The sequence below is a fragment of the Vombatus ursinus genome, unplaced genomic scaffold (assembly GCF_900497805.2).
Source record: "Vombatus ursinus unplaced genomic scaffold, bare-nosed wombat genome assembly UNPS02014784.1, whole genome shotgun sequence".
Classification (NCBI taxonomy): Eukaryota; Metazoa; Chordata; class Mammalia; order Diprotodontia; family Vombatidae; genus Vombatus; species Vombatus ursinus.
Window position 1 is genome coordinate 20,779,012 of NW_020954562.1, and position 223,201 is coordinate 21,002,212.

Sequence of the window (223,201 nt, forward strand, 5' to 3'; positions counted from 1 at the left end):
GATAGATAGATAGATAGATAGATAGATAGATAGATAGATAGATAGATGGAGATATGGATATCTTTGTACCCCAAGCACTTAGCACAATACCTAGTATATAGCATTTAATAAATGCTAGTTAATTTGATTTCATACACACAAAGCATTTGCCCTCTGACGCTAACCCCAGAGGATCTGCCTGCCACAAATGAGGCAGGGGTAAATGTATTCCCAATGTATTAAGTTAGTAGAGATAGGATGCTGTAATGTAAAGAGTCCACAATTTGAAGTAAGGGCATCTGGATTCAAATTCTGGCTCTGCTGTTTAATACCTGACTAACCTCAGAAAAGTCACCTGATTGCCCTGAGTTTTGCTTTTCTTATCTGTAAAAAGAAGAAATTTAGGTTAACCTCCAAGGTCTCATTTAGTGCTAAATTCTATGGTTCTTTAAGTTACCTAATTTCTTTGAGCATACACCTCCTCATCAATAAGATGGGTATAACAGTACTCGCACTACCTACATCACAGGGTTGTAAGGGAAGCGCTTAGTGGACCTTCTTGTTCTATATAAATGAGTTACATTGTTGCTCCAGAAACACATCCACAAAAGTGCAGAAATCATACCACCAGTACTATAGTGTAGTGTTTTTCCACACTTTGAGAATCTGTGGTGTTACCCAGATCCTCTCTCCCCCACAACCCCCTGAGCCTCCGTGCATGTTTTTTATGAGTTGCTTTGGCCAGAAAAAAAAAAATCTTTAGCTATTAACCAAATCCCTGCCGATGAATTTCTCTGTACTAAGCTAGGCTCATCCTTGAACAACAGACATACTTAGATCCCCAGGTCTGTAATTGAAGCCTTTCCTGCTTGGCAATATCAGCTAGAACTTGTGTCTCATTGACACAACTTTAGAAAACCCTTGGTCCATGGCTTGGGAGGAGAAATATAGTGAAGGGCTATAGGTTTATTATCACTTAGCATGACTTTTTTAGGCTAACCTGGAAATCTAGTTGCCATTTGGAACATAATTTCCCTGAGAAAAAGCATTCTGATTTCCAAACAACTGACTTAACAACAAACTTTTGGAACCCAACCCATTTGCAAGTTTGGGGCTACCTGTAGTATGTCTTTAATAGGCCTTAATCACTAGGCTGCTTGTGATGAGTTGAGAATTAAACTCCGTTGTTTGGCTAAGGAAAATAAAAACCAACTCATGGCAAGATACATGTTTTATTCTTTTTAATTTTTTTATTATTATAAACATCATAAAGCTGAACAAATGCATATAAACAAATAATAAAACCAAATATAGAGTAAATCTCCAAATAAAATTCTGAAATTACATTCTTAAGAAAATAATTACATAATAAAAATTTTAACAAAAGGACAAGAACAATTAATGAAATCTGTCTATATATAAAGTTTTGTTTCCTTTGTTGGGTTTTTAATGTTGGTAGTCAAAGTACATGTTGTCCTTCTTGTTCTCCTGACTTTGGCATCACTTTCATAAGTCTTTCCATACATCTTTTTAAGTCTTCATATTTGTCATTTTGATCACACAACTATATTCCATGACTTGAATATACCACAACTTTATTCAATCCAGCAGTACTATGGCAGAGTTTGAAAGAAACTGATGCAAACCCCTTAGGTCGCTGAGACTTTGGAGCTTGGTAGACATAATTGACAAAAAAAAAATTTCTAGGTCCCAATCTTGAGTATCATTTTAATACTTTCTAGTGTTTTTATGAGCATAGATCACTCTTGAGTGTAAAAGAGATTAACTTCCTACCACAAACTCTAGTTCCTCCCTTGTCCCCACCAATACACTGGATTCTTTGCTTGCACCATGTATTTGGATAAGAGCAAAGGGAAAAAAGAGTCTAATCCCCTAAGAACTCACAAAAATCACAGTCTGGTTAAAATGTCTCCAATTTTACATTTCTGATTCATCATCCTTAAAGCTGTGGTAACAAAAGATGAACCACAAAATGTGTTAGGGGATAAGTGTTACTTTAGGAGGCAGTGTGATATAATCAAAGTTCCACTGGATTTGGACTTGGGAGATATATGTGTGTTCAAATACCAATTCTGCACATTACTTGCTATTTGACTTCAGGTAATCAACCAAAAAACAAGAATTTATTGAGCATCTATTATGTGCTAAGCACTGTGCTAGGTAGTAGGGACATAAGGACAAAAGTCATTCAATCTATCTAGGACTCAGTTTCTTCATCTTTAGGAGTGAAAGGGTTGGGTAGATGATCACTAACGTCCCTTCCAGTTCTCATGTCATAAATCCTAAGTAAATTGTGTTATAGTAAAAAGAGTTCTGAATTTTTAGCCAAAGTACCTGAGTTCAAATCCTGAGTGCCACTTCCTATGTGTTTGACCTTGGGAAAGTCTCTCTTTCTTTTTAAGTCTCAGTTACCTCATCTATAAAATAAGAGGCTAGAGGAAGATGATTAAGGAGACATGATTTTGATATAAAAACAAAAAGTAAGTGTGAATCCTAAAAAGAGAAAAAAATTAAAAGTCAGGACTAAAAGGTTTCTAAAATCTTCAGTTCTGAATCTAAAATAACTAGGTGGCAGAGTGAATAGACCACCAGGCCTGGAGTCAAGAAGACCTGAGTTCAACCTGAGTCCATCCCAGATATTTATCAGCTGTGTGGCTCTGGACATATCACCTAACCTCTGTTTGCCTCAGTTTCCTCATCTGTAAAATAAGGATAATAACAGCATCTTCCTCCTAGGGTTGTTGTGAAGATCAAATGAGATAATAATCGTAAAGCATTTAACACTCTGCCTGGCATATAGGAAGCACTATATGGGCTTCAATGTTTGTAATATATTTTAAAGACATCTCATTTGAATCTCACAATAGCCATATGAGGTAAGCACCAGAGCGCCCATTTTCCCAGTTTTATGTATGGGGAAACTGAGTCCTAGAAAGATAGGTCTTATCACTTGACTGCCACCACCCTTCTCCCTCAAGCAATATGCTGGACAGATGTATATGTATATATACATACACTGATATACACATAGGTGTGTGTGTGTGTGTGTATGTGTGTGTATTGAGAGAGAGTTCAGTATCCTAAGCTTCCCTGAAGTGAAACAAACACAAACCCATGAATTTTGTACCATGTCCACAATATGATGGAAAGGCAATGCCAGATTCCAATCAGCTCCTGGTTACAAGTCCAGCAATGAATCCAGTATACCACCTAGATGCCATAATATTCATTACCTGGGGCAGAGTAGGATATATATGTATGAATGTATGTATATGTATGCATACATACATTATGTATACATATACATATACATATATACTTACAGACATTTCAACTCTTGGGCTTTTTGGCTAAGATTCCCCTAAGAGAGTTCTCTTGTTATAGCTGGGGTGAAGCCAGGTTTGGAATTGTGATTTCATTTGGGTGAGGGACTGATCTCCCTGGGGAAACGACTGGTATGGAAACTCCCACCAAAGTTGCAGATCAACAATTTCTCTATACAGAGCTGTCTCAGGTACTGAGCAATTAAATGATTCGCCCAAGGTCGCTTAGCTCATGTATGTCAGAGGCACAAAGTAAACCGAAGACTTCCTAACTCCAAGGGTGGCACTCTCTCGCTAATACTAAGCTGCCTGAATTATCCCAAATAAGTTCCAAATGAACAGAGTCCTTCCTAATGAAATTTTCCTATATACCCAGGAATAGTAATTAAGAAGACTGAAATGCCTTGTTTGCAAAAGTTAAGCTAAATATAGTGCTTTCCTAAGAGGCATGGGTAGGGAATATGCAGATGATGGCCAAACAGCTATTTTCTGGCAGCCACTGAAATTAATTGTCTGTTGAAATTTCCAAGCAATAATACAACAAGAAAGACAGAAAGTCAAAGAGTGAGAAAGAGAGAGTGAGAAAGAGAGAGAGAGAGAGAAAGAAAGAGAGAGACAGAGAGACAGAGAGACAGAGAGACAGAGAGACAGAGAGAGAGAGAGACAGAGAGACAGAGAGAGAGAGCACGATTTGTATTCCTACTCTGCACTGTCTGGCACTGCAGGATTCTGAGGGGCCACACTGTCCTGCAGAGACTAGATATGCCAGTACCATTAGCCTGGGCATAGGAGGAGTGGGAATATCAGGTTTTAGAGAAAAAAGAATTCTAGATTCCCCTGGCCACCCTGCCTAAGCAGAAGGCAACAGTAGCAACTCTCTTGCTACTGAGAGTTTCAAGCCGATCTCTTTAACACAGCCCTATCCTTACCCAATAACTGAGTCTGTGTCAATTAAAATCTGTCTATTCCTCATCAAAACTGGATATAAATCAATATTCCTTGCTTATTTTTAATAACAGTTTGCTAAGTGAAATTATTTCGATGAATTGTTTTGTAGTGGATAACATAATGATTTTGTTACCATTAATTCTGAGGGAAAAAAATTTTTTTCATAAATTTACAAGCTGAAATGGAAGTAAAGTTCATTACTGCTGGCTACTATTTAAAATTATCCTTTTGTATAAATAAATCACTTTTACCGGAGAAAGATCAATGATTTCAAAAATGAAACAGACAATCAAAAGGGCAAAGAATAAAAACCCACTGACTGGATGCTTGAAGTTCTTTGATGGTTCTGTGATTTCACTGAGGTCAGAACACCAAATGTTACAAATTGTAATCCTTTCGCATCTTCCCATCCTGTGTGATACTTGTCCATGTTTCAATAATAATACCTAATAATAGCTAACATTTACATAGCACTTTAAAGTTTGCAAGCACTTTACAACAACTATTCTCTCATTTATCCTAACACCCTTATGAGATAGTGTTATCATCCTTGTTTTACAGTTGAGGAAGCTAAGGCAGTCAGAGATTAAGTGATTTGTCCAAGGTCACACAGCTAATAAGTATCTGAGGCCAGATTGGAAGGTCTTCCTGACTGTAGGTTAATGTTGTAGTCACTGGACAACCTATGTACTTGCCCTCTATTTTCCCACAAATCCTCCATGAGTCAAATATCAAAAATTCTACAGGCTTCCTTTTATTCTTTCAGTATCTCAAAAAGCTATCATATCTCTTAGGTATCAGTAGTCTCTCTTCTTCTCTATGTGACTGATCCACCTCTATTTTTTGGTCAAACATGTCATTGATAGTACCTTTGACACCCTTTCTTGCACACAAGTCATCATTCCAACATCGTGAAGCCTAATCATCATATATCTTTCTATTGTCATTGGGTTTATTTGCCATTTTAAGTCTTCTAAGGATTTGAAGCCAGGTGGCATCATCAGAGAAGCATTATTGACAAAGATATATAGTCTTAGGTAGGATGGAATGATTGAAAGCACTGCTCAATTTCTCCAATGCAATCCAGCCAAGTCTTTTCCTACCGCCAGTAAGAAGAATGTGTTTTCCCCTAGGGAAAAAAAGATTTAAATAGAGGGATGGAGGAGGATGATCTAGCCCCTAATCCTAACCCTAAAAGGAGTTCCCTAGGAAGGACCCCTGGGAAAGAGATGCTATAGCAATGGAGTCCAGAAAGTGGTACAACCAGGATTAACAGTGGTATGTGGTGGTGCAGACCAACAGAAAATCAAGAGGCACTTGGATGGCTGTCACAACGGGCAGGAAACTCATCCCCCTGGGAAGGAAGTACATTCCTGTATATCAGCACTCTGGAACAACACTTTATTTGCCCCATCCAAGTGACAGCTCTTTCTACTACTCAATTCTGGGCCTAGTTCATTGTCTATCTGTAGCAACTATCCAAGATGTACCTAATGATGGAATAATTCAATAGATTATCTAATTACATCAGTCTAAAAATGTGCATTTTGAGGGTCTATTATGATTTTCCATTAGGCATGATTAAATTGATTTCTTTTCATTTCTGTTGTTGCCACAGAGGAGAATGTGAAGCATTTTGGGCTTTGAGGCAATGAATATGTATGAATAGGAACATTGGGAAAACCTCACCTTCAATTGGGAATCTTTTCATGTGACCTCTTCCATGGTTTTGAGAACATTTTGACCAACATATATATCTATGTTAAAAACTCACTTGAGGTCAGTACTCAATAGATCGATAAACAGCAATCTCTGTAGTCACCTTTGTGGGCAGTTTGTATGATTTTGATATAAATATGGGAGACACTTCTGAAGAAGAGTTATGTGGCTATATTTTGTCCTATCAGGTCAAATGCTTTAGTTCTTACTTTGAAGGATCTGTGTTTTAATAGTGCAGATTTCAACCCATCCATGATTTTTTGTTCATGTCTTCATGTAAAGCCTCTATCTGGGGTCCACCCAACAGGCTGGGGGATTTCCCTTAGACCGCTTGACATTTTATTGGTATCAGTGGAGTTGACTTGTGGGTTGTCCATCAGGTATACTTCACTCTCATGCCAAGGCTGTTCAATCTTCTTTTCTGGCACCAGAATTGACAAACTCATGGCCTACAGGTCACATGTGGACCACAATACTCCTGAGTGCAACCTAAAACAGATTAAAATGTAGTTACTATTTGGTGTTAATGTTACTATATTACTTTTTAAAAATACATAAACATATGTGGCTTTCTAAATCAATATGTGGCCATAGGGATCCTTATATATGGTTTGGCTCTCACTCATATTTGAGTTTGACACCATTGTTTACAATACTTCTCTTGTGCAATGCATTGTTGGCAATGTGTTACATCTCATTTCTTGTATTCACAGAGACTATGGTATATCATGATTTTTGGCTACAAAACCTCACTGGAAAAAAGTCTTATAGTTCAAAAGATGAACCTTTGTTTCAGTAAGAAGCATAGATCATTGAAATCCCTAACAAATTCCCACAGGCAATCCAGCCCACTTTCCTCTTCCTCTGTATTTCTTGGCCTAGCTCATTGCCAATCCACATTTAGAGAATAAATACAGCAAGTTTTTATATTCTCCAAACCTGTCAGTCCAGTTACATGATCATAAATATGTGGGCCACTGTATTCTATGAAAGACTGCCTTTCATTTAATAGGAATGTAGAGCCTATATCAGATTGCATGCCATCTTGGGAAGGGAGGTGGGAGGGAGAGGGAGAAAATTTAAAACTCAAAAGATTATGGAAGTGAATGTTGAAAACTAAAAATAAATTAATTAATTTTTAAAAATTTTTAAAAAGAAAGACTGATTTTCCCATTTCATACTTTCATAAAGGGTATTTTCATTGTATATGTAGCCCCTTATCAGCAAGAGGACTGATAGGAAGTGTAGTAAGATGGAAGACTTTGGAGTTCCTCAAATAGGAGGGGCCCCAAGGTGCAGACATACACCAGCACCAGCAGCCAGATGATTGCCTGTGAAGGAAGACACTATTCTAAACTGAAAATAATTAGTAGTCAGAGCCTTGTCTGGCTCACTGACCCACTTAAGAAATATATATGTGTGTGTGTGTGTGTGTGTGTGTGTGTGTGTGTGTATGTATGTGTGTGTATGTATGTGTGTATATGTATGTGTATATATATGTATGTGTGTATATATAGACATAGACATAGACATAGATATAGACATAGACATAGACATAGACATAGACATAGACATAGACATAGATATAGATATAGATATAGATATAGATATAGATATAGATATAGATATAGATATAGATATCTTCTGCCATGGCAGAGTTTGTTTTTTCCTTGAATGTTGTCACACTGGGACTTGGTGAATTTATCCATTCTCCATTCCCCAATGCTGCTTCACCATTAGCCGGCCCAGTTTCCAGCTCCCTTTGAACCTTACTGATTATGAGTTTTGTCTCCAGATAAAGATAAGATGATTTTATTGCATTCTGAGTGAGTGTTTGCTATAAATGGCCTCCGGGCCACATGTGGCCTTCTAGGTTCTTGGGTGCGGTCTTTTGACTGAGTCCAAGGTTGACAGAACAAATCCTTTTATTGAGGGGGTTTGTTCTGTGATATTTGGATCCAGTCAAAGGGCCACACTTGAGGACCCAGAAAGCCACATGTGGCCTTGAGGCCACAGGTTCCCCACCCCTGCCTTAAGCATAAATCTACATTAAAGCTCTGCTACTCTCTCTGGGACACAAAGAGGGGCTTCATATATGTAGATCATTTTCTAATATTTTATAGAACTGAGAAAGCAAACACATAGATCATCAATTAATGGTTTCTTCTTGGTCATGTAATTTTGGTTAATTATCCTGGATAAATCTTTTCCATAGTTCTGGAATCTTTTTTTCTCTTTGCACTATCATAGAATCATAGAGTTGGAGCTAGAAGAAGCTGCAGAAGTCATCTAGTCCAACTCCTTTATTTTGTAGTTTAGAAAATTTGAGCCCGGGAAAGTTGGGTGATCGCTCCAAGGTCATACCGGTAGCAGACCCAAGATTCAAGATCAGAGCAAGCCAACCCAGTGGGTGCTAGATTCAGCACTCTTTCCACTTGAACATCAGTTCCTGAACATCTTTAAAACTGGGTAACCTCCTATATGGATTTCTTCCATATATATTTTATAATGTCCAGGGGTTCTTCCTGAATTCTTGTTAAGTGTCATTACCCCACGCACATGGGGTATAGAGGTGGCACAGCCCAAATGACAGTAAAACCACCACAACTGAAATAAATATCACATGTTTTGCATGCCTACATGTGTATAACCTATGTCAAATTGCTTGCCTTCTCAATGAGGGGGGTGGGAAAGGAGGGAGAGAATTTAGAACTCAAAATTTGAAGAAAAAAGAATGTTAAAATTGTTTTTACATGTAATCAGGAAAAAATAAAATATTCAAAAGAAAAAAAAAGAAAAGACAAAGAAATAAACATCACAAAAATGCCCATAAGAATCTCACCATTTTACAGTTGAAAGGGAGCACAGAAATAATTCTGGTATGACTTGATGTTAACAGTATGACTTATTTACCCAAAGTATCAGCAAAGCTAAAAAGAAAACCCTAAACTCATCCTGCTCCTTAAACCAATGCTTTTTCTGCTAAGATTCTACTTGCCTGAATATACTGCTATGCTATCTATACTTTTATAGATATTATAGTTATTTATAGGCTTTGTCTCTAGTTACAGATAAAGCAATTTTATTAGACCTTCAACCAACCCATGCTAGTCTGGTAAGAGGTGCTATAAAAGATACACATAAATATTCATTTATTTTGCAATATGGTACTTATAAATTTTGTTATTTTAAAAATTAAAAACAGAAAATCAATAAGCATTAATTAAGCAGTTAGTGTCTGCTAGGCAGGGTGCTAAGCAGTGGGGTTACAAAAAAATGCAAAGACATAAAAATAGTCCTTACCATTGAGGAGCTCACATACTAACAGAGGAGATAATGTTAAAAAAAAAAATAGGTACGTAGATGAACAATATGGAGTATCTTCCTTAGAGTGGAAGTCTCAAGTGACTGGGGATACTAGGAAGACCTTTGCCACTTATTCCTTGTGTGACCATGAGATAGTGACTTAGACTCCTTGGGCCTGTTTCCCTCATCTATAAAAGAAGGTGGCTGGGCTAGATGACATTGGAGGTCCCTTCGATCACTCTGTCTATGATTCTGTGAACCCGCAAACCTATCCTATAATAGTTTTCAAAATTGGTTTGGGTAGTAAGGGCTCAAACTTGGAGCACTATAATCAAAAGATGAAAAAGCACTGCAAACAAAAATGTTACTTAGGGATTCACATTACTCTGAGACTCTAGCTTACATACAAAGTGCCAATTACATCTTTTCAACTTTATAGACTTTGAAGACTATGAGCTAATGAAAGTGTGTATTTTTAATTGCTTCTCAAGTGAGCTATCATCTGTCCTAAATTTAACAGGGTATTATATCTGTTTAATTTTAGATATTTGTAGTATGTTCAGTTATCATTCAGTAGTGTCCAATTCCTAATGACCCCATTTGGGGTTTCTTGGCAAAGATACTGGAGTGGTTTGCCACTTCTTTGTCCAGCTTATTTTACAGATAAGGGAACAAATGTCTGAGGCCAAATCTGAACTCATGAAGATGAGTTTTCTTGTCTCTAGGCCCTGCACTCTGCCCACTGCACCACCTAGATGCCCCATTTATAATAAATCTTCTCTGAAGAGTTCAAGGTATATTTCATTGGTGGGAGGAAAAACTCACACATGCTTCTGAATCCTTCTCCCAAAAGAACTCCAGCCTTCACCTTTGTTACTCTTAGATTAACATAAGTCCTGTGTGGGTACAAGCTACATGAACTTTTCCTACAATAAAAGTAGGAGGACGTATTATGCCTCTTTAATGCAGACCAAAATCACACTATCCTTTTTTTTTTTTTTTTTTTTTTTTTTTTTGCTGCTATATGACATGGTGGGCAGCTAGGTAGCAAAGTATATAAAGTGATGAGCCTGGAGTCAGGAAGACCTGAGATCAAATCTGGCCTCAGAAACTTACTAGCTGTGTAACCCTGGGCAAGTCACTTAACTCTGTTTGCCTCAGTTTCCTCATCTGTCAAATGAGCTAGAGAAGGAAATGGCAAACCACTCCATATCTTTGACAAGAAAACTCCAAAGGTGGTCAAGCAGAATCAGACATGACTAAAACTGAACAGCAACAAAAATATGACATGATAAACTCAGCCTACTTGTCATCCACTAAAACCCCCTGGATTATTTCCACAAGAATTCACATTTTGTATACACGTTCCTCATTCATAAAGTTTATTTTTTGAACCCAAATGTAAAACTTTTTACTTATCCCTATTAAATTTTATACCATTAGATTTGGACCATCAGTCAGCCTCTTTAGGTCTTTTTGGGTCCTGCCTCTATTATTTACAATATATTAATTCTTCCTCCCAGCTTCACGTCATCTGCAAATTTGACAAGCAGGTGATTTAGGCCTTCATCCGTGTCACTGCAGAGCAAACGAGATAATGTGTACAAAGTGCTTCAAAAAATTTAATGCAACCTATAAATGTCAGCTACTATTGGTTATTGAAATGTTGAACTGCAAAAGGTCAAGAGGCACTCTACTAGAAGCCTTCCTCCAATTTGGCATCAGTCTAATAGTGACACAGCTTCAGGCCCTTCGTCATTCAACCCATCCCAATTCCCCCGATGGGTACTCTCATCTAGAACACAAGGATAATATGAGAGACTTTGTCAAATGCTTTACTGAAATCCATGGATACTGTGTCTATGGCATATCCCTTTTTCGTTTGTGTCATAAACTTGTTAAAAAAAATCAAAGAATCTGCCATGGCCCATTGGGGGCAGGGGGAGAACTGTTTTTATTTTTTACCTTTTCTTGATGAAACCATTGCAGATCTTTGAAACTGTAACTTCCTTTTCAAAATGTTCACATTGTTCATTCTTGAATTTTGCCAAGAATCAAAGTGAATTTCAATGGCTTATTGTTCGAAAAGTGATTTTTTTCCCTTCTTGGAGCATTTGCCTATGTTCAATCTCAACAACAGCTGAGCAGTCTGCCACTTTTTTCAGTACACATTGAACCATTGTTTATCCATATCTGGTAACCTGAACATCTTAAGAATATCTCTTATCATCTTACCGTCTCCTCACTTCTCTTAGGTCTCAACTCCCTAATGTCCATTTTTTGTTCTATGTTTCATGTTCCTAAGATTATTCTTTCTTTAGCATTGAAAGAAGTTGAGTAGTTCTACCTTTTCTCTAGCATCCACTATGACCATTCCACCCACCTTAAGTGGTGGTACCTTCACTTGATCTTCCTCTTGCCCCCAACATACTACTTACAAAACTTGTTCTGTCTTCCTTGTTGTTTGCCCCCAGCCTTTGCTCATTCTCTATTTTAATATTTCTGACACATAATAATGACTTTCTTTTGTCTCTATATTATATTATCTACCCTCTCATCTTCAGTTTTTTTTTGGGGGGGGGGGTTATGACCTATGACTTAACTGAGCTCCCAGTGAAGAGACTCCCTCAACCAATGCATATTGACAACTACTCCCCAAACTATATAGTCTTAGAGAATTACCTGGAGCACTGAGAAGTTAAGTGTATTGCCTCACCAAGGTTACATGCAGCTGAGCCATGTATCAGAGGGAGGATATGAATTCAAGTTGTCCTAACTTCAAGGCTAGCCCTTTTGCTACTACTCCATGCTGCCTCTCAATATATCCTATGATCATGGAATCATAGATTTAGAGGTGACAGGGATTCGATGGTTTCTAAACTGGTTAATGAGTTCTCATCTCTTTAGTCAGCTCCCCATTATTTTCTTCATCATCAGAAAAGCATCCACATACCTCTCTCTACTTTTGAATCCATCCGTTATCTAATAGTTCCACTATTTGTTACAGTTCCCTCACTTTCTTCCCTGATTCCAATATCACCAGTCTATCCTTTTGCATAGAGGCCTCATTTAAAGTTTTCAGCTATCATCACCTTTTCTGAAGAAATTCAATTAATTCTCTTAGCCACTGCCAAAAGTGGTGGTTTGGTTTGAATGGGATTGGGAGGCATGATTAGTTTGCAAAAATCTTTAAAATAGGGTAAATAACTGAAGAACTGATAGGATATTTTTAAAATCATACTTTATTTTTTCCCAGTTACATGGAAAGACAATTTTAGCATTCCTTTTTTAAAATGTTTTCAGTTTCAAATTTTTTCTCTCCCTCCCTCACCTCCCCACTCCCTTAGACAGTAATTTGATATGGGTTACATATCATGCACATAATCATGCAAAACATATTATTATATTAGTTGTGTTGTGAAAGAAGACAGACACAAAGGGAAAAAAAACATGAAAAAATAAAGAAAGTGAAAAACAGTATGCCTTGATCTACATTCAGACTCCATCAGTTCTTTCCCTGTATGTGAATAGCATTTTTCATCATGAATCCTTTGGAATTGTCTTAGATCATTGTATTGCTGAAAATAGCTAAGTCACTCATAGTAGATCATCACACAGTATTGCTGTTACTGTGTACAATGTTCTCCTGGTTCTGTTCACTTCACTTTGCATCAATTCATATAAGGCTTTCTAGATTTTTTTCTGAAATCCACCTGCTCATCACTTCTTATAGCATAGTAATATTCCATTATAATCATATACCACAGCCTGTTCAGCCATTCCCCAACTGATGAGCATCCCCTCAATTTCCAATTCTTTGACACTACAAAAAGAGCTGCTACAAATATTTTTCTACAAATAGGTCCTTTCCCCTTTTTTATGATCTCTTTGGAATATGGACCTAGTAGTGACTCTGCTAGATCAAAGGGCATCCACAGTTTTATAGCCCTTTGGGAATAGTTCCAAATTGTTCTCCAGAATAGTTGAATCAGTTCACAACCCCAACAATAGTGCATTAGTGTCCCAATTTTTCCATATCCTCTCCAACATTTATCATTTTCCTTTTCTGTCATACTAGCTGATCTGATAGGTGTGAGGTGGTACCTCAGATTTGTTTTCATTTGCATTTCTCTAATCAATGGTGATTTAGAGCATTTTTTCATGATTATACATAGCTTTGATTTCTTCATCTGAAAACTGACTATTCATATCCTTTGACCATTTATCAATTGGAGAATGACTTGTATGCTTATGAATTTGACTCAGTTTTCCATATATTTGAGAAATGAGGCCTTTATCAGAGACACTGTAAAAATTGTTTCCCAGCTTCCTGCTTTCCTTCTAATCTTGGTTGCATTAGTTTTGTTTGTGCAGAAACTTTATAATTTAATATAATAAAAATTGTCCATTTTTTATCTAGTAATGCTCTTTATCTCTTCTTTGTTCACAAATTCTTCTCTGCTCCATAGTTCTACCAGGTAAACTATTCCTTGCTCTCCTAATTTACTTATAGTATCATCTTTTATGTTTAAATCATCTACCCATTTTGATCTTATCTTGGTATACAGTGTAAGATGTTGGTCTATACTTAATTTCTGCCATGCTGTTTTCCAATTCTCCCAGCAGTTTTTGTCTGATAATGAGTTTTTGTCTCAAAAGCTGGGGTCTTTGGGTTTATCAAATACAAGATTACTATGGTTATTTATATATATATATACACACATATATGTCATATACATATACATATGTCTTGTATACGTAATCTATTTTACTAATTCATTACTCTATTTCATAGTCAGTACCAGATAGTTTTGATGATTATTGCTTTATAAACACATCATATATATAAATATATTATATAATATATAAAATATTATATATAATATAATATATATTATATGTGTATGTTATATATTTATATATATATGTATTATTACTACTTTATCTGGTGTGGCTAGGCCACTTTCCTTCATATTTGTTTTCATTAATTCCCTGGACATTCTTGACTTTTTTTCTTCCAGATGAATTTTGTTATTATTTTTTCTAGCTCTATAAAATAATTTTGGTAGTTTCATTGGTATGGCACTGAATAAGTAAATTAATTTAGGTAGAATTCTCATCTTGATTATGTTGGCTTGCCGTACCCATAAGCAATAAATATTTTTCCAATTGTTTAGATTTTTCCAATTGTTATTTGCGTGAAAAGTGTTTTGTAATTGTGTTCATATAGTTCCTGGGTTTGTCTTGGCAGGTAGACTCCCAAGTATTTTATATTGTCTACAGTTATTTTAAAAGAAATTTCTTTTTCTGTCTCTTGCTGCTGGACTTTGTTGGTAATAATAGAAATGCTGCTGATTTATATGAGTTTATTTTATATCCTGCAACTTTAGTAAAGTTGTTAATTCTTTCAAGTAGTTTTTTTTAGTTGATTCACTAAGATTCTCCAAGTATACCATCATATTATATTCAAAATGTAATAGTTTTGTTTTCTTGTTTTAATTCCTTCAATTTTTTTTCTTTTCTTATTGATATAGCTAACATTTCTAGTACAATACTGATAAATAGTGGGTGACAATGGGTATCCTTGCTTCACTCCCAATCTTACTGGAAGGATTTTAGCTTATCCCCATTACAGAGAACACTTGCTGATGGTTTTAGGTAAATCCTACTTATCATTTTAAGGAAAGTTCCATTTGTTCCTGTGCTTTCTAATGTTTTAAATAGGAATGAGTATTATATTTTGTCAAAGGCTTTTTCTGTGTCTATTGAGATAGTCAGATGATTTATGTTGGTTTTGTTATTGATATGACCAATTATGCTGTTTTGTTTTCCAGCATAGCATTCCTGGTATAAATCCCACCTAGTCATAATGTATGATCCTTGGGATATGTTGCTATAATCTACTTAATATTTCATTTAAAATTTTTGCATCAATATTCATTAGGGAAATTGGTCTATAGTTTTCTTTCTCTGTTTTGGTTCTTTCTCTGTTTTGACTCTTCTGTTTGGCTATGACACATATTTGTGTCATAAAAGAAATTTATAGAACTCCTTCTTTGCCTATTTTCCCAAATGGTTTATGTAGTATTGGAATTAATTGTTTTTTAAATGTTTGGTAGAATTCCCTTGTGAATCCATCTGGCCCTGTGAGAGTTCTTAAGGAGTTTTTTAGGAAGTTCATTGATAGCTTGTTCAATTTCTTTTTCTGAGATCAGGTTATTTAAGTATTCTATTTCCTCTTCTGTTAATCTGGGCAACTTATATTTTTTGTAAATATCCATCAGTTTCACTTAGATTGTCCTATTTGTTCGCATACAACTGGGCAAAATAGCTCCTAATTACTGCTTTAATTTTCTCTTCATTGGTGGTGAATTCACCCTTTTGGACTTTTGATACTGGTAATTTGGTTTTCTTTTTCTTAATCAAGTTAACCGATTGTTTATCTATTTTATTGGTTTTTTAATAAAAACCAGATCCTAGTTTTATTTATTAGTTTAATGGTTTTCTTATTTTCAATTTTATTAATCTCTTCTTTAATTTTCAGGATTTTCAATTTTGGTATTTAATTGGGGATTTTTAATTTGTTCTTTTTCTAGTTATTTTTAGTCACATGCTCAGTTCATTAATTTGCTCTTTCTCTATTTTATTGATGTAAGCATTTAGAGATAAAAATTTCCCCCTAAGTACTGCTTTGGCTGCATCCCATAAATTTTGATATGTTGTCTCATTATTATCATTCTCTTTAATGATATTATTGTTTTTATGATTTGTTCTTTGACTTATTCATTCTTTATGATTCGATTATTCAGTTTCCAATTAATTTTTCATCTATCTTTCCATGGACCTTTATTAAATGTAATTTTTATTGCATCATAATCTGAAAAAGATGCATTTATTATTTCTACCTTTTTGCATTTAGCTGTAGGGTTTTTATGCCCTAATTCATAGTTTTTGTGTTGGTGCCATGTACCACTGAGAAAAAGGAATATCCTTTTCTTTCCCCATTCAATTTTCTCCAGAGGTCAGTCCTATCCAACTTTCCTAAAATTCTATTCACGTCTTTAACATCATTCTTGTTTATTTTGTGATTAGATTTATCTAGTTTTGAGAGGGGAAGTTGAGGTCCCTCACTAATATAATTCTATTGTCTGTTTCCTCCTGTAACTCATTTAACTTCTTCTTTAGAAATTTGGGTGCTGGGGCAGTGAGGTGGTGCAGTGGATAGCGCACTGGCCCTGAAATTAGGAGGACCTGAGTTGAAATCCAGCCTCAGAGCAAACACTTGATACTTACTAGTTGTGTGACCCTGAGCAAGTCACTTAACCCCAATTGCCTAAAAAAAAAGAAGAGAAATTTGGATGCTATACCATTTGGTGCATATGTGTTTAGTATTGACATTACTTCATTTTTCTATGGTACTTTTAGCAAAATATAATTTCCTTCCTTATCTCTTTTAATTGGATCTATTTTTGTTTTTGCTTTGTCTGAGATCATGATTGCTACCCCTGCATATTTTTTTACTTCAGCTGAAGCATAATATATTCTGCTCTAGCCTTTTACCTTTTCTCTGTGTGTCTCTCTGCTTCAAATGTGTTTCTTGCAAACAACTTATGTAGGATTCTAGTTCTTAAACCTCTCTGCTACCCATTTCTGTTTTATGGGAGAGTTCATCCCATTCATATTCAGTTATGGTTACAAACTCTGGATTTCCCTCCATCCTATTTTCCCCTATCTATACTTCTCTCTTTCTCTTTTCACCCTGTCCCTCCTCCCTAGTATTTTACTTCTGACCATTGCTTCCCTCATTCTGCCCTCCCTTCTATCAGCAACCCCCCCATTCTTGTCCCCCTCCCCTCCTTCTTCCCTACAATGCAAGATAGATTTATATTCCCAACTGAGTGTGTATGTTATTTCCTCTTTTAGTCAATTCCAATGAGAGAAAAATTCAAGCAATGCTTACCCCCCTCCTTTCTTTCCCTCTACTGTAATAGGTCTTTCACATCTCTTCATGTGAGATAATTTACCTCATTCTCCTTCTCCCTTGCCTCTTCTCCCAGTGCAATCCTCTTTCTTATTTCTTAATTTTTTATATCATCCCATCAAAGTTAATTTATACCTGTACCTGCTAGCTGCCCAAATGGTGATGCAGTTCTTAAGATCTACAAGTATCATCTTCCTGGGTCACCAACCAGGCTTGGTCACTTGCCTGCTCAGTTTAGCTTTTAAAGCCCTTTACATTGTTGCCCCTTCTTACCTTTCCAGTCTTTTCATTCTTCACTGTCCTCCATGTATTCTAAGAGCCAGTAACAATGGCCTTCTTAGGATTCTTTTCACACTCCATTCATCTCCCAACTTGGTGCCTTTTCATTGGCTGTACCACACACAGAATGTTCTCCCTTCCCAGCTCCTACCCCCTGGCTTCTCTGCCCTTCAAAGAAATTCAATTTAAATCTGATCTTCTGCAGGAGTGTCTTCCTGGTCCTCCCATTGCGAGTACTTTCCCTCCAAGATTACCACCTATCTATATTGAATATATCTTGTATGTGCATAGTTGTCTGCATGTTGTCTCCCCCATTCAAATATGAGTTCCTTGAAGTCAGAGGTCAAGTTTTTGCCTTTCTTTGTATTCCCAACACTTAGCAGAGTACCTGGCATATAGTAAGTGCTTAATAAATGCTCTTTTACTAACTGAATGACTCTAGAATGTCTCCTCTTGAATAAAAGCCCAATAGCCCTGGTTTCCCCAGCCCACAATTTTTTATTCCACTTTCTATGCTTTTTTCATATAATAATGATATCTAGAATTTGTATAGTACTTTAAGGTTTGCAAAACACTTTATAAATATTATCTCATTTTATCCTCAAAACAATTCTGGCAAATAAAAGCTATTACTATCCCTATTTTACAGATGAGGAAACTGAGGCTAAGAGGATAAGTGACTTGCCTCAGGTTACATAGTAGTAAGTATATGAGGTTGGATTGAAACTCAGGTCTTCCTGACTCCAGGTCCAGTATTCTGTGCCACCTAGCTGCATCAGACACTCCCCCTTTCTAGAATGCCCAGAGAGTAATGCCTCATCTTGCCTTCAAAATTATGCTCAAAATGCACTTCATTCATACAGGTACCTCAACTGAAAGTTGTTGTTAAGTCATTTTTCAGTCACATCCTACTCTTCATGATCCCATTTGGGATTTTCTTGGCAGAGATACTAGAGTGGTTTTCCATTTCCTTCCCCAGCTCATTTTACAGATGAGGAAACTGAGGCAAACAGGGTTAAGTGACTTTCCCAGGGTCACACAGTTAATAAGCATCTGAGGCCTAATTTGAACTCAGGAAGATGAATCTTCCTGATTCCAGGGCCAGAATTCTATCCACTGAGCACCTAGTTGCTATCTGTTAACAATGACATTTTAATGACTAACAACCTCTCAGTTCTTCTAGATGAAACATCAAAGTTGTGGTAAGATGGATGGTCATTTATAGGCTTCTATTGTGTTTTGTCTCTGAACTGAATAGAAAATTGAAGGAAACTGAATCTGTATATCTCCATTCTCTCTCCCCATCCCAACCCATCTGACATACTGCTATTACTGTAATTGTGATGCAGAAGTCCTTATCAGTCTTATCTCATACCTTTCTCCTTCATAAGGTTCATTCAAGATGGGTTATTCATTGTTCTCTGATCTCATCCTGTCTTGCTTCACATTGCAGATACCATCCACCACATCTGATTCTTTTAATATAGCTATCTGCCAAAATCCTTCCTTAACTTCACATCCAGCTTGGGACACCTTCTCCATGAAACCTTCCCTGATTTTCATTCCTTGAAGTGATCCTTTCCTCTTCAAATCTCTCAGTGCAATTTGTATGATAATTTTTTTCTATACTACTCATCTCTTCTTGATCTTAAACACCTAGCACAGAGGCGGGGAACCTGCAGCCTCAAGGCCACATGTGGCCTCCTAGGTCCTTGGGTGTGGCCTTTTGACTGAGTCTAAGTTTTGTAGAACAAATCCTTTTATTAAGGGGATTTGTTCTGTGAGGTTTGGATTCAGTCAAAGGGTTGCATGTGAGGATTTAGAGGGCCACATGCAGCCTCAAGGCTACAGGTTCCCCATCCCTGACCTAGCACAATGCTGGGCACAAAAAAATGTTTTGAATTGAATTAAATTGTGGGATCACAGATGTGAAGATGGAAAAGACCTTAGAACCCATCTTGTCTAAATCACTGAATTTACAGGTAGTGGTAAAGGCACAGGGAGGTCACATGATTTTCCTGAAATCATATAGGTATCAGGCATTAAAGCTGGGATTTGAAAACAGAGCCTCTGACTCCAGAGTCAGTGTCTTCCATAATACCATGCAACTGGGGAATCAGGAAGCACAGATTAGGAGTCTGAGGATGACTTCATCAGGTGCCAGATACAGAGCCAATGAGTCACAGGGATCAGGAACCCAGACAAAGAGAAAACAGAGAGCAGCATTTGGAATCCAGACATAGATTTTGGTCCCAGAAAGGTCAGGACCATCAGCAACAACTACCTTCATACTGAGTTGCTGAGGACTTTATAAAAGCAAGGGATCCTTATAACCTTCCTTCCCACTGCTAACACTAGTCACAGAAGGTTGGTAGGCTTGAGTCCTAAGACAGAGACAAAAATATATGCCCGCCTACAGCCAAGGGAGTGAGAAGGAGAAAGCAAGAGACCTACTTGAAGGCTGAAGGAAAGAACTGGTTAGCCTGGAAAAGAAAAGGCTTAAGAGGGGAACATTTTAGCTGTCTTCAGGTATTTCTAGAATTGTCACCTGGAAGAGAAATTAGATTTTTTTTTTCTGCTTGGCCTCAGGGGGAAGAACCAGAAATAACGAGTGAAAAACTGCAGAGAAGTAGATTTAGGCCTGAGTTAAGAAAAAACATATATAAAGTGCTTTGCAAACTTTGACATACCATATAAACGCTAGTTATTGTTGTTAAGATTATTACAAGCAGAGCTATCCAAAAGTGGAATGGACTGCAAAAGGAGGTAGAAAACTAAGATTCACCTCCTCTAGAATTCCTTAGGAAAAGCTAGATGGAGGTCAATGCCTAGAGGCAGGAAGACCTAAGATCAAATCCACCCTCAGACACCTACTGGCTGTGTGCTTCCCTGGGCAAGTCACTTAACCTCTACCTGACTCAGGTTCTTCATCTATAAAATGGAGATAATAATTTTATTTATGTCCTAGGGTTGTTGTGAGGATAAAATGAGATAATAATTCTGAAGCACTTAACACAGAGCCTGGCTCATAGTAAGCACTTACTTAAATGTTAGCTAGTATGAATATCATCATCATCGTCATCATTATCATCATTATTACCACTATTCAGGTATGTAGTAAAGCAGATTCTTTGCCATAGTGTGGACTAAATGGCCTCTGGGCTAACTCCAAATCTGAAATTCTGTGGTTTTATGATATCAAATTAACCACACTGCAGGCTTTATTCTGAAAATGAAGACTGTGCTTAATTGAGAAACATCCAGAGGAATGCAATAAATTCAATAATCTCTAACATTACTTCTAGCTCTAATAATCCACCTGTTGCCTCTGTAAGGGGTCTGGACTATTCTAAAGGCAGGAATCTTTTCCATTATCTAATAGCCAATTCTATCTACAAGTGGCCAGTTGGCCCTTTTTATTTATAATTAAGCAAAATGATTTTTGATAATACCTATAAATATATATATATGTATATATGTGTGTGCAAACCTTCAAATTGCACCTTCAAATTCAAATCAGCCCCACTACTGATGCTACTTCCACTACTTCTAAATCTCAATATAAAATAAAATCTCCCTAACCCATTCCAGTTAGGAATATGCCTTGTGGTCTAACATGTTGGCAGTTGCAGCCTACCCAGCAGGTCTGCTGCCCTTAGGAGATACAAGGATTCCCTTTCAGACATGTGGATTCCATGTCAGAATATTTGCTGTCAGGGCAGTCAGATGACAACCAAGCCAAATTTTCCATGTCTGTAACTAATGAAAAAGTAGTCTAAAGAGGATAAGGTAAAGCCAAGGAAAATCTCAACCTGTATACTCCTATATGCTCCTCCTCTTTTATTTTCCCCTTCCTCTCATATTTTTTAAGAAGAAAAATACTGCAAAATCTCATTTTCCCTTTCCCTTTCTCACAACTTCCCAGACTCCCCACCATTGCCTCATAACAGTGGTACCAAATACCTTTCAAACACATTAAATCTAAAAAAGCATCTCACCCCCTCCCTATCACTGCTCCTGCCACCCTCCCCATTGCTGCTCCCACCCGAATATGGCACATCAATGTTGATGACAATCTATCTACAAAAAATATTTAATAAACACCTGTAGTGTGCAGGCACTGAGCTAAAGTCTGAGGATATGAATATAGAAACAGAATTTAATTAAGGAAACAGGCCCTTGCATTGAATAACAGGAAAATTATATGTGTGTGTATGTATGTATGTATATATACGCACACATACACATACATATACATATGTGTGTACACACCTACAAAATATGTGCAAAAAAGTTCCAGCGAAAAGGTATTTATTAAGTACTTACATGCAAATGGGGGGAGGAAAGGAGACAGACAGGATAGAGAGACAGAAAATAGCAGCTGAGCAGATCAAAAAAGATCCTGTCAGAGACAGTGCTTGAGCAGAGTTTACTAGACAGAGAGCACAAGAGGAGCACCTGTGTTCCAGTTACGTGAAAAGGCCCAAAGATGGAGGTGGAACTTGATGTGTGGGAAGCAGCAAGCAGGAGTGTTTTAGCAGACCATATGATAGATGAAGGTTAGTTATGTGTAACAATCTTGGAAAGATGGGCTGGAGCTAGACTGGGAAGCACTTTAAATATATATTTTTTAAGTTCGTATTTTATACTACACATAGAGAGCGTATGGAGCTTTGTGAGCAGGGGCGTGTTATGTCAGACCCATATTTTAGGAATATTGTTTTATCAGCGAAGTGAAAGACAGATTGGAGAGGGAAAGACTTAAGGCAGAGAGAAAAGATGAGGCAGGAGACCAGCTGGGAGTCTATTGTAGTAGTCCAGGTGAGATGTAACAAGGGTCTGAAGTAGTTTAGTGGCCAAGTGAGTGGAGAGAAGGTGGAAGAGATGTAGAAAGATAAAGGGAAATGGGGGAAAAATAATTTTGAGGGGTAAATATCTAGGACTCTGATCCTCCTTCAGGAAGAACCAATGCTTAACCAAGGATGAAAGGCAATATGGTCTTTTGTTGTTCATTCATTTAAGTCATATCTGACCCCATTTGGAATTTTCTTGGCAAAGATACTGGTGGTATGCATCTCCTTCTCCAGCTCATTTTACATATGAGAAAACTGAAGCAAACAGGGTTAAGTGACTTGCCCAGGATCATTAAGTACCCAGCTAATAAATGTCTGAGGCCATATTTGAACTCAGATTTTCCTGACTCCAGTTCTGACAGTCTATCCACTGTGCCACCCAACTGCCCACTACATCTTATATGCTTATTTATTACATAATCTTATACTTAAGCAAAATTATCATTATATTAAATATAAATATATGATAAAATACAAGAAATTGTACTTTGTTCTACTCTACTGAGCTGTAGTCTTGATACAATATTTGATACAATACAGTATTTATTATTATATATCACATAGTAATTAACCATAGAAGTGAAGGATATAACTAGAGCCAGCTCCCACCGGCTTATGAGTACCCATTGTTGATTTTTCAGTATGAACATTTGTACCTTGGAAACTGGCCATTGCTACAAATCAGGATTTGATTTATTGTGATGTGGATTATCTTGACTTTAAAAAGTGATGGGGAAAATGTTAATAATGCAGATTAAACTTAAAAGTGTGTTGAGTATCTTCAAAGATCTTTTTTGATCTGTTCAGCTGCTATTTTCTGTCTCTCTATCCTGTCTGTCTCCTTTCCTCCCCCCATTTGCATGGTTCATAGTAAGTACTTAATAAATACCTTTTCGCTGGAACTTTTTTGCACATATTTTGTAGGTGTGTACACACATATGTATATGTATGTGTATGTGTGTGTATATATACACACATACATACCAGCTCACCCGATAGAAGTATTGAAATATAACCCATACATACCAGCTCACCCGATAGAAGTATTGAAACATTAACTAAGTACAAGTCTCATCAAATACTAAAGATAATGGAAAATAGCTTGTATATAAAAACAAAAAATACCAATAATTTTAAGAAAATGAACCTAACATTTATTCTTAAAAGAGCTTATTTTATAAACAAAGAGATCTCATCTCCAGTACTCCAGAATTTCTTTAAATCTAATTTAATCATTAAAAACTAAGACAAAAATTATATAAAAACAAACACACACACACACACATCTTTTGCTGATACTTTGATGAATCCAAAATCCCATCAGTATTGGTATATTCTCCACCTACAAAAATGTAACCCAACTACAAATTCCCAACATATGCAATTCATGTCATATCCACTCATAAATCTTCTATGGAGGTCTGTTCTGCATGCTAAAGGCCATCTTCCAAATCTTTTAATTTTTGCACATAATATAATCACAGCTAGTATCACTACGATTATCACCATTTATTAGGAAAAATTGAAACAATCTGAAATAATTGCCATAAGAAGTCAAAAGAGCCCAGAACAAGCCAGCAAGCACAGATTGCTGTAAAACATGAGCTATCTGCCTAATATCTCTTATTCCTTCTATATAATTGGCCCAGCTCCTTCGCCCAATCACATATACTCATAATCATGTCTGATATCATGCATTAAGTGTAAATCATCATTGGTAATTATGCTGCAGCCTACTTACACCTACTAGCAATCAATAAGTAATTAGCACAGCACCATCTTCTGTTCCCCTCATGCCTCAGTTAATTATATGACTATGAAGGTATGGCCTGTTGCAGAGATCTGCGAGAATCTTCCAGTTCCCTTCTCATTTTCATCAAGGATATTCTCACTATGTGCAGAGGTCATTCTCATATGGATTGTATCAAGATGAGAAAGTAGACCCGGGAGTAGACGATTACTGATGTCTTTTTCAGTCATTTTTTGGTAGTGATACTAGATGTGACTATTTTGAAATCTTCACTTCTTTAGGACATTTTGATAATTGATTACATTTTAAATTGTGTGCCTCCAGCACAAATTTCATTTGTATGTACTTATTTTCATATATTCTTCCCGACTTCATCTTCTTCTGTGCCATTTCTACTTCCTTATATAGTTAATGAAGCACTGAGGTTGTCTAATGTGTTGATCCTACTGTCCTCTACGAAGAAAATAGAACACTACAGAAATTATGGCAGAAACATTCCATTTCATATTTGCTATCTATCCAGATTCATTTTTAATGCCCTTGGAGTGATCTAGCTTGGTTAGATCTTACAATAAACTTTTGGCCAGTTCACTTTCCCTTCCACAGCCACTCACATTTTGTCAAGTGGTACTGCTCATCATGTTCCATCCTTCTCCTCTAGAATATTTTGCAAATGAGCTTATACTTTACCAGGGGTGGGGAACCTGAGGCCTCAACGCCACATATGGCCTTCTAGGTCCTCGGGTGCAGCCTTTTGATCGAGTCCAAGTTTTACAGAATAAATCCTTTTATTAAGGGAATTTGTTCTGTAAAGTTTAGATTCGATCAAAGAGTGGCACTTGAGGACCTAGAGGGCCACATGTGGCCTGGAGACCATAGGTTTTTCACCCCTGCAACTGATGCTGCCCTTGGTTGTCTGGTATGGCTCTCCAATTGGCAAGGGAGATGAAGTGCTTGCTGGTTTGTTCTGGGCTCTTCTGGCCTCATTTTTATGGCAGTTATTTCAAATTGTTCCAATTTTTTCTAATCAATGGAGATAACTAGGGTAAATGTCTTTATTGTATCTACTTATTTTTACAAGTAAAAAATTTGCTTAAATAGGTCATAATGAAGTAGTTGTAAGTATCTTCTTCTTTTAATTCTTTCTTCTGTTGTGGTATTAATTCTGACCTTTGTTTCTAACCAGTTCTAATGAGCTCTAATGACACACAGCTAAAATGATTCCCACATTAGTAAACTAATTTTTCCATTAACAGGAAGTCTATTCAAATAAATTAAATTTCATTTTTGTGCATAGATTTTTGGTCCTTCCCTTGTCCAGTGCTTTCCACCTCTGTTCTCAAGGAAAATATTTGTGATCCATAGATATTAGGTTTCTAAATGAGGCTTATAGAAGGCTTATTTTTCATTTCCTAATGCAGAACTATATTTTTCAGTCTCCTCCCTTGTGCCAAAATTCACATTGAAGTCACCAAGAATATGTTGACAGGTTGGTAAGGAGGGAGCATCAGATTTCCATAGGATATTTCTACTTCTTTGAAAGGAAAAGTAATCCTAAATATGCTACTTTTTTTTATCTTCTGCAACAAATAATTGTCACATTAGCTGTAACTCTCTTTATGGTGTTCCTCTTCTAAGCTCTTCTGGAGTGCTGCAAGTTAAGATTTCGTAATCAAATTACCTTTGATTTGCCTCTTCAAGGAAAAATCACCAACTAGCCTTCCATTTTACAACTTCATTATGTTCACAGGATCATAGATTTAAAGCTACAAGGTGCCTTAGAGGCCATTGAGGTCATCCAACCTCTTAATTTTGTCTTTCATTAAAATAGTTAACATTTATATGGTGCTTTTAAGGTTTGCATAGTGCATTATATTTATTATCTCATTTGCTGCTCACAAAAACTTTGTGAAGTGATGTTATTTTTATCCCCATTAGGTTAAGTCACTTGCCTGGAATCATATAGCTATTAAATTTCTGAAACAGGTTTTGAACTTATGTCTTCCTGACTGAAGTGCCCACTTTAATCTCTGTAAAACCTAGCTGCCCCAAATTATAGGTAAAATATGTGCTTCGACTCTTTGGTGTCTAGACAAATTTTTTACATTTAGAATATCAATAGTTAAATTAATGTTTTATATGTAATCAAAATCTAAGTAATTCTTAGTACATGATGGTCAAAGAATTCATCACCAAATAGCCAACCCATAGGGGATAAGATCTCTATATTTAGCAAGCCTTGCTTGGTAGAATTTGTGAGAGCTTACACTCCAATATACTTATGGTTACTTCCACATCACAATGGAAGATCTGAGGAGGACTTTTGTGAAATTACAATTGCCTTTATGAAATTGATACTTTGAACTTGATTTTAAAATTTTGAGAAATTTTTATTTCTTTTAATGAAGTCAGAATATTCAGAGCATAAATACACTCCAAAGAACAGCAAGCCAAGTTTGACTTCTATGTCAACACAATCTGTTATGAGTCACCTGAGTGACAAAATGGCCAGAAATTTCCAGCTTGTACCATTACATCCACCACTAATATTTTAAATGCATTAAAATTTCTTCAAAGCACAATTGTTCTCCATTTTATTTCTTAACACTATATGGTTGTATGTTCATAAATATTTTAAATAACAGTTTCTTCCCAGTAGCTGGCTTCAGTGATAAAATGCCGGCTGATTGGCAACACTCCTTTGCTATCTCCCAAACTGCACACCCCCTCATAGCCCTTCACCACTTCACACACACACACACACACACACACACATACCACACTTTCTTTTTAATTTTAAATAGCATCTGTGCTAGCAATAGAGGCATTTTGAAACAGAACCTTCTTTGTCCTTTACAGGGCAGACAAAAGTTCTAACACCACTTAGCTGTTTGCCACTAACTATAGTAGGAAGACGGGTGAGTTCCTTCAATCAATCAACAAATATTTATAAAGACTTCCTATATTCCAAGCGTTATGCTAGAAGCTAGGGATACAAGTACAAATAAAGAATGAAACAATTCCCTACTTGCAATGAGCTTACTTTCTAAAAGAGGAGACCCCAAATATACATAAATATATATACACATATAGCATAAATAAAAAGTCATGCATATAAATGTATATAAATATGAAGTAATTATTTATATCTTTATGTATCTGTCTATGTGTGTTTGCACACATGCACATGTGTGCATGTGTGTGTGTGTGTGTGTGTGTGTGTGTGTGTGTGTAGAGAGAGAAAAATTCAAGAGCGAAGGTATTAATATTTGGGGGGTCAGGAAAGGCTTTAAACAGAAAATTGTGCCCGAACTGAATGTAAGAGAGGGATTCTATGAGACAGAGGTAAGAAAAGAGTGCATCTTAGGCATACAATGAGGGCAAAGGGCTGGGGGTGGGAGATAGAGTGTTGGCAATTTGGCTGGATCATAGCATGCCAGAGACCTAAGTAAAGTTGAATGAGATTGGAAAAATAGATTAGGACAAGGTTGTGAAGGGCTTTGAAAACTAAGCAAAGGGTTTTCTATTTTATTTTAGAAGCCCTGGCAGATGGAAGAGTTGAGGAGTTAGCACTCACTCCTCTATCCTGACCAGCTTCATCTTGCCTCCTTTCTCATCTTTTCTTTTTCCTATGGACATGGAGTATGGGGATAGAGCAGTGGTGTTCTGAGGCTGTAGCAGCTGCCCTAGTTATTCTGTACCTGGCACAGCTGAAACAAAAACTTAAAAGTAAAGGAAACCCTAAATATCAGTATTGCCTTTCAATCTTGAAGCAGCTTGATGTAGTGGATACATGCTGGGCTTGGAGTCCAGAGGTCTTGGGTTCAAATCCTATTTCTACTACTTACTAGCTTGTGTGCCCATGGTCACTTAATTTCGTTGAGCCCCAGGCAACTCTCCAAGATGGGCTGCTGGTTCACATACATTCTCTCATTCAATCCTAGCAAAAACCCTATCAGGTAAGTAAGGGGATGGAGGGTATATAAATTCAAAAACCTATAAATAATAAATCTACTATGATGCAATTTTAAATGTATTTGCCCTTCCAAAAAAAACCACTCATTTCCTATAGTTTATATTCTTTTACCTTCACCAGTTTGATTACCATCTTTCCAAAGTCACTGTTCTTGATTCATATAGGAATAGGATATTCCTATCCCATGTGTATAGGAAGGAACACACTTTCCCCAGTTGCAAAGGGGAGAAAACCTCCTTCCTGAATTTGCTCCTTAGACTAGGGAAATGGTAGGAAATATAAGCATAACTATATATTACCACCATGCTATTTAAAGAAAATTAAAGCCATGATCTCTAGGCCTTCGTACTGTCAACAGTCAAGTAGAGCTCTTCTCTGAAAATCAGCATATGCTATTAATTCATGTCTATTAATAGGCCTGTCCCTCGAATTAGATTGTAGCTTCTTGAGAGCAAAAAAATCACACCTTGCACTTTTTTGTGTTCCTCCTGCCTATCTCCTGGTCTCAGAGTCCATAGCAGATGCTCAACAAATGTTTGAAGAGAAAGGGAGGAGTAGAGCTCAGTATAGTATAAAAAGCACTGGATTTGGAATAAGATGGGCTGGGTTCGAATACTAAATATTTTGCTTATTATATGTGTGATGCCTTGAGCAAGTCACTTTATAGATCACAGTTTCCTCACCCGTAAAATGGGGAGGGGAGAGGAAAGGAGAAGGGATTGAACTAAATTATCTCTAAGGTCCCAGTTAGCTCTAAATAATATGAACCTAAGAAGTAGAGGAATGTAAAGCTTCCTCTAAATCACACCCTTCCGCACAAATTACCTTCCTTCACCTTTGTTAAATTTGTGAAGAGTATCCTTCCTTTACGGAGATGAACACGTCCAGTTATCTCAACCATGAGATATAAAAATGAATACAATAGACCAAAAATGTCCTTTTCCTCTTGTCCCTGGAAGAAATATGTCTTACTATCTTTGGACTTCTATCCCTCTACATATGGCTTGCTATCTTTGGATTTCTTTCTCTCTACATATGGTAAGAGAGTACTGATTGCGCAATTTCTTAGATGGAGAAAAGAGTTTTTCTTTACCCTCCCCCTCATGTTGTCATATACAACCACTATATGCCAGACTAAGCAAAGTGTAACCTAACTACTACCTACAATCACTTTCTTATTGTGCAGATGATCAGGAGAAGGGAACATATTAACATGCCATAAACGTTCTCCCTCTAGCCCTAACCAATAACGCAATGAAACCAAAATGAAAACCACACGCCTCTTCCATTAGTCATAATCTTTTCACGGTTATTTTATCCCAAGCAATATACCTTGCAAATATGTCATACAAACATTCAGTTTGTATTAAAGAATTAATATTGTTAGAATGTGATTCACTTTTCAAAGTATTTTCACATCTATCATTATGTTAGATCCTCACAATCCTGGGAACTAGATGGACAGATATTATTATTCCCACTTAACAGATGAAAAAACTGAAGTGCAGAAAGATAATGTGACTTCTTTCTAATGAATGGAAGTTTTAAGTCAGAGTCATTTACAAGAGTTGCTAAAGTCACATACATAACATGTTCTTTCCTTTAAGAATTTCTACATCATAACTGTAACCTGATGTTTTTATATTGAAAAAACTGAGCCGAACTCTCAAACTTAGATTTTACATAGCCTGGGGCTCCCATAAATGGCGCACTAAAAGCTACACCCAGGTTCAAGGAATTCTTTGGGTCATCGTGTATTTAAATCTATAATTCACAAACTCCCATCCATTGTTTGTCTTTTACCAGACTAAACCAGATCACAAAGTCAAAGAAGAAGAACAAGGCAGAATGTTGGGGTTTTAATAGAATAATCAAATTAAAATCAACTTAATAAGACTACTATTGATTTATGTTATTCTTGCTATCTGATTATATTTAGCTGAGTCCTTATGTAGTGCGTAGTACTGTCCTGGGAAGTTTTCAGAACTTCTAGATAAGATCACATTTCAATTATCTCAAATAAATAAGCCTTTATACTAGTTTATGTTAATTTGTGGTTTCCTTTTTTATTTTGTTTCAAATTCTCTCCCTCTTCCCCTCTCCCACCAATTGAGAAGACAAGAAAAATAAAACACATTACAAGTATGTTTAGACATGCAGAACAAATTTCCATATTAGCCATGTTCCAAGGTGGGAAAAAAAGCAAGAAAAAGAAATATGCTGGGAAAAAGAGAAATATGCTATATCCTAGGAGTCCTTCAGTTCTCTATCTGGAGGTACATAGCATGTTTTGTCATAAATCCTTTGGAATTGTGGTTGGTCATTGTGTTGATCACAGTTACAAAGTCTTTCAGGATTATCTTTACAATATTATTGTTACTATGTAAATTATTCTCCTGGTTCTGTTCACCTCAATTTGTTTCAGTTCACACAAGCCTTCCCAGGCTTTTCTGAAGTCATCCCCTCCATCATTTCTTATAGCACAACGATATTCAATCATATTTATATGCCATGATTTGTTCAGCCATTCTCCAACTGATGAGCACCCCCTTAGTTTCCAATTCTTTGTCACACCAAGAAGAGCTGCTACAAATATTTTTTTACACACAGGCCCTTTTCTTCTTTCTTTGATCTTTTTGGGGTACATACCTAGTAGCAGTATCACTGGGTTAGAGGGTAGATACAGCTGAATAGCCACTGGGGCATGGTTCCAAATAGTTCTCCAAAATGGTTGGACTTGTTCACAGCTCCACCAGCAGTACTTTAGTGCACCTATTTTCCCACATCCCCATTTCTTTACTATATACTATTTTCGGAAGAAATTAAAAGGTCACCTAAAACATAATTCTAATGCTAAAAATAGTTTGACTTCTTCCAGTAAGAGTATAAGGAAACATCTATTTTCCCAGACATAGATAGATGTTTCTGAAGTTTGGTGTTTTTTTTTAACTTTTTATCTGATTTCTTTTTAGGAGACAACAATGGATGGTCTCAGCAGCTTGATAAATATTTTGCAAATAAGTATAAAATGATTTCCCCATATCCTTTTGAGACAGAGCCCTCTGAATGCTGTAAGTAGTCATAGGAATCTACCATCATTATTAAATATCATAGTCAAATATGTTTCTTTGTGTAATGAAAAGCTATTTTGTAAAATATGAGATGCGGGTTTAAAAAAATTAATGAATTGCAATCTGTTATTTGAAGTTTCTCTTCCAAAGAATTGTAAGAGAAGTTGTTTGAGAATAAAAATAAGTGATTCTTCATGCCTTTCCCTCTAATTGTGATTAATCATATGTGAGAGGTTGACATGACTGAAGATTTTGTGAAATGGAAATAATGTCAGTTAAGGATGGATGATGCTTTTTGGCATGGACCCCGCTATAACTTGAATGCTCTCGTGAACCCTGACATGAATAAAACAGAGAAATGGGGATAGTACTTGGATTTTAATGTTTGTCCAAGTAAGAAATATCCTATAAAACTCAGTTATCTTTTAAGTTATGACAACATCATTAATCACAACACAACAATGTGTAGAAATATTATTATAGATTACAAAGCTATTGGATTTAGATGTCAGACCTTTAGATATAAGCATTTCTAATGTTTTCCATTATGAAGACAAATTGGGAAAAAATAATTCATGTTTTACAGTTTTTTGTTCTCCATAAGTAATAAAAATGGGTAACATTTGAACCTAAGAGGTAAAAGTTTGTACTCAATTTTTGTACTGTATTTTGATTAATAACAAGTTGGTTTTCTTTACATTATTGGGTATAGTGTTATATTCTACTATCGCTTAAAGGATATGGCTTAAATTTTTTTAACCTAACATTTTTAGTGTTCATTTTGAGATGAACAAAAATGTACCCACAAATTTTAAAGGAGTTACTATTTTTTATAATGCGTGGCCAGAATGGTCCCAATAAGTCACAGAGAAATTATGATATTATTAAGCTAATCTAGCATCAGGGTGGGCTCAAAGTTAAAGGAGAAAATTGGGAGGTGGGGAATTTCAGCCCAAGTTATTTAACTTGGTTTGTTTATTTATATTTAAGTTATTTAATGGGTTAAAAGCATTTAGACACAAATAACAAATGTTACCCAGAAGCTAACATGAAACATTGAAATAATAATTGGACAGACTATACTAGTTTGAAAGGTACACTCCTTTTCTTTTTTTTACTTTATTATTGGTGTCTTTTTGTTGAATGAGAGTTTTATATCTAAATTGAAATGAAGCATGAATGGAAAAACTTAATGGAAAGTGTCATATGAAGACTTTAGGTAAAACTTAAATTAAGGTTCCTAATGTACTGCAGTATTAAAGTCAAATTTTCATATAGGTATACTTCACATTAAACATGTGAGCCTACCTTTTGTCCATTTGGGAGATAGATGAGAGGAAATTATAATATTTACTTCAATATTTCAAGTGTCACTGGTATGCATAATCCTTTCACTGATGCAGATTGCAACTCCTCTATGACTCAGCTGACAGTGTTGGAGAATTACTGTGGTGAAAGATAAATCACCCTATAGCCAACCTGGTATTGAGCCTCTCCTACTTCACTAGATGTTCTTAAATGACAAATAGCTAGCCATCACCAGGTAGATGTTTTCCAGCTTGATAGGACCTATCCTCTGGCATAGCCTTAAAAAAAGAAGGGGGGGGTCACCTCTACTCCATTGTGTGACATCAAAGTAAGACATTAATAAGGGAGAATATTTCAATAAACACCTTAGAATTGATTTACATCTATACTTTGACCTCTAATCTGCATATGACATTCTGCACAGTGCTTCCCAGAAAGCATCATTCTCTAAATATGTATCCTTAATTTCAATGTCTTAATGTAGAGGCTATGACTTGGAATGGCCTGACCAACCTATCAAGCTTAAAGGATAAGGCCTCTGTCCTGCTCTTGGAGACACCTGACTGAAGTGAAGGGGCAAGAGGACTGAGGTCAGCTCCTAAACAGGGTATGGAGGAGTAGACTAGTCAACTTCACCTTCTTCCAAGTAATTGTCTGGCCTCTGCTTATTTCTGCTCTCTTTTATACCAGCCCTGGGTGAGTCTCAGATCTACAATAGCCATAACTCAGCCCAACTTCCTCAATGCCTTGATTCATCCAATCATTCTCAATGGCCTGACAGTCACCTAAGGCAAGGTACCCATTTGTACCATATGAAGGAGATATCACCAATCACCAAAACGCAATTAAAATGGGGATATGCAGAAAGCCTTATCTTTTAACTTTGCTGGGGTTACCAAGCTGCTCTTGTTCATACCCTCTACACTATCATTGTATCATGTTTTACTTAACACTACAATCCTTCAAAAGGATGCATACACAATTTCTATGATTCCAAGGAAGATACTAGGTTTGAAGTCAAAGAAAATCAGGGCTCTGTCAATTATTACCTGTTTGGCCTTGGGCAAGTCTCTTGACTTCACTGGGCCACAGTTTCCTCATCTGTAAAATGGAGAAACAGATAATTTTTCAGGTCATTCCCAGATCTGAGTCCATGATCCTGTGTTCTAGGTAAAATTAAGGAATTAATAGCTCCTGGCAAGGATATGAGCACTTATTGTTAACAAAAGCCAAAAGATAATGACTTCATTTTATTACATTATTTATATAAAGGAACTGGATTAAGATGCCCTAATACAAGGAGCTATGTCGAGTTCCTAGAGGATATCGGTAGGACCTTGCTTATTGTACCCCTAAATAAGGTAGATCTTTCAAGTTCTAGCATGAACACAAACTCTATTTCCTTCACTTCCTCTTGAAGGATGGCAATTTCTCTTTGCAGCACTTTTTTTCACTCTTATTCATAGGGACGTAAATAAGAGCATTAATAAGTGACCCCCACACAGAGATATGCTGGCAAATGTTTAACAACCAGTTCCAAATAGATAGAAAGACAGATATTCAAGTCACACTTTTAAGTTTAATCTACATTATTAACTTTTCTCCATTACTTTCATAAGTCTAGATAATCAACAAAACAATAAATCCCCAATTTTTTCCAAATTCTGAGGTATAAATGCTCACAGTGAAAATTTAACAACCTACCCTCACAAGACAATATGGGAGAGTTCCTCCATAACGCTGCCCCTGTCTCTTAGGTGTGGCTAAAGTAGCAGTCGCATGTACTGCACACCAATGGTCAGAAACACATTTACTTTAGAGTTTTGCTTTCCCTGATTTCCTTGATTTTCAATTAATTATACAAAACTTGAAATTTAGTCATTTGGTAGGAAATGGAGGCCCCTCATAATCTGACGTCCTAAACTAAAATTTACTTGGCCAATAATAGGTAAATATAGGAATCCGTGGCTATGAAGATTCCTATTTCCTCAAATACACTGGTACCCCACTTATTTTGAAGCTCATGAAAAGATGTGGACTTTGCCGTATTGTATTTTTGTTTTGGACTAAACTTGTGATTTCATTAATATAGGGCACTCCTTTAACCAATGCAGATCACCAACTTCTCTACAACTTATAGTCTCAGAGAGTGGCCTCAAGCAATGACTGAGTGATTAAGTCACTTTCCCAGGGTAACACAGCCACTATAAGTCAGAGTCAGGACTTGAACCCAGGTCTTAGTAATTCTGAGAATTCTTTATCCTCTACCACTGGAGCCCTTAACTTGGGATCTATGGACCTCCATTCCAAATGGTCTATGAACATAGATGGAAAAAAACTATACATTTATGTTCACTGAGCTCTAACTGAAATTTAGCTTTTCCTTCAATTATCTTAAAACATTTTTCTGAGGGCCCTTAGGCCTCACCAGACTTCCAAAGGAATCCAGGACAAAAAAAGGCACCATCTTGCCTCTCATGTGGCAGATGTTATTACCTTAAAATTAGGGTTGTTGGGTTTGGGAGATTTGGTTGGGTTAGAGGGAGGGAAGTTTTGTTTTGTCACAAATGTGAAAAACAAAGTATAGTAGGATCTCTTTATAAAACTCATTATTACAGAATGAGTAGACTATGGGTTAAGTTACATCTCTACATTTTATAACTATCTAAGGCAGGCATTTAGCTTTTCTCTAATGCCAGATTATGAAGGGCTTCCACTGCCTCTATTATTTCTCATGTATAATTTGTCTGGAATGTAAACTGGGATTTCATTTTGCTTCATTTGGACTTCCACAACCAGAAGCCTCAAACAATTTCATTGATAGGCTCTTGGCATCTGTGTCATACTCTGGGAAGGGTGCTGTCAGAATCACAGCTGCGGACCCAAAACTCTCCCTGAGAAGCTGTCCGGTCAATTCCCCCAGAAAGAGTTGCGGGAGCTGGTTGACCATTAACTCCAACAGGAACAAGAAGACAAGCAAAGGAGGCCCTGATGCTGCTTCTCCACACTCAAGGGTGTGGACATTGGCCAATAAAGAGAGAATCAAGCACACTGGGTACCACAATCATCTCATGATGTCACAAAGGAATGAAAATTCTATTAAACCTGCTAATTTGGAATGTTTAACTGTGTGACTCATTGATCGCATTACTAAAATTATTAATGCTCTGTGGTACAGTGGGACAAGCACTGACTAGAGTCAGAGGACCTACATTCAAAATCCTGCCTTGAATAAGGTATGATATTGGACAAGTCAATTAACCTCCCTGGGCCTTAGTATCCTCATCTCTAAGATGACAGGGGGGAAGGCAGTATAGACTAAATGACTCTTGAGGTGTCTTGTCTATGAACTATGAAGCTGACAGGTACATACGTTTCCTGCAAGCCTCCAACAGAGCTTCAGAAAGTGCTGAAAAGGGTCCTTGAAGGCTTTCATTCTCTCCCAGGGATAGAGTCTGGTTAAACCTAAGGATGCCTTCTCAGACTAACGTGTTTAAATAATTGAAGGAAATGCTAGATTTCAATAAGAAGTTAGTGAAAATAAGGGTACATTTTTCCCATCTAAACTCATAGATCCCCTAAAATCTATTCCCAGATTTAAAACCCCTGCTCTATCCCCAACCAGCAAAACTAAAGGCAGAAATCCCTTCTTTTCATTGCTTTCTCCTTCTCCCCAAACTTCCCCACACCTGACCCACATGTATGGGAACCAACAAAGCCTTCTACAATAGAGAATTAGGCATGGCTCTGCCCCTAGGGAAATTACTGAGGGGCTACTCTTTGGCTCAAAAATTTTTTCAAAGAAGTTCTCCAGAAGCAAATGACTTTTTCTGTGGTGCAGATGGTAGATTACCAAATTATCTGAAAAATTTCTGAACTCTCCTAAGAAATTCTGCAGTAAAGCTGTGGTATAACTTGTTTAATGAATTTTCTTTTCTTCTGTTTTCCTCACTAGTTCATAAAAAATTATGTAGTGTTCTATTAAAGGCAATGGCTATGCTGCTACTCATAATACTTTCTTCTTGAATAGCTTCAGCGTAAATGTGGACCTCAAAGTGCTTCACAGAGGAACAAGCCAGCTTTGGAAATAGCTACTTCCCTAGGTCAAAGGACAGCAAGTTCTAAAGAATGCTGATTTCATTCATTTTGCTGGGAGTAAAGGAGGGTAGGTTGGTTAAAAGAAGTGTGGGCTGGTAATTTAATGTACATATTTACAAGGCTGCATTAAGCCACATCATTTCAGTTCATAGATGGGTGAATTATTCTTAATAACATCTAACATCCAAAGAAAAATACATCAAATGTGAATGTGGGAACCTTAATTTAAAGTCTTACCTAACTGTCCTCAGCATAGGATATGCTGTAGTACTAAGTAATTTTCTCCTAGCTTCTCTCTTCCTCTTTCTGTCTTCCTGTTCATCCCTTACCCTCTGCTGTCCCCCTCCCCCTCCTCTTCATTCAGTGGTTGATTCTGTGCCAGTGAAATGTCTATGCCAAGGTCTAGAGATTGACTGTGATGAAGCCAACTTACGTGCTGTCCCATCTGTATCTTCAAATGTGACTATGATGTAAGTAGAGCAGAATTTCCTCATCTGTCAGCTTTTAATTGCACCTAGAGAGACCACATCATGACTAGGGCTTCGTAATTAATAATGATGCTCTGCCTTTAACATCACATAAATGATATCACTGACCCTTGGTTGATAGGGAATGTACTTTGAGTAATTATAAATTGATTATTTTCCTATGAAGTTAACACTAAAAAGTAAAAGGATCTAATATCTCAACACCTAAGGTGGTTTGCTGATCTACTTGTACTGCCGAATCAGACTAAGCTCCATCTGATTTAACATGGAAGTGCTGACAACTTAATGCTAAACATCTGGTTGAAAACTATGGAAACTGAGGGGCAGCTAGGTGGCATAGTGGATAGAGCATCGGCCCTGAAGTCAGGAGGACCTGAGTTCAAATCCGGCCTCAGACCAAACATTTGACACTTACCAGCTGTGTGACCCCGGGCAAGTCACTTAACCCCAACTGCCTACGCAAGAAAAAAAAAAAAAAACTATGGAAACTTCCTCTCAGCAAAGAGCTATTGGACTAGAGGTGTAGAAGGTGGCTTGTACTTTCTTTCTTCTTTTTTTAATTTTATTTATTCAATGAACAAAAATCTATTTTCTCTTCCTCACACCTTCCCCCACTGGAAAACACAAACAAAAACCCTTATGAAAACAAAAACAAAAACCCTTACACAGTCAAGCAAAACAGATTCCTGCATTATATTGTACCATAAGAAATGATGAAAGGGATGTTTTGAGAGAAACTTGAGAAGCCTCTTATGAAATTATGCAAAGTGACATAAGCAGAACCAAGAGAACAATTTATATAACAACATTAAAAGACAAATACCTTTGAAAGATTCAAGAATTCTCATTAACACAATGACCAACCATGATTCCAGGGGACCAGTGCTGAAACCTGCTGCACACCTTCTGACAGAGAGGTGATGGATTCACAGTCCAAAATGAGATATATATCTTTTGGACATGCTAACATGGGGATTTTGTGTGTGTGAGGATCATATTTCCATGCCTGGCCAATGCATATATTTGGTTTTGCTTGACTATAATAACTTGTTATAATACAATATGCTTTTTAAAAAAAAAAAAGGAAAATTGATGGATAGAAAGTCAGGTTCTTTTCCCTCTTTTAACTAAGTTACTTTCAGAGATACAAGTTATCCAAATGTTTACTGAAATTTTCATTTTTAATCCAGCTGTTTTCATGTCATATAAACTCAGTCTTTGAATGTACATGGTTCAGATGCCAACAAACCCAGATCAATTCATGTATATAGCAGACATTCCTAAGATAATATATTCAGAGTGGGAAAGGACCTTAGACACCATCAAGTCCAACTGTCTTATTTTATAGATTAGGAAACAGGAGTCTAGATCAGTTAAGTGACTTGCCCATGGTCACACAACTAGTTACTGTCTAAGGTGGGATTTGAACTCAGTTCTTCATAATTCTGTCTAGTTACCTATCCACTATGCCATGCTGTTTCAATAAATGCCTGTTGAAATTAATTTCTACTCTGCATAAAAAAGTAAGTTGTATGCCTTTACACACGGTGGAGTGGGGGAGAGAATTGTGGAACACAGCATGGAGGAGCTAAGGAAGGCCATGCAAATAATAATTCTGCCATCTTCCCAGCTAGCCCTTCAGTTCCTTTCACAGGAAATGTTATTCTATGAATCAGGTATCAAATATTTCTAAGCCACCAACAGTTTGTACAGCTGGTGATGGCCTGGGAAAATAAAAATAAGAGAATATAATAGACCTAGGATCTTAAGGAAGGTTCTTTTCTCTCTAAACTCACTAAGGTATTAGATGGCACTTTCCCAAGGTCAGAAGGAAAAATTGAGCTTCCTTCATATTCTTCTCCCTGAGCAAAACAGAAACAAACAGAAAGACAGAGAGAAAGAGAATGAGAGAAAGAGAGAGGGAGAAGGAGAGGAAGAGAAAGAGAGAGAGAGAAGGAGACATTGAGAGAGAGAGAGGGAGAGAAAAACAGAACTACATACTATGTCAACTTTAGTATTTGAATGGATTTCATTCAAATTTAAAAGAAAACATTACTAATGATTTGAGGTTTTAAGAGGCAAGTTACTACCCATCTTCTCCCTTTCCCTCTTTTCAGCTTCCTTTTATGTTGTCTTAAATTGTAAGTTCCTTAAGAGCAGGAACTGTTTTTCTTTTTTATATTTGCATTCCTAGCATAGGAGTTTTGTGTATTGACTGACTGACTATAAAAACCAAATTAAAGAATGCTGGTACAACATGACGCTATAAAATAAGCATCATTCTTTGTGATGTCTCTCCTCTGCAGTACCTTGAGAGCACAGAATGGCATTCAAGACCTGCAGTATCCTGCCAGGCTCATTATCTTGTGTAGTATCATCTGCTTTACCCCACAAACAAACTAAAAAATGCTTTTTGAGGGGAATCTCTTTAATCCTCCCAGTAAGCCAGTGAAATGGGGAGTTGGGTCACAGAATGGTTAATTATTCGACCAGCATGTTAGTGGAAGAATAGGAATTAGTGAGATTTGATGTGAAGACGCCCTAGTAGACAACTATTTTTTCATTATGGTGAACAACACAACCAAATACACCAGTCAGTTACCTAATCAGTCCTAACAACCTCAACTGTGACAGTAACTGGACCTGGGGATTCTGACAACTCTGATAGAATTCCCAGTAGTTTCAGGATACCCATGTAAATAAACTTGTTATTTCTGAACACAGGTGTTGATAAGTCTTAGGTTGAATTATTCTGATTTTGTGGCAAATGAAATTCTCATTCATTTAATTGTATTTCCCTGTTTGTGTGGTAAAGTTGGTGAAGGTGAAGTAAGAACTGAAGTAAAGTAATTAAGGGTATTTAAAAGATAACAAATGGGGCACAATGCCACCATGCAACAGTAGGCTTCCTGAGTGGCTGAAAGTGAACCTAAGATTAGAAAAATGGAGCAATGAATTTAGTCAAGAAATCCAAGATAATCTAATACTAAATTTAAATGTAGAAAGGAGTACGCATTATTTTCATCTGAAGTCATGCAAGAAAGGGTCCTGCAGGGAAGTAGCCATGTTCTATTCTTGGGGGCTTGGAAACTTTAGTAGAGAACAGTTTAGAAAGTCTAAGGTCATCTTGTCTGGGACCAGGTAGATTTCTTTTACAAGCATTTCTAATCTTCTTTCCATGATCTGTCACTTCTGAATGTGGCTGTTCTCATTTCTCTCGTTACCAAAAAAAAAAAAAAACTATAAAATGAACTCATGACCTAGAGTGTTGTTAGTTAGAGCATAGAAGGAAAAGAGAAAAGTGAGTCCTAGGAGGAAAAGGGGGAGATCTGGAGGCAGTTGCAACAACAAAGGAAAATAGGCTGGTTAATTAGATCTCAGGTACAATAGGGCTAAATTCAAAGTTCAGCATAAAAGCCAGAGAAGTCCAGGAGGCTTAGTATCTCAAGCCAGAGTTCCAGGATCAAAGAATTATCATAAAAAGTATAAGGGAAAAGGGTCTCAGGGGAAAAATATCCCTGGATCAACTAGTTCCAAGAGGATGCCACTAAGAAGCTGACTGTGTTCTCAATAGGGCCCAAGATCCATCCAAAGCTAGAGTCTGGTATCTTTTACAAACCTGACTGTTCAAATGCCCAATATTAAACCTTTGTGAGGGCTGTGAAACCTTTCCACCAGTCCTAGATGTTCTTTCAGACATCAGGACTTGGCCCAAACAACCCAGAGGACACTTCACTGATATGTCCATGGGTTTCTCAATTTACCACAATTTTACCACAATTTTTTGGTTTTACCACAATTTACCACAATTCAAAACTATGATCTCAAAGTCTAGTATTCCAAGAAGGGTGTCAGCACCAACTTGAGGCACGCCAAAGCTATGTAGATTTAAGAAAAAAACAAAAAGGGCTATAACTATCTTTGGTGATGGGCCTTTGAAATTCCAAGCCAGTCCAAGAAAAATCAACAGCTTTTCATGTGAAAACTTAAAGTAATGAGAACAGGGTATTCCTAGAATCATGCATAACTTGGATTTTTTAAACTAAAAAATCTCACTTTAAAAAAAATCAAATGTTAAATGTTGAAGGAATATTTGCTTTTGCACAAAACATTGTTGAAGTCATATTTCCTTGTTGAATGCTCAAGGGGACACCTTTTATGACCAAGCAAAATAAGCCTAATACTGTACTCAAAGCACTTATATCCTTCCTAAGTCTTCTCTTCTCCTGTTTGAACATCCCTCTTTCCTACAAGTGATTCTTGTAAAACATTATCTCAAGCCCCCCCCCCTCCACCATCCTGGTCACCTTTCTCTGGATATGCTACAGTTTGTCGATAGCCTTCCTAAATTGTGGTTCCCAGAACTGAACACTATATTCCAGATAACATCTACTGGAGTAGAATTATTAAGGATGGTGCAGAATGCAGAAAGCAAAGAGGAACAGGTAACAATGAAAATAGGTAACCTTCCTGGCATAGACAATAAAACGAGCAAATAACAAAGAGAGAGTAAAGCAAGGGGTGTGTTGGGAAGATAATGAGTACACTAATTGCAGAAAGTAGTAAGAACTAATAAAACTGGCAGGACTTGGTAGTCCCAAATTGTGAAAGGTCCTGCAGGCCAGGCAATCATCAAAGAATCCTAGAATTGGAAAGTTAGAGGGGAAATCAGTGGCCATCTAGTCTAACACATAAAAGAAAGGAATCGCCGCTACAACCAGGGGTATGCTGGAGCCAATTCATACTGGTTCCTGAGAGATAATTTTTAAATTTTCAGTAGGAGCATTTATTCCTCGAGAATCATCAAATGCTACAAATCAGGGCTTGGTTTATTGTTTTGTTGATTGTCTACCAGTGGTGTCAAAATCAAATAGAAATGGGGGACACTAAACCTTACATAAGGATCCTTGTACTTTCATATGTTAACATTATCTGTGTCCTGTTGCCTTTTTATTTCTCTTGTTAAATATTTCCCAATTACATTTTGATCTTCTTCAGCATTGCCAGGCATTGCAGTGTGCAAGGCATGTGTTTGACATCTCTGGTCTAGACTTTAAGAAAGTCACGGAGAAAATGCAGATTAAACTTAGAAGTGTGTTATGCATATGGGTTGGTTGGATGGTTGGTTGGTTGGTTGGTTTTAAGAGAACTGGTTGTTAAACACTTACCAGCATACCTCTAACTACAACAAACCCGATAAGGAATCATCCAGCCTCTGCTTAAAGACTTCTACTTTTAGACAACTCCAATTGTTAGGATTTTTTCCTGACATTCAGCCTAGACTGGCCTCTTTGAAACTTCCATCCGTTGTCCCTGACTTTACCCACTGGAGCCAAACAGAACAAATCTAATCCCTGATCCGGATGAAAGCCTTTCAAGGACTTGAACAGCTATCATGTCATCCCTGGGCCTTCTCTCCTCCAGACTAAGCATTCCTAGTTTCTTCAGACCCTCATACTCAAAGCCTTCCGCCATGCTGACTACCCTTCTCTGGATGCTATCCAGCTTATCGATGTGCTTCTTAAACTGGAGAACTAACCACATTGCTCCAGATAAAGTCTGACAAGGGCAGAGTACAGTGATGTTATCATTTCCATATTCCTGGAACCTTTGCCCCTCTTAATGTAACCCAAATTTACACTTTTTGGCTGCCACATCACAATGTTGCCTTATGTTGAGCCTATAGCCCCCCCAAAGCTCGCAGATGCTTTTCAGAACAATTCAGAACAACTGCTCCATGCCACCTCCATCTTATATTTATGAAGTTGATTCGGCCCAATACGCTAACATATCAAGATCCTTCTGGATCCTGACTTTGTCATCTAATGTATTGGGTATCCCTCCCAACTTTGTATAGTGCCTTCTATGCCTTTATCCTAGTCTTTGATAAAAATATTAAATAGTAAAGGGCCAAGCACAGATCCAAGTGGACACCTCCTAACATATGAACATTGAACCATTAATAACTATTCTTTAGTCCAGCCATCCAACCATATACATGATCATTGAATCTATATTTCTGAACTTTATCCATAAGAACAGTATGAGTTTCTTTATCAAAAGTTTGGCTAACATCTAGATAAACTATATTCATAGTCCTCATCCCCAGCCCCTTACACACACACTAGTAATCCTGTCAAACAAGGAAATGAGGTTGGTCTATCATTCTTTGTAATTACTGCTTCCCTTACTGGACATTCACTAACTTTCCCTTTCTAGATAGTCTAATTATATTTTCTGGAATTTTCTCCAGCATTTGAAGTCAAGCTCACTCACCTATAATTTGCGGAATCTGTTCTCTTACCTTTTTTTGCATAATGGAATAGCGTCTGCTCTTCTCCAATCTTGTGGCACCTTTCTCATTTTCCATAATCTCTTAAATATCATGGCAGTGGTTCAGCAACCACAGCTGCCAGTTCTTTCAGGAATCAAGGATATAGTTCATCTGGGCCCAGTGACTTGAATTCAAGGGCAAATAAGTGCTCTCTTACTATTGCATTACTTATCTTGGGTATCAATTCCTTGTTAGTCATTTTGTTTTTCATTTACAGTGTAAAAGTCATTCTCCTTTGCAGAGAAAACAGAAATAAAATATGAGTTGCACAGCTGTGCTTCTCTCTTTGAGAAGTTTTCATCCTCAGGCAAATCTAACCTTTTTTTAATCTTTGTTCTTCTCCCAAAATAACTACAAAAGCCCTTTCTGTTGTCCTTACTTTCCTTTACCAGTCTCAGCTCACTCAGGGAATTAGCATTACTGACACAATTTTTATAGGACCATTCCACACTTATATTCATCTTGGCTGCCTGGCCTTACTTCTGTACATTTCTTTTTTTAAATCTAGGTTTGTTGGTGAATTTCCTGTGCATCCACATGTATCTCTTTAGACAAGTCCGATTTTTCCTCCTCATTGGAATTGTTTCCTTTTATGTGTTCAAAATTTCTTTCTTGAGCATCAGCTAACCCTACTGGGTGACTTCCCCTGAAATAATTTATTTGGTACAACCCTAAATACTTTTCTTCTAAAATCACTAAAATCTGCTTTCCCAAAAGCTAAGGGGCCATGTCAGACTATACCTAGTTTTCTTTTCTTTCCCTATCATAAACTCTAGGATGGAGTAATCACTTTTCCCCAAGGTTCCCAGTATTTCCTCCCCAGGAATCACTTCCTCCTGTTTAGAAAAATCTTATACAGAATAGGTTTTCCTCTTGTTCGTTCCCTACCTTTTCAAAGATGAAATTATCACTAAAGCAAATCAAAAACTTAGCTACTTTGCTTTTGCAAGAGACAGAACACCAGCAGATGGCTGAATCCCTCATCAGTACTATCTCTTGCTTCTAAGTCAGTCTTATGATCTATTTCCCAAACTCTTCATCTATTTTTTCTTTCTAGCCAAGTGGTCTGTAATACAAGCCAGTGACAAAATCATTTCTTTTTCTCCCTCCTTTGACCTTCAGCCAAATATCCTCTTTCTCATGCTTCTCTACCTCAACCCCTGACTAATTCCTGGATTTCCTCACATGAGTATACCTTCTTAATATCGAATACTACTCCACTCCCACTCCTTTTACCTGTTCTGTTCCCTTTCAATAAGGTCTACCCATCCAGAGCCATGGTCCAATCATGAGTTTCACCCTACCAAGTCTCAAAGATAGCTAGCTACACAGTCAAATTTTAGGTCATGTTTGATTTTAAATTGTTTTTGTTTTCCAGTCCCTCAGTGAATCCTTAAATCCAGTCCCTAAATGTCACTTTAAAGCCTGCATATAGGAGTTGATAAAAACCATCTTTTATTTAATTTCTCAACTCTTTCTTTAATTTGGGGTGGGACTATTACAAGTTAATAACTTGAGATGGAGACAGATAGTTTGAAAGTGAAAGAAACCGAAAAATGTAAACCAGGCTCCAACTGATGGTGGTACTAAAATGTTTTTCACAAATGGAAATTCAGTTTCACAAAAATGAAAAAGCTTAAGTCCATGCCTGGGGTAATTTAATCATTGTTGCAACTTGCTAACCATTAACTCCTTTTAGCAGCATAAGCAGTTGGCTTTAAGGAGCTGGCAGTGAGTGACTGACGTTGAGATTTAATGGGAAGGGCATTTATTTGAGAACCAACTTCAAGCCCTGGTTCTGACACAGGTTAGGTAACTTTGAGAAAGTCACATAGCTGCCAAGTGTAAAGACATCCTAGATAGTAGTACTGTGGTTTTTCCAGCTTCTAAATGGGGATAATAACTTCATCTCCCTACAAAGATATTGTGACATCAGGATCATAAATCCATAGCCATATAATTTGAATTTTATTTATTTTATTCTGAACTTAAGAAATAAAGCAAGCATTCTCATACATATTCAAATAGAAAAAATGCACACTTTGAGTGACTAAGTCGTTTTGACTATTATAAATATCCAAAATCACTACAAAGGACATATGAAAGAAGACATTATCTGCATCAGAGAAAGAACTGATAAATAGAAGTATATATAGAATTGTTTTACTTATATAATACAAATTTGTGTCTAATGGTAGCCATCGGGGGGGGGGGGACCTGTAGGGGAAAGGAAGAAAAAAAGGAAAAAAGTTACATGATAACTTTATTATATATTTAAAAGGAATAGCAAGTTGTACATAAGAGATTTGAAGTTTCATGTACAATCATCTTTTTTTCTATTCTACTATACTATAGAAATTCTTGTTTAATTTCTTGAGTTCAGAATAAAATCAATTTTTAAAAAGAAAAAAGAACCTATATATTCTAAAATATTCATAGCCATATAATTTGAAGGGATCATAAAGGTCAAGTCCAACCACCTCCTTTTATAGAGGAGGAAACTAAGGACAAGAGAGGTTAAGTGACTTGCCCAAAATCACACAAGCACCAAAATTTGAACCAAGATTTTGAAGAGTTTCCAAAAGAAAGGTGTTTTAAAACTTATGCCTAGGATATGAGGCATGATTTACTAAAGAAAATACTCTGTGAATAAAACAATCAGGCAAAGATACTTGCAATATTTACTTAAAGCAACAGATTTTTTGTACCTATGACTGACTTACATATGAGCAAAACAAACTCCAATATGGAAATCCAAATTTACACAGCATATATATTTTGTGAACGTATGAAGCAGAATTGGGGGATCTGGGCCACATAAGAAGGTGTAAAAGGATCCTGGGGAGAGGTGTCATTAGCTAGGATAAAGTTTATGACACAACTACTCTATTTGGTTGTGTCAAAGGTAAGATTAGCATCTCTGGAGGATTGCTAATTCAGCTACTTTTAACAATTATTGAAAGCACTACCCAACCAGTGGCTGTAATATAGCATAGTGGTACCTAAACATAGCTGGTCCATTTCACAAGGGGCTGCCTGCTGGTGTTTATATTACATAATGTGGCTACCCAGATAAGTTACAATAGCATAGATTGGGGTGGAGAACTTGTGGCCTCGAGGTCACACGTGGCCCTCTGGCTTCTCAAGTGCAGCCCTTTGACAGATCCAGACAGAACATTCTGTGAAGTTTGGATTCAATTAAAGGGCCTCACTTGAGGACCTAGAAGGTCACATGTGATCTTGAGGAAGAAGGTTCCCCACTCTGTCGTAGATGACAGAATAACAGAACCAGAAGGAACTTTTAAGATTATCTGATGAGGCATTTTATTTTATAGATAAGGACATTGAGGCCAAAGGACATTAGTAAGAAGTAATTAGCAGCTGAATTGGCAAGAATCAAGCCCTCCTGACTTATTCAAGTGTTCTTTCTACCTCCCCCAATGACTCTGTGAGAGATGGAAGGTTTGGGTTATATCTAGTACAATCAATTACATAGATAGTTTTTGGTCAAGTTATATAGACTCTTAGGAAATAGTCCTATGTAATATCTCAGAAACTGAGCAGAGTTTATTCAGCTGTACCAATGACAATTTCCCTAATAATTATTTTCAGAATGAAGAGAGATTAATGAAATTAATTGTTTTAAGATATATGAAATGGATACTTTGAATACATTTTAAATTAACTTTTCATTTAATTTCATTAAAATTTACAACTAAGGTGGGGAGCCGTCTGTTAGGAGGGAGATCAATGGACTTACAATTAGAGGGACTGAGGTTAAGTCCTGATTCTGACACTTAATAGCTTTTCTAAGTTTCAGTTTTATCATCCATAAAAAGGGAGTGAAAACATAACATTCTAACTACTTCATCATGTCATTACCAAAAAAAAAGTGCTTTGTGAACCAAAAAGCTCTTAAAGAAATGATCTATATCTTCTCTAATGTTGTTATCCAGGTGGGGAAATGAAAAACAAAACTGAATATTAATTAGATGGCAAAATTAAATGAATACAAAATATCCTTGTTAGGATGGTTACATTGTGTTCTATACCATTTGACCTTGAATTAGGGTTGCTTTTTTTAAAAAAAATCAATTTGCCTATAAGAAGAGCTATTTCAAAATCAAAACATTGGACCCATTTAAAAATTATGAAATACTAGGGGTGAATTCAATGTGTATGAACTACTATGCCCCCTGGGAGAGCACAAAATGTCTGATAAAATAAAGTATGTAACTTTATGTCATCACTATTATAAAACCACCTTAACATCAAAATTCACACTAATTTCAGGTCACTGCAGGGGAACTTACTAAGAAAACTTCCCAGTGATGGTTTCAAGAAGTACCAAGATCTTCAGAAGCTGTAAGAAAACATTTGAATCATAAAATTATCAGAAACAGAGATGACTACCTTTTTATATTTTTGCATATGCTATTTGAATCTCCCTTTACAGCTCCCTAGGGAACATCAATATACAGTAAAGTCCCAGAAAAGGACAGCCTTCCCTCTCTCTCCTCTCTCTATTTGGAGCAGAGAATTGTTAGGTTTTGTTGCTGCCAGTTGATAGTTTCCTAAGATATTTTGGAAACTTTTAGGAAACTCTCAGTGGACAGGATAACCCCATACAAACTGTAGCTGTCTACACATCGCTATCCCTACAATGCTTTCATTACCCTCCTTCACCCACCCCACAAAAAGGGAATTTTCAATAATATATGTGCTCTTGAATTATGCTAGAGAAGGCAGTAGAGAATCTATATCCTTCCCCCTGTCAAGGTAAACTAAATTGTCCTCTCAGGGTATGTACTAGCTCACAGCTCAAAGTTGACTGAAATTTGTAGCTGGTAGTCAATTCAAAGTAATATTTGCATGTTATTTTGGCTCAGCATTAGTTCCATTTGGTTTCATTTTCTTTACAGATTAAGACCCTATCTATTCATCCCAAAGTCAAACTAGGACTATTGTAATGCTGATCTTCAGATGTTATTTTGCCAGTTGGTGGTGTAGTGAATAGAAGGTGTCAGGCTTGGAATCAGGAAAATCTAGATTGAATCTTGCCTCAGACACATGATCCCTGAGTGACTATAGCCAAGTGACCTAACCTCTCAACATCCACACACAACCCTCTCTATCTGTTACAGATCTACATCTTTTAGAGTTATTTTCCTTACCAGAAGCTCCTTATACCCATGAATGAGGAGGGGAAGGAGGGAGTAGGGCAAGAGGGAGTCAGGGAAAGAGAGGAGGGAATGAAGGAGAGAGGAGAGAAGTGGGAGAAAGAGAGAGAGTTAAAAAACTAGTTTGGATGTTTATGTCATGGATTATCAAACCATCTAGAGAAAACGTAATGATTTCTAATGTCATTTTCATGCTCCAAAGCTATTGCTTATCCAGAAAAGCTATGTCTGTATCTCATCTTCAAACTAAAAACTTAAAAATGTCATTGATAGTACATGAGCAATTTAAAAATAAAAAAGAATTCCATAACAGAATACTTTCAAAATATAGGTAATCAAAAACATTATCGTATTTAAACATAAGAATTTTAATTATAACAATATTTCATAACTTAGGCTGAAGCTTTTGTTATCAAGAAGAGATCAACACTACAGTCAGAATCACTTCAATGAAACTGTTCTCACTATTTTCTTGTTTGGAAAAAATTTTTGTGTCTGTAGCGCCACCTCATGTCCAGAGTTTTAAATGCAGCTAGTATCATTCAAATACAGAGTTTAGCCATAGAAATTTAATCTTTCGTACAGTAAACACAGAGCAATGGACTAAATGGTCAGCCTGATTTACTTATTAATAAAAGCAAAATAAGTAGGCCACAAGTGGTTATTTGATCAACAATTTCTTGCTTAGCACTAGATCTGTTGTTTTGTTTGTTTTGGGTTTGTTTGGTTTTTTTTGGTCCAGACCTATAATTTCATATCTGTAAGATGTTCCAAGGTGAGGAAACTCCACCTTCCAATGGAGATAAGCAACTGTTCTATGACTTCTTGAGGCATTGGGCCTTCCTGGAGCCACTGAACTATTATGTGTTCAATTCAGGCCAGCTCTCCATCCACTGGTCCTCACTGTTCATTATGCCTTGGGTTATTATAACTATTTTTTAAATGACTACTAATAATGGCTAATCTAATGGAATGGATTTCATGAGGTCATAGCTTAACAGAACTTAAAAGTCATCTGATCCAACCCCTTCATTTTTAAATAAAGAAACTGAGACCCATTTGCCCAATATCACACTGGTAGTAAACCCAGAGCTAGGATTTTAACCCAGATACTCAGACTTCAAACCCCAAATTCATTCTATATCATATCACACTGTATTAATTATAGTCAAAGGCCATGTAGTAAACACTGAAGTATAAACAAAGGTGGTTTCCTACACTGGAAGTTCTTAAATGAATGTATGTATAATCTGAGGGTACACAGAAGAGAATAGTGACCACACACACACACACACACACACACACACACATACACACACCCTTTCTTGTCCAAGCAGTCAGACAAAAAGCTAGGTCATCTTGGTCATCTCTCTGAATGCAGGGGAGAAGCAATTGTGAAAAGTCAAGGCTTTAATGCACGTAAATTTGGTGTTTCTTCTGCTTTAGTCATAGAAAAATGAATCCCAGCCACAAAACCTGCTTGTCAAAAGTTAGGCTGACCTGAGTCAGTCTAAGAACTGTCTTACTGTCTAAGAACAGTAAACACTGTGTTAACTTGTTCTAACGATGAAGAATTATAGAGGAGAGGGAACATTTAAAGGTATTTACCTTTCAAGAGATTTTTAGCTAAAGTACCATGTGGCATAATATTTAATGTTTATTATATTTTGTTAATAAAGACTCTAAAAGCTATTTTTAAGTTTTATACATGTTTGTTCATGTTTATCTCATGGAATTTTAAAATAAATTTATTTTAAGGTTTACCAATATTTTTTAAAGTATGCTGGATTCTTATAAATCATGTTGATATCCATCTTTATTCATTTATTTCATTTTTCACTGTTTTTTACCATTTTCTTCCTAGGTACCTGCAAAATAATAAAATTAGATCTGTATCCGTGCATGCTTTCAGGGGACTGCATAACCTTACTAAGCTGTAAGTATCAGTCTTAATACCTTCAAATATGTTGGAAAGATGAGGTCTTAGGACAGTGCTAGGATAAAGAGCAGTATAGGTTATTCTCCATAATCTATTCACACAATTCTAGTCCAACTGTTAGTTTCTTAATTAGTTCAATGTTAGGCAATAAATATTAATTAAGTGCCTACTATGTGCAAGACCCTGTGGGCTAAGGATCCAAAGGTGAAAACCAAACACATTGTCTAACTTCAAGGAGTTTACAGTGTAACAGGAAGGATATGAAATTTATGGGACTGCAAGTTGGGTGGGTAGAGAGCTAGCCTGAAGCCAGGAAACATCTCCATAATTTTAACAATCAGAGGAGGTGTTTGAGGAGGTAAGCAAGGGAGGGTAATGTGCAAGGGAAAAAAAGATGCAATCCCACCACCACCCCATCCCACCCCACCCTTTACCTCCATTGTTGTATCATAGCTCAACCACCTCTGGAAAGTGTTCTATAGTTACAGAGACTTTGTTCTCCTACCTCAATCCAATTCAATTCAATATTTTTTTGAATATCTACTATACACAAAATACTATTAGGTACCAAAGATTTGAAGAAAAAAAAAGTTTCTACCCTCAAGGAGCTTCTAATCTACTGGGTGAGAAGGACTGGGGAATGGTTAATATATACAATACTGAGTTTGTACATATTTGTTTGCTTGTTGTCTCCTCCATTAAATTGTGAGCTTCTTGAGGCAGGGAGAGTACTTTGCCTCTTTTTGTATTCCCAGTGCTTAACATAGTGTCTGGCACATAGTAGGCATTTAATAAATGTTTACTGCCTAACTTTTGACTATTAAAGTGTTCTGCTCTGTGCCTAGTTGTCTGAGATACAAAAACAGTAAAAAGCATCTTCAAGGACCTTAGTCATTGGAGAAATAAGATGTTTCCATGAAACTATTAAGGGTCAGCTATGTGGCTCAGTACTAGGAGAGTTCAGGGAAGAGAATTATCAGGATGAGCTAGAATAACTTTGGACGAGGTAAGAGGCTCAGTTTAAATACCACCTCTTCTAAGAAACTTTCCATGACTTCCCCCATGTAAAAGTGATTTCTTCATCATCTGATTCCATAGCATACTGCCTTATTTGCATTTTACTTAGTAGCTACATCCCTAACTCATCACCTCCACTTGTTTGTTTATCTCTGGATCCCTCCAGCACTTACCATAGTGAATTACACATAGTCTGTATTAAATAAATGTTGGACTTTTGAAAGACTTAAGAACTCTGATCAACAATGACCATGATTTTAGAGGACCAATAATGAAGCACGCTACCTACCTCTTGATAAGGAGGTGACAGGCTTATAATGCATATATATATGACAGAGAATGGAGGAATGCAGGAATTTGTTTCAACTATATATATTTGTTAGAAAGGTTTTCTTTTTCTCTTTTTCCAACAGGGAAGAAGGTAGGAGGGAGTGGAAAAAAGATTTTTTTTGTTCAAGCATAAAATTTTATAAGATTTATAAATTTATAAAATTGTATAAGATTTTTTGTTCATTTAAAAGCATAAAAGTGATTTTAAAAATAAATGTTAGATGAGAGGAATAAGGATGGAAGCTAGATAGAGAATGGGGTCTTGTGGTAATGCCAGTGTTTTTTGGTTAGTAGGACTCCCCTGAAGATTCCTACATTTGTTTGCATATAGAAGAGCCCTAGGAAACACCAGGGAAAGAGAAGAAGCTATTTTTGAATCCTATCATCTACCTGGAATTCAAGGATGGGAATAAAGCCTTTTCTCCCCTAGCTTTAGGGTTTTAGGGAGGGAAGTAGGTCACATTGGTGGTGGTGATCATCCCCACTATCCACAAAGTATGACACTCTCCTGGTAGAGGAAGGGCATTCCAGATAGTAGATAAAGTGTGAACTGTATATGACCTAGAAATTCAGAAAAGAGAAACATCCAAATGGACTGAATACTTAACAAAAACCTCATGGGATCTTGAAGAGTCCCTTGAGGAGTGGCTAGGATTTAAATGGACATCAGGAAATCCATTCTAGATAGGTAGCTTGGCATATATCAATAATTTACAATCCAAAGATAATGGACCCCTATAGGGTTATAGAGTTATCATTGCAGGGGGTCAGTAAAACTATCTGACCAAAAAAAAAAACTGTCTTTTTATCTTCAACACCAACAAAATAAGCAGCATGACTCAATATAATAAATACTCTGTAGACTAAATAAATGTCTTAACCGTGTACTATAATTGTATATACAGGGTGTTATGATTAACAAAATATTCATTTTAAAACATTATTAAATTTATGGTAAATTTTTGTCAGTATGTAGTTCCTCAAACAGTGGATACAAAAAAAAAGGATTCATGTTATTGAGAAAATTGGGGGGGGGTTAAGAACCCCTGTTATAGAGAGAAAAGAGAAAAAAATAATCTCTAGCAAAAGATTGAGCTTTAAGGAATAACGATAGTGAGAGGGCAGATGAAGGAAGAAAAGGAAACAAAGGAACACCAAGGAAACCAGAAAACCCTTCATAAATATCCATTTTTTATTGTGTTTTGGAGATTACTTTCTTCACAAAACCCAGTGAGGTGGACAGCACAGGTGTTATCCCCATTTTGCAAATGAAAAAAGGATAAAGTGAATAAGCATTTATTAAGCCCTAGAGAGGTTAAGTGACTTCCTTCCAATCATGTTAATTAGTAAAAAAAAAAAAAAAAAAAACCAGCAGAACTGTGTTTTGAGCCCAGGTTTTTTGACTTCGGAACACAGCGGCATTATCATAGCCCCCCAAAATTGATCATAGTAGTCATTAGTAAAATGAAAATGTATGTATACACTTTTGCTACCTTCTTAAAAATTAATGTCTGTAGGATAGCTCACCTCCAAATAAGAAATGAAAAATTAGGCTAGTCATCAGATTTTTTTTCCTTTGCAATACCAAAACTCCACATATTTTAATATCTCTAGATTGACTTAATTTTCCCCCATATTTGTTCGACAAATAGAATAAACTCTAAAGCGTATTTCCATTATCTTTTTTTTCAGGTATCTGAGCCACAACAAGATAACTGTTTTGAAGCCTGGTGTGTTTGAAGATCTCCATAGATTGGAATGGCTGTATGTTTTCTTTGTAGGCAAAAACATTCGTTTTTACAACATTGTAATATATTAATGAAAACAAAGTTTTCTTCTACTTGGCAGGATAATTGAAGATAACCAACTCAGTAGGATTTCTCCATTAACATTTTATGGGCTTAATTCTCTTATCCTCCTGTAAGTACAATTTAATAATGATGAAAAAATTTTTTTACTAGTTTAAGCTTAATAGGGATAAATTGGATTAGCAAAAGATTCTAAAGGTTCTTCCCCCATTGTTATCAATGTGTTAATCATGGAAAATGAAGTTGTCAGTCCAATTTTAAAGATTGTAAAACATTTTGAAAATCTCTATTCCTTGATCTTTTCCATGACAAATGGTTTCTGAATATAGAAGTAAAAAGAACATCTTTGGAGTATAAAACCTTTTAAAGCTGGATACAGCCTTACTATGTATATTGTAATTTATCTTTAACAAACCAAGACTGTACTCAGGTTTGTCTTAATTATTAGAAAAACTCAACTTTTTCCTTAATGATTCTGGTCAAAGTTAAAATGAATGATCTTTTAAATTAGAAACTCAAAATATGCATCACAAAAAATAGCAGTTGAAATTTAGTCACTGATAAGCATTTGGTTACCCCAAAACTTAAGAAGACATTTAAAGAGGTAGTGTCAGGCACCTATAAGTAGCTCTGACTATCGGCTCCGTCATCTCAATTATAGGAGCGATTGGGAGAACAATGAACCGCACTGCTGTTGTCAAGAATGCAGCATTTACTGACCTTGTATCACAAAGGCATCATCAAACATATACTTCAGTGTTTCTGTGTACAAGAGCTCAATCAAATCCCAGCACAGTCAGGCACTTAAGATTTCTCTAAAGATATACACAATAAACACAATGGAATGCAAAGAGAGCCACTCAGAAAATAACAGAACCCTAAAAGCCCATTCACTGTACTGTTACCAACACATCTTGTTTGGTTCACTAGTTTTCCCTCCTTCCAAGAAAATATCTCTGCAACAGCAACAGAATGGGCCAAGCTCAAAAACATAAGCCCAAGGGTTCCTGCTCTCCCTACTTTAAACTACTGTCTATAAGCAGCTTCGGAGTGAGAGAGGTTCGTTTGTCAGGGCCGCTGGCCTGTAACTGCTCAGCTCAGTTGCTGCAGCTTTCTTTGTGTGGCAGGAAATTATTGGATTTATTGGATTCTACCAGCTTTATCAAAGGATACAATGACACCAGCTTGGATGAGATGAGAAAAGACCCCTGGAATCTTTTGACTTCTTTCATTGTAAGTATGTCAGAAAACATTTCTTTTCTCTTTCCAGGGCACTGATGAATAATTCTCTTGTCCGTTTACCTGATAAGCCACTTTGCCAGCATATGCCTAGACTACACTGGCTGTAAGTTTCTCCTTTTGTTTTTGAAAGAGCACAAGCTATTATTTTCTTACCTTAATTCTGTTTGATTCATCAGATTTCTTGGCAAAGCCCGAGGTAAGTTCTGCCTTAGGTATCATATTAAGTATACTCGAATTCAACAAGAGGGCATAGCACGTCTGCTCTGATGTCTGTCTTAATTAGTGAAGAATGAGATAATGTCCTGTTTGCATAACCTAAGCTAGGTGTGGTAAACTGAGCTGAGCAGAACCTTCATCACGTGGCAGATACTCTACCTCTCCAATTTCTATTTCTTGCACATTCTAACCATCTTAAAAACCTCCAAATTTCCAAATCACCCACCCAACAAAACAAAGAAGGGCAAAGGGTGAAACCATAAAACCTGTTTCCTTCCTCACTAGCTTCAAAACATTTCCCAGAGTCACAAAAGCTGTGAATAAAAAAAGGATTTCCAAAGATCAACTGGACCATCTGCAGTATAATACTTGAAGAACTTCAGCAAGTGTGAGCCTACTCCTGATAAGGCAACCTTTCTACTTTTGGATAGGTCTAATTGTTAGGGAAATATTCCTTATATGGAACACAATTCTGCCTCCTTGAAAATTCCAAACACTGGTGTGAATTCGATCCTCTGGTGCTAATAATAATAACTGATATTAACGTAGCTTTTAAAGTTAACAAAGCACTTACACACTTACCTCATTAGATCCTTACTATCTCATAAGATCTTTACAATGACAATCCAACAGGTGTTACACAGGTGTTAGAACAAGTGTTCATTGCACAGGTCAGGAAACTGTGGATCAGAAAGGATGAGTGGGCTTCCATTTTATCACCTGTAAAATGAAGAGGTTAATTGGACTCCATGACCCATCAACTACTTCCTCCCAGGTCTAAACCTATAATCCTATGACTTCTTCAGAATAATAAGGCAGAATTTGAACTCAATTCTCTCCTAATTTCAGGCCAGTCATTTTTTCACTATGACACATTGCCTCTCTAATCAGAACACGTCAAATCTGTCTTGTACGTGACACTGCTTCAAACATCCGAGGACACTTCATATTTTCTACCTCCTATCCCCAAACCTACTCTTCTCCAAGCTAAATATTCTCAGTCCCTTCTTTATATTTATATATTCTTTATGTAGTATGATCAATACTATCATCATCTGGATATGCTCCAACTTCCCAATATCTCTACTAAAATTAGATAAACATAACACTTCAGATGTCGTCTGACCAGGGCAGAGTACGGCAAAACACTCACTCCCTACTTTTTAACACTATGCCTCTCTTAAAGTAGCTTAAGTTGGTTTTAGCTTTTTCTGGCTGTAGTTAATTCCCAACCCTGGCATTGTTAGACCACATTGAGTTTGTGGTCCACTGATAGCCCTAGACAGTTTTTACCTTTACCATTGCTTAACCATATTTTATCCATCCTGGATTTGGCATCATAGACTCAGAATTGTAAGAGATCTTTTTAAAAATCTAGTCCAACACTCTCATTTTATATAAATAGAAATGGAGACTCAGAGAGGAAACTAGCCCAAGTCTACACAGATACCAAGTAGAAGACCCAGGTTTAAACTCAGGTCCTTTAAATCTAAATCATAAACAAGCTCCTTCTACTGTACCAACTGGTAGAGTGGATTTTTTTGAACCCAGGAATTTACACTTAATCTTGTTAGATTTGGTCTCCAGCCTAGCCTGCTGGAATCTATTCTGGATTTCAACCCCACTGTCAAACAGTGGACTCCATTGTCACACAATCCATCACGGCTTTGTGTCATCTGTAAATTTGATATAATTTATAACTTATAACTATTGGTAAAGTACCAAGGACTGAATTCTGAGGCATCTAAATCACTAGAGAACATGGTCCAAACTGACATTGATATGTTAATGACTACTCTTTGTGTCTGGTCATTTAACAATCAATCAATACACATTTAATAAGTGTCTCCGATGATGCCTATTAGGCATGGTGCTAGGCACTAGGCATACAAAGACATAAATGAAATAGTCCCTGCCCTCAAGAAGTTTATATTCTATTGGAGAAGATGATATATGCAAATGTAAGTAAATACAAAATACAACCAAAGCAAATACAAGGTAATGGGGTGGAGGCACTAGCAGCTAGGATGATCAAGAAAGGCTTCATGTAAGAAGTAAGTTTGGGAATGACTTGAGTTGAGCTTTGAAAGAAGCTAGGGATTCCAAGAGGCAAAAGTGTTTCCTAAAAGGAATGGGGAGCTACTAGTACTTTTTGAGTGAGTGCAGTAAAACTTGTTCATTAGAAATATTACCTCAGCAGTTATATAAAGGATGAATTGGAGAAGAGAGACAGTTGGGAAAGGGAAACAAATTATAAGGTTACTGAAGTATTCCAGGCCAGAGTGGTCCAGAGGTCCTGAACTAGTGTGGTGGTTATATGAATTGCTAATTAATTTATGTAATTATGAAATGGGACAGGCAAGCTTGGTTCTTTGGGTACTTACCAGAAAACACCACAATGGCAGCAGGAAGTTAGGCTGCAATCACAAATAAGGCACAGAAGGGCCAGGGGAAAATAGCACAGAAAGTACAGAGACAAATGGTGCAAGACAGAGTAAATATAGAGGCAGACAGCATGGAGACAGAGATGGGATGAGAGAACGAGGTAGACAGCATGGGGAAGAGAATGAGAAGTGGGAAAGTCACAGAAAGTCCCTCCCACAAGGATAGATTAGAGATGGGGGCACTCAGTAGGATGGTCGCAGATGAAGGTGTTAGAATGCTCAGGTGGGCAGAAGTTTAAGGTCTCATTTTTACAGTTTTATCTGTGTGACCTTGAGTTAATTCGTCAAAATAACCAAATCATCTCAAAGTTGTGGGTAAAACTTTAAAGTTAACACGTCCATGTCATCTCATAGTTAACAACATTTGGTGTTCTGCTGGTCTTACTGCAGATGTCTGGAACCTATCTGATATTGATGTATGATAGCACTACAAGGCTCAGACAGCAAGGCCCACATGGCTTCCTCTGATATAGCACATATCCTTCGGATGTGAATTTTGGTTAATTTTTGATACAGTTTGCAAATTATGATCCTTTGATCTTTGGGATGGTGTGTTCTATGACTTCTAGGTTCCCCTTTGCAATCTTACTTCCTGCTATTAACTTGCAGGTATACCTCCGAAATATTACAGGTTTGGTTCCACCCCCTGCAATAAAGCAATTATCACAGTAAAGTGAGTCACATAGATTTTTTGGTTTCCCAGTGCACTTAAAAGTTTGTTTTTACACTATATTGTAGTCTTTTAAGTGGGCAATAGTATTCTGTCTTTAAAAATGTACATACCTTAATTAAAAAATACATTATTGCTAAGAAAAAAAAATACCAACTATCATTTGAACCTTCAGCAAGTCATATTTTTTTTTTTTTTGCTTGGTAGAGGGTCTTGCCTCAATGCTGAATGGCTGTTGATAAGGTTGGTGATTGCTGAAGATTGGGGTAGATATGACAATTTCTTGAAATAAGACAACAATGAAATTTGCCCCATTGATTGACTCTTCCTTTCATAAAAGATTTCTCTGTAGCATGCGATGCTGTTTGATAGCATTTTACCTGCAGTAGAACTTCTTTCAGAATTACAAACAATTCTCTCAAATCCTGCCACTGGTTTATCAGCTAAGTTTATGTGATATTTTTATATTTATATTTACGTGACATTCTTCAATATTATTGTGTCTTAGGGAATAGAGAGGCCCAAGGAAATGGAGAGAGACAGGGGAACATTTGGTTGGTGGAGCAGTCAGAACACACACAACATTGTTTGGTATGGTTTGTGGCACCCCAAAACAATCACAATAGTAACATCAAAGATCACTAATCACAGATCACCATAACAGATACAATAATAATGGAAAAGTCTGAAATATTATGAAAATTACCAAAATGTGCCACACATACACAATATGATCACATGCTGTTGGAAAAATGGCACCAAGAGACTTGTTCAACACAGGGTTGCCACAAACTTTCAATTTGTACAAAAATACAATATCTTCAAAGCATAACAAATCAAAGCAAAATAAAACAGGGCATGCCTGTACTATACTGATTAGAAGGGTGGAAAGGGAGGGTCAAGGAGACCAGAACAAGATAAAATTTTAACACACTATGTTAAAAAAAAAAAGGGGGGATAGATGTAAATGATGTTGTAGAGGTAGAATCAGCAAGATTTGGTAATTAATTGGATATGACTGGTGAGAGAAAGTAAAAATTATTCAAAGGTTGAAGATGAGAGACTGAAAGGACAGTGGTACACTCTACAGAAATTGGGATATTAGGAAGAGGCAGCATGGATTGGGAGGAAGAAGGATGAGTTCTATTTTAGATATATTGATTTTGATATACTTACTATGACCTCCAGCTTGAAATGTCCAATAATAAATCGGTGATATGTGACTGGAACTCAGGAGAAAAATTAGGATTGGATACTAGATGAGTAAATCATCTATATAGAGATAATGATTGAACCCAAAAAAGCTGATGAGATCACCAAGAGAACAAGTATAAAGAAAAGAAGGTTCAAGACAGAACCTTGATGTATAACCACAGTTAACTTAACCAATTACAAAGCCAACTAATTGTATTTTTACTTCACCCATATTTCTGTACCTTGTACATGATGACAACATAAGAAATTATAAAAAGTGTCTTGCTGGAATCCAGGTAATTCACCATGAAGTGTTTTATTTCTAGGTTCTTAAGGCTAAGAAAATGGTTGTATACATCATAGAAACCCTGAATACAAGAATTGAAAGGAATTTTAATGAATATCTAGTCCAAAGATGTCAAATTCAAATAGAAACAGAAGATGCCAAACTATGTATGAGGATCCCTGCAGGCTGCATATTAACTTAGAAAACATATATTTACATATTTATTTTTTCATTAATACATAAACATTAAAATCAGATTGGAAGTACATTTTAATCTGATTCTGGCCACACTTGAGAGAGTTGTGGGCCACACGTTCAACACCTTTGATCTGGTCCAACTCCCTCATTTTACAAACAAAGTAAGGCCCAGATGGAGTTTGTTTTAAAGGGATTCTCTTGTAGTACCACTACAGTAAAAGTAGCAGCACTTTAAGGTTTTGCAAAGCATTTTACATATATTATCTATTTGCTCATCACAACCCTGATATAGGTGCTACGAGCGTCAATTAGTTGTCCTTTGAGGTCCTCCGAGCTAAGTTATGATCCTATGATCCTTTAACTCAATCAGGGTCATATGTTAGTGTCTCAGATAAGAGTTGAACCTGTTTTATTACATCATGCTGCTTCTAACAATATTTAACATATCCAGGAACCTCACCTATCAGGAAAACAAGATAAAACCAGTTAGTAATTTAAAAAGTAGAGGGGTGAGCTGTTAAAATAAATGTATATCTACATATGTATGTGTGTGTATATGTGCACTAAAGTGTATCCATTTTCTTTACATATGGATCTTTCCTTAGAGCTGATTTTATTTATATTGAATTCAAATGTTTAAAAAACTAATTTCCAAATCCATATCAGATTTAAAACTGTCCATTATAAGGAGGTGGAAGGACATACTAAATGCACCCTCAGAAAAACTTGATAAAAATTATATCTGACATTAAGATTTCCTAATCTCTTTATTCATAACAAACCTGTAACGTAAGTAGTTCAAGTAGCATTATCCCTCCCTTACTGATGAGGAAACAGAGGCTTAGAGAAAATAAGTGACTTGCCCAAGGTCGAAGAGCTATTTAGTATCAGAAGTAAGACTTAAATTTAGGTTTCCCCTGACTCCAAGTTCACCTAAGTTCACATGGCTCAGTAGGTAAGTGTTGGACCTAAAGTCAGGAAGACATAAGTTCAAATGTAGCCTCAGGTATTTATTATGTGACTCTGGGCAAGTCACTTAATCTCTCTGCTCTAGTTTCCCCATCTGTTGTTAGGCTCATATGAGATATTTGTAAAGTGTTTTGCAAACCTTATGCAAACCTATGTAAGTGGTAGCTACTACAATAATGTATGTGTCTGTGTCTGTGTCTGTATAACTACTATATGTAGAAAGAGAGAAGACATGAAGATATGAAAATCTGACCCAGTAACTCAAAAGACAAGAGGAGCTCAGGGCCATTTTGTGTGTAGGCTCTGAGGGCATCATTTCTTTATAGCACATTATATACTAACAGATCATCACATCATCAGGTTGGGAGCCATCAGGGACCTTAGAAATACAGTAGAGGCATGAGCTAAGAAATAACCACTGGGATAAAATCACATGTCCTTGAAGTACTGAAGTATATATCTAATGTCTCAGTTAGGGAGGCATGTAAAAAGAACAGAGGTGTAGTGGAAAGAGCCTGATTTGTAGTCAGATGACTGGTTTTGAAAATAGGCAGTGTTACTCATCATCTGGAATGTACATCACCAACCTCTGAAAACTAGACAGTGCTTAATAAATGGGGGCCTAATGATTTGAGATGGCTTGTGTGACTTTGGGTTTCAATGTCCTCAGGTATAAAATGAGAAAGGGCAGCTAGTTGGTGCAATGGATAGAATGCTAAGCTTGGAGTCAGGAATACTCCTCTTCCTGAGTTCAAATATGTCCTCACTTACCAGCTGTGTGACCCTGGGCAAGTCACTTAACTCTATTTGCTCTGTTTCCTCATTTGTTAAATGAACTAGAGAAAGAAGTAGCAAACCACTGCAGTATCTTTGCCAAGAAAAACCCAAATGAAATGATAAATAGTAGAATGCAACTGAACAACAAAAACTTTAAAAGAAGCTATGCTTAATAGATAGCAGTATCATTTACAATACTGTTTTTAAAAATGGACAGATGATAGATGGAAAGACACAGATACTATAGAAGAAACAGATGAGATATAGTATAGACAGATGGATGATAAAGAAGATATAGTACAGACAGATATAGAAGATAATTGAGATAAGATAGAACTTCCCAAAAAAAAAAGTGAATTTAGAGAAAATAAGGAAACAGTCCCAGATTTGAGCTATTTTAGAGATTCTCAACCAGAGGTCCTAGAATTTTTTATTCATATTTTGCTAGGTGTATTTCAGTATAATTGGCTCCCATTGATAATCCCTATGTTCTTTTATTTTATGCCTTTCCAAACATTTTTCTGAGGTCTGTAGCCTTCACCAGATGGGTCCATGGCACAAAAATAGTATGGAACCCAGGTCTTCAGTGATCTTGCTGCATTATTTTGTAGACTAAGAGACAGGTGGGATGAGAACCGGCTTCATGCTTTCTAAGCCTTGGCGGCGCTTTCCAGTGAAACACGTGGGCAGGACAGGCACTGCTCCAGCAGCCCCTTTCCCCCTGCCCTCTGGGGAGCTCAGCGTGGGCAGGGAAGGGCCGGGAGGGGCGGAGAATGCTGGGGACTGCGGGGGTGGGAGGGAGGGAGTGGCCCCGCCTCCGCGGCTTCTGACGTCACAAAGGCCAGCGCAGACCAGGTGCAGCCTCGCCGCCCTCAATTCAGCTTGGCTCTGGGTGACTGGGAGCCAGGGGCGAAACCCTGCCCTCCCCGGGGCTAATCCCAGGCCGAAGCTGCAGGCTCCGCCTCTCAAGCCCCAGACTGGGCGGTGCCGGGGTCAGGAGAGGACACCGGCCGTCCTGACCTCTAGACCTGGGCGCCCGACGATCCCGGGATTGGGAGCTCTCCTCCGGCAGCCCCCGGGATGGCCATGTCCCCGGAGGCCCCGCTCAAGCTCTCCGACTGCCTCTGTCCCATCTGCACGGAGATCCTGGTGGAGCCCGTGAGCCTCCCGTGCGGCCACACGCTGTGCCACTTGTGCTTCCAGCAGACCGTTCAGAAGGCCAGCCTGTACTGCCCCTTCTGCTGTCGCCGGGTGTCCTCGTGGGCCCGCGCCCAGGCCCGCCAGAACACGCTGATCAATCAGAAGCTATGGCGAAGGATCGAGAAGCAGTACCTCCAGAAGGGCGGGCTCGCTGGCGGAGACAAGAAGATCCAGCGCAGGGAGCTGGAGGCGGACCTCCCTCCGCGCAGGCTCAGTGCGCCCGGGGAGCTGAGGCGGCAATTATGAGGAGGAACTGAGCAAAGCGGCCGCGGAGAGGCGGGCATGTGCAGAAGAGGAGGCTCGCCTCAGTGCGGAGTACATAAACCGGCTGCTGGCAGAGGAGGAAGAGGAGCACAGGAGGAAGGGGGAGGAGGAGGAGGAAGAGGAAGGCAGTCAAAGGCAGGGACCAGAGGAAGAAGGGAAGCTGAGACTAGAGCTAGAACAAAAAGAGAATCAGAAGGAAGAAGAAAATCAGAGGTCAAAACAAGAAGAGACTCAAACTAGGGAGAAGGAGAAGAGGCCAAGGTATGAGGAAGAGTGGAGGCAAGCTAGGGAGGAGGGAGAGAGACCGAGGCAGGAGGAGGAGGAAGAAAGACAAAGAGAGAGAGAGGACCTGCTGAAAATAGATGAAGAACTGGCCCAAGAAATAAGCATCAGCCTTAAAACACTGAAATGTGTCTTGACTTCCCTTTTTGTTGTCAGTGCATCTTACCCTGCCCCTTGCAAAACACCAAAGAAAACAGAGAAAGCTGAACAATGCTAGAGACATTCACAAGTACACGACACCCAGATCCCAACTTACCTCCCCAGCACTACAGAATGAACTTGGAACCGCAGGAGGCAGGAGAGCCTACAATTCTAAGGAGGTCAGCGTTGGTAAAGGGAAGAGCCCCAGGTGGCAGGGGGAAAGAGCAGGAGACTTGCCAACTTTATCTACACAAGCCTTCTGTGAAATTGAAAACATTAGTGTAAGGGCTTCTCTGGAATATGGGGTGAAAGAAAGTGAGCCAGGAACAAGCAGTGAGGATGAAATTATAAGCCGCTGTAATGTTGCAAATCACAAACTGCCCAAAACCAAATTTTTCTGCTCTGGGAAAGTTGTAACTAAGGCTTCCAGCAAATCAGAGAATGAATGCACAGCAGAGGTGAAAAATGAGGGCACTAGTCTGTTGGTGAATAAAGAAATTCCAGGAAGGAAAAGTCTGGATTCTCTGTCTGAATCCCTCAGTGATTCAGGCCTCTCTTCCAAGACAAGGAAAATATGCCCAGAAACCATCCCAGAGAAAGAGGAAAGAAAAAATAACTTTACCCAAAAACTGATAGATTTAGAGCACTTATTTTTTGAGAAGCATAAACAAGAGGAAGAGGATAGATTATTGGCATTACAGCTTCAGGGAGAAATGAATAAAGAGCACAAGAAGCTGAATCAGAGAAAGAGGACCCGAGATGAATACCTCCTTCGCCCTAGAGTCTCCTTAAATTCAGATAAAAGAAGAAGGGTTTGCAGCAGAAGTTCAAAGAAAAAAACTGAAGCAGGACTTTCAGAGCCTTCAAGGGGTCCAAAATATGAATAGTGGCCATCTTTTAAAATCTAGTTGAAACTTTCAGCTAATGATAAAGGAGAAAAGGTAACAAACTCTTAACCAAAATGCCCCTTCTCTATTGCCTAGTTAATTCACACACACATACATACACACACACACACACACACACACACACACACACACACACACAAAATAGCTTTTCAAATGTTGCAATAAGCTGCAAAATACAGAATATGGGAAAGCAGTAAGGAGTTAAACTTGATTATAATGCTCTCCTATTCCATAATATCCTTGTAGATAGGTTTTGTTTTTGTTTTGGTGCATTTTGTTCACTGAAGGTGCCTGTTTTCAGTAGTTGCTTAATTGGGAGGCTGTCTTATTAGAGGAAAGCTCCTCAGGTGCCATTACAAATATTCATCTTCAGATTGAAATCTGAAGTTTACAACTTCAGTTTACAATAAAGTTAGTTTTTTATATTAGCAGTAACCAGGGTACACTGAGATGAAAGATCCTACTGGTTGGTGAATACCTTAGGCCAGATCCAAGATGTCCTTAAATGTCCTAAATACCATAATCCTTTCTCAAAAAAAAAAAAAATACCTTTGCAATTACTATTCACCTTTGTGTCTTGTTGAGTTGTAATTTAAATAAAAGGAGAAATTGTTCTAAAGAATTTAAAGGATGAAGATGAGATTTAATCTTCAGTGAGAGAAAGGTGAATTCAATCTCCTTGCTATGTCTCAGAATGTTTAAGGAGTTTACTTCAGTGACTTATCACTAAATTTAGTTCATCTTAATTAGATTTTGGTCATAATAAAACCTTTATGGGATGGATCAGCATCGTTGAGAGAGGGAAAAGGAATCTGGAAAATGAGTTGAGAGGAAGAGAGCTTCATTCCTCAAGCAAAAGGAAATGAGAGTGGCTATATGATTAAACTGAGGAGCAGGGAAGGAAAAGTGAGATTAAGCAGTCTTTACAGATGGAAATAGGATAAAGAAGCAAGTGACATTGGCAGGATAGCCTCTTCTGTATTGGGTTCCTTTCTGTAAAGGCACTGCCCCCACTCTGGCCTCTGACAGTTTTAAATCTTAGTACCAGGCAACAAATTGATAATTGGCCAATCATGTTGATTTTGGAAAATTGGCTTTTAAAATTTCAATTCCAGAAAATGAAATTTTATATAAAAAGTAATTTTTTTAAGAAAGAAGTGAGCAATGTAAAAAAAAAAAACCTGTCATAAGTAATAATGATTATATTTTTGTTTTCAGCATTATAAAGTAAGTTCCTCCTGATAATTCTATAGAGTGGGAATTGCAAATATTACTTATCATCACCCATGTTAGAAATGATGAAGCAGAGGCTCAAAAAGTTTAAATGAACTTGCCTATGGTCACACAGTGAATAAATGGTATTCAGGCCCATATTTTCTGGTTACATATCCAGACCTCTTTCTACTATATCATGCTATCTTTGTAGTAGAAAACACAAATGAATTTTTCCTTGGTCAAAATCAGAGACTTCTTTTCCAGGTGATAGACCCTGTGAATATAGGTGACTTTCAATATGCTAACATTGCAAAGAAGATTAAATATGGAAAAGAAGGGACTGCTAACCCTTACTTTTGGATGTAGATGTGAAGAAAGTACTATAAAACTTTTTAAACTATTGTATTTGAAATATTGTATGTTGAAAAATTCAAAGTCCTTACAGGGAGAGGCTTAAAAGGTAAAGAAGGTGAATGCTGTGCACTTATTTAATAGGTGGTTTTAAGCAGTTACATGCAAAATAACTAATATTTCACATGAACAATCAAATATTGTGCTGGGCCAGGATACAAGTACAAAAGAACGTGGTCAGCTGTTAGTAATAGTAGCTAGCAGAAGTTCGCAAAACAAACTTAATCTTGCTTGGGGAAAATTTTGTGTAGGGTACAGTTGGGAATTTATGCTTCCAGGGTTTTTGAGTTTAATTATGAGTCAGGAAAGAGCTGGTAATGGACTGTCTGATCCTTTTAAAGATGATAACTGGCTTCTAGGATTCAGGAGAAAGGTGTGGGCTAGAAAAGCAGCTTCTTATTGTTGTAGGTTTTTTTGTTTTGTTTTGTTTTCATTTGTTTGTTTTTGGTTAGGCAGTGGGGTTAAGTGACTTGCCCAGGGTCACATAGCTAGTGTTATGTGTCTAAGGCCGAATTTGAACACAGGTCCTCCTGAATCCAGGGCTGGTGCTCTATCCACTGCACCACCTAGCTACCCCTATTGTTGTTTTTTAAACCACCTTTAGGGGCTTTTTTTTTAATGCTTAGAAGCTAAAGAGACAATTTAGGTGGCATTTTTTTTCTATTCTCCTAAAGGAAAAATTTGCTTCATTGTATGCCTAAAGACAAGAACATATATTGTAACCATATATTGACAAGGCCTCTGACATTTTGAAGTAAAAAATTTTATTCAGCATAGGATTAATATGAAGTAATAATTTAAATTAAAATAATAGTGGGTGACTCAAAGAACAGAGACATAGTGATTATAAGTAGGCCATGGCATATTTGCCAGCATTGACTTACATGCAAGAGATGATGACAAGGCGTTGTCCAGAAGATGAATTTTTTGGAAGAGAAGGGACACCAGTGAAAGGGATCACAAAGGATGAATGCAAGAGTTGCACTAGTAGTATGAGAATGTCAAAAGATTTAAAAGAAGGGCTCCAGTTCATTGGGTATCAGGTCTATGGAGGATTTTTAGAACCTTAAGAATCTCAGGATAAAAAGGCATGGCTGAATTAATGTTTACACCAATGGTAGGAATATCCATAGCAACGAAATCATAGATCTTTTGAAGAATTAGAGTATGACCTATCACCCAGAACTAAAGCCTTGGGTTTGCACAAACTGGGTTCAAATCTTGAGAGAAGAGGAAAGAAATATGTTTCTTAATTTCTCACAAGTCATTCTCTCCAGTTCATTTTCCTATCAGACATCAGAACTTGGCCTGTTTTGTACCTACCCAGAAATCATTTGGGAGAGGGAGAGATAGGGGACAGTAATAATCTCAGTATTGTTTTTGTCATCGTCCCTTTTTGAATCATTCCTCAGTCCCAGAGAATCTTCACAAAGGCAAGAAGAGTCAAGTTTCTCCCAAGCTATTACTTAGACCTTCTCTAAGAAAATATTTTCAGTATCACAACAAAAGTCCTCACTCATCCTTTAGTCTTATTAAACTTTCCCAGGATCTTCCTAGTCACGCCTTGTATAGAAATATAAATAATCATAGACATTGGGGTCCTTTACAATTGACAGTGCACTTTTATCACAACAACCTGGTAGTATATATAATGAAGCATTAGGGTAAGTCTGACTTAGACAGCAACCTGTGTCAAATATGCCATTTCCTCTTAATGTGAATATGCACGTGGAAATCATAAGATCATGGTTTTAGAAGAAGAAGGGACCTCAGAGGCCCATTCAACCACCCTCATTTCACAGGTAAGGAAATTATGGCCCATTAAGTGATTTACCTGATATCATTCAGGTAGTGGGTAAAGGAATCAAGTTTGGAATTGAGGTACTCCACCTCTAAATCCCGTGTTCTTTCCATTGTAGAAAAAAAAGTGACTAAGTAACCGTACATTTGTAAGGTTAATAGTGAAGGCACTACTAGCCCTTCTTGACAGTTATCAAAATTGTAAGTGTAGAATCTAACGAGAAAGTAACCAGGTTCTAGGGAACGTGTCTTGTAAAGCCAATCTTTTCCTCATAACAGCAGACATCACAAAGAACCAGAAACTTTGAGATCTAGACGAAAAGTGGCAGGACTGGTACTGGAATTTCTTAGCCTTCATTACCATAAAATTAAAGAGTTGAAAGAGACCTCAGAAGTCACGTAGTCCAATTTCTCCCCTAATACATAAGGAATTTTTTCCAACAACCAGAACTGTCCAACAATGGAATAGACTACTTATCAATGTAGTATGCTTCCTTTCCCAGGGGTATTTAACAAGAGACTGAAGGGAGGTGAGAGGTGAGAAGGGAAGAATCAAAGATCATCCCAAAGAGTGCACAAGAATACATCAGACAAAAAAAAAAAAAAAACAGGATTGGGAGTAAGGTAATAGCTTCATTTTGGGTCGTGTTATGTTTGAGGTACCAATGGAACATACAGGTGAAGATGTTCTCTAGTCAGAGATGTAGTTCTGGAGCTCAGAAAAGTCCAGAATGGAGATAAAGATTTGGAAGTCATATGCATAAAAGTAGAGTTTATAGCAGTAGGAATGAATGAGATTATCAAGGAGATAGATGATGACTACTACAATTATAACTATGACTATTACTAGAACTACAGCTACCAAAAAAAAAAAAGTAATAATAGCCAACATTTATGTCGTGATTTAAGGTTTGGAAAGCACTTTACGTTATCTTTTTTGGTCTCCAAAACAATTCTAAGGTTATTGATATTGACAGGTTAAATGACTTGCCCAGGGTCACACAGAGCTAAGTGTTTAAGGCAGGAAAACTTAGGTGTTCCCAACTCCAAGTCTGGTGCATCATGCCACCTAGCTGTATAAAGCTAAGGACTGACCCTTGAGAAACACAATAGATGAGTAATTAGCAAAGTAGACAAAGAGTCATTAGAGAGATAACCAAGAATTCCATATCACCAAAGGCAATAAAAGGTAAAAGTATGCCATAGGTAGGGGTGGTTAGTAGCATGCAAACCACTTCGAGATAGAATGAATGGATGGATGGATGGATGGAGTGTCAGGCCCTATGCTAAACTCTGGGCGTACATGTTAAGGCAAACGGGAACTAGTCCCTACCTTCAAGGAGCTTATATTCTAATGAAGGAAGACAACACAAAATAGTGTTGGAATGGGGGAGGGTAAAGATAGAAATGGTACTGGCCTGGGGACATAGAAAGGAGACTTCAAGGAGTGGTAAAAACTGGATCCTCACGAGAGGATCCTTTGCCTATCGGAGCATTGAGAGAACCAGGAGTGGAGACATAGTTTCTGGTGGGGCTGAGATAATTAGAGTATGAAGCCATAGTGGGTACTTGAGGAAGCCGCTGGTGGTGTGATCCCCAAATAGATAAGGTTAGAAACTTATCTACTGGAGCCACTAGTTGTCCTTAACAGACAATGGGCTTTTAAGGAGGGGATGACTGCTGGAGCAGTTCCTGAAAGAAGCAAGAGGAAATAGGAGAAAGGGTAAAAAATAAAGGAATTAATTAGTCTTAGTTCTAGCATTAGCTTGTCTTCAATCTGAAGAAACATGTACATGAAAGTTTGATATGTGGAAGAGGTATTAGATGACTTGTACTGAGCCTCAGAAGACAGAACTAGTAGTAGTAGTTGGAAGTAACAAAGATGCAGATTTAGCAGTGATAGAAATATTCCTACCACAGGCACCTATCTCATGGAAGAGATCCAGCACAGAATACAAGTCAAAAAGAAATGCCCTATAGAGAATGAAGTCCTTCCAGTGCTTGTGTTTGTGAATGGCAGTGCAACCTGCATCAAGCCCTGGGACATGAGAGACTCCAAAATGAGATCCATAAATCTCTCAAAGGAGTTTAACCTACCTATCCACAAAAGAAAAGCTGAGTATATTAAAAATGCCAAACTCTGATATGAAGTGTCCAAACTCTCATATGAAGTCAGGTAGACAACCTATAAAGTTCATCCATGAGTATGCATATCTGGGCTGCGCCCTGCAATGGAAAATGAGTTGAACCCATAATTCAGAAAAAGAAGGGGAGTGGGCTGGATTGTATTTGAGAAACTACCAAGTTATTTTAATGAACTCAACCTTCTCCTTGAAACAGAGGTTCATCTTGTTAACACCAATATCCTTTTGGTGGTTATACATATCTATGAGTTAATGGAACAATATAGATTCTAAGGACCTTCTAATAGAGCAATGGAGGAAAGGTGCATTATGAATATAAACAGGTTGCAAGATGTTACAAATTAGGAAATATGAGTGAAATGTAACTTGAAGGATGTCATCAAAGATGTATATAATTAGAAAAAAAGATGGTCCAGTCATGTAGCAAGATAGGGGGACCAGTAGTCCATAGCAAGCTCCATTGGCATATACATTATGTCAAGGGAATTTGAAGAGGTCCTACAGAACATTGGGTAGAGTACTTCAGCAAACTTACAGGAGACATAGTCAAGAGATACACAAGATAGGCAAGCATAGATGGGTTTTGATCTATGTCATTTGGCAGAATACCTATATCAGTGAGATCACTGATCCATTTGACATACTGAAATATAAGGGAAAGAATTGTACCAAAGTATCGTGGGCTACCTCAGGAGGGTAGTGGCTTTCACCTCACCAGAAATCTTCAAGCAAAGATTGGACGACCACTTAACATTAAAAGGATTTTTTTTGTTGTATGGGTAGAATCACATGACCACTGGTGTCCCAATATGGAAATTCTTTGATTCTGTGAAGTTACAGACCATAAGTTTGTAATAGAATGTCCAGCCATCCTTACCTTCCTTCTTAAAATGTGGTAACAAGAAATAGAATTCTCTGGATGTAACATCAGTATAGGAACTGGAAACTTTCTAATATGCAGCCTGGTGTTGATTTAGCCTTTTTACCAGCTTTATCAATCAAACAATCATTAAGTGCTTGCTTTGTGCCAGGCACTGTGCTGAGTGCTAGGGATACAAAAGAAAAACAGTATTTGCCATCAAGAAGCTTACCTTAATGGAAAACATAAAATAAGTATCAATATACAATCTGTATGCAAGATACATAGAACAGATGGAAAGCACCTTATAGGGAAGGCACTAGCAGCTGAGGGACTAGGAAGGGCCTCTTGCAGGAGGATGCATTTGAGCTGAATCTTGAAAGAAGCCAGGGGTTGAATTTAAGAAGAGGCAATGAGGAGGGAAAATATTCCAGGCCTGGAGAATGGCCAGGGCAAAGGCAGGGAAGATTGTAGATAGAGCACTGAGCACAAGGAACAGCAAGTATGCCAGTGTACTGAACAGCATAGTGCATGGGAAGGAGTCATGTGTAGGAGGAGTGGAGAGATAGGAAAGGGTCAAGTTGTAAAAAGCCTCAAGTGCCAAATAAAGGAATTTATAATTGATCCTAAAAGTAATATAGAGGCAATGCATTTTATAAAGTGAGGGGAGAGGGCAGGGTTGACAAGGTTAGACCTGCACTTTAGGAATATCACTTTGGCAGATACTAGAAAAAGGATTAGCATGGAGAGAGAGCCAAGACTAGAAAAATCCATTAGAAGGCTGTTCCAAGAGTCCAGGTGAAAGGTAATGAGTTACTGAATTAGGTAGATAGTCTTAAGTGATTAGGAGGTGATTCTTTTCTTCCCTTGGTTTGTTTTATTTTCTGATTGTTCTTGAAGCTTTCTTAACATTTATTTAAGTAAACCAATCTTCTTATCCAGCAGATGAAAACAACTTGGAAAAGAGGGGAAAGCATTGAAAAGGAGTCTTATCAACTCAGTTCAGTCATTTACATTCAAAGTCAGATGAAGAATGTCAAAACTCCCCCTTAGCTCAGTAGATAAGATGCATGGACAATTTGTGAGAGGACAACAAAAGTGTTGAGAAAGTCCTTTTGATTCAGTGATTAATAACTAAGCAGTAATATCCAGAAAAGATAGCTTCTTTTCTTCTATTTCCCTGGTCCTAACAACAACAAACAAACAAACAAACGAAAAAACATGAATGGGAAAAACAACATGACATTGTCTTTATTAAATAAAGCCTAAATACTTCTGAAATCAGGAATCTTACTAAGGTTCATGTTCTCAAGAAAGCTGCATTTCAACTTGTTTTCCAAACCAAAGAAAGTTTTAACCAAGGAATACTGAATACTTCATCAACAGAAGACATGAGTTCTAGATCTCTAGTTCTAGATACCCTAGCATCAGAAATAATTCCAGTGAAGGTATAAACAAACAAAAAAAAAAGTAAAAATATGTGCATTCAAACAAAGCATTTCAGAGTAAGAAAGATCTGTAAAATTCTCTTACAAATTTTGTTTGTATAGTGGGCTCATTCTTTTGTACTATATAGGGCAGTTGACTGCTTTTCCTGCCAGGGTCATCGGGGTAACCCTAAGAATTTATGGTATTCTAGTATTATCATTCACAAGTCCCTCATCTGATATACTCTCCAATATCAACCAGTTAACATGCTTCCCCCCCCAATATTAATCAACTAGTTGATATAAATTACCTCTTACAAAGAGATATTTACTGAGAAAGTATAACAGACAGAAGTTAGAAAAAAAAAATTCACTCCAAACAGAAGGGCTCAAATCAATAGGCACTGAAACATGTATAGGGAGCAAGTAGTACCAAGATTACATTGAGACTCCAGTCCCTAGAGGGCCTTTTTGCCCTTGGAGGAGTCCCCACCAAGTTCTCTTTTGGGTATGGCCTAACCAGTGGAGGAATTGCTCCATCAATCAACTGTGCTAGCTCCTGTGAGAGTGTCTTGGTTCCCTGGTTGATTCACTACTGGGATGGGTGAAGCCAGTCTTCCCTCCTGTGTGGTTCTGCCTACCAGACTCAGCTACCATTACCAGTAGCTCCAGTAGACTTTGCTTGCTTCCTTCCTTGATGAAGTGTCTGATGGCTCTCTTTACCTTTCAAAGCCCCCAAGGTCATAGCCTAATCCATTCTGTCTTTTGATAGTCATTCACCTAAGACCAGGGAAGAATTCATAAAACGTAAAGAGGATTTATGTACTCAGGGACAGACATGTGGCAACTCACCTGGGAGATTAAGCAGCCAAAGATACTGCTCCTCTCCCCACCTAGAAGCACTTGAAAGCCACTAAGCAAGAGAAGCTCAAAAATGCCTGCAAGGGCAGTGTGTGTGTGTGTGTGTGTGTGTGTGTGTGTGTGTGTTTACGTATGTATGGGAGGAAAGGGGGGACAGGGAGGGATGTATCAAAACCAGGCAGGGAATATTGTAGATACTCTAAGGACTCTGCATTCATTGGCCATTATACATTTTTAGCTTCTCATAATGCTTTCTAGCAACTCTTAACAAGTAAGGCAAAGTCAAACACCCTCAGCTATCTGTCACCAAGAGAATAAATTTCAAATCACTAAAGCTGAGCTCTAACTGGTACTCCTAGAGAATCCAGAAATTTATGGGCTCAGTTTACATCTAAGATGACTGGCACTAATTCAATTGATTAGAAGTCAGTCTCTCCCACAGCATTTGTTCCCAGGAGACAAAGTCCTTTCACAAAATCTCTCTAGTGGGCACTAATATCCACTGGAGAGTAGATAACCCAAGGAATTGGATGAGATTTCTGTTGGTTCTGGTGACTAGAGGAGTCAGTAATTCTTTCAAGGCTGCCTTGATGGAGGGAGAGGCACTTTTATTTTCTGTTCCCTCATTTTTTCCCACTCCTGCTGGAGACTGAACACCCCTAGTCACCTGCTTCATTGCTACAGTACAACTCTAGCCACCATGGTTGGGGACAGTGACAAGCAGGGCTTGGGCCTCAAGTTTAGGCTACACAGAAGGCTATTGCAGCAGCCACATAAGTTTGTTGGCCCTTCTTACTTGGTATAGGGTTAAGGACATTCTGAGAGTTATTGTAGGGAAAGAAATTGAAAGAATATAAAAGCTTATACTGTACCACAAGGACCTGGGGTAGCCCATATTGCAGAAATTTATTCAAATAGATATGAATTGGAATACCTCATTTCAAATCTCCAAGGAACACTACAGTTTCCTTCTTTGTGAGAAATAGGAGAGCTGTGACTAGGTGGTTCTTTAAGAGGGATACTGGGATTAGAATTTTATCTATCTATTGTACATCAGATATTTGTAGTCTAGAGGTAAATGCTCTTTTAGGGTGATTAATTATGGCAGAATGATCGATCAGAGTACAGTGTCCATCTGAAAAGAGGGAACAGAGGCACAGTTCAAGTGCAAAACCTGGAAGCATGTACTGGGTGAGTACAGCACTTGTGCACATGGGGAACAATAGAACCTAGTCTACTGCTCCAAAGATTGGGGCTTTAGGAAGTGGTTTATGTGGTTTTACAACAAAAAGAGGCAGGAGAATAGAAGGAATACAGAGTACCCGGAACCAGGATGTTTGTGCAAGTTCTGTCCATTTGGAGCCAGTATGAATCATTTTGAGCCCCAACCCTATGGTTGCTGGCACAGCAGAGGTGTTCCAGGTTCACCCAGTGGACACCTCAAAGGATCACTGGTATGTCAAACTCAAGAAACACACATTTTGCCTCCTGATTGGCTGATTTTGATTCCTAGGTTATTTCAGCCTCTCTTGGATAATAAGCAAGCTCAAGCAAATCAAGGTGATTAGTAAACTCATTATTCATTCCATTTCTACAAGGGTTCAGATTAAAAGCCATTTTCTCTTGTCTCTCTACATGGGAAGTAACCTGTTCCTGAGATCCTGATCTTTAATATCCCCAAAAAAGCAACAATGAGACCAGCCCAGACCTTCCCTCCAGAAGTGCACAAAGTCAGCTCTAACATCAAGTCTGAAGTCAGGAAGTGGCTGAAAGAAAGAACGAACAATTCCACCACAAAATGCTGTTATAGTGACAGGGATACTCAAGACACAAACCCAGAAGAAGAGAATGACTTTAAAACATCTACAAGCAAAGCAAAAAACAACCACCACCACCACCAACCCATAGCTCAGGTACAAATTCAATTAGAATTCCTAGAACAGATGAAGCAAGAGGGATTTTCCCCAAAGTTTATATATACATATATATGTGTATATATATGTATATATATATGTATATATATATAAACACATATACATCTATATAATATATACATATATAATATATATATATAAACACATATACATCTATATAATATATACATATATAATATATATATACATGTGTGTATATATATGGATGTATACATATATGTATATATATGTGAATGAAATAAGAGTGCTAAAGGAGGGAAAATAGCAAATTGGAGCTAAGGAAGAAAGAATTGGAAAAGGAATTAACAACTTGGCAGAAGAGGTAAAAAAAAAAAAAAAAAAAAAACACCTTGCCCCAGCAACAAACTCCCTGAAAATTAGAACGGATCAAATAGAAACCAATAACTCTATGAGACAACAAGAAACATTAAAACAAAAGATTGAAAAAAGTAGAAGAAACTGCAAGATATCACATAGCAAAAACAACTGACCCAGAAAGCAACAAGGAGAAAGAAATTAAGAAACAGTATCTGAAAGCCACGAACAACAACAACAGTAAAGAATGTAGACATCATATTTCAAAAAATCTTGAAAGAATGTAGATATCTTATTTCAAGAAATCTTAAAAACTACCCAGATCTCTTAGAACCATAGGATAAAATGGAAACAAAGAATCCACTAATCACTTCCTGAAAGAAACCCCAAAATGCAAACTCTCAAGAATGTTGTTGCCAAAATCCAGAGCTTCAAGGTCAAAAAAATATTACTGCAAGAAAGACAAAAGAAATAAGTATTGAGAAGCCATAATCAGAATCACACAAAATTTAGCAGCCTATACTGTAAAGGACTAAAGAGTTCAGAGTACTATATTCTAAAAGACAAAGGATATAAAAAACATACCTAGCAAAAATGAATATAATCCTGCTGGGGGCAGGGGTATGGATCTTTAATGAGATTGAAGATTTCTAAGCATTTCTGATAAAAAGACTAGAGCTGTGTAGAAACCTTGAAGTTCAAACACAAGAGTTAAGAGAATCCTAAAAAGGTAAACAGTAGTAAAAAGGAATAATCAATCAGTAGACATTTGGTAAGTGTCTATTATGTGCCAAGCACTGTGCTAAGCATGGGTGATACAAAAAGAGGCAAAAGATAGTCTCTGCCCTCAAGAGGCTTACAATTTAATTAATGGGGGAGATACAAATATATGTGAACAAGCTATATACAGGACAAATATGAAATAATTAACAGAAGGAAGGTACTAGAATTAAGAAAGATTGGGAAAGACTTCCTGTAAAAGATGAAATTTTAATTGGGACTTAAAGGGAGCCATGGAAGTCAGTAGGCAGAGTTGAGGAGGGAAAGCATTCCAGGCTTTGAGAACAACCAGAACCAAGAGTATACTTACATTCTAATATTGGGAGATGATACATGTGTCCCCTCTGAACCTTACCATCATCACTGGTCACAGGGGGAATCTAATTAGAAGGCCTGGGAGTGGGTTTAATGATGTCTTGATGATTTTAGAAGAATAAAAAAGGAAGGGAAGAGGAAGACCCTTGGGGATGGGGAGGGAAAGGATTATCTTACATTATCAGAGTGCTCAAGTAGAAATTGTGTGTATGTGTGTATGTGTGTGAATTACACGAACTACAACCCAGGAGGATGGATAGTGAAGAAGGGGTTAAAAGGAGAAAAAGAAGGTTAGAACCTGTCTTTGGGATATGATCAAGAGGAAGAGAGGAAGGACAGGATGACAGAAGCAATTAAGTCAAACATAGATGCTAGTATTGAGGAAACTGTTCTCAGTGCCCTCCTTTTCTTTGTAAAGGGAAGAAGAATGGGGCAAAAAAGAAAAAGTATAAATATAGGATGGAGGGAAATACACAATAATCATTCCTGCAAATGTAAAAGGGATAAATCCATCCATAAAATGGAAGAGAAAAGCAGAATTGATTAGAAAGGAGAATCCAACAATATATTTTTAAAGTAAGAAACATACTTAAAGCATAAAGATTCACATAGGGTTAAAATATTGAACCAGAGCAAAATCTATCATGCTTCAGTTGAGCTCTACAAAGCTGTGTAGATCATGATCTCAGACAGAGCAACCACAAAAATGAACTTGATTAAAAGAGATAAAAAGGGAAACTAATGATAAACAACAAATCAATATCAACACAACATACTGGCATATCTTCTAAAATTCTTACAAGAACTAGCTGTGTGAACCCTGGCCAAGTCAATTAACCCCAATTACCTAAAACAAAACAAAAACAACAAAATTAACTTCTTCAGGGGCAGTTTGATGGCACAGTGGATAGAGCACTGGCCCTGGAGTCAGGAGGACCTGAGTTCAAATCCAGCCTCAGACACGTGATACTCATTAGCTGTATGACCCTGGGCAAGTCACTTAACCCCAATTGCCTCAAAAAAAAAAAGTTCTTCTCTAAAATTCTTACAAGAAAAGTTAATTGTTTTACAAGAAGAAATAGATAGTACAACTATAATGGTTGGGGATTTCAAAATGCCCCATTCAGACCTATACAGATCTAACAACCAAAAACAGCTAAGACAATGAATAGAACTTTTAGAAAAGATCTCTGGTGATTACTAATTGGGAATGGAAAAGTATATACACATTTGTCAACATTGTGTGGCACTATTATAAAAACTGACATGAATTGGGGCATTAAAACCTCACATATGCAAAAAAGCAGAAGTATTAAATAAATGTAACAAAAATTATATTCAGTAAAGAGCCATTAAAAAATAACTAAAAGTTAAGCTAGAAATAACATAATCCTTTAAAAAAAAATGTGGGTCAGAGAAACAACAGAGATTTTCATCAAAGAAAATGGCAACACTGAGACAGCACACCAAAACTTTTTGGATGTAGCCAAAATAGACTTTATGACAAAATGTATGTCTCTAAACACTTTCACCAATCAAAGAAAGAAAAAACAGATTAATGAATTGGTCATGCAACTAAAAAACTAGAAAACTAATGATCTAAAAACCCCAATTAGACTAAAGTTTGCAGATTGCTTTACATATAATATTATTATCCCCATTTCACAGATGAAGGAAATTGAGGATGACAAAAGTTGTATTGTGAGTGTTGTATGTGTATATTGTATGTTTTAGAGGTGGGATCTGAACCCAGATCTTGCTGACTATCCAGCAGTCTAACCACAATGCAATTCTGCTATTCCAGGAACTAATAACAAATTCTCAATCTTATGTGTTGGCCAGTAACCTAAATTTATCTTTATGACATGGTTAACACCTAACACCATAAAGTGAATTCAATAAAATGCAACTTCAAATTCTGTACAAATATTTAATATTGTTCATTATTAAAATATATTAAAGCAGCATATAATGGATAATCAAAATATTTCCCATTATTTCTGATGATTTCTCATTTTCATGTCTTTCCTCTATATCAGGTTGTCCACTCAAAAAATGAGAATACAGTGTTGAAGAAAGATGATCTTTTATTGTTAGAAGTTATAGTACAGCATACAAAGATAGTATAGGACGAGAAGTTATAGTAGTTTTTCTCCTCATTCCTTACCAGCTATACTACCTTTGGACTTCTTTGGGACTCTTCAACATGCCTTCCTTTCCCAGGAAACCCCTCATTGGGAAATCTCATTATACTGTAAGACTGAATCTTGTTGGTACTCACATCTCATCCATGCCCTCTGCCTCTCTGATTGGACTCTTAGACTGGAGGGCAGGGCCAAGGGCTCCAGGACTTTTATATAAAGAGGGAACTTTTTAGCTTCCTTGCATGGACTGTGTTTGTTTTTATTTGTGTTTGTATCTCCAGCATTTAGCACAATGTTTGGTGCTTAAGAAATGTTTATTGACTGAATGACTATAAAAATGGAAATGTACAGTTTCCTTCTGCCCCAATATGAAGACTATTGTCTCAGTACTGAGCAATACATGCATGAAAAGATAGCAAAATAGATAGATCAGTGATGAAATCTTAACCAAATTTATTTTTGTCAATGAAAAATGCTTTTTATCTTACAGAGACTTTGAAGGCAACCATATCCACAATTTAAGAAACATGACTTTCATTTCCTGTAGTACTTTAACTGTTTTGTAAGTATCACAATCAAAAAGAATTTTATTTGCTAAAAAAAAAAAAAGCTAAGGTAAGCAAATGCATGATAATTATTGATGGATGTTACCCCCAGTTAAAACTTCTATGAAACAAAGAGTGAGTGAAAATGGTCAAGTTTAAGCTCTGTACAACCAAAGAAGCATAATATACAATAGTCATCAAAATGATACTATAACATCTTGGGGTACTGTCAAGTCTGATTTTCCTGTGTCACTAGGGTATCTGTGACCTGAAAGACTTTCCTGTAGGATAAAGTTTATTTGTAATCCATATTAGCATCCATGTGGGCCTTCCATGGTGGGCCTTCCTTAAAATTGAAAAGTTTCTTACCTACTTCTCTGTCCCAGAAAATATAGGATTCTCGTGGCCCAATAGTGCTCCTTTTACTGCTTTTACTCTACTCTATATATTCTATTCATATCAGTTACACTCCGTTTGAGGATTTTAGTCCTTTTATTACCTAGTGACAGTGAGACACATAAAAATGCTTGATGGAGAAGGTGAAACTTAGCATACAATCTCCTTTAAGTTAGTCATGCAAAGCATGTATCTATCAGATTTATCTTACTAGAAATCAGTCAGCTAGCCTAAAAGATAATGGATAAATTCCACATTTCTATTTTATGTCCTTGAATGTGTTCCTTACTAAATTCTTTTATTTGTCAGAGATCACTTAAATATGTTTCCTCCACTCATGTGCTTGAGTTTTCTTAGTCCAGTGATACTGGGAGTTTTGGGAAAAAGAGATGAAAGAGGTTTGGATTTAGTACCTGATAAGCGGGGGAAAGTACAAATTTATAAGCTAGTGATTACATTTATGGCCTTGGAAACCTTCTGAAACTCTGTGCAAGGCTGCCTTTTACATATTTTAGCTAGGTAGGAGGGGAAAGGGAAATCACTAAGGTCCTCACTTTAATTCCAGTTCCTTTTGAGGGTCTAAAAGTGGGAGCCTACTAAATTGTTCCAACTTGGGACAAGAACGGACTTTCTTAAGCAGCTGCAGAGTAGTAAGTCAACTCAAATTAAAAACTTTTAAATGTTTACCATGAGCAAAACACTGCATAAGACATGCATGATGCTCCAGAGATGTGGCAACTCCAAAATGCCAATGTTTTTGTAATCCATTCTGTAGTTTCATAAGAGAGGTTTTCACTATTTTCATTGCAAATCTCTCTCCCAGGGCATTGAAGAATTTACATCATTGCTCTTTTATTCCATTTGTGAACTTTTGGACAACCCAGGTTAAAATTAATTCAGTTGTTCTTTCTATATCTCTAAGATATCTCACTCCAACAAAACACAATGGAATGACTCATAGACTCAATATCTTTGATTTTCCTGATGAATAATCATTGTCACCCTTTGATCTTATAAGGTAGCAGTGGTGTCAAGAGGCTAAAGCATTTTTTTCTTTATTTTTTCAGGGTAATGAGGAAAAATGAAATCAGCCACTTAAATGAAAATAGCTTTGCTCCCCTTCAGAAACTAGATGAACTGTAAGTCTGGGGTAGGATTGAATGGTAGGGAGTGGATGACTTTAAAAAAAATTAGAAGTTATTCTAAAGATTTTTTTTCAGTTTTCACAGTATTTTAGGGACTTGTACAGTCCATGATATCCATCTCTACCCACACTAAGCATAAAAATAAGTGATTGCATTTATTTCATAATTCATTTTGCTATGTATAATTAAAACATTTACAGGAAAAACAGTTATAAAATATATTGTGTCTTTTTGTCAGAGAAAAATTCACTTAAACTGGCCTCTCTGTTAAAATCTAATAATCTAATTTTTTACATGATGTGAGATTTCTGTCTCTTGAATTATCACCATACAGCGAGAAAACCCAAGATATAATCATAGGCCCATAGAGATGGTTAGCTTTCTGGACTATGAATCTAGTTATTTGGTAAGAAGTTAATTCTAGATCAGTCCCTTAACTTTTCCTAATCTCAGTTCTTTATCTGAAAAATGAGGGAGTTGGACTAGATGGTCTCTGAGGTCCCTTCTAGTGTAGATTTATGATCCAGTGGTCCCACAAGCCTACTCTTCTTATTGGGCAAACTTAGAAAGGAAAGGCCTTTTTTTTTTTTTTTTTTTTTGCCTTGGAGGACAATGGTGAATGGTATGAAACTTCAATTCCATCCTGCTAAAAAGGATCTGAAACTTGTTTCATTCATTCATTCATTCAATTGTAGGAGAAAGAGACAGAGAAAGAGACAGAGACAGAGACAGCGACAGACTCTAGGAGCTCTCACTCACATTCATAAATCAGGTTCCCAGAAGGGTAGCTATATTCCCCTTCAACATTCTAGAGTTACTCCTAAAGGGGTATAGGTATCTTTCCAAAACTGTTGGCTTGAGGTCCAATTCTGGTACATTCTCTTTAATATCTATTCTCTTCCGTTCTAGCCTATCTAAATATCTACTGTCGCTTATAGTTAATATCCTTCCTTTATCAATGATTGACCCAGTGATTAGTATACCATTCTCAATCTGACAAATTAACCCTAATTAGCTTTTACAAAGGGATATTTACTGAAAACATAAAGGCAAGACATAAAGCATGAAACATCTGCTAACTAGGGTATATTCTTCCCTATTCTACCTCAGTCCATGGCAGCATGAGTCAAACCTAAGGTTATTGCTACAAAGCATTCATCACACTAAGTTCACTTCCAAATGTGGCATAGCTAATAGACAAGTTGTTCTCTTGCTGCAGGACATGAAATCTAGGCTACCAGCTTGATCCATGGCTGTGTTGAGGCAAGCAGGGCACTCCTCAGGGCTGCCAGCAAACACCTGTATGGATTCCAGTTCCTGGATTTCTGGCAGCTCACCTTTCCAACCTTTCAAAGCTCAGAAGGACACAGCATCTCCAATAACCCTTCACATCAATACAAGCTAGAATAGATAAAATAGAGATAGAAACTACATCTATATCATGTTCTCAAAGCTTCCTGTCAACTCAATTAGAGACAAATCAAGGTCTCTTTCCCACCCAGAGGTCCATAGCATTCATATCAATTGAAGAGAATATGGTGATAATGATCTTAACTAGAGGGGTGGCCATGTAAGTACAGAAAAGGATAGGGATTTGAAAGATGCTGTGAGGATTGAAGAGGTAGCAAATAATTGGATATGGAGAATGAGAGAGGGAAGAGTTGAAGATGAGTTTGAGGTTACAAATCTGTATTCCTGAGAAAGTGATTCTACTCATACAAAAATAGGGAAGTTTGGATTTGGAATAGGTAGAGGTGGAAGGAAAATGATGTTACATTTTGTATATCATAAGTTTGTTTGCTGATGAAACGTCCAGGTGGAGGTATTTAGAAGGCAAAGATAAGGGCTAGCTATATAAATCTGGGAGTTGTAAAATCATGGAAGCTAATGAGTTAGGATGGGTAAGAGTGGAGAGAAGAGAAGAAGGCTCAGCAAAGAACCTTAAGGGACCACACAAATCTCCTCCACGCTGACTTCATCCTGTGTAAGTACATGATGGACCAGGCCCACCTAGAAAAGTAGCCCATCTGGCAGATAATGTACCTTGGAGATCCAATAGACAACTATCATTTCTAAGTGAGATAATGGATCTCCTGGGTGGTATCAGTTTTTGATGACTCCATCTGAAAACTTATCTGCCATGTTTTGAGCATTACACATCCATATTTGACCAGTGGATGCTTGTAGAGATCTTAGGAAACCAACTAAAGATATGGATGGCCAAATATTTTTGGAGTGCCAATAAGGCTAGACAGGCCTTCATCTGCAATCAAGCAGAAAATATCAAGTCCAAGAACCTTGTGAAGAAGATGGACTTTGATAAATTATCCAACATCATAGCCTCCTCCCACCAATCACTTTGTCCCACTATTCTCACCATATTTTTTCTCCAACATATATACTGTTTCTTAAATAAAAGTTCTTTATTTTCCTTTTTAAAAAAAGAATGAAGGAGATGAAGGTGTCTATTATAAGCAGCAGCAAAGGAGCAAGTATGCAGAGAAAGATTGGATATGGAAATGGGGGGGGTGAGAAGGAGGGAAGGAGGAATTGATGATTCATGAGGAAAATTTCTAAAGCATACCAAGAAGAGCAGGGCTAGGATTAAGGGCACAAGTAAAGAGGTTAGCTTTGGCAATGAGAAGGCTATCTCTCTTTCAGAGTTTGGAATAAAAGGGAAGATAAAAAAGAGTGAAGGCAAGAAAACCTGTTGGGAGGTTATTGTAATAGTCTTAGTGTACTATTAAACAAGGAAGGAAAGCCTGTACTAGAATGGTGGTAATGTAAGGCATGAAGGAGTCATGAAAGGGAGAATTGGCAGGGCTTGGTGATAAATTGGATATGAAAAATAAGAAAAAAAAGGAAAGCCAAGGTAACCTCTAAGGTTTTGAACATGAGAGCTAAGATGAATGATTGTGCCCCAAGGTAGAAATAGTGATGTTATGAGAGCATGTTTAAGGGAAAGATAATAAGCTTAGCGGATCTGGGCAAACAATTTATACAATTATAACATCATAAAGAAAAATAACTTTGAAAGACTTGAGAACTCTGATCAATGCAATGATAATAAAAAATTTCAGATGACTAATAAAATTTGATGTGCCTTCTGACACAGAGGTGACGGACTCATGGTGCAAAATGAGACATTTTAGACATGGCCAAGGCAGGAATTTGCTTTGATTGATTATGTATGTTTGTTGTTGATAGTGGGCAGTGGGGGACAGGAAGGAAAAGGATACTTATTCTTTGAAAAAATAGAAAATAAGTTTTGATCTTAGCATAGTGTGAAGGAAGATGGAGATGCAAGTCTGGAAGTCAGAAGAGAGGTCAGGACTGGAGATAGTGATTTTAGAGACATTTGCATAGAGCAAGTGAATAAAGTGCCAAAGGAGAAAATATGGAAAAAGAAAAGGACCAAGAAAAGAATCATCTTCAGGAGTTATTAAGCTCTACCCCACCCAAGGGGTTCAGCCAGCAGGACAGTCCTTTCCCTCTAGTTTTATTTTTCCTTTTGCCAAAAACAAGGGAATTCTAGAGTGCCACAGCATCACAGATGGCCCAGCTTTCTGCTTGCAGCATCAGGCAATACAGTGAATGTCTAGTCAGAGGTTCCCAAACTTACTTGGCCTACTATCCCCTTTCTCAAAAAAATTACTCAGTGCTCCCCTGGAAATCTACTTTCTTTAATCCTTTAATCCTTTTTTAAAAAATTTACATCATATCAAAAATGCAATTTTTAAATGACGTACCTTAAATTTAGTGATTTATTATAAATCCCTGCATTGAAATTTTGATGATACAATATTGCATCGTGTAGCTATATAGTATCATATTATAAACAGGTCATTACACACACATATTCCTGCTGATTCGTGTTGGACTTCCCGACAATGCAGGATATGCTTTGCCTGCCAACACTTGCTTGTTAAGACTTGTTGGGGGACTTGACCACTGATTGGTTATAACTTACATTTCGTGTGTTTATTTTGGAAAATAATGTAATCACTATGATTTGAAGTCTATTACACAACAGATAAAACATGTACAAACAGTTTTTCAAAATTTTCTTATCTTCTTTCCCTATGCTTCCACCGCCCCTTATTTTTATTCAATGTCCCTCCAGTTGCACCCAAGCCTAGATCATTACCCCCTATTATCATTCCCCTGGATCGTTCCAGCACCCCCAGGGGGCAGTATTACCCACTTTGGGAACCTATGGTAGAGGTGTGAGGACTGGGGTAAAAGTTTAGTACTAAGATGCTTGTAGCTAGAAATTATTTACAGAATTACAGAATTTTAGGATTAGAAGGGACCTTAGCAGCTATAGAATCCAATCTACACCTGAAAAGAAATCCCCACTACAATACATATTCAAGAGGCATTTTTTAACGTATTACTATGTGCACTTTGGGAATTAGTGTTTCCCCCAGAATCAAATCCAAAAGCAAAAAAGCCAATACAGTATACAAACAAAGGACCAAACCCTTTGTTTAATGCCCATATCCCAAAAGTAGGACAGTGACATATGTGTGTTAATAGTTAAAAGAATCAGAGATAAGATTTATCAAATACTTCCCCTCATCCTTGCCACCTCTACCTCACACAAAAGTATTTGTCTTGGAAAAAGTTGTATGAAATGTATTCTGTAATTATTGTTTCTTTGCTTGCTCTACATTTTTTGATTTTTAGACCTTTTCTTATTCAGTTTTACTCACTAGTATGCCTTACCTAATAAATGTCAATGCAGTGAATGAAGTCTTGCAAATAACATGACATATTTGTCTCCTTAGGGACTTAGCAAGTAACAAGATTGAAGCTCTTCCTCCTTACCTCTTTAAGAACCTGAAGGAGCTCTCCCAACTGTAAGGTCTAGCAGGAATTGGTTTAATTCTGCTGCTTCTTTTTGTTTTCCCCACTTGGGCCACTCAAGACAGAAATGACATCCCAAATGACATCCCAAATGTGAAATATTCCTGACAAAAGCTCCTCCTGCAAAGAGGTTCCCTGAATTGCGCTGGACAGGTTGCCTCCCACATCTTGGGGCTCAGTTTCTTCATTTATAAGAGGGGTCCAACTAAGTGATCTTTGAGGTCCCTTCCAGTTCTAAATCTATAACCCTCTGATCATTTCTCATTAGGATGACCCTCTATGCTCATCACAGATCATCCCCCTTCTTCTGGTTCTCAGGCCAGACACTGACACCTGGTGATGGCTATCTTCTGGTCAACCTCCTCCTTATCTTGTGCATGAGGACATGCTCAGAGAGTTTAGGTAACTTGACTCCAGTCGCACAACTAGTAAGTGACAGAGCTGGGACCCAGGTCTCCTGATTCAACCCTAGGGCTACTTCTCCTTCATCACCATCCCCTCCCTCCACCTGTGCTCTCAGTGTCTGATTGATGAGTCTCCAACACTCCCCTAGAGATATTCTCATTATGAATCAATAGCTCTTAATAGCATGCATTTTTCCCTAAATTTTACATCTTTTAAATTCAACTACACTTTTGCTTTGAGGTAAGTATTGTTCTAGCTAAAGGAATAATTGCCTTAATCTTCATGCCTAAAAATATCTAGTATGGTACTAGTCTTCAATATATATGTTTTGGCAAAAAAATTCTTGTGTATGATTCCATAAACTCAACTTTTTTATTAAGTGATCATTTTATATTATGTTAAAGCTAGGGAAAAGTGGGAAGGAGGCTTTCCTCCCACCTACACAGTTCTTTCTTGCTGCCTAATATTCCTCTGGTACTAGAAGAGAATGAGTGGTTAACCTAATTTATACTCCAATGTTAGTAACTGTTTGCTGTCACTCTAGAACTCTCTACATCTTAAAAGAAAAATACAAAGAGAAGATAATGCTTAATGCAAAGATATACACAAAAGTGGAATTCTGGGCACTGTAGCACCTTAGCTAGGAGAGATAGTTGGGGATATAACAGTTAAAAAATTAAAGTAGAATGAGGCACAAAGTTCCAAGCATAATCAATTTATTAGTAAAGTGTGAATTTACCAATAAATAGGATCTCAGCTCCTGCAGCAAATCTAAGACCCAGTTGTGGGGTGAACAGCATTTTTTGTAGTTTGGGGAAGTACAGAAAATGGGAAGGCTAGCATCTTAGATGGAAGAAAATATGATTGGATGGAAATTGGGAGTAAGGGTTAGCAACATTCCCTCCTATGACTAAGAAATGTTCATTGTTTGAGTCCCACTACATTTGCTGGTACAGAGATAGCAAACCAGACATCTTTGCATAATAAAACAGACATCCTTGAAGGATAGCCTGGTGGGATAATTATACTACGCAAGACTCCCTGATGTCCACCTGCATCCTTCAAGGGTAACAGGTTTCCTTGACACAAGAATAGAAGAGTAAATAATGGCAGAACTGGATTTCTAAATTTAACTCATTACAGGCCAACTAAATTTTTAAATTAAATTCAGAGACAAAAAAAAAATCATGACTCAGGAAGTTATAGGACAAAAATCAATTAATTGTAAATAAGATCAATTAAAAAGTCACAGAATCACTGTGATTATTTCAGGGGCTTTCCTCATGTCCCTTAAGTCATAAAATAGAGGCAACTGATTTCTTATATAGCCCAGTCTAGTTTAAGCTTCTGACATCTCTTTATCTTGGTTATTTTTCAAAGCCACAATTTAAATTTTACAAAAAGCCAATGAATCCTTTTTTTTATGTAAGCTTTTTTTAAAAACTGTACTAATTTATCACTGTTAACTTAACAGGAACCTTTCCTATAACCCAATCCAGAAAATCAAAGCAGACCAATTTGACTATCTAGTCAAACTCAAGTCTCTGTAAGTATATGGACTTTGGTGGGATAGAGATTTATGATGACTTCAATTTTCAGACAGCAACATGTAGCTTTTTAATATAACCCTTCATTTCTTAACCTTTTAGAAAGGGATATTAGGAAAAATCTTACAAGAACTTATGAGTACCAACTAGCTAAATTAATATGTGACTGTGGCCCAGTGTCTCTCTATTAGAGAGTTCTGAGTTCACACAGATAGTCTGATCCTGGAGGGAAGAGGGTCATTTTCTTCTCTTTACCACTACCTGGAGTTACTCATGGAAAATTTCTAACTATATAACATTGGGCTCTCATGTGGGTTCCTTCAAATATGTTTAACAGAGGTCTGGCTCCCTCCCAGAGAGATATTCAAAGTAGTAATGTATATGATGAGTGGGACAGCTTTTCTTTCACTTCACAAAAAATGCAGAATATGCAAGAGACTGAAAAGAGTCCATATGCAGAAACACATAAAGCTCTCAGATCCCCGTGGAAAAGAACTGAATTTGGGGCTGCTATTGGTGCAACACTTTGACATTTGGGAGGATTCTAACCCTCCAAAAAATCCTACACAGTCATACCCTGTGATTTGTATTCTTCCAAGAGCAAACACATTATGGGGTGGCTGAATAAGCAATCCTCTTCGAGTGGGAGATGTACTACATGAAATAACTCACTGAATCTCCAAGTAGGATGCTGCTCATGAACTAAAGCAAGAAATCTTTTTCTCTCTCCAAAGAAATCCCCTCTTCTCTCCAGAAGATCTAATCCCTGAACTCTCAAACTTGGAATCACCCATGAGGCAATCACCAATGCTTGTACTGTCTAGGAAATCTTCCTTCTTAGTCAAGATAACTAGGTTCCCAAACCACATTGCTTTCAGAATTGAACATTCCCTCCTCTTACACACAGGAGTTAAGAGCTCACAAGCATTGTCCATTAACTATTCTCTCGGTTGAATGGCCACACATATCTGTTTCAGTAAGAGAAAGAGGAGGAGGAATTATAATAATTAGCATTTATATAGTGCTTTAAGGTTTAAAAAGCACATTACAAATATTATGTTATTTGATCCTCACAACAGTTATGGGAAGTACATTTTGCAGATGAGGAAACTGAGGCACAGAGATAAATGATTTGCCTGTGGCCACACTGCTAGTAAGTGTCTGAGGTCAAATTTGAACTTGTTTTCCTGACTCCAGATCCACCACGCTATCACTGTACCACCTAGCTGCACATGTTTCTGCAGGAAATCTATCTGTTCCCTGGCTGCTCCATTTTCTTTGGCTGAGAAAGTTTGTACTCATGCTTTTTCCTCTTGAGCACATGTTATTCCTATGTGTCTCTGTCCCAATACAGCCATTTCCAATCCCTGGGAGAGGAGACTATTCAAATTCAGATTCCATTCCCCTCCTTCTACTTCCACCCCAACCCAGGTCTTGCTCTGCTTTGTATTGGTCTGTCATTTGATCAGGAAAGCAAAAGCAAAATACAAAAGAGACCATGCTAGTTTGTCAGTTTGCTTTCATGTACCACATACCAGGGACAGCTCCACTGTTAAACCTGACCTTCTGAGCATCAGCCAACCAATCATCTTGGAAGCAGCCCCAATTACTTGCAACCAGTCAGGAGTTCTGCATCCCCTCAGTAAAATTCCAGTGGTCGTCCCCTCCTCCCTCATATGTCTCCAAACAAAAACTGAATTTCATCAAGTTGATTGGGAGATAGTCACCAAATTGATGAAGAACTATGTAGGAGATCCTTTTCTTTCTTCAAAGAAGTCTTCCTCGTTTAACTTCTGCAAATAATAATCATTTCCATTTACATAATGCCTTAAACTGTACAAAGCTCTTTCCCTGCCAAAACGCTGTAAAATAGGTAATGAAATTCTCATTAGACCCACTTGAAGAGAAAACTGAAGCACATAACAGTCAAGTGACTTACCTAAGGTCACACAGTTGGTAAACATTAGAACCTCAGAGCTGAAGATTCAACACCAGATGTTCAGCATTCTTTCCCATGTTCCATACTTGCCCCTCAGGAAAGAGAAAATAAGAGGATGCTTATGTTCATTCTAGTTATACAGTATATATTTATGCAAAGTAGCTCGGCGATAGAATAAATAGAGTGCTGTCCTTGGATTTAGGAAGACCTAAGTCCAAATTCTGCCTCAGAACCTCAATTAGTAAATGACCCTGGTTAAGTTATCTTACCTCTTTCAGTCTATTTGCCCATCTGCAAAATTCAGATAAAAATAGAACTCACTCCCAGGGTTGTTGTGAGGATCAAATGAAATATTATATATAAAGTGCTTTGCAACACATAAAGTGATTTTATAACCCACTTTAAAATTTTGCTACACATTCCCAGAAGATACCATTTGAGTTTTTGCTTTGAGCCTCTACAGGTAACCTATTCAGTAAACTTCCATAATGGGTCCTGAAACTCCTTTTCCTTCCCATTGATTTTTCCCACCACTCTTCCCCCTGACCTCTTGCACAGTACCACCAAATATTGTGGTACCCTATTTTGCCAAAGCATACAGCCCTATTCTCTACTTTCTCTCCTCCCTTAACTTTTTAGTAAAGAAAAGACAAAATATCAAAAACTAAAATACAAAATTTGAGTTCAGAAGTTTGAAAACCTTTTCTAATAGTTTATGAAAGCATTTTTTTTTCTTTTTAAACAAGCTACTTTGACATTACCACAGTAAAATGATTGACAAAAGATATTAAGAATAAGATGTCAGTTTGGAGAAACTCTCTTATGAACATTTGCAGCTAGACTATACATCAGTTACCTAAAACCATTACACTTCACCTGAATTGAGGTCAATTTATTGAAAACTGATTTTCCTAAAATCAACTCACTTAATAATGGCCCTCACCTAAATTTTGTATTTCAAATAAGATAGAATTCTCTGATTTTAAGTGAAATGGTCATGGGTCAATTGACCTACTTCCTACAAAAACTGATGGCAAAGCAGTAGAGAAATTTTCTCCAGTTCTAAGCAAGTCTTATCTCCATATTTACAAATGAGTTTTTTCCTCACATGAGCTATCATATAAGAATATATCTGTAACTGATTACAATCCAAACTTAAACATAAAAATTTTTGTTATCTAGTGTTTTGTCTTCTCTTTTCTTTCATTAGCTTTGAATTATCAAGATGACCATAATTCATCCTTGTATTTTTTCCCAAAAGGATGGGATTTAAGTCTAACAAATCTTGAGTAACTAAATTGTATAATCTACAACATCATTCATTTGTTTTCATTTAGTGTGATAACTTTAGTGTGTATGTGCATGGGGAAAACTGCAAGTACCTATTTTTCCATCTATTATGTAATACAGACTGAAAGGAATTAGCTTGGATATGATTCTGAAGTAGTGCTGAATAGTATTATGAGTTCTATCATGCCCAACAACAGCTTTTGTCATGCTATAGATTTCATATCTCTTGCTTTATGTGATTTTGAATTTGATATTTTTAGAAGCCTAGAAGGAATTGAAATTTCAAATATCCAAAGAAGAATGTTTGCACCTCTTAGGAATCTATCCCACATGTAAGTTTTTCCCCCTCAGCTCTTCATCTTGTTAATCTATTACCTGTTCCTAACATGCTTGTATAAAATATTGTTACCAAGTGCACATACTAGACAATTTTTACTATCTCATATGCTTATAAAAGTAGCTAATGCTATTACCCATACCAAGGGGGACTTTGTGTGGATAGTGGAAAGAAAGCTGCCTTTGGAATTAAAGAACCGTAGGCTGGGCTCTGCCACTTACTACTCGGGTAATTAACCTTGAGCAAGTCCTGACGGCTGTGGAAGTTGATTTCTTCATCTGTAAAATGAAGGCGTTCTGCTAAATGACCTGAAGGTCTTTTCCAGCTCTAAATCTGTGATCTTATGATCCCATAAGTATCAAAGAAAATTTCTGGGCATGTGATCAACACAGATCTGCAACAACTATCCCATGGCTCTGTCTCATGCACAGAAGAACACTATTGAGGGTCCCTCCCGACATCTTATAATTTGTACACCATGGGTGAGCAGGACTGGAGTTGCCTCAGTGCTGTAACTGCTATAAACATGAGGCTATAGTAATTCTGCCTCTGCCAGCTATGTGTTTGTATACTCTGGAATCAAAAGGGTGTGGATGAAATTTCATCCCTGGAAAATTTCTTTAGCAAACACTATTAAGAAATACCAACAGTATCAAAATCAATTTTAAAACTGTTATTTTCAAATTTTTATACCCAGAGAGTTCTGGAATCTACAAGTGATCTAGTTTATTGATATAATTAGATAAATACATATGCCTAACGCTCAGAATTTCTTACCATTCCCATGCCATATGAACAACAGTTTTATTAATGGTCTAACATCTTTTAGACTGATTATACCAGCACCCTTGTTTACCTGACTTGCATATGTATTTACAGTGAAATCAAATTCCTGTGCCTCCTTTTGCAGAGGGAATAGATTTGGAATTAGAGAACCTGGTTTCAGTCTCTGCCACTTCATACTCATATGAAATGGAGCATCTCTTCATCCCTCTGAGTCTAAGTTTCACCATCAAGAAAATGAGGGAATTCAAGTAGATAATCCATAAGGTTCACACCAAAGCTAAATGTACAATCCCATGAAAATTAAATTTATATTTAAAGCTACAGCATTTGTATTCTATATTTGTATTCTATATATGATGTCATAGGATCTAGAACTGGAAGAGATCTTGCATCTACTCCAACCCATTGATAAAGAAATGAAAGAGAAGATAAGTGACTAGCTAGGACTTCATTTGACTCCAAGTTCTCTGATTCTAATTTCTATTCTAAATTCAATTCTGATTTTAAATTCAATGCTCTTTCTACTAGACTCCACCACAATGTCCCCACAATCAAGATTTTTTTGACTGGGGGAGAGATGGAGAAAGTCCATAAAAATGAATATGAATATGATATGTGAATATTTTGATCTAATTTGAAAATATCATTTGACTTCTTTTGTCCAACAGATATTTTAAGAAATTCCAGTACTGTGGCTATGCTCCACATGTACGCAGCTGCAAGCCAAATACTGATGGAATTTCATCATTAGAGAATCTCTTAGCTAGCATCATTCAGAGAGTGTTTGTCTGGGTTGTATCTGCAGTTACATGCTTTGGAAATATCTTTGTCATCTGCATGCGGCCTTATATCAGGTCCGAGAACAAGGTTCATGCCATGTCAATCATCTCTCTCTGCTGTGAGTATTCCTCCTAGGGAAAGCAAATTTTTTGGCTATTCACAATCATTACTGTTAGAGAATAAGCAAATTTTTTCCAGAGTCACAGTCTATTCTGTGGCTTCTTTTCATAGTCCCCCTAAAGATTTAATATGTAAAACTCTGGGAGCAAGGAAGCCCAGACCTGGGATTTCATCCAGATGGGCAATTCTGGATGTAGAAAATCCTCCTCCACTGTTAGAGATTGGCAACTCATCTGCAAGTTAGAGTCTTAGAGGGATGCATAAGGGCACAGAGAAGTTAGGTAATTTACTCAGTCATTTAAGAAGCATCAGGGACAGGACTTGAAACCAGATCTTTCTGATACAAAGACCATCACTTTTATGGACTATGTCATCATACTGGCTGACTGTCTTAGATAAATAATATTGTGAGATCCTATGAGCAAATTTATAAAGTACTATGTGTTGATTCTTATTTCTCTCTTCCCCTTCTGCCCTTCCCTCCCAGGCCTCCCACCCCACCAATGAAGTCATGACCCCAGGAGAGTAGAACAACTGGGCTGTTTTATGATGTAAGCATTTGATGCAGTGCCCAATTTCATTAAAATCATTCTTGCAGGAATCTATACATTATTAAATTCCCTTGGTACCCCCAAGCACCCAGATGTATCCCACACCTCCCTTCCCATGCATCCTTCTCCAAAGACAAAGAAGCGTGTCAGCCCCTGGCTAGAACTAGTTTCCTCACAGAGGTCCTAGAGTCAAATTCCTTTGCAAAGATATAGTTTAGTGATATTATTTATTAGCTCCTTAAGACTAAGCTTCTCTATAAACAAGCAGTTCTCAGTCAGTTTATACCACTTATCTACTGATTGTTTGATATGCTAGCAATACAAAAGCAAGTTGGGGGAGACTATAGACTTATCACACTGAAGTTTTAGCTTTTAAAATTTCTGTAGTGGGCCCAGATTCTCAATGGTGTGAATATTCCTCCCCAGCAATGTAGATATACAGCCCATCCATATTTTCTCATCCTGTGCAAATTTTCCCATATCTTCCTCACACAAATCCTACAGAGAATACCTACCTGACATTTTAAAGCACTTCTGAGAAGTCTTGAGATCATATTCAGAAAGAAAGAAAGAAAGAAAGAAAGAAAGAAAGAAAGAGAAAGAAAAGAAAGAAAAAAGGTCCTTTAACACAGAAATTCTTCATATTCTTTTTGTATCATGGACTCATCAATTTGATGAAGCTTATGGACTTCTCAGAATAATGTTTTTAAACAGAATACATGGGATTTCAAAGGAAACCAATTATATTAAAACACAATTATCAAAATAGTTTTAAAAGACAGTTCACAGACCCCAGGTTAAGAACCCCTGGTCTAACAGGACCTAAGATCTAACCATTTCACTGTAAAGTGTTGGAAGAAACCTTAAGAAATTATCTAATTTAATTGAATTTCCCTTATACCCAGGGGAAATTTAATGCCATTAAGTTTTTTAATTTGCATTTGCCATTTTTTATTGGTAGACTATCATGATTCAGTACTATGTGTCATTCATTCCATATACACAGTATATCCAGTATATCCTAGTACATCCAGGAGACTATGCTACATCCATGGGCCTATGCTGGACAAAGCCTGTACTAAACATGTTGAGCTGAATAAGAAACAAACACCATCCTTGAGGAGTCTGTAGTCTAGGAGATAACCCTAAAATTTGGGTCAAGGTGCCCTGGAAATTCCTATCCCTTCAACCAAGTAAAAGCATTAACCTCTTAACTCTTCACTTATTTTTCATTCTGCCTCTTCCCACCCTCCTCCCCAAAAGTTCCTATTTGGAGGAAAATAATCTCAAGTGGATCAGTATGTGTTGCTTAGGCAACAGAACTCAGGAACCTTTTTTAGCTCCAAATTTTCAACAAAATACTTGGGCCCAGTCAGTGGTTTATCAGGCAATGACCTAACTTTACCCTTTTGTGGGATCAGGGCTAGTTTTATACAATGATGTAATCTCTGGAGTAGTAGAATGGCCCCTCTGAGCCAACAAAATCTCCCCTCATTTTCTGCTTGATGACTCTTTAGGTAGAAGAGATAGGGACTGAACTTCTGATTGCATTATAGGAAACCCTCTACTAATCCACAAGGGCACTCTCTCTTGTAATTTATAGTCTTACAGCATTTTCCTGGGGCACTGAAAAATGACTTTCTTAGGGTCGTACATCCAGAATGTGTCCAAGGCAGGACCTGAATCCAGCTCTTCCTGGTTCCAAGGCCAGCCCTCTATCCACTAATATACCATGCTGTCTCTCCATGGCTCCTTATTGAGGGACAGAGCATTCCATTCCTTAGTTAGAAATTCCACAGACAAATACTATCATGCTATAAGAAGTGATGAACAGGATAGCTTCAGAAAAACCTGGGAAGTCTTATATGAACTGATGCAAAGTGAAGTGAGTAGAACCAGAAGAATATTGTACACAGTAACAGCAATGTTGTATGATGATCGACTGTGAATGACAACTATTCTGATCAATATGACAATTAATGTAAGATAATTATGAAGGACTTATGATGAAAAACACCACTTCCAGAGAAAGAACTAGAGTCTGAATGCAGACTAAAGCATCATTTTCTTGCTGTCTTCATTTTTCTTGTTTGTGTGTGTGTGTGTGTGTTTTCTTTTGCAACATGGCTAATATGGAAATATGTTTGCATGACTACATATATATACATATTTATATATATATATATACACACATATATATAATAGATATATTGTTTGCCTTTTCAAGGGATGGGATTTCAAGCAGGAAGTCAAGAATTTGGAACTCAAAAATTTTAAAAAATAAGATGTTTTAATGTAATTGGGAAATATTTTTTAAAATATACAAAAGCATACTTTAAAAAAGAAATTCCACTGACTTATACTGCAAATACCTCTCAAGAGAGCCAAAATATCAACTTACCATTCAGTCTGTTATGACATCAAAGCCTTTTCAGAAGGCAGATTTTGATTGAAAAGGCACAGGATCTCAGAAGTTGGAAAAAGGAATAGGTTCTCAGAAATAAGAAAATAGTACATGAAAAGGAGACAGAGGTACAGAAGGCAGTAATCTGGGGAATAATTTTCAATCTTTGAATTCTGAAGAGCACTGCATGATCATTTGCATGTATTTTCCATAATGAGGTTCAAGATCTCCAGTCAGCAGCTACTGGATTACCTTCCATAGGACCAAATTCAGACACCAGTTTCTAGATCTCTCCTCAAATTGTCAAGCACAGCTGCAAAGAATCAGATTGGTGGTTGTTTTGTGTTTTTTTTTTTAATTTACCTATTAGTTTCCACTGCTGCACTCTGTTAGCGACAAGCAGTGGACCAGACAGGACATCAGTCACTCTGACATGCCAACTACACTGTCAAGGAGAGGTGTAGAATGCTGATGCGCTTCTCATCATTGATCAGACTTACTCTCAAGTCACTGACAGGGCTCGCTGAATTCTATTCAAATGTAATAATTGCAAAGAAAAACATTCTCATTTAATTTGATTTTCAAACAATATTGCTTCTTGTGAAATAGGAAAAAATGTTCTAGTATCTATTTATGCTTCTATATGTGTTCTATTTACTGATTTTTATAGGTGCTGACTGCCTGATGGGAATATATTTATTTGTGATTGGAGCCTTTGACTTGAAGTATCGTGGAGAGTACAATAAACATGCACAGTTATGGATGGATAGTACTCACTGCCAGCTAGTAGGATCTTTGGCCATACTGTCCACAGAAGTATCAGTTTTACTTCTAACTTTTCTGACTTTGGAAAAATATATCTGCATCGTCTATCCTTTTAGATGTTTGAAACCTGGAAAATGCAGGACAATTATAATCCTGATTCTTATATGGATTATTGGGTTTGTGGTGGCTTTTATTCCACTGAGCAACAAGGAATTTTTCAAAAACTATTATGGTACCAATGGAGTCTGTTTCCCCCTTCATTCAGAACAGGGAGAAAGTACTGGCGCACAGATTTATTCAGTAATTATTTTTCTTGGTAAGAAACTATTATCTCACTCCATTCAGTTGGTGGTAAAATAATCTGCAATTCAGAGCTCATCATATTTTATGAACTCTATGATTTTTATTTCAGATTGTCATCTAAGTAAAAAGTCAGATATTAGGGAAGCATTAGAAGAGCCTAGAGAAACTATAATCTAATGCAAGTTACCCACCCCTGATCTAATTCCTTGTTTTTCAGATAAGAAAACTAAGGACTAAATTAGTAAAGTGATTTACTTATGATCTTGGTAACTTGATACAGCAATTTAGTGACAGATCAAGGACCTTGATCTCCTGATTGTCCAGTATAGTATGCTTTCCACCAGAACACTAGGTTCTACAGACAACTAGGCTTTGCTCCAGGGTCCTGAAATGTTGAAAGTACTGACAGCATTTGTAGTTCCTTAGTAGCGAATACCTAGTTAGCAAAAAATAGTTAAAATGAAAGCTACTATGTATTGCCTATGGCCAAATCCCAGGTGAACACCTCTGCCCTGTCCCCTACTTCCATCTCACCGTTCCCCTCACCTAGCTGGTTTCACAGTGCCGTAGAGCGAACCTCAACTGAATTGACTGTGTATTATATATCCCTTGAGTTAGATATATGTTGTATGCTCACCCCAGGTGCATTCATTACTAGTTACAGATTTTTCTCTGCCTTCCATTAATATAAGCAAGCTATAATATAATGCAGATAGTTAAAATCTAAATCACTTAAACTTAGGAATTTTTACCAGCCTCTTTATAAATTCCAATGTGGAAGTGAAATTTGGGTCCTTTGCATTTATGATCTTAACACACGTGTGTGTGCTTTAAGTAGCACCTGTGAAATCAGCATATTAAAATATATATTTAGATTTAAAGTGTAGAAGAAAGTGCTTGAATTGTGAAAAATTAACATCACTATTCCTAGAAAGTTTGATATGCTCAGGCACAATGAAACATTAGAATTCTTAGTTTTACTCTACCACTTTCCATATTACATGTTCCATCATTCCTAACAAATGCAGGACAGCTACAAATGAAATCTTAGTATTTCCACATGCTATATTAACTTTTAATGTAGAACAAAGAAGCTCATGTTACATTTCCAGCAACTTCTCTTTAACAATATTGATAGTAACACTGAACTATGGAATGCTTTATGCTTTCCAGGTCAGAGTCACATGGGGACTAATGGGACTTATCTCCTAAACAGGTGTTAACTTGGCAGCCTTTATCATCATCGTTTTTTCCTATGGGAGCATGTTTTACAGTGTTCACCAAACTGCTGTTACTGCAACAGAAATCCGGAATCATGTTAAAAAGGAAGTGACCCTTGCCAAACGTTTTTTCTTCATTGTGTTTACGGATGCCTTGTGCTGGATACCCATTTTTATATTGAAATTCCTTTCCCTGCTTCAAGTAGAAATACCAGGTATGACATTGGGTTCATTTTTTTTTCTTTGTGAGTGACAAATAACAAAATTCCTCTTTCTGCTATATTTTGCTAAGAAGAGATGATTGAAAGTCTAAATCCAAAATCCTCTTGAGGGATTTATGTTAAAAATTTGTGTGCTTAGTCCATCAGCAAAAACGTTGGGTTTTTTTTTCCTTAAAGGGACTTCTGGGCAGTGTCTTTCGTGAGTATCTAATAGCATGATGCTTATTAGACAGAGGAATGGAGGCCAGCATGTATTGATGACCTGCTCAGAATTATCTACTGCTAACAGTAACTCAGAAAAATCAACCTGGAAAATCCAGTAACCACTTGCATTTTGCTTGAAAAATAGACATTCCATTGTCTTCCTTCTAAATTTTATTTAGTTCAGGTTTTGGGTTTTTTTGTTGATTTTGCTTTATTCACTCTGCATAAGGTCATACAAATCGTTCCGTGTTTCTCTGAATTCTTCTCATTATCATTTTTTACTGTATTGACATTCATACACTATAGTTAAATAACAAGTAATTATAATAAATAATAAAAACTAATTTACATAGCCTGCAGACACAACCAATTTAGATGGGGAACTACCAGGTGACAGCATGATACAACCTGATGCCTTTGGAGTCAGACCTGGGTTTAAGTTCCAGTATGGCCAGTCTGTGCCATTAAGATCATGTATAAATTACTTAATCCCTAGGAGATGTGCATTTCTTGTCTGAGGGATAAGGAAAATAATATTTGTGCTACCTCTCTCACAGGACTGTTGTGAGGAAAGCAGTCACTAAGCCCTTAAGTGCTATTATAGGAGAGTTATTAAGGTGATGGAAGAAAGCATACAAATACTAAAGACTGGACAGTTAGGAGTAGATATGTAGGGTTTCCCAGGAGGCTTAGTTCAATTTTAAACCATTAAAGTTTAATATTAAAGTTTGAAGAGCTTTCACAGCTTAAACCTGCACTAAGATTTTGGGAATGCCCTGTAAATTGGAAGATATACGTCTACATGCATATGTGTACATTTGTACAAATATGTACATATATATGTATATATATATATACACATAGATATTCCACATGCAAATAATCAAGTATTCATAGTCATAGTTTTGTTTTTATATTGATATCTTTTGCTTTATATCACCTTCATTTCTATATATAACCTCCACTACAGAGACCCATCCCTTATAACAAAGAGAAAAAAAAAGGCAAGTTAGCCAAAAAAAAAAAAAGAGAGAGAGAAAAAAGCTTAAACAACACCTGAGTCTGGCAATGTTTTACATCCATACTATCCTCCTCTGCACAGAAGGGAAGAGAGCTAGAAGAGAATTTCAAGCCTAGCTAGTCCCCTCATTTTATAGATGAGGAAAATTGAGTCTCAGAGAAGCAAAATATCTTGCCCAAGTTCAGTCAACTCATTAGGAGTAGAGCTATGAAGAGGAAAATGAGTCCAACAGTAAAAGAAATGCAAATTAAAACAATTCTGAGGTATCTCATAAGATGCAAATTGGCTAAAATGACCAAAAAAATTGAAGAAAATCAGGGTTGGAAAGACAGACACACTAATATACTATTGGTAGAGTTGTGAATTGGCCAAACTGTTCCAGATTATGCAAGAGACATGACAATAATGACCTATTCCTGATTAGATAAAAAGAAACCACTAGCTCTGGTGTCAAAAGACCTAAGTTCAAATAGTATCTCTAACATTTATTACCTGTATGACCTTGTCCCTATAATTGGTTGAACTAGGTAGCCTCCTTTGACCCAGCAGTCCCACTACTGGGCATCCCAAGAAAGTCAAAGGTTCAATATATACCAAAATATTCATAGGAGCACCCTTTGATAGCAAAAACTGGAACCAAAATACATGTCCATCAGTAGTGGAATTCTTTTTGTGTATAGATTTTCCAAGATGGCTTAACATAATGCCCTAGAACTTAGCACAGTGCCTGGTACATAGTAGGAGCTTAATAAATGTTTATTGATTCCAACTTTGAAATCCTATGATTCTATAACTGGGTAATGGCTGAAAAAAAAAGCTATGGTATATGATTGTAAATTAATAGTGTGATGCAGTAAGAAATTATATATGTGAAGAGTTAAGAGAAACATGGGAAAATTTGTATGATAATGCAGAATGAAGTAAGCAAAAATTTATATATATGTATATACATACACACACAGTGAATACAATAATATTAATGAAAAGACTACTAAAGGAAAGCCAAATACGTAACTGAAAAACCCATCAAAGTGTCAGAGAACAAATAATGAAACAAATTTCCCTCTGAATGGCAGGGAAGCAGGGGACTATTATGGTAAAATGATATACATTGTCAGATGAGTTTCTGCTTGATTGTTTCTCTTTGCCTCAAGGGACAGCTGAATCTTGAGGTAGACAAGTTTGGGTTGGTTGTGTTTTTTTCCTAGAAATAACTGATGTAAAGACAAAAGGCATGCATTTTCCTGACTCCACGCATTCAAAAAAATTATAGTCAGTGCCTCAAACTTATTGCCTCCACATACTTACCTGGTGAAATCCCCTTAGCCCAGGAAAATGAAACGAGTACTACATTGTCTGGATCTTACATGTTCTTGCTAAAGGTTTGTTGAACAGAGTTGTATTAAAATATCGCTTTCAAAAACAATGTTGTGATGAAACACTTCTGAAACAATGTTTGGAAATGTATTTATAGACCAAACATATAGTCAAATGGCATCAGAAGAAAAGTAAATCAAGAAGTTGGGGAGGGAGGTGTTGGGGGGGGGGAAGAACATGGTTTTTGGAAAATAGCATTAAATAAAAAAGCTAAGACTATTTAATATTTTTTTCAGGTACCATAACTTCTTGGGTAGTGATTTTCATTCTGCCTATCAATAGTGCTTTGAACCCCATTCTCTACACTCTGACTACAAGACCATTCAAAGAAATGATTCGTCAGGTTTGGTATAACTACAAGCAGAGAAGATCAGTCGAAAGCAAGGGCAGTCAGAAGACCTATACTCCATCATTCATCTGGGTAGAGATGTGGCCAGGTCAGGAGATCCCACCTGAGCTGATAAAGCCTGCTCTTTTTACAGACTCTTGTGAAATGTCCCTAATCACTCAATCAACAAGAACCAATTCGTATACATAACCATATTCTAAAATTAGAAAATCCACAATGAACACCACTATCTGTTTCAAAGTGGATTTACTCTTACCAAAACAAAGCTGTAAAATAACTAGTTTATACTAGACCCAGAGGAAGATTTAGAAAAGACCAATAGGAAGGCTTCCAGTATGCTGGATCTCTTTGGTGGAAGATTTATAGAAGGGATAGCCACAGACAGCACAGGATGAGAGGATGCGCATGAATTGTGATCTGCGCCAGCCAAAGGACCCGTACCAATGAGCCCATGGATCCATAGAAGTACACTAGAGGAGGACAAATCAATTGGCTAACAAGGATACCTGATTGTAGCTCCTCTGGAAAAAAAGGGGGAGCTCAATTCCACATAGAGGGAAATTATAGAGGACAGTGAGCTGAGAGTAGTTCATATATTGCATGGGAAATTCAAAAACAAAACTTCACAGAGGATTGTTTGGATCTATTTTCAGTCTGCAACATACAATTATTCACGTGCAACAAAGATGTCATCTGCTAAATAATTGGGTTCCCAGTAATAGGTGGGGATTTTGTTGACTTTGTAGTTTCAGTAAATACAAGAATTACACTTTTCTTCTGAAGTTTCTAAATATATGGGGAGCACTCGGTTTCAAAGAATCTGAAAAAAGTAGCAGAGGGAAGCACACCGGATTTGCAATCAGAGGACATGAATTTGAATCCTGGTTCTGAAGCTTAGAACCTAAGTAACCTTGGGCAAGTCACTTAAGGTCTTTCTAGGCCTAAGTTTCCTCATCTGCTAAATGAGGGATTGAAATCTAAGGGTGGATCTCTAAGGTTCCTTCCAGCTTTAAATCTATAATGCTATGATCTTGATCATTTATAAAAGACTCAGAGATATTTCTTCATTAAGAATCCACTTCTTTCATTTCCTCTTATTTGAGGACACCTGTACACACACCTCACACATGAAGCCAAGCACGGCTATTACTTTCTTTTTGCAACATTTTGCAACAGTCGCAACATTTTGCAACAATATAGATGGGGGGGAGAGGGCCACATAGCAGGGTCTAAGCAAGAAGACAGTGAGTAGCTCTAATGCTTTTCTGCAGGTCAGAAAATTCAAGGGACCTGTGTCCTGTAAGAGGAGAGTTGTCACTGAATACTACACCTTGTTATGTGCATGACCAATTCATATGATAACTACTTTGTGACTAAATGATTTTCATCTGAGAACTGCTAGAATCTTATTTCCAATTTGAAAATTTCTCTAAAAGGAGGAAAATGTTTGGTTTTTTTCTGCTAAACAAAAAAGGAATTTTAAGTGTGATTTTTAATGTTTACAAGTCTTCAAACTAGCTTACAATGAGGAACTGATGAGTATGTGTATATACTGTTTCTTTTGACAATAAAGTTACTTGAACCATAAGCTGATTTTAAATGTTTTTTTAATATATATACAAAAAGTCATATGGTGCTTTGGGTCAAATTTTTCAGTCTAATTTGAAATTATCCCCAACCCAAGTATTCATTTTTTTTATGTGAAGAAAACAAGATACTTTAAACAAAAGGGGAAAAAAAACAACATAAAAGTTGTTCCTTCTATAATATTTGATATTTTCCTTTACTAAGCATTCAATTCCACAAATTGGGCAACGTGCCTACTATGTGCAAGGAACTATGCTAGGTGCTGGGAACACAAAGACAAAAAAACTACAAGTGTCTGCATTCAGTTATTAAAGATGATGTTCACATGAGATGTTCACAAACTAAACATATCAGGGAGTGATAAAGGCAAAGGAAGAATCTAAACGAAGACATTTATAGACCAACAAAAATCTAGGTCTACATCAAAAGTATATAATGAACAAAACATAGCACCCCCTTAAAATTATCATCTTTTCAATAAAGTAGCAAATAATGTAATAATCAAATTATAAGATGAGTAGAAATAGGGTTTCATACATTATAGGAATGGATCAGAAAAATGTATTTGTCTTAAGAAGAATAAAAGTATTAATTACCTAACATATGTAAATAATCACGAAGGCATAACAAATGAATGATTATGATATGATGTGAAATATGATATATATGATAATATGATAATATGATAAGCACCAGGGATACAAATACAAGCAAGCAATATAGTCCATGCTTGCAAAGAGCTTACATTCTGAGAAAAAAAAACAAAGCTAAAAAATAAAGCAAAGTTAGAAAGGGAGAGGGGGACTTGGGACTCATCTATCAAATGAGCATAGGATCTCAGGGGCAGAATCCAAATACAGGTGGGAAGGGGATGGTAAGAAAAATGCAGTCCTGAAAATAATATGGTCCTATCTTGAACTGTTCAAACTGTTAGAAATATAATTAATTTCCATAATATAGGGTGGAGGAGAGAATAATGGAGAAATTCTTAGAGTGGGGTAGGTTAAGGAATAGGAGGGCAACAGGTAGAAGTAAAGTAGAGGAATGAGGAGAGATAGAGTAAGAAGGTAAGAAAGATAGTGAGAGAAAATAAGAAGGAGAAAAATTCACAAGTACTTATAGTTTAGAATGTGAATGGGGTGAATTTATCCATAAAACAGAAATGAATAGCAGATTAAAATTTTGAATTCAACAATATGTTGCTTTCAGGAAACACAATAAAAACGAGAGATGCACACAAAGATAAAATAAAGGGTAGGAGCAGAATTTATTATGTAAAAAAAGCAAGGGTAGAAATCATGATCTCAGACAAAGTTAAAGCTAAAATAGGTTTTATCAAAAAAGAAAATTAGGAAAACTACACTGTATGTCAGCAATATTATTCAATATTGTTTTAGACTATTTAAAATAACTAGACAGTATAAAATACCTGAAAGTGTACCTGCCAAAACAGACACAGGAACCTATGAACATAAACATAAAACTTTGTATACAAATAAAGTCAGATCTAAGTGATTGAAGTAACATTTATTGTTCATGGGTAGGTAAAACCAATATAATAGAAAATGAAAATTTTACCTAATTAATCTATTTATTTAATGCCATCCCAATTAAATTCCAAAAAAATTATATTACTGAGTTAGAAAAAATAATATCAAAATTCATTTGGAAGAACAAAAGGTCAGGAACTTCAAAGAAACCAGGGAAAAAAGATGTAAAGGAAGCAAATTCAGTAGTATCAGACCTTAAACTATATTATAAGGTAAGAGCATTATTGAAGTATAAAATGGATATTTTTGATTACTTTAAATTAAAATTTTCTTGTATAAATAAAATCTATGCAGCCAAGAATAAAGGAATACAGAAAACTGGGGGAAACTTTCATAGACAGTCTCTCAGTTAGGATGTGATTGGGTTGGAATACTGCTGTGGTGGAGGAAATGATGAGGTGGTTGATTTAGAAAAATATGGAAAGACTTGTACTTATGAAGGAAGATGCTATCCACCTTCAGAGAAACAGATGACAAATGGAAATAAGGATGGTATGGTCTTACACATATATGTACGAGTGTATTTGTGTATATATGTGTATGTTTATAGATGTATGTGTGCTGTGCTGGATGTGCTAGAGCCAATCAGTTGTTAAATTTTCAGCGTGAACATTTATTTACACCTTAGAAATGAGCAAACTACAGATCAGGGCTCAATTTATTGCTTTGTTGACTGTGCTGACTTAATAAAGTAACACAGAAGATGTTAAAAAAAATTTCCAAAATATGTTTCTCTGAAAAATCTCCTTCAGTCTACAAGCAATTCCATAACTTATTTTTCCAAATCCCTAAAAATGTCTTTTGATTTTCCCATCTACTCCAACCACTAGCATCTCCTATCACCAGTAGACCAATTTCAATTTAATTTAGTATTAAATTCAATTAATTAAACTAAATTTAATCAACTGGTATTTATTGAATTTACTATATGCCTAGGTCATCTAGGTATTATAGATGATGTTAAAGATGCATGATATAATATAAAGTGGTGATCACGTCTGGGGTTTAATTTGAGAAATATAACTTAGTCCTAAATTGGAAGAACTATTATGTGAGCCAGACCTGTTCTCAGAAACTTGGGGTACTACACATACTTGGTGGGGAGAGAACATGGAAGATGATCCAGCAAAGGAAGCTGAGGAGTAGTCAGCCCCATAGAAAGAACTAGCTTACAGCAGTATTCCAGAATTCAAATGAGGAGTAAGTATCCAGGAGAAGGTAGTTGACAATGTTAAAAGCTGCCAGAGTTGAAGAAAAATGAGGACTGAAGGTCATCATTATCTATTAAAGTCTTGCTTTTTCCCTTCTCAAATTTTCATCAAGTATAATGAAAGACAACATGAAAGAGGACTTGGATGTTTGAAGACCTTGATTCACTCTAGCTTTGATACTTTTCCTCTTGTCATCAGGAGGAAGTCCCTTAATCTTTGTCTCAGCTTCCTCATTTGTAAAATCAGGGCATTAGACCATTTGCTCTTAAGGCCCTTCCAATTCTAGATGCTCTGAACCTATCTATGACTAAATTCATCAGGGTTTGATGATTGACTTAGCTCTTCTCAGTAATACAATAATCCAAGACAATTCCAAAGAACTCATGATGAAAAATGCTATCCACCTCCAAAGAAAGAACTGAATGAAAGAGTCTAAATGCAGAGTGAAGCACACTATTTTTACTTTATTTTTTTCATAGTTTTTTTCCTTTTGTTCTTTTTCTTCTTTCACAACAAGACTAATATGGAAATATGTTAACTACCTTGTAAGCTAGCCATTCCACTTTTGGATACTCTTAATTGCTAGAAGTCTTCCTTATGTTGAGTTGAAATCTGTGTCCACATAATTTCCACTCAGTGATCCTAACTTTGCTCTCCAGAACTACAAAATAAATCTGATCCTTTTTTTTCCTCAAAGGCTCTCTTTGATATTACAAGAAATCCCTTCACTTATTATGACTTTTATATCACCCTCCCCAACTACTTCCCCAACCAAAATCTTCTCCAGCATAAACAACTCCAATTCTTTCAACCATTCCTCATATGAGATAGTTTCCAGACAAATACACCATCATCCTGGCTGCCCTTCTCAAGAAACATTTCAGTGTACCAATGTCTCTATTAAAATATGGCCCTTAGAATCAATCAACAAGCATTTATCAAGTGCCTACACATAACTCAGCAAGTACTCTGTATGTGATCTGACTAGCCAAGGGACTATTACTTCCTTTGAGCTAAGCACTATCCTTTAATTAATGTCATCTAAATTGGCATTAGCTCTTTGACCAATAATGTCACACTGCTGGCTTATATTTAGCTTTTCAAAAACTAAAACCCCATGGTCTTTTCATATGAACTACTGTTAGGCTAGATTTCATCTAGTGATTATGCCATTGCTTTTTTTAAAAAATCTAAATGCAACAATACCATTAGTATGCCTATACACCAAATACATGAAAGAGGAAAAAAAGCCATATATACAAAAATATTTATATAATTATCCCTTCCACATCATCACTTTCCCCATCACAGTTTTGATGTATTGCGGGTTGGCATAAGAAATTAAATGGGAATTTTTTGGGAGTTTTGTGGAAGCCACAGACAGCATATAAAGGCCTGCAGACAACACAGAAAAAGTATAGAAACTCAAAAATTCATAAAATATATGTATAGTATTATATAATATCAACATAAATTTTACAGTAAGGTACTGTACACACCCCATAAAAGAAAAAGAAAAAATCCAGACTTCTCTGGTATGAAGGAAGGACCAAAAAATTTTACTCAGATTTTCCAGATCGTGGGGGTGCTACATCCCTAACCGACAAGATGTAGAAGGGATGACTATAGTAGCACTTTGTGTTGTAGCATAGAACTAGAAAAATGCAACTGCCTATGAATAGGGAAATGGCTCCATAAGTTATGTTATGTGAATGTCATCAAATATCATTAAGGCATAAGAAATGAAGAATTTCAGAGAAACCCAGCATGATTTGTTTGAACTGATGCAGAGTGAAATGAGCAGAAAAAGGAGGAAAAAAATTACACAGTAACTAAAACATTGACAGCTAGGTAGCATAGTGAATACAGTGCCAGGCCTGGAGTCAGGAAGACTCATCTTCCTGAGTTCAAATTTGGCCTCAGATACTTACTAGCTCCATGACCCTGGACAAGTCACTTCACCCTGTTTATCTCAATTCCTCATCTGTAAAATGAGCTGGAGAAGAAAATGGCAAACCACTCCAGTATTTTTGCCAAGAAAGCTCCAAATTGGCTCACAAAGAGCCACACGCAATTGAACAACATTATTGTTTAAAAAAAAAAAAAAGGTTTTAAAGACATAAAAACTCTGATGACTGCAATGACCAATGGTGAATCCAAAGGACTGATGAAGAAACATGCTACCAGCCTCCTGACAGGGAGGATTTGTTTTGCTTGACTATTTATTTGATATAAGGACTGAGTTTTTCTTTTAGTAGGGAGAAGGGTATGAGGAAGGGGGAAAAGGTAGAACTAACAATAAAGTTGAAAAAAAAATAAGAGGGCCATTGAAGTATTTTTTTAAATGCACTAAAGGAAGCTCAGAAGAAAATATAGACAAGCAGATCAGTTTTGAAACAGGTTAAATTTATATACTTCTTTTAAAGCAAGCTGTACATAATCACATTTTCACATATAATCCTCTTTTTTATTCCACTTTTTAAATGGAAATGAGTTTTTTGCTATTGTTTGGTGTTCATTAAATTCAGAATAAATAAATAATTGAAATATAAAACAGCCTCTAAAGATTTTTTTATTATTCATGCTGTCATTCATCATATTTACTATAACACCCGGCTTTATTTCTCTATAAATTGGGCAAGTGTGTTTGAGATAGCATGCTATAATGGAAGGTCACTGGAGACCTGGTCTAGACCTGGTTTTAATCTAGTAGTCACTAAAGAGATATAGAACCTTAAACAAGTCATTTTAAGACTCTAACCCTCAGTTTCCCTATCTTTAAAAGGATTTAGAGCAGATGATTTCCAATGCCATTGGTTCTATGTCTTTATGTAAGTTACTGGTTAAAAAATGTAAAAGGTAAAAACAAGACAAAGCTAAATACAAAATGTGGTTGCATGCTATATTGGAGACCTTCATCCAAGTTAACAATCATCAATCAATTCATTTTGGACACAGTTGCTCAATCAGCTTTAGCTCCATTTAACTATTTGCACCACCATCCAACTCACATTTCTCCATGCTTTACACTAGGATATCATAAGAAATTTTGTAAAAATGTCTTCTTAAAATCAAATCACCCTATGTTTGCAGCATTCTCTTTATCTGGATATGGCATGGTATGGTATGATACGGACCAGACTTGGGATTTCATTGCTGTGGGGAATTCCCAGAAAGAAAATTTCTCTACCAGTGCAAATCAGTACTTTTCAAGCAAATTGTAATCCTACAGTGGCCTGGGGCAATGAGTGGCTAAGTGATTTGCCTAGGGTGACAATACTGATTTATGTCAGAGGCAATGCTTGAACCACGTCTCCCTGGATCCAGAAGCAACTCTCTATCACACTCTCTCCATAAGGATCTATAATAACCCTATCAAAAAAGGAAATGAGGTTAGTTTGGCATTCTTTGCTCTCAATGAAGTCATGTTGCCTCCTAGAGATCACCCACACTTTAAGTGCCCCCAAACTATCTTTTTCACAAATCACAAAACCTCAGAATTGGAAGGGACTTCAAAAGTTATCTAGTCCACCCCTATCTGAACAGTAACCTCCTCTACAACATAGCCAAACAAGTGGTCATCTAACCTTTGCTTGAAGGCCTCAAGTGGAGGAGAACCCACAACCTCCAGAGATAATCCAATTTAGTTTCAGATAAGCTCTAATTGTTAGAACACTTTTCCTTCCATCAAACCTTAACTTTTCCTCTTTGTAACTTTGACACATGGATTCTAGTTCTGTCCACTGAGACCAAGGAAAATAAATCTAATCCATTCACCCCTTACAATCCTTCAAATACTTGAAAACAGTTCTCCTTTTTCCCTTTAAGTCATATATTTTCCAGGCTAAGTAGACATGCATTTCTTTGGGGGGGGTTTTGAGTCAGTCTTCCCATAGTGTTATCTCCAGGTCCTTTGCCATCATGGTCACCTCTCTCTGGATGGTCTTTTAAGTTAGGAATGTCGTTCCTAAGATGTGACCCTAGAAGTGAATATATATCCAGATGCCATTGGACCAGAGCAAAAGACAACAAGACTTAGCCCAGCCCTAATCTTTGTGGTTGCCATATCACACTGTTGACAGAATTTTTTACAAGAAAATACAAGGAAGGTTATCATTTCTATTGTAAAATCCAACGTCAGTCCTACTTTAAAATGCAGTAAATTTCAGGAGTCAGGGGCATGCTTAGTTTCCTTATGCTACTACTAGTAATAAGGAAAGTCTTTAATCCCTGAGCCTTTTTGCAGCACTGAATTTTCTCTCTTTCAATTTGTTCCTATGATTCAACACATAATGTATTTAAAATCCCAGGGGAAGGAAATGGGCATGTAATTTCTCTAGAATTTCAATATGTTCCTGAGGAAATGTTTCAGAAGATTGAGATATCTTACCATTCAGAATTGCTCTTCAATCTAACATAAAAAATGTTTACTAACTTGAACAAGGGCCGGGCTGAAATGCAGCTCATTTCAAACCACACATTAACAAAAGAGGACAGAGATAGGAATGATTCAAAACCAAAGTTCACTTGGCATTTTCACTTACACAGCCACCACCAATAGAGATAAGCAGCTACTGGAAGCAGCTGCTGAACAAGCGCCACCCCTGGTGTTGGAAAGCCAGCCTCATTAGTTATGTCGCTAGCAAGACAGGTGCCCTAAATAGGAGAGATGTGAGATCCAGCCAGTCAGACCACTGCTACCACTCCTCTCAGACCCAGGTGAACAGTCCTAGAAATGGCCGTGCCCTCCCCTCCTCTCGCCTCCAGAGGCATCTACGTGGCACAGTGGATAGAGTGCTGGGCTTGGGGTCAGCGAAACCTGACTTCAAAGCCAACCAGAGGCAAGTCGCTCAACCTGTATCTGCCCCAGTCTCCTCAACTATAAAATAGGAATAAAAATGTCACATAACTCACAAAGTAAAGACAAAAGAGATATTTGCAAAGTGTTTAGCACAGTGTCTGGCACATAGGTGCTTAATAAATGCTTACACACACACACACACCCTCTGGCCCTGCCTGTAGCCTAGTAATAGTCTAGGGACGTGCCCCTTATGGAGGTATGATGGCAACTATCAGTCAATAAACATTTATTAAGCCCTTACTATAATTCTAGGCACTGTGCTAAGTGATGGGAATACAAAGAAAGACAAGCAGTCCCTGCTCTCAAGTCTAAAGAGCGAGACAATAGTCTAATAATTATGTACAAATTTGATAAATACAGGATAAATTGGAAATAACTAACAGAAGAAAGGTACTAGCAATGAAAGTCTGAAAAGCCTTCTTTGTAGACAGTGGGACTTAAGCCAGTACTTATAGGAAGTTGGTAAATCTAGAAGGTGGAAATAAGAATGCAGAGAGTTCTAGGCATGAAGGAAAGCAAGTGAAAATTCCAGAAGTTTGGAGATGGAGTATCTTGAGAGATGAATAGCAAAGATCAATGTCATTAGATGACAAAGTACATGGGGAGGTGTCACATACAAGAAGCCTGAAAAGATAGGAAGGGGCCAGGTTATGGAGGGCTTTAAAAGTCAAACAGGATTTTATATTTGATACTGGAGGGATAGCGATAAGCAGCTACTGGAATTTACTGGGGGGGGGAGGGGAGGGCAGAGGGAGCATAAGAGATGTTAATGAAGGCAGAAATTCCAGGATTTGGCAACTGATTAGCTATGGACAGAGGTCTGGGTTGGGAATGCTGAGTCCAGGATGACACTTAGGTTGCAAGCCTAGATGACTGAGAAAATGTTAGTACCTTCTACAGAAGGCCTGCACAACCTGTTGCCTAAGAGGATGTTTTCCTCTACATTTTTGGGGGCTGCCCAAAATCCTCTGGCTTGGGGTGAGCAGCCCACAGACCAGAAGTTATGCAGGCCTGCTCTACAGTAATAGGGTTAGAAAGAGAGGAATGGGGGGTGCAGAGAAAATGAGTTCAGTTTTAGACCTGTTGAGTTTAAGATATCTACAAGATATGCAATTTGAGGGGGCAGAGCTAAGATAGCAGAGTAAAAGCAGGGACTCACCTGAGCTCTCCCCCAAACCCTTCTAAATACTTGTAAAAAATGACTCTAAACAAATTCTAGAGCAGCAGAATCCACAAAAAGACAGAGTGAAACAAATTTCCAGCCCAAATTTCCAGTGGATGGTTCATGGGAAAAGTCTGTTGCAATGTGCTGGGAGAGGAGTGCAGTTCAGTGTAGGCCATATAGGCAAAGACCAGGCCTCAGTAAACCTGGAGCAGGCCTCAGGAGACTGAATCAAGGGGAGCTATGGTGGTTTCCAGCCCCACAAATGCCAAAGACAGCTTAGAAAGTCAGAGGGAAAGGTCTGTCAGATCTGGGTGAGAGAGGAGCTTGGTCCAGCCCTGGCCCTAGAGTAGCTCCAGAGCAGTGGCCACAGTTGTGGTTGCTTCCAGAGCTTTTGGACTACGGATGGGGGGAAGGGGGGAAATCAAGTGGCTGAGCAGAGGGGGATTGCAGGGATCTCTCTGCTGGTGCTGAGGCAAGATTCTCTTCTTTTTCCCATGCTTGGATCTGGGTCCAGTCCTGGGTGGCAGTCCTGGGGTGAAGAGGAGTGCTGGTGTGGTGGAGCTTGCAGCAGCAGTGAAGAGGGGAACCCTCCTCTCATTTCCAGGGCAGAAAAGAGTGCTTGTGGTAACTCACAGACCAGAGCACAGGCCAGGAGAGGAGTAAACACCTCTGCTTTGATCACAACACCTTGAAAGAACTGAAAATTTACAGGTCCTAGAAGTAACTCTGAAAACAGCTGCATAAAACCCCTGAAGCTTGGAACAGTACATTCTCCACACTGGAAGCAGACCCCTACCTTACAAAGAGTTAAAAAGTCAAAGAACTGGCTGGGAAGATGAATAAACAGAAAGAAAAAATTCAGACTATAGAATCTTATTTTGGTGACAAGGAAGATCAAAACATACAACCAGAAGAAGATAATAAAGTCAAAGCTCCTGCATCCAGAGCCCCCAAGAAAAATATGAATTAGTCTCAGGCTATGGAAGAGCTCAGAAAGGATTTTAAAAATCAAGTAAGAGAAGTAGAGGAAAAATTGGGAAGAGAAATGAGAGTGATGAAAGAAAATCATGAAAAACGAGTCAACAGCTTGCTAAAAGAGACTCAAAAAAAAAGGCTGAAGAAAATAATACCTCAAAAAATAGAGTGGGCCAAATGGCAAAAAAAAAAGTTCAAAAAGCCAATGAGGAGAAGAATGCCTTAAAAAGCAGAACTGGCCAAATGGAAAAGGAGGTCCAAAAGCTCACTGAGGAAAATAATTCTTTAAAAATTAAAATGGAGGAAATGGAAGCTAATGACTCTATGAGAAATCAAGAAATTATAAAACAAAAACAAAACAATGAAAAAATAGAAGACAATGTGAAATATCTCATTGGAAAAACTGACCTGGAAAACAGATCCAGGAGAGATAATTTAAAAATTATTGGACTATCTGAAAGCCACGATCAAAAAAAGAGCCTAGACATCATCTTTCAAGAAATTATCAAGGAAAACTGCCCGATATTCTAGAACCAGAGGGTAAAATAGAAATGGAAAGAATCCACCAATCACCTCCTGAAAGAGATCCCAAAATAAAAACTCCCAGGAATATTATAGCCAAATTTCAGAGTTCCCAGGAGAAAATATTGCAAGCAGCCAGAAAGAAACAATTCAAGTATTGTGGAAACACAATCAGGATAACACAAGATTTAGCAGCTTCTACATTAAGGGATCAGAGGGCTTGGAATATGATATTCTAGAGGTCAAAGGAGCTAGGATTAAAACCAAGAATCACCTACCCAGTAAAATGAAGTGTAACCAATGAGGGAGGAAAATGATATTCAATGATGTAAAGGAATTTAATGCATTAAGAAGCATGAAAAGGTAAACAGGAAAGAGACATCATAAGGGACTTATTAAAGTTCAACCATTTGCATTCATCTACATGGAAAAATGATATTTGTAACTCATGAGACATTTCTCATTATTAGGGTAGTTGGAGGGAATATATATAGACAGAGGGCACAGGGTGAGTTGAATATGAAGGGATGATATCTAAAAAAGAAAATTAAGGGGTGAGAGAGGAATGTACTGGGAGAAGGAGAAAGGGAGAGGTAGAATGGGGTAAATTACGTCACATAAAAGAGGCAAGAAAAAGCTTTTACAGTAAGGGGAAGGAGGTGAGAAGGAATAAGTGAACTATACTCTCATCAGATTTGGCTTAAGGAAAGAATAAAGTACATACCCAATTGGGTGTGGAAATCTATTTTACCCTACAGGAAAGTACAGGGAAAGGGGATAAGACAGGGAGGAGTGATAGAAGGGAGGGCAGATTGGGGGAGGGTGTAATAAGAAGTAAACACTTTTGAGGAGGGACAGAGACAAAGGATAGAATAGAATAAATGGGGACCAGGATAGGATGGAGGGAATTATAGTTAGTCTTTTACAACATGACTATTATGGAAGTGTTTTACACAACTACACATGTGTGGCCTATGTCGAATTGCTTGCATTCTCAATGAGGGTGGGTGGTGAGGGAGGAAGAGAATTTGGAACTCAAATTTTTAGAAACAAATGTTAGAAACCGTTTCTGCATGCAACTGGGAAATAAGATACACAGGCAAAGGGGCATAGAAATTTATCTTACCTCACAGGAAAATAGAAGGGGAAGTGGATAAGGGGGGCAGGGAATAGACCAGAGAACAGATTGGGTGAAGGGGAAATCAGAATGCAGGCTGTCATAGGATGGGGGAGGGGAGGGATGGGGAGAAAATTTGGAACTCACAATCTTGTGGAAGTGAATGTTGAAAACTAAAAATAAATAAATAAATTGGGGAAAAATATTAAAATAAATTAAAATAGAAAAAAAAGATATGCAATTTGAAGTGTTCAATAGGCAGCTGGAGATATGAGACTGGAGTTCCAGAGAGGTTAGGGTTGGACAAATAAATCTAAGAATCATCTGCAGAGATGATAGTTGATAGCCTCTGCAATTGCTTCAGCCCCTGACCCCTCAGCAACTACATCTACTGAAAACTGAGAAAAGTTCTTGACACCAAAATCCTTGGCATTGTCAAAAGGTTCAATAACCGGACCCAATATGGTTTTATCAATGGACATAACATTAAAGAACATGTATTACTATTTTGCTGTTGCACTCCAAGGATTACTATGCCGTTCCATCTGACTTACAGAAATCCTTCAGAGTAAGGACTGTCTTGCTTTTCTGATTCTATATTCATCCCTCAGCTTATGTAATGTAATAAGAGCTTAATGCTTTTTCATTCATTTACCTATTACTTTAAGCAATCTGATTTCTGTGCCTATTATTATAGGAAGCAATCAGTCTAGAATTATGGGAGTGAATTCAAGGCAAATTGGGCCACACTTCAAAGACGCTAAATAAGTACTTACTGTTCATGTAACATATTCTAGGTATTGTGGGAGACAGAAAAGCATCATGGGAGATTCCTACTTAATGCTGTCCTACATATTCTTAGTCCTGAAAAGACAGAGTCAACAAGCATTAACCACCCAGTGCTAGGCATTGTGCTAAATATTGGGAATACAAAGAAAGGCAAAAACAATTACTGCCCACACAAAGTCCAGTGTTATGGAGACTGCAACTTTAAATAGATACTAGATAAGATAGAGACTAGAAACCATTGGCAGCTGGGGGAATTAGGAAAGGCCTCTTGCAGAAAATGAATTTGAAATTCTTGAAGCCAGGGAAACTAAGAGACCAAAGTAAGGAAAGAGTGCATTCCAGACAAGGCAGCCAGTATAATGGCAAAGAGAAGGTGCTGCCAGCAAGGCTGAGGCTTGCTTTAAAAGCTCCTGTGCCAATCAGACTGGGATGGCCTATGAGTAGCCCCTGCATTCCTATCTTTAAAGAAAAAAAAAAAAAGGCAGGGAAATGGTAGAACATGACGTATGAGGAGCAGTAAGTATGGCTGGACTATAGAGTGTATAGAAAAGATAAAGTCTAAGAAGACAAAGTGTAGGAAGGAGGCAGGTAGGAAGGAAAGCTTTATACAACAAAAAAAGTATATTTAATCCAGGGAGACTCTGGAGTCTACTGAGCAGACTGCCACACCTACACTATAAATCACTTCAGTATCTAAATGAAGAGACTTAAGACCAATTAGAATATACAAAAATCCAGGTGAGCCATGCTGAGGAACTGAATTAAGGCAGTGGCTATGTTGGTGAAGGACAGAGAGACAGAGGGAGAGATATGAAGTAGAAACATTTGGATAAGTCTGGCACTGAGGTAATCCTAAGTGACTCAGCAGATGGTGGTGCCCCAAAGTAAAAAGTAGAGAAAAGGAGAATCAGAGGACAAAAGTTTGAGATCCCTGGACAGTCAGTTTGAAAAGTCCAAAAGGCATGATTTAGAGAACTTTCAGCTCAGATGACACACTGCAGCAGGAGATATAGACTTGGGAATCATCTACATGGGGAAAGCTGAACCTATGAGAGTTCACCTAGTGAGCTTATTTGTTCTCATCTTTGCCCATTCCTATGGCACATTCTAAGTGAGCAACAGGCATGCCATCAGGATAACATTTGGTACCCACCTTAACAATTCTTTGACGTAGGTTCTGAATCTAGGATTACTGCCTGGAAATTTTATGGTTCTGACGACCTAACAATAAAATGTCAAGTAGACTCTTTGACCATAAATTATAGAATGACAAAGCACTGCTTCTTGATGGCATTGCTTTGCTATGATACTTAGCAAGGGCTCTTTAAAAAAATGAAAGAGGTAGGAAAAGGTGAGAAAAAGTGAAATGAAGATATGAAATTTTAACTAATTTGCCTATTAAGGATTACAAAATTCCAAAGAAATTCAACACAGTTGGGAATGTGGGTCGAATGTGCTACTAATCATTTTGTTAAATTAACTTAAAAATAAATGGAAGCTTCAAAATTTTCTTTATGAAAAAAGTTTATTTTTACATAAATAAAATTGTTGTTTCTACCACATTCTTTTAAAAATATTTCCTCTATCATTGAAATAACTACCTTTTTGGTACAGGGAACATGGTACAGAATGGTCTACCAGTTCCTTTCCTAAACTTATCTTCTTCAGATAAAATACAGAACTGTGACTCAGTGGCTAGTCTAGCAACTGTTACTCTCTTTTATCTCTCCCATTAAGGGATTTCAGGACTTAATTCTCTAAGCATCTATTTACACAAAATTCTTAACATTATGCCACCAAAGATTTCACAGATTTTATGTAACAGATTTCGATAGCTTTGGTATCAACACACAGTGTAAACTAACCAAAGGAGCAACAAAAGATTCAGGAAAAAAAACTGTGGCTATCACAGTTGGAGCCCTAAAAAATTTACAAAAAGCAGTTAAGAATGAATTTTAAATTCAGTAACACTGAAACAATTAAAACAAGTCACTGCTTTCAAAGGAGTTACAGAAACACTAAGTTACATACAAATTACAACAGAAACACTAACTTACATACATCCACAAAGTAATATCATGGAATTATACAAGCATAAGGCACTTTAAAAATAATAATCAAATGTACAGAAGGATTAGATATAAGAAACTGTAATTGTCGGTAAAAAAAAAATACAGCTAAGTAAAGAAACATGAGGGATATACATGTGTCCCATGTAACTTTTAAAAATGTTTTGAGTGAAATCCCAGGTTTCATAAAAAGTTAAAAAAAAAACTTCCATCATCCATACTTTTAAAAGCATTCATCTATTGTGTTTACATATATTTAAAAGAAGTAAGGCAGTGGTTATCTACACCTGTGTTGAGGAAAAAATTTTTCCCCCTACTCAAGGAAGCTTTAGATTGTACATTCAAAGGGAGGGAAAACGGCCAATACTTCCAATGGCCAGTATTTCCATTCTAGAAACATGAAGGAAAAAAAAATAACATTTCTATTGGCAATTCAGCATTGAACCAAAAGAATTAATATCACAGAGTGTGATTTGGTAGAAAGAACATATAGAACTAGAAGCCAGAGTGCTGGAACTCAAGTTCTAGCTCTCCCACTTTCTCTGAGACTCAGTTTCATCAGGAAAATGAGGAGATATACATATATATATAGTACACAGAGTTTGACCCAATAATAAAGACAGGAAAAACTACATGAATGAAGAATGACCTAATGGTCATTATCCTAGACCTATGATATACAAGTGAATAGGTACTGAGTTTGGCTATTAGTATCTCAGACATACTCTCACATGGACAACGAACTAGACCCAGGACTGAATAGCAGGAATACAGACTGAAATGCTTTTCAGAAATAACAGTACTTCCAACAATTCCAAACTGCTTCCTGAGTTAAAAGCCCTCTTTTTTTTTTAAAGCAACATTCTTCCAGTGAAACAATATAGCTATGAATCACAGAACATCACAATATCTAAAAATTTAGGTGACCCAAAGGGGCAAAAGTGAGACATATGGTGAGCACAAACCAGTAGTATAACAGATCACCAACAATGATGTGCACACAAGTGGCAGCCCAGAAGGTACCATCCTAGAGATGCATTATCAGAAAAGAAAGTGGGCCAACCAAATAGCAAAAGTAAGGAACTGAACAGCCTGGAGTACTGCTCTGGTACCAGCATAATTTTAAAAGACTGCCAAGAAGACTTTCAGAAAATTGAGTGGATACCTTAGGGCAAATTGCTAAGAGCACATAAATAAAAGCCACACAAGAGGAAAAAGCATGAATAGGCTGTGATCTATACTGTTGGAGGGAATATCCTCACTGATGAGATCATAGGTCTACTAAAGTACTAAAATACTACCTAGTCTGAGGACTGTTGTAGGGAAAGCATTTGTAATAAAGCACTCTAAAACTGAGTTATTGTATTTCTGAGTTTCTTAATCACAGATAAAATTTACTTTTAAAAGTAAAACAAGCTTGTGAAAGTTTGGTAGGCACAAACTGACTCAGGAACAAGATCAAATACAATCCAGAGTCAAAATTAAGTAAATATTTTCCTTTTTAAAACAGGAAAAGATACACAAGGAAGTAAAGTCTTAATATTCAATTACAAAGCAAAGTGTCATAAATATCCATAACTATTGGAAATAAAGTCTTATACATCCATAGGTGCAAATATCACATGGGAAAAAGTGCAAGCATTATACATGTAGCAAATCTGCCCCCAATTTCCTGTAGCAGTCATTATTTCAACATCTAGTTGGTTGCGCTGCATTGGTTGTCTGGTTTCAAGGAATCATAGCCTTCTTTTAGCAGACCCCTCCATGTTTTAAGGAACCGGGCATTTTCAGTACATTTGAATGCCAGCTCTTCCACCTGGGCTGAAACAGCAGATGTGGCCTCAAGAAGTTTCATTAACGAAAAGGCTGCCTGTAATTAAAAAAAAAGAGAGAGAAACAGGAATCAAAGTATTGTAGTTTATTTCATAGTTATAAGTGGTAATTTCACCACAACCCTTCCAACAAATATACAATATAGAGATTCAACTCAAGATTTTTAGTGTGAAATTCTATATTAAAAATAAAAAGAAAAAAAAAACCTATACAAGATCTCGTTTCAGAGTGGCTAACATTTTTAACAAAGTAATTTGAATAGATTTGTGTCTCACACCACCTACCCAAATAAGTTTGAAATGGACATTAAAGGTCATACTAATATTATCAATAAAATCCAGCAGCGAGAGATAGAAAGAGAAAATCCATTTAAAATAACTGTTGGTGGAGTTGTGAACTGATCCAACCATTTTGAAGAGCAATTTGGAACTATGGCCAAAGGTCTGCACTCCAAAAAAAAAATGTTTTTTTAAGTGAAAAGAATCTATTTATACAAAAATATTTATAGCAGCTATTTCTGTGATGACAAAGAATTGAAAATTAAAGGGGATGTCCATCAATTGGGAATGATGAACAAGTTGTGGTACATAGCAACACTTTTTGCTGCAGAAAAGAACTGGAAACAAAGTGAGTGCCTATTAGTTAGGGGAATGGTTGAACAAACGTAGTATTTGAATAAGTGATTGATATAATTATCAATCATAACTCCAAAGTACTGAGGATGATATATACTTCCTATTTCTTGGCAGAGAGAAGATGAATTAGATGGAGGTGAAGAATGAGACATCCATTTTCAGAAAAGGCCAACATGTGAATTTTTTTTTTATTATACTTATTTATCAGAAAGGAAGGCACAGAAGTAGGTAATGACAGAGTTACAGAGTAAAGTTGATAACATTTTTTAAAAAACTACATAAGAGATTCCATTTCATGTATAATCTTTTTTCTGTATTTTTTGGTATACGGAAATGTTCATATTTGTTGATATTTGTTAAGTTCATAGTAAAGCAATAAACTAACACCTGCTATTTTATGCAACGTCACTTAAGAAATCATAATCCAACACCATTTCTTTACAGACTGAGTAAACTGAAACCCAAAGAAGTTATATAATGAGCCCAGGGTCACACAGGTTACCTACCTGATCTGTGATCTAAAGGATTCTAGGAAACATTTTTGCCAATTGTTCCAGGATATTTATCTCTAGAACAGTTTTCACAACCCACTCCCAAAAACTAAATTATTCTTCCCAAGTATAAGTAATCTTTATTTAAAATGTTTTTTAGAAGTACACAAATAAGTATAAAAGCATGTTCAGGTGCTGACATATATTTCCTCAACAAGAAACTTAATTCATCTTTTCTGAAGAAGGCTATCCTATTATTTCTTAAGATTACCTAGAGGGGAGAAAAATAAAAATAAATGTGTCTAATAGTCATCTAAAATTAATTTTTTTAAAAAATCAACGATATATATCGAACAAAACCTGGTTTATTCATTCCTCCACTTCCATTCTGAACATTCTGGGTTCATTCTTAAAAGCTCTCCAAGAAAGTGATTCTCTAACCCAATAAATCATTCCCTAAAATCTCTTATAATTATAATCCCTCCTTCTGCAATCTAAATCCATTTCCCTCTGTTCAGTCTTTGCTGGAAACAAATAGCTTTTTTTTGTTATTGCTGCAGGAGAGGATCTCACAAGAGTCTGTCAACGCAAAACTTGAAAGAATCTTATAAAATCTTAGATTGGAGCAGAGTGCCATGCAAGATGATAGATACAAAAAAAGTACCTGTAACCACTATTTACTGAAATCAACCAAGCTAAAAATTGCTCACAGTTATTTCCTCACTGGGGGGGGGGGGGGGGGGGGGGGGCGCGGAGCCAGATACCAAAGAGATTCACTAACCTTCATTACTTTCCTATTGCCTAGCACGACTGTCCGAAGTGAAACAAGGAGGATAGCAAGTAAGTTCCTGTATTATGTGCCAGGCACTGTACTAAAGGTTTTACAAATATTATCTCATTTGATCCTCACCATTATGGGAGGTAGGTGCTAATTAGCCCCATTTTGCAGCTGAAGAAACTGAGTCTGACAAAGGTCCTTATGTGACATACTTTAAAGTTAACCATTAAAGACTCGTGTAAGCAGGTAGGAATGCCTACCTCATCTGCAAATATTAAGTTCCAGCTACATGCTGGTGGCCCCCCTAAATCTGCAATGCACTGCCTTTTTTCTAGCTTTCTTAAAGCACAGATGAGGTGCCACCTCCTACAAGAGACCTTTCCCGATCCAAGTAACTACTCTTGTGTGAACTTTCTATTTACCTTTCTGAGGTGTTGTGGCTTAACAAACACCCCAACCGAAGGAGAACTCCTACAGAGCAGGGACTTTTAAAACATTCTGACTCCCCGGTGGCTCGCACATAGAGATGTTTCATTCTTTGTACGGGTACTCCCAAACCTCTGGCACAAAGCTTGGCACATAAATAATAGGTTCTTAATAAATGCTCGTAGACCGATTCTCAAATGTATCTGATCCTGTCAGTGAGATCGTGACCCCTGCGTGCCTGGCACGGAGTTGGAGCCAAAGTCCAGAAGGAGAACGACAAGCTCGGGGAACGCCTCCAGAAAATCCCCCCAAAGCTCGGGAGGGCAGGTTTCACTGCCCAGAGGGGCTGGGATCCCACGCAGACTCAGTAGCGCCGTTGAGCTTCGGAGGGGTGGGGAACGATACGGACCCGAAGTCAAGGACAGGCCGTTCGGGGGAAGGGGCCTGGTGGGTTTAACCCGTTCACTGCCCAAGGCCCAGCGCTCGGGGGCAGACCTGGCGAACCTGGGGCTGCGGGTGGGCGGCATCACCCGGAGTCCCACCCGCGGCCGCCTCCCACCCCCCACCCCCCACCCCGGGATACCAAGTCCCTGGCCGGGGCGGCCCCTGCGCGGCCGAAGCGGAGCTTTTGTCTCAGCAGGGCCGAGCAGGGGAGGGAGGAGAGACTCCCGGGAACCGAGGGCGGGCGCCGGACTTACTCACATCATCGATCTGCATCTCTACCTCCTCCAGCGGGTCCACGGACGGCGGCTCCACGGCTCGGCCCCGGCCCCGGCCCCGGTTCTGGATTCTCCCGGCCAAAACTGCCGGGAGCTCCGGGGACAAGGAGAAAGCGGCGGCGCGGGCCAAGGGGGACGAAGGAGAAGACGGGGGAGGAGGAGGAGGCGGCGGCGAAGCTCGGGCCTCGGCCATGGTGAACAGAAAGTGTCAGGAAGGCGGAGCAGGGTCCGAGAGATCCAAACGAACCGACACCAACCGTCAGAGTAACGGTCTTTCAACTACGCGCGCCCAAGACGGGGGCCCCGCCCCTTTCTCCCTTCCCCCTCCTCCCGCTGTCTCGCACCGCCCTCCGAGTCGTGGAGGGGGAGTAGCAAGAGCAAAGTCAACTTGAGCACCCGGAACCAGCCAATAAGATTCCGGACACAGGCTTCCATTTATAAGCCCAACGCGCCTGCGCAAAGGATTTGCTCCATCGAGAGCTCCCTTGAGCTAGTTCCGGAGCACTACAAATCCCAACATGCGCTTCTCTGCCTTGTCTTCTTCCCTTCTCCATTCGCGTTGTATGATGGGATTCACAGACTTCCCCCAAGCTGTGATCTTTAAGTTCCCGTTAGAGAGGCGCCAAACTTCAGTAGAGGAACTAAAGGACTCCATATCCCGTCAGGCCATGAGGCCCGTGCGCCTGCGCAGAATCCTAGAGAGGCGGGAAAGGAACGAAGTGGGGTCAATGAGACGACTCCGTGGAAAGTCAGTAGAGGCGCTGGTGGAGCGAAGGGTGCATGGCGCCCCCCGCCGCCTAGAGGTCCTGCGGAGGCTGAGTTAGTAGATTCGTCCCGCTCGGCTCGGAGGCGGAGAAGCCCACCTGTGCTTGTCGTCATGTTGGTGCCTCTGGCGAAGCTGTCCAGCCCCGGTGAGCTGGGGACCCTAGTGAGGTCTGGGGAAGGAGGAGGAAGAGCAGGGAATGAAAGGAGGCGGAATGCCTAGCCCGCCCCCCCAAAACTAGGGCAAAGGTCATGCCAGTCTTTGTGACTCCCGGACCGGCTCTCCCAATCTCTGCCTCCCCGTCTCGGGAGCAGCTGCGCCGCGGGGCCGCCCCGGGCAGGGCTGGCAGCCGGGGTAAAGGTAAAGGGCAGAGGGGACCTGTCAGCCCCGGCTCCCGCTCCTCTCCACACGCCCACCTCAGACCCGAGCCTGCCCTCTCCTTGACCCTGGCCGGGGCTCAAGTGCGCCCAAGGGAGTGGTCACCCCACAATTAAAGTGCCCACGAGATGCCCCCAAATCAACCTCCCAGCTCCTCCCTTGGAGGTCAGGACAAGAAAATTTCTTAGAATAAGAACAGCGTTATAAAATTTAAAGTGGGGTGGAGAGTGGTGTGTGTAGTGATTCTTAGAATGGAGTCGAAGAAAAAAGTTTTTCTTATAAAAAGAAGTGTTATACAGTTTAAAAAGCCAAAAGTTTATTGGTTGTGGTGGTGTTTTGTTTTGTTTTTTACTCTGTTACAGCTACAGTAATTATATTACCTTTTATTTAATCCACACCTGTCTTTTCATCTGGGTAGGGAACTCCTGGTGTGGAAACTACTCCACCCCACTGTTAACTATTTTTCTAAAATATAGCTTTTATTATCTCCTCCAAGACCATACGTAGAGAAGTTGATCATTTTATTTATTATATTTGCAGGTCATATTGAGAAATCTGACATTTTGCATATTGTGATATAAGTCAAGTTAATGGTCAGGAAAGGCTACAGGTTTACCTCTCTGTAATCCAGAGTTTAGTCTCAGAAAACCCAAACAGGCTTTGTTTGAATTTTGAAAATTCAAAGCTTGTTATATCTGGATAAATAGAATTATAGTGATGAAGTTACCTGTAGGAATAAGCCTTCCTAGGCAGCCCTGTCTTCCCTTCCGCTCCCTAATATGCAGACTCATATAATATTAAAGCTGCAAGAGACTTCAGAGGTTATCTAGATCAATACCTATCCATGTCATAAATTCTGTCTAGAACATTTCCAGCGTGTGATCATCTAGCTTCAGAAGACTTCTAGTGAGGACTTCATAGTGCCATCTCCCCACCTCCACACATACAAATACATTCAGTTACCATGCCATCCCTTACAGTCAGTAGCACACTCTGATTTTGGATAACTCACTTAAGAAGCTTTTCCCTAGCCAATATCTGAGTTCTTATATTTTCTGCCCCTTGATTGTGTACCCATTTTCAGCTGTGATGGTGTGCTGACAGAAAAGAAGCCAGGAAATGCTGAGTCAATGTTTTTAGACTTTGAACATTAATTCAATTACTGATTCTCTAAATTCAAGGTCTGTCCCCAGTGACCCATGAGGCACAGCATGGTACAGTAAAAAGGCTGTTGGATTTAGATTCAGAGGACCTGGGTTCAAATGTTGGCAACAGTTTCCTCCTATATATAAAAGGGGTTGGCCTTTTAATGGCCAATAAGATCCTTAAATGATCTCATGACCTTAATTCCATAGTATGATCCATTCACCCAAAGCCTAATTAGTCTTCCACATGACAACCCTTCATATCTTCAAAGACTGCCATTATGGTCCCTCCAAACTTTTTTTTTTCAACATATGACAGCATATCGTACGTTGAATTGTAGAGTTAAGAACATTGATCTTAGAGTCAGAAGACCTATGTGAAAGTGCTGACTTTGATACTGACTAGCTGAGTGACCCCAAAAGTGTTATATTACCTATTTCAGAATTATGGTGAGAAAAGTACAGATCACAACCCATTTATGTCTTCTAATGTTGTGTATTTTCTGCCATATTCTTTGGTAGATCCTTCCATAAATCCTTAGGATTTACCTAATTTGCCAGAAGCCCTCCTAGTTTTTTTGGGTTTTGGCTTCAACTTTGTGGTTATCCATCAGCATTTGGTAGAAGAGCATTTGACTTGACCCAGAAAAGATTTGGGGTTCACATCCCTACTCTGACACTTATAAGCTTTGTGACCATGAGCAAATCATTATACTTCTCTCTGAGCCATGTTAAGAAGATAAATTTGTAGATTGGCCCTCATTGTTGTGCACACCTTTTCCACTGTGATGGTTTGCAGGAAGTACTGGGTCAGCATTTTTAGATTATGAACATTAATTCATTTATGGTTCTGTACATTCGAGTTCTATCTGAGAACTGATAAGTTGATATACTTCTGGAGAACCTGAAACATATACATATTGGCATTTTGGCTATTAAGAAAAAACAAACAAGACATAGGTCAATGTGGCTAAATAGGTCCTTTGCCTAGTATTCAGCCCCCTCCACGATGTGGTTCCAGCATGTCTTTCTAGGTTTGGTTTTAGTCTATTCTCCGTGTACCTGGAATGGTGTGTATAATAGTTTGATTGGAAGAATAGTGATATTTAATGGAATTGTAGAATTTTAAAGCTGGGAGAGGCTTTAAAGAACATCTAGCCCAATCCCCTCATTTTACAGATAAGGGGCTGATACTAGAGAAGTGAAGGGACTTGGCCCGGATATGAGTCTGTGGCAGAGTTGGGTTTGCACCCAGGCCTGTCTCGTTCCAAATGCAGTAGTCTTTCCACTGTGCCCTGCCGCTTCACAGGGATATGTTTACCATGAAAAGTAAATTACAAAAGTAATGTCCTTGATTTTTATGCAGCACATCAGTGCTTACATGCCCTAAAAATAATCAAGAAGGATTGTCTGCTACATCCTGGTGCTGCAAGATGGGCTTCAGCTTCTGTGGTGCCTCGTATCACCACACACTATACAATCTGTCCTCGGGAGAAAGACAGTCGATGGGAAGGTAAGTAAGAAGTGGCAGAAAATTGTTGCAAGTTTTTCTAGGTAAAGCCAGTGTGAAAACACTAAGCATGGGACAATTTCAAAGTTTCCTTTTAAGGAATGACGTATCTGTAGTTTTCCCATGATAATTCAACGTTTACATTTTGTATTCAGTGTATCTAAATTGTACTTTTGCCAAATAAATTCATAAGTACTAATCTCTAGGTGAGTTTACATTTAGATGCCGGTATATGTGAAGAATCAAAGCTGAGACTTGATTTACCAAGGCTAATAAAATCAACACTGTTCCAGGATTTAGGAAGCACCTACTATAGCAATATACTTATTATAAATATTGTATTTAGGTTAGAATTTGTAATATCTAATAGAAATGTCTAGAAATAGTACCTAATTCTTTTTTTTAAACCTCATTTAAAGGAGTGAACATGGAGAGATTTGCAGAAGAAGCTGATGTAGTAATAGTTGGTGGAGGCCCTGCTGGTCTCTCTGCAGCTATTCGTCTAAAACAGTTGGCTGCTAAACATGAAAAAGAAATTCGAGTATGTCTGGTGGAGAAGGCTGCTCAGATAGGAGCCCATACTCTGTCTGGTGCTTGTCTTGAACCGTCTGCTTTTGAAGAACTCTTCCCGGACTGGAAAGAGAAAGGGGTATGCACAGCTATCGGTTGTTGTTTTTAAAATCATCTCCATTCCAAATATTTGTATAAATACTTTTCAGTTAAAAAAGTTTTCTCAGTGGGTGATTATGAACATTTTTAGTGAATAAGGGGAAAGCTAGGACTAAAATTATTTTTAAGTGTCAAGGTTGTAATTTTGAGATTTTAATTTAATTTTCTGCATATTTACAGGATTTATGATACAACCTATGTTTGAACCATTTATATTGAAAAAAAATAGAGGATTTTCATTAAGTTTTGTTATGTAATCCTTCTTCGAATCTTATTTATAACCTTGAAACAATGCTTCCAATCCAGAGAAGCTAACTTGAATTTTGAAAATAAACATACAGCCCCTCTCCCTCTCTTTCTTCTCTTTCCTTCCCTTTACACCCTTTCTATATCTCCCTGTCCCTCTCTCTCTGTCTTTCCCTTTTTCTCACAGTCTCTATCACCCCTCCTCCTCCCCCATATCACAAGAAAGTTGGCTGCTAGGAGATATTTTTTCAGCCACAGGAGCTCAGGAAGGCAACGTTTTAAAGCGCACTGAAAGGAGTTGCTACACCAAGAAAATCATACATCTTTTAAAGTACTCAAGATGTATAAACTCACATAGACTAGAGCAAATTGATGTCTAATAGTTGTTGTCTATGCTTGGCTCTGCTGCTAATTTGACTTTGGGCACACACTTCCATACCTGTTTCCTAATTTGTAACGGTGATACCCTGCCTCACAGGGTAGTTTTACAATATATTACCTTATTTTGACGACAGAATGAGGTAACATGAGAAAACTCATAGGAAAAAGGTAAAAAATGGATACCATCCTTGTGCTTTTCATATTGAGCAAATCGGATCCAGAATGGTGTCTGTTCCTCTTTTCTATATAATAACTGAAGTACATACTTTCAGATTAATGTTACCAATTCTGGTATAAAAAGAAAGGTTGTTCTTCACAGATCTCCCAGTGTGTTGACTGTTTTATAAGTTCTAACTCAGAGATACATCACCACCTAAAATAATATAAAACCTGTTAATCACCATAAAGTGATGAAAAAGGAATGCAGTGTTTTTGTTTTAAGTGTAAAATAAATATTTTTATGAATAACTTTCTAAATTTTCCTCATTCTTGATATATAGGCTCCACTCACCACTCCTGTAACAGAAGATAAATTTGGAATTTTAACAGAGAAATTTAGAATTCCTGTGCCAATACTTCCAGGTAAGGAATAAGGAATTCTGAGCACTAAGTGAGAAGGTAGGAAAGTGGAAATGAGGTATAAGTATTGTAGCTGTATAGGGTAATTTGCTTTTTAAAATCCTTTGCTGTAATTTGATTTTTATTTCAATATAGGTACAAATCTAGACCAAACTGTAACAAAATAATGGAATCATTACTGAAGAAGTTAGACTTGGGACAGATGAATAGCTGTAATTAAAATATATGTGCTTCTTTTTTCCATGTCTGTTGTCTCCCAATTCAAGTTATCTTCTGTCCCCTCGTGGTGGTAAGGAAGTAACCCTGGGCTGTCAAAGACACACGTTCTGACGGCACCTAACAAATTGAAAGTTCTTCAGTGATAAGCTATGTGTCTGTCATCTGAGCTGGGCTCATTTTTTTAAAGTTTATTTTATTTTTAACTAGACACGCAAATATTTTCATATAAAAAGAGTGTTGTATATGAAACTGCAAATATCATTATGTATTGATTGTTTTTTGGTTTGGGGTTTAAAAAAGAAATACTAAATTCAGCACACTAATCCCAAAAGCTATCTTGCTTGTTAATGTTTTCTCTCTCAACCTCCTTCTCTTCTGTGCATTTTAAAAAATGTTTTATTGATGCTTTTTTTTTCTTTAGTCCTTCTAACCCCCCCAATTTTTTTTAAACTTTTACTTGTAACATGTATGTAGACATACAAAACATAAACATATACTGGATATGTCTAAAAATACGTATCTTATTTTACACCACGAATTCATCACTTCTCTGTTAAGAAGGGGATAGTATATTTTCTTCTTAGTCCTCTGGAGTCACAATTGGTCATTGCATTGATCAGAGTTCTTAAGTCTTTCAAAATTATTTTTCTTTTTAGTGATGTAGTCATTGTATGATTCATTCTCCTGGTTCTTCTCACTTCACTTTTCATCAATTCATACAAGTTTTCACAAGTATCTCTTATAATCTTTCCTTTCTTCCTAACTTTCCTATTAGTGTTGAAGATAACACCGTCCTCCCAATCACCCAGACTCAAATCTTATATGTCATCCTCAATTCCTCTTTCTCTCTCACTATATCCAATCAATTTGCCAAGTCCTATCAGTTCTACCTTCATAACATCTCTCATATATTCCCCTTTCTTGGTTCTGACATGAGCACTATCCTGGTGTAGGCCCTCATCCCTTCATGTCTAGACTGTTGCCATAGCTTTCTGATTGGTCTCCCTACCTCAAATCTCTCCCCACTCTGGTCCATCCTCCACTGGGTTGTCAGATAGATCTTCCTAAAGGATAAGTGTGACGATATCACTCTCCTATTCAATAAACTCCATTGGCTCTCCTATTACCTTCAGGATAAAATACAAAAATCTATTCAGCTTTTAAAACACTTCATAACTTTCTTAGACTTTACTCCTCTCCATGCAATCTATGATCCAGTGACATTGGCCTCCTTGCTGTTCCTGGAATATGACAGTTCATTTTTCCCACACGTTTTCACTAGCTGTCCCCCATACCTAGATTCTCTCTCCTTATTTCTGTCTCCAAGCTTCCCTGGCTTCTCACAAGGACCAGCTAAAATGCCATCTTCTATAAAAAACATTTCTTAATTCCCCTTAATGCTAGTACCTTCCCTCCTTTGATTTTGATTTGATTTGATCCAGTTTACCCTATATATTTCTTGTTTATATATAGTTGTTTATATGTTGCCACCCCCATCAGACTGTGAACTCCTTAAGAGCAGAGACTATTTTTTACCTTTCTTTGTATTCCTGGTGCTTAGCACAGTGCCTGATATCTAATGATTGCTTAATAAATATTGGTTGACTTGGCTCTGAATCTGTCCCTTTCATCATTTCTTATGGCTCAATAATAATCTATTACATTAATATATCATAATTTTTTTACCATTCCCCCAATTAATGGGAAGCTTTTCAGTGTCTAGTTCTTTGCTACATTAAAAAGACTGCTATGAATATTTATTGCCCATAGCAGTTACATTTTTTTCTTTTGTTTTCTTTCTTTTTTCTTGTTGGGGCACATGCCTAGTAGTTGTATGGTTGGGTTGAAGGATATACGCAGTTTAATGACTTTGGGGGCATAGTTCCAAATTGCATTCCAGAATGGTTGAACCAATTCACAGTTCCACCAGCCTTAGTTAATTTCAAAGGCACCTATCACTGGAAGTTTGACCGTCAAGGGATATTCAGGTGAAATAGTGAATGGTATTAACTCACGAAACAGTGATAGATAAGGGATAGAGGAACTGTGATGTGCATTATGGAGAATGTACCCATATAATGATGAAACATGGATTCTTAGTGTATTGAAATAAATACTAAACTCAGATCTTCATTACTTAATTTTTATTTTTAAGAATATGATTTTTAAAATATATTACCAGTAAATACTTAAAAGAATGCATTCTGTATTTGTAGGTCTTCCAATGAATAATCATGGAAATTATATTGTGCGCTTAGGCCATTTGGTTAGTTGGATGGGACAACAAGCAGAAGAGCTTGGGGTTGAAGTGTACCCAGGGTATGCAGCTGCAGAGGTAATGAAATCTTCTTCTACTATCCTAATAAGAAGGAGACATTTTTATTTTGAAGGTTGTAGTTTAATAAGATGTATGCATGAGAAGAGATTTGTTCATGTAAAGAAATTACATTTTAGTTTTATAGAAAGAAATAGAGATTAATTTGTTTCTGTCTTTAAAAATAAGGTCCTATATCATGAAGATGGCAGTGTAAAAGGAATTGCTACTAATGATGTAGGCATACAGAAGAATGGAGCACCGAAGGTAAACTTCTTAATAATAATTGAAATTGATAAAAGTGTTAAAGGAACGTAAAGATAATGAAAATGCATTTGACATTTTGACAAAAAAAAAAATTTAACGGTGCCATAAATTGCCCAAATAGTTAAGAGAATTCTCAAATATCAGTTAACAGAACTTTTTTCTTTTCTTTTTTTTTCAAATATTATTTTGGACTCAAACACCAAAACTCAAATACACAATAGAGAAAAGAAAAAGAAACACATCATAAACTTAAATTTTGAAACTTAAATTCAAAGTAAGGAAAAAAAGCATGTCATATGCACAGCAGAAGATAAAGAGAGGATTCAAAATATTAGCAATAAATTTCAATATCAAGAAAGCCTGTCCTACATGTCATGTTGAGAGCTGTCCATCTTTTCTTTGCTTCCTTGAAAGTTTTTTTTGTTCTCTGCTGTTCACTTTTCAATTTGTTCTTTTTCCCCCTTTACCTCCCCCTACCCTACCCAAGACTACATATATACATACAATACATACATATATAGATGTATACTTTCCCTAACAAATTCTACTCCTGATCTTTGTTTTTATATTTGTTCGTATCTCTTATTTCCTATCCCTCCTGACTCCTTTTCTTTACTTCTACTTGCTACTTTGCCCTCCTGTTGCTAAGCCTACCCCTACCTCCAATGATCCCTCCCAAGCCTGTAAATCTAAACACCCTTCTATACCCGCCTTTTACCTATTCCCTCACTCTCCCTCTAAAAATCCCTCCCTTATCCTCTCCCCTCTCAGTATCCCCTTACCATTTTATTTCTTCTGAATTTAGAAGACTTTTATACTCATAACATACATACATATATGCATATGTATGTATTATTCCCTCTTGAACCATTCCTAATAAAAGTAGATTACCAGAACTACCAGTCCTCCCATCTAAATCCTCTGTGTACGTTCTTCCTCTTAAGATTCATTTGTATGAGATAATTACTCTTTTTAGCTATTTCTATACGGTTTTACTTTTTTTTTTTTTCGGTGAGGCAATTGGAGTTAAGTGACTCACCGAGGGTCACACAGCTAGTAAGTGTCAAGTGTATGAGGTCGAATTTGAACTTAGGTCCTCCTGACTCCAGGGCTGGAGCTCTATCCACTGCACCACCTAGCCGCCCCTACGGTTTTACTTTTTAAAGTCATTATCATATTCAGGTCTATCCCAATCTTTCATACAAACTACCCGATTACTAATAATAATCTTAAACATATGTTTTACATATATAAAAGGTAAACAGTCTGTCTATTATTGAGTTGCTTGTAGTTGGTCTTTGTTACGTACCTTATATTTCTCTTAGCTCTTGTATATCAAATACTCTTTTAAGTTCAGGTTTTTGTTTTTTGTTTTTTAACAAAGTCCTGAAAGTCTGATAAGTTGATCAGATGTCCATTTTTTTTTCATTCAAAATTATACTGAATTTTGCTGGGTGTGAGATTTTTGGCCAGAACCCCAGTTCTGTTGCTCTTCAGTATATAATGTTCCAAGACCTGCAGTCCTGTAGGGTCACTGATGCTAGGTCTTGTGTGATTCTAACTGGCACTGCCATAGTTAAATTGTTTTCTTCTTGTTGCTCTTAATATTTTATCCTTGAGCTAGGGGTTTCTGAATTTAACTATACCGTTCCTATGAGTTTTCTTCATAAGGTCTCTTTCAAGTGGTGATCAATGGATTTTTTTCTGTTTCTACTTTCCCCTTTTGTTCTAATGCTTCAGGATAATTTTCTTTAATTATTTCTTGTATTATAGTATCAAAAGTCTCTTTTTGGTCATAGCTTTCAGGTACTCCAATTATTCTTATGTTTTCTCTTCTTGATCTGTTTTCCAGATCAGTTGTTTTTCTTATAAGATGTTTCACTTTCTCTTCTATTTTTTTCATTCTTTCTATTTTGTTTTATTATTTCTTGGTCTCTTTTAACTTCACTGGCTTCCCCTTGCCCAATTCTAATTTTCAAGGTGTTGTTTTCTTCCCTAAGATTCTGGATCTCCTCTTCTAATTGGTTGACTTTCTTTTCATAATCTTCTTATTTTTCATGGATTGTTTTTATTTATTTATTTATTTTAGTTTTTCCTCAGTCTCTGTCATTTGATTTTTAAAGTCCTTTTTAAGTTCTTCTATAAATTCTTTTTGGCAGGTGACCATTTGACATTACTCTTTGGGATAGAAGAGAGTTTCTTTATTTCAATATCTTCCTCTGAAGATGAACCTGGTCTTCTCTATTCCCATAATAATTTTCTATGGTTGGATTCTTTCTCTTTTGCCTGTGCATTTTTGGTGGTAGTAACTTAATTTTTGTAATCACCTCTAGTCTTGGGGTATTGGTGATGGTGCCACTTGCCTCAGATATTCAGTTCTCCCCTCTAGCCTAGAATCAAAGCCAAACCTCCAGCCTCCTGTGAGTGCCCACAGCCAGCGGTATCCTACCCCATTGCTTCAGCACTGGCTGGGCATGTGCTGGTTCCTTCTCTTTCTACAGCACAGCTGGGTCTGCCATTCCTTGTCAGCAAAGGTTCCCTCGATCTTCCCTAGCTCAGACACCCAACTCCCCTTACGGTCCGGGGTAAAAGTTCCTTTGGTTGCTGCAGAGGGCTGCACCTGCTAACCTTAGGATTTGTGACTTGTTTAAGCAGCCTGCCACTTGTTAAAGGGGACCCTAGCCTGGAGGTGTTTGCTCCTCACAAGAACCAAACCTCATCCTGGAGTTTTTCTTCAAATCTCTGATTGTCCCCAGAAGTACCCTATTCTTAATTTATTTTTACCACATACACCCCACCCTTTGTTCACCTCAGGAGCTGTTTTATCTTTTGTGTGGGAAAATCTGGTGAGCTTAGAATTTTCTGACCTACTCCACCATCTTCTCAGAATCCTCTCCTGATTTAAAAAAAAAAACTTTGAAATGTTGCTGAGGCACTCAGGTTCAGAGCCTTAAACACCTGTGGTACAAACATGATAGTATGAAGTTGTCCAAGAGAGGAATGAACAAAGAATCAGTCTGTACTTAATCTCTTTTGAAGCCAAACCTCCTATCACTCATATATGTTTATATGTGTGTGTACGGATATGTCTGTGTATATATTATATATAGAGATATAGATATATGTATATTTATATGTTAGGTACACATATATTTGGTTCTTTAAGTATCTTAACATGAAGTCTATAGATACATTTTGTATACATGTATTATATATAGTATATGCTATCCACATTTGGAAATTGCAGTACTGGCAATGATTACTTTCTCTATATTCAGAAATGGAACTGAAAAGCTCAGAGTAGGGACAGATCTTCTTTCTATACTGTGGTCACCAAAGACTATTCTTTTGTTTTCAAGTTATACCTACTACTTATCTAAGAATTATGTTTTCTTTACATCCAGAAGGACTTCGAGTTGGTTTATGTTTAAACACACTGTAAAATAAGAAACACATCATCCAAGAAATGAGGACAAATTCTACCAACCAAAGTTTTCTGGCAGCCTCCCCAACGGAAGGCATCAAGGGGCCTGCCTAGGATGACTTCCATGGTGCTAACACAAGGAAACTTCTACCTTCTGCTTCCAGCCTGATCTCCCAACCCCAATGTGGAAAACTTCCATTGCAAAGACTCCTTTGACCCCAGGCCTTCCATTTCCTGCTGTGCTTGTCAAAGGAGAGGACTTCCATCTCCTCCTGAGCCATTTTCTGCCTAATCTACAGCCTTTGGAGGGAGGAAAAGTAGTGAAATGGGGCCTCATTTGACCATCTGTTGTTTGCCTTCTGTCTTGTGCTACATTGGTCTCCAACCCTGATCTTCAGATTCCTTTGGGAAAAGGAATGGCCCCCTCCACTCAGTATTGAACATTTTTATACCTGGTCATGATCTACACATCTCAGTGATTGTGAAATCACATAGGTCATCATCAAACCTCATTTTCCATCCCCCACCATCTGGTTTCTTATTTCTGTCCCCATCCACCTTCCCATCCCAAACCACTAACCCACCCATTCCACTGTGCCTTTAGGCAACAAACTTCCCTTCACCCTAAATCTTTTCCTTTACCATTCATTCTGTCTTCTAGCCGTTGTTGAGACCTGGCTGCCCCCTGATGCCACAGCATCCCTGGACACCAGGTACTAGCTGAATTTCTGGCCTTGCCTTCAGCTCTTTGGTTGAGGCAGAGAAGTTGGAATATTTCTTGCTCCCTCTTGCCACTTCCAGGTTATCATCACCTCAGTCACTCAGTAACCTCTTCTCCTTTAAGGTTCATGCTATTTATATCTACTACCCAATCAAAATCCTGGTAGCTGTTGTCTACAGACCTCTGGGTCACTTCCTTCTTTGTTCAATGAGTTCAGTACATGGCTCACAAATTTGCTTTCTTCCCTAACCCCTGCCCTTCTACTAGAAGACTTCAACGTACACATTGATTCTCCCTCATCTTAACAACTCAGTTCCTCAACTTACTGACTTACCGTGACCCACTCTTTCACCCACCTCAACCTCACATAAAGATGGCCATGACTTTGATCTTGCAGTCTCCCACAAATGTACCACCTCCATGTTCAAGAATTCTGAAATTCCTTTATGTGACCATAGTCTACTGCGTTTTCACCTCTTCCTCTGCCTTCTGTACCAAACCTTGCTCTTTGTGCACATCACAACCTCTAATCCCTCAATTTTCTCCTAGGCCATCTCTGCAGTAGCCACTCTCTCCCCTTTTCTCCATCTTGACCTGTTGATGAAGTAGTTTAACTCTCTACTGTTCTCTTTTCTTGAGGCCCTGGACTCACCAGTTGTGCCCTGTCAAGCTTTAGCCCTGGATCACTCCAATAGAGGAAGTCACACAACCATTCTGACTAGGTCCACTACAGATTTATGTTATACAACCTTAACTGGGCTTTCACTGCAGTTAGGCAATCCTACTGTCTACCACTGTGGTTATACGATAGAGTTTACATTTTTTTGGAATTGTGTTACACAGAAGTCCTACTTCTGTACCTCATCATGGTGTGAATGGAGGTAGATGATCCTGGGTTCTTGAAGGCTGTGCCACAAAGAACAAGCAATGAAAGGCTTTTGTTACTGCCTGACATCAAGAACCAACCTAGCTAAGTGTTGAGAATATCACCAGGTTAGCTTTAGGAAGGTTAATTTTTTGGCTGTAGTCTCTTGTTCCAAGTCTTGGAGGAACTTGTGATTTGCCCTGGCCAAAGGATTATACTTACCAATAAAATCATTGATTCTTGAAATATTTAAAGGGTGTTTTAAAACATAATTTTAAATATTTCCTAGATTCACAGAATTTTAGAACTAGAAGTGACTCTAAACATCATCTAGTTTAGCTCCTTCATTTTACAGATTAGGAAATTAAGGCCCAACAAGGTTAAGTTGCTTGCCTAAGGTCACACAATTTCCTGCCTCCCTGGCTAGTGTTTTTTCCATTAAAACATAGCATGAAAGCCTCTGATCTCATATTCCTGGAAATTACTCCTAAGCGGCATAGTATGGGAATTAAGCCCAGAAATTTTTACTGCCTTTCTTATCAGGATCTCAATCTTTCTCAGCTCAAAGCCTAAGGTAATAGTGTTTGGGAGCTAGAAGCTGTGTGACAGTAATGAGGTGCTATTTTGGTATGCCCATTTCAGTTTCATGTATAGAACAGTCTTTTCCCGAGTAGCCCAGCAAGTGTCATTGTTTCATACCCAAGCTTGGGGCTTGGGCAGAACTTGGGCCTATAGCTGAGTCTGCATTAGTGCTATTTAAAAAAAAAAATTCATTTCATTCAAATATTCTTTTCAAAGAACTTTTCAAATTCATTCTTTCAAATGTTTGGTCTTAAATGTTTTTGACTGATTATTTTCCCCTCTGAATTAATGAACTCTACCTGTATATATGGAGGCAGCTAGGTGGCCCAATAAATAGAGCACTTGGCCACGAGTCAGGAATGCCTCAGTTCAGATTTGGTCTCAGACACTTGCTGTATGACTCTGGGCAAGTTACTTTGCCACAGTTTCCTTATCTGTTAAATGAGATGGAGAAGGAAATGGCAAACCACTCCAATATCTTTGCTAAGAAAAGCCCAAATGGGATCACAAAGAGTCAGTCAGGACTGAACAACAACAATCAATATGTATTTCCCCCATGCAAATGCTTATGAAATACAAATGTTTGAATTGAATTGAACTTTTTTCCTTTTTAAAAAGATATCTCTACAATACATCTTTTTAATTTGTTCTTTTCCTAGCTTTTTTAGTTACATGCCCAATTCATTGATCTCCTCTTTCTCTATTTTATTCATGTAAGTATTTAGAGATGTGACACTTCCCATAAGAACTGCTTTTGCTGCGTCCCAAAAGTTTTGGTATGTTTTCTCATTATTGTCATTCTCTTTTATGATGTTATTGATTGTTTTTATGATTTGTTGTTTGACCCACTCATTCTTTAGATTAATCAGTTTCCAATTAATCTTTAGTCTATCTTTGCATGGCCCTTATTACATAAAATTTTTATTGCATCATGATCTGAAAAGGATGCATTTAATATTTCTGTCTTTTTGCATTGGATTGTGAGGTTTTTGTGCCCTAGTACATGGTCGATTTTTGTGTAGGTACCATGTGCCACTGAGAAAAAGGTATATTCCTTTCTATCCTCATTCAGTTTTCTCCAGAGGGCTACCATATCTAACTTTTCTAAAATTCTATTCACCTCTTTAACTTCTTTCTTGTTTATTTTGTGGTTAGATTTATCTAGTTCAGAGAGGAGAAGGTTGAGGTCCCCTACTAGTTTAGTTTTGCTGTCTGTTTCTTCCATAACTCCCTTAACTTCTCTTCCCAGAATTTGGATGCTATACCATTTGGTGCCTATATGTTTAGTAATGATATTACATCATTGTCTATGGTGCCTTTTAGCAGGATATAGTTTCCTTCCTTATCTCTTTTAATTAGATCTGTTTTTCCTTTTGCTTTGTCTGAGATCAGGATTGCTACCCCTGCTTTTTACTTCAACCGAAGCATAATATATTCTGCTCCAGCTTTTTACCTTTACTCTGTGTGTATCCCTCTGCATCAAATGTGTTTTCTGTAGACAACATATTGTAGGCTTATGGTTCTTAATCCTCTCTGCTATCCATTTCCATTTTATAGGAGAGTTTATCCCATTCACATTCATAGTTATGATTACTATCTGTGTCTTTCTCTCCATCCTGTTTTACTCCCGTTTATGCTTTGCTTTCTCCTTTCTCCCTTTCCTTCCTCAAAAGAGTTTTGCTTTTAAGCACAGCCTCCCTCAATCTTCCCTCCCTTCTAGCTTCCTTTTCGTTCCCATTTCCCTTAGTACTTCTTCCCTCCCTTCTAACCACCCCCTTCCTTTTCTTTCCCCTTTCCCCTTTTACTGCCTACAGCACAAGTTAAATTTCTATACCTAAGTATGTTATTCCCTCCTTGAGCAAAATCCCGTGAGAGTAAGGTTCAAACAATGCTTGTCTCCCTCACTTCTTTACCTCTACTGTAATGTTTTTGTGCCTCTTCATATGATGTAATTTACCCTTTTCTACCTCCTTTCTTTTTCTCCCATTAATAATGCACATTAATAATAACCTTAATTGGGTTTTTTATCATCACATCAAAGTCTACTTACACCCACACCCTCTGACTATGTATATCCTTTCTAAATGTCATAATAAAAATATAGTTCTCAAGAGTTACAAGTATCATTTTCCCATGTAGGGATATAAACAGTTTGCCCTTATTGAATAACATTTTGTTTTTTCTTTCCTGTTTACCTTTTTATGGCTCTCTTGAGTCTTGTATTTGAAAATCAAATTTTCTGTTGAGCTTTGGTCTTTTCATCCGAAAGGTCTAGAAGTCTCCTATTTCACTGAATGTCCATTTCCTTGCCTGAAAGATTACGCTCAATTTTGCTGGATAGTTGATTGTTATATTGGTTATAATCCAAGCTCCTTTGCTTTACGGAATATCGTTCCAAACCCTCTGCTCTTTTAATGTAGAAGCTGCAAAGTCCTATGTAATCCTGACTGTGGTTCCATGATATTTGAATTGTTTCTTTCTGGCTTCTTGCATTATTTTCTTCTTGACCTGATAATTCTGGAATTTGGCTATAATATTCCTTGGCATTTTCAATTTGGGATCTCTTTCAGGAAGTAACCAGTGGACTCTTTCGATGAATGTTTTACCCTCTGGTTCTAGGACCTCAGGGCAGTTTTCCTTGATGATTTCTTGGAAGTTGCTGTCCAGGCTCTTTTTTTCATCATGGCTTTCAGGTAGATCAATAATCCCTACGTTATCTCTCTTGGATCTATTTTCCAGGTCAGTTTGTTTTTCCAATGAGGTACTTTACGTTTTCTTCAATTTTTTCATTCTTTGGATTTTGTTTGACTGATTCTTGATGTCTCATAGGGTCATTAGCTTCCAATTGCCCAATTCTAATTTTTAACAAATTGTTTTCTTCGGTTAGCTTTTGCGCCTCCTTTTCCATTTGGACAATTCTACTTTTTAGTCAATTGTATTTTTTAAGGACTTGTTTTATACAGTCAATTTTTGTCCTTCCTTTTCCAAGCTGTTGAGTCTCTCTTGCATACCTCTTATTTCCTTTCCCAATTTTTCTTACACCTCTCTTATTTGACTTTTAAAATCCTTCTTGAGCTCTTCCAAGAAGGTTTTTTGAGCTTGAGTTCAGTTCATCTTCCCCTTTAAGGTTTCAGATGTGAGTATATTGACAATGTTGTTCTCTTCTGAATTTGTGCCTTGATCTTCCTTGTCCCCATAATAAGAATCTATGGTCATTGTCTGTTTCTGCTTCTTGCTCATGGTGTTTGTCTATTTCCTGACTTTTAAAAAAAGTTGAACTCTCCTGCTGGAGCACAGGGAATACTGACCCAAGTAAGAGATGATGTACTTGTAGTAGTAACAACATATGGTCTTTGTTTTTCTATATTGCTTTTTGTTTATGGTTTGCCTTTTCCCTGACTTTTAAAGTTGATCTCTGCTTTTAGGGCATGGGGGGGTGGAATCTGTCCCACACTTCTTCAGGAGACTAGGGGCCTGGTTACTGGCTTTCTGTGCTAGGGTCTCAGGTTCTGGCAACTGGAGGCTGTAGAGGCTGTAGCTTACCTAGTGCTGAGCTGAAGCTGGTGGTGGTATCTGGTGTGTGCCGAGGCCATGTGGGGTTTTTCTGCATTTCCCTGGGGTTACACTGAAGCTCTTGGGGTGGAGTGTGGGGGAGGAGTGGTCTGGCCCCTGGAGGTCACCTCCTCACCCAGGGCCGTGCTGGGACACGGGTAGGCTGAGCCACTAGGGAAAGCCCATCTGCTGCACAGTTAGCGGTTCTCTGCCCTGGTGTCTGCCAGTTCCCCTAGCTGTGCCAAGGCACACAGGAGGTCATGGTGTTGGCACTTACCTGCTCCACCTCCCTGGAACTCAGGATCTCCTACTGGTTTGCTGAAGTGGGACTTTGCTGCTGGCTTTCCGGGATGCCTCCTGTCCTGTACTGGTCTCCTTCAGCCACAGCAAGAGGAACCTTTTCCGTCAATCCCTCTAGCCTCACGAGCCAAAAAACTGCCATACCCTGTCTTTCTGCTGGCTCCACTCTTCTAGTATTTTCAGGGTTTTTTCCAAGGTCAGTAAGGGAGAGTCAGATCGACTTCCTGCTTACTCTGCCATCTTGGCTCCTGGAAGTCCACATGTATCCTTTTTAAAACATCCTCCCCGTTGTTAACCTTGATAATAAAAAAGTAAACACAAGTGCAGTCTGTCACTTTGCTAGACTCAAAAACTGCTCTGATATGCTAGCAACCGATAAAGAAGAAAGCAGTCATCAGATAAGTAAATCATTAGGTTCAAAAGAGAGGTATCACCATCTGGCCAGTTTATTGATCTGTTTATCTTTAAAGGCCAATAGCCAATTAATAGATTTATGAGAAAGGTATCTATGCCAAGGTTTTGTCCTTTTCCTAAAATTCTGATCCCTAATCATGCTATTTAAATTTATGTTTACAAGTAACTTTAAGGTTTACAAAGCATTTTGTTCATAACAAACTAGTTGAGATTATTGGTAGTATGTGCATTATTATCTTAATTTTATCGATAAGGAAAATAAACGTCTCAGAGTTAAATAACATGCCCAGAGTCATATAGCAAGTCTATGCCTCAGTCAGAAGTTGAACCTTGCTGAGGCTAGCCCTCTTTCCACTTATTTTTGGCCTCTCTAGAATCAGTCTTGTAAATAAAATAGTTTTATGAGACCTGCAAGCATTTTAGGCCAGGTGACAAGGCCAGGTGTCCTTTCTGCTCCCTCTGTCTTATAATTTCACACGATTCTGGCTCTTCAAGATAGAAATCCCTTGAATGGAGGATGATGTTGGGTATAGAAATGGCAAGGGAAAGCACTGGCACGTGGCAGAGGAAAATGGGTCTTGGTAAGCCAAGTAGGTGCTGGAACCTCACTGGGACTCTTTGTTCTAGGACCTTTTCCCTTCAGCAGTGAATCCCATTGTTTCCCCATCTCTTGTCCTTTCCCAAAACTAGAGCACATCTCCCTTCCAGAAGATCAGCTTTGTCTGCTGGCCCCACTTGAGAAACTGCTCAACAAAACTAGTTGGACATCTCTTAGCTACAGATCTAGTCCTATGAAGTAAGGTTTACATTATTGTCTTGCTCATGCCTTTTTTTGTGGATAATAATTTTTTTTACTTTTTTAATTTTTTAATCCAAAACAGAATGTAGTATAAGTAGAATCTTGGTCATTTGAGCTTCATAATCTGAAATTTTGAATATCCCTAATTTGACATTTTTTTCTTTGGCCCTACTCTGATGCTTCATGTTATTGAGGTTTAGCATGGGTTCTCAAAGGCCCTGCTAGTAAAATTCCTAGCAAGCTAGAAGAGCCTTCTTCAAATAAGAGCCATGTGGGTGGACTGTCAACTGACAAGCAGCATAGCTAAACTTAGAAAAGCTCATCATCAGGGCAGTGACCACCAGATGATGGATTTTTTTGGTCACAGCAATTCATAAAACAGCCTCCTAGAGTGTGGACCAATGAAATGAGATCTTTTTGAGGGTAGGTATGTAGCCATAACCTCATGTACCCGGAGAACAAGTCTGCATTATAGCATATAGTTGGAGTCAATGCTGATTATGACATGCTGTGCTTTTACAGGATACATTTGAAAGAGGACTAGAGCTACATGCCAAAGTCACCATTTTTAGTGAAGGTTGTCATGGACATCTTGCCAAGCAGCTGTATAAGAAGTTTAATTTGAGGACCGATTGTGAACCCCAGACCTATGGTATTGGGCTAAAGGAGGTAACATTTTGTCATGTTAGAAATTGTAATAGTTGGAAGGTAAAGTTTAAGTCAGTTGATAGTATTATGCAGCCATTTTTCATGGCAAATAGACATATATTTTTTAAAAATTGAATTGAACTATTTTATTGTAAAGGTAGTAAAAAGCCTTTGAAATGTTTTGTAATCTACTTTAAAGTATTTACAATTCAAATCTCATTGCAGCAGAGATGGTCCAGGTTATTTTATTATATTGATATTTAGTGTTTACCAAATGTTGCATGAATTAAATAACTGAGACTTGAACTGTACTGGTTATTCAGAGCTTTTTCTTTTTAATTAATCTTTAATTGATTTTGTAACAAATTTTAATCTGTGTCTCTGTTAGTAATATAACTTAAAATAAAGCTTATATTTTAGGTAGTCAGTCTTGCATGACATTGTTTAATTTATCTTCTCCTTTAAATCTTCAATTTCTTGAACTTTACAAAATATATATTTTTACTTTGATTTATTGTATTTCATTTGAAATTACCCCATTTGTCATATCCATTCATACTCTTGACTCCATAGTGTGAAAGAAAATAAAGAACGTTGGGATATTTTCATTTCCTAATTTTTTTCCACATGATATTAAAAATTGCTGCAGTACTGTCTATGCATTTACTAGATCTTGGACCTTGTACTTTTTAAATTCCAGCATCATACTGGGAATTTTCATTGTTTTGAAAGCTCACAAATTCTTATGTTCTTTATAGAATTTATTGAAATTTCCTTAAGTAAATTTTAGTGAAAGAAGAAAATTGACCTTGAAAACTAAAACTTAAAACCTTAAAGGAAAATAAACCATTCAAAGAACCATTGAATTGGCCTAATATGGTATTGTCCTTCTTATAATTGTATAATAGATATACTTAGGAATTAATTGGCACCTGAAAAAAAACTTTTAAAACTCTGATCCTTTTTATTAAATTTTAATTGAGGTGTATACACACACACACACACACACACACACACATATATATATATTTGGGTTATATATGGTCCATGTATATATTTTTCCAAGGAATTTTCACTGCTAAGAAACACAGAAAAACATTAAATATCTCTGTGCCTTATTTGCAGTTATGGATTATTGACAAAAAGAATTGGAAACCAGGAAAAGTAGAACACACAGTTGGTTGGCCCTTGGACAGACATACTTATGGAGGGTCTTTCCTTTACCATTTGAATGAGAGTGAGCCAACTGTAGCTCTTGGTTTTGTGGTAAGTTATTTATTTTCCCCAGTACTTGTTTCATTCAAAGGATCTTTTTTGTTAAAGAAATAAGAGGACATAAAAGCCTTTAAAAACTAATAGTTCACATTACATTTCCATCAGCATCACTCGTAGAGAAATAAAAATGTTCAGTATTTATAACAATGTTAAATACATTCTCATAAGTAATTATGGCTGGGTATTATACCTAGGATATTCTCTATCCGATTATCTGCAGAAATCAAAACAAAGTAGAAGTGAACTTGATCCTTCTGTATGCTTGACAAATCCTAGGTCAGCTACTTATTCATTGTGTAATCTTAGGCAAATCGGTTACCCTCTCTGGCCTCAATTTCCTTATCAGTGAAAGGAGCAAATATCTAAGGTCTATTCCAGAGCTAAATCTACCATGGTATGTCACATCTTTCCAGAATACTATTAAATTATTCTTATTTCTTAATGTCTGTTGATTTTTTAAAAATCTGTTACTATAGTGTTTGTTGGTCTTCTTTCCTAAACAGATTTCACATGCTATTTATTCTCCTAAATTGAGATAGCTGGTTATTAAGATGTTAAATGTTTTCACGGGTGATATGAGTAAATATAAGTTAACTTGACATCATATAGAATTTAAATAGCTAATTAGATAGGGTCTGCCTGACTTAAAATATAAAAATACTTTTTTTTAAAAGGTTGGTTTAGATTATCAAAATCCATACCTAAGCCCTTTTAGAGAGTTCCAGAGGTGGAAACACCATCCTAGCATCCAGCCAACCCTGGAAGGTGGGAAAAGGATTGCCTATGGAGCCCGAGCTCTCAATGAAGGTGGCCTTCAGGTAATATTTATTCTTTCCTTTTCTTAGCACAAAGTTAATTTCCTTGATTTTTTTTCTCTCTGGTGTATACCGTATATCTCTGTTATCATAAATTTGGTATTAAAGCTGGCATAAAAATTGACAGGAAAAGAATTATAAAATGGAAGAAAAAATTATAGAATTTCTGCAAGCCACCTATTGTTTAAGAATATATTATCTTACTTGGTAGTCATTGTAAAGGATATAACAATTGTTAGCATCCTTAAATTGTAAATCAGATATTGTGTCAGCCTCCCTATAAAGGCAAATTTTTTTTTAAAAGTAATTTTTACAGCTTTTTGCTTTTATATTTTGTATAACCATAGTTGATCTACTGTTGCCCACTCTCCTTTATGCAAAGCCCTAATGCAATAAATTCTTTCTTGAATTTAGTTGAAGTAAAAAATTTCTATCCCAACAAATTATCAATGAAAATTCTATTACTTTAGCTTTTAGCAAACTGAGACCAGTTAAGAATTTACTTACTATATTTACTTTAAAATATTTATTTTACTTACATTTACTTCTTTTGCTCCTTTTAGGTAGTTTCAGTTCTATTTTTAAATTGTCCAATCTTATATCTCATTTAACTGTGTAACCTGCCTTGTATCCTTTTGTAAATAGGCAGACTTTATAAACAATGTTTAAATAATTTTGAATTTTGAAATTCAAAATAAAATTTAAAAATTTTAATGATAATACTTCAAAAAATCCACAATTTACAATACTAAATTATAGATACCAAGTTTATATGTATTAATCAAATATATGTAGCTATAAATCTGTCTTTGAAAGTATTTTAATATTATTGTGAGGTAAAAGACACATCATTTCATGTCCATAAAGGTCACAAATAACTAACATTTCCCTTTGATTGCATCATTATCACTAGAGCCTTTAAACAGTATTTTCTTTGCGGGTCCCTTGCCTCGAGAGCACCTTATAATGAGATTTTTTTGTTGCCTTTGTAACTAAACTCTCTTAGATAAGATACAAGAAGTATGTACCTTATATGACATTCTACTATGCAGCATTAAAAAGAGATTTCTGGTATGTGATGTGAACTTATGAACCCCTGATTTGATATATTTCATATGTGACTGCTCTTCTAACAATGATTCAGTCTTTTGGAGTTGCCATCATTACTACCTATAGAAAAGACTATCAGTGTTGTTGCTGTGCCTGCAGTAGTAGTTCTCTCCCTTGAAGAATTCCTGCTTCCCTAGGAATCACAAGGCTTCAAGCTGTTCCACTCTCACTCCCCATCTTGCCCCACTTTGCTAATAAGAAGAATCAATGCAAGAGTTCTTGACCTTGAAGCTTCTTCCCTCCCCCCACCCTCCATCCCACAAAACACACACACGTTTCACTAACTGCCTATTGGGCTTTTCCAACTAGATGTCCCATAGGCATCTTAAACTCAACATGTACAAAACAGAACTCATTAACTTCTCTCCCTTCCCCCAACCCATCCCTCTTCCAAAGTTCCTTGTTTTTATCAAGGACACCTCTATTCTTTTAGTCGCTTAGGTTCACTATCTTGGAGCCATCCTCACTTTTCCTTATCCCATATATCCATTCAGTTGCCAAGTCATATCAGTTCTCCTCGCACAGCATCTCTCACCTTCGTTGCCTTCTTTCATCTCTTGCAGTCACCATCCTAGTTCAGGTCTTCATCATCATCATTTCTAACTTGGTCTGTTGCAGTATTCTCCTAATTGGTTTCCATACCTCAAGTCTTTTCCCCTCTCTAATCTTTCCACCACATAGATGCCAAAATAAGTAATATTCCTAAAGCACAGGTCCATGTTATTCCCTTGCTTGAAAAGCTTCAGGGGTCTCCCTGTTCCCACTAGAATCAAATGTAGATTCTTCACTTTAGCATCTAAAACCATTCATAGTCAGTCTTCAGATCCTCCTTTACTCACCCCTGCCATACTGGCGTCCTTGCTGTGTCTCACGCAGGACATACCATCTCCTATCTCAGCCTAGACTTCATCTCCTTCCTCACCTCTGACTGACCGACTGACTGACTAGCTGATTTGTACCTTAGAATCCCCCTTCCTCAGGAGCGGCCTTCTACAAGGGGGCTTCCTGGCTTCCTCCCCAAAATTGCTTTGTAGGTGTTTTCTGTTTCCTTACATATGTATAGATTGTTTTCCCTGTAGTAGAATATAAAGTTCTTTGGGACAGAGACTTTTGTTTTACTTTTGTCTTTGTATCCCAGCTCCTGGCACACAGTAGGCACTTCATAAATGTTCATTTCCTGATTGATGAAGAAGAGTAGGAGGGGGATATCCTCGAATCCCTGGTTTTGTATCCCAAGGGCGTCACACCAGTGCTGTACTAGGCACAGTGATCTATCTGGGCTTGAATCCTAGCCTGCCCGTTTTAGCTGTGGGACCTTGAAAAGTCAATGCTCTAAGCCTCTCAGTTTTCTCATCTGTAAAATGGGAATAATATTTGTACCTTCCCTGTGGTGTGGTAGGAGAAAAAGGTGCTTTGAAATCTTAAAGCTATATAAATCAGTCATTTTAAAAAATAAAATAAATTATGGTACTAAGAGAATTCATTTTTTTTAGCTAGTTCTTCAGTTTTACATCAGTCAAAATTATGTTATTAACTGGGTCCTTGGAGTGCTTATAAATGAGTATAATTACTTAACAGTTGTCCAGTGATATATTCTAGATCTTAGGTTGCATGTGAATTCCACCTTCTTTATTAACCATTCCTCTTTGGGGCTACCCTGAAAAAAAGCTCTATTTCCCTATTGTAGAACTCAAGAAATAAAAAAAAAAAACAAAGTAAAAGTTTAACCTCCCTCTGAGGACTACCAAAGTTCATATCTCTTTATTTAGTAGTTATTCATCTGACTCTGCTTTTTTTCTCCTTTTAATCTTTTCAGTGTATTAATTATAATATATTTACTAAAAGAAAATTATTTTTCAGTATCCAAACTACACAGGCTGAAATTTTATTTATTTATTTAGATAGATAGATGTGTATGCTTTTTTAAAGTTACTTATATCACTTGGAACCTCAGTCTTTATGCCTCCCTCTCTCTTCCCTCTCCCTCTCTCTCTCTCTCTGTCCTCAGTCTATACCAAAACTTACCTTCCCTGGTGGAGTGCTAATTGGTTGTAGTCCTGGTTTCATGAATGTTCCTAAGATCAAAGGTACCCACACTGCAATGAAAAGTGGCATTTTGGCTGCAGAATCCATTTTCAGCAAACTAACCAGTGAGAATCTCCAATCAGAAACACTGGGTAAGAACTTCCTAGTTAATGTATGGAGCAAATCCATCACCTACTCCATTAGAAGCATTGGCTCCCTGGGAGATAATGTAAATATATATAAATAATATGAAAAATTTAAGTTAAATCAGACTTTTAAAAATCTTGACATAAATTTATTATTTTCATACTTATTTCATGTATAAGCAATGAACTATGCCCATAAGATGAAATGTTATAGTAAAAACTCATATATGTAATCTTCAGATTCACATTTTTTTAAATATCTAAGGTTTGGTTTTGTTTTGTTTTGTTTTTTTACATCTTTTGCTTTTGTCATTTAAGATGTGAAGAAAACTAAAGTGAGATTGAGGTATGTTCTACCTTTGTCAGACCATTCTGTAAAAATCACGTATATAATATGTGATTGTGCCTAGAACACAATAAACGCTCTAGCACTTGCATTCCAAGATAGTAGGGATGTGTTACACAGACATAACATACACAGATATGATATTGAACTAAAAACTGGCATATTCACTTTGCATATAGCTTCTGCATAACTCCAATTTAGGCATGGGTATGGAAAACAAAGGCAGGAACCTAATCAGTTAAAGTGGGGAAGATAATCATAAGAGTTCCATGTTCTGACTTGAAGATGAATGCCTCTTCTCTGATCATTCTGAAAAGACTCCTAGGAAAGCAAGAGAGAAAAGTGGCTTTTCAGGCACTGTTTTAACTGAGGATTAAAAATAGAAATGAGATGAGTAGACAAAAGGGAACTTTGAACTGAAGAGCTTTCAAATGCAAGATGAAGATCTTAGAACCCAATCTTTAGTGAACTAGTAGGGTGTCATACAGATTTAAATGCAGAAAGAATCCATTTCATTCAGTGAACATTTATTATGCACCAGCTGAATGCAGATGGCTGTGTTAGATTCTAAAGGAGAAACACATTCTATAAAAACATGGTACCTTCCTTTGAGGAATTTACAGTCTATTAAAAGAGTGATACATTATACATATAACTATAATGCATAGTGATGGCATGAAGATCTGAAGGTGACAACAGGATGAACCAGATAAAGTTTCCTGGAGGAGATAGACATTTGAATTAGGCTTTAAAAATTTGGTAGAAATTTAGCAAGCAAAGAAGAGGGAGAAGAGGACATTCCAAGCATAACAAAAGTAGGAAAACACAGTGCATGTTCAAGGACCATAGAGCTCTCTAGTGGTAGGAAATAATATGAAATAAGGCTAGAAAAGTAAGTTAGCAGATTATTTTTGTTATTCAGTCATGTCTGATTCTTCATGACCCCATGGACTATAGCATTCCAAGCCATTCTACCCTCCACTATCTCCCAGAGTCTGTCCAAGCTAATGTTTATTGCTACCATGACACTGTCTATCCATCTCATCCTCTGCTGTCCCCTTCTCCTTTTGCCTTCAATCTTTCCCACCATCAGGGTAACAGATGATGGAGTATCTAAAATGCCAGGCAAAGGAGTTGGAATTCTGACACTTGCTGTGTAACTTACCACTTAAAGCTCTGTTTCTTCATCAGTATGAAGAAAGGGAGGGGTAGGGGGGTAATTTCTAAAATCCTTTCCAGTTCTGACTTAATTTGATTCTGTGAACTTTGTTACTTGGGAGGGAATAGAGAGCCACTGAAGATTTTTGAGCACAGGAATGACATGAACAGCTCTATACGTAAGGAGGATTAGTATTAAGAGGAGCAGTATAAAAAGATGGATGGGGTAAGGATGAGTGGAGGTTAGATGGACCTTTTAGGAAACTATTGCAACAATCCAAGTGGGAAGCAGTAAGAGTTGTGAGAGCAACAGGAAGACATGTGAGACAGATGGCAGAGGAAGAATCAAAGGGACTCTTAACTGATGAACAGGAGATTAGACAGAAAAGAGTCAGAAACATCCCCTAAGTTTCAGACAAACTGGGTGAGTGGGATTACTGACACCTCATGTCAGGTCAGAAGGAAGGCTAGACTTAGGGAGAAAGAAAATTAGCTCAGGTTTAGAGATGGCAAATTTTATCCTGATAGCAGTCTGAGGTAGTGACTTTTACCACTTTCTGACCTCTCTAGATAGGTGATGGATACAAGGTACAGAATGAGACATGGACTTCTGGACTTGGCCAGGGCAGGAATTGTTTACATATACATATTTGTTACGAGGGTTTTATATATCTGTGTGTGTGTTTTCTCATTAGTTTAATTTTTTTAAAAATAGCTATGGCAATGGTAGTTAGGAAAGCCTGGAACAAGGGAAGCTGGCAAAAAAAAGGTTAAAGTAATCCAGGTAAAAGACAATATAGGTATGAACTGAAGAAGTCAAGGAAGGCTCATCACAGAAAAGAGATAGAGAAGCCAGCAGCATGTTGTACAAGTGAGTAGAATCATTCAGTGTAAAATAGGAAAGTGGAACAGTCAAGAGGGCTATGAAAAGAATGTGAGCAAGAGTTTTTTTCTGTACTTCAGGTTCTCCTGATGACTGGATGTCTACCTTTGGTTTATATAGATAGATAGATTGGTAGGTAGATAGATAGGTAGGTAGGTAGGTAGATAGATAGATAGATAGGTAGGTAGGTAGGTAGGTAGATAACTGTATTCTATAGAATGTGTTTCTTTTATGCTACTATGTATTTTATGAATTTAAAAACATTCTGAGAAGGGATTCATGGGCTTCACCAGACTGCCAAAGGGGTCTGTGACACAAGAAAGGTTAAGAATCCCTATTCTAGAAGAACCATTTTTAAAGTTTTACAGCAAAACTCTTGTCCAGAAACTGACCTTCTGGTCCTCTCAAGTACCCAGAATAGTCCTGAACCCAGAATAGGGGGATAGGGGATGGGAAGTAATGTTTCTGGTGTTGAAGAAATAACTTTGGTGCAGAGAGCAGTTACCCAAAGACTGTATGATACATAATTAGTGGGTTTGCACATAAGAAAGGAGTTTACTCTTTGGTGTCCAACCTGTTCATGAAAACTGGGAAATAAAAGGAGACAGACAGAATGGAAGAAAAGTGTAAAGAGAAGAAAGGAAGCAGAAATTACAAATGAAAGCAGTCAGTAGACCCCGTTGTCAAAGGTTCAATGACAAAAATAAAAAAGACAGCCAAAAAGCTGTACCTCTTATGAAATTTTCGCATCATTTGGCCACACATTTTTTCATGCCATGTCAGTTTTACCAGGCAAATGCTATATGAACTTTCAGAGTCACACTTCTGCTCTTTCATATACACTTACTAAATATTAAATGCCATTGTACATGGTGCATCTTACCAAGGACTAGAACTGGCATGTAACAGAAAATTGGAGTCAGAATATGAACTTGACAGAAGGGGATGGAGCCCAAGGCAAGGAAAAGTAGTAGTAAAAGGCTGAAATGCAGAACTCAGGAGAACCTGGTATAGAGATGAGGTATAAAATGTATGTCAGCAACATGTTTGTATATCAGATTAGTTTCAGGAATGATTTAAGTCTTCATTGTTAAACTAAAACAGTAAGATGGTTAAAACCATATAAAAGCATCCCAATTCATAATACATTTTGAAACTTCATCTTTTCATATTCATTTTATCAATGTTTCAGAGATCTGTAATCTCCTTGATGGGCAGAAAATTTTCCATGCTCTCCCCCCCAAAAAAAAACCCTTCATTGACTTTAAATAGCAAGATGTTAATATTTTTCACATATAGAATTCTGAAGTTTTTTAAATATGCTACATATATTTACACACGAAAGTGCCATTTTTACTTGACTCTTGCTCTTAGTTGGTTAAAATTACTTCAAATCTTAGTAGTACTACTTTGTACAGGGCTTTCTACTTTTCAAAGCACTTTCACACAAATTATCTGAGCTGAAACTTTTGAATAATAGGACTCCATGTGCCTGAGTATGAGGACAATTTGAAGAAATCATGGGTGTGGAAAGAACTTTATGCTGTTCGAAACATCAGGCCTTCCTGCCATTCACCATTGGGTTTGTATGGAGGGATGATTTACACTGGATTGTTTTACTGGATATTGAGAGGAATGGAACCATGGACATTGAAACATAAAGGTAATCTGAACATTACATTAATTTCCCCAGACTATATGAAATATAAATATATGGCCATCATATCAAATTTTGTGTCATCAGTCAGGGTCATCTTTCTATAAGTAGGTGGGCTATTGGGGAAATTTTTTATACTAGTATTTATATAATGTTATTATAAATCCTAGTTTCATATTCAGTACATTAAGTCTTTAGAAAGAAATTATGCTATACTTACTAGTAAATTAAGAGGATTGAGGATAGTATTCATTTTTCTTTGGTATGGAAAAGATTTTCTTGACTTTATTTATTATAAAAAGATGCATCCATGCCTAAAGTTTGGCTGGGAGGAGAAAGATGAGTTGAGGATAGTATGAAGATGTGGCCAGATGTGCCATAAGATTTCATACTCATCATTCAGGTCACTGTGAAATGGCTGGTGTTGAGGCTGAGGTGAGCTATAGACCCCTAACCTAAAACCTCAAAGAGGTACTTCCCCCCACCCAACCCCACCTTTCCAGTCTTCTTATACCTTAAACTTCTCCATGTATCCTTCAATCTGGTGACACACCCCTACCCAGTCCCACCTTTCCAGTCTTCTTATGTCTTAAACTCCCCCATGTATCCTTCAATCCAGTGACACTGGCCTCCTCGCTATTCTTCAAACAAGATACTTCATCCCTCAGCTCCAGTCCTCTGTACCTGGAATGCTATCCCTCCTCATCTCCACCTCCTGGCTTCCTGGCTTTCTTCAAGCATCCCACCTTCTATAGAAAACCTTTCCCAATCCCTGTTAATTCTAATGCCTTTCCTCTGTTGTTTATTTCTTATTTATCATGAATATAGCTTATTTGTACATAGTTGTTTGCATGTTGTCTCTCCCGTTAGATTGTGAGCTCCTTGAGAGTAGAGACTGTCTTTTGCCTCTTTGCCTCTTTTTGTATCAGTAGCACTTAGCAGAGGCCTGGCATGTAGTAGGTACTTAATAAATGCTTATAGACTGCCTGACTTTCTCAAAGGGAAGACAAGAGGAGGGAAACACTATTTTAATGAAGAAATGTTTATTAATTTTTGCTGCATTCTCCATATAATTCGCAAAAGGTTCACTAAGATCGTTGTTGTTTTTATTAATTCTTTGTGGCACTTTCTTTTTAAAAAAGTTAAATTAGGGTTTGTATTCTGTTAACCACTTAATTCAAAATCCTTCTAGGTGCTGACTGTGATCAACTAAAGCCAGCTAAGGATTGTAAACCTATTGAGTACCCAAAACCTGATGGACAGATCAGTTTTGACCTCCTCTCCTCAGTGGCTCTTAGTGGTACTAATCATGAAGAGAACCAGCCACCACACTTAACATTGAAGGATGACAGCTTACCTGTGGATAGGAATTTGATGATATATAGTGGGCCAGAACAACGATTCTGTCCTGCGGGCAAGTACTTTTATTTTTTCTTCTTTCCCAGAATATTCATATTGCTAAGCATACACAGAAAAGTCTCGCTTTTTAAAAGAGTGGCCCAGCTTCCACCTGAACTTGAAACTTGTTCCAGGTATCTCTTCAACAATCATCATCTCCTCTAACTAGCTTGGGAAATGAGGAATTTCCCAATTGACTCAGTTTCTCTCCACAGTTGTTTTAGAACTTACCTTCCCCCAATTAGTGAGGCCAGCCTAGCTATTGTCTCTACTTATTTAGTTAGCCACATTGTAGTTGTATCCATAGCAATTTATATCACAGCAGTATTTTGAATGAATGAACATTTGGAAAACAAAATTAAAAGATTTCTGTAACTACTATTATTGAAAAAGAATAGAAGGGTAGCTAAGTTATAATTTTGAATTTTAAACATTCATAACCCCCCCCAAATAATAGCTAAATTAAGATAACATTTTTACTTTGCAGGAGTTTATGAATTTGTTCCTTTGGAAGAGAGTGTTGGATTTCGATTACAGATAAATGCTCAGAACTGTGTCCATTGCAAAACATGTGATATTAAAGATCCAAGTCAGAATATTAACTGGGTGGTACCAGAAGGTGGTGGAGGACCTGCTTACAATGGAATGTAATGTTAATCTCACTTGATTTCATTTATTGGTGGTTTGCTTGATGGGTAGTTCCCTAACATTTTATAGTAAACATAGCTTTAAGTTATTTTTTAAAAAATACTTATGAAATTACCCTGCAGCTTGCTGTTAATGAGAAGGTTGAGCTTCCCATGAAGTTAACAGCATTACTCTATAGACTTAAAGTGTTTTGTTTTTTTTACAAGTTAAAGAGAATCAAAGAAGTGAAGAGAGACAAATGGGACATTATGTGAGGAGGAAGGGGGACACATTATGAGTTGAAGGAAAGCAGAGAGGGCTGTAACGGGGATTCAGTTATAGAACTAGGTGATGTGTGCAGTTCCTTCCCACTTGGACCTGTTAAATTCTTCAAACAAATGCCATAGGTCAATTGTACTATCATGTATGAAGTTGACTAGCTGTCAATGAGTCGCACTTTCTATGAGTGAATAACTTGGGGGATTTGAAGCCTGAAAATCAATATATCATTATTATTATTATTATTATTATTATCCCTTGGATTTCAATAAATGAATCATTTTTAAGTTATCCAGCCTATACAAAGTAAAGATTACATGAAATTTCTTTTCATTAAAATCTAGTTTATCAAAGACAACATGTGAACATATGTAATAGACAGTGACAATTAGAAATCCAGATTGCTATATTAACTGCAAAAAGCTTAGTGAAGTATTACATTATGAAAATTAAAGCTGACTTTTTTCCTTCACTTGCTTTGCACTGAAATGTAAATCTCAAATATTTTCCAGGTAGACTGGACGTGACTAATAAAAAAAAATTTTTTTTATGTGAACTATGCAGAAAGCTGTTGTAAAAATTCAAGATTTCACACTATTTTGTAACAGTTTTACTAAGAATAATGCTTATCTACTTCTAGACTGTAAGATGTAGGGAATTCTAAGTTCAGTATTTGTTGCAGGCTTGTATTATGGAACAAATGCAATATCCAAGGACACCCTTAAATAGACTTCATGCTGCCTTTGTACAATCAGTGCATACTATTTAAACAAAAACAATGTTCTTATGTAAACACTTTTTTTATAAGCTGCATTATCTTTCCTTCTGTGCCTTAATCTGTTTGGCCATTTGCATTTCTGCCTCAATGGCTGTAAAATAAACATTGATCATTTATAACATCTGTTAAACATAGACTGTTTTCTGCCTGTATAAAGGAAGGGATAAAAATGTAGTCAAAGTCAGTGAGTGTTTCATGTGTTTATCATTTCAATCATTAGCTAAAGAAGTGCTTTAGGAACTGGAATAAGTATTATATACTGGTAATTTTATTATATATTAATATATATTGGTAATTTTTTTAAAAGAATTTTCTTAAATTGGAAACAGCTCAAATTGCCTCTTTTAAAACCTACTTGTGAATCTTTAGGGGAAATTTGCATGATTTCTTACCAGGTCCATCTTTTGGGTGATATTCTCCAATTTTCCCTTTCTGTAATAATATACAACTACACAAACAACTCTAGGAGCAGGCAGAATAGGATAGCTGAAAGAATGCAGCCATGGTGTCAGGCCAGCTGGGGTCTATATCTGGCTTTCCCATTTACCTCTTGGATTTACCTCTCTGCGCTTATTTTCCTAATCAGTAAAATGGGCGTAATCATACTTTCACTACCTCACTCACAGGGTTGTGGTAAGAAAAATGCTTTTTGAATGTTAAAGCACTATAAAAACATGAATTGTTAGAGGGCATTGGTTATTAAGTTACTGCAGTATTTTGCCAGATAATTAATCAGAAAGGCCCTTTTTGAATGTAAAAGCTGCACCTTTAGATGTAGATGCTGCTAGAATATGTTTCTGGTCACTCCTCAAACTGCATTCCCATATCCCCTCATGGAACATGGCCAGTGATGCCCTTTATCTACATTCCAATAATCACCCACATCTCATTGTTCACAATATTCTATGACTACTCAGTTGCCAAGTACACGTATTAAGAGTAGGATGACTGTGCTGTTACTTCTCTGAACTTCACTTGCTTCTGTCACCAGTAGAACATAACGCTGTCATTTTTCTTTTATTGACAGTCATTACCAGTTTTCTCTGTTACTATTCTGATAAAACAGCCAATAAACTGTTGAAACTGATAAAGGTACACCTTACAGAAACCCCTCTAAACTTGTGTGTATGTGTCTATGCCAGAGGCAAAACTAGAAAAAAAGGCATATGTTTAACCTCAAGTCATATACTAGAAAGAGGAAGAAAAGAGTCTTTAAAAATACAGCTGTATCAGAAATAATGATGAAATATAAGATCAAAGTAATAGTTTGTTCTGATTTTAATAAAATTATAATTATTTTAATATGGTAATAAATTTGGTCCATGCTATACCTACCACATATATATACCTACAATCAATTTTCAAATTGATTAGTTGTATGCAACATGACTTTTAAGAACAAACAATTTGGGATGATTTTAGGCTGATAGAGCTTTAAAAATAACAGGTCTTCACATAAAACCTTACACTCTATTTTTTTTAAGGTACTGTCAGATACCCAGCCTCATCCCATTCCCACTACCTGTGTAGTAGGCAGAGTATTGATTATTATTGCTGTCATTTTGCAAGTAGAAAAACTGAGTGGCTAAGCAACCTAAAACATGAAGCTTTATTTAGGATTTTTTTATCTTGGGAGATCTAAACAGTTTTCGAATATCCAGTGATATGTACCACAAGAGATGTGGTAGAAAACATGAAAAGACACAAATTTGATTCCCATGTCTATTTCTTTATGGCTCTGTGATATTGAGCAAGTGGATTTAACCCCTCTGCCACTCAGTTTCCCCCTTTATAAAATGACCTAGATGATCTCTAAGGTCTAAATCCAATACTATCAACAGTGATAACTTCCTTCCTTGTCTCACAGGGTTGTAGTGAGGATCAGATTCGTTTATGAGCAAGAAAAGTTGAAGATAAAGTAAAAGGAGGAAATGAATTTTACGTGTTAACCAAATTTCCAACTTCAGAATTTCTCCCTAAATAATCTGTCTCATTCTGATTTGAGAAGTTTCTTCTCTGAATATGAAGTTCTTAATAATGACAAATGAAAAAATGACTTAGAAAATGAAACAGGCAGGGTAGTCTTATTAATGGATGACTTGTACGTATTTCATGGAAATTTTCTCCCACTTGGGGTACAGCATCTACAATTATGAGAGAATTTGACCAACCAAAAGGAAACAAATGGAGTAGTTTCAGCGTGGAAGATAATGCACATATATGAAGTCAAATGGTTAAAAGCACAGTTGATGTATTTACATATATAATATCACTAAAAGCATCACATTTATCAGTCAGTTCTCTAATGTTCAAAATTGTTGACCTCAAGTTCCTCATCTATGAAATAAGCAGATTGGACTTAAATGACTTTTTTGGTCCCTCCAGCTCTAACTCTGTGATCCTATTCTGAGAAGATGTAATCGCATACTCTTTGGTAAGGCAGTGTAATGTAGTAAAGGATACACTGGATTTTGAATCAAGACCTGGTCTTGAATCCTGGAGTCAAATTCTACTTCCTGTCTGACCTCGGGCTAATCATTTCACCTCTTAGGCCCAGTTTCCCCATTTATAAAAACAGGGTTGTACTAGCCAACCTCTAAAGTTAAGGTTCCTTCTGACTCTGGATGCTATAAACATGAAAGAAGGATTCTTTTTATATCATAGTCATGGCCAATCACAGTTCTTAGCACATCCTGATGGAAAGAGCTTCAGATTACTGTGGCTATGAAATTCTGACTCATTCCCATTGTCTAAGATCCCAGTTTATTAATCACTGTCTCACTATTGGTAACTGACAAGCATGGGGAAAAAAAAAACAAATGTCCACTAAGCGGCCAACCTAGCCCAACTGTGGTTCCATCCTTCTGTTCTGTGTGCCAAGCCTAAAGTTTTAAGTGTGGTGGATTTCTGAGGACTCTGGGGAGGTGCTTGGAATGGTTGCCCCAGATGATGGAAATTAGCTGGGGATCAGAAATTCAAAGTGAGGAAAGAGAATTTGGACTGGAGAGGCAATCAAGTCATAACTCTGAGGGGTAGCCACATTCTTCCCACTCAAAAAATGACCACAAATGAAAAAGCCAAACCAAATTCTACCACAGAGTGGTAGAATGTAGTAGTTGTCAGACTAGGAAGGAGGGAAACAGGCAAAACCTTGTGCTTGTAACACCTATGCTTGTAGACATACTGCCAACTGTTCCCCTTTAAGTGATCCCCCCCATTTTTTTTTAATTCTGGGCCTTCTCTTAGAACCAGACTCTGGAACTCAGACAGGAATAGCTGCTGCAGAGAGTAAGGCTTATGTACCAAAAATTCCCTTCTCCAATCTTCTCATGAAATCAGGCCCTAGTTCTCAGAATTGAACTATATTAATCTTTCACCAATTCAGGCAGATAACATTCACCCAACGCAGGAGAGCTTGTGTCCATCTGTCAGGTGACTGAGGAGGTGATCTTATCTGCCACTGGAACGGCTTCAAAGAAGCATTCTTTATGTAGTCACAATTTCAGGAAATGGACCCATGGAATATGAAACAGGTGAGATCAAGTTGAATGAATTCAAGGGTAATGTTACCTGTCTTCACAATCCAGCTGTACACATACATAGATATTAATTTATAAAGAAATAAGAGTAATATATACACTATCTAATTTCATCTTTACCACAACCATGTGCAGGTAAGATAAATAAGGGCAAGGTTTTGTTTTTTTTTAAATTAATTTATTTATTTTTAGTTTTCAACATTCACTTCCACAAGATTTTGAGTTCCAAATTTTCTCCCCATCTTTCCCCTCCCCCTATCCCAAGACAGCGTGCATTCTGAATACCCCTTCCCCTAATATGCCCTCCCTTCTTTCACCCCTACTTCTCTTATCCCCTTCCCCTTCTATTTTCATGTAGGATAAGATAGATTTCTATACCCCTTTGCCTGTGTATCTTATTTCCCAGTTGCATGTAAAAACAATTTTTAACATTCATTTTTAAAACTTTTGAGTTCCAATTTCTCTCCCTTCCTCTCTCCCCACCCACCCTCATTGAGAAGGTAAGCAATTCAATATAGGTGATACATGTGTAGTCATACAAAACACTCCCATAATAGTCATGTTGTGAAAGACTAACTATAATTCCTTCCATCCTGTCCTACTCTCCCGTTTATTCTATTCTGTCCTTTGACCCTGTCCCTCCTCAAAAGTGTTTGCTTCTGATTGTCCCCTCCCCCAGTCTTCCCTCCCTTCTATCATCCCCCCTCTCTTATTCCCTTTCCCCCTATTTTCCTATAGGGTAAGATAGATTTCCATACCCAATTGAATGTGTATGTTATTCCTTCCTTAAGCCAAATCTGGTGCGAATAAGATTCATTCATTCCCTCTTACCTCCCCCTCTTCCCCTCCCCTGTAAAAGCTTTTTCTTGCCTCTTTTATGTGAGATAATTTACCCCATTCTACTCCCTTTCTCTCCCTCCCAATATGCTTTTCTCTCACCTCTTAATTTTACTCACTCTGTGTATATGTGTGTGTGTGTATATATAGATTTTCCTTCCAGCTACTCTAAAATACTGACAAAAGTCTCATGAGTTACAAATACCATCTTTCCATGTAGGAATGTAAACAGTTCAACTTTAATAAGTCCCTTATGATTTCTCTTTACTGTTTACCTTTTCTTGCTTCTCTTGAGTCTTGTATTTGAAAGTCAGATATTCTATTCAGCTCTGGTCTTTTCATCAAGAGTACTTGAAAGTTCTCTATTTCACTGAATATCCATTTTTTACCCTGAAAGATTATACTCAGTTTTGCTGGGTAGGTGATTCTTGGTTTTAATCCTAGCTCCTTTGAACTCTGGAATATCATATTCCAAGCCCTCCAGTCCCTTAATGTAGAAGCTACTAAATCTTGTGTTTTCCTGATTGTGTTTCCACAATACTTGAATTGTTTCTTTCTGGCTGCTTGCAATATTTTCTCCTTGATCTGGGAACTCTGGAATTTGGCTACAATATTCCTAGGAGTTTTCCTTTGGGGATCTCTTTCAAGAGGTGATTGGTGGATTCTTTCAATTTCTATTTTGCCCTCTGGTTCTAAAATACCAGGGCAGTTTTCCTCGATCATTTCTTGAAAGATCATGTCTAGGCTCTTTTTTTGATCATGGCTTTCAGATAGTTCAATAATTTTTAAATTCTCTCTCCTGGATCTATTTTCCAGGTCAATTGTTTTCCCAATGAGATATTTCACATTGTCTTCCACTTTTTCATTCTTTTGGATTTGTTTTACAGTGTCTTGATTTGTCATAAAGTCACTAGCTTCCAATTGCTCTATTCAGATTTTTAAGGAATTATTTTCTTCAGTGAGCTTTTGGACTTCCTTTTCCATTTGGCCATTTCTGCTTTTTAAGGCATTCTTCTCCTCATTGGCTTTTTGGACCTCTTTTGCCATTTGGTCTAGTCTATTTTTTAAGGTGTTATTTTCTTCAGTATTTTTGGGGTCTCCTTTAGCAAGCTGTTGACTTGTTTTTCATGTTTTCTCACATCACTCATTTCTCTTCCCAATTTTTCCCCTACTCTTACTTCCTTTTCAAAATCCCTCTTGAGCTCTTCCATGGCCTGGGACTGATTCATATTTTTCTTGGAGGTTTTGGATGTAGGAGCTTTCACTTTGTTGTCTTTTGGTTGTATGTTTTGATCTTCTTTGTCACCAAAGTATGATTCTATAGCGTGACTCTTTGTGTACTGCTTACTCATGATCCCAGCCAATTACTTGACTTTTAAACTCTTTGTTAAGGTAGGGCTCTGCTTCCAGTGTGGAGAGTGTACTGCCCCAAGCTTCATTGGTTTTGTACAGCTGGTTTCAGAGTTACTTCTAGGGACCTGTAAATTTTTAGTTCTTCCAAGGTGGTACGATCAAAGGAGAGGTGTTTACTCCTTTCCTGGCCTGTGCTCTGGTCTATGAGTGACCACAAGCAATCTTTTCTGCCTTGGAACTGTGAGGAGAATTTCCTTTCCACAGCCACTACAATCTCCACCATGCCAGCACTCCTCCACGCCCCAGAGCTGCCACCCAGAACTGCGACCCAGATCCAAGCATGGGCAAAGGAAGAGAATCCTGCCTCAGTACCAGCAAAGAGATCCCTGCAATGCCCCTCTGATCAGCCACTTGATACCGCCACAATCTGTGGGCCAAGAGCTCCAGAAGCAGTCGCCGCCACTGCCGCCCTGGGGCTACGCCAGGGCTGGGCCTGCAACTGTGTTCCTCTCTCAGCCAGGTCCAACAGACTTTTCCCACTGACCTTCTAAGTTGTCTTTGGCATTTGTGAGTTCAGAAGTCTGGAAACCAACACAGCCGCCCTGGTATTCATTCCCCTAACGCCTGCTCCAGGTTTGCTGAGGTCGTGTCTTTGCCTGTGTGGAACTGAGCTGCACTCCTCTCCCAGCTCCGAGCAACAGACCTTTCCTGTCAACCATTCAGGTTGTCTTGGGCTGGAAACTTGTTTCATTCTGTCTTTTTGTGGGTTCTGCTGCTTTAAAATTTGTCTAGAGCCATTTTTATAGGTATTTGAAGAGATCTGGGGGAGAGCTCCAGTGAGTCCCTGCTTTTACTCTGCCATCTTGGCTCTTCCCCCAATAAGAACAAGTATTATCACATACTTTAAATTATCAGATTTTTGCAGATAAGAAAAATCAAGGCTCAGAGATTAAGTGATTTTCCTATGGTCAAAGCTAGTAAAAAGCAGCTGGAATTCAAACCCAGACCTCTTGGCTCCAAATCAGGTCTCATTCAACTATACTATCCTAGCCCATTTAATCAATTCTGTTGCTCTGCATTCACAAGTTTTATATATTACCCTGTAGAACTGTAGCTCCCAATCTATGGGCGGACTCAGAAATCCAGTTATTGTTAGGGGGCTGCTAAACCGTATGTGGGTGGCTAGGTGGCACAGTGGATAGAGTGTGAAACCTGGAGTCAGGAAGACATGAGTTCAAATATGACCTCAGACTTACTAGCTGTGTGACCCTGGGCAAGTCACTTAACCCAGTTTGCCTCAGTTTCCTCATCTGTAAAATGAGCTGGAGAAGGAAATGGCAAACCACTCCAGTATCTTTGCCAAGAAAACCCCAAATGGGGTCATGAAAGTTGGACATGACTGGAAAATGTCTAAACAACAAACCATATATACTCCAAGCATTATCATTTTGTCAGTCAACAAGCATTAATTGTTTTGTCTGTGCTGAATATTGTACTAGCTGCTAAGGTTACAAAAGACAAACGTGACAATCCCTGCCCTAAAGGAACTTACATTCTGCTATTGTGAATTTTCTCAATCCGTGGATATCAGTAATACAGACACTATCAGGCAGGGGTCCATGAAATGTTTTGACACTAAAAATTGACCCATCCCCTCCCTTAAAGAAGAGATGATGTGAGAAGACATCTCCTCCCAATATTTTGCTGAAGTAGGAGGTCCAAGGGTGTAAAACATTACATATTATATTTTCAGAATTTTCCAATGTGTTCATTGTGTTTGCTAATTTTTTTCTATTATTCCTCAAAAACTTTAAATATTGTTTGTTAAATGAGATAGTTCTTCAGAAGGGGAAAGAGGAGATACAGAGGGGAATTTAGGTGATGTAAAAGCAAAAGCAATAAAAATTATTTTTTAAAAGGGTCCTCCTAATGAAGAAAGAGGGTAATGACCATGGATACTAAGATACATGAACGCATAGCACAATGAAAGCGTGTAGGGCACCTATTTTACAAGGACAGTATGCTTTCTCTGTCTGTGGAGCATGGTTTCTAAAAATAAAAATCACTTAATATTTATTTTCATTACTGCTTTCCCATGAATTTACATTGGAAGACATTGCCTGCGATATCCTCACATCTTCACTGAATTAAGTTTTGTGATTTCAAGTAAGTAGGTGAGAGACCACTACTGGGGTTGCATTGTATATTAATACTATAAACCTTGTGTCAGGGGGGTTCAGAACGAATACCCCCCGGGTATGCTTTCAGAAATTGTCTTTTCTTTGGCTAACAGCCATAAAATATGAGGAAATCACCAGTGTACAAATACCTTTACAAACACTCAGTTCACAATATTTAAGAAGGTAAGTTGTGTTGTAAACCCAAAACAAACAACCCAGAATCCTTGGAAAATAAACACTCTTTAAGTGGTTAAACCTCTCCAAAGAACTATATAACTCCAAGTCTCTTAGTCCAAAACAGATAGGTTCTAATGTTGAAAGAGGACCTTAGATATGTTCTAGTCCAAAGGTTCTAAACCTTTTCTTTGTTCACAAACCCTTTGGGCAGTCTAGTGAAACCTATGGACCCCTGTTTTTACACCCATAAAATAAAATACCTAAGATTACAAAGGAGACTCATTGTCTTAAAATACGATATTTTTTCAAGTTCAGAGATCCCATGATATGAACCATTTTAGTTTGACCCTCCTTCCCTCCTTCCCCTCATTCTGCAAATGAAGAAACTGAAACCCAAAGAGACAAATACCTTGCCCAAGGGCTTCCAGGTAACAAGAATTAGAGGTCTGACAAACACTCATTTGGCAGCAACTACATGCTGGGCATGGGCAGCTAGGTGATGGCACAGTGGATAGAATGCCCGACCTGAAGTCAGGAAGTTAAAATCTGACCCCAGATATTTACTAGTTGTGAGACCCTGGGCAAGTCACTTAACCCTGTTTGCCTCAGTTTCCTCATCTGTAAAGTGAGCTGGAGAAAGAAATGGCAAACTACTCCGATATCTTTGCCAAGAAAACCCGAAATGGGGTCACAGAATAAGGCACAACTGAAATGACCGAACAAAAATAACATGCCAGACACTGTGCTAAATACCTCGATACAAAAAAGTGGAAACAGTGCCTGTCTTCAAGGAGATTACATTCTAATGCACTTCTCTGGACTTCTCTACCATACCCCAGGAAACTTCATCCTGCATGATCACTCCAACCCTGGAACTCCCACCTCATCTGTACCCTCTACCCCTGGAGCCCTCCTTTCTTGGATTAGAGAGGGTGGAGAGCTCTCCTTCCAGAACCTCCCCCTCCTTTTAAATTCCCTTTTACGTTGTCTTCTCCCTTTAGTCTATAAGCTCCTTGGGCCTTCCTTTGTATTCCCATTGCTTAACACAGTGCCTGGAACATATTACATGCTTGATAAATGTTTATTGAGCAGGGAAGGGGTAAGGAACAACATGAATATATCTAAGTATTTACATAACATGTACAAAGTGGAGTAGGTCATGGAGGTCCTCTGACTCCTGATCTGGCATCAGTCCCAATACGCTATCCTCCCACAGTGCAAAATCCTCCCTATACATAATCCCTGCTGAATGCTACTCTCGGCTGGCTTGAGTTGTCCAGGAGCCTGCTGCGGTGCTGATTTCAATGTTGTTCTGCAGTTCCTCACTGCTTCCAGCAGGTGGCGCTAAGATGTCTCCTATTCACACCCACCCCTGCACAGGGCTTCTTTTCATATGCCTATTTCTTGCTCGTACATACAGTTGCCTCTTAGTCACTTAGGGCTAAAAACATTTCCCTGTTGAGGAAACAAAGTTTTCTCTGTCATTCTCCTTATCCTCTGCGTCAGTTGGAAAAGCTCCTCCTATTCCATTCTGGACATATGGCATCCAGGTGGCAAAATGGATAAAGAGCCGACTTGGAATCAGAAGACAAGTTGAAATCCAGTCTCAGACACTTAGTAGCTGTGTGATCCTGAGCAAGTCACTTAATCTCTGCCTGCCTTATTTTCCTCACCTGTAAAATGGGGATAATACTAACACCTCCCAGGGTTGTTATAATGACAAAATGAGATAAGTGCCTTGCATACCTTTGAAGTGCTATATAAATGCTAGCTATTATGTTGATTTATTTACAAAGGAAAGTTCTAATATGGGAAGACTGGTGGGAAAATCATTGGGAAGTGACTCGGATTTTTTTTTTTCTATTTTCAATAAAACTTTCTTTTTTTTTTTTTTTTTTTGCTAGGCAATGGGGTTAAGTGACTTGCCCAGGGTCACACAACTAGTAAGTGTCAAATGTCTGAGGCTGGATTTGAACTCAGGTCCTCCTGACTCCCAAGGCCAGTGCTCTATCCAAAAACTCTTTTTTTAAAAGAATACTTGCCTGCCAGGTGACAGTGCTGCCTTCAGAGGTCTAGTAACAGACAAAGGAGGCTTCCATTTAAGGACTATCACTCCACAGGTTTTGATATCCTTTTCCACTCAAGCACAAAGGAGGGCTGGCTTCCACTGAAAGGAATACCTCCTACATTAGTTAGCTCTTTTAAGCTCTCTGCTGGGACTATTCAGCTCACCAAGGGCTGTCAACAATTTCTATTGATTACCGGCCACCTCCCGAGATGGGAAGGACTCTGCTTTTCTCCACTATCAGGTATACATTTCCTTTGCCTAGACATCAATCATGCTTTGCTTTTCAGAAGAGAGAAGGGAGGGAGAAATATTTCATCTTTCAGTGCTTCAGTGTCTGATCTCATAGCACTGTGGAATTCTCAAGTCTCACCTATTCTAATTAGTATAATTTATGTGTCCCCATCTTTTATCCCCTGACCAAGCCATGAGCTGCTTGACTTGTATTGGATGAATAAATGGTGAGCTGGGATTTCAAACCTACTGGGATGTAAACTCCATAAGGAGGTACCAAATTGTATACCTAGTAAACGGCACTCAATAAATGCTCGGAAAGACAGTTTAGTACAAGGGAAAAGAGGACTGGAATTGGTATCCCACCTCTGTGACATCAGGCAATCCATTTAACTTCCCTAGGTCTCAACTTCCTCACCTATAAAAGAAAAAGACTGGATAAAATGACCTTTAAACTACCTTCCAGCTCTAAATCTATGAAAGTATAAGACTATTGCTGAATGAATGACAACATAAGACTAGATAGCAGGGAGATAGCATGAGACAATAGAAAGCAGGCAGGCAGTCAGTCAACAGACATTTTTCAAGTGCTTTTTATATAGCAGGAATTGTACTAAACTCTGGGAATACAAATACAGTCCTACCTTCAAGGAGCTTATATTCTATGGAGGGAAGATATCACATTAAAGGAAGCTCAAAGAGGAGGCACCTGCCCAGAAACATGTAATCAGAAAAAGAACTCCCAGAGAGGAATGAAGGCGTGAATATGTCAGCTTGCAGATTTTCCTTAAAATGGAAGTCCCAACCAGTCAGAGGAAGGGTACCAGGGGCACAGTCAGCTTTGAGGGTGAGAAGGTCACAGGGGAGGAATAAAGTTCTTTGTGAAAAGGCTGCTATATAGAACCAGGAGAACATTGTACACAGTAACAGCCACAATGTACAATGATTAGCTTTGATAGACTCATCTCTTCTCAGCAATGCAAGGATCCAAGATAGCTCCAAAGGACCCGTGATGGAAAATGCTGTCGACATCCAGGAAAAAGAACTATGGAGTCTGAATGCAGATGGAAGCATATTATTTGCTCTCTCTCTTTTGTTTCTTCTTTTTTGTTTGTTTCTTCTTTCTCGTGGCTTCTCCCATTGGTTCTAATTCTCCTTTACAACATGACTAACGTGAAAATAGGCTCAATGTGAATGTATATATAGAGCCTATATCAAATTGCATGCCATCTTGGGATGGGGGAGAGGGGAAAGATGGGGAGAAAATTTGGAACTCAAATCTTATGGAAGTGAATTGCAAACTAAAAATAAATAAATAATTATTTTTAAAAAAGAAAGAAAAGGTTTCTGTAACATTGGAGAGAAAGAAGTCTGAAAAGCCAGGAGCAGAACCCAGAGAGGAATGAGGGAGTGGAAGGAAAATATTGGGAGCCAAGAGAATTTGGTTCAAATTGTCCTGATTCTGCCACTTATTACCTTCATGCCCCTGAGCATTCCAAGGGGCTTCGGTTCCCTCATCTATAAAATAAGGTGGTTGTACTAATTCAAATTTCCTTCTCTAGAGGCAGCTTGTGGTACAGTGAATAGTGCTCTGGGCCTAGAATCAGGAAGACCTGAGTCTGAATCTAGTCTGAGACACTAGCTGTATGACTCTGGGCAAGACATTTAACTTTTGTTTGCCTCAGTTTCCTCAGATGTAAAATGAGGATAGTAGTACTTACCTCAAAGGGTTGTTATAAGGATCAAATGAGGTAATATTTGTAGAAACAAAAACACCCAAAACACTTACTTTAGTACTTGGCACAAAATAGGTATGCTATAAATACTTATTTCCTTTCCTTCTCCTCTCTCAACTCTAAATTTATCATCTTGTGATCTTTCAGATCTGAAATGTCTCAAAGATCCTATGTCTTACCACCAAAATGAAGAAAATCTTTCTCTCCAAAGCATCCATGCCTTTGCTTATAGTGATCCCTCCTCCCTGGATCACCTACTGAAATCCTGCCTTCAAGATCTAGCTCAAAATCTACCTCATCCAAGAACCCTTCTATGAGCCACCTAGTTGAAAAGGAGTCTTCCCTGCACCAGTATAGCATGTTACATTCTGTTTTATGCAGGTATATGAAAACAATCTGTGATTTTTGTCAAAATGGGGAAGTCCTGGCATGGAAACTCTCTCCACTAATACTAGTCTCTCTGTACTTTAGTAGATAAATCCTACAGAACCACCTGAAGCACCCAGAGATAAAGTATCTCCTCCAAAGTCTCATAGCCAGTACAGGTCAGGGATGGGTTTTGAACATGAGTCTTCCTGATGCCAAGCCCCAGCCCTTTATCCACTGTATCTTGGACACATGGCTTCTTTTCTTTTGGCCTCAATCTCTTCATCTCTAAACCAAGAGGATTAGATGAAGTGATCTCTAAGGTCCATTTCAACTCTAAATTTTCTGATTCTATGCCAAAATGACATCTTAATATATTTCATATTAAAGTTTTATTTGGAATGGGTTATATTTTCTTTTCTGCCAAAATGGCAGTCCAAACAAAAAGCAGACCAGCAGCTCTAATGTATCTTCTCGAGCAAAATCCTGAGGTTTGCACCAGCCTGAAAATTTCAATAAGAAACTACAATGACTTCTTTCACCACAAAATTACATGAGGTCAGCTAGAAGCCCACGGGCAATAGGAAAGGAGGGCCCCTCCAGCAAAGTAAGAGCCAGTACTAAAAAAAACGCCTAAAGAAAAAGTCCTAGGAATATCATAGCAAAAATCCAGAGTTCCCACATCAAAGGAAAAATGCTGCAAGCATCCAGAAAGAAGCAGTTCAAGTAACCAGGAACTAAAGTCAAGGACACAGAAGACCTGGCAACTTCTACTGAAAACCAGAGGCTATCTTGGAATATAATATTCCAAAAGGCAAAGTTGAGTATAAGTCCACAAGGAAAAAATGGATCTTTAATGGAAGAGGAATTTAAAGCATTTCTGATAAAAACGACCATAGCTGAATAAAAACTTTGAAATATAAACACAAAAATACAGAAAAACCTAGAAAGGCTGATTTATTTGAGCAACTGGAAGGAGCTACATAATGATATAATACGAATATCCTAGTAGGAAGAGAAGAAACAACTTTCTCTTCAGAAGTTTAATGTTTTCAGAGAGTAATGAGATAGTTGAAGAAAAATAGAAGTCCTTCAGACTTGTTCTGTTCTGGGAGATTTTAAAAGGAAAAAAGGGGGAGAATAAAAAGAGAAATATGCTAGTAGAGAGAAGAAGAAGAGGGTAGAATTTGCTATTTCTCATTATTGGGGTGTGTAAGAAGAATATACAAACATGGAGAAAGGGGTAAAGGGAGTGATCATCAGATAACCTTCACTATTATATGAAATGAACTGAGGAAGGTTGAACACACACAAGAGTTTGGTGTAGAACTATGTCAGTCTCAACAGGAAAACAAGCAGGGATGGAGAAGGTAAAATAACATCAAGGAGGTATTGTAAGAAAAACAAATGTATCTTCCCCTGAAGGGGAGGGCTAGAAGAAGGAAGGAAAGAAAAGAATTGGAATCTAAGGTGGGGAGGGTATGCCTCAGACAAATAGTGGTATATGAATATAAGGTAATATTATTGCACTATGTGATGAAAGAAAGTTTCAGAGAATCCTGGATAGTATGAAATGATGCAGAATGAAGTAAGCAGAACCAAGAGAACAATTTATATAAGGACAGCAGCAATGTAAAGAAAACAGCTTTGAAATACTTAAGAACTCTGATCAATGCAATGACCAGCCATGTTTCCAGAGTTCCTATGATGAAGCATGTTACCCACCTCCTGACAGAGAAGTGATGAATACAAGGTATAGAGATACACCTTTGGACATGGCCACTATGTGGATTCATTTTACTATACAAGGCTTATTTGTTACAAGGTTTTTTCTCTCTTTCCATTTTTAATGGAAGTGGGAAGACCAGGAGAGGAGAATTAACAATAGCGATGCCCTGCCGCCAAAAAAAAAAAAAATAGGAGCATTGTGACATTTTTTTAAAAAATACACAGAAAGGAAGCAGAAAGCTGGGAAACCATTTTTACAGCCAGTGTCTCTGATAAAGGCCTCATTTCTAAAATATATAGAGAACTGAATCAAATTTATAAGAATACAAGTCATTCCCCAATTGATAAGTGGCCATAGTATATGAACAGGCAATTTTCAGACGAAGAAATTAAAGCTATCTATAGTCATATGAAAAAATGCTCTAAATCACTATTGATTAGAGAAATGCAAATCAAAACAACTCTGAGATACCACATCACATCTATGAGATTAGCTAACATGACAAAACAGGAAAATGATAAATATTGGAGAAGATGTGGGAAAATCAGAACACCAATGTATTGTTGGTGGAGTTGTGAACTGATCCAACCATCCTGGAGAGCAGTTTGGAACTATGCCCAAAGGGCTATAAAACTGTGCATAGCCTTTGAGCCAGAAATATCACTTCTAGATCTGTATCCCAAAGAGATCATAAAAATGGGAAAAGGACCCACATGTACAAAAATATTTATAGCAGCTCTTTTGGTGGTGGCAAAGAATTGGAAATTGAGGGGATGCCCATCAATTGGAGAATGGCTGGACAAGTTGTGGTATATGAATGTAATGAAATACTACTATGCTGTAAGAAATGATGAGCAAGCAGACTTCAGAAAAACCTGGAAAGATTTATATGAACTAATGCTGAGTGAAGTGAGCATAACCAAGAGAATGTTGCACACAGTAACAGCCACATTGTTCAATGACTAACTTTGATAGACTTAGCTCTTCTCAGTAATACAATGATCTAAGACAATTGCAAAAGACTCATGAAGGAAAATTCTATCCACATCCAGAGAAAGAACTTAGGAGTCTGAATGCAGATGGAAGCATACTGTTTGCTCTCTTTTTTGTGGTTTTGTTTTGTTTCTTCTTTCTTGTGGTTCCTTCTATTAGTTCTAATTCTTCTTTACAACACGACTAATGTAAAAATATGTTTAATATGAATGTATATGTAGAGTCTATATCAGATTGCACGCCATCTTCAGGAGAAAGGAGAGAAGGGATGGGGAGAAAATTTAAAACTCAAAATCTTGTGGAAGTGAATGTTGAAAACTAAAAATAAATTAATTAATTTTTTAAAAAATCAAGAAGGGCAATTCTTTTGTCAAACTCAGCTGAGCATGACTGACTATGGAATGCCCTTTCAAAGCCTCATCTACTTGGAGCTCCCCCTGCCCATGAAAAGAAAAAAGAAGGTTTTGGAACTATACTCTAAGTTATTCACTCAATAAATATTTCCTGAACCTCTTAAAAAAATACACAGAAGGGAAGAGAAGGAAGTTCAGAAGGAAGCACAAACAGGATAGTTTTGAAAGTCATGTGAAGAATTTATTACATGCTTTCAAAAAAACAAGCACTATGAAATGGATATTCATGGTTTCATATATAATCCTTTTTTATATTCTCTGGCATTTATGGAAATGTTCTTGTTCTTGCTGTGTAAGTTCCAAATTTTAAAAAACAGAAAATGCCTTATATTTTTATGCTACACTACAAACTCGTCTAGGGCAATGAACTGCTATTATGTATCTCTGTATTCCCCCATGACTAATTCAGTGCCTTGCCCATAGCAGGCACTTGGTATTTGTTTTGGATTTAATTGAATTGCAGACAGCATTATAACAACACTTTACTGGGTAGTTGTGGTAAAAGTGCATTGTAAACTGCAGAACTCTATGTAACTAAGAACTGGTCAATGAATGACAGAGCACCCAATGGCCAGTCCTGCAGTATAGCTATATAAAATATGAATTGTTTTATTACTTCCTGAATCTCAGAAATTCCAAAACTGCCTCTGGCATGTAGAGCCATGACAACAAGAAATCCTTATTTTCTCTCATCAGGACTTTGGAAAGAAACAATAATAACAGCTTACTTTTATATGGCATATTAAGGTTTGCAAAGTGATTTCCTCCCAACAGCCCTCTAGTGAAATGTTTTTTTTTTCCCATTTTGAAGTTGAGGACATGGAGGCATGAAAAAGGTAAGGGAAGTGACTTTTCCAGGTCTCCTGGCTCAGTCTAGCATTCAGTGACCATGAGACCACATTCCTCTCAAGAAACAACTTTTGTTGTTGGGTTGTGTCTGACTCCTCCTGACCCCATTTGGAGCTTTTCTTGGCAGAGGTATTGCTGTGATTTGCCATTTCCTTCTCCAGCTCATTTTACAGATGAGGAACTGAGGCAAACAGGGTTAAGCAACTCGCCCAGGGTCACACAGCAAGTAAATGTCTGAGGCCAGATTTGAACTCACGAAGATGAGTCTTCCTGACTCCAGGTCCCTATGCCACCTAGCTGCACATCAAGAAATAGCAAATATTTGTTAAGTGCTTACTGTGGAGATTAAAGTCCAATGGTATATCAAGTTTAAACAAAACACAGTAGTTGCTGTTTCTCTTAAAGTTTATAATCTAGGCAATATTGTGTCGTATATAGAATGCTAAACTTGGAATCACCTGACTTTGAATATTACCTCCTTCCTCAGACCCTTGCAAGTTATGTGATCCTGAATGAGTCACTTAACCTCGCCTATCTTCAGTCTCTTCATCTGTAAATCGGGGATAGCAATAGTCTTGCAGAGTTATCATGAAGATTAATTGAAATTGTGTAGGTAGAGCATTTTAGCAAAAAGAAAAAAGCTCCATAAGAATATGAGATATTATGATAGCCTAGTAAGCAGTAAGACACTGACACAGATAATTTAAAGTATTATATGATAAGCTCATGTGAGAGTTACAAATCAGAGCTAATGTGAGGGAGGAGGTAAGGAGAGGGGAGGCATCATGGAGGAGGGCAGCATTTGAGTTGGAAAAGATGGGTAGCACGTGGAGATGGGGAGGGAGTCTCCAGGAAGACACAAAAAAGGAGACATCACAGGGCATGTTCCTTGCCTTAAAAGTAGTCCAGTTCATAGGAATTTAGAGTTTTGGAAGAGAATAAATAATATAAGAAGCATGGGTATGGAGAGGTGTTTGATTCTGTTAGATCTTGAATGCCAGGCAAAGGAGAAACGAGTATTTCTACAACTACAAATTGCAACAACAAAAAAAGTGGCACATAGGAAGAAGGAACGAAGAAAAGGATGAAGAAAATTGGAAGGGAGGAGTATGACAACAGGAGCACTTTAGGGGCACTTATTAAATTTCAATTCAATAGAGGTTGGAAGGGCATCTAGCATTGATGGGGCCGGAGCCCACAAATAAGATGCTATATGTAAAATGCTTTACAAACTTCAAAGCACTAAATAAGTGCCCGTAATGATACCACTGAAGCTGTAGCAGCATCTTCGCCAGTAATGGCCTTCATTTCGCAAAGTCGGAGCCTCAGTGGTTTCTCAGTGGCTGGGTTTTTGTACGCATCCCGACTCGGCTTACTCTGCCATTTCTCCGCCTCCAGCAGCAGGTCCCAGGGCCAATGGCTGCATCCAGACACCACGTGGCTGTGGGCAGAGGATGCTCCTACTCCCAGTAACGTTCTGAACCACTACACCTGGAACCCTGCGCCCTCCTCCCATCGCGATGTCCCGGGAAGGAGGCACGGGAATTGTAGGCGCCGATGGCGTTGGCATGGGGTAATTGGGGAACATCAGGGAGCTGGGGGGAACCGGGGCCCCTGGGGCCGCTGTAATTCAAAGGCTCCCCGTCCACCTCGGCAACAAGAAGAGTGTGTATGATAGATCTTCCAAACTCCTTGTGCAGCCGTCGGGCTGAACTCCAGTGAACCCTGAGCACTGGCCACGGTTGTGCGGGACAACGCCAGTTGTCCCTAGGTGTGCTTTACTCTCTCAGCGACCCCTAAGGGAAGCTAACCAGAAGGCAGTCACTGGACCTTCTGCGAGCGCGTTCTCTCTCCCTCTGTCAGTTTCTGTTTCTTTGTCTCTGTCTCTCTCCTTTCTGTGTGTGTGTCTGTCTGTCTGTCTCTCTCTCTCTCGGTCTTTGTCTCTATTTTTCTCTGTTTCTGACTCCGTATCTCTGTCCCTCTGTATCTTTGGGTCTCTCTGTCCCTATATCTATTTCTCTCTGACTGTCTCTTTATCTGTGTCTCTATTACTCTGTCTGTATTTCTCTGTTTCTGACTTTTTTTTAGGCAGCTGGGGTTCAGTGACTTGCCCAGGGTCACCCAGCTAGTAAGTGTCAAGTGTTTGGTCTGAGGCTGGATTTGAACTCAGGTCCTCCTGACTCCAGGAGGACTCTATTACTCTATTCACTGCCACCTAGCTGCCCCATCTGTTTCTGACTCTTGTGTCTGTCTCTGTCTCTCTCTCTCTGTCTCTCTCTCTCTCTCTCTCTCTGTGTCTCTCTCTCTGTCTCTGTCTCTGTCTCTCTCTCTCTCTCTCTGTCGAACTAAATGACCTTTAGGACCCTTCTTGCTTTAAATGGTAGGGTTGGACTAGGTGATCTTTCAGGGCCCTCTCTTTCCAGTGAGAAGTTGAACTTCTAATGTCCTTCCTTTCCAGATGAAAAATGAGGGTTGTGATCAGATGACCTTTAAGCTACTTTCCAACTCTAAGTCTATGACCCCAATGATCCCGTGTGTTCACAGCACCCTGCCCTGACATTCAGTGGACACATTCCCAAATACCCTGTGTTATCTTGTTTCTCACAGGCTCCTTTCTCTGTTGAGTGTTCTTCACCAGGCAGGTGGTAGAGTCATTTCAAGTCAAATCAACAAGGGCTTACTAAGTGCCAGGCACTGTGCTAAGGCAAAGGGATAGAAAGAAAAGCCAAAGACAGGCTCTGATCTCAAGAAGGTCACAGTCGAGGCAATGGGAAAGACAGCATACAAATAACATTGTACAAAAAAAGATATGTGCAGGGCAAATTGAAAAGAATCAACAGAGGGAAGGCACTAGCATAAGAGCAATGGGGAAAGGCCTCTTATAAAAGATGGAATTTAAGCTGGGACGTGAAGAAAGCCATGCAAACCAGGAGATGGATACGAGGAGGAAGAGAATTCCAGGAATGGAATACACTAGTGATAATGGTAATACCTTTGTTTAGCACTTTATATAACGCTTGAAAGTTTGCAAAGAATAATACAAAGATTATTCTATACCTAACAACAGCCTTGAAAAGGAGGTGCTAATCATATCCCCATTTAAAAGATGAGGAAATTAAGGTAAAGCGAGGTGAAGTGACTTTCCCAGGGTCACACAGCTAGTAAGTATCCAAAGCTAACTCTGAAGTCGGCTATTCTGTATTCCAAATCCTGTACTCCATTCACTGTAACAATTACTGCCTCCAACTGGCTGGATAGCCAGTGAAAATGCACTCGAAGCCAGGAGATGAAGTGTAGTATACGAGAAACATGAGTGTCTCTGGAACATAGAATACCTGGAGGGGAGTGAGGTATATAGAATAATGGAAAGGTAGGAAAAGGCTAGCTTATGAAGAGCTTTTAATCATAAGAGCACTGAGTCAGAAGATATAGTTGTGTGACATTGCAGAAGCTACTTTACCTCCCTCCTTAATTGGAGAAGTGGGGAACTATGGGTGTAGAATATTGCATACACTATAAGATCCATTGATGGTATCAAGGATCTAGAGTTAGAAGAGGCTTCAAAGATCATCTTTTTGAATCCTCTTATCTGACAGATGAGGAAGCTGAGGCCTTGGGAGGCTAAGGGACTTACTCAAGGTCACAGAAGTATCAGTGGGGAGCTTTAAACTCAGTATTCTTTCTTCTATATCATGTTGGTTCTGCTGAATTGTTTTTTTCCTCCTCAGTCTTGAAAAATCTTTGTTACGAGGGGATAGTTCATTGGTGGGATGATGTGAGAGGCAGAATATATTTGCAAACTGATGTGCTGCAAAAAACAGAAGACATTAAGAAAATAATTTGTAAATAAATTGATGTCTTTGAAAATTCAATACATAGTATCAAAAATTGCACACCCACTTAATTAGGAACCTGTTTTCCCAAAGATTTTGGAAGGATAACATGTTTGTATGGGGGAAATGTGAAGGATTCCATGCAGTCTTAGTCAAATGTTTCTGTCAAGTATATTATGACAGGTTAGGAAGAGAAAATATGCAATTCTTTCTACAAAAAGTAGCAAGTACTAAGGACAGCCTGTATTTGCATTTATTGTATGTTAGTGTTACTTAGCTATTGATGGCATGCCAACAGTGTGCTTGGGACTCTACCAAAATCACAATAGTGTTTGAGAATGGTGCCTTTGCACGTAGTGTGTTTCACTAAAGATGCCTTCACAAAAAAGGGAATGTGTTTACTCTCACAAAATCTAGGAAGCTGCTTATCTTCCTCCTGGTAACACCTTTCACCTACATCAGCAAGTGCACAGAAAAAGTTGCTGCCGCAACCACATAGATTATATACAACTCTGAAACGGAGATTTGCAAGAGGAGTTTACAGAAAGGAGTTTGGGGTTGATTTGACTGATTTCTGGCCCTCTGCCCCTGCCAGATTGATCGCTACCATACAAAGTCCAATGCACTGGAAATTTGAAAACTTTGATGTTTTCTGTAATGAGCATATTTTGTTTATCATACTTGGAAGAATGGTAGCATTTCAGTCACTGCAAGTCCATTGTAGCTAGAGTTCTGTCAAAACTAAATTAGTGAAGATGGGGGAAGGGTTGAGTTGGTATAAAAAGTACTGGAGTTTGACTCAGAAGAGGCAAAAAAGTATTGTGGAAAGAAATCTGGATTTGAGTCAGAGGACCCAAGGTTCAAATCCTAGTTCTGCTGCTTATGGTCTATGTGACAAGCCACTTCACTATTCTTGGCCTCAGTTTCCTCACCTGTAAAATGAGGGGGATTGGATTAGATAGTTTCTAAGGTTCCTTCTAACTCTAAATCTATAATCCTATGAACTCCATGAGATTTCCAAACTATGAAGCGGATTCTACTCTGCCACATACAAGCTGGATTAATCAATCACTTTAACTCTCTAGGAATCCGTTTCCTCAAATATAAAATGAGAGGGTTTAGAAAAGAGGATCACTGCAATCCCTTCTGGTTCTAAAATAAATAAACATAGGGGCAGCTAGGTGATGCGGTGGATAGAGCACTGACTCTGGAGTCAGGAGGACCTGAATTCAAATCCAGCCTCATATACTTACTAGTTAGCTGTGTGACCCTAGGCAGTCACTTAACTCCAATTGCCTCCAAAAGAAATAAAATAAATTAACATAAACATTCTCTTCCCCACCTCCACTCCTGCCCTCCCCATCACCACCACACACATAGGGCAGCTAGGTGGTGCAGTGGATAGATCCCTGGGCTTAGAGTCAGACTAGAGCTGAATTCAAATCTGGTCCCACACTGTAAGACTTTAAAACTCAGACTTACTAATTGTGTGACTCTAGGCCAGGACTTCTTAAACTTTGTTCACTCATGACCCTTTCAGAACTTCATATGGGGTCGAGACCCACAGTTTAAGAAGCACTGCTAGACAAGTCACTTAATTTCCACCTTAGTTTCCTCATCTGTAAAATGGGGGTAATAGTACACCTAACTCCTAGGGCTTTTGTGAGGATCAAATGAGATAATATTTGTAGAGTCCTTGGCCACATAGACACAATATAAATGCTTTTTTCCTTCTTCTCTCCCATCCCCAATGTCCCCTATTAACTTTCATTCTAATACATCGAGGTTCTGTCATTTCTTTGGAGTAGAAATGTCTTCTACAGTTGTGCCTAATGAGACAGTCTTCTTGTTGGTTCTGGGAGAAAAATTCATGACTCAGTAACCAGTATTTTGGTGATGAGCCTCCCTCAGGTGTTCCAGAGCTCTATATCTGAAATCTTTTCGGCTTTTTAGGATCTGCCAGAGTCTCTGCTGGCAGAGACTTCAAGAATCTCTGCACCATAATGGAGGACTTGAATAGAGACCTTTATTGGCATTCTGACAATAGGCTAGAGATAGATTTTTCACATCTGATTTGATATTCTTTTCACCAGCTAGTTACATGTATAATTGGGGCATGACCAATGGCACTTAATGATGGATCCTTGACTTCAGTACCAATAATAGGAGGCAAGGGAGCTAGCATTCATCTGGACAAAGACCTAGGAAATCAGATGCCTGAGACTCATGCGTAGAGTCAAGAATTGTAACATGAGGCATGACTTTGAAAATGGAAACAAAAGTAATCAGATGGGGAGCCACACAGAGTGGTGACTGGGTATGAGTCCGTCCTGAGATGGTCCTGAGCTGCTGAGATGTCCCAAGACACAATCTACCATCTTTCAAGGCTACGCTTAGGATACGAATCATGCTAATAATAGCCAATGTCTTCATAACTCTCTGAGGTTTGCAAAGTTCTTTATATATATGTCATCTCATTTGATCCATCCAGGAAATGGATTCCACATGGAAGGAACTAGCAACCTAGAGCCAGACTTGAGGCAAATCCTATCCCAGGAGCTGCAGAGACTGCCATACTAAATAGCTGAGTAGTGCAGTGGATAGAGTGCTGGCCTGGAATCAAGAAGACTTGAGTTCAAATATGGCCTTAAACACTTACTAGCTATATGACCTAGAACAAGTCACTTAACCTCAGTTTACCTCAGTTTCCTTAATTATAAAGTAGGGATAATAATAATAGCACCTACCTCCCAGCACTGTGGTGAAGATAAAATAAGATATTGGGGGAAGGTGGTGTTTTTTAAATTTAATATTTTATTTTTTCCCCAATTTATGCACAATTTTTAACATTCTTTTTTTCATTTGAATTCCAAAATCTCTTTTTGTCTTCCTCCCCTCCCCTCTCATTGAGAAGGCAAGCAATTTAACATAGGTTATGCACATGCAGTTACGCAAAATATTCCCATATTAGTCATATTGTGAAAGAAAACACAGACAAAAAAGAGAAATAAAGTAAAGAAAAAATATGCTTCTATCTGTATTCAGACTCCATCAGTTCTTTCTCTGGAGATGGATAGCATTTTTCATCATAAGTCCTTCAGAACTCTCTTGGATCACAGTATTGCTAAGAATAGCTAAGTCATTCACAGTTGATCATCATACAATATTGCTGTTATATTATACAATATTCTCCTGATTCTGTTCACTTTACTTTTCATCTGTTCATGTAAGTCTTTCCAGGTTTTTCTGAGAGCATCCTGCTCATCATTTCTTATAGCACAATAGTATTACATCACAATCATATACAACAACTTGTTCAGCCATTCCCCAGTTGATATGCATCCCCTCAATTTCTAATTCCTTGCTACCACTAAAAGAGTTGCTATAAATATTTTTGTATGTATAGGTACTATTCCTTTGGATACAGACCTAGTAATGGTATTACTTGGTCAAAGGATATGCATGGTTTTGTAGCCCTTTGGGCATAGTTTCATATTGCTCTATAGAATGGTTGAATCAGTATACCACTTCACCAACAGTGCATTAGTGCCTCAATTTTCCCACATCCCCTCCAACATTTTATTAGCCAATCTGATAGGTGTGAGGTGGTACCTCAGAGTTGTTTTAATTTGCATTTCTCTAATCAATAGTGATTTAGAGCATTTTTTCATATGATCATAGATGGCTTTGGTTACTCACTTGAAAACTTCTTGTTCATATCCTTTGATCATTTATCAGTTGAGGAATGGTTCTTATTTCTATAAATTTGATTCAGTTCTCTGTATATTTGAGAAATGAGATCTTTATCAGAGAAACTTGCTGTGAAATTTTTTCCACAGTTATGATTACTATGTATTTTCCTCTGTCCTATTTCCCTCTTATCCTACTCTTTCTCTCCTTTTACCCTATCCATTCTCAAGTGTTTTGCTTCTGAATTTTACCTCCCTCAATCTGCCCTCCCTTTGATCAGCCTCCCTCTTTCTCTTATCCCTTTCCCTTCCTGCTTTCCTGTATGGTAGATTTCTACACCAAACTGAGTGTGTATGTTATAAAATGACGTTTTAAAAGCACTTGGCACATAGTATACTAATATTATAGTATATTGGCTTCTGGATTACAATGAAAGTTGTTTTCTCCTTTTTTTTCTCAAGATCTAAACTTTAACTTGACAATAGTTTCCCAGTAAATATTCTTTTCCAAGTCAAGTAAATTAATTCAAGCACCTATTATACTACTGTTTGCCAATGTATCATTTCATTTTTTGTCTATTGTTGAAGAGCTGTTGTATCTTTTAATGAAGTATAACTTTGTTGAGGTGAAGTCCACCTGTTTTGACATGTACCACATAATTATGTATATGTTGAAATGACATAGTTGAGCCATCATTGTGCCCTGCACACCTTTGAGCTTGGTTGAATAGTCATCATAGCTGCTTAGTTATGGGAGAATTGGTGTTCAGTAGGAGGAATTAACTCCTCCCTGCTGGCTTTTGAGGTCACCTCTTGACTGTGATGATGGTGATGTTAGAATGTATCCTTAACTATTAGCATTGTGCCTGGCACACAGCAAGTGCTTAATAAATGCTTCTGTACTTGATTTGACACCATGCTGCATATACCCTCAGGGAATGCCTAAGGTTCATAGAAAGGAAGATAAAGCTGTATTATAGGAGCTATCTGAAACAATTGGCCATTCCAAGTTCCCTAGAAAGATAAGGCTTACTTGGAAACTTGTTCTTAAACGTCTTAAAGTATTGCATACCTTGTTAAGGCTTTCATGGTGAGAGAAGAATGGACTTAGGATGATATAAAAAGCCTGCTGAGAGGGTCAACCATCCTTTCAGTAGCCAATGACCCATTGGTAATAGCCAGTCTTGTGGAGCAGAATGCCTGTCTACCACTACTCTTATGGTCAGTCAGTCAGTCAATGGTCAGCAAGCATTTATTATTCAATATGAAAAGCTATGGTATATTTTAGGAGAGAGTCCCCAACCCCTAAGTCCTTCAAATCTATCCCATGGAAGTGATCCAAAAATACCAGGAAATTGAGGTGGAGAAACATATGCAACTATCTCAGAAGACCAAACTTTTTACGTTGTCTATTATTTGAAGAAGCCACATCCTCCTGTAGGGTTGGAGGGACTGTTGAACAGAACAACAACCATTGGGCCTTTTCCCTTCAGAGACCGTGGACCACAACAGACTGACCTAAATAACCAGGTAATAGGTACGGGATAGAATAATATTAATGTAGCCAAGACAATCCTTCAGTTATGGTGAGTGATGTTAACATTAACAACAACTTTTATTATATAACAGCCGTATTTATATAGTGCTTTAAGGTTTGCAAAGAGTTTACAGGTATTGTCTCATTTGATGCAGTTGGTCAGGGGAATAGGGACATCAATAATGATCAGAGAGAGTTGGCAGAAGTGATGAAAGTCGGCCCCAGAAGCCTTTAGTACATCTCTCAGGTACAGGATCAAGGCTAATTCAGATGTACCAGTTGCCACTAAAGAGGGTTAAGTAAAAACTGCTAAAAGATGGACCATTGTGCTAAGCCAGCCTTCCCAATAAGACAAAGGGGCTTGGGATCAGAGGTAGAGATATCCCTCCTTGGAAATGGCAACAACAGAGTTCAGCCAAAGAGGCTGAGTTATAATTTGCCACAATTTTGGTCAGGGATACACTGGCTACATGCAAGTAGAGAATCCAGTATTAATTTGCCAGAAGATTAAAAACCAGTGGAGCAGCATCCACTGGAAATAGGGATTCCTTAGGAATGAGGACTTCCCAAATCCCCCCAAAATTAACCCTTATCTCACTAACTTTGGCTGGGTCCTTTTGTCCTGGACTTGTAGAACCTAATGCAGCAGTGATGGTAAGAGTAACAAAGAATGTCCTCCTACAAGCAGTGGGTCCCAAATGACAATTGTATTATAGTAATGTTATGAAGGACACTTAGTACATCTATCTAGGCAGCCTATGCAGTGGATAGGTCTCTGTAGAGTGAGAAAGAATAAGTATTCATGTTTGAGTTGTCATGGTACATTTGTAATTCCCTTGGAAAGTTATGGATATCCTTGACACAGTGAACACTGTGGCCCTGGTACGTCTAGACTCAGCAAACATCTGAAGTTTAAATATTGATTGGGACCGACCTCAACCTGTGCACAGCATTGGCAGAATACTGCAGTTATCGATCTGGGGCTTGGAATCTGAATTCTTTATAAATCCATGTCTTTGTGTGGAAGTTTATAGGAAGATACAGGAAAATGTACAGAGAACATCAAAGATGTGTTGAATGTTCCAATTCAAGAGTGGATCCAGAGAAGTCCAACCCTGGGTACTCTATAATATCTGAGGAATGGGAAGATCCTCTGAGGAGGAAACTCATCACAAAAATCAATGTGTTGTTACTACATTAATTGTTGTGCTCAGAGAGCCATTTACAGTCCAATTCAGTGAACTAGATTAACAGAGTATTCAGTACCAAATCCCAAAATGATAACCACAATATTCTGCCAATACCTTGCACAGGTTGGAGTTGGGCCCAACCAATGTTGAAGCTCCAGAGATGTTTGCCGAGTCTAGACGTAGCAGGGACACAGTGTTCATTGCTTCATGGATTCCTAAAATTCTTCTGCCTCATCCACAAAGGTGGTATAGTAAAAGACTATAAAGACTTGGATATGTGAGGACTAGAGGACTTTGAATAAAAGAACTACAGTGGACCAGCATACCATGTCACAAGTTCAAGATGCCTCAGAGTCTCTCTCTTCTGGGAAGCCAGTTATTTTTAGTGTCAGTTCTGTCATGCATATGATTAGTTCCCTTTGACTGAAGGTAAGAAAAAGACAGTCTTCATTTGTCCAGTAGGATTCTGCCATTTTGAGTGTAAGCCTCCAAAGATTTCTGGAACTCCCAATAATTTTCATTGGTTAATGGAAAAAGTGGTGACACGAACTACCTGGAGTTGTTAGTGTTGAACGATTTCATTTGTCTTTGAAAAAATGTTAGAAGAACATGAAGTGTATCTCTGGGTCTAACAGAGAATGCACAGAGCTTCCTTGCCTTTTTCCAGTTGATCACATATGCTGACTCAGTTCTTAGACATTCTGCAGATGATGAAGCAATCTCCTTATTGGTCACATAGCAGGAAAAGCTGATGACTCAGCGGACCTTTAAAAAGGGAGTGACCACATCCCCGTGGCTCTCTTACAAGAACAGTGTGGGAGGCATCATGTAAATCTGGATTCTCGGGAGGGGTAGGGAAAGGGTAGCTCGCTCTTTTCTGTCCCTGTGAGTACACAGCAGCTAAAGCATATATCCTATCTATGTCAGCCCAAGATTGGATCTCAGAACTCTAGCTCCCTTTAGTTCACTGCTTTCCTGAATATAGGTGACCACACTTTGCTCTCAAGATGGAAAATGTTCAGGTTTGGAGGTGTCCTTGTGAGTTCAAGAGACCTGGAAGCCTTGGGTCCCTTAGTCAGAATTGGCTGGTAGCTAGTTCTGCAGAGCCTCTGTCAAGTGTATGGTTATGGTACCCCAGGAAAATTGGTTTTCTGTATCTAAACTTTTTTGTGCAACAGGCTGTCTGTGCTCTAGAGATGATCCTTCTGCCTTACTGGTCTCCCCGATTCTCCTCACCCCACCCCACCCCCACTCTAACTCTCATCTGGAAAAATCTCATATCTGTATTCTTCTTTGCTGGAAATTTTCATCCTAGCTTCCCTGTTGTAACACTGCTCATCCCTAGATTATTCCCACTATCTACCGCCTCTGTTCCTACTCATGTGCTGCTGAATGGAGCATGAGAAATTCCAGCAAGTACGTTAAATGAGCCTACTGCATATTTATATTTATCTTTTCATCTGGGTCCTCACTGTGGACCTTAGCTTAAAAGGGTCAAGGTCTCCCATTGCATCCTGGGCCATCTCCAGTTGTCCTCATGGATATCTGGCCACTGGACTCAGATGGCTCTGGAGGAGAAAGTGAGGCTGGTGACTTTGCACAGCCCTCCCTTATTCAAATCAAAGTCAATTGCAGGTCATGTCATCATTTCCCTGATGTCATGGTCCTTTTCGAGAACAAAGGACAAACCATACAACCTTATACTCCTTCCTAGTTGATTCTCTATTCCCTACATGACAACCTTTCTCTCCTGTCTTCAGGCCTCCCATATCACCTTTTCTTTCCATTCTCCTAGCTCCTTTCCACTTCACCATCTACTTTACTGAGAAAATAAGGGGCCTTTTGCCATGTACTTCCTCTTCTCTCTTTTTATATGTCTCAGATTGCTGTGATATCTTCCCCTATTCTTTCATTCTTTACCCAGAATCTGATGAAGAGGTAGGTAATTCTTCTTGCCAAGGCCAACCCCTCTCCATGCGGCCATAATTTCATCCCCTCCCATCTCCTCTGGCAGATTGCCCTCACAATCCTCCCAACTCTTTAATCTTCAATCCCTTCCCTAACTAATGAATAGTTCCTTCTTTGCTGTTTACAAACAGTCCTAGATCTCTATCCTTAAAAATCTACCAATTGACCCTAACATTCCTTTAAGCTATTATCCTATATCTGTTTACTCTAATTAGTTCCACTTCCTCTCCTCTCATTTACTTCTCAACCCTTTGTAATCTGGCTCTTGATCTCATCTCTGAATTGGAACTTCTCACTCCAAAGTTGCTAATGAGCTCTTGACATATCTGATGGCCCTTTCTCAATCCTCTTACATCCATTTTGTCCTCTCTGCAGCTTTTGACCTTGTTGACTTGCCTCTCCTGGACACTCTCTTCTCTCTGGATTTCATGGCACAATTTATTGTCTCTTGGTTCTTTTCCTACCTGTTTGACCACTTCTACTCTCTCACCTTTGCTGGATAGTTATTCAAATCCCAAGACTCTATGCTGGGCCCTTTTCTCTTTTTTCCCTTACTCTCTCTTTGTTATCCTCATAAGCTCCTGTGGATTATTTTCTCTAGGCAGATGACTTCCAGATCTATATATTCAGCCCTAGTCTTTCCTTTGAGCTCCAGTTCCACCTTACCAGCAGATTACTGACTGTTATGAGCTCTTTTGAAGAGGCAGCTAGTTGGTACAGTGGATAGAGTGTTGGACTTAGAGCCAAGTAGACCTTAGTTCAAATCCTGCTTCAGATATTTACTAGCTATGTGACCCTGGACAAGTTCTTTAAACTTATCTGCCTCAGTTTCTTAACTTGTACGTAATGGGAGAAAGGCCATTGAGCCCAATACTTATGAGTTCTGCTGATGCAATTTCCCATGTGGAAGAAGCTGGAGATTCTGCTTCTGCTGTGATGATGTGATAGAAGTGCCTTAGAGAGACTTTGGAGCAAGTGCAGGCATTCTCTAAATAGTTCCTGTCCACTTACCACAGCTTCTTATTGTCTGTGCCAGTTAGCCAGACCTGACGCTACCTTTCCAAGGTACTAGTTAAATTAGTCTTTGTGTCTTGGTATGAAGTTTCTTGGTCTCACTCTTTTCTCTTTCAGTGCTCTTTCAGTTCTCTCCCTGCAATAGGATTTGAATGGAGAGGCCTTTTTTCCTGTCTTCTGAGGCCTTCATGTGGTTCCCAAATACAAGCACTGGATCTTTGCCTCAGCATTTGTTCCTTTGTTTTAGGTAAAAGAAATTAATCTGGAATGAAAGCCTTGTGAATTTTGAAAATTCAGGGGCCCTGGAGGTGAGGGAGCTGAGCCCCCAGTTGTAGCAAGTTAAGCTCTTTCTCCTTGTATGCCCATAATAAAGTCCTACTGCTTTTAGCATTATTGAATGGTTTGTGTTTTCTGTAGAAATCTCAAATTCTCCCAGTGCAGCTCCAATGAACTGAGACAATGTATAATCTAGTAATTTCAGTGGGGATACTGATCCTAAGCAGTGATTGAAAGAAAAAGCATTTATTAAGCATTAACTATGTGCAAAACACTGAGCTAAGTGCTGGGAATGAGACTGAAAAGCAAGACAATCTCTGCTCTCAAGAAATTCACATCTGAGAAGGGGATTCAGCACATATAGGAGGGTCACATAGCAAATCACATGGAAAGCCCAAGTGGTCCTTAGGTTGTGGTGGCAAAGGAAGGAAGGAGAAAGACATTTATTAAATACCTACGACGTACCAGGCATGTTGCTAAACCCTTTAAAAATATTAACCTATTTGATCCTTACAACAACCCTGAGAAACGGTGCTAGTATTATCCCCATTTTATATTTCAGGAAACTGAGATGAAGAGAGGTTAAGTGACTTGGCAAGAGTCACACTGCTAGCAAGTTTCTGAGGCCATATTGGAATTCAGGTCTTCCTGACTCTATGTCTAGAACCTTATAAACTTTGCTACCTGGCTGCATACCCTAATGCATCTTCTAAAGTGGTGTTTCCATGTATAAAACCAGGCTGGATAATAAAGCTCAGTGGGCCAGATGGCAAGTATCTTGCTAGACTGTAATGTGGAAGGAGCTAACTAACATATCATCTCTGATGTCATTTCAATTGATAAACTCTATATCTTTATGCTGTTGGCCCATTTGACAGTGTCAATGACTTTGGTGTTAACAACTTGCTTTTCCTGATCTTCAAGTAGTTGCCTGCTGAGAAAATGGAGGCTGCAGCATCTTTAAAGACATTTGTTATGTTTCTAACAGCATTTGCTCCCTTGGATAATGGTAGACTAGAGGCACTAGAAATGTTGGTATTTCCTGGGCTCTTGGGTGGGAGGGTTTCTGGGAGAAATTGGTTGTGTTGAAGAAAGATAAAAGCATCTGTTACTTCTTATTGAAGAACAAGCACCAGCTGAAGACTTTTCTGGTTTAATTCATGTAAGTTCTGAGATACTTATCCTAACCCTCTTATCTCTGAGCAAAGCTACATCTCCCCTCTCAGGACTCTAGAGATACCTCTGAGGGGTCAGGAGTGATTCTCTGAGCCCCAACTTGTATGCTTCCCTCAGGATTAGTAATTGAGAACCATTTAGTCATGCAGCTTTAAGTAGCTTTTAGAAAGGGATGTTTACTAAGAACTGTCGGTATGAAATGTCCACCCCAAAAGTCTGTGACATAGCCTTCAGGGGAAAGTGGGCTCAAGAGCGTATATGGTAAAGGGGTAACTCAGTTCCTGGTTGCTGGAAAAAATTCCCAGTAAGCATGGTGTAGCTTCTTGACTGGGTTCCTTTGTGGAGCTATGCACATATGTTGAGTCTGTCCTTTATTATGGGTAGACACTTCCATCAGCTGATCTAAAGATACAACTAGGACAGTAATGGAAAGATGCCAAGTCCCAAATCCTCCAAAGCTTGCAAAGTCCTTCTCTGGCCAAAGTGTGTGTGTGTGTGTGTGTGTGTGTGTGTGTGTGTGTGTGTGTGTGAGTGTGTGTGTGTATGTAGGGGGCTAGGGGTTCAAAGGGGAAGAAGAAAGAGGAAGGATACTTGGGCAAGGCTGAAGCCAAGGCCTTTCCTTCCCTCTCCAGGCAAGTGTATCCCAGGGGTGCTCTGGAAAGTCATGCTAGCTCCAATTCCTGGAATGAATAGATTAACTTGATTGATAATTTATAGACAATTTCAAGTTTTCCTATGCCTGTCTTTATATGACTCTTGTACAACATCACTCCAGTTTGAAGGACTTTTTACACTTTATCTAAGGGTACGAGAATTTGTTTTAAAAAATTTTGACCCTTTGACCCAGCAACAGCACTTCTAGGACTGTATCCCAAAGACATCATACAAATGGGAAAAAGACCCACATGTACAAAAATATTTATAGCAGCTCTTTTTGTGGTGGCAAAGAATTGGAAATTGAGGGGATGCCCATCAATTGGGGAAGGACTGAACAAGTTATGGTATATGAATGTAATGGAATACTATTGTTTCATAAGAAATGATGAGCAGGCAGACTTCAGAAAAACCTGGAAAGACTTGTATGGACTGATACTGAGTGAAATGAGCAGAACCAGGAGAACATTGTATACAGTAACAGCCACGTTGTTTGATGACTGACATTGATAGACTTAGCCTTTCTCAGCAATGCAAGGATCTAAGACATCTCCAAAGGTCTGATGATGGAAAATGCTATCTACATCCAAAGAAGGAACTATGGAGTCTGAATGCAGATAGAACCATACTATTTGCTATTATTTTTCTTCTGTTTTGCTTTGTTTTCTCTTTCTTGTGGTTCCTCCTATGGTTCTAATTCTTCCTTACACCATCACTAATGTGAAAATATGTTTAATAGGAATGTATATATATATATATATATATATATATATATATATATATATATATATAGCCTATATCAGATTGTGTGCCAACTTGGGGAGGGAGGCAGGGAGGAAGAGGGAGAAAAATTTTAAACTCAAAAGCTTATGGAAGTGATTGTTGATAAATCAACATAAATTAATAAAGAAAAAAATTTTTGAAAGCCATATTTCAATATAATTGGCATCTTTGGTCATCCTATGTTTTATTTACATTCTTAAAATATTACTCTGAGAAGGGGCTCCTAGGCTTCACCAGGGATCCATGACTCAAAAAACATGAAGAACCCTTGGTCTAAGACATAGGATTGAAATGATTGACTTATTAACTTATCTACTTACTTTAAGTGGGATGGGGTTGAGTAAATCCATCACCTCACTCTTATACTAGAATTCAGTTTTTTACTATCAGAAATTTGTGAAGAACTATGTGATCAGTGATTTCAAATGTGGGCTGATAGGCAAAAAAGATTCAAAAGTAGAAAGGTGAAATGAGGGCAATATGGCTTGAGCCCTCTGGAACATTTAGGAGAGCACTGGAACGAAAAACGTGAGTTGGCCTTTAAGAACTTGGTTTACAGTTTCACACATTTAGAACTGAAAGGGTGCTGTACGATCATCTAGTCCAGCCACCTCATTTTATAGTTGAGGTAACTGAGTTTTAGATAAATGAAGTGATTTAATAAAGGACACTTAGGTAAGAAATGGCAAATTCAGAATTTGAACTCAGGCCCTCTGACATCCATTAGTTTGTTTTGTTTAGTTCATCATTACTGTACCATACTACTATTCAATATGAGTATTGAAATCTATACTTGGTGTATTTGGAGTCCAGAGCTTCAGGAGGATGACTTCCCAGGAAAGCAACTCCATTTGGAGGGGACTGGCCACTCACAGCTGGAGCCAAAGTGAATTTAGCCCAAGGAAGTGCCAATACTGAATCACTCAATTTGAAACTCGGTATGAATTTTCACAGGGAGATGGTTAGACTATATGGCTCATTTGTCTCCCTTGCAAAGTCATCTTGTTATTTTATACCAATTAAAAAGAGTTCTATTTTAAAATATTTTATTGATGCCTTTTGTTTCTAATCCCCTTCAGATTGAATCCTACTGCTTTTGTGATGAAGAAAAACATTGAACATAAACATTCAATGCAAAGATTATGTCTGACAACTAAGATAATATTTTCTTCTCATAGTTCTTTCTCTATACCCTGAGGAATGAAATTTTCTTTCATGATCTCCTTTCTAGGCCTTTATTCTTTTTTTTTGTCCTCATGTTACTTATAATTCAAATTTCTCTAAATATTTTGCTATTTGAATCATAGCATGATCTATGAATAGAGCACTTTGCACTGGTAGGGGCTTGATCCCTGATTTATACAATGGATTACCTGAACTCTTTACACTAAGCATGTGGAAATAGTGTAACAGCAATTACTGCTCCTGGATCCAAGGGGCTCGAGGCACTCACTGTTGCCACTTAAAGAACTTTCTCTTCACTTGAGCCACTCATACACCACACCAGGTTCACTCTTTGGGAAGTATGGCTTCTGATAAGAAGGGTTATATTCCCTTTTCTCATACTCTTCAGCTTTTTTTTTTTCTTTTTTTTTCTTTTTGGTGAAGCAATTGGGGTTAAGTGACTTGCCCAGGGTCACACAGCTAGTAAGTGTCAAGTGTTTGAGACTGGATTTGAACTCAGTTCCTCCTGACTCCAAGGCCAGAGCTCTATTCACTGCGACACTTAGTTGTCCCTACTCTTTAGCTTATTAAGCCCACCACCACGGCACCTTATAGGACAATTGACTTCTAGTTTCCATTTTGGGTTATATTTAGGTCTCCATAAAAGGTGGGGAGTTAAAAGGTTCTCAAAGTACAATGGACAGTTATTTATTTTCTATATTCAAAAGAAATGCTAACTAAAGAATACCCACAATACTATATCTGACAGAAATTACCATTAAATAAGTAGTAATACTAAGTACTATTATGTTCTGCCTGGAAGTTGATATTTAAAATCATTTAAACATGAAGCAGTTTGTAGGATTGCCGACTATGTTTTTAAAATTTCACCTTGGCCCTGCACTGTCTCCCTCAAAGTCCATGTCTTTAAGTCAGGGACTGAGCTCCTTCACTTGTCAGTGGTATCCTCTTTAATGCAGAAATTCCCTCTGCTACCAGTCAGCTCCATGCAATGGCCCCAGGACTTCTTGAACACACAAGTTCACCTCTAAGCCTGGTCACGTCCATCTCGAAAGCCGTGTTCATTTGCCTACTCAGGAAAGGAAACTCAAAGCAGAAAAGGCAATTAGGGGCCTAGGTATGAGTGTTCTACCTGGAGTTCCCCTGCACTACCTGACGTGTGGCAACGGCCAACATTTGGCCATGAAGGAGGAAGTCCAGCCCTCTTTTACCACTCATCAAAAGTGTCTGTTACAAGATACCACCTGGAATGTTGAAGGAAGACAGCAAGCCAGAAGTTTTTCCTCCTTTTTAACAGATATAACACCCTGCTTATATGCTGCTGTGGCTATGTATGTAGGAAGGGAGGAAGACTAAGGGATTACTTCAGATTTGTTTCCATTGTACCAAATTGATTCGTTCTTTCACAAGCAGACAGAGCCTCATTATCCCCAATGCACCTGAGTGCTGAGTCATCCATAAGGTTGCTTGGAAGCCCAAAGGACAGCTTTGGGTATGTTCCATAGGATGACTCCATTACAGTAGCAAGGCGTTCCAAAGGTACTTCAAAGACAACCTTGTTGCACATGCCAAAAGGAAAATCAACCCTCCTGCATAATGGATTTCATAAATACAAACATAAGATGTGGCTACCTCCCAGGCCATAATGGGTTATGACACAAGCTGGTAAGTGTGCTGACCTTCTTAATGAAGTCATAGAAAATTTCATGGACTTTATCAGCAGAGTCTAAAAGAAAGTAGGTTGGACCTAGGAGAAATAATCATAGTGTTGGTATTGTACATTTTCAGGCTAGCTCTCAGGCACCTGGTACCCAGTTGCATGGAAAGATACTGTTGAGATTTAGCAAGGTGGCATAAAATTTGGGGTGCTATTAGAAACCATCTGAAACGTTGCCTCCTAGAAGATGAAGTGTTGAAAGGCAGAAACAAAGTTGTTATAGCTTAGAAATCTATCCACAAAAATGTTTTGCATGATTGCTCATGTAACCTATATCAGATTACTTATCTCAGGGGAGAGGGAAGGGAGAGAGGAGGGAGAGAGAGAATTTGGAACTCACAACTTTTTTAAAAAAATGTTAAAAATTGTTTTAACATGTAATTAGGGGAAAAATAAAATATTATTTTTGGGGCTCACAAATCATTTTTAATTTATGTATTACCTGTGCACAAGAGAAATAGCTGATAAACCCAAAAGAAACAGTTTTATTTTTACATGGTAGTTAAAAGTAATTGAAATATCATGACACTTTCAGTGAAAGTAACATTTCTAATTACAAATCATAATGCATATTAGAATCGCTATGGTAAAGCCTAAAAACTGTAGGCAAAAGCACTTTTTGGGAATAATAACATAGTGCTTCTTCAGTCTGCACAAAGACTAAAAGGTAATTTACAGTTGATCTGTGAATGTCGAGGCAATGTTACAATGTAGTTTTCTGTACAATTAAATGTATACTTAAAGAGTTAACAGGATGAGCAGTTTTATTATATTTTAAATGAAGTTGCCTAAACACCACTTTTGCTGAGAGATGTTTATCAAAGTTGCTGTAAGAAGTATCTGTTTTCATATTTAATTGTTCTCTCTCTTGTTTTTGGTTACCAGTGTCCTGCTCAGTTAATTCTATTTCAATGTATGTTTCTCAAAATGCACAATTTCAGATTTGCGTACTGTGCTTTATACAAATGAAGCAAAAATGTTCAGTAAGTGGTATGAATCTTATAGCACTCTACTAGCAAAAATACATGCCTAAGTCACAATATACAATATTGTACCACAAATTATAACATCAAATAATTTGTTTGTCTTCAATACTTTTTATTCTACATAAATTACTACCATAGGCTAATGTTTAAAAAGCAAATAAATTGGACAGTTGCGGGACAAAACCTGTTCACCCAACTGTAAAAGCTGATATGTTTCCAAAAATCACAATAAATGCAGAACAAAGAGAAGTGTTCGATGCATGCAACACCTCTGAGTGAAAAAGCATTGATTCTCACTGTTGGAGAGAAAAAAAATCTACTATACGCCATCTTAAAATGCATTGCATTGGCTTAGGTTTTTAATAGGACAGAATTCCAAGAGTCAAAATGAAATAAAGCAGGTATTTTAAAGATATAAGAGCCATTATCAAAAATAAATTACAAAAACTAAAATATTAAAAAGGAAGACAAAAGCTATCCATAAATCAATGGCATTTATTAAGGGCTGAATATGTGCTAGGCCCTGTGCTAAGCTCTTGGGTTACAAAGAAGGACAAGTCCCTGCCCTTAGGAGCTCACAATCTAATGAGGGAGACAATATGCCGACAATTATGTATTATAACATATATATACTGTAGAATAGTTAAGTAATACAAATCCCAGAAGAATCTCCTTGATAAGTATTAAATAAATTTTGGAAAAGAAGGGAGAGGAGGATAGACATATATCTTAAGGCAAGAAAAGGTATAAAGACAATTTTCCCCATAGTGATAGCAAGATTTGTTTTCAATAAATCCTAAATTTGATTATATCTTGAAAAACAGAATTGCCCTCCATATCCAGTAATTCACAGCCCCTCCTGCTTCCAATGATAGGCCTCATGGTAGAGTGGACGGAATGCTGGATTTGGGGACAGGAAGAGCTGTGTTCAACTTCCTTCTTACTAGTTGTGTTAGTCTGGGTAAGATTAGTTTTAACCTCTCTGAGTCTCAGTTTTCTCAACTGCAAAATGAAGATAATAATAGCATCTAGCTCCCAGAATTGCTCTGAGGAAGAGATAATATATGGAAAGCACTTGGCAGACTATAGAGTGCTAGATAAATATTAGCTCTTAATAAAATTAAATTTGAATGATGAATCAGACTTTGCAGCCTTCCAGAAGGCATTCAAATCGGGTCATAGGATGATGGGAGAATATTTTGAAAGTTGAAAGGTCATCATAGGATCACATATAACATATGATATATTGTATTTATATAGATCTAAAGCTATAAGGGACCTCAGGGCCATGTAGTCCAACCCTTTCATTTTCCAAGCAAAGAAACTGAGGCCTGGAGTGGTTAAATGAGCTGCCCAAGGCCATACAGGCTATAAGGGACAGAACTCAGATTTGAATACAGGTCCTCTGTCTTTAAGTCTAGGCCTCTTTCCACTGCCATAGTACATTGCCTCACACACCTGTGTCACACTTAATTAACTTGTAAGAAGTTATCTATATTGGAAACTAATGATTTTGGTCAAGATTTTTGAATTGATTTTTTTATTTGAATTTTGAATTGATTTTTTAAAAATCACCAGATACTTTATTAGAAAATAGGTGATAACTGATAATGCAGCAGGACATCATGGCCATCAAATACCATCTTCATCATTTGCATTAAGGATATGTTGATTTTTAAAAGTAAAATATGATTTAGAAAATTAGAATATGTAGGGTTGTAACTGCTTTAAAAATCAGCTGACTATAAATATTTCTGGATAACTGTATTTGATTCAAAGATAATTATTCTCCATTAACCATTTTTTAAAAATTAGACTATAACAAAAATAATTTAACATTAAAATTACATTAGCTATACTTTAAACTTTCCATGATGTTATATAAGGTGTTCTAAAAGTCTTGGAACAGTTTTAAGCTTTCACAGATTAAAACTGCACTAAAATTTTTGGGACACTCATTATAAAGTGTTTTAGAAGATATTTCAGGACCCTGCATGTTTCAGGGTCATTGTCATGAAGGTAATCTATTGCTTATTGAATGGTAGAAAAGAGTATGTTTTGGTTAATTGGGACATTGGGTCCATAGAATACCAGGTAAGCCTACTTTGGTTGTACTATTGTTGTTTTTGTTGACACGGTACGTTATGATTAAGTTAGTCCATCAGTACAGATTTCTTGGACAAGGACCGCACCATCATTGGATAAGCTGTGCCTAGAATTGAATAGGAAGAAGAGAAATGAAGCAGTGCTTACAGTGATCCCAAGCTGCTTCCCGGTACCAAAGCCCATTGTTTTTTCATACTGATATTCTCCCATTGACAGTATGATTACAAATCATAGAACAACAGGATCTCAGAAGAATTAAGGCTCTTGGTCAGGAGGGTAATGGAAAGATATTTGATGGGTACAAGTATGCTGAACTGTGTTACCTATGACGTTATTGTTGTTGTGGTTTGTCCTTTGTTCTCCAAGAGGACTTGCATGCAAGAACTGGCATATATCATGGGGGTGGGGTTGGGGAAGGAACAAGCATTTATTAAGTACCTATTGTGTGCCAGGCATTGTGCTAAGTACTTTATAAATATCTCAATTGATCCTCATGTCAATCCTGTGAGATAGATGCTATCATTATCCCCATTTTACAGATGACAAAGCTAAGGCAGATAGAGGTTAAAGTGATTTGCCCAGGGTCATACAGCTATGTCTAAGGCCAAATTTGAATTCAGGTCTTCCTGAGGACGTGTAAAATGGGAAAAAGAGAAAGACTGATCATGTAGGGGACTGATAGATGTACGAGCTAGATTGCTACATTCATCATATCCATGAACTCTTAAAATGGAGTTGACTGACCTCTTTGAGAATGGTCTTTGGCGTGTTGGGTAGAACTTCTCTGGAGTATTTACAAAAGGAAATAAATAAGATATGCACAGGATAAGAAGGAAGCTTGGTTTGTGATCTTCACTAGTGGGGAAAATATCCACACCAATGAGATGACAGCTCCACTGCAGCAAGATATGTTATGATATCACCATTTCCCTGGTCTCAACCTTTCTCTTAAAGATCCACCTCTTCAAGGCTACACCCAGCGGCCCGGTGTCAATCTAGCCTAATAGACAAAGTTAGTCTGACCCTAGTCAGTACTGTAAGCAGAGGCACAGACCTGTACACTAACTTAAGTAAGACTTTATTAACCCTGGAATGTGCACCACAATGACATGTTGGAGTCCAACGCTCTAAGAATTTTCTGATTGTTCCTTCGTGCCTGGAATGCTGTCCCTCCTCAACCCTGCCTGCTGACTTCCTTAGTTTTCTTTAAGTCTCAACTGAAATCCCATTTTTTACAGGAATTCTTTTCCCTTCTCTCTTAATTCTATTGCCTTCCCTCTGTTAATTATTTCTTATTTATATATTTTCTGCAAAAGCATGCTTCATATATATTTGTTTGCTTGTTGTCTCCCCCATTGGATTGTAAGCTCCTTGAGGGTAAGGACTATCTTTTGTATCTCCAGCACTTTGCACAGTGCCTGGCACATAGTAGGTGCTTAATAAATGCTGATTGATTGATTAGAAATTTACACAGTCCCGTGACAATAATAGCACTGTACTTTTGTTCTTGGAAGTTCAAAGGAGTTTCTAAATTTTGTGGTCTTTTCTTACGCAGGTAGAGGGAATAGGTCTGCAATGTCTCTTTATGCATCCTAACTGGGGAAGAATGGCAGTGTGGTGGAGGAAGTGCCACTATCAGGTAGCATCACACTTCTGTTAAACTCCACACATGAGCAAAGAGAAGCTGCTCTTATCACTTTGGAGGATTTGGCTGGTCTGGAGCTGTCTTGAGTCTCAAGTCATTCTGTGGCTGAGGCTTAACTCAGCTCTTTGAGTTCACAACCAATTAGCCAATTCATTTCTTCTCTGAAATTACTGAAGTGTAAAGACAGAGGGTGAAAAAGACCTCACTCTGATGGAGTCTTTCCCTACCCTCAGATTCTCCTCAGGAAAAGGCTGAGCCAGGCCCATTAACTCATTCAGGCTACCAGGTTTCTATTCAATGCAATAGTAATATGCCAAATGGCATCACAGTGCAAGGGTACTAACCAGCACTTGAGTTAGCACAGCTAAGAGGAATGCGTTGTGAAACATGATGATATTTATTTTTTTAATTAGCAATTTTAAAAGTATTTAGAGTCCTGCAACAATAATCATAAAATTCATCCCTTTGGTATAATTTGTTTAAAGTACCCCACTAGACAATTGAACCCAAGCGCTGATTTAGGCCCTAAGGAAGAGACACTGCCCAATCTGAATTAGCAAATTATAATTGGGTAGTTACAATGGGCATGCATTGTGTGAGGTGTGAGTCAAAAGTAATGAGATTTATTTCACACAGAGAAAGTGGTCATATTACTTGGAAGTCATACTCTGCTATCAAGAAGAGAGTACCAGGAAAGCAATGACACGATCCTAGTCCTTCAGTAGTTTACAGACACAGGACCAGAAATTCAGAGATCACATAGTCTAACCCCTTTATTTTACAGATGTGGAAACTGAGGACCAGAAAGGTCAAATTACTTACCTGAAGTCACACAGGTGGTAGATTTGAATTCACTTCATTTGACTCCATATCCAACAATCTACTATGTTGCCTGTCAGTGCAGTGGAGAAGGCAAAACACACACAGACAGACACAGATACACACACACACACACACACACACACACAGAGAACATTTTTACCTGTTGGTTTTTTTCTCCAATTTTAATTGATATCTTCTCTTCGTTTCCCAATGTCCTTTCCTCTCCCCCTCCACCCAGAGTGACATCTTTTATTAAAAAAAGAAAAAGAATGAAAAAGAAAGAAGAAGAAAAAAACAGTTCAGTAAAACTAACATATCAGCCAGAGAATGTTCTTTTTTTGTTTGTTTGGTTTTTGGGTTTGGCTTTTTTTGTTTTTTGGGTTTTTTCTTGGTAATTTTACACTTAAATACAAAATGAGAAAAGAAAAAGAAAAAACATTGCCATGTACACAACAGACCATAAGAGAGGATTCAATATAAAACAATAAATTTCCATTTCAAGAAAACCTATATAATACATACTACACATTGTTTTCAAAGCTACCCAGCTTTTCTTTGCTTCCTTGTTGGTTTTCTTTTGTTCTCTGCTGTGAACTTTTTATTTTATTTTTTTCTCCTCCCTCCCCCCACTAAAAGCAGGCTACAATTAAGTGTGGAGGGGTGTGTGTGTGTGTGTGTGTGTGTATTTTTTTTTTCTGGTTGATATGTTAGTTTTACTGACCTGGTTTTCTTTTCTCTTTTCTAAATCAACCAGCTCATCATTTCCTACACCACAGCAATATTCTTTTCTGGATTCAAACAGCGTTTTCCTTCATAGGACCTTTGAAGTTAATTTGGGTATTTATAGTAGTCAGAATGACTTGGTTGCTCAAAGTGGTTCTTAAAATAAATACTGCTATTACTGTATACAATGTTCTCTTGATTCTGCTCATTTCACTTTTCATTATTTCGTGGAGTTCTCTCCATGCTTTTCTAAAATCATTGAGCTCATCATTGAGCATATACCACAATTTGCTTAGCCATTCCCCAATTAATGGGCATCCCTGCAATTTCCAGTTCTTTGCCACCACAAAGAGAGCTGCTATAAATATTTTAGAATATATGGTTTATTTTCCATTTTCCCTAATCATCTTGGGAAACAGACCTAATAGTGGTATGGCTGGGTCAAAGGGTATAGGCAGTTTAATAAGCCTTTGGGCATAATTCCAAATCTCTCTCCAAAATGATTGAATCAGCTCACAGATCCATCAACAATGAATTAAGGTCCCAATTTTTCCACATTCCCTCCAACATTTCTTACTTTCCCCTTCTATCATTTTAGCCAATCTGATAGGTGTAAAATATGTCAAAGTTTTTTAATTTGCATTTCTCTAATCAATAATAATTTAGAGTATTTTTTCATATGACTATAAATTGTTTTGATTCCTTCATTGGAAAACTGCCTGTTCATATCCTTTGACCATTTATCAATTGGGGATTGACTTGCATTCTTATACATTTGATAAAGTTCTTTATATATTTGAGATATGATTTATTTCATGTTTTTCAAATTTTCTTGTAACATCTTCTTTTATATCTAGGTCATGTAACCATTTTGGCCATATCTTGGTAAATGGTGTAAGATATTGGTCTATGTCCAATTTCTGCTAGCCTGCTTTCTAGCTTTTCCAACAATTTTTACCAAATAATGAATTCTTATCCCAAAAACTTAAGTCTTTACACTTGTCAAACACTGGATAACTATATTCGTTTGTTGCTATAGGTTGTAAGTCTAGTCTGTTCCACTAATCTACCTGTCTATTTCTTAGCCAGTACCAGATAGTTTTGATAATTACCACTTTATAATATAGTTAAAGATCTGGTACTGCTAAACCTCCTTCCTTTAAATTTTTTCTATTAGTTCCTTTGATATTCTTGACCTTTTGTTCTTCCAAATGAATTTTATTATTTTTTCTAGCTTCATAAAATAACTTTTGGTCATTTAATTAGGATGGCATTGAATATAAAGATTAATTTTGGCAAAAGTGTCATTTTTATTATATTGGCTCTGCCTACATATGAACAATTAATATTTCTCCATTTATTTAAATCTGATTTTATTATTGTATGAAATTTTTAATATAAATCCTGGGTTTGTTTTGGTATGTGTATTCCCAGGTATTTTATACTTTCTAGAGTTATTTTAAATGGGGAACCTCTAGCTATCTCTTCCTTCAGGATCCTTTGGAAATATATAGGAATACTGATGACTTTTGTGGGTTTACTTTGTATTCTGCTACTACTAAATTATTAATGATTTCAATTAACTTTTTAGTTGAGTCTTTAGGATTTTCCAAGTATATCATCATATCATCTGCAAAAAGAGATAGTTTTATTACCTCATTCCCCCATTCTGATTCCTTCTATTTCTTTTTTCTTCTCCTGTTGTTCTTGTTAGGATTTCCAATACAGTATTGAACAATATTGGTGACAGTGGGCATTCTTGTTACACACCTGATCTTATTGGGAAAGCTTCTAGCATATCCCCATTACAAATAATACTTGATATAGAGGACCAGCCCTGGAGTCAAGAGGACCTGAGTTCAAATCCAGCCTCAGACACTTGACACTTACCAGCTGTATGACCCTGAGCAAGTCACTTAATCCCATTGTCTAGTCAAAAACAAAACAAAACACAAATAATGCTTGCTAATGGTTTTAGGTAAATGCTTCTTATCAATTTAAGGAAAAGTCCATTTATGCCTATACTTTCCAAATGTTCTTAATAGAAATGATTGTTGTACTTTATCAAATGCTTTTTCTGCATATATCGATATTATCATATGCTTTTTGTTACTTTTATTATTGATATAATCAATTATGTTAGTAGTTTTCCTTATGTTAAATCATCCCTGCATTTCTGATATAAATCCCACTTGGTCATAATGTATAATATTTGTAATATATTGTTGTAATCTTTTAGCTAGTATTTTATTTAGGATTTTTGCACCCATTTTCATTAATGAAATTGGTCTATAATTTTCTTTATTATTCCTTTTCCTGATTTAGGTATCGGTATCATATTTGTTTCATAGGAGGAGTTTGGTGGGACCCCTTCTTTGCCTATTTTTCCAAATTATTTAATATTGGAATTAGTTGGCCTTTAAATATTTGACAAAATTCACTTGTAAATCCGTCTGGTCCTTTTTCTTAGGAAGCTCATTTATGACCTGTTCAATTTCTTTGTCTAAAATATGTCTATTTAGATATTCTATTTCTTCTTAGACTCATCTGAGCAGTTTCACCTAGGTTGTTAAACTTATTGGCATATAATTGGGTAAAATAACTACTTATAATTACTTTGATTTCATCTTCTTTAGTAGTGTATTCACCCTTTTCATTTTTGATTAGTAATTTGTTTTTCTTCTCTTTTTTTAAAATCATATTAACCAATGGTTTATTTATTTTATTCATTTTTTTTTTACAATACCACCTCCTAGTTTTATTTATTAATTCAATGGTTTTGTTACACCCAGTTTTACTAATTTCACCTTTAATTTTTAGGATTTCCAATTTAGTGTTTAATTGGGGATTTTTTCTAGTTTTTTTAATTGCATACTCAGTTCATTGGTTTGTTCTTTCTCTTTTTTTTAATATAAGCACTTAGAGATATACATTTTCCTCTGATTACTGCTTTTGCTATATCCCATAGGTTTTTATATATTGTTTCATTATTGTAATTTTCTTTAAAGAAATCACTGTTTGTTTCTATTAGTTGTTCTTTAACCTATACATTCTTTAAGATTAGGTTGTTTAGTCTCCAATTAATTTTTTCCTATGTTTCCATGATCCCTTATTAAATATAATTTTTATTTCATTGGGGTCTGTAAAGGAAACATTCGATGTTTCTGCTTTTAGCTATAAAATTTTTGTGCTCTAATATATGGTCAATCTTTGTACCACTGAGAAAAAGGTGTATTCCTTTCTATTTCCATTCAATTCTCTCCAGATATTGATCATATCTAGCTTATGTAAAATTCTATTCACTTCCTTAACTCCCTTCTTATTTATTTTTTGGTTAGATTTTTCTAGTTCTGAGAGGGGAAGCTTAAAGTCCCCCACTATTATGGTACTACTATCTATTTCCTCCTGCAATTCATTTAGCTTTTCTTTTAAAAATGTAGATGCTATGATACTTGGTGCATATGAGTCTAGTATTGATATTCCTTCATTATCTATAGTACCTTTTATCCATAATGTGGTTTTCCTATCTCTTTTAATTAAATCTATTTTAGCTTGGACTTTGTATAATATCATGATTGCTACTCCTGCTTTTTTTGCATTGGCTGAGGAATAATATCTTCTACTCCAGCCCTTTATTTTAACTCTATGTATATCCCTCATTTTTAAATGTGTTTTTTGTAAGCAGCATATTGTTGGATTCTGATTTTTAATCCATTCTGCTATCCATTTCTATTTTATGGGTGAATTCATCCCATTCACATTCAAAGCTATATTTACTATTTGTGTATTTCCCTCCATCCTATTTTTCCTCACTATTGTCCTCAGCCTCTCTTTTTACCCTATCCCTCCTCTAGTTTATTTCTAATCATTACCTCCCTATTCCACACCCTTTTAAAGAATCTCTCCCTTAACTTCTCCCCTTATCCTCCTTTTTCTTATTCTACACATTTCTCTAAGGGTCACTCCCTTTTCTTCTTCCTCCACCTTCCTAAATCTTAATCTACATACCCTTATATACCCCACTTTATCCTGTTCCCATACCCTCTTATTTCTTTATAAATTTAAAAGATGTTTATACCTTTATAGATGTATATGTATATGTCCCTCTTTAAACCAGATTTGATGAGAGTAAGGTTTCAGCACTACCAGCCCTCCACCCCTACCTGATTCCTCTGTATCAGTTCTTCTTCTCGCGCCTCCTTTATATGAGATAATTGCCCTTTTTACCTTTTCCTACACAATTTTGCTTTTTAGAATCATCACATCATATCAGCTCTTCCTCAGTCTTTCTTTTGATTTATCCAATTATTAATGACAATCTTAAGAATACAATTTACATTTCCACATATAAAAAGTAAGTCTGTCCTTATTGAATCTCTTGTAATTGGTCCTTGATGTTTATCTTATATTTATCCTAGATCTTGTATGTCACATTTTCTATTAAGTTCAGGTCTTTTTGCAACAAAATCCTGAAAGTCTGTCAATTCATTGAATGTCCTTTTCTGTTGTTGTTGTTCAGTATTATATTTAATTTTGCTGGGTAAGTTATTTTTGGCCACAACCACAGTTCTTTTTTTTTTCTTTTTTTTTCTTTTTTTTTTTTGGTGAGGTAATGAGTGTTAAGTTATTTACCTAGGGTCACACAACTAGTGTCAGGTGCCTGAGGCTGGATTTGAACTCAGGTCCTACTAACTCCAGGGCAGGTGCTCTATCCACTGCACCACCTAGCTGCCCCTCTTTTGCTTTTCAATATGTAGTATTCCAAGACCTGTGGCCTTTTAGTGTAGCAGCTGCTAGGTCTCATGTAATTATAATTGTGGCTCTGACGTATATGAATTAGTTTTTTCTTGTTGCTCATAATATTTTCTCCTTGACCTGGGGATTTTGGAATTTGGCTATAATATTCCTGTAGTTTTTCATTCTGGGATCTCTTTCAGGTGGTGATTAGTGGATTTTTTCTATATTTATTTTTTCCTCTTGTTCTAAAACTTCAGCGCAATTTTCTTTAATATTTCTTCTATTATTGTATCAAGATTCTTTTTTTATCATACCTTTCAGGTAGTACAATTATTCTTATGTTTTCTCTTCTTAATTGGTTGTTTTTCTTATGAGATATTTTACATTCTCTCCTATTTTTTCATTCTTTTTGTTTTATTTTGTTATTTCTTGATACCTTATAATGTCATTCACTTCCCCTTGCCCAATTCTAGTTTTCAAGGAGTTGTTTTTCGCCTTAAGATTCTAAATCTCCTTTTCCAGTTGGTTGACTTTCTTCTTATAATTTTCTTGGTTTTCTTAGATTGTTCTTATTTTTTTCCTCATTCCCCCAGAGGTTGAGATTTCCTCAATCTCTCTTATTTTATTTTTAAAGTCCTTTTTTAAGTTCTTCCAAGAATTCTTTATGGGTAGGTGTCTATTTGACATTACTCTTTGGGGTAGGAGAGGCTTTTTTTTTTTTTGGCTTCAGTATCTTTCTCTGAAAACAAACCTTGGTGTTCTCTATTCCTATAGTAGCTACCTATGGTTGGATTCTTTCTCCTTTGCTTGCTCATTTAAAATTTTTTTAGCAGCTTGTTATTATAATCACCTCTAATCCTGGGGTGTGGGGAATGGTACCTCTGGCCTCAGGTCCTTCTTGCTGTTATTTTTTAAGCTTTGTCCAGGACCCAGCCTCAGTACTCCTTTCCCCCTCCAAGCCACAGTTAGGGCCCCCAGGCACACTATGCTAGAAATGCTCTTGCTCCCTGAGGACCCTCCATTGGCTGTAACCCTCAGTTCTCCCCTCTGGCCTGGAACCAAAACCAAGAACTCAGCTCTCCTGTAAGTGCCCACAGCCAGCAGCATCCCCAGTTCACTGCTTCTATACTCACCTGGAGTGTGCTGGTTCCTTCTCTCCTTCAGCCACAGTCCAGACTGTGTCTGGGCAGCACAGCTGGGCCTGCCATCCCTCAGCAGCAGAGGGTCCCTCCTCAGATGTCTGACCTCCCCCCCCCACCCTATTGTCTAAGGGACATTCTGTCTAAGACATTGTCTAAAAGAATTCCTGTGGCTGAGGCTGAGGCTTCCCCCCAACCCAGCTACCCACAGGACTCCTTGTTTGTTATTTCAGTGAAGATGGCCTGAAGGTGTTTGTGCCACACTCGGGCTGAACCTCTGTCCTGGGGTCTTTCCTCTGGTCTTCTTCAGTTGTCCTGGGGGCAACCATTGCTCAGGCTCAACTCTTGTTTATTTTTGCTGCTGTATGCTCACCTTGAGGTGCTATTTTCTCTTGTTTGTGGAGGAAATCTAGAGAGCTTGGAATTTTCTGACCTACTTCACCATCTTCCCAGGATCCCCACCCCCAATGTTCTTTTAAAAAAAAATTCCCTAATTACATATAAAAACAGTTTTTACATTTGTTGGGTTTTTTTAAGGTTTTGAGAATGTTCTTAATAATAAAAATTACAGCTCATAGTTTTATAATGATTTAAGGTTTTCAAAAGAGGCAGCATGACTCAATAGACAGAAGGCCAGCCCTGCAGACAGGAAGGTCTAAGTTTAAATCTTACTTGTGACACACTGGATGAGTGACCACCGACAAGTTACTTAACCTCCCAAGCTCTCTGGCAACTCTAATTGTATAAATTATAGAGAGTTAACGATTGGCATCAGGGAGGGAGTTTCTTCAAAAGAAGTTTCCCCATGCCAGTAATATCCCAGGTCTAGATTTAAAAAAAAAAAAATGGTTTGCAAAATGCTTGTCTTGAAACAACCCTCTGAGGTAAGCAGTAGAAATATTATTATCCCCATTTAACAGATGAGGACTTAAATTCATTCACACATTCAACATTTATTACAAGACCATAAGGTGCTGGGAAAGATAATTACTTTGGTATGATTGGCTTTTGTTTTATGTCAGCTGGGCTGGTCTTCATTAAGGGGACAAGGAGGCCATCCTCAGCATTTGGTTGATCTGGAGGGCTTGAACTACTGGTTTGACTTCCTTGTGCCCTGAACCATAAAGAATCCAGCCCATGAAGAGTTTGTGTTAACTGAGGTTTGGTGGAATTCCTCCTGCCCTGTGGAATGGCCTTTTGACCCAGCATGCTGCCCTGTTAAATTGAGAGGTTGAACGGAGCAATAACTACTTTTAGTAAATCATATCCTTTTATTTTTATTGTAAGTAAATTTATTTTAAGTTTTTTTGAGTGTTTTTTTTGTTTTGGTTTTTAATGTTATGATCCATAGGACACTCCTGAGTCAAAATCACTGTGTTGGCCTAAGTAGTTAGCAGAATTACATTGTAATTACTATACGGTTGATTTCATAGTTGAGATGGGTGAAAAGTTATGTGGAGGAAAGGGAACCTTGGGTGATTGTATGGCCAGATATAGGAGTCTGGCAAGTTATGGCTGTTCCCCAACTTGCCATGCATGGAGAGCCCCCACTGACCCTGTAGGATTAGCCAGATGGGTGCATAAAGAATTTGACAAGGAGAATAAAGGTATTTAAAAAGCTAATTTTCCCTTGTTCTTACTAATATCTTTAGGGAAAAAAAATGGAGCAAGCTGGGTGTGGTGATGTATGCCTGTAATTCCTGCTCCTGGGGAGGGTTAAGCTGGTGGATAGCTTGAGTTCAGGAGTTCTGAGCTGCTGAAGCTTTAGTCCACTAAGTCCAGTACCAATATGGTGAGCTGGGGGGCAGAGAGTAGGTAGAGGAAGCAGGCTGCCTAAGGAGAGACAAAGCAACCTAGGTTGGAAACAGAAGTGGTCAAAGCTTCTGTGATGATCAGGAGTGTGGTCCAGCCTATGAGTAACTACTGACCTTCTAGACTGGGTGGGATAGGATGATCCAGTCTCAAAAAGAAAAAGAAACAAAAATTAAATTGCTAGCATAATAAAAACATTTTTTTAAAATATATTTTTGTGCACTCAACAATTAGAGACAGCTATGAATGTGCTTTTGGTTTTTAAAGATCATTCTTTGAAAGCAAATGGGTAGCTTATGGATTTAACAATGCAGATGAATAGGACAATGCTATCATTTTGTTTTAGGGATAATCCCCTAATGGGAACCACTGGGTTGCATGTGGGAAATATAGTTTCTGATCCTGAACTTTTGCTGGAAAATGTGTTGAATCCTACTAAAATTAGGGCTATAAGGAAAGAGAATGAGAATGGGAGAGCAAATGAGAACTGGGAACCAGCACTAACAAGAAACCCTGAACTTACCCAATTACTAACCCCCACAGGGAGGCTGAAGGATGGGCAGATTTTTAACATCAAAGAACTTAAGAAGCTGCAGAAGACATTAAAAAATAATTTTTTAATTAAGGAAAATCTATTTCCTCTCTCTTTCTCACCTTCCTCACCTACTCATTTAAAAAGAAAGACAAACTCTTATAAAAATATGCATCGTCGAGCAAAACAACTTCCTGCATTTGACCATGTCAGAAAAAAATATATAGCTCTCAATCTGTACCCTGATTCCACCACTTCTCTGTCAGGAGGTGAGTAGCATGGTTCATCATGAGTGCTCTGGAATCATGATTAGTCATTGCATTGCTCAAAGTTCTTAAGTCTTTCAAAGTTATTTGTCTTTATAATACTGTAGTTATATAAATCATTCTCCTGGTTCCGCTCACTTCACTCTGCATCAGTTCAATCAAGCCTTCCAAGTTTCCCTGAAGCTGTCTCCTTCATCATCTTACAGCACAATAGTATTTCATTACATTCAAATGCCATAATTTATTCTGCCATTCCCCAAGCGATGGGTACCCCTTTAGTTTCCAGTTCTTTGCTACCACAAAAAGAATTGCTATAAATATTTTTGTACATAAAGCTTCCTTTCCCTTTGCTTTGATATTTTTGGGATATAGACATAGTAGTGGTACCATTAGGTCAAAGTGTAGTAACTTGTGGGATATAGTTCCAAAATGCTTTCTAGAATGGCTATACCAATTTACAGTTGGACCAACAGTGCATCAATGTACTTGTTTTCTCACAGCCCCTTCAAAATTTTTCATTTTCCCTTTTTTATTTTTTGGCGGTGGGAGGTCCCACTTTGTCAATCTTATAGGTACAAAGTGGAATTTTAGACTTTCTTTAATCTACATTTTTCTACTTATTGTGATTTGGGGCATTTTTTTTCACATGGCTAGGGAAAGCTTGGATTTCTTTCTCTGAAAACTTCCTGTTCGTATCTTTTGACTGTTTATCTATTGGGAATGTTTCTTATGTTCACATGTATACACACACACACACACACACACACACACACACACACACATATCCTTTCTCTATATATCTTGGAAATGAGAGACCTTTATCAGAGAAACTTGTTGCAAAGATTTTTTTCCCCAGCTACTTGCTTCCATTCTAATTTTAGCTACATTGGTTCTGTTTGTGTAAACACTTTTAAATTTTATATAATCAAAATTACACATTTTATCTTCTGTTATCCTTTTTATCTTTTGTTTAGTCATGAATTCTTCACCTACCCATAGTTCTGAAAGGTAATTTATTTCTTGTTCCCATAATTTATTATGTCATACTTTATGTCAAGGCCAAGTATCCATTTGGAGCTTATCTTGGTCATCTGAGATGTTAGTCTATATCTAGTTTCTACTGGACACCTTTCCAGTTTTCCCAGAAGTTTTTGTCAAATAGTAAGTTCTTTCTCACTAGCTAAGATCTTTGAGTTTATCAACTACTAGGTTACTTGTTTGCTTTTTGTATATTGCATGCCTAATCTGTTCCACTGATCAGCCTCTCCATTTCTTAATCTGTACCAAATTGTTCTGATTACTACTTTGTAGTATAAATTTGAGATCTAGTACTGCTAGGCCCTTTTCCTTCCCACTTTTTTTTCATTATTTTCTTTGAAGTACTTTTTTTGCTCTTTCAGATACATTTTGTCATTTTTTTTAACTCTATAATCATTTTTGTTTGATGGGCATGGCACTTAATAAATAAATCTAGATAGTATTATCATTTTTTATATTGGCTCGGCCATGAGCAAATAATTTTTCTCCAATTATTTAGGTCTGTCTTTATTTCCATAAAGAAAGTTTGGGGGCAGGTCGGTGGCACAGTGGATAGAGCACTGGCCCTGGAGTCAGGGGGACCTAAGCTCAAATCTGGCCTCAGACACATAACACTTACTAACTGTGTGACCCTGGGCAAGTCACTTAACCCCATTGTCTACTCCCCCCCCAAAAAAAAGAAAAAGAAAGTTTGGTAGTTGGATTCACATAATTCCTTTGTGTATCTTGCTAGGTAGACTCCCAAATATCTGATGTATTCTGTAGTTATTTTAAATGGAACTTCCCTTTTCTACCTCTTCCTGCTGAGTTTTGTTGATAATATATAGAAATGTTGATGTTTTATGTGGATTTGTTTTATTTCCTGCAATTTTGCTGAAGTTATTGTTTCAAATAATGTTTGTTTACTCTCTAGGGTTCTCTAAGCAAACTGTCATATCATCCTTCAGGAGAAATTTAAATAAAAAAAAAAATGTCCTGTGGAGCAGTGGGCATTCTGCCAAATCTCAGGAACATTAACTCCCCATAGGCTGGGCTGGGATCTTTATGCTTCAGGTGACAAGGAAGTCATACCAATAGTTCAAGTTCTAGTCCTCCAGACCAATCAGATCCTAAGAACAGTCTCCTTGACCCCTTAAAAAGAGACTAGCCGAACCTACATAAAATAAATCTCATTCTTACAACACTTTTATAATTTCTCATGAATCAAAGTGAAATTCCTAGCATACAATCTTGGGAAACTTTAATAACATCGGTGTGATTTATCTTTTCCCTCAGGCAGAAATCATTTCTGGGAACATTTGAATTTTGTATCTCCTAGGGATATTCTCTTACCCACTATAATCAGCAACTTCCCAATAAATATATGAACATAAAACATATTTACTCCAATATTTAAAGAATGGAAATGGAACTTACATATGAACCCCAATTAGGGCATATGTATAGGTAGAACCTTTCCCTTCCTAGAAAATCAATTTCCTTCCCTATATAAATAAACCCAAAAGCATGCAAGGGAAGTCCTATAGGGGAAATCTCAGTAGCATGAATGCAATTAGGAACTTTGGTGAAGACAGTCTCCACAACTCTCTTGTGCTTACTTCTCCTGAAAGTTCTGCTTATTCACATGTTCTAGCATTTGCATAATCTGTTTGTTTCTACTAGAAGAATTTGGGTGAACAGTTTGGAATTATTTAAAGAAATGTTTAATTTCCCAAAACCAATCCAATCTAATCTTCCCCTTTTACTAAATTCCAGATTCAGTGCTATGATTGCCCTTAATACACACATTGGTGAATTTGCTGCTCTGTTAATACAGTTGAATGTAAGTGTCTGGGTGATATGCATTTTTCATCCACTTGGTTTTTATAGTATGGATGATCAGAGCTATCTCTTAAACATTACTATGACTTTTTTTTTAGGAGATTTGAAGCATTCCAAGGTTCAGAGCTGTAACTAGAAAAAGACACCAGGGTATTTGCCCCAGGATGTTTAAATTTAAAGAGTATGCTAATAACACGTTTTGTTCTTTGATATCATAGAAACAAGTGAGACTGAAACCTAATTAGGAAGAATAACTAGTTAAAATAATAAATTACCAGATGATGACTTCCTAGTCTACACACATCTCATGTGAGCTTCTTCCTAGTTTGATCCAACTCCATCCTGTTCCTAGACACCTTTTGGCAGCCTCCCCTATAGCTGTCTTGAAGTGTCACTAGTTCACTCTCACTATCCCTCATTTTGTTCCACTTGCCCAGGTACCAAAGTTGAATGGCAAGTTATATCTCTGGAATGACTTGATGTTATCTTTTAATAAGAGTATTTTGAAAAGTTTTGATATCAAGAAGAAACAATTTTTTAAAATTTGGATCTTACAAGAAATTGGATTCAGTGAACATATTTATTTATTCAACATCCTTCTTGATGCCAACACTCAGCAGACCATTACATGCTGAAGTGGGACATTAAACAAAGATCTGCAATGTTGTATACCATAGAGTTTTATGTAATTTTTGACATTTTTATGAGGGATCCCTGGGCAGCTAGGTGGCGTAGTAGATAGAGTGCTGGGCCTAGAGTCAGGAAGACGGGAGTTCAAATGTGGCCTCCGACACTTACTAGCTGTGTGACCCTGGGCAAGTCACTTAGCACTGTACGCCTCAGTTTTCTCATTTGTAAAATGAGCTGGAGAAGAAAATGGTAAATCACTCCAGTATCTCTGCCAAGACAACCCAAAAAAGGGATCACGAACAGTAGGATACAACTGAAACGACTGAATGACAACAAAATGAGGGCCCATCTAAAAAGAGGCTTCAAATACCACATTTTGTACTGAGTCAGATGCTTTCTTAAAATAAAATTTAAAAAACACAACAGGATGTTACAGTCATTGCACATTTTAGACAGTTATGTGACTGTCAAGTGTGATCTGCTGTAGAAAATTATAAGCAAAAATCTGCTCCTGTTTTCATCGAGGATGCCTTCCATTGTGCACAGACAATGCTTCGGTGAAAACGTGAATAAATTAGTCTCATAGCTGTTGAGAAGCACAGTAACATAAAATCTTGTTAGAAGTAAGAAAGCAGGCTTGTAGTAGGTTCTGATTAGTAGGTTCTGATGTCTTTTTAAGAAAAAGTTTACTGATGTTTGTTTTTACATCTTTGTTACTTCTGTATATACTGCTTCCATCCCTGCCTTTACCACCACCCTGGAAATGAACAGTCTCTTGGTATCGATATCCTTTTGTTATCTGTGCTCCGGGGTAAGGAGGGGGAGAAGGAGCAAAAACACTGTATAGTCTATTCTATTCTTTCAAAATCTTCTCCTTTGGGCAATATCTTGAGAACTGATCCGAGAGAACTTTTAGCATGAGTTTCCTCAGCATACGTTTTCTTAATATGTATTTGACCAGGTCCAACTATTTTTTAATAATTTTATCACCTTTCATGATTCACATGTAACTTGCCTACAAAGGCGTCAGTGTCAAAATGTGCTAAGCTGGTATCTGCCTTCAAGGAACTTCTAATCTAATAAGACATTCACATAGGTTAGAGTGGGAGCTTTCGGGGTTTGTTTTTTTTTTTTTGCTTACTTTTGTCTGTTTCTTGCTTTTTTATATGTATTCCGAGTAAAAGCATAGTGCTTTATTCAGAGGCCATCTCCAGTGATCTTGATCTGTGTCTTGCCACTGGACCCAGATGGCTCTGGAGGAGAAAGTGAGGCTTGTGCCTTTGCACAGCCCTCCCTCAGTTAAATCCAATTCACTTGCAAGTCATGGTATCAACTTCATGATGCCAAGGTCCTCTTGGAGAGCAAAGGACAAACAACAACATCAACAAGCACTTTATTCATAGTAAACAATAAATGTTTCATTCACTCATTCATTTACACATAGATCAATAGAATACAAATTAAAATGTAATGGCTTAAGGTTAATAGGATCATAGACAGAGCTGGAAGAAATCTTAGAGATGAATTAGTCCAACCTCCTAATTTTACTGATCAAGAAATTGTGATTAAGGGTTTAAGTGACTTACCTAAATTCACACAGGTAACAAGTGACAGAACCAGCATTTGAATCCAGATCCTCTTACTCCAAATTCATTCCTTTTTCCACTAGACAATACTGCAGCAAGGATACAAAGTGCTACCAGATCACATGATGATTATAACCAGGGCTGAACTAGGGATAGAGCAAAGCAAATTTAATTTCATTTGGACACTTTCAAGAAGATAAAAGTTGCTCCAAAATCTTGTTTTTCTCTCCTCTCTTCTCCTCTTCTCTTGCTAACTGACCCCACTGTGCAGGAGCAGTTGGTGGTAGAAGCTGACTGTGCACAGGTAAATGAGCCATAAGGTCTATGCTATGATTGTGGTGATAGGCAGATGTAGGAGAAAGGGGTAAATGGAAGTAGGCAGTTGGAGGATGATCCAAACCTGTAAATAATAGAGCCAGAGATAGGAAGTAGTCTGCAATGGCTCTAAAGGCAAAACCCGTAGCAGTAGACAGAAGTGGAAATTGAATGGAGGAGATGCTACCCCAGGGGAGAAATGGGAAATAAAGGCCTAAAAGAAACGACTGGAGTCCTTTCTTCTCAATTTCAAGTCCTAAATATACAACTTGATTGTCTCTTTGTAGTCAAACACATCTATGCAAATTATAGGCTGACCTACACCCATGCAGAGATGCCCCAAGAACTGGTCCATCTCCAGGTCATCACTAATCTGGTTCTAGGGCTGACCTTGGACCAGCCTAAGCATCTGACCTGGGTCAACTTTTCTGAGAAAAAACAGGAGTTACTGCTAAGGTGGACTAACCCTTTGGAACTCCTATTTCCTTAAGATGTTCCAGGTTGAGGATTATTCAAAGCCAGGCTAAATAGACTCTTTGTTATCGATCCAAATGAGCCCAAGGCACTGGGACAATTTTTGGAGATGGCAGAGTTGGTCTTAAGGCCATTGGGCTGCTACTCTTTGAATATTTATGTCTCTCAGATTTTAGATTGGAGAATATAGGTCATATTCTGAACAAGTTCAAGAATGAGAAGATTGGGTGCAGGCAGTTTGTCATCTACATTCTTTACCCAGCTGCAGATAAGGGACCAAACATCAAAAAACATTTATTAAATACCTACTATGTTCCAGGGAGTATGCTAAGTGCTAGAGATACAAAAAGAGGCAAAAGACATTTGCTGACCTCAAGGAGCTTACTATCTAATCAGGGAGAAAACAAAAAAAAACCCCTATATATACATAGAATAAATAGGAATTAATTAACAGAGGGAAGGCACTTGAATTAAGACGGATTGTAGAAGATGGAGTTTTAGTTGGGATTTAAAGGAAGCCAGAGAAGTCATTAGATGGAAATGAGGAGGGATAGCATTCAAGCCATGCAGGAGAGCCAGAGAAAATGCCCGGAGCTAAGAGATGGAGCGTCTTGTTTATGGAACAGCCAAGAGACCAGTGACACTGAATCAAAGAGTATGTGTTGAGGAGTAAGGTATAAAATGACTGGAAAGGTAGAAGGGGGCTAGGTTATAAGGTCTTTGAATGCCAAACAGACCATTTCGTATTCATCTTGGAGGTGACAGTGAGCCACTGGAGTTTATTGAATGTCTTGATCATTCTGTATCTGGACACAACTGGAAACTGGACAGTGAAATATGGGAAATTCTGATTCTTTCTGTGTGTGTATATGTATGTGTTTAGAAAGAGAAGCAATATGGTGCTATGGAATAACCATTATTAGATTTGTAGTTGGAGAACTTAACTTTATTGCTTTTTTTTGTTTGTTTGTTTGTTTTGGTGAGGCAACTGGGGTTAAGTGACTTGCCCAGAGTCACACAGCTAGTAAGTGTTATGTGTCTGAGGTCACATTTGAACTCAGGTCCTCCTAACTCCAGGCCCAGTGCTCTATCTACTGAGCTACCTAGCTGCCCCGAGAACCTAACTTTAAATCCTGCCTAGCTAGATAGATGGAGTTTAAGTGCTTACTATGAGGTCTGCTACTAATTCTCTATATGACCTTGAGCTAGTCATTCCACCTCTGTGGGTCGCAGTTTCCTGATGTGGAAAATAAGGGGGCTGGCAGTCCCTTCCAGTTCTTGACCCTATGATTCTAAACATTGGCGACCCTACTAAGGTGAGAGGCTAATGTCTCTATAGAGAAACTGATTAGAACAGCTCAGAAACAGGGTTCTGTTTATACTTCTATTATAAAGCAGAACTTTTTAAGTTTAGTTGAGACCTAAATGGGGAAAAAATAGTGGAAAGATTTCAGAACTTTGATCAATGCTGTGGTAACCCCTGTCACAAAGCCCATTGATATGGGACTCTCTCCTATAATCATGACTGCAGAGGAGGGTAAAGCATGCCTCCTGACTTTCAGCAGAAAGATGGTGGTCTTATAGAGGGAGCCAGAGGGTAAAGTAGATAGACTACTGGACTTGAAGTCAAGGAGACCTGAGCTTAAATATGCCTCAGACATTTACTGGCTATGTGACCACTGGCAGGTCACTTTAGTTTCCTCATCTATAAAATGGAAATAATCATAGATATATTTATCTCACAGTGTTGTGAGAACCAAATGAAATCACATATGCAAAGTGTTTTTTTTCTTCTTTTTTTCTTTTGAATTTAAACACACACAAAAAGGGGGGGCATTTTCATACACATGGCAGAACACAAATAGAGGATTCTACATGAAACCATGAATTTCCATTTTACACCACTTGTGTTAAAAAAAAATCTGTAGTAATTATACAAGTTACTTTCAAAACTGTCCTGCTTATCTGTGCTTCCCTGTGAACTTCCTTCCCTTCTCTTTTGTGCATTTTAAAAAATATTCAATGTCCCTTAAAATTTTTTTTGCATCATTATTGCTATGCCTTCTCCTTATTTAACTGAGGAAAAGGACAAAACAAACAAAATTCCAAACATTGTAATATAAGCAGAGTCAAACAAAATGAATCTATGGAGGCTATGTCTAAAATCGTATGTTTCTGCACTTTCGTATTGTGTGTCCATCACCTTTTGTAGGGGTGTGGGCAACATGCTTCATCATAGGCCCCCTGGAGACATGATGTGTCATTTCTTTGATAAGAATTCTTATGTCTTTCCGTTGTTTTCTTTTGTAAAGGGATTTGCAAACTTTAAGGTGCTATATAAATGCTATTATTATTATTATCATCATTATTATCATTACAGATACCAAGTGAGGCACATATTTGCAGACATGGCCAATCTGTTGATTTGCTTTGCTTTCTATACTTGTTACAAGGGTCAGGAGAGTTCTATCAGTGGTAATGGTGATTGTGGTCTCCCCTATTAGACTGTAAGCTTTTTTGAGAACAGGAAACTTCTTTACTTTTTTTTTTGTATCCCTAGAGGTTAAGTATAGTGCCTGGCAAACAGCAGGCACTTAATAAAATGCTTGAGAGACTGACTGATGGAAGGAATTACTGGGAAGTATAGTGAAATAATAAGAAAAGAATACTAGTAAAATATTTTTAAATGATAGTGCTTATGTCTATATTATAAAAAATAAGAGATAGAAAGTTACACATATCTGTGAAATATCAGCCCTACTTACATTCCTAAACTGGCTGTCCAGGACAATGGGATATCTTTAATTGAAGGCTGGAGAATTTAGTTCAAACAATTACATTTTAAAACAGAAATGTAAAATGGATCTTAGCTAGTTTTCTCATCTATCCCTAAATTGTAAAAAGGTTGAATTATCCTAAGTCTTCATCTGGATCATGCTTTTCTTATTAAAAGAGTGTGGATAGCAGGAGAGTTATTCAATTGCAGTGCTGGACAGAATCTTAGAGATCCTAAGCTCATAGATTTGTGGCTGGAAGGGACCTGAGCTATCATTTAGTTCCACTTCTTCATTTTACGAAGTAGGAAAATGAAACCCAGAGAGGTTAAGTAAGTAATCCAGTTACATAGGTATTAAGAGGCAGATCTGGGATTCAAACCCACCACTTAATTCAACTCTGTCGTTTTTCTTCAGCTATTGATTCACTTGAAAATTCAGAGTAAAGAAAAACTGGGGAAAGGGAGTAAAGCACGGGGCTCAACTTTTATTTATTTAAGCTATAATATATAGTTAGCAAGAATGTAAAGATAGTACTATAAAGCATACATTAACAAGCAGCTTTCGGTCACTTGTTTGGAATCCTTGGAATATCAAAGTCTGTTACAAATAAAATCAGATCTAAACAATTGGAAAAATATCAATTGCTCATGGGTAGGCTGAGCCAATATAATAAAAATGACAATTCTACTTAAATTAATTTACTTATTCAGTACCATACCATCAAACTACCAAAAATTATTTAAAGAGTTAGAAAAATAATAACAAAATTCATTTGGAAGAACAAAAGGTCAAGAATATCTAGGGAATTAATGAAAAAAAGTGTGAAGGAAGGTGGCCTAGTTAAACCAGATCTCAACTGTATCATAAAGTGGAAATCATCAAAATAATCTGGTATTGGCTAACAAATAGTGGATCAGTGGAATAGAATAGGTACACAATAAACAGCAGTAAATGACCATAGTAATCTAGTGTTTTATAAACCCAAGGACCCAAGCTTTTGAGATAAGAATTCACTATTTGACAAAAATCTGCTGCAAAAACTAGGGCAGCTAGGTAGGTAGATGGCGCCATAGTGCACAGAGCCTTGGGCCTGGAGTCAGGAAAATTCATCTTCCTGAGTTCAAATCTGCCCTCAGACACTTAGTAGCAATGTGACCCTGGGCAAGTCACTTAACTCTGTTTGCCTCAGTTTCCTTATTTGTAAAATGAGCTGGAGAAGGAAATGGCAAACCACTCTGGTATCTCTGCCAAGAAAATCCCAAATGGGGTCATATAGAGTTGGACATACACAACTAAGAAATATGACTGAACAACATCAAAGCTAGGAAAACTGTAAAACAGCATGGCCGAAAATATAGAGGGGTGGGAAACACATGTGTCCCTCTAGGATCTCAAGTGCAGCCCTTTGATTGAATCCAAACTTCACAGAACAAATCCCCTTAATAAAAGGATTTGTTCTGTAAAAGTTAGACTCAATCAAAAGTCATACCCAAGGACCTAGAAGGCCACATGTGGCCTTGAGGCCAAAGGTTCCCCAGCCCCAGTACTATAGACCAACATCTTATGCTGTACCTCAAAATAAGGTCAAACTGGGTACATGATTTAGATATAAAGGGTGATACCATAAGCAAATTAAGGTAGCATGGAATAATTTACCTGTAAGATCTATGGAGAAGGGAAGAATTTATGACCAAACAAGAGATAGAGAGCATTATGAAAGGTAAAATGGATAATTTTGATTATATTAAATTTAAAAGTTTTTGCACAAACAAAACCAACGCAACTAAGATTAGTAGGAAAGCAGAAAGCTGAGAAAATATTTTTTCTTTTCTTTCACAGCCAAATATCTCTGATAAAGGTCTCTCTGACATTTCTCAAATATATAGAGAACTGAGTCAAATTTATAAGAATACAAGTCTTTCTTCCATTTATAAATGGTCAAAGGATATGAACAAGCAATTTTCAGACAAAGAAATCAAAGTTATCATTACAGCATATCTTTACAGCAGCTCTTTTTGTGGTGGCAAAGAATTGGAAATTGAGGGAATATCCATTAGTTGGGGAATGGCTGAACAAGTTGTATATGGTTGTGATGGAATACTATTGTGCTACAAGAAATGACAAGCAGGATGATTTCAGAAAAACTTGTACTTATGTGAACTGATGAAAAGCGAAATATGCAGAAGCAGAACATTGTACACAGTAACAGCAATATTGTATGATAATCAACTGCCAATGAATTAGCTATTCTCAGTAATACAATGATCCAAGACAATCTCAAAGGGCTCAAGATGAAAAATGTTATACACGTCCAGAGAAAGAACTGATGGAGTCTGAATGCAGATTGAAGCATACTATTTTTCACTTTATTTTTTTTTTGTGGGTTTTGTTTTTGCTCTGTGTTTTCTTCCACAACATGACCAACATGGAAATGTTTTGCATGATTGCACATGTATAACCTATATCAAATTGCTTTCAGTGAGGGGGGAGATCAGGGAGAGTGAGGAAGAGAATATGAAACTCAAAATTTAAAAAATGTTAAAAATTGTTTTTACATGTAATTAGGAAAAATAAAATATTAAAAAATTTAAAATATCCAAGTGGATTTGATATACATGTTTATATATATATATATATATATATATGTAGTGCCACCATATATATATATAATTATATTAAGATTAGTACCATTTTTCTGTACCAGAAATGCTCCATTTTTCAGTTGAAAACTGAAAACAGTTAAAACAATTCTTTTCCCAATGCCAAATAACTTGTCACTGATTAGCATAGATTACTATATTTTGTTATTTATTTATCAACTCCCTTGATATCATGAAGTAGGCTGGAACAAAGGACAGAATGTCAAATTTAGAGTCAAGAAGTCAGGGAATCAAATCCCACTTCTGACACTTATTAACATAGCCTCTACTTTCTTGTCTATAAAATGAGAATTTTAATCCCTATAGTCCATGCCTTATGTCCTGTTGTGAGGCTCAAGGGAGATATGTGTGTTAAAGCATTTAGCAAATGTGAATGTATTATATAAGTGTCATTTATTAATACACAAAAATTTGTAAAGTCTCCTTGGGGTAAACTCAGATGGAAAGAGGTGAATGGTGTCCATTAGGGTTTGGGTTCTAGTTTGTGCTCTATGGCATTCTGACTGAATATTCATGTCTGATAAGGATTACATACATGGAAGGTTAGGATTAGGGTTAGGGTTATGATCTGTCTAGATCACACCTCCTCTAAAATGTGGATTAGGTGATCTCCCAGGCTCTTTACAACAAGAAATCTTTACAACGTCCTACAAAAGAGAGAAAGAAAGAAAGGGAAAGAAGGAAGGAAATTAAGTTACAAAAGGAAAGAAAGGAAGAAAGATAGTAAGGAGAAGCAGCAAAGCAGGAAGGAAATAAAAGGAAAGACAAGGAAGGAAGGAAATAAGGGAAGGAAGGAAGTAAGAAACCAGGGATGAAGGAAAGAAAGGAAGAAGGAAGAAAAAAGGAAGGTACAAATAGAAGGAGAGGGAGGAAGGAGAGGAAGGGAGGAAAAAAGGGAAAGAGGGAAGGAGGGAAGGAAGGAGGGAAAGACGGAGGGAAGGAAGGAAGGAAGGATGGCTTGCCTGCCTAGGACACCAGGTCCGTCTTGGTCCCCTCCTAAAACACGTGGCTCCGCCTCTCTGGGGGTCGTTAAAAGAATGCCCGCTTCCCTTCCCGCAGCCGGACCCTAAAGCTGGCGATCAAGTTCGGGTGCTCGGTTAGCCCAGTGGGTCAAAGGTCGGCTCGGCTGCAGCCAGAAGGGTGCACGCTGAGCCAAGAGCCTTCGGCGCGGCTCTGGGCGGGGTCCAGACTCTGCACCTGGTAATCAGGGTTCTCTTCCAGCCAAAGTCCGGCTGGGGCCCTTTAAGAATGGCTCGCTTTCTTTCGGGCCTCAACCATGTGTTCAGGGCAGCCTCGGCGCGGAGCGTCCAATGCCCGGCTTTCTCCCGGTGTTACGTGAGCCCGGCGCGTTCACCTTCCAGGCCAATGAGGGCGGGCGGACGGGCCCGGCCCTCCCCCTCCTTCACCCTTCCCTCCCACCCCCCCACCCCCCCCCCCCCCCACCCCCCCACCCCCCCATCCCCCTCCTCGCGGCTGCGGGCTCCTCCCGTCGGAGATAACTGTCAGCGCGGCGGGGAGGCCGGGGCTGGTGCTCAGTCATATGACCGACTGCTCCCAGCTCCCGCGGGCAGAGCCGAGACGAGCGGCGCGGAGTTCCTCAGCTGCAGCGGCAGCCCCGGGCTGGCTCCCTCCCGTGATGCTGGGCGGCCGCCCTGCAGCAGCAGGAGCCGCAGCAGCAGCCGCAGCAGGAGCCGCAGCAGCCGCCGCCGGGATGCCTCCGCCGCGTGGGCCCCGGGCTCGGGCTGCAGCCAGCTGAGCGGGCGGCGCCGCGGGAGCCCGAGGAGCAGCAGCGGCCGCGGGTGGCGGCGGCGGCGGCGGCGGCAGCATCATGGCCCCAACCCTGCTCCAGAAGCTCTTCAACAAAAGGGGTTGCGGGAGCGGCGCCGCCTCCTCCTCCGCGGCGGCTGCCCCGGGCAGAGCACCCAGGGAAGCACCGGCCTTTAGGTGAGGAGTCCCGGGGAGCGAGCAGGGCAGGGGGGGAGGGAGAAGGGGGAGGGGAGGATAAGGAAGGGGAGGGGAGGAAGGATGGTGGAGCCCGGTGCGCCTCGCCCCCATCGCCGGCGCTGGGCTTGTCTTTGTGGCAGCTCGAGTTGAAACCCCGAACCTTTCTGTCCCACGAGGAAGGGGGGTGGTTGTTGTGGTTGTGCGTTGTGTTGGGGGTGGGGTTTACCTCCCTTCCTCCCTGCCCAGTTCCACTTGCTTCTCCCCCAAAACGAGTTCCCTTCCCGCGGGAGGGGGTCTCGGAGTGCGTCTTGGAGGCGCCGCCTCCACCCCGCGATTGGGGGGTGGGTGGCTCTGAAAAGTAGTCGTAATGATCCCTTTTCAGTGAGAGCTGGGATAATTGTCCGGGGCGCGTGATGGGAAGCCCCAGCAGGATTGACGGGCCAGGTGTGTCATCTCGAAGGCATGCGTGCCTTGACCCTATTGTGTAGGTGAGCATTCAGGTTGAGAGGTAGCAACCGCGTGGGGGAATGGAAAAGGCTTGCCTTCTGACAGGCTCTCCGAGGGATGAATGAAAGGATGTAATTTTGACATCAGTTAGACTGATGGCTCTTGGTGCCTGGAAAGGGGGAGTAGAAATGCCATGTGAAATGGTTGAGATTTCTATTTAACAAAGCTGTTGCACATGTGGCATAGATCAACATTACAGTCCTCCCCCCTCCCCCTTTTTAAACAAGTTTCTCGGTCTTGACATTTAAAAATGCTTTATAATGCATTTTGGAATACTTGAGCTTAGTAAAAGGCTTAATCTGAGTCTGATGTTCACGTTGGCCTCTCTCTCTTTTAGCTGAAACATTTTTATTTTTAAAACTTTGTATTGTTAAAAGCTGCTTGCAGGATAGAAATGTCTGTTGTTCAATCTACACCAAATAAGAACTTGCAGATGAAACTGAGTTAAATTCTGAGTGAGGTTTGCATCATACTTTCTGCACTTCATGGTTTCTCTTCATTTTAAACATACACAGCTCCTCACTAAAACTATGTGAAAATCAGCTAAGGACCCCAAACTTATTTTTGAGATTTATGCTTAACATATATCTTTTAACCATCATACCTGAATTCTTACATTTCTCCAAGACTAATTGACTGTCTGTAACTTGAACAGGGAACTCTTCTCCTTTTTCTGCTTTGAACATGAGAGTTACCAGCCTCTGCAGATGGTAGCATTACCTCTTCCCAGATATGCAATTTCTTTTCCTCCTCTTTTAATAACTGATTTGTTTCAGGGAATAGGACCTGTAGAGAAAAAGTTAGACAGTACAGCTTGACTCATTCTTCTCCTCCTCTCCCCTCCCTGCCATATTTAAGTTTGGTTTGTTACCTTTTTTTAGAATGGGGTCCGCAGGTTGGTCCTGAGCTCCACATTAAACCTGAGCTTTCTTCAAAGCACAGTTTGAGGACCACTTCATTTTGTCTTTGTAGCCTTATTGGTACAGTGCTTTGCAGATATAAATGTTTAGCTGAATTGAGTTAACTTAAGATTGCCTCTGTGAGATTCACCACGTGTTTTGGGTGGGACCATTTGTAGTGTGGGTGCTATTAATTTCTCTCAATATGTAATGGTGGAACCCACAGCTCTGCCAAGGGTTGTTTTTTGTCCTGTCTCCATTAAAGTTCACTGATATGTATATGTGTCTGAGAGAGATGCAGACAGAGAGTTCATGGAATTGTAGGGTTAGAAGTGACACTAAACATCATCTTTCTGCTTACTCAGGAATCTAACAGCTGGCTAGACCCATCCTTAAGTTATGGATATAAACCTGCTTTGAGGGAGGCAAGGAAAGCAAAGGAGGGAAATAATAGGAGGAGGAGAAGGTGGTACCATCTGGTGTCCAAAGGCCCTTATGTATATACATTAAGTGGATAATGCGTGAATGGGGATTTTTTTCCTTGCCTCCTTTCCCTCTCAGCCTGAAGAATGTATATTGTTCTTTTGTATGATCTACTATTGAAAGTAGGAATTCTTATAGTTTTTGTGAGTCATAGACCTCTTTGGCAGTCTGGTGAAGCCTATGGGCCCCTTCTCAGAATAATATCTTTAAATACATAAGATAAAATACTTACAAAGGAAAGTAATTATATTGAAAAACAGTTATCAAAAAAAATTTAAACCCCTCAAAATACATTCACAAACCCCTGACCTAAAGGTATCTATAGTTGAAACTCCTTGTATATGTACATACACATCATCCATCCATACCTCACATTATACATAACCCCATCCCTCTTCTCCTTTCCCACTTTCTCCCATATCTAAGTTTGGCATATGTATATGTATGTAGTTGACTTATGTATGCATTCAAATAAGCTTATTTCAGGGCAGGTAGGTGGCACAGTGGATAGAGCACCAGCTCTGAAGTCAGGATGACCTGAGTTCAAATTCGGCCTCAGACCAGCCACTTGACACTTATTAGCTGTGTGACCCTGGGCAAGTCACTTAACCCCAATTGCCTAAAAAACCAACCAAACAAAAACAAATAATCTTATTTCATAGGAAACTGTTAGGTGGTAGGAAATAGTGCAAAAGGACATGTATTCTGCCTTGTCTGTATGGAAGGGGGCAGAGAGAAAGACAAATGAAATCACAGGTCTGGACCTGGAGTTTCATTGATTTAAAAAACCCCATATTACTAATGCAAATCAACTCTTGCTCTTAAACTGATAGTTCTGTGAAGTTTGGATTCAGTCAAACTTAAGGACCTAGAGGGCCACATGTGGCCTTGAGGTCAAAGGTTCCCCACTCCTGGTCTTAGAGAGTTACCTGCAATCTTGAGAGGATAAATGATTTGCCTAAGTTCACATAACTAGGGTCTGAGGCTGTATTTGAATCAGTCTTTTCCTGGCTCCAATGTTGGCCCCCTTTTCACTTTGCCATACTGATTCTGTAGAAGGAAAAAAAAACTCTAACTTTTATCTGCACAAAAAGTGAAGCCACTAGAATTTATCCTGTTCCCACATCATGCTAGGATTTTGAGATTTAAATCATATAAGGTTGGACTCTCTGGTGTTGAAGCTCCCTCAGTGTTAGGAAGAACATCAGAGATCATGTACTCTTATTTTATAGATAAGAAAGTGTGGTCACCCAGCAAATTAGCAATAGAACCAAGACTAGTAGAACTAGGGTCTCCTGACTCCCAGGCTCTTTTCACCACACCAAGGATAGCCTGGCAAATAGCTATCCAGTTTCTGCTTAAGTAACACGTTCCCTAGTGAAGAAGCGTCTTTGTCCATTATGGCTCCTTCCACATCTGGACAGCTCCATACATCAACAAATTCTTCCTCAGGTTGAGCTGAAATCTCTTGTCTTTGTAACCTTGATACAGGGGATGATACACTTGGTCTCCAAATTGTTTGGAGAAGTTAACATTCACATACTTCAATGGCTAAAAGCCATTTATTTATACAATTGGACTATATTTTACAATGTGTTATTTCAAGCTGTAGTTAATAAGATTGTTAGTACAACAAGATTAGTCTAAATTTAGATAAAATTTCCTGCAGTTTTGTAGCCTGAATTTTAAAATTTGAAATAAACTTAAGACCTGTATTTGTATAGATTTTTGGTAGTGCAGAACTGTCATGCATCAGAACATTCAAAGTGAACTTTCACTCATTATTTCTCTTAATCTTTTCTTTTTCTTGATAGCTTTCTTTTTAAAATTCCTAGTTACTTCTTTATGTTTTCTTTCCTTATTCCTCCATCTTCCACGTACTGTATTTGATTAGAGAGGAACCGTTCCTGTCAAAAACTCTTAACATGCAAGTCTAAAAATTCTTGTGCCTTCTGGCATTCCACCAGTAAAGCACCAAGGGAAAAAAAGATTCCTGGGTATATTTAAGCTCTGACAGATAGTTTTAGTTGACTTTGTGGAAAGATCTTATTGGAGAAATTGATTAGGAAGCAAAGGAGATTAAATTAAAACTGTGAGGAAAGGCAGCAATAGGCACTATTGAATTTTAGTATTTGTAAAATTTGATACCCCCCCATAATAATAATATCTATCATGGCATTTCAAGGTTTGCAAAACATTTTACATGCATTAGTTCATAAGCTCATATGAACAGCATACAACAACCCTACAGCATAGGTATTATGGATACTATTTCCATTTTGCCAATCAATTAACAAGCCGCAAACATTTATTAAGTACCTGTTATGATTTAGGCATTGTACTAGGTCCTAGGGGGTATACAAAGACAAATATGAAAGAGCTCTGAGCCAGCAAGAAGCCCTTATCTTGTAGAGAAAAGACAATATTTATAACGTGTGTGTGTGTGTGTATATAAGCATAACAATCAATAAGCATTTATTAAATGCCTACTGATTGCTGAGTATTAGGAGCCTTAGAAAAAGCCAGATGTAGGAGATGGCATTTGAACTGAGCTTTGAAGGAAACTAGGGATTTTGAGAGGTAGAAGTGAGGGAGGGAGAGCATTCTGGGAAGGAAGAAGGGCAGTCCGTGTGAGCTGGAATGTTTGAGGAACACCGTGGAGGCCACTTTGTTCAGATGAGTAAGCCAAAGCCCAGACAGGGTTAAGTAAGTGATTTTCTGATGGCCCTACCACTGGAAAGTGTCAGAGGCAATATTTAAACAAGGTCTTCCAGATTCCAAGTCCAGCACTCAACTCTGACACATGGCCTCTATGAAATACCAGCTGTAGGTTGAGGACGGATTGAAAATTTGAGACAGTACCTTACTTAATAGTTTATATTTTCAAAGTGCTTTCACTTTTAGCTTGTGACAAACCTGAGCCTTGGTGTTTCTGCCTTCTGAAATGTGAAACTGAAGTGAGAAACATAGCATTTGACTGTAGTAGTCCAGTGCTGTTTTGGGGTTAAAGCTAGTTGCAGAATTTGGGGGTTCTTGGATAACTTCCAGATCTAAAATCAGCATTTCTATATCAGATTCAACAGTAGTCAAAGGGTGCCCAATAAATTTCAAATCTGATTGAAGTACAAAGCTTTACTTTAAAGTCTTCAACTTGAGGCAGGTAAGTGCTGTACAGTGGATGGAATCAGGAAAACTGGAGTTCAAATCTAGCCTTGCAGACTCTAACTTAGCTGTTTGACCCTGGACAAGTCAATTGATGTCTGTCTTCCTCAGTTTCCTCATCTGTAAAATGGGGATAATGACATCCATTTTCCAGAGTTGTTGTGAGGACCAAATGAGATAATATTTGTAAAGCACTTTGTAAATCTTAAAGATATATGTATATGTGATATAGTGATACATATATGTATGTAATGTGTGTGTAATATATGTATATATGTAACTGTACATGTGCAATACTTATATTAGGGTATGTATGTGTATGTGTGTGTATATATACATATATATATATATGCACACACATATAT

The 223,201-nt window shown here is 37.8% G+C and overlaps 5 protein-coding genes across 7 annotated transcripts in view; 4 read left to right on the plus strand and 1 right to left on the minus strand.

The window, feature by feature from the left end:
• Positions 1-31,148: 31,148 nt before the first annotated feature.
• RXFP1 (relaxin family peptide receptor 1) lies at positions 31,149-101,467 on the plus strand. 3 transcript variants are annotated; one of them, XM_027866895.1, is made up of 16 exons: positions 31,149-31,213; positions 36,888-37,082; positions 47,728-47,799; positions 50,479-50,550; positions 53,593-53,664; positions 53,749-53,820; positions 54,979-55,053; positions 79,195-79,266; positions 80,713-80,784; positions 85,581-85,652; positions 87,539-87,610; positions 91,101-91,172; positions 92,632-92,861; positions 96,489-96,899; positions 98,103-98,321; positions 101,166-101,467. In XM_027866895.1, the coding sequence occupies exons 1-16, from the start codon at positions 31,164-31,166 to the stop codon at positions 101,465-101,467; spliced, it is 2,130 nt and encodes a 709-aa protein (XP_027722696.1). In that variant the 5' UTR covers positions 31,149-31,163. The 3 variants fall into 3 exon arrangements, with proteins under 3 accessions (XP_027722696.1, XP_027722697.1, XP_027722698.1); XM_027866896.1 differs by having other exon boundaries at positions 31,149-31,206; positions 36,977-37,082; XM_027866897.1 differs by lacking the exons at positions 85,581-85,652; positions 87,539-87,610 and having other exon boundaries at positions 31,149-31,206; positions 36,977-37,082.
• LOC114046553 (E3 ubiquitin-protein ligase RNF168-like) lies at positions 62,727-65,096 on the plus strand. Its single transcript, XM_027866894.1, is given in 3 exon segments — positions 62,727-63,144; positions 63,146-63,648; positions 63,650-65,096. Coding segments are annotated over 3 exon segments (1,692 nt in total). The 5' UTR covers positions 62,727-62,784; the 3' UTR covers positions 64,479-65,096.
• A 15,141-nt stretch (positions 101,468-116,608) lies between the features above and the next one.
• On the minus strand, positions 116,609-122,396 carry CUNH4orf46 (chromosome unknown C4orf46 homolog). The gene is made up of 2 exons (XM_027866881.1): positions 121,990-122,396; positions 116,609-118,994 (listed from the first exon to the last, which is right to left on the minus strand). The coding sequence occupies exons 1-2, from the start codon at positions 122,197-122,199 to the stop codon at positions 118,821-118,823; spliced, it is 384 nt and encodes a 127-aa protein (XP_027722682.1). The 5' UTR covers positions 122,200-122,396; the 3' UTR covers positions 116,609-118,820.
• Positions 122,397-122,755: 359 nt separating this feature from the next.
• Positions 122,756-154,395, plus strand: ETFDH (electron transfer flavoprotein dehydrogenase). The gene is made up of 13 exons (XM_027866916.1): positions 122,756-122,917; positions 125,659-125,805; positions 126,222-126,451; positions 127,599-127,680; positions 130,113-130,231; positions 130,400-130,477; positions 141,657-141,803; positions 142,908-143,048; positions 143,732-143,875; positions 146,991-147,159; positions 151,021-151,203; positions 152,390-152,611; positions 153,083-154,395. The coding sequence occupies exons 1-13, from the start codon at positions 122,884-122,886 to the stop codon at positions 153,244-153,246; spliced, it is 1,860 nt and encodes a 619-aa protein (XP_027722717.1). The 5' UTR covers positions 122,756-122,883; the 3' UTR covers positions 153,247-154,395.
• A 63,274-nt stretch (positions 154,396-217,669) lies between these two features.
• Positions 217,670-223,201, plus strand: part of FNIP2 (folliculin interacting protein 2) — a 145,187-nt gene continuing 139,655 nt past the window's right edge. The window contains exon 1 of the mRNA XM_027866850.1: positions 217,670-217,785. Coding sequence (XP_027722651.1) covers positions 217,670-217,785 — 116 coding nt within the window. The remainder of the gene's footprint in view (positions 217,786-223,201) is intronic.

Coding starts and splice junctions, on each gene's coding strand:
- RXFP1 (XM_027866895.1), top strand. CDS start 31,164: ATGATTTCCCCATATCCTTTTGAGACAGAGCCCTCTGAATGCTGTAAG. Junction 47,800..50,478: donor TACCAAGATCTTCAGAAGCT/GTAAGAAAACAT, acceptor TTTTCTTCCTAG/GTACCTGCAAAATAATAAAA. Junction 87,611..91,100: donor CTAGTCAAACTCAAGTCTCT/GTAAGTATATGG, acceptor TGATATTTTTAG/AAGCCTAGAAGGAATTGAAA.
- CUNH4orf46 (XM_027866881.1), bottom strand. CDS start 122,199: ATGGCCGAGGCCCGAGCTTCGCCGCCGCCTCCTCCTCCTCCCCCGTCT. Junction 118,995..121,989: donor TAGAGATGCAGATCGATGAT/GTGAGTAAGTCC, acceptor TTTTAATTACAG/GCAGCCTTTTCGTTAATGAA.
- ETFDH (XM_027866916.1), top strand. CDS start 122,884: ATGTTGGTGCCTCTGGCGAAGCTGTCCAGCCCCG. Junction 125,806..126,221: donor GAAAGACAGTCGATGGGAAG/GTAAGTAAGAAG, acceptor CCTCATTTAAAG/GAGTGAACATGGAGAGATTT. Junction 127,681..130,112: donor TCCTGTGCCAATACTTCCAG/GTAAGGAATAAG, acceptor CTGTATTTGTAG/GTCTTCCAATGAATAATCAT.